Here is a 228,490-nt window from a genome sequence, read left to right as displayed (position 1 = left end):
TATAAGATAACTCCCACATGCTTTGCGTTCCAATAATGGAACAGTAGGCATAAATGGGCACACTTGGAGATGTTTTACATCATTGAAAGTGCAAAAGATAAAATGCTGGAAGCTGATCCAAATTCAGGAGTATGACAATAAGCTAAGACATAAAAAAGATGCTGACTCCATATCATACATTAAACAATGAGAAGGCAAGCACTGTTCACATTATCCGGATACATTTTTTATGTAGAAATAAAACACCTATTTTCAATGTTTCTAATGTTTTAAATTATAGTGTACTAAATAAATATTGGGTTTTTAAAATAATTTTTTCATTTCCCTATACATTTACAGCTGCAAGTAAGAGCATTTTTAATGCTTTGACAAACATTTTTAAAGGTCACGAAACAATTGTAATTTTCCCCATTGATTATTACAGATTGTTTGCATGGCCATTATCACAGTCTTGCACTACTGTAGAAAGCGAGGAATGCCATCCTTATTTGAAATTTCAATACGAATTTTTTTTTTCAAATCCCCATTCAACGACTTTCTTTTTTTTTTTTTTTTTTTTGAGACGGAGTCTCGCTGTGTCGCCCAGGCTGGAGTGCAGTGGCGCAATCTCGGCTCACTGCAAGCTCCGCCTCCCGGGTTCACGCCATTCTCCTGCCTCAGCCTCTCCGAGTAGCTGGGACTACAGGCGCCCACCACCACGCCCGGCTAATTTTTTGTATTTTTAGTAGAGACCAGGGTTTCACTGTGTTAGCCAGGATGATCTCAATCTCCTGACATCGTGATCTGCCCGCCTCGGCCTCCCAAAGTGCTGGGATTACAGGCATGAGCCACTGCGCCCGGCCCTCAACCACTTTCTTATGAGAGACATTTAACCCTTCCATGCCTCAGTTTCCTCATCTGTCAAATGTAGATAATAATTACACCCTCTTCAACTGGTTGTTGTGAAGATTTAACAAGCTAATACTTGCCAAGTGAAAGGTATAAATAAAACATGTAATGTTGGCTGCTATTATATGTATAGATCTGAACCGGATGGAGATAGAATACACTAAGTGGCCAGAGAGTGCTGGTGTTGTTATAATCATCACCACTGCCACCAGCAGCTGCCTCACAGCCACTCCCCTTTGCAGATGTCCTTAAAGTGCTGCCTTGAGGACCACACAGTACTCTGTCCAGCACAGCTCATTTTCTCTAGGAATTTCCATTTCTGGATAAAGACACAGTGACGTTGACCAGTGTTTCTCAACCTTTTCTTCATGATCACCTCTCTCTAGGAAGCTGCTTTAGGCATTTTTTTTCCTAATGATCTTTCTTATGAAATGTTAATATTATAGACATATGGTATATCTGTTAATGTAGTCTATGTATATTTCTGTTTTACACATAAAAAGAGTAAAATCTTCACTGAACCATTTATTTGTCCGCCTGGGGGAATATCACTGCCACTGAGAATATATGATGTGGAGGTTTGCCTCCTCAAACCTCTCATCTCCCACCTCCTCACTACTTCTGCCCCACCCCCAGTCCTCTGGTTTCTCTCCTTTCTAAGAGAGCACTAATTTTTTTTTTTTTTGAGACAGAATCTCACTCTGTTGTCCAGGCTGGAGTGCAGTGGCTTGATCTCAGCTCACTGCAGCCTCTGCCTCCCAAGTTCAAGCAACTATCCTGCCTCAGTTTCCTGAGTAACTGGGATTACAGGTGCCCACCACCACACCCAGCTAATTTTGTATTTTTAGTAGAGACAGGGTTTCACCATGTTGGCCAGGCTGGTCTCGAACTCCTGAACTCAAGTGATCCACCCGCTTCAGCTCCCAAGGTGCTGGGATTACAGGCATGAGCCACCGCGCCCGGCCCCTAATTTATTGTTGTCTTGAACCCATTGTCTTCCACGTGGTCATGCACTTTGCTAAATCAATTAAGCAATATCCCATTCTCTTTGCTAATGATTGATTAAGAATAGGTGTATGACACAATTCTGGGCAACAGGACCTGAGGGCAGATTAGCCATCTTTTTGTTGTTGTTGTTGTTGTTGTTGTTTTAATGAAAAAAGGTGGGGTTGGTGGGGGCGAGCTCAGTGGCTCACAACTGAAATCCCAGCACTTTGGAAGGCTGAGGTGGGGAAATTGCTTGAGCTCAGAGATCGAGACCAGTCTGGGCAACATGACGAAACCCTATCTCTATAAACAATTACAAAAAATAAATAAATAAATGAGTTGGGCTTAGTGGCACCTGCCTATAGTCCCAGCTACTTGGAAGGCTGAGGTGGGAGGATCCCTTGAGCCAAGGAGGTCGAGGCTGCAGTGAGCCAAGAGAAAGGCCCCATCTTAAAAAAAAAAAAAAAAAAAAGGTCAAACTTGAAGAGGTGGCCTACCTTTTCCCCACAGATGTTGTCAGGTCTTGATGTGTTGACTTGAACTCTGGTTGCTATCTTTTGTCTATCAAGAGAGTTTGCTTAAGGGCCTGACATGCCAAAGATGCAAAATGGGAAATAATCAGGGTTCTGAATGATGCTGAGTTGCTGACTCACTGAATTAATCAATCCTGGAACTGACCACATTGGGACTTGTTTGTTTGTTTGTTTTTGTTTTTGTTTTGAGATAGAGTCTCACGCTGTCACCCAGGCTGGAGTGCAGTGACCCGGTCCTGGCTCACTGCAACCTCCGCCTCCTGGGTTCAAGCAATTCTCCTACCTCAGCCTTCTGAGTAGCTGGGATCACAGGCACCTGCCACCACACCTGGCTAATTTTTGTATTTTTAGTAGAAACAGGGTTTCACCATGTTGGCCAGACTGGTCATGAACTCCTGGCCTCAAGTGATCCACCTGCCTCAGCCTTTAAAAGTGCTGGGATTATAGGCCTGAGCCACTATAAGCCCAGCTGGGACTTCTTGTTATATGAGGTGATACTTTTTCCTTATTGCTTTGGCTTGCTGAGTCAGTGTTTCCAGTTACTTGTAGCCAAAAAGATCCCAGGTATTATGGGGAAAAAAGAGCTATGGACAACAAAAGAATTTTGAACAAACATATTAATAAAAAGTCAAAGCATTTTTGTGAATTGAGGATTGCTGCATTTTGGAGACAAAGACTGGAAAATCTCTTCTTTCTTCTATTCCTGAGCAACCTTGGCCATATTCATAGCTTCAGCTCCCAGACTCTGGAATAACTGGGTTTGAATCCTACTCATCCATTGACCAGCTGAATGGCCTTGGTAAGTTACATTTTCGAGTGCCAGATTCCTTTTTAGTAAAATTAAGACAGGATTCTCTGTACTGCATTATGAAAGTTAAAATGAATAATACAAATAAAATGCTTAGAACAAATCTGACATCTATGTAGTATTTAATATATGACAGTTCATTTCTCTTATGCTAATGGCTTCCAACTCTGCCTCTCAAGGTCTGTCTGCTCCCAAATTTTCTTCAGATATTTTCGCTTGGATGTTTCCATATTACTACACATTTAACTCATTCCCTACTCCCCCTCCCTGTGTTCTCAGGTGTGTTGGGAGCAGGCAGGAGCCCCACCCTCCCAAGCACAGCTTTAGCCACCCAAGTCGTGGCTGCAGACCTGGGCCTACCTGTGCTCTTGGGAGTGCTGGGAGCAGGCAGGAGCTCTGCCCTCCGGGTGCAGATACAGTCACCGAAAATCATAGCTGTGGACCCATGTATTTCATTCCACAGAGCATATAGGAACCCTCCCCCCTGGGTGCAGCTACAGCCACCCAAGCTGGGGCTGCAGAGCTGGGCATCTCTGCACTCTTGGGGGCCAGGGAAGGCCCCCTGCCCCCCATAGGCTCAGAGGTGTCTGATCCTGCCGCCTGGCCTCTCCCACTCCTGGCACCTGATCTGATCTCGGAGCAAGGTTGGGGCTGAGCCCAGGTGCTGTCACACCTAGCTGGGGGAAGTGCTGACATGGCAGCCCCCTGCCAGCTTGGCCCCCTCCAGACTTTGGGCACCAACAAGCAAGGGACGGAAGCCTAGGTGGGGCTGAGGGCAGCTCAGCATTGGCCTGCAGGTGCTCCTTGGCACAAATAGCCTGGGCATCATTGGCAGTGGGAGGCAGATAGGCTCCTGGGTGGAAGAGGGTGGGTCCCTGGTGAGGCCCCACCTTCAGGCCAGGGAGGGCTTGAAGGCTGGGGGCCGGGCTGCCAGTCCCCACCAACCAAAGTGGGAACTTGTGGTGCTTTTTCTGAGCCCACCCATGGCCACCCATGGATCAACTGATGCTCACTTCCTCACCTCTGAGGCCCATGAAATCTCCCAGCTCAGCCAGAGATGAGCAGATGTCAGGATGACCAGCTGCAGAGTGGAGCTACCCATACTAGGGCTTCCTCTACTGAGCGCTGCAGATGTTGGGACAACCAGCTGCAGAGAGGAGCTACCCTACTCACTCCAGGGCCTTCTTTCTACTGAGAGCAGCAGACATCAGGATGACCAGCTGCAGAGAGGAGCTACCCACTCCAGGGTCCCCAATGAGCTGTCACTCAATAAAGCTTATCTTCTCCGTACTCATCCTCCACTTGTCCACATATCTCATTCTTCCTGGAGCAGGACAACAACTCAGGAACTGCCAAATGGCAAGGCTCAAAGATCTGTAACATAAACAAGACTGAAACACACCCCTTGCTCACCATGTTGCAGGTGAAGAGAAGGTGAGAATAGCTGTGGTCCTTTGGGGAGCCCAGACTTTGGAGCTCCTTGAGCCAAGGCTGTCACTCCCTCTTTGGGGCCCTGTGATTCCTGGAGTCTCCAAGCTTCCAGGCACCACCATGTTCCCCAGTGGCAGCTGTGATAAGCTGTTTGCAGTGCACCTGGTCCGGCCGCAGCCTTGCAGAGAGCCGGTGCCCATCCTGGCACCTGGAGCTGCCTGCCCCACTGCAGCACCCAGTGTGCCTCCTGTGCACAGTGGCCAGACCCCACACTCACTTGCTCACACACCCCTCGCTACTGCACACCTGGCTTGCCCTTGGCAGGTGTGGGATCTAGGCCAGTAGTATGAGCCAAGTGCAACCTGCCAGGCCAAGTGGATGGAACGAGCCCAGCAGGCCTGAGCAAAACTCAAGCAAAAACACCAACAGCCACAGAGGTTTCTGGCCAGAAAAGCAACACCCCAAGGATCCTGCAACAAATATATTTCTATTTTTGTATCTTTCAAAAATGCATCTATCACAGCCCAGCTCCTTGATCCCTCAGGTGCTATAAGCAGCCTCCTTCTCTAGTTTCTCAAAGCACTTTGTAGCTCTCATATCACTTTTTCATTATGAGTAAATTACAGCCCTGTCTTCCCCTCTAAACTGTAAACTTCTTGCAAATTGAAACTGTAATGGATATTTATTGGAAGATGACATAGTATGCTTTCTGCCACTCTCTGATAGTATCCCAAATTTCACTCAGTATTCACTATCTGGCCTACTGGCTTTGGGGGAAGATGGTTCCAACCCCTAGCTCCAGAGATGAGTTTTTATTATCTAGAGGTAATCATTCCCATACTGTTTGCCAAGCCAATTGGTGTGTGCCTGGGTTTCTGAACCATACAATGCATGGCATTTCTCTGGATACAGGAATTAATTTTGGAAAGATCATGTGATCCAATAAGAACCAATGAAGAACAAGGCAATCTTCACTAGGTGTTTCTGGGAAAGTTCTAACCTCCATTAGAACTTTTCCTCTCTTTTGTAAATCCTGATGTCAAAAAGAGCCAATCTGGCACAATGAGGGAAGCCAGTCTGAGGAAGAGACCAGTACATGGGAGATGACCCAAAAGCTACTGAATGAATCTAACCCTGAAGCCTGTCCTACCTCTGAACTTCCTTTTACCATGAGCCAAAACAATTGCTATTAAGTTGGAGCCAAGTTCTTTCTAGCTTGCACCATGAAGAGTTCTATTGGATACAGGGAACTTATCTTCAACTTTGTATCCACCACAATATCTGCCACATGGCAGGCATTTGATAAATGCTTATAGGTTTGCACGAGCCAGTGATTCTGGTATAGCTGCTTTCTAGTTCTCTGGATCTTCCCTGCAGTTTTCCTTTAGCAGTCTGCCCCATGCAAGTTCCCAGCAGTTCCTTTCCTCATTTGAGCTTGAGGCTTCTGGTAGGAGGATGTTCTCATTTTCAAAAACTGAAACGGAGCTTCCTGAAGTGACAGGAATGTTGTCTATCCAATCCAGCTCTCTTGGAAATTCCTCAATGGACCCTGGCAAATCTTAACTCACTGGCTGTCCTCCCTCTAGACTTTGGACTGCCACCTGTTAGACTGCAATTGTAGTTATCATTTCAACAGACTCTCATGAAGTTTTAAACTTATAACTTCCTGGTGCTAACTTTGGAATCACCCTAATTTAATCAATAAACTGTAAAAAATCACATTTTAGGTGGGTTACTGTTATTAGGTATTCAATTACCAAATAGTTTTTTTTCAAACTCCCATACTATGAAATTATATAACTTCTAAGAAGTCTCCTGCTAATTATTTTCTTTATCTCTGGATGTGGATTAAGAGCTTTATTATCAGTAAATAATATTTATTTTTCTTTCTTTTTTCAATTTTCAAGTATATAATACATTGTTATTAACTGTAGTCCCATGATATACAATAGACCTCTTAGACTTTTTCCTTCTGTCTAACCAAATCTGTGTCCTTTGACCAACATATCCCCAATCCCCCTACCACCGGCCTCCGATAACCACCATTTAACTCTGTTTCCATGAGTCTGACTTTTCCACACTTCATGTATAAGTGAGATCATGTGGCATTTATCTTTCTAACATAATTTCCTCTGGGTTCATCCATGGTGTTGCAAATGACAATATTTCCTTCTTTTTAAAGGCTGAATAATATTCCACTGTATATGTAGGTCATGTTTTCTTGATCCAAGAGTAATATTTCTAGACTTGGCTATCTTATTCTTTGTCTGATTTCCTCCTGCCCCATTATTTATTTCTTTATTTTAATTTTATTATTATTATTATTATTATTATTTTGTGACAGAGTCGCACTCTGTTGCCCAGGCTGGAGTGCAGTGGTGCAATCCCAGCTCACTGCAGCCTCCGTCTCCTGGTTTCAAGTGATGCTCTTGCCTCAGCCTCCCAAGTAGCTGGGATTACAGGCCCCCACCAACACACCCAGCTAAATTTTGTATTTTTATTAGAGATGGGTTTTGCCTTGTGGGCCAGGCTGGTCACAAACTCCTGGCCTCATGTGTTCCACCTGCCTCGGTCTCCCAAAGTACTGAGATTACAGGCATGAGCCACCACGCCTGGCCTATTTATTGCTTTTAATGGTATTCTAGGCCAGGCATGGTGGCTCATACCTGTAATCCCAGCATTTTGGGAGGCCGAGGTGGGTGGATCACAGGAGGCCAGGAGTTCATGATCAGCCTGGACCACATGGTGAAACCCATCTCTACTAAAAATACAAAAATTAGCCAGGCATGGTGGTGGGTGTCTGCAATCCCAGCAACTCGGGAGGCTGAGGCAGGAGAATCTCTTGAAACCAGGAGCAGGAGGTTGCAGTGAGCCAAGACAGGGCTACTGCACTCCATCCTGGGCAACAGAGTGAGCCCTGTCTCAAAAAAAAAAAAACAAAAAAGTAAATAAAAATTAAATGGTACTCTCCATCTTAGGCCCCAGCTACTAGATCCAGAGATTGACATTGACCCCAAGGCAGACATCCATAGGTGGCGCAGGTCCTAGGAAATGGTCTGGTATGAGAGTATCAACCACACCACATTTCCCTATACTGTGCCTGGTCAACCAATTAGATGAGCTTTCAGAGATCCTGAATGTGAACCATAGATAGGAAGAGATACAGACTGAGGGATACAAAGATAGGTGAGTTTAACCATATTAAATTTAACTACTCTGTTCATCAAAACACCAGATAGAGAGTAAAAAGACAAGCCACAAGGTAGGAGAACATATTTGCAACATTATGTAAAAGATCAATTATTACATAAAAGAATTCCTACAAATTAACATAAAAATGATAGATAACCCAGGAGCTCTCTCCAAAAGTTTTGAATAGGCACAAAAGAGAAACTACAAATGGCCAATAAACAACATGAAAAATATTCAGCCTTATTAGTAATTGGAAAATGTAAATTAAACCCCATATATACACTAGTAGATATTTACAAGGTTGCCAGATTAAAACACCTGAAGATAGCAAACAAGACTATGAAACAAAGGGAACACAAATATATCGCATGAAGAAGTATAACTGGCACGACCACTTTCAGTTTGGCATTTCTAGTAAAGTACTCAACAATTCATCAATTGTACTCCTAAGAATATACCCCAGAGGAATCTGTGCACAGGTGCAGCTGTAAGTATGTACAAGAATGTTCATGTACATTTTGGCAAAAAAAAAAAAAAAAAAAACTAGAAACAACCTAAACATCCATCAGTGAAGAATAGATAAATAACTATGATATACTCTTACAATGGAACACTACTGAGCAATGAAAATGAATGACCAGTAGCTACATGCAACAACATGGTTAATCTCAGTGGGCAGGAAGTGGTAAAAGTATGGAAGAGGTATGTCCACGGTCCCTCATGACTGATGGCTTTGCCTTCTGAGAGGTCCTTCATCCATTATCCCCTCTTGCAACATACAAAGTGAATATTGGATTAAGCCCTCTTAGGAGCAATGCAGATTTCACAGCTTGGTCCTGCTGGTGCAGACGTGGGGGCCCAAGTGCTGCTTTAAGGCATAAATGCTTAAAGACTTTTTTACTGACGAGGCTTGCAATTTATTTGGCAATTAGTTCCCTCAAAAACAGAGAAGGTTTCAGTCAGCTCCATGGACCAGTCACCACTCCCAAAGTTCTTTCCTGGGTACTAGTTCTTCTTGGTTTTCTTCTTCTTTTTATTTTTCTTCTTCTTCTTATTATTATTATTATTGTTATTATTATTAATTATTATTACTATTGCCAAACTTTTCTTTGCCTCAGCATAAAAAGGACACTGGCTTTCCAGTACATAATATCAATTTTCTTATCTCTCAACTGCTGAGACAATGCCACATATTTCAGATTTTGATAACAGCAATGCTGTATTTTCTATACTAATTTCTGTATTAGTTAGCATAACGTTAGGTTTCTCTAACAGAGACCAATCAATAATTCCATACCTGAAAGAAAATAAAAGAGGCCGGGCACAGTGGCTCATACCTGTAATCCCAGCACTTTGGGAGGCTGAGGCTGGCAGATCGCTCGAGGCCAGGAGTTCAAGAGCAGCCTGGGCAACATGGCGAAACCCTGTCTCTACTAAATACAAAAATTAGCTGAGCATGGTGGTGTGCACCTGCAGTTCCAGCTACCTGGGGGGCTGAGGCAGGAGGATGGCTTGAACCTGGGAGGCTGAGGCTGGAGTGAGCCGAGATGGCGCCACTGCACTCCAGTGACAAAGTAAAACACTGTCTCAAAACAGATAAAAGTTTAGTTTTTTCTCACTTAACAGTTCAAGGTGGGCATTCCAAGCAGTGGGTGGCTCTGTTCCACCTAATCATTCAGGGATCTAAGTTTTTTCCATCTTGTTGCTCCTCCATTCCCTAGGCCTTGCTGTTGTCTGCATGGTCCCTGTTGAATCATTGCCATGTCTCAGTCTCAGTGTGTGGAAATGGGGAAGAGCCTGGGGAAGAAACACATTCAGGCGTAGTCCTGGAAGAGACACACAGCACTTGTGCTCACATTTCCTTGGAGGAAATTTATCCACTTGGCCATATCTGACTACAAGGAAGGCTGGGACATGTGACTGGGATGAGGAGGAAAACAGGTTCTGGTGAGCAATTAGACCAAAAATGTTCAGTCTCAAGCCTTCAAGTTATTTTGCTGCTTTGAGAATAGAATAAGACTCAGAATATTGACCATAAAGTCAGAGCTACATAGAAGACCAGAAATATAGACACAGTTCTCTTGTCATGTATATTATCTACAAAAAGCCAAGCAATTTCACATCTTTTTTAATGATTAAAGTAATATATTTACTTTTCTTCGAAAATTTCCCATGTTGGCTATATGTTCATTATCCATTGATCCAATGTGAACAGGGGGGTTTTGACTTTAATTTATTTCTATTCAGCATTATTGAGATAGAATTGACAAATAGGAATTGCGTATACTCAAGTTGTACAACATGATGTTTTGAGAGAGAGAGAGAGAGAGAGATATATATATACACATCGTAAAATGATTACCACATCTAGGCTAAGTAATGCATCCATCACCTCACATAGTTACCTTTGTGCATGTCTGTATATGTGGTGATACTTAAGATCTACTTTCAGACAGTGGCTCACGCCTGTAATCCCAGCACTTTGGGAGGCCAAGGCAGGCAGATCACTTGAGATCAGGAGCTCGAGACCAGCCTAGCCATCATGGTACAACCCCGTGTCTAATAAAATACAAAATTAGCTGGGCATGGTGGTGCACACCTGTAATTCCAGCTATTCGTGAGGCTGAGGCACAAGAATTGTTTAAACTCGGGAGGTGAAGGCTGCAGTGAGCCGAGATCATGCCACTGCACTCAGCCTGGGAGACAGAGCAAGACTCTATCTAACAACAACAAAACAAAACAAAACTACTTTCCTAACAAATTTCAGGTATACAATCGATTCTTAACCACAGTCACCATGCTGCACAATAGGTTTCCAGAGCTTATTCATCTTACAACTACAAATTAGTTCCTTTGAACACTTCTCCATTTCTCCCACACCCTGACTTCTGTAATCACCCCTCTGCTCTCTGTTTCCATGAGTTCAACATTTTTTAGATTTCATGTGTAAGTGAGATCACGCAGTATTCATCTTTCTGTGTCTGGCTTCCTTCATTTAGCATAAAGTCCTCAAGTTTCATACATATTGTTGTAAATGGCAGGATTTCCTTCTTTTTTAAGTCTAAAAAAATATTTTATCGATTTCACCATATCTTGCCAAATCAGTGGGGAATTGAGATCTTAAATAATTTGTAGCAAACCAGACATAGAAAAAAGAAATTAATCGTGTGGGGCTCTAATAACTAATTTAAGATATATGAATTTCATATTTATGCTCTTTAATAAAAAAAAGGAAAAAGAAAGCCTAGCACAGTGCCTGGCATAAAGTAGGCCCTTAAATGTCAGTTCCCCTTCCTGTGAATTCCCTTTCAGCGTGTTTATTCCCCTCCAGGGGCTGTCCTGGCTCACCTAAAACCAAGAGACATAATCCAGGATGGCAGAGGGAGCTGCTGCTGCCCAGAGGGCCCAGAGCAAAGGTCGTGGCAGCAATGTAATGTCAAGGGTTGTCTGGTAAAATGGCAAGTGCCACTACTGGGGAGGAGCACCCTGAACACCAAGAGCTGGTGACGACCTACATAACATAACCCACGCACAGCCTTCTCACTCATCCAGGCCCCTCCCAGCTGGCTCTCCCCTTCCCACCCCTCTCTCCTCTAATAGCCTCATCCTGTAGCCTCAAGGCCACTGTCAGTGGCTTGCTGTGGGAAGGAAACAGCCTGTAAGGGCTACAGCAGCAGGGGGCAGATGTTATGTAGCCCCCCACTGCAGGAGCTCACCCATTGCGTGCGTGCACCTGCTGCCTGACTGGTGGGGACAGGGGTGATCCCCCAGTAGGCACTTCACTTCTTGTTCGTTCTGTTCAGGCAGGTCAGAAAGTGCAGGAATGTGATGTGATAGATTTTCCTAAGCTCAATTAGGGCGATTAAATAGATGTCTCTATTTTTGGATGTTTGAGTAAATTCCTGTCTGGGTTGCCTAAGCCAAAGGTCACTCCCATTGAGTCTAAAGCCTCATGTTGAACTATGTCCACTGTCAAGAAGCGAGCATCCCTAAGGAGGGGAAGAAAAGGACAGGGCAGCAACGACATTGCTATTTGGGAAGCTCCCTGGAAAAAATAAGCATGAAGATTATTATGTTGAGCTCTAAAACAAAACACTCAGAACCACACACACACACACACACAAATTGACACCAGTTGTATGTGAAGCCTTGTGCTAGGTATGAAACGGAAAGAGGAGGAAGCCCTTGTTCTCAAGTCCTTCAGTTGCACAAAGAAACAGGGAAGACAAACTTATACCAAAAGAAATGTTAGTGAAGTAAAACATAGCATGTTCCATATGTCAGAGGGAAGGGACAGTGAATGAAATGGATCTGGGAAAAAAATGAGTTTGTTTAATCATTCATTTATTCTTTCAATCATTCACTCTATAGACATTTATTGAGTATGAAGTATGTGCCATCCACTGTGATAGGGACTAGAGACACATCACCAACTGGACACAGAACTTGCCCTTCAGGGGCCCCTGGGTAGAAGTGGGAGACAGACAGCTAAACAAGTAGAAGCAGGAATGTGTCGTTGGGGCTATCATAGACATGGGGACAAGGTTCACGGTGAAGCCAACCAGGCGGGAGTCTGTGGGCAGAGGCCAGGAGGAGGCTTGGGAGAAGGGGTGGCAATGGTGGCAGTTCTGACAAGCAGGTGTGTGGAAAGCAGGCGCAGTTCTGGGATGGTGAGAGTGAAGGTGGGAGCTAGTGCTGGGAGATGCCAGAGGCTTAGGAAGCCAAGCTCCTAAAGGAATTTCTCCTGCTCCATGCCATTAAAACGTGGAAAACAACAGTGTTGTAGGAAAGATGCCCACTATTTTAGGGAGAATGTGATGATGGAGATAGGTGTGTGACCACTGAACTCTGTGAACTAGCTCCATTGCTGCTGGTCAGCCCCTGTGCTCATCAGAGCAGCTGGCTCTCAGGCTGGTGACACCTAATTGGCACAGGGGCCACCTTGATGATGCAAAGAGCAGGCTGTCTCACCAGACCTCCTTTTAGGAAATGTTACTTTAAAACTGCCACTCTGGAGCAGGCACCAAGTGGTGCCCCTCTCTGTCTCTGCATCTCTCTGTCTCTGCATCTCTCTGTCTCTGTATCTCTCTAGGCATCTGCTTCCTCTTTCTCTCTCTCTCTCTCTTTCTCCCCCTCTCTCCTCCCCTCCCTAACTACCCCCTACTCCCATCTTCCTCTGTCTCAGCATAGCAGAATATGACCACCCCCGTGCTCTTGCTTCAAATTACAGCTCCCATCCCATGGAAAGCGTGGATCTCTCTTGGACACAATTCCAGATGTGTGCCTTCTCGGGGAGGGGCTCTGACTCAGCCAAGGACAGACAACAGGGTTCACCCTGAATGGAGGGTGCTAGGAGCAACCACTGTGGGCAAGGGGCAGTGAAGAGGGCTCTTGTGAGTTAGGCAGGCACCCCAAAAGCCATAGTTCTTCGTATCTCTGGCCCCTGGTCCCTGGAGACAAATGGTCACTGCTTTACCTGGCTATTGGACTGATTTGATGAGATAATGTATTTAAAGCAACTGCTACCCAGTGGGCCCTCAGTAAATGGAGGAGATTATAATTCTAATTATTATTACTATTTATTGAGATGGAGTCTTGATCTGTCGCCCAGGCTGGAGTGCAGTGGCGCGATCTCGGCTCACTGCAACCTCCACCTCCCAGGTTCAAGCGATTCTTCTGCCTCAGCCTCCCAAGTAGCTGGAACTACAGGCGCACACCACCACACCTAGCTAATTTTTGTATTTTTAGTAGAGACGGGGTTTCACCATGTCAGGCTGGTCTCCAACTCCTGACCTGCGCACCTCGGCCTCCCAAAGTGCTGAATTACAGTCATGAGCCACTGCGCCCAGCTGATTATAATTATTATATTAGTCAATAAAGATATCTGTGATCTGTTTAGGAAAGACTGTGCTTTCTTTCCTCCACCGGCAATGTGCCTTCTTTGCTCCACCAAAGCCGTTCACATTAACACAGAGATGTAGGGCAGGGCCTCTTTTCCTCTCTCAGTCCTCACCCCTCTCATCTCTTGGTTACAACTTATTAAAACTCCTGCCACCACATGCCCCCAAGCTTTCTTCGCTATTACAAATCAATCATGTACTCTTTCAGCCCTTGCTACCCCCATAGGTACTCATCTGTAATGACTATATTTAGGAATGTTAAGTTCATATGGTGATTAGATGTCTTTCCTCTCACAGTATAAGACTGTGGACTAAGAGACTTTTCTGAACACCCAGGACATGGCCACACATCTTGTGTTTACCTGGTTACATTTCTTGATTCATCATGTTTTCATAGGAAGGGCAATTTCCATTTATAGCCTCATAAAAGGAATCTCAGGAAGTCATTTATTTCAGGTCACAGCCTTTGGCCAGGATAAGACTTCAGCTTTCTAAATAAATGAGTGTGTATTTTATTTGTACTCCCACATAAGCCTATGGTCATACAATCTGAGATTTGCAAGGGACTTGGAGGGTCTTCTGGGCCAGGCACCTCCCAGGGTGGGATTCTGCTATCCACACCCCCCGCAACATGGGCATCTGGTCTGCAGGAGAACAGGGGGTTTGTGGCCTTCCTGGGAAGTTCATTCCATCTTTGTTCCTTCTTTTTTTTTTTTTTTGACAGAGTTTCACTCTTGTTGCCCAGGCTGGAGTGCAGTAGCATGATCTCAGCTCACTGCAACCTCTGCCTCCCAGGTTCAAGCAGTTCTCCTGCTTCAGCCTTCCAGGTAGCTGGGATTACAGGGGCCCGCCACCACATCCGGCTAGTTTTGTATTTTTACTAGAGACAGGATTTCACCGTGTTGGGCAGGTCTTGAACTCCTGACCTCAGAAGATCCACCCGCCTTGGCCTCCCAAAGTGCTGGAATTACAGGCGTGAGCCACCGTGACCGGCCTGTTCTTTTACAAAATAGAGCTTTCTTCTTTGTATGAAAAATATTAACTCTGCCTCTGTGTCACTGCCATTCAATGTTCCTAATTCTGTAGGACCAGAACTACTGCCTCTTCCCCGCGGCAGCTGATCCCCCACACCTAGTGAGGGCGTGTTCATGATACCATGCCCCCTCTAGTCTCCTTCTCTTCCTCCCAGTTGTCCTTAAGTCCTTCTCCACAAGACACAGTTTATAGACCTTTGTCTCCCCTCTCACACCTTAGCAATGTTATGTTTCCCTTTGTGAATCCTAGAGCTAAGAATTTAGCACTGCACACACACTCCAGCGGGTTCTGAAGGGGGTGTGGGGGTGGGAATAGGACCTTCTTTGTTCTAGAGCTAGCTACTGTGGTTTTAGTAATGCTGTGTAAATTTGAGCTAGCTTTTTCTTTTATTTTTGGTAGAACGATCTCAATTTTGGTTCATATTAAGTTTTTAAAATCCTCATTTTTTTAATCATGGAAAATTCAGAGGGAGAAAAAGCAAAACATGCAAAGATAAAGAAGAGAATAACAACCATATTGTAACCTTACCTCTTCAAGATAAGTATTGTTCACATTTTGGTATATATTCTTCCGGGCATTTTCTATGCATACACACATTCTCTCTCTCTCTCACACACACATACACACACTCACATGCACACATGAACACACACACACACTCACACATACACATGAACACACACACACAAGTGGGATTAAACATCTGTGGTAAATTAAAAATGACTCCTAATTCTTTGCCACTCCCCTCACTGAACGGTGGGATCTGTTTCCACTCCCCGTGTATCCAGGTTGGGCCCGAGACTAGTCTGTACCAATAGATTGCAGTGGAAGTAACACTGGGTAGCTTCCAAGGCTGGGTCTTGAGAGACCTCACCTTCTGCCTTCATCTCTCGGAGCCCAGCCACCATGTGAGGAGGACTCACTAGCCACATGAAGAGGCGCACATGGAGGAGAATGGAATCCTGTGGCTGAGAACGCCAGTAGAGCTCCAGATGGTCCCAGTACCAAACGTGAGCTGCCCCAGAGCCCGAGTCAGTACCAAGTGATACAGAACAATCCACAGAATCATGGGAAGTAGTAAATTGTCATTTTAAGCCACTAAATTTTGGGGTAGTTTGCTAAAACAGCAATTGATAACTGAAACAACTACACAGAAAAATAGTATTACATCGTGCTTACTATGTGCTAGGCAGTTATAATTTTTAAATACATATTAACTCACGTAACCCTTACATTAAACTGATGCAGTAAGTACTATGATTATATATTATTATCCCCACTTTACAGATGAGGAAACTGAGGTGCGAGTGAGCAAGCAATGGGACTGGGATTTGAACCTGGGCAGTCCATTAGGATCCATGCTCTAAACCATCTGTGCTCTAAACCATCACATCCCACTGCCTCTCTGCTGCTTCCTCTCATTTAAGACATCACGAACAACTTTAATGTCAAGAAATATCAACCTACAACATGATACTTCAAGGTACATGTTGAAATCTGTTGAAATACTGATTTGAGCATCCAAAGTACTAGCAATCTCTTCTAGTTTGGGGATTATCTTCAGTGGATTCACAGCCTATTAATGTCTTTGAGTGTTGGTAATTTTTCTTTTTTTTTTGAGATGGAATTTCACTCTTGTTGCCCGGGCTGGAGTGCAATGGTGCAATCTCAGCTCACCGCAACATCCACCTCCCAGGTTCAAGCGATCCTCCTGCCTCAGCCTCCCAAGTAGCTGGGATTACAGGTGTATGCCACCATGCCCAGCTAATTTTCTATTTTTAGTAGAGATGGGGTTTCACCATGTTGGTCAGGCTGGTCTTGAACTCCTGACTTCAGGTGATCCACCAGCCTAAGCCTCCCAAAGTGCTGGGATTACAGGTATGAGCCACCATGCCCAGCCTTTTTTTTAGGGTTGAAGTTTTTGAATAAGACAGAACTCAGGAATGAGCCTCCGTGCACCCACTTGAGATCTTCCAGAGCAACATCATTCAGTGATAGTCTGTAAGTGTAGATTGTTTAAAAATCTAGTATCTGACCAGTGTTCTATGATCTTAGCCACTTGTTCCCAAGTGCAGGGTGAGAGACAGGCCACATAAGAATAACCTGGTACTTATAAAAAAGTACAGACTTACAGGCCTTGCCCCAGACACCCCAGTAATAACATTGCTAAAAATGGACTCCCGGAATCTGTATTCTAACATCCCTCCACGTGATGCTGATGACAGCTAGGTTTGGGAACCATTGGTCTAATTGCCATTTCTCCTTCTTATCCATACTGATGGATTTATTGAATCCTGTACCAAATTCCAAGTGCACTAAGGGAATCTTCTAGTGACCGTTTGAGAAATGTCCTGGCTCTGCTCTTCACCAGCTATATGATTTCATCTCTGGAAATTCTTTATCTGTCAAATGAGGAGGTTGGATTAATTACTGCAGTGGATGCCATGGTGCTGTGGTGAGCCCACACATCCCATCTTCAAGATCCAGTCACTCATTCCCTCAACTGTTGGCAGTGTTGGTTGGCTGCTGCCAGTTCTCAAGTGGTCCAAGTTCATGTTTCCTCCAGGGGTGAAGCCCGTGTCCATTGACTGGTTGATGAGGAAGTATAACCTAACCCCCTGCATCCTTGTCTCAAGGTGGGCCAACTGTGAAGAGTCATCCCATGGGTTTGGCCTGAGACCTCTGTTACATCTACACCACAGTTCAACCCATCCCTCTGCCCTTCCACTCTCTTCACTCCCCCATAGGTGTGGGTCCCAAGGGCACTCCTCAGTAAGCTTCCTGCACACAACCTCCATCTCAGTAGTTTCCTAAGGAACCCACTACCGCAATGACTGTTGGCACAATGACCTTTTGCTTCTGACTTGGATTGAGTTGACAGCAAAGACACCTCTTAGGACCTTTTCAACCACCTTGGGCTCGTTGTTGAGCTTGAAGAGCCTTCTTCTCTTCAGCCTCCTCCCATTCATTCTTCATTCATTGAGCAAACTTATTGTACCCCTACTATGTGCCAGGCCCTGAGCTCAGCTGGGTATTCAGAGACTTGCCTGTGTCTCCAACAGTGGAAAAGAATAAGCACTTAGAAGCTGAATGGCTCCTCTGTCTCTTAGTGATTTGTTGTCACTGTACTGTTTCCTAAGCTATGGGACTAGTCCATCTTCTTGTCCTGAACTTCACCTAATAGGCCTTTTTATTGCCCTGGCCAAGGTTTGCAAGGCCCCTCTCTGCAGTGACTTTAATCTTCCTGACACCATTCTTATGAGTTTGTGTCTGTCTTTCTATTCCCTTCTTAGTTTCCAGGTTCCTTCTTCCAGCTCTTGCAGCCAGTGTGGGCAAGGGCCAACATCAATGTTTCATTCATTTAGGACACTAGTGTCTATTTCAGCCTTATGGGGCTCTGGGTAGTAGAAAATTTGGTGAAAAGGGTCTCAAAACCTTCCAGATGGGCTGGGGCAGAAGTAAGGGCTCAGAGTCCAATTTCCATCCAATAATCCATGTAGGGCCAACCCACCTTAGGCAAAACTGAAATTAATCAGACATTGCTGCTGCCACCCCTCTTTTGATCAACTCCAGCCCCTGAGGGTGTTCTTCATCCCCATTTCCCCATTCGCCTTCACAGATCTGCAGTCTTCCTACTGTATTTTCTGCACACTTCCCCCTCCCTTTGCTGTCAATCATTTTCATTTTTTACTTGAATGAGTCTGAGTCACAACGCACCTTTTCCAGGGATTATCACATTTTAAGCTTTTTCTTTTTTTTTTTTGAGACAGAGTCTCGCTCTGTCTCCAGGCTGGGGTGCAGTGGTGCAATCTTGGCTCACTGCAACCTCTGCCTCCCGAGTTCAAGCGATTCTTCTGCCTCAGCCTCCTAAGTAGCTGGGACTACAGGAACACACCACCACGCACAGCTAATCTTTGTATTTTTAGTAGAGACGAGATTTCACCATGCTGGCCAGGATGGTCTCGATCTCTTGACCTGGTGATCCACCCACCTCGACCTCCCAAAGTGCTGGCATTACAGGTGTGAGCCACCACACCCAGCCTCATTTTAAGCTTTTTTCTTATGCCACATAGCAACCTGAAAGGCTTTGTCCACTGGACAAAGCATCAACAGACACTTAGAATACAGAGGGCTCTGTTTTAGCACTTTGCAATCACATGACATCCCAGGGCTTGTCACTGAATAAATGTAACTATCTAGCACAAGAGCAGAAAGGAACCAAGTCCAACACTCTCATTGTATAGATGAGGAAACCAAGGAACAGTGAGGTCAAGCAACTTTCCCAAGGTCATTACCAGAACAAGAAAGGAAGACATCTTCTGCAAGGAAAGAGTATACAGATGGTACATTTTAGGAAGGGCACGGCCTGTGGAAGGTGCTAATTTCTAGATGCTGCTTGAGAGTATGACTTTGATTGATTACTTGGCAAAAGTAGACCTATGCTTGTTAGTTATGCCTCTTTTACCTGCTACTCCTCCACAGTTGGTCAAGACCAAGCCCTAGTCATCCTTATTGATTGGATTAGGAGCAAAATCTAGGTTCTAGTCCTCCTAATTCTACTACTTACAAGTTGCCTCACCTTAGGTACGCCATTTAACTGCTGTCTCCTTATTTTCCCAGTCTGGCCTTGCCCCCACAATTGTGGGGTATCAGGCAAGATAAAGCACACAAAGTCTCTCTGCATGCTGGAGAGCATTTTGCAGCATGAGGAGATATTTTCTGCCCCGCCTATGTACTGGAATCCTCCATGGAGCCCGAAATGTGAGTGTAGGGGTCAGGGGCAGGCTGGTGACTGGATGCTTTTGTTTAAGTTCCACCAGTGATTTTGATGCACATCCAAATGTGGAAACCACTGACAAAGTACGAAAGACAAACAGGAGAAGAGAAATAAATTGTGAGCTAAAGACACAGGCATGTTTTAAGCTCTTTAGAGTGGATAACTAAGGGCCAACTTAGAGAACAATTAAATTGCCTATCTTTTTCAAGGTACCCAAAACCCTAATTTCAAGTCCCTTTTTTCTTCCTGGAAAAGATGTATGTGACTTCAATTACATTACTTTTCTTACCTAGCAATCTAAACACACAGTGAAGATTTCACACACACACACACACACACACACACACACACACACTTCATGAATCATCTCTGCCTGGTTGCATGCTGAAGTCAGATTCCAAGTAATGTCTTTTATTCTTTAACCTCTGAGTAATCACTCTGGCCCTGGTCTGCTCTTTATTGTCCAGGAAAACAATCTGATCAGGCCTTGGATGATGGATTCATAGTTGCTCAAGTCTCCAGAGTGCTGTATAAACCAGACTATTAATTTATTCCATGGGGATATTCTGTGAAAGTCGTACTTCTCCTTTTTAATAATTGAGTGGCCTCAAGCAAGTCACTCAATCTCTCTAGGTCGCTATGATTACGATCACTAAGCATCACACTTTACAAAGTATTTCCTTGTTTGTGACATCTCTCTTTAAAATGTCAGTTGAATGTTCTCAGAAACTTGCTGCAGTGGGCATAACATTAAATAAAATGGGTAAGAATGAGAACAATGAATTTAAGGAACGTTTCATTCAGTCCATGGGACACCAGAGTGGACAGCTGTGACTTGTGTCTGCTCAGCGCTTCTGCTCTTCAGGGGACAGAACTTCCTTCCGTGGCGGAACTGCTTCTTTCTTCTTCCACATGGTTGTGAGGAGGCTGCTGATCAAAGGACCCTGGCCTCCTCTTCTTGGGCCACAGGGGTGGGCATGTGACCCTGACTCAACCATAATAACAACCTACTCACCTAGTCACAGTGATTGATCTGGGAATGCATCTAAGGATCAATCTGAAAAGAGAGAGAGAGAGAGAAAGAAAAGAAAGAAAGAAAAGAAAAGAAAGAAAGAAATAAAGGAAAGAAAGAAAGAGAAAGAAAGAAGAAAGAAAGAAAAAAGAGAGAGAAAGAAAGAAAGAAGAAAGAAAGAAGAAAGAAGAAAGAAAGAAAATGAAAGAAAGAAAGAAGAAAGAAGAAAGAAAGAAAGAAGAAAGAAAGAAAGAAAGAAAGAAAGAAAGAAAGAAAGAAAGAAAGAAAGAAAGAAGGAAAGAAAGAAAGAAAGAAAGAAGAAAGAAAGAAAAAGCAAGCCAGGGATTTTTCTAAATGAAGCTTGTAGGGAAAATATCTTTCCTTTCTGGTCAAGGAGCTTTATCAATATGACCCCATGTGCCACAGAGAAGGCTGGGAGGACAAGGCCACCAGCCAGAGGGAAGAAGAAATGAGGCAGCGAGAGACAGATATGGAAGCAAGGAAAGGGTCTGTGGTGTCGAGTTCCCAGGTCTGACTCTCCTGGCGTTATCTGGCAATTGTTCTTTTGATTCCTCGAGCTACCCCAGAGTTTTCCCCAAAAGTCACTCTCTTTCTTTCTCACTTAGGCCAGTTTGTTTTAGAATTTCTACCACTTGCAACTTAGTCTTGATGAACAGAAACTCTCCGACAGTTTTCCTCTCAACTATTCTTTAAAAGAAACATGGTCCCAAATTTGAGGCTCTATGTCCTTTTGTCACCTGGCCCTTGACGGCAGCCAGACTTGTCTTGCTTTCTGCAAGCTGCACCTTGTTCACCCACGCCAGGCCAAGCAGTGACTCTCTCGTGATTCTTCACCTCCCCTTTTCAGATCTTTACTTCTCCACTTTCCCCACCGCATTGTGTAAGATCTCATTCTTATAATAAATACCTTAGTCCATAATAATCAGTGGTTCTGCTTCCATGGTTTGGCCCTGATGAATGCAAATGCTATTGGGTTGGCCCTGACAAAAAAGCTTCCTTCTTCTTATTATTATTATTACTTTTTTTTTTTTTTTTTGAGATGGAGTTTCACTCGTCACCCAAGCTGGAGTGCAATGGCACGATCTCGGCTCATTGCAACCTCCGCCTCCTGGGTTCAAGTGATTCTCCTGCCTCCCCAGTAGCTAGGATTACAAGCACATGTCACCAAGCCCCACGAATTTTTTTGTATTTTTAGTAGAGAAGGGGTTTCACCAGGAATGTTGCCCAGGCTGGTCTCGAACTCCTGACCTCAGGTGATCCGCCCACCTTGGCCTCCCAAAGTGCTGGGATTACAGGCGTGAGCCACTGTGCCCGGCCAAAGCTTCCTGCTTCGCTTCTTTGCTTCCTGCCCACACCCCCTCCATCTCTCCATCCGCCCCTCCTCTCCAGTCACCACATCTCCATCTTTCCTCCTCCTCTCCCTGCATCAGTGGGAGGGTCTGATGCAGCCGCTGCTCCTCTTAACCACTGTGCTATTTACAGTCTCAAGCCCTCTTCTCTCTGACCTCTGCCTGGTTTCCTTTTGCACTATTTCCTGCGCTGCATTCCCAATCACAAGTCTGTGTCTGGCAGGCAGCCTGAAGATTTAACACAGGCTGGCACCCAGCAAAGGCAAATGCCAAGATGCCCTGCCCAGAGCTTCCCACTCATTATTTCCAATTAGAAAATGTCACTAGGGAAGAAAACAAATATGCTCAAAGATAACTCAGAGGGGACTGTGTGTTTGTTGTCTGGAATAGATGCGAAATAAATATTTTATCAAAGGAATTTACATAGTAAAACTATTTGAGTTGGAAATTACCCAGGAATACTTTCAAAATGAACATGGTGGTTTTTTATTTTATTTTATTTATTTCTTATTTTTTGGTAGCATGCATGGATTTGAAATTCCCCCTGGGAGCTGGCTTTGTTTTTGATGAGCTCAAGATCTCTTCCAGCTCTATGATTATGGCTCAAAGGCCAGAGCTTCTGATCCCAGCCCAGCCATTGCTCAATGCGAGTCAGCTGACCTCTCTAGACTTTGCCTAGTCCATCTGGATCAATGAAATAATCAGAGAAAAAAAATCAAAATCATTGTATCTTAGGCTTGGAAGCAACCTTACAGGTTATCCCTAATTAAGGAAGCTGGCTGTCGTCTGTCTCCATCCAACCCCTCTGGCTTCACCAGACCCGTCACTTAGCTGGGACCTGGTGGCCATACAGTATTGTCTTCTCTCTGCAGGCAGATGCTGGGTGTGGTGACTCAGGCCTCTGTCCAAGAGTTGGGACAAGTGTCTAACGCAGAATTTTCTTCATGTAGAATTAGACACCGTAAATCTTAAAAGGACATTGTTACCCAAGTTGACATGGGTCATGAGCAGCAAAGTATAGCCAAGTGAGGACTGGGAGAACTTGGGACATGTGAGAGGAAGAATAGGCCAGGCGCAGTAGCTCACACCCGTAATCCCAGCACTTTGGGAGGCTGATGTGGGAGGAACATGAGGTCAGGAGCTCAAGATCAGCCTGGCCAACATGGTGAAACCCCACCTCTACTAAAAATATAAAAATTAGCTGGGCGTGGTGTTGTGTGCCTGTAATCCCAGCTACTCGGGAGGCTGAGGCAGGAGAATCACTTGAGCCAAGATCGCGCCACTGCACTCTAGCCTGGCAACACAGCGAGACGCTGTCTCAAAAAAAAAAAAAAAAAAAAAAAGGAATAATGTATTGGAAACAAGAATGAAGCAGGTAGCTACTGTTCTTAGGCACCTAGTATGTGCTACACAATTTATATCTATGTTAACATTTAGTCCTCACAACCACCAAGGAGGCTATCTCCAATTTACAAATGAGGAAACTGAGGTCCAGTAATCCCAAGTAGTATCCCTCGAGTCGCACAATTGGTAATTGGCAGATTTGGGATGCCAAACACTTTGGAGTGACTCTGACCTCTCTTCTCTTTCCACATACAACCCTGCACCCCACACCCATCTCTCAGTCGTGCTCAAGAGTCTTTTCCTGTCGGGCACAGTGGTGCATGCCTGCAATCCCAGCACTTTTGGAGGACTGCCTGTAATCCCAGCCAAGGCAGGAGGATCGCTTGAGCCCAGGAGCTTGAGACCAGCCTGGACAACATAGTGAGACCCTGTCTCTACAAAAACAAAAAAAATTGGCTGGGCATGGTGGTGCACCTGTTAGTCTCAGTTGCTCAGGAGGCTGAGGTGGGAGTATTGCTCGAGCCCAGGACATCAGGGCTGCATGATTGTGCCACCTCATTCTAGCCTGGGTGACAGAGTGAGATCTCATCTCAAAAAAAAGTCTTTTCCAGTTTCTTACTAAGAAGGGAATTGAGAGCACATATCAAATCATATATCACATCAGATCATGTTTCAGTAGTTAGTTGGGTAAATTTATGATTAAACAATGCAATTATCTTTTAGTCCTGCAGATTGAGTTATTTTTACCTCCTTCTTTTGTTGTCTGCATACATTCCTCAGTTGTGTAACTCTTCTGTTCATTTGGGCTGGTTGGGTTCTACCAGGCCGTGGAAATCAAGGCCACATGTCCTGACCAGGCAAGCTGAGTGAGCAGCAGCCCTTACCTGAGATTGGCTTGACAAGGTTTATTTGGTTCTGCTGCATATCACACTTGTCTCACATCTGTCTTTGGAGACTCCTGAAGCACAGGGGCATCCCAGAGGACCCCCGACTGCAGCCCAGAGAGAAAAAAGACCTGCTCCAGCCAGCGGCAAAGCTGGCACCTGAGGCCGAGGTCCTTGACTCCCGTGTGCATGTTTCAATATTTCTTTCCTATATGTGTGATGTAGTTCTACCTATGGCTAGTGCTGCTTTCAAGAGCAGGGTTGGAGGCCTTAGCCACCCCCTCTTAATCTCCATCAGTGTCCCATGCCCCCCAACACACACACACTTCCTTCTTTGTCATGAGCATCTGGCATTTTCTCAGTTCAGGTAAAGTCCTGTGAAAACACAACAATCCAGGTCCCCAGGCCTGCCCCTTCCCAAGTAAATGAAGCCCCTGTGTCCCTCCTAGGTGGAAATTCTGGGATCATCTGCACATATGCCTATCTCTTCCATGAGACTCTCCACTCCCTCCCAGGGGTAGGAAATAGACCTGTTCTTTCTCTCTGATACCCCCAAAAGTGTAATGAGGGCTCTGCACACTTGCAATGAATATTTGTCACTGTGCCTCCTGCTGCAGTGGCCAGCTGTGCTTGGTCCCAACTAAGAAGGCTTGTGCTTGTCTGTTTGGAAGTAAGTATTCCTTGCATTTCATCTCTAATGTAGGCAAGTAGTTGAAAGAGAAGACAGATTTTAATTTTTAATGGCTCATGTCACCTTGCTGCTGTATATGTCAGACTCCCACCTTAGACTGTGGGTTCCTCAAGCACCTTAGACTGTGGGTTCCTCAAGCAAAGCAATTACGTATCAGGCATGTAGTTGCTACCCAGTAAGTGGTTACCAGGTAAACGACTGAGCATCTGAATACTGCTCCTTATAGCACCTAATAAAAGGGGAACACACCTTATCTGAAAAGGTGACTCGGCAGTCAGGCGTACTGTCACTTAACAGGGAGTCATCACACGATGCTTTTTACTGCAGAAAGAGATAAAAACAAACGTATCTGCCACACAATGTAAAACATGAGGGCAATCATTGTGCACCTCCATGCCTTCTGCCTGTCACATGTTAGTGACTCAAAGATACACTTACAAGAAACGATAGTACATACTTCAGAATTGCAGTGGGTTATCTGCTCAGCTGCTCTTCTCTGGAGCCAGTACAACCTCCCCCACACTTCTGATGCACACACCCCTAGATAGTTCCAGGCGGCCATGTTTATGCTGTGACCTGCCCAGATTCCTCTCCCAGGAATTGGAAATTTTGGACACAGAGGCACAAAGAAAGGGGGCTGTCTGGGGAGGCAGGCCCATTATGGCAGCTTCCTGGAGGGAAGCCCACCACCACTGCTACTGCATACCCAAGATCAGCCACAGCAATTGCCCATTCTGGGCCAGCACAACACAGGAAAACACGACGTGGAAATACACAGACTCTAGTAACACACACACACACACACACACACACACACACACACATGGAATCAGAAAGCTTGCTAGTTCTCATAAATAAAGATGTAGAATTTGGAAGTGAGTTACTTTTTCTCTGTTGCTCTCCTCACTTCTGTGGTATCATCACGGCTTGTATTTTACTGAATATTTCCTACATTTCTAGAAACCCATGGAGGGCAGGAATGTGTCTTATTTACCTTTGTGCATCTCACTGGCCTAGCCCACCCCTCACCTCCACAGGCACCCGATGGACACTGATGTAGCTGAATGAAGTTTGATTGACTAGGACAAAAATAATGAATTTGCATGTTTCTAGGGTAAACAATATTAAAAATATGCTCAAATTTAATCATTTATCCTTCTTTCTATCCAGATATTATTTAGGAAACAGGCAGCCATTAGGTAAGTGCCTGTGCTTTTTTTAAAAGGGAGGAAACAGAGATGAGAGGGAAATTCCTGTGGCACATTTCCCATTTCTTGTCCCCAGCCCCTGTGCCTTTGCCTCTCTTTAGCGCCCTTTCTCTGCCCTCGGCCTCCCTCACCACTTCATGGCCCCAACTCCAGGGCTGTGTGCTGTCTGGGGCCCCACCGCAGACACTGCGAGTTGTGTCTTACTATGCAGTTAGGACAGGGCACAGAGGGCAACTGGGCGCTGCCATTCTGGACACATCACCGAGTAGACTCTCACCAGAGCCCAGCTGCCTTTTTGAGCTTTAGAACCAAAGAAAGACACGGCTGAGGGAAGAGCCACGAACCAGCAGCGGTCAGAAACGGGTCACCAAGAAGGTCCTCAAGATGATGAGCTTGGGGGAACAACAGAGCAACCCTAAGGAGTCCTTTGGCCACTATTTAAGGCTGAGTAGCCTCCTCGTTGGAAGAGCTTTTTTTTTTTTAATTTAATTTGTATTTTATTTTATTTTATTTTTGAGACACAGTCTCACTCTGTCACCCAGGCTGGAGTGCAGTAGTGTGATCTTGGCTCACTGCAACCTCCACCTCCCAGGTTCAAGCGATCCTCCTGCCTCAGCCTCCTAAGTAGCTGGGATTACAGGCTCACGCCACCACGCCCAGCTAATTTTTTGTATTTTTAGTAGAAATGGGGATTTGCCATGTTGGCCAGGCTGGTCTCAAACTCCTGACCTCAAGTGATCTACCCACCTCAGCCTCCCAAAGGGCTGGTATTACAGGCATAAGCCACTGCACCCAACCGGAAAGCGCTTTTTATAGTGATTTACTGATCACTGAATTTGTCACCTAAAAACATTCCAGAGGTGTGGGTGATGGTTTTGGTGAGATGGGGAGAGGTTCTGAGTCAAGAGCGACAGTCTTATGCTCAGAGCACTCAGGGCTGTTACTCCAGGGCCAGGTGTCCCCTGGCCGCACCCTCCTGTCCCGCCCTCTCGGCCGCCTCACCCCAGAAGGCAGCTGTGGGGTGCTGACTGAGATGCGGCTGTGGATGCAGCTGAAGGCTGCCGACATTCAAATGCCTTCCCTGCTGGCAGCTCAGAAAGTGCTGGACAAACAAGAGGGAGATGATACCAGACACATTTCTTAGAAATCTGTAAACCTGTATTTGCCTGCCTGCTACACTAAATATTGTATACAATGAAGGGGGCCTTGCATTTTGAGGGGCTTCCTCTAATATTTCAGAATGTTAATGATAAGAAAATGTATTCTTACATTATTTTTCTATGCCTGTACTATGTCTTGGAAAGTAAGCAATTGAGGTGATTTTTTTTATACTGCAGACCTATTAAAAATAATTGAAATAGATCTTTTGATTATTTTTTGTTTATTTATCTTTATTTATTTATTTTTGAGACAAAGTCTTGCTCTTTTACCCAGGCTGGAGTGCAGTGGTGCAGTCTCGGTTCACTGCGGCCTTGATCTCCTGGGCTCAAGCGATCCTCCTGCCTCAGCCTCCTGAGGAGCTGTATTACAGGAGTACACCACCACATCTGGCTAATCTTTCTTTTCTTTCTTCCTTTTTTTTTTTTTTTTTTTTTGTAGAGACAGGGTCTCAATATGCTGCTCAAGCTGGTCTCGTACTCCTAGTCTCAAGAGATCTCCTTTCCTTGGCCTCCCAAAGTGCTGGGATTATAGGCACAAACCACTGCAGCGGGCCTATTTTCTTGACTGTGAGTAATACATGTACCATTTAGAAAGAACCACCTTATTAATATTTCTATAGACCTTCTTACTTATGTTCCTTTACATGAAAATATATTGTGTTAAAATAATTAGATCATACCATAACCATAATGTTTTGAAACTTTATTTTACTAAAAAAAATCATGAATATAGTTCAATGACAGTCAACAGATGTACATCATCATCATCAATCTTAATAATACATAGTTTACTATTTTATGGAGTTAGTATAATTTGGTCAGTTTCTATTTTAAGACTTTAGATTGTTTCTAATTTTTGTCTTAATAAACCACATTTGATAAATGTATTTTTATAATACTTCTGCTTTCTTGTCTGATCACTGTTTTAAGAAAATTTCTTAGAAGTATAATCTTTACATGATTTTTCACTCATAGCCACTCTTTCATCTAGAAAAACTACCAATATATACTCCACCCCACCCCCAACAGGAATGGCATAAAAGTCTATTTAAAATAATTTTAAATTTGTTTTTATTAAATATTAAATACATACAAATAATATTTCTAATGTGAAGGACGTAAAGAATACTCAAGTATCTCTGAACCCACCATCTAGCTTCAGAGCTGGAATATCACCAGTCTCCTAGAAGCCCCCCTGTGCCTTCTCTGACCCCATCCCTGCACTCCTCCTCCTCCTCAGAAGAATCCACTTTCCTAAACTGTGTCTCTACCAGTTCCTTGCTTTTAGTTAGTTTTACCACATATGCTTGTATCCTTTAACAATATGTGCCTTAGTTCTGCATATTTTTCCTTTATATAAATTAAATTGTACTTATGTATTCTTTTATAACTTGCTTTAAAAAATTTGTAAATGAAGTATGTCACAGATTCAAATGCCTTCCCTGCTGGCAGCTCAGAAAGTGCTGGACAAAGGAGAGGGAGATGATACCAGGCACATTTCTTAGAAATCTGTAAACCTGTATTTGCCTGCGTGCTACACTAAATATTGTATACAATGCAGGGGGCCTTGCATTTTGAGGGGCTTCCTCTCATGTTTCAGAAAGTTAATGATAAGAAAATGTATTCTTACATTATTTTTCTATGCCTCTAATATATCTTGGAAAGTAAGCAATTGAGGTGATTTTTCTTATACTGCAGACCTATTAAAAATAATTGAAATATATCTTTTGATTATTTTCTTTTGTTTCACTTTTTTAGAGAAGTGCATGTATCATAAGTGTTCAGCGTGGTACATTTTCTGAGTGAGCACACGCCTAGATCAAGACACAAAACATTACTAGCACCCCAGAAACCCTTTTGACTCCTTCCAAGTTATTGTCTTTCTCTGAAAGGAACCACTATTCTGACTTCTAACACCATACAATTTATATAAATGGAATTAGAGTGACTGACTTCACATGCTCAACTTTCTGTTCATGCCTCTTGCTACATGTAGCTACAATTCCCTCATTTTTACCACTGTATAGTGTTCTATTATACAAATATATAATTTATATATCTATGTATCTATTGATGGATATTTGGGTTTCTTCCAGCATTTGCTTTTATAAACAAGGGTGTTCTAAGCATTCTCCTATGTGCCTTCTTATGCCCAGGTGCAAAGGTTTCTTTAGGAGAAACTAGGAACGGAATTGCAGGGTCATAGAATATAGTTATTGTTTGCTATACAACATGAACTCACCACTTACCACTAAAAAAAAATTGGCCAATCTAATAGGTAAAAATTAAATTCATTGCTTAAATTTGCATTTTTAAATTATATTTATTTCACTATTTTTTTTTTATTTATTTTTTTTTGAACTCCTGGGCTTAAGCGATTCCTCCCATCTCAGCCTCCCAAGTAGATGGGACTACAGGCAGGCCCACTGCTCATAGCTACATTATTAATTTTTTTTTTTAGCTGTTCATTGGTCATTTTTATTTTTTCTTTTGTGGATTATCTGTGTTCTCAATTTCCCATCCTAGTTGCTGATCTTTTTCTTAATGATTTGTAAATGCCTTTATATATTAAGGATATTACTCTGATATCTATTATGAATGCTGCAAATATATTCCCTGTAATTTATTCTATCTTGGAGTTTGGCTTATGATACTTTTTGCCATTTAAAGTTTTATTTCTTTCCCCTGGGATGTGCAAACTCCAGAGAAATGGGGTCAGTGCTCCCCCATTTCAAGTTTTAAATTAAAATTTTTGTCCAATTAGTGCCATCATTCTTTTTTTCTTACAGGCTCTGCCCTTTCTGCTGTTGGAAGCAGGTTTAAACATGCTTTTCTACTCCAGGATGATGGATTTGTTAAGGTGACTTTTTATTTTTCATATTCACAGAGTAAATGGTTTTCCCAAGTTGCTGTCCAGAGATAGCAGTGGCTGGGTCAGGGTGTGACCGGCTATGCAGATTTTAGAAGCAAAAGTGATGATGCAACTTCCATTATCCGGAGATCTGTTTTCATCACACGGAGAATGATAAGTGAATTCACTTGTGTGCTAAAGCCAGTTCTTTGCTTCTTATGCAAAGGATGTGGAAATAATGGTCCTTTCTCCCTAGAATTCAGTAGGTAGGCTAGGCTCATTACAACAGGGAAATTTCACCAAAGCGAGAACACCTGAGGGACAAAACTGGCCTGCAAGATCAACCAAATGAACTCTCCAGCAATTGCCTGGCATGGGCTCCCCTCCCACAGGGGTTGCTGATTGCTCAGGCTTTTATAATTCCTGAGCCCTGCTCCAAGGAGCTTTTGTGGTTTAAATCAATATGCTTCTGGGAATAAGTACCCTTATTATTTCCTCGTTCACATTATTTGCTGTGCTCTTGTAGTACCCTGACATGATATTCCTTGTGCTGCAGTACAGTAACAGTCCTTTCAGGAATCTCTAACAGCTTTCTAATTAGGACCTACAACCTCACGACAGATGGAGAACATGAAGCCCAGAGACAGGGATGATGAGTCTTCACCTTGGTCACAAAGGAGCCAAGCTTCAGGGCCCGGGCTACATTGCTTATCTAGCAGTGATTGCAGAATGATAAGGCTGCCTCAGGGCATGGCAGGGAATGCTGGATCCTTTGCAGTAAGGCTTAGGGGCACCCGCTATTGAGTTGAGGACTGAGAACTAGCCTCTGCCATTTCTAGCCACACCCAGAATCGGTTGAGCAATAGCTCTAGTGTTTACAGCCAGTTCTCAGTGGCAAGTCTCAGACCAGAAACTGCATGAAGGCTAGGTAATTTGAAACTGAATTTTGCGTTAAATAGTTAAACTTTCTTGATTGCCTACCATGTGCCAGCCACCATGTTGAGCACCAGGAAGGCAAAGATGAACTCCCAATCCCTCCCTTTGGATATTTAGTCTAGAAGAGGAGACAGATCTGTAAGCAGAACGTTATAAAGTTATCAGAAGCTGGGTGCTTTACTAGAGAGTAGAACAGAAGGCCAGTAGTACTCAGCCCCGGGGTCTTCAGTGTTCTTCCCGCTTCCTGGAGAGGAGGACTTTTGACGGGTAAATCGTAGGAGATGGGCTGGAGCTTGCTGGGCAGAGTTGGGGGAGAAGTGCATTGCACGCTGACAGCCAAGCACCAACAAAGGCCCAGAGACGTGCAATGTACTGGGGTTCAGGGAGCAATGAGAAAGTCAGCATGTCCAAAGTGGCCATTGTCATCCCACTGTTCTTTCTCTTGTCTATTATTACAGCAAAAATCTCTCTTTCTATGCTCAATATTTTATTTCGGATGTTGAAAAGGCTGAACATTGTTTTTGTCTTTGCCTTGTTGCTTTAACTCTTCATTTCTCCTCAGGGACTTGTGGGTGCCTCTGAGGAGGGAAAGGTCACGTATCTTTCCTGAAAAAAAAGCACAAAGATGAATATCTCACTGCAGAATGAGGACACAAGGTGGGGCAGTTCAGGGAATTTTGGGCAGGAACCCAGCTGGGCCTTCTTTTACCATCTTTACAGCAGAAAACATGGCCTTGGAAAGCTTCCAAGGTTACCTGTCACAGATCCAGCCACCCAGAGGGAGGTCCTGTGGTTCAAAGTTTGTTGCAGAATCCATAGATGAAAACACATGGCGGGTAGGGGTGTGAGGGGAAAACACGAGCTGGCAAGCAACCTAACACACGGCCCACATAGGAGAAGAAACCTCAGATTTGAGCTTTAGTAATCGGGTTCACAGCTGGCTCTGGAATCAGGCTGGACTGCAGTGGTAGGAAACCAAAGGCCACCTCTGGCCTCCTTTCTTTGCCTTTTTTTTTTTTTTTTTTGAGCTGGAGTCTTGCTCTGTCACCCAGGCTTGAGTGCAATGGTGCCATCTCAGCTCACTGTAGCCTCCACCTCCCAGGTCCAAATGATTCTCCTGCCTCAGCCTCCCGAATAGCTGGGATTACAGGCACGTACCACCACGCCCGGCTAATTTTGTATTTTTAGTAGAGATGGGGTTTCACCATGTTGGCCAGGCTGGTCTCAAACTCCCGACCTCAAAGGATCTGCCCACCTCGGCCTCCCAAAGTGCTGAGATTATAGATGTGAGCCACCATTCCCAGCGTCTTTGTCTTTGTTTTCCCTGGTGTCTTCCTCGCTCACTCCACCTTCCACAGGGTCTGCCGGGTTTCATATACCTCCTTAGTCAACACAAATAATGTGTGTCCTGCTCAAGTCTCCCTCAGTGCCACTTTGCCACCTCAGCTAGACCTTGGCACCATGGACACTCACTGAGTACCCTGACATAGGTGACAACGTCTGGGAGCTCCCTGGGGGCAGGGACTCTGTACCTGCTAGACATATACATGATGATTTGCACATAGTAGTCTAGGAAAAAGGAGGGCCAGGAGGGAGGAAGGATGGACAGGGAAGAACCTAGCTAGAAACGGAAACCCCAGCCATCCAAAGCAACAACATATTCTAAATTCTCACCAAGAGGAGGCTGCTGCTGGAGGAGGGTGAGAATGACTAGGAGGGAAGAGATAGATAAGTCCTCTTAAAAAAAAAATTAAAAAAATTAAAACTTTCTAGCAAGTTTTAGTCACTGCCCACTCCCTCCTACCTCAGCCCTCAGTTCAGAGCCTCAGCTGCACTCGAGGCCCACAGTGAGCCTCTGTGATACTAGCAGGACCTGCTGCAGCCTCTCCACTGCTCAGAGCTCAGACAGCTTGCCTCTCTGCCTCAGTATCCGAGGTGAACACTGGGGATGGCCAGCAGGCAGATCAGCCAGGACTGCTTCAAGCCAGGGTGAGAACCAGGGCTGGAGGCCAGAGAATAGCCAGGGAGCTGATGGGAGGCACGGGGCAATGGAGGGAGCTGGCTGCTCCTGGCAGGACATGGTAACATTAGCCTCCACTTGTCTACAGTGACTCTGACCCGAGGGCCATGCAGCTTGACTGCTTCACACAGATAGATTGGGATATGGGCTGTGGAGGAATACTGAGTATTGTGTCTGGCTGGAAATCAGGACATGGACAAACAGGTTTTTCATGGATGGAGGGAAGAGTGTTCAGATAGAGGGAAAATATGAGCAAAGCCACAAAGGTAAGATTGTGCAAACTGAGCTCATGGAATGTCCAGGGCGCCAGTTTTATTGCGGGCTGGGATACACGCAGAGGGCCATAGAAAAGAGAGGTCTGGGCCGGGTGCGGTGGCTCACGCCTGTAATCCCAGCACTTTGGGAGGCCGAGTCGGGCAGATCATGAGGTCAGGAGATCGAGACCATCCTGGCTAACACGGTGAAACCCCGTCTCTACTAAAAATACAAAAAATTAGCCGGGCGTGGTGGCAGGCGCCTGTAGTCCCAGCTACTCAGGAGGCTGAGGCAAGAGAATGGCATGAACCCAGGAGGTGGAGCTTGCAGTGAGCTGAGATTGTGCCACTGCACTCCAGCCTGGGCGACAGAGCGAGACTCCATCTCAAAAAAAGAAAAGAAAAGGAAAGAGAGGTCTGGCTTCTAGGCCTGTGTCTAATTGTGGAGGTTCTTCAATGATATATTGAAGAATGTGCACTGTATTGGGAACCCAGTTTTGTTTTGTTTTTTTTCAACTAGAAGAGTGAATTGCAGCTGGCGCGGAGGCTCACATATGTAATCCCAGGACTTTGGGAGGCCAAGGTGGGTGGATTACTTGAGCCCAAAAGTTTGAGACCAGCCTGGGCAACGTGGTGAAACCCCACCTTCACAAAAAAATACAAAAAATTAGCCCGACGTGGTGGCGGGCACCTGTAATCCCAGCTACCCAGGAAGCTGAGGTGGGAGATCCCTTGAACCCAGGAGGTCAGGGCTGCAATGAGCTGTGATCGTGCCACTGCACTCCAGCCTGGGCGACAGAGTAAGGCTCTGTCTAGATTTAATAATAATAAAAAAAGAATGAATTGGGAAGCAATGGTAAGAAAGGTTCACTCAGAGGAGACTGAAACTAGCAGCAAAGAAATTAGGAAGTGAAAGCAATATTCCAGGAAGACATAATGAGGTTGTGAACTAGGATGATGGTAGTGGGCACAGAAAGAAAGCACGCTGTGAAGAACAGCACCCCGTTCCCCAAAAGTAGGACGGCTCCTCTCCCTGCATGAACACCTATCTCACAGAAACAAGCAGACACACACACTTAGGAGGTGAGAGAAAACACAGCCTCTTCACCGTCACTCTCTTCTCAGCTGTCAACCCCAGCCCTCCCCAACTCCACCCCCACCACTTCTCTGTGCACCCTTCTCCTGTTCCCTCCATCCCATTCTGGGCAATGGCTGGAGGCATCCGCTCTAAGGACAGAAAGAGTCACGCGAAGGTTATTTATATCTGCAGCTGCACTGCCTGAGCCCTTAGTCTCGAAGGCATGTGTTTGGTTGGGAGCTGGGCCACACCCCGTCTCCCAGGCAAAGCCCTCCTGCTGGGAAGTCTGCTGCTGTGGCCTCCATGAGATCTTGCTGATAAGATAGGGCCAAAAGGTCATAGAGTCCATTCCTCTGCCTCCAGAGAGGCTCTTGGCAAATGCACCCCTGTGATTGAACAGGCTTCCTGTCTTGAGGCCCTTCAGAAGCACCCATGAAGCCTGAACGCTTCCTTCTTTCAGTATGTAATTGTTTCTAGAGTTCACTAAGTTCTTCCTTATACTCAACGTAAACTTCGCAAGCCGCCTTGCTTCTTGCTCCGTTTTTGGGGGGTGAAAACCTTGTTAGTAGGGAAAGAGTTCTGATCAGTTAGGTATGATGCACCCATTGAACCATGGGGCTTATGTCCAATAGATTTGATGGTGCAAACTAACTTTGGATATAAGCCCATTTATTTTGCAGTTGACCAAATAAGTCTCAGAAAGAATGACAGGATGTCTGGGTCGGCTCACTGCACTGGTGATACTTCTCCCATATCTTCCTGGCACTCCCCTACCCCCTCTCTCACTTCCCCAGGGATCAAGACTTGTGCTGACAGGGAAGGCTGAGAGATGGAAATACCCTCCTCCCAACAGAAAAGGATACATTCCTCTTGAGTCGAAGAGCTTTTAGTTCCTTCTGGGTCCTCAAATGAGACCTGGAACATCATCCTTTTTTAAGGCAGACATGACCTGAAACGTCACTGTTTTGTAGGACTAAGTTCCTGTCCCCGCTGCTCTCTGGGCCACTGGGCCAGGTTGGCCAATCCACCACTGAGGAGGAAGGCAACCAATATCTGTTGGGCACAAGCCAGGCACCAGGCTTTGTGCGTGTTATCACATTTAATCTTCACAACTCTTCAACAGGGTAACTATGAGCCCCCTTTCACAGATGAAGAAGCCAAGGCTCGGAGAGGTGTGATGAGAAGAAACAGAGACTCGGAGAATAGCCAGGTGGCTGATATAGGGTGTGGGACAGTGGAGAGAGCTGTTTGTTCCCATTAACAGGACCTGGTAACATTAGCCACCATTTATCCACATTGCAGCCAACCCCAGGGTCAGGCAGCTGAGTATACACAATACTGGTCACAGAGAAATATGAAGGATCATGCTTGGTTAGACAAATCAGGGCCAGGGTGTTTCTGTAGGGTCTGGACAGACAGATGGATTTGTCTATGTGGAATAGTTGGTGTCAGGGGACTGAATTCTGACAGGAGTTATTTCCCTCTGACCAAAGTTTTGTGGGAGTTTCCCATCTTCCCCAATCGCAGAGAATTGAAGCAGTCAAGATTGCAGTGAGAGGCTGAAGTGGGAGGATCGCTTGAACTCAGGTTGAGGCTGCAGTGAGCTATGATTGCGCCATTGCGCTCCACCCTGGGTGACAGACCCCTCATTTTTAAGAAGTAAAAATTAAAAGGTTGCAATGAGTGGTTTAGGTTGGATGTAAGAAAAACTTAGTGGGGGCCGGGCGCGGTGGCTCACGCTTGTAATCCCAGCACTTTGGGAGGCCGAGGCGGGCGGATCACGAGGTCAGGAGATCGAGACCACGGTGAAACCCCGTCTCTACTAAAAATACAAAAAAAATTAGCCGGGCGTGGTGGCGGGCGCCTGTAGTCCCAGCTACCCGGAGAGGCTGAGGCAGGAGAATGGCGTGAACCCAGGAGGCGGAGCTTGCAGTGAGCCGAGATCGCGCCACTGCACTCCAGGCTGGGCGACAGAGCGAGACTCCATCTCAAAAAAAAAAAAAAAAGAAAAAGAAAAACTTAGTGGGTTGTGAGGATGGTTAGATACCAAAGGAGAAACAGGGTGAGTGAGCCTTTCTGAAGGGCTGCACAGGGAACTGCAGTGTCTCTGCCCTGGGGAGTCCCATCCAAACCCATTCCTTTCTCCTTTCACTAGAGAACATGATCAGCCACGTGAGGAAGCTCAGGCTCACCCTGGACAGTCAGGGTCAGGATGTGTTTCTCACCACCCTCCCTCCCATGGTCTCTGCAGGAAAGAGGGGGTGGCATGGCTGTGAACCCCAGGAGTTTGGCCACCGCTGTATTCCCAGCACCTGCTATGCTGTGTGTGACAGACATCTCGTGCATGAATCAAAGAATACCTTCTCAAAATGGTTTATGCCCTTGCTGGCCATGCCTTTAGCATACATCCGGGAAATCTGTGTTCAAATTCCTTCTCTGACAAATGTTGCTGACTGAGCTGCAGTGCCTTGTGATGGCAGCTGAGTTACCATCAGTGCTCAGGAGTGCTTTCTTTTCATCAGCTACTCCTGGTCAGCCACTTGGGAGTGGGCGGCAGGGGGAATTAGTGCTTAGGACAGATTCTCAGGCCCTCTCCTGTGTCAAGGGCCCTCAAGGAGAGATTCCAGATGTGCTCACTCTCAGAGAGAACAATTCTAGCCAGGCTAATATGCTTTTGAGCATCCCAAGGGACATGGTAACCATTGAGTAGGATAGCTCTGATGTTGCTGAAGGGATTTTACGATTATACTTATTTCTCTCTAATGCTCCAATACCTTGAAATGTGACACAGAGGGGTTCAAATCATCCAGCAGCCTGGCCAGAGGCAGCAGCAGTTTCTGTAAGGAGACAGTATTTAACTTTTTTTTTAAAGTGTAAACTCCTGTCTCCTTGAAGTTAAATATTTCCTTTACACTTTAGGGGCATATCTTATTTTTTCAAAATGCTCTTTTGTCCCTCTCTGGGTAACAAGTAGTAGGTGCTCAATTGTTTGAATTACATCAAGAAGAGGCTGAGAAGGGACATATGCATTCTAAATGCTGCAAAAGAAGAAAATGCCAAACGATGGCCAGTTTTTAAATTACTTAAGATCCTCTCCCGACTGCTACATACAAGGGGACACTATCATGAATTTCAGAAATGGCACTCTTTTGTCATTTTTTTAAGCCCTCACCACATTTTCTAAAAATAGGCCTTATTCTGTCCAATCAGACTCCCAAGTTGCTTGGCGGTTCTCCCTGTCAGTTTCCTTTTGACTCTCCCACGGCCAGCTCAGGCCTGGCGACGTGTTGTGCTCTCACAGGGAGAGTCTCTCTCCTCCATTTGCATTTCCACAGTAGTCTTCTCTTCTGCTTCTCCTGTGACCCTCCTAATCACAGGATGTCCGCTTTTGCTGGTGAGTGGGATATGAAGGCAAAGCAAGGCAGGCGCAAGTGTTAACAATTCATCATCACTTTCCTCATCTCACTACTCTTTTATGCCATCAGGGCAAGATGACATAAATAGAAAGCATCATTAGCTCCACTGCTTCCAGTGGGGGATGGAGGGAAACTCCAGGCAGCTCAGCCTATTTTCACCTTCCACGGTCTTGGGAAACAGGAGAGGGTAGTAGACACTGGTATCTTCTCATAATTCCTTAGTGTAATTTAGCTCCCTTCTATTTGTCCTAATCCTTTAAACATTTTTGACTCATCACCACAGATAAATTCATCGAAACCTTCAAATGAAATCACCAAGGAAACCAAAGAAAGTTGAGTTAGAGAGTATTTCTTCTCTGCATACCATGTAATTTTCTTCAAAACATCCTGACTTTCTGGGTATTTGAGATGCTCATTTTCCTGATTGTTATAATTCATTTGGCATTACCCCATCTTTATTAATTTTACTTAAAAAATGATCTGGAAACAACGAAATATTTTTAGAACAGCAAATTTCAAAGATGATGCCCAAAGGAAAAAAAATGGTTCTGGAAAAGGGGGAAATGGGGACACGTCTCTGGGAGCAACAGTGCTGATGAGAAGGCTCAAGGCCCCAAAGTGGGTGGCGACACAGCAAACAGACACATTCCACGCGAAAAACATGGCAAAATCATGGAAGCCATGGAAAAGTTAAAATCTAGTATGAAACTCAATGAAGTGGCTCCACAATATAGTGAAGATAAAGCCAGGCCAGGGGACGACTTGGGTAAGGAGGATAATGACCCACCCCGGACACCTGCTTTTCAAGAAGCAGCATTTGCCTTGCCTGTAAGTGGGATGGGTAAGCCTGTTTACAGATCCTTCCATAAAGACAAAATCTGGATATCATATTATTATGGTTGAAGGAAGAAAATAAAATCAAATTAAGCCAACTCACCAGACTTTGGACTTCTCACTACATGTCATCATACCGTTAATGTCTATGTGACTGGTAAAGGCTAAGTCCAAGGCATTGTGCAAAGAACAGGGTTTGATTGAGCAACATAGTATTTTTTTTTTTTTTTTTTTTTGAGACAGAGTCTCGCTCTGTCGCCCAGGCTGGAGTGCAGTGGCGCAATCTCAGCTCACTACAAGCTCCGCCTCCTGGGTTCACACCATTCTCCTGCCTCAGCCTCCTGAGTAGCTGGGACTACAGGTGCCCACCACCACGCCGGCTAATTTTTTTTTATTTTTTAGTAGATACGGGGTTTCACTGTGTTAGCCAGTATGGTCTTGATCTCCTGACCTCATGATCCGCCCGCCTCGGCCTCCCAAAGTGCTGGGATTACATGCGTGAGCCACTGCGCCTGGCCTCAACATAGTATTTTAGTACCAGAAGCAAAGCAATCCCATGAACCTAAATACGCTCCTTGTCATCTATACACTCTTTTGTGTGGAACTTTTAGTGAGTCAAAGAATTCCAATGTAGGCCCCCTTATCTAGAAATCCACTTAAGGGTTATCTAGGTCTTAAGGTAACAGTTCTCATTTTTTCATTTTTCATTCCCTGCACTTTCCAACTCCATAGGCAGTAGCCACACGAAGCCACTTAACTGAAGTAGGCTGGGCATGGTGGCTCACACCTGTAATCCCAGCGCTTTGGAAGGCCGATGGGGGTGGATCACTGGAGGTCAGGAGTTCAAGACCAACCCGATCAGTATGATGAAACTCCATCTTTACTAAAAATACAAAATTAGCCGGCATGGTGGCACATGCCTGTAATCCCAGATACTTGGGAGGCTGAGGCAGGAGAATCACTTGAACCTGGGAGGCGGAGGTTGCAGTGAGCTGAGATCGCACCACTGCACTCCAGCCCAGGCAACAAGAGCGAAACTCCATCTCTAAATAAATAAATAAAATAATTAAATTTAACTGAATTAAAAGTAAATTAATTCAATTCCTCAATCACACTAGCCATATTTTAAGTACTCAATAGCTACATGTGGCCAGTGGCTGTAGTGGTTAGTGCAGATTTAGAACGCCTCCATCATTACATAAAGTTCTGTTGGTCAGTGGTGCCTATACGCTACATACCAAGTGCCAGGTCATCTTATTCTCAATATTCTGTTGGCAGGTATTGGCACAGAAAGATCAAGTGACTTATCTAGGGATTAATGATGAGTCTTATAAACAGAATTTAAACTGACATCTCTGGGACCCTAGTCTGGGGATCTTGTCTAATTGGTTTGTTCTTCTCTGAACAGTATCTTAACATGAGAAATGGCATATTCCCCAGTTGCAAATTGCCTGCTATCTTGGTTGGTTTGCGCTAGAAAGGTTAAGTCCGAAGGTCTTAGTTTAAGCTGGAATACATTAATTTCTGAATAGTGAACATTCTATTGCTATCATCATTGAAGGCAATCAGCAGAATGTATTTACATATATTTCTTTGTATGTCTACCTTTACATTTTTTAATTAAATGATTTACAGCATAGACAGAAATTCTATTTTGTTTAGGTCATTATTTTATTACTCAATGTACCCAAATTGCACATGAGGAAAGATAGCTTAAATGTGTTTAATAGCAGAGACAAGGTAATAAAATGCTCAGTGAGAACTGATCTAACACTGTGGGAAAAAAAATACTAAGGAGGGTAATGACAGTAGTAGTAATAATAAAAGCAAATGCTTATATATGTTTACTATATGCCAGGCATGTTCTAAGTGTTTTCATACATTAATTCTATACTAACTCACTTAATTCTCATACCTACCCCATGAAACACTAATATGTTTCTCTATTAGGAATAAAGAAATTGAGGCATAGAGAGACTAGCTTGTCCAAGGTCATAAAGATTGGAACCTCGGCAGTATGGCTCCAAAGGCTGGTGCTCTCAGTCACTGGACTACGCAGCAGTCCCCCTTATCAGCAGGAGATATGTTCCAAGACCCCCAGTGGATGCCTATGACTGAAGATAGTACCGAACCCTATATACACTACATTTTTCCCTATACATACACACCTATGCCAAAGTTTAATTTATAAAATAGGCACAGTAAAGGGATTAAAAGTGATTATAAAATAGAACAATTATAACAATATACTGTAATAAAAATTATGTGAACATGGTCTATCTTCACCTCTGGGAACCGAAACTGTGAAAAGCAAAAACTGCAGATAAGGAGACACTACTGCACTGCAAAGTGACAAAGCACTGAGAAAAACTAGTCCCGTCTTCCTAGCTTTAACCAGCAAGTGCCCTTCATATTTCTAAATTTAGGGAACATGCCCACTTCACAATTAGTATGCATATCTTTCCTTTCTGCATCTCATTTTTCTTTTCATTCATTAGTGTAGTGTTGAAGTTATAAACAGCTTCCCCCCACCACAAATAACTGTTTAACAGTTGATGCCAAAAATTCAGTAGATATTTTACTAAACAAAATCAGAGTTCCAATCCTGGATATAATGGACATACTAAAATAAGTCTTTCTTGCTTCAGAATTATCTTCAGTTCAGTTATACTCTGAACTTCTTGGACTTGCTTTTATTTTAATAATTCCTGGCGAGGCACGGTGGCTCACGCCTGTAATCCTAGCACTTTGGGAGGCCGAGACAGGCGATCACCAGAGTTTGAGACCATCCTGGCCAACACGGTGAAACCCATCTCTACTAAAAAATATAAAAATTAACCAGGCGTGGTGACACATGCCTGTAATCCCAGCTACTCGGGAGACTGAGGTAGGACAATCACCGGAACCTGGGAGGTGGAGGTTGCAGTGAGCTGAGATCGCACCACTGCACTCCAGCCTGGGCAAGAGAGCGAGACTGTCTCAAAAAAAAAAAAAATTCCTTTTTGAGTTTGTGCCAGGAGCCCATAATACACCAAGTTAAAAAGTTCATAAACATAGCTATCAAAAACCTATCTTTTAAGAACATAACATTTGGGAAGTTCTCAAAAGGAATTGATGGCTTACAAGATTTGCTTCTTTTTTGGAGAAATCTACCTTGAATGGCACCAGAAGCTGGAAATCCACATTGTAAACTTTAACCCTGAAAATAGCCACTTAATTACAAATAAAAAAGATCTCCAATTTAAGAAATGTTTTTTTTAGTCTTTCAGTCACTTGATAATACAACTCTTGGCTGGAATCCAGAAAACCAGTCTAATTCAGTCACTTGACAGACAAAAAAAAACCCCTAAGATCTACGTAGAGAGGTAAAGGGACTTGCTTGGTCACACAGCTAATTCATCAGAACCAAGAGTGAAACCCAGGCTTTCTGATTCAGCTGTATCCACACCTGGTAAAAGAACAAGGGGCTCTGCACTGCTCTGGCAATTTTTCCTAAGCACGTGTTCCCAGGTGCTGAGATGACTGTGCAGGTTGTGTGAACCTCATACAACTGGGCTGCATCTAAAAAGATGTCATTCACAGTGGACACCATAGATCTGTACACATTTTATGAGAATGTTCTGGCTGTTAGCAGTACAATGGGTTGTGCTCATGAAGGCAAGCAATCTTGGAGAGACCCAAGTTGCAAATCACTTCTCAGTCCCAGAGGCCACATGACAAGAAAGAAAAATAAAACCCCTTTCTATTTTTTAACTTAAGCTCCATTCTCCTTTGAATTAATGGTAACTTTGAAGAGAAAAAGGCAAAACACAAGCAAAGAAACAGGTATTTATTTAAAAAGGAAATTCCAGGGAAAGTACCCTGCTTTACTTTAGGAGCTGCATCCGGCCAAATTACTTATAGCATCAATATCTGCAACCGTATGATCCCTGATGTTCAGAAATCATGATCCTGAAGCCCTAAATGATTCCCAATCAAAAAGCAGTTAAGTTATATGTAGCACACTGTGCTAAGAAAGTCTATTTTATCATGGTTTTCAACCAGTATTAAAATAGGAAAAAAAGGGGTTTTCTGGCTAACCAGAAAACTCTGTTCCCTGAGCATCCCAACAAACTGAGCCTGTGTAATAAACAGACTGCTCTCTCTAAACAATCAGTCTAGCATAACTCATCAAGTAGAAACCAAATCAATCACCAACCAAAGGAAAAGATCCACCCCTTCTAACTTAAAACACTGAAGATATTAAATGAATGTTTTTCACTTTTGGAAACAATGTGAAATGTCTGTATTATACACAGTTGCAGACACATCAGAAAAAACAAATTAATCTTTAATTTTCTATGAAATTGCTAGCTGCTCTAATTAAATATGAAAATAATAAATTAAGATTGCTTTAGCACAAGAAGAGATAGATAGATATGTGGTTGAAATAATACAGCAGGATGTTTCAATACTGTTAGACTGTGGGCTTTCATAATCCAGGTGGCTAGATGTTGCAGGGAACACTTTCAAGTCCATCTACAGAAAGACTCAGGTTCTGCTACCATGGATAAACCTTGTAGTGACTGGTCAGAACCTCCCAATGAACAACTCAGAATCCTAGGTCTAGGTCAGGCAGCAAATGATGTATTTTGGAAGACTAGCGGTCAAATTTACCAATTCAATGACCTCAACATGTGACTATTCTTGAAAGAAAAAGAAAAAGCTTGGCAATAGAAAAAACAGTAATAGTAAAACAAGAAAGAATAATCTTTCTGGCCAGGAGCCCAATTACTTTTCAGACAAAATGTATTTATTTATTTATTTTTTTGAGACGGAGTATTGCTCTGTCGCCCAGGCTGGAGTGCAGTGGCGCAATCTCGGCTCACTGCAAGCTCCGCCTCCCAGGTTCACGCCATTCTCCTGCCTCAGCGTCCCAAGTAGCTGGGACTACAGGCGACTGCCACCACGCCCGGCTAATTTTTTTGTATTTTTTAGTGGAGACAGGGTAGCCAGGATGGTCTCGATCTCCTCGTGATCCATCCGCCTTGGCCTCCCAAAGTGCTGGTATTACAGGCGTGAGCCACCACACCCGGGTGTCAGACAAAATTTTTAAGAAAACAAAATTTTTCCAGAATATTACATTATAAAAATCAATGAATAAATGAACTACACTATAACTTTCATACTTATTCCATATGAAAAAGCAAACGGTTTCTGGCAATTTGATTGATCTCTTGAGAGTCTGCAGTGCATTCATCCCATGGTTAAAAACGTGTGTAGGCATTGCGCTGCTGCTGCTGCTGTAATGGCTGCTGGGCTTGCTGCTGTTGTAAGCGAATTTGCTGGGAATAAGGGTCTTCCAGGGATTTTACAAATATAGTAGTTCTGGGACCAGTCTTCCATACTATACCATTGGCATCTTTCACAGAAGATTCCACTGTAATGTTGTGTGTTCCAAGGATAGCAAAGTTCAACAGAAATTGAGTACTGAAGTAATCATTATGAGGTTCAACCCTTTGCTCCATCTCATTGGTCATGTTGTCAATGGGTATCTGGAACGAAACAATTGTTAAATAACAACAATGGCTAACATTTATTCAGTGCTTACTATGAGTTAGGCCCTGTTCTAAGAGCTTATTTAGACCATGCAGACAATAAAAAATTAGGTACTGCTATCATCCTTGCTTCACTGATGAGGAGTCTGAGGCAGACAGGTTAAGTAATTTCTCCAAAGTCACATGATTAGTGAATGGAGCAGGAATCTGAACGCAGGCAGGCTACCCCCAGGGCCTACGCTCTGAACTATTAAGCGATGCTGCTCACTATCCTTGAGTAGAATGAGCTCCCAGAGCCGTTGACAGCCCCTTCATATGCTGGCCTTTCTTCCTTGCTTACTCAACCCCATCACTAAATCCCTATCTTCCTTTAGACTGTGAAGAGATATTCTGAAGAAATAGGATGAAATCACCTGTTCCAGAGAGTTTAAAATCTAAGAGACTGAAAAAGAACAAAACACTAAGCAAATTTAAGTTAGGTTCCCCCCCGCACCAGTTAGTCTGATTTTTATTACTTAATGTAGTGATTCCTTACTCCTTTAACAAATTAACTGAACAATTTGTACATTGCTCATTTAATAATCAGTGTCTTGTTCAGACTGGAAGTACAATATGTTATAACTCACAGATTTATAGGCTCATTCATTTAGCCAGACATTCATGTCTTTGTTCTTCAAAGACCAGAATAAAACCTGCTGACGTACTCTTACCTGTACCCAAGATGAAATGTGTCAAGAGACAGATTTATCCTGAGAATGCAAATAAAGGTGATCTTAATGTGTATATGACCAAATTGCTCTAGGTTTATGTGCGTGTTTCTGTGGTGTAATTAATTATATAAATGTGCCCTGCAGCTTTGTGTCTCAAGGAGCAGTTATGTCACTTTTCCAGAGACATTTACCTGTAATATTAATGAAGTGACATCACCAACCAATTCAAGGTCTTAGAATTATTTATAGTACAGGTACTTTTTCACATTTAGCCTTTGTACAGTTTTTATTTCCCTAAAGAATATGCCTACCAAAGAACTTCCTTAAAAGGACCAGAAATAGGCCTAGGGAACCTGATCACCCTGAATGGATGGCTGCATTTTAAGCTGCAAACTCACTGTGAATAACACTGCAAAGTAATCATGTCATTGTACGGCTTATTATATCAGCTTCCTGACTTTAATCAATGCCTCTTGAGAGGTAAATCAACAAGCAGAAGACCATAGCTTCTAGGTTTAAATGTCGTTTTCTTAACAGTAGAAATTATATGCAAGGAACAAAGAGAATCATGGTTATTACTGTTTCAAAGTGAAGAGAGAGTTGCAGACAGGGATAAATTATGTAAATTCTCATTACAAACTTCTGTGACAGCAGATACCCAATTTTTAACAGTTATACTCTAAATATAGTAAATAATTTTTTCATCATTCACAAATTATTGAGTGGCTACATAAGGTGCCATGCTGTATGGCAAGGAAGTCAAAACAGAGGAAAAGGGGAGAATGAAGGCTGAGCCGCGTCAGAGTGGACAGAGTGCCAACGTGAGAGGAACTTGCTATAGTTAAGAAAGTAGTGGCTTAAGAAAGTAATAATAGTTTAGAAACAGATCTTCCCTTGGCTTTTTTAACCTAAAACCACCAAAGATAATAAAATGCTCTCTTTTTATACCTTCACTGATACCCTGCCTTCCATGCTATGCCACAATAAACCTGGACACAGCCAATCTGGGCATCTGAGCAACTTCGCTGCTACAACTGTGGACTTGGTCCCTTGTTCCATTTACTGTGGATAAACCACCAAGGAATTGGAAATAAATGTCTAAAGCAAGGAACATTCTTTATTTGGAACACTGGCATTTCATGGGCATAGATTCAGCATCTTAGCTCTGGCTAACGATGTAAGCCCAATTCAGGTTATTACTTACCTATATCCTGAGTTCTCAAGGCAGCAAATCCCTAGGGTTACACTCTTAAAAAAAGATTTTACTTTATCTGATCATTTTATAGAAATGTTATATACTTTTTTAATGATAAAATTTACTTAAAATGGAGAAAACTAAATAGATGTGTATTTTTTGTGGGGAGGGATTGGGTGGGTTAGGGAGACACTTATTTTCCAACTTCTGACATTTGAAGGGACCCCCTGATGTAAGAGAGACCTTTCATTAGATTAATATTACTGACCTAGCAGGGAGGAGGTGAGTCTTGCTGATGGGTGAGTTTCTGGGCAGGAACCAGACATGGGAAGGTAAGCATTTGCTCTTTCTCTTCTGCTTTGGGCACCTGAGTCCTCTGTGCCTTGCCATAAATTTTATAGGGGCAGGCTCCCATATGTACTGACTGAGGCTGGGTGAAAAAATCCAATTCAGGGGTCTAAGGTTAGAAAGTCCTTGCTGCCAGGCATTGGAGTTAGGTTTTCCCACAGCTCCAACAGTAATAAAACTCACTATTTTGATCTTTGCCTGGATACTTTGTCTCTATTAACTGGTTCAGGGAGAGAAAAGAGAAGTGTTTATCAACCCCTTCCAGCCCCAATGTGGGCTTTTAATTTATGTCCATCTGATCCCTTTGGAGGTATAACTGCAATCTGTTTAACCCTGAAAAACACTGGAAAACTTCCATCAATGAGCTCATATAAAACCTGTATCAAAATTCTGTCTCTTTTCTAAATTACCTTGTAGTCTTGTCCAGATTTACTCTGCAGTGTGGAAGAAACATTCAGACAGACAGACTGAATTTTGCGAAAGAGTCCTGGTTTAGATCCGTGCTGAACCACTCCCTCTACCTTTAGCGCCAGCTGCTGGTTATTCTGGACAGCAATGGGCTCTGCAGGGTTCCGGGGTGATGGTGACAGGGCAAGCTGGAATGCCAACACTCAAATAAATGCCAACAACCAAGAGCAAGCTTCCTTCTGACAAACATGTCTGTGCTAATCACTGGTTACAGGTTAACAAATTCGATTGTGCACTCCCCCACCCCCACAGGACCTGACTGTGCCGGGACAACAAGACAGATGTACCTTTAAAGTGCCTCCTTCTAAACATCACCACTGTGGTTTTCATCCCAAACCTCAGTTCTATTTGAGGATAATAGAGAATTAGAGAAAAGCAAAGGCACTGTTCTCCCAATTTTTGTGGTGAGGCATTTCTTTGACAATGAACCACTTCTAGTAGGGAAAGGCATTATATAAATTTTCATTACCTAAGAGCTGTCTCTTTGGTCTTAGGTAATTTTAAATAAACTAAATTCAAACGTAAATGAACTTAAAGTTCCAGGATTATCTACACAACGAAGTCACTGTGCTATAAAAAAGTCAATATCCACAAATGAATCAAACGACATTTTTCACCTCTCATTAGTTTTTCTTCAAAAATGTATTAAAAATCCCAAATATACATCAATTAAAGAAAGCTCAAGTCTTGCTAAATGAAAAGATGGAAGAAATTTGAGTCTTTTTGATAATGTTTTTGAACTACTGAACTAATCAACCCTGGAGACATCCTACTTTAGGATTTCTTATCTAGATCGTCAAATCTTCCTCATTATTCCAGTCATTTTGAAATGGAATGCTCTGCTATTTGTAATCAAAACAGGATGTAAAAGTTTACTGAAGACATTAACTAATGGGATAATCCAGGAGATCTCTTAGAAGTGACAATTTTCTCCCTTTTCCAACAATTTCATTTTCTGAATCAAAAATAGCTTTTGAATTGTGAGTGGCTTTAATATTTCAAAATACTAATTCTACTCACTGGTTAGCCCCTCAAAACATGTTACTGAAAGGCAGAAGTACTTTGGAAGAAGAACTGGTGACAGTTTACTGGACCTGATTCATTCTAAGTTGGGTCTGAATAGACTCAGCTCAAGATCCTTGCAGGCTACTGTGATAAATCACTAATTTATTCCTGGAGGTAAGAGACAAACAACAGAGCTCCAGTTACCCAAATGCCTGTCTCATAGCATTTGGCACTGACAATTAAAAAGGGAGAAAGTTTAACTCCCAAATCCATTTATTTCACCAAACCACTTGATAAAGGAGAGAAATGGCTTACAACTAGGTTTTATCAAAACCAAAGGTAAGCCAGGCGCAGTGGCTCATGCCTGTAATCCCAGCACTTTGGGAGGCAGAGGTGGGTGGATCACTTGAGGTCAGGAGTTCCTGACCAGCCTAGCCAACATGGTGAAATCTCATCTTTACCAAAAATAAAAAAATTAGCTGCATGTGGTGGCGGATGCCTGTAATCCCAGTTCCTTGGGAGGCTGAGGCAGGAGAATCACTTGAACCCGGAGGTTGCAGTGAGCCAAGATCACACCACTGTACTCCAGCCCAGGTGACAGGGCGAGACTCTGTCTCAAAAAAACAAAACAAAACAAAACAAAAAAACCAATAAACCAAAGGTAACACACTGAAGTGTAGCTATGTCCTACATAATCTTCAGAAGACACCTGGTTTTAAAACCTATATTAACCTTAGTATTCTTCCTGTATTACCTTGATGCTGGTAGACTGTAGTTTCTGGAAAAAATATCTCTGGAAAGAAAGGGGAACTTTCAGCAAAGCAATGATGGCATTGCAGAGGCATGCTGTATGCTGGGGGAAAAAAAAGAAACTAAATCAAATAAAAATAGATTTTCAAATTTCATCAACAAGTGGTACATTCAGTATAAAACTACAAATGCCCATACAGATTATTACAAACATACATACCAATCAAGAACTAGGCATCACATCCAGGAACTGTACATACATACTAAATCATTCATTACAGATTTTTACTTTACTGTGAAGTATATTCAATAAAATATAAGTGACAGAAATGAGAAAATCCACAGTCCTCAAGGCCAAGCAATAGGCAAATTCCACATTTCTATAGCGCTCAGAACTATCAGTATATTATTAAACAATTATATTAGATACTAAAATATAGAGTAACTATCACATGGCAAAGTATGATAAACAGTATGGTAAAGAAGCCCGAGCATTTTGCAGGACTTTGGCTTTGAGCTGGCTCATTCTTTCATTAGGTGGCTTGTCTCTATGGCCATTGGTCCTCAGAGTAAGCAGTGGTGGAAACTTAGTCGAATTCAGATGAAAGAGGACTATATAGTTGGGGAATCCTGAAACTCTAATAAAATATCTTATTTCTCAAATCTGCCTCACACATTTAACTGAGTTTTGAAAATCCCAGCACGACTGCAGAGGTATGGAAACACTGCAGAGAATATTTTGAGCCTTTATGAAAGTGGTCATAAAATCAGAATTTAAGCATTCAAAGATATTTTAAAGATTACCCAGTCTAATCTTCAATTTTGCTGATGACACAGGTCACACTGATAGGTAATAGAACAAGCTGGGACTAGAATCTAGGTTGCCTGACTCTTCAGTGATTTTCTTCTATATCACCAATGATTTGCCAACTTAAGAGAAGAAAACTGAAAGTATCATAAGAACACTTTCAACTTTAGGTGAACCAGAACAATTCCTGCTTGGTCTACTATCCCTTCCTCATTCTACTCCCGTCTCAGTGGCCTCCTAAGTCACCACAGTGAGGCAGCGCTCCTTTCATGGGGGCACTAGCTGCGGGAGGTCTGTTCTTGCAGACCCGATTCAGCAACGGATGAATAAAGTACGCTGACACACAGATATTCTGCTCTGCCAGTCCAGCTGAGGGTCCGAGCCGCTTACAGCCTCCTGCTGAGTCCTGTAAACAGTTGTGACTGGGCCCTGATCAGCTAGTCAGACTCGTATTTATTCAATAAGATTAATTAACAAAAGCTTGAGTCAACACTACTAGAGGGAAATTGACATTGTGGACTTCTGAGTAAAAGGCATTTAAGCACCCACAGTACATCAAAGGTTAGTCTTTATATGAGTAAACAAGCTAGCCAGGTAAACTACTCTGCCTTTCTTTATTACTATTTTGTTTAAAGGTAAAGAGATCAGGCCGCCTTCAGCCAGATCTATTACTGAAGTTAGGCAAACTTCTCGGCCTTCCAAGAAGATTTGTGTCTATTTCTATAACTATCTCTAATATTTTTCCCACCAGCCTGATTGAAACCCAACACCACAGGTTGAAAACTGCTGCATGCACCATGTGGTATGCTGTCTGTCCCTCTAAGCTCCTGCTTTCAAGCAGAGTGTCACCTAGTTGCTCATGCTGTAAACATGAGCACATATAACACACAACTTTTTAAAGTTGGGTGTTAAGGCTAAAAGCCAGAAAAATCTGTTCCTTATTGGGCTCAGGCAGTTGAACATTTTGTGCCCAACAGACTCATAGTACAAATGCCAAGTCTATTACCTGAGATAATCACAACACAGATTTAAAGACATTGGTTCTATTTTTTCAGATTTAACTGTTAAAATAGCATTAATCAGCTTCCTGCAACAAGTAATTTGGAAAGTATTTGCAGAGACATCCACCTTTGGTGGACCTCTGATGTCACACTAGTGTCTAAGGAGAGAAACATCTTTGAAGGGTGGACTCAGAGGACCACAAGGGACTTCAGGCTATTTTCAGGCAGAAAGTCACCATTTTGCCGTTTAAAATGGTGCAGATTTTGCAATACCCTCTTGGAAAAGTGTGGAGTGCCTCTGAGGTCAACAGCCTCTTGGGTATTGACCTCCATAGGTATATTAGCAGATCACTATTAAGATGTGTGGAGATGTAAATTACATATCATTATCAGTAAACCAGCAGAAAGACGTTAACGCTTTTTTTTTTTTGAGACGGAGTCTCTCTCTGCTGCCCAAGCTGGAGTGCAATGGCACAATCTCGGTTCACTGCACCCTTGGCCTCCCAGGTTCAAGCAATTCTCCTGCATCAGCCTCCTGAGTAGCTGGGATTACAGGCATGCACCACCATGCCTGGCTAACTTTGTATTTTTAGTAGAGACAGGGTTTCACCATGTTGGTCAGGCTGATCTCAAACTCCTGACCTCGTGATCCGCCCGCCTTGGCCTCCCAAAGTGCTGGGATTATGGGCGTGAGGCACTGCGCCTGGCCAATGCTCTCTTGTCAATCCAATAGATACTTTTCAGTCTTTGTATTTTCTGACATTTCTGTGGCACCTGATAATGCTCTTCCTTCCATGAAATTCCACCTAATAGTCCATACCCTTATTTCTAATTCTTCCTTTCACCATCTTCTTTTTGAGCCTCTTCTTTTGTGTGTTCCTTAAATGCTGATGCTCTCCTTGTCATCTTCTCTTCTCAATCCATGTTTTTCATAGGCAATTCTCCCCACTCCCATGACTTTAAGAACTTCTATGTGCAGATGACCTTATATGCATCCCAGCCCATCTTTCTTCCAACTCCAACGTATTTACTATCCAACTGCCTAAAGACAGCAACATGTTTGAAAGTAAAACTTTCATCTTCTATCACCTCTCTATATTCTCTCAGTAAAGGATCAATCAGTTGTGTAACTGATCATTCAAGCTAGAAACCTGGAAGGCATGCCTCCATCATCTCATGTCTAGTTAAAAAAAAAAATAACTCAGCCTTGAAAATATTTTCACTAAATATCTCTCATACATATCTGTTTTTCTCATTCCTACTGCCATTTTAGTAATTTGTTCCTTCGTTTGGATTACTGAAAAAGCCTTATAGTCATTCTTCTTTCCTCTAATTTCACACCCTGCCAACCATTTCCTGTTTTGCTTCTATATGATAATATACAATCTATATTAAGCACTTCTCTCTCCTACCCATTTACAATTTCTAACAAGCCCCCCTGTGCCTAAGGACAAAGTCCAAACTCCTTAATACTATGTTCAAAGCCTTTTGTCACCTGGCCGCTGGCTACCTCCCTGATTTCATCTCTCTAATCCCTAGCCTATACGCTACATTGAAGTAATAACAAACTGTTCCTAGAAGACACCATGCTATTTCATGCCTCTGCTTTTGAACATGTTCTCTGCCTGAGATTCCCAACCCTTTCTGATCTGTCTGGAAAACTCATATACAAATACATCTTCCCTCTCAACTGCACCACCAATCCATTTTCCCTATCTTTTGATGTGAACTACTCTCTTTTTTGTACTACATCTCTACCTTGTACAGAATTCTATTAATGCACATATACTGTATTGTGTTTGTTTATAAAATCTTTCTTTCTTAGACTATGGACAACTTGAGGGAAGATCCTGTGTCTTTGTCATTTTTCTATCCCTAGGATCCCATAAATACTTGTTGAACTGAATCTGGAGGCTCAGACGTAATAAATCTATAAAATACAACTTGGAAATACAGAAAAAGGGAAATAACTTACTTACTCACTTATTTGAGATGAAGTTTCACTCTTGTCGCCCAGGCTGGAGTGCAATGGCGTGATCTCAGCTCACTGCAACCTCTGCCTCCCGGGTTCAAGTAATTCTCTTGCCTCAGCCTCCCAAGTAGCTGGGATTACAGGTGCTTGACATCACGCCCAGCTAATTTTTGTAGTTTTAGTACAGATGGGGTTTCACCATGTTGGGCACGCTGGTCTGGAACTCCTGACCTCAGGTGATCCGCCTACCTTGGCCTCCCAAAGTGCTGGGATTACAGGCATTAGCCACTGCACCCGACTGGGAAATAACTTTTATTAACCACTCCTTACATGACAGCACTGTGCTAGGCAATAAGCATTATTTCATTTAAGCCTCACAGTAATCCTAGGAGGCAGGTATGTTTTCTACTTCATGTAAAAGGTGTTAAGCAATGTGACTAAAGTCACACAGCTGTTGAGCAGCAATGCCAGAATTTGAACCTAGTTCTGAATGAGCCCAGGGCGCTTTTCTCTGTACTGTGTCTTCCGCTGGGCAGAAAATTCCCATTCCATCAAAATGAACGTTCTGTTTAGCATCTATTTCATTTTTTAGGATGGAGCTTAGAGGAATATGAAAATAACCACTGTCTCACACAGATGTGTGTATTTCTTTCAAAGATTGTCTTTACACTCTCCCTTAGCAAACAATGTCACTGTCAAACAGCTATCAATTCGATTCAGTAAATACTACTGACAATTTTACATGGAAAGCAGTATGTCAAGGGAATTGCCCATCTTTAGATCTAACCTAACTTTTTAATGGCATCCTATTTATTCTAAAAGACTTGATAAAGTATGAAAGCACAGAATGAGAAGAGCAGAAGCAGAAGAGAAACTCTCCAAGGGGTAAAGTTCGCAGGCTGGGAATTGGGGACTGAATGTTTGTGTTCCCCCAAATTCGTATGTGGAAGCTGTAACCCCCAAGGTAATGGCATTTGGAGGTGGGCCCCCATCATAGGATGAGTGGGTTTTTTTTGTTTGTTTGTTTCTTTTGAGATGGAGTCCTCGCTCTGTTGCCGGGGCTGGAGTGCAGTGGCACTATCTCGGCTCACTGCAACCTCCGCCACCTGGTTCAAGCGATTCTCCTGCCTCAGCCTCCTGAGTAGCTGGGATTACAGGCATGCGCCACCATGCCTGGCTAATTTTTGCATTTTTAGTAGACACAGGGTTTCACCATGTTAGTCCCGCTGGTCTCAAACTCCTGACCTCGTGATCTGCCCGCCTCACCCTCCCAAAGTGCTGAGATTACAGGTGTGAGCCACCGCACCCAGTCGGGATGAGTGTTCTTAAAGAAGAGGAAGAGTGACCAGAGCTCTCGATCTCTCCCTACCATGTGAAGACATAATGAGAAGGTGGCTGTCACCAGGGCCAGGAAGAAAGCCCTCACCAGGAACCGAATCTGCTGGCAGCTTGATACTGGACTTTCCTGCCTCCAGAACTGTGAGAAATAAATGTCTGTTGTTTAAGGTACCAAGCCTATGGCATTTTGTTATAAAACCTGAGCAGAGACACTGGGAAATGGTCAGACAGGGAGGAGAAAATTTGGGTGAGAGTATGTTAGCCTGTCCTGTGACTGGTAAATCAGGGGAGAAGATTTAATAAAGGGTGAGCACTCTGAGAACTTCTCAGGAAGTGCCAAAGGCAGCAGATATTCAGCAGGTTAAAGGCTGAAGAGTGTACTGAAAGGCATTAATGTCATCACCTGGTAGGAAATGATTCATTGCCAGTCAGCCAACAAGCCCTGTTCTTTCTGTTCAATTGGCCAGCATGACAGAATCACCTGAGTGTGTGTAGAACTACTAATGCCTGGGCCCCAATTCCAGAAATTCAGAGTTAGCTGGTCAGGGGTGAGGCCTGTGTATTAATGTATTCTTTAAAAAGCCCTCAAAGTGATTCTAATATGTAGCCTGGGTTGAGAACTATTGCAACTTCAGTTAAATTGTTAAAAAAAGAAAACGTTTTATTTGCATTCTGGTAGAGCAGATTTTTATATATTAATATAACTATGTAGCAGCTAGAGATGTGCTAAGTGCTTTCATGGATTGTCTCATTTACTCCCCACTACAATGCTGTGAGGTAGGTATTAACCTTGTTTTATGGATAAGGAAACAGGCACAGAAAGGTTAATTTGTTGAACTCACACAGTTAGTAAGTGCCATAAATGTATGAAAAACCCACATCCATACGATAAAAGCTCAATAAAGCAAATGCCACTTGCCATATAAGAAACAGGGGTATATTTCCGATTGAGTGATTCTACCTCCTCCAAGACATGATTATATACAGACATCATTCTTCTTTCATATTCACTATCAGCATGGGCTGTTCCAGTAGATCCATATTCCTGGAAACTGAAGTAAAGGTCAATATTCATTAATCCATGAAAATAGCATGGCTATTTAATGCCTACATGTATCAGGTACTTTCAACATATTTTCATTTAATTTTTAAAATAATGAAGTTATTTCCATTTATAGGTGGGAAAATTGAGGCTAGGAGAGGGTAAGTAGTTTGCCTACAGTCATACAGCTAGTAAATGGCAAGTCAGAATTCAAACCCAGGTCTGACTTCAAGTTATGTAATTCTTAATCTCTTTGGTTGCCAGGAAATATGACAGTGTTACTGCCATAGGTGAAAGAGACATAAACACATCTGAAAAGGGGACTATCAATAAAGCCAGCAGATAAGCGCCAAACTATCCATAAAGATATATAATAACAGGTTAGATATATAAATAACAGGTCAGAACATGGAGGAATGTCACAGAAGAAGAGAGTCTTCAACATATCAGTAGGTAAGTAAAATGGGTAAACTTTGGAGAGATGGAAAGTACAGGACATTCATAGCTAGAGAAATAGCATGAATCTAAAGCATGGAGATGACAAGCACAGGCATGTTCAGAAGACAGTTTGTATACACAGCATGCTGGGATAAGTTTAACCTAGATTTCTTCCTTTTTCCTCTATTGCTTCGAACCCCTGCAAATTTCTGAAAATACTTCTAAGTGAAAAAAGGCATTTCTAACTAAACTTTTGAAAATACAATGTAGGTAACTTAAATATGCTGGGCATAACACTACTCTTATTATTCCCTACTACCATTTTAATGCCTACTATGTACAAGGCATTTCAGCCAGGTATTTTACATATATTAGTTCATTTAATCTTCACAACTACTCTGGGAAACAGGCATCATTATCTACCTATAGTTTATGCATACGTGGCTCACTGAGATGATATACATTCACAGAGCTAGGAGTGACTGGTAAGGGATTCATGTTCACATTTGCCGAGCTCCAAAGTTCTGTTTCCTGCTCTGTACTACATCTTAAGTTCTATTAAGACAAGAACTGAAGCTCATTTGTATGATGGACTTTAAGGACAACTAAACTACATAAAAGACTTGCTAACAAAACAATTCCATTTCTGGTGGTAGGCAACCACAGATTTGCTTTTTATCTCTGTAATTGAGATTTGTTTCCTAATAGTTCATATAAATAGAGCCATACAATAAATACTCTTTTGTGTACGGTGTGGGGTAAGGAAGATTATTTTTTCCGTTTTATATATTTAGTTGTTCTAGCACAATCTGTTGAAAAGACTATTCTTTTCCCATACAATTATCTTGGCATCTTTGACAAAAATCAAGTGACTACGTGAGTATCTATTTCTGGACTCTCCATCCTACCCTTAAGCCATCATCACATTGTCTTAATTGCTGCAGTTTTATATTAAGTCTTGAAACCAGTAGTTAAGTCTTCCCACTTTAGTTTTTCTTATTTTGCAATATGGTGAAGTACTTAAATTGATTTTCTAATGTTAACCCAACCTTGCATTCCTGGGATAAACCCCATTTAGTCTTAATGTATTATATTTATATATAGTGTTGGACTAAACTTTTTAAAAAATTTTTGTCTATGCTAATGAAGCATATTTAAATTTGTCCTATTCACCTAAGCAAATTTCTTTGCACAAAGTTATTCTTCCCTTATTATGCTTTTAATATCTGTAAGATTTGTATTGATGCCACTGTTTTATTTCTACTATTGGTGATTTATTTTTTTTCTTACTCAGACTAGTTTTATCAATTTTATTAATCTTTTCAAAGAACCAGCTCCAGGTTTCACTGATTTTCTCTATTGGCTTCTTTCACAGCATGTTTCTGAGGGCACTCATGGTTTCTGTATGACCTGCTGAATGATCAACAGGTCATTCATCTTTATTACTTAGTATTTCATTTGTGGATATACTACAATTTGCTTATCCATTAGCCTACTGAGAGACACTTGGGCTTTTCCAGATTTGTTATTATGAATAAAGATGCTATGAACATTTGTGTATATGTCTGTGTGGAAACATGCTTTCATTTCTCTTGGGTAAAATAGTAGGAATAGAATGGGTGGTCATATGATAAATTTATGTTTAACTTTATATGACATTGTCAAACAGTTTTCCAACTGGCTGTAGCATTTTGTATTCCCAACAACATATTAGTATGAATTCAAGCTCCTCCACATCTTCACCAACATTGGATATTGAAGGTCTTTTTAATCTGACCTGTTCTAGTGGGAGTAGTATCTCACTGTGATTTTATCTAATGACTACTGATGTCAAGCATCTTTTCATGTGCCTATTGGATATTAACATATCTTCTTTTTTGAAGTGCCCAAAACTCTTACCAGTTTTAAAAAATTGGATTGTCAAACGGGCATGGTGGCTCATGCCTATAATCCCAGCACTTTGGGAGGCCAAGGCGGGTGGATCACCTGAGGTCAGAAGTTTGAGACCAGTCTGGCCAATATGGTGAAACCCTGACTCTACTAAAAATACAAAATTAGCTGGGCATGGTGACACGTCTGTAATCCCAGCTACTCAGGAGGCTGAGGCAGGAGAATCGCTTGAACCTGGGAGGTGGAGGTTGCAGTGAGGCCAGATCACGACACAGTACTCCAGCCTGGGGGACAGAGAGAGACTCCCTCTCAAAAAAAAAAAGAAAGAAAAATCGGATTGTCAAGTTTTATGGTGTTCTTAATAAAACAATGTCTGAATAAAAGTCTTTTGATAGAATATGTTTTGAGAATATTTTCTTGCTGTCCGTAACCTTTTTCATTTTTTAAATGACATCTTAACAAAAGCAGATTTAAAAGTTTAAATCCAATTCAGCAAATTTTTCTCTTATGGTAACTGCTGTTTGTGTCCTAAGACATCATGACCAACTTCAAGGTCATGAAGAGGTTTTCCAATGTAGTCTTCTAAAAGTTTGGAGTTTTATATTTTAGTATTCCACTTTATGGCTCTACTGGCTTGTTTTATTTCTTGGTGGCTGCTCTAGAGTTTAAAATATTCACCCTCAGTTTATCAGAAGTTACTGTCAAATAATATACTACTAAATGTAAGATTCTTACTACTATATCCCCCCGTTGTCTTATTTCATATATTTTACTTCTATATGTTATAAACTCCTAAACATCACTTTTATATAAATGGTCAATTATCTTTTTAAAAATTAAAAAAAAACACTTACCATTTGTAATCCTCCCTATTCAGTTTTGTAGGTCTGAGTTTATATCTGAAATAATTTTCCTTCAGCCTAAAGAACTTCCTTTAACATTTCTTGTAGTACAGATCTGCTGATGGCAAAATGTATCAGACTTTTTCTGAAAATGTCTTAATTTAACCTTAATTTATTGAATGGTATTTTTCCTGAATATGGAATTATAGGTTAACATTTTTTTTCCAGGACTTTGAAGATGTTGCTCCACTTGTCTTTTGGCTTGTAATATTTCTGATGAGAAATCAGTAGACATTCTCATCTTTCTTCCCCTCTAAATAATATTTTCTTCCCTTCTAAATAATATCTTCTTTCTCTTTAAAAAATCTGTCTCTTTATCATTGGTTTCCAGCAATTTGATTGTTATGTGTGCCTTGCTCTAATTTTATGTTTTCCCTCCTAGAGGTTCATTAAGCTTCTTGGCTCTGTGGGTTTATATGTTTAATTAAATATAAAAGACTTTTAGCCATTTAAATATTTTTCTGTTCCCCCTTTCCCTCTTTCTAGGATTCCGGTTACATGCATATTAGTCTAAATGACATTACCCCACAGGCCAGCTTTGACTCTTCATTTTTTCAGCCTTTTTTCTTCCTGTTACAATCTGGGTAGAGAAATTTAAACTGCTTTGTTGATTATATTCTCTTTGAGGAAACTGATACTGGAATCTCAGGCCTTACTAGATTGAAATTATAGATAGTGTAAATGCAAGAGCTGGGCCAGATGGCTGACTAGACGCAGCCAGGTGGAACAGCTACCACCAAGGGACCAGGATGACTGGTCCTCTCCTAACAGATCTTTAGAGGGAAGAAATTAAGGGTGGACAGAGGAAAGACACAGAAGCTGGGCTGAAGGCGAGGAAGCTGGGAGGGACCCCTGCATGGGGATATCGCACTGGGGGAACAGTGACTTGAACTGGCAAAAAAACAACCAGCTACTGCCACGGGCCTCTGGAATCTTGGCACGAGGAGATTCCTCAACCACTATGGACACTTGAGTTGGCACAGAGGGCTGCTTAGAGAAGTGTTAGGGGCCGTATTCTAGCCAATGCAGAGCCCAGAGCATTTGGTGTGTGAGCATCTGTAGTGGAATACGGCCAGGGGCACCCATCCCTCTAGGCTTAACTTGCTGACTTGCTCCCATAGGAGACTTTATCCCTAAGGGAACTGTCAGACCTCAAGTCTACAGGGCAGTCTTGACGATCAGATGGGGCCAGTCCATGTGGCCTCTCCTGGGGCCCCAACCTGGCTGTGCCTGCTTGCAGTGCAGCCTTGGGTGTCCTGGGAGGCCTGCATCAAAGCTCCTGTGCTCGTGGACTGCGCCTAACTGGTAGTGAGCTCCAGCACAGCGGCCCGGCCTGTGGACACGTGCCAGCTCACCTGCTCCCTCCCTATACTGGCAGCTTTCCCTGGGCCCATGGCCACCCTAACATTGCTTTGCCAGCGTGTGTGCATGGGCAGATCTTGCCTCCCCAGCCCCACAAGTGCACGTTCCCCCTGCCCTGCCACTGCTGCTGATGTGAGTGCATTCTGCCCCCATCACCCCCGCATTACCGCCATTGCATTTGGAGCTCTTGTGCCAACATTGCCCTGGGAGTGAAACTAGGCATGAAGAACAGTGGACCTTCCCCTGCCCTAAGTGGCTACCTCCACCTACATAGAGGGCACACACAGTTCTGTGTCCACCAGCGCCATGCCCCTATGCTTATACTACCACTAGTGCCATGGCGTGCACAGTCACCAACAGGGTTCCCCTGCACCCCATCAGCCACTTGCGCTGCCTCTGCTGCTGCTGTGAAGGCCCACACAAAGGCCGGCATCCCAGACCTGCTAGTATCCTGCCGCAGTGGACAAGTGTGCATCCCGTTATGCTGCTGTTGTTGCTGCTGGCATGTGCAACTGAGGATGGATCCTGCTGCCATCATCCTAATGAAACACTTTAGCTGGCACCACCCATTGGAGTGTAGTAACCAGTGGCCCTGGAGCACCTTGGCCCCCTACCCAGCGCAGTCAGTTCCTACCCTCAAGGAGTCAGAGAACAAAGTTGAGGCTCATACCAGTCCCCCAGAGCAGGTAGTCCAGGAGTTATGAGCTGAGCCTTGGGTCCCTAAAATCTTCCAGAAATGAAGCCAGTTGACTAAACCCACATTATACCACAGTCAAACCCTCAAGGTCATCAAATAGGATAAAAAAAAAAAAAAAAAAAAAAAAAAAAACAAGCAAAGGACAGCAACTTCAAAGACTGAAGGACCATCAGCCCACAAAGATGAGAAAGAACCAGTGCAAGAACTTTGACAACTCAAAAAGCCAGAATGCCTTCTTTCTTCCAAATGACTGCACTAACTCTCCAGGAAGGGTTCTGAACTGGGCTGAAATGGCTGGAATTACAGAAACAGAAATCAGAATATGGATGGGAATGAAGATCATCAAGAAGCAGGAATACATTGAAACCCAATCCAAGGAAGCTAAGAAGCACAATAAAATGATACAGGCGCCAACAGACAAGAATAGACAGTATAAAAAAGAATAAAACCAACTTGATAGAGTAGAAAAACACACTGCAATAATTTCATAATGCAATCCTTAAAATTAATTGCAAAGCAGACCAAGCTGTGGAAAGAATCACAGAGCTTGAAGACTGGCTTTCTGAATAAAAGAGTAAGACAAGAATAGAGAAAAAACACTTTGGGAGGCTAAGATGGGTGGATCACTTGAAGTCAGGAGTTTGAGACAAGCCTGGCCAACATGTTGAAATCCCGTCTTTACTAAAAATAAAATAAAATAAAATTAGTCAGGTATGGTGGTGCATGCCTGTAATCCCAGCTACTCAGAAGGCTGAGGCAGGAGAATCACTTGAACCTGGGAGGCAGAGGTGGCAGTGAACTGAGATTGCACCACTGCACTCCAGCCTGGGCAATAGTGAGACTCTGTCTCAGAAAAAAGGAAAAAAAATTGAGAAAAAAGAATGAAAAGGAATGAACAAAACCCCTGAGAAATATGGGATTATGTAAAGAAACCGAATCTACAACTCACTGATGTCCCCCAAAGAGATGGGGAGAATGGAAGCAACTTGGAAGACATATTTCAGGATATCATCATCCATGAGAACTTCCCCAACCTAGAAAAAGAGGCCAACATTCAAATTCAGGAACTGCAGAGAACCCCAGTAAGATACTTCACAAGGTCATCCTTGAGGCATATAATCATGATTCTCCAAGATTGAAACGGAAAAAAAAAAAAAAAAGGCAGCTAGAAAGGTCAGGCCACCTACAAAGGGAAGTCCGTCAGACTTAACAGCAGAACTTTAAGCAGAAACCCTACAAGCCAGAAGAGATTGTGGGCCAATATTCAATTCCTTTTTTTTTTTTTTTTTTTTTTTTTGAGACGAAGTCTTGGTTTGTTGCCCAGGCTGGAGTGCAGTGGCACGATCTCAGCTCACTGCAACCTCTGCCTCCCGGGTTCAAGAGATTCTCCTGCCTCAGCCTCCCGAGCAACTGGGATTACAGGCACGTGCCACCACGCCCAGCTAATTTTGTATTTTTAGTAGAGACGGGGTTTTACCATGTTGGCCAGGCTGGTCTCAAACTCTTGACCTCAAGTGATCCTCCCACCTCGGCCTCCCAAAGTGCTAGGATTACAGTTATGAGCCACCTCGCCCGGCCTCAACATTCTTAAAGAAAAGAAATTCCAACCAAGAAATTCATATCTGGCCAAACTAAGCTTCATAAGTGACAGAAAAATACGATCTTTTTCAGACAAGCAAATGCTGAGGGAATTTGTTATCACCAGACCTGCCTTATTAGAGCCCCAGAAGGAAGCACTAAATATAGAAAGGGAGGAGCAGTCACTACAAAAACACACAAGTACACAGACCAGTGAGAAACTATAAAGCAACCACACAAACAAGCCTGCATGACAACCAGCTGCTATCATGATGACAGGATCAAATCCATACATCAATACTAACCTTTAATGTAAATTGGCTAAATGCCCCAATTACAAGGCACAGATTGACAAGGTGGATAAAGAACCAAAACTCAATGGTATGCCAAGAGACTTACCTCACATGCAATTACATCCATAGGCTCAAAATAAAGGGATAGAGAAAAACCTACCAAGCAAATGAAAAATAGAAAAAAGCAGCAGTTGCAATCCTAAATCAGACAAAACAGACTTTAAACCAACAAAGATTAAAAAAAAAAAAAAGACAAGGGTATTACATAATGGTGAAAGGTTCAATTCAACAAGACCACCTCACTATCCTAAATATATATGCACCCAACACAGGAGCACCCAGATTCATAAAGCAAGTGCTTAGAGACCTTCAAAGAGACTTAGACTCCCACACAATAATAGTGAGAGAATTCAACACTCCATGACAGTATTAGATCATCGTGAGGCAGAAAATTAACAAAGATACTCAGGACCTAATCTCAGCACCAGATCAAATGGACCTGATAGACATCTACAGAACTCTCCACCCAAAAACAAAAGAATATACATTCTTCTCATCACCTCATGGCACATACTCTAAAATCAACCACACAATTGGACACAAAACAATCTTCAGCAAATGCAAAAGAATGAAAATAATAACCACTTTCTGGGACCACAGCACAATAAAATTAAGACCAAGAAAATCACTCAAAACCATACGATTACATGGAAATTAAACAACCTGCTCCTGAATGACTTTTTGGCAAGAAATGAAATCAAGGCAAAAATTAAGAAGTTCTTTGAAACTAATGAAAACAAAGAAACAACATACCAGAATCTCTGGAACACAGCTAGTGTTAAGAGGGAAATTTACAGCTCTAAACACCTATATCAAAAAGTTAGAAAGACCTCGATTTACAAAGTAACATCACAACTAAAAGAACTAGAGAATGAAGAGCAAATCAACCCCAAAGCTAGAAGACAAGAAATAATCAAAATCAGAGCTGAACTGGAGACTGACACACAAAAAGCCACTCAAAAGATCAAGAAATCCAGGAGTTGGTGCTTTGAAAAAAAAACTAATATCTATTTGATAGACTAATAAAGAAGAGAGAAGATTCAAGTAAACACAATTAGAAACAACAAAGAAGACATTATCACTGACACCACAGAAATATGAACACCTCTATGGACACAAACTAGAAAATTTAGAAGGAATGGATAAATTCCTGAACATATACATTCACCCAAGACTGAACCAGGAAGAAACTGAATCCCTGACGAGACCAATAATGAGCTCTGAAATTTAATCAGTAATAAATAGCCTACCAACCAAAAAAAAAGCCCAGGACAAGATGGATTCACAGCCAAACTCTACCAGGTATACATAGAAGAGCTGGCACCATTCCTACTGAAGCTTTCCCAAAAAAATTAAGGAGGAGGGACTCCTCTCTAACTCATCTACGAGGCCAGCATCACCCTGATACCAAAACCTGGGGGAGATACAACAACAAAAACCTCAGGCCAATATCCCTGATGAACACTGATGCAAAAATCCTCAAAAAATACTGGCAAACTGAACCCAGCAACAAATCATAAAGCTTATCCACCACCATCAAGTAGTCTTTATCTCTGGGATGCAAGGTTGGTTCAACACATCCAAATCAATAAATGTGATTCATCACATAAATGGAATTAAAGACAAAAACCACATGATCATCTCAGTCAATGCAGAAAAGGCTTTTTGATAAAATTCCATACCCCATTATATTAAAAAAAACTCTGAATAAACTAGGAATTGAAGAAACATACCTCAAAATAATAAGAGTCACTTATGACAAAACCACAGCCAACATCATACCAAATGGGCAAAAGCTGGAAGCATTCCACCTGAAAACCAGCATAAGACAAAGACGTGCTCTCTCATCACTCCTATTCAACATAGTATTGGAAGTCCTGGCCAAAGGAATCAGGTGAGAGAAAGAAATAAAGGGCATCCAAATAAGAAGAGAGGAAGTCCAACTATCCCTGTGTGCACACATGATACTATATCTAGGAAAGCCCACAGTCTTGGCCCACAAGCTCCTTAAGCTGATAAACAACTTCAGCAAAGATCCAGGATACAAAATCAACATAAAAAATCACGAGTATTCCTATATACCAACAACAGTCGAGCTGAAAGCCAAATCAGGAATGCACTCCCATTCACGACTGTCACAAAAAGAATAAAATACCTAGGAATACAGCTACCTGGGGAGGCGAAAGCAAAACACTGCTCAACAAAATCAAAGATAACATAAACAAACAATAAAACATTCCATGCTCATGAATAGGAGAAATCAATATTGTTAAAATGACTATACTGCCCAAAGCAACGGATAGATTCAATGCTATTCCTATCAAACTGCCAATGACATTCTTCACAGAACTAGAAGAAACTATTTTAAAATTCATATGGAACCAAAAAGGGCCCAAACAGCCAAGGCAATCCTAAGCAAAAAGAGCAAAGCTGGAGGCATCAGGCTACCCAACTTCAAACTATACTACAGCACTACAGTAACCCAAACAGCATGGTACTGGTATACAAACAGACACACAGACCAATGGAATAGAATAGAGCCCAGAAACAAGGCCACACACACCTACAACCATCTGATCTTTGACAAAGCTGACAAAAACAAGCAATAGGGAAAGGACTTCCTGTTCAATAAACGGTGCTGGGATAACTGGATGTCATATGCAGAAGATGGAAACTGGACCCCTTCCTTACACCACAGACAAAAATCAACTCAAGATGGATTAACGACTTAAATGTAAAACCCAAAATGATAGAACCCTGGAAGACAATCTTCAGGACTATGCATGGGCAAAGATTTCATGACAAAGATGCCAAAAGCAATTGCAACAAAAGCAAAAATTGACAAATGGGATCTAATAAAACTAAAGAGCTTCTGCACAACAAAAGAAACTAGCCACAGATTAAACAAACAACCTACAAAATAGAAAATTTTTGCTAACTATGCATCTGACAAAGGTCTAATATCAAGCATCTATAAGGAACTTAATTTACAAGAAAAAAACAAGCCCATTAAAAAGTGGGCAAAAGACATGAACACTTTTCAAAAGAAGACATACACATGGCCAACAAGCATATGAAAAAAAACTCAACATCACTATCATTAGAGAAATGCAAATCAAAACCACAATGAGATACCATCTCACACCAGTCAGAATGGCTATTATTACATCATCAAAAAATAACAGATGCTGGTGAGGTTGCAGAGAAAAGGGAACCCTTATACACTGTTGGTGGGAGTGTAAATTAGTTCAACCATTGTGGAGAGCACTTGGTGATTCCTCAAAAAGCTAAAAACGAGAACTACCATTCCGCCAAGCAATCCCATAACTGTGTATATACCCAAAGGAATAGAAATCATTCTATCATAAAGACACATGTACACATATGTTCACTGCAGCACTATTCACAATAGCAAACACATGGAATTAACCTAAATGCCCATCAATGGCAGACCAGATAAAGAAAATGTGGTACATATGCATCATGAAATACTATGCAGCCATAAAAAAGAAGATCATGTCCTTGGCAGGAAGATGGATGGAGCTGGAAGCTATTACCCTCAGCAAACTAATGCAGGAACAGAAAACCAAATATCACACGTTCTCACTTAGAAGTGGGAGATAAATGATGAGAACATATGGAAACACAGAGGGGAACACCACACACTGGGGCCTACCTGAGGGTGGAAGGTGGGAGGAAAAAGAGGACCAGGAAAAATAACTATTGGGTACTAAGCTTAAAATCTGGGCAACGAAATCATTTGTACAACAAACCCCAGTGACACGAGTTTACCTATATAACAAACCTGCACATGTAACATTGAACTTAAAAGTTAAAAAAGAAAGAAAATGCATATTCCAAAAGAGAATACTATAATAGGAAGAAAAAGGAATCGTTCTTTAATGAAAACAACTATTTTGAATAATTAGTTACTGGGGGAGGGGAAAAATTTAAAAGAGCAAAACCAGGGATATTTTGGTTTAAGAAGCCAAAGGAAAAAAATCTGAAGTTCAAGTTTAATTGTATCATTAATTCAATTTTTTATAGTTTAATTATAATATATGAGAAGAAATTGTTCATATTCAAAGAATTTCTTCCCAGTTATCTTTCTATGTTAACTTTTTGAAAACAGGAGGCAGGAGGTAAGTAGATAACAGAGTCAGAAAATCTATGTTTTGTCACTAGTTATGTGACCCGCAAAAAATGCTGAAAGAATTCTGCTTTGTTTTTACTTCCATAATACTAGCTCCAAAATACTCTTCTGATGATTAGGTAAGACAATATATAGAAAGTGTTCTGTAACGTCAACTATTATTAATATTAGAATTACCTTGCTGATTCTGGATCCAAAATCAGGGCTTCTATTGCATGAGATATCAGTAAACAGCTCTGCTGCTGTCTGGATTGATGTTAAGGTTACATACGAAAATAGAGAAGAAACCCACTATAGGTTTCTATTACCTGAATACTAAGTGGGTCAAGATTTAATGATTGCCTAGTGAAGGTAATCATAATGTTATCAACTCAAATGGTCTGGGGCTCTACCTTTTCTTTTTAAGGGATATACATTGTCTATAATAGTGATCCTCAGACTCTGTTCCAAGAAGGGTACTTCAGAGGCTACTACTGTGGGAAGGGGAAATCAAGTGATAGGCCCCGTGATTCAATTACAGCAACTCTGTTTGTATCTGTCTTAGATATAGGGGTTTTTCATAAGAGTTTGAGACAAACAAGCAAATAAAGGTTTCACTGATAAAAGTTAAAAAAAAAATTAAAACAAAAAAAAACGCAGTGGTCTAAGGAGCCTTTATCCCAGAGGTTCCTAATCTAGGGCTCAAGAGATCTGGCAACCTCCTGAACTTATATGCACGTTTTGGGTGTCTCTGCATATATGCATTTTGTAGGGCTGAGGGCCCACAGCATTCACTGGGTTTCAATCAGTAAACTAAATGCCAAGAACTACTGATTGGTAAGTCCTACAACTTAAAAAAAGAATTTCTATTCCTTCCTTTCAAAAGTGATTTGAAGTTGCTAATAAGAAAATATGGAGAACTTAGGAAGGCTTTAAAAGTGACGACTAGGCTGGGCACGGTGGCTCATGCCTATAATCCCAGCACTTTTAGGTAGATCACTTGAGGCCAGGAGTTTGAGACCAGCCTGGCCAACACGGTGAAACCCTGTCTCTACTAAAAATATAAAAATTAGCCAGGTTGTGGTGGCATGCACCTATAATCCCAGCTACTAGGGAGGCTGAGGCAGGAGAATCGCTTGAACCCAGGAGGCGGAGGTTGCAGTGAGCCAAGATCATGCCACTGCACTCCAGCCTGGGAAACAGAGTGAGACTCCATCTCAAAAAAAAAACAAAACCAAAAAAAACCAAAAGTGACAACTACCGCTACTGAAGAGATCATTAATAAAGGTGATAAAAACTACGACTGTTAGCCACAAAGAAAGGTGAGGTGAAACACATGTTCTTTGGTGGGAAAATGTGTTGTGTTGTCTGCTGTAGCTCAAGTGAACACAGGTAAGCAACACTGGCTTTGGATGTTGCTTTGGATGCTCTTTCTGGATATAAAAAAGACATCTTTGAGTCACCATTTTTTGTTAAAATCCTGGGTAAAGTTAAAAAGTAAGATTATTTTGTTTATATATTTTAAAGGGGAAACTATATAATAAATTTGTAGGATTATTTAACATGTATTTTGTAGGTAAGCATATCTGAGGTAGTCTATATTTAAAAGAATACTTCCAAAAAGAACAAGAAGTACTAGGGCAAGCTTGGGATACAGCTCAACATTCCTCAAAGTTGCTGAGTCAGCATCAAAAGATGCCTGGTAAAGATCCCCATATCGAGAAGCAAGGCTTCGAAATTCTTCCATGGACTGTTTCATCTATAAAAAAAAATCAATTATGACAAACAAACATGCTATCATTATTGTATAAACAACACAAAAACCAAAACATAAAAAAGCACCTTCAAACAATAACAATTCAAAAAAATACTGCTGTCTTTTCACTGTCATTCCATTCATTTTCATAAACTTTGTTAAATAAAAAAAATGGCAAATGAAACTATACATGTTCACAAGATTATATATGACATATAGAAACAAAAACATTTGTATTTTAGTTTCTTCAAGTTCCACTAAAATAATTTAGTTATAAACATTCTCAAGTTTTTAAAAAAATCTGTGTCCTTTCTCTTTATATAAATACGTAGCACCCATTGAGGTACCATGAATCACTTTACCATTCTAATAACACATCAGCCTATTTTTTAGCCAGACAGCTGAGTTAATAAACATTTATAATGATGTCTGAGTCAAACCACTGATTTTATATTTCACAACTTTTCATCTTATAACTTCAAAAATCTCTGAAGTGTAAATAAAAAATGCACTGAAAGTTAAGACGTGCCTGATTGGAGATGCGACCACACCTCTGGAGGTCGTTTCCTAAGGTCATGGCAATAGTTGTCGCAATTGCAGGTGGTGGGCTTGTCTTCAGGCTATTACAAGTACAGATAAGTTGAGAGAAGGCTTGTAAAAGGTCAATCCTGAGTTTTACAAATTCACATTGAAAGCTTAAAGGATTCAGTGGTGTACTAGCTGCCTGGAAAAAAAAAAAGAGATATTTAAGACAAAGTAAACAGAACAGTGAGATGAGGCAGTACCAAGTATTTATCAGTTTGTGGTCAAGTGCAGTAGTTCTCTAAAAACACTGATGGATAAAGACCTAAATGATAAAAAGAATAATGTAATATTAGAAGGAAAAACATTGTTATTAAACACCAGCTCTGAAAAACTGTATGAACAATCACTATTCAAAGGTTCCTTACTGCCTACATTCACAAAGACCCCATAATATGTGGGCTGTCAAGAACATCATCAAGAAGATAATCACGGCCGGGCGCGGTGGCTCACGCCTGTAATCCCAGCACTTCGGGAGGTCGAGGCGGGCGGATCACAAGGTCAGGAGATCAAGACCATCCTGGCTAACATGGTGAAAGCCCGTCTCTACTAAAAATACAAAAAAATTAGCTGCGCCTTGTGGCGGGCGCCTGTAGTCCTAGCTACTCAGGAGGCTGAGGCAGGAGAATGGCGTGAACCCGGGAGGTGGAGTTTGCAGTGAGCCAAGATCGTGCCACTGCACTCCAGCCTGGGCAATAGAGTGAGACTCTGTTTCAAAAAAAAGGAGATAATCACATAAGGGATGCTTCAAGGACATTACCATCCCCCAAAATCCCCTATTACCTTGCTACCTTCCTAATCTGAAATTCCCATCACTGGAACCTTGAAAAGTTGGGGGCAGAAAGAAAAAGAAAGATAAGGGCAGGAGGAATATGTTTTTAGACAGTCACTGTTTTTAAAAAATGAACATTGCCTCAAAGTTACCCTCTTCCACTGCTAGCCCAAATTTCTTTTCTTTTTTTTTTTTTGAGACAGGGTATCATTCTATCACCCAGGCTGGAGTGCAGTGGCGCAATCATGTCTCACTGCAGCCTCAACTTTCTGGGCTCAAATTATCCTCTCACCTGAGTTTCCCAAGTAGCTGGGACTAAGGGTGCGCACCACCATGGCCTGGCTAATTTTTTTTTTTTGTTTTGTTTTGTTTTTGAGACAGAGTTTCGCTCTTGTTGCCCAAGCTGGAGTGCAATGGCACAATCTCGGCTCACTGCAAGCTCCATCTTCTGGGTTTAAGCGATTCTCCTGCCTCAGCCTCCCGAGTAGCTGGAACTACAGGCGCCTGCCACCACGCCTGGCTAATTTTTTGTATTTTTAGTAGAGATGGGGTTTCACTGTGTTAACCAGGATGGTCTCGATCTCCTGACGTCATGATCCGCCTGCCTCGGCCTCCCAAAGTGCTGGGATTACAGGTGAGAGCCACCACGCCCGGCTGTGGCCGGCTAATTTTTTTTGTAGAGACGGGGTCTCACTATGTTGCTCAGGCTGGCCTCAAACTCCTGTAGCCCAGATTAATTTTAAAAATAATTTCTGGGTAGACACTTTAGAAAGCACAGAGAAGACACCAAGGAAGAAGAGGTTATAACACACAAATAAGTTTCAGTGAGGATGGAGGGGTATCAGGGGTAAGTCTTGGGTAGCTTAGCTAGGTAGAAAAGGTAAATGGTAAGGCAAGCCAGGGTGGGCAGAGAACTAAGAAAACCTTTAACTATTTGGCAACTGTCCTAATGGAGATCCTAGCACTATGTAGTTTTAACAAAAGGCACATACTAAAAATGTGCTAATTTAACAATAAACGGAAGCATAGTGAAAATTTTCCTCTATGACGTGACCCACTTAAACACGTTGATGCTGTTTCTTAGATACTATCTCACATTAGTCTTTTAGCAAAAGAGCCAGACATGATTTTGGGGTTCTAGAAGTCAGTTACAATATTATCTGGCCAATTTTACCTCATATTGACCTTAGCATGGCCATCTCTACTATTAAGTGTCAAATGATCTGTTTTATTATTTGGTAGCATTCACATTTTACTCTACAAATTAGTAAACCACTCTCCGTATACTTTTTTTTTTTAATTATACTTTAAGTTCTAAGGTACTTGTGCACAATGTGCAGGTTTGTTACATACGTATACATGTGCCATGTTGGTGTGCTGGACTCATTAACTCGTCATTTACATTAGGTGTATCTCCTAATGCTATCCCTCCCCCCTCCCCCAACCACGACAGGCCCCAGTATGTGATGTTCCCCACCCTGTGTCCAAGTGTTCTCATTGTTCAATTGCCACCTATGAGCAAGAACACGCGGTGTTTAGTTTTCTGTCCTTGTGATAGTTTGCTCAGAATGATGGTTTCCAGCTTCATCCATGTCCCTACAAACGACATGAACTCATCTTTTTTTATGGCTGCATAGTATTGCATGGTATATATGTGCCACATTTTCTTAATCCAGTCTAACACTGATGGACATTTGGGTTGGTTCCAACTCTTTGCTATTGTGAATAGTGCCGCAATAAACATACGTGTGCATGTGTCTTTATAGCAGCATGATTTATAATCCTTTGGGTACATACCCAGTAATGGGATGGCTGGGTCAAATGGTATTTCTAGTTCTAGATCCTTGAGGAATCACCACACTGTCTTCCACAATGGTTGAACTAGTTTACAGTCCCACCAACAGTGTAAAAGCATATCCTTTTTAAGAATGTATGCTTGCTCTAGTATTCCACTCAAACTGCAAAGGCCCTTGATAAAACATTTTATATAAGGTAGAGGTAATAACTATACTCAACATATTTAATTCTGTGGTTTTCAACCTTCAGAATTATTTTGTTGTAATCATGAAACAGCACAGATTAGGACATTAAAGAGACTACTTAAATTCTTTTTAATTTCTTGGATGAGATCTGATTCACTGTTATACGACGATAAATCCCCCCACCTCTTCTACCTCTTATGCTGCTACTTGCTATTTTAAATTTATGATTCTCGGCAACTTTAGAAGGGACAGGGGTACAAATAAGTGTACGTGATACTGTTATATAAATACTACCAACCAACTTAACAGACAAAAAATACTGGCAATATTGTTCTAACACATCTTACAAAACTGAAAAAGAAGCAAGATGTTGTAGTAAAGGAGATCTGCTGCTACTCTGGATTTATCTCTAACAAGAAATATTTGATTGATGATAATCTTGAAATTGATCGTGCCATCCTAGACCATGCTATACCGAAGGAAAGCAGTGTTACACAAGGTACTTGTATTCAAAAAGAACACAGAAAGAGACGGATTTGTAATAAAGGTCAAAGACTTTTACTTAAAGGGTAATATCATTCAATAACAATGGGAGATGTATAAGAAATAAAATTTGGACTATAGAAGTATGAATAATGCCAATGAGAAATAAAGGGATCTCATTTCCTTTTCTTACCACTGGGGCTAAAGCTTAAACAGAGGTTGGGTTCTAACATCAGGAGATAAAGCAAACACAGTGTATAATCAAAATTACCCCTAAAAATTCCTCAGGAATGAATTATTTCCAGTTATTTCAACATAGCCAGATGAAGGAACAACAAACTCAGAACTGTTTTCTAATGCTCATTCTGGGGTATAAGCTAATTGAGAAGAATGGTTGGCAAAATTGTCTCCACTATCCAAATACTCTTTTTTTTTTTTGGCTAAACATATAGAGTTAAATGTGTGTTAAACATGCGTATAACTAATACTATTTCACTGAATTTCTGATTTGTATTACATACACTGTTTTCTAAACAGAGCTAGCTAAAGAAACCCATATAGCTGGAAAAAAGCTACCTGATAAGCTATTATTGTGAAAGAGGTCTCCAGAACTTTTTTCATCTTGCAGAACTGAAACTTTATACTCATTGAACAACAAACTCCCCCTTTCCCCTTGCCTCAAGCCCCTGGCAACCACTATTCTACTGTCTGTTTCTATGAATTTGACTACTTTAGATATCATATAAGTGGAATCATACAGTATATGTCTTCTGTGACTGGCTTATTTCACTTAGCATAAGGTCAGTTTTTAAAAGAATAAGCCAAGTGTAAAGCTAGGAGAAACTAGATTAAACCAGCCCTCCTACTAAGACCAACTGGGAAAATGGAACAAAATAGTAAAAGTATCTATGTGAAAGCATTGAAGAACTCCTAAGGTTATAAGGACCTGTGCAGCCAAAATCATGAAGAGAAGGGAAACCCAAAAAGGTAGCCCTGACATAAGTTAATTTGAAAACTGCTACTGAAAAGCTGAGCAGAGCTTTCAGCGGTCTCATAAAACTGAAAGGACTGTGGAAAATACTTCATTCAGGCTTTCTGCTGTAACCTCAAAGAACTATACCCTAGGAATCAGGAGAACCCAAAAATATGCTGGCCCTCACAAGAACTGAAGCCTAGCTTTGAATCAGTTCAATCCTTGGCTGAAACACACTGTCCAAAATTCAATTAAAAAATAACCAAGCAACTGGGAGCGGTGGCTCACACCTGTAATCCCAGCACTTTGGGAGTCCAAGGCAGGTGGATCACGAAGTCAAGAGTTCGAGACTAGCCTGGCCAACATGGTGAAACCCCATCTCTACCAAAAATACAAAAAATTAGCTGGGCGTGGTGGCGCACACCTGTAAATCCCAGCTACTCGGGAGGCTGAGGCAGGAGAATCGCTTGAACTCGGGAGGCGGAGGTTGCAGTGAGCCGAGATTGCGCCACTGCACTCTAGCCTGGGCGACAGAGCTGGAAAGACAGTGCTGGCATGTTGGGAAAAAATAACATAATCAAACATACAAAAATGATGAAACTCCCCAAACCAAGAGGGAAAGAAAAGTAAAAAACACAAACGACAATAGATCCAGATAGCAGAGATATCAGATATGAACTTTAAAATAACTATGATTAATATGTTAAAAAATTAAATGACAAGATGGAGAAACTCAGTTGAAAAGTGGAAAATATAAAATACCAAATGGAAATTTTCGGGACTAAAAACATATATTAGGTTAGTGCAAAAGTATGATTTTTGCCACTACTTATATTAATAAATGAAATTAAGAATGTAATGAATGGGTTTAACAGCAGATTAAACAGTGAAAATATTAATGAACTAGAACACAGGACATAGGACAGGAGAAAACATCTAGAGGGAAATGCAGAGAAAGAAAAAGATGGAAAATGGAGAAGAGAATGTAAGAGATATATGAGACTTGGTAAAAAGGATTAATGCAGGTGCAACTGGAGTCCTACATGAAAGAGAAAGGGACAGAAGCAGTATCTAAAGAAATAACAGCCAGGTACAGTGGCTCATGCCTATAATCCCAGCACTTTGGGAGGCTGGCTTGAGGCCAGGAGTTCAAGACCAGCCTGGGCAACAAAGCGAGACCCCCATCTCTACCAAAAAAAAAAAAGAAAATTAGCTGGGTGCAGTGGTAGAGTTTGAGGCTGTAGTGAGCTATGATCATGCTGCTGTACTCCAGCCTGGTCAACAGATTGAAACCCTTGTCTCAAAAAAAAAAAAAAAAAAAAAAAAAAAGGAGAGAGATAATGGCCAAATATTCCAAAACTGATCAGTCATCAAGCCATACATTCAAAAAGTACTACAAAACCCAAAAGGCATTTGCATACAGTACTGGTTAAACTGGAAACCAACATGGGCAACCGGTTAGCAGTTACCTACTAAAGCTGAACCTAAGCATGTCCTATAATGAGGCACTACCACCTAGAAGAAAAGTACATCTATATCAAATGTCATGTATAAGAATGTTCATAACTGACTTATTCTTAACAGTCCCAAAGTGGAAATAACCCATATTCCTCAACAATGAAATCCTAAATAGATTGTATAACAGTCATCCAATGCAATACTCTGCAGCAATAAAAATAAATGAACAATTGCCATATACAACAAGAAACATGAATGAATCATATTATACAGACAGTGCTGAGCAAAAAAAAGCTAGAATCAAAAGAATAATACTGCATATGTTAAATAATGTTGGAAAACAAGGCAAAATTAAGCCATAGTTTTAGAAATCAAAATAGTCACTACTTCTTGGGAGAAAGGTGAAGGTAGTTAACTGGAATGGGCGTGGAGTAGAGAAAAATTTCAACACAAACAAAACACACACCATAAAAAAAAAGATGGGTATCTCAGACTACATTAAAATTAAAAACTGCTATTCATCAGAACATAAAAAGTAGAACATAAAAAGCACAAAAAAAGCCACAAATCTAATAATATCTGCATTTCATATAACAAAAGATTAGTATCCAGAACATATAAAGTACTCTTATAAACCAGTAAGAAAAAGACATAAAAACTAGTACACAAATGAGCAAAAATCTTCAAAAGGAACTTCACAGAAAATAAAACACAAATGGTCAAACATATGAAACAAATGTCTAATTGTATTAGTAATCTGGGAAAAGCCAATCATAAGCTTTAGAACCTACCAGACAAAGAGAAAAAGTATGGCAATAGGAACTCTTATACACTGCTGAGAGGACTTTAAATTTGTAAAGCCACTGGGAAGAACCTGGTATTAGCTAGTCAATTTAAAGATGCACATAACCTGTGCAATTCCACTCTTAGGTAATATCTTACAGCAATATCTCTAAACAGGAACAGGAGTATTCTTAGCATTGCAGGAGATTAGGTATTTAGCCACTGACCATTACTGCCAGTAGCAACACTTCCCAACTCCCCATCACTGTGACAAAAAGAAACATCCACACACACTTCCAAATTGGAGCAAGTGGCAGATACACAGCTCTGAGTGAAGTCCACTGCCCCAGAGAAGGGTTTTTTTCTACCTGAGTACTACTGACATTCTGAACTGAATAAATTCTTTTTTATTATAATTATTTTTGCATTTTCTTTTTTTAATTTTTATTATTATTATACTTTAAGTTTTAGGGTACATGTGCACAACGTGCAGGTTTGTTACATATGTATACATGTGCCATAGTTGGTGTGCTGCACCCATTAACTCGTCATTTAGCATTAGGTATATCTCCTAATGCTATCCCTCTGCTCCCCCTCCATCCCACAACAGTCCCTGGAGTGTGATGTTCCCCTTCCTGTGTCCATGTGTTCTCATTGTTCAATTCCCACCTATGAGAATATGCGGTGTTTGGTTTTTTTGTCCTTGCGATAGTTTACTGAGAATGATGATTTCCAGCTTCATCCGTGTCCCTACAAAGGACATGAACTCATTATTTTTTATGGCTGCATAGTATTCCATGGTGTATATGTGCCACGTTTTCTTAATCCAGTCTATTGTTGTTGGACATTTGGGTTGGTTCCAAGTCTTCGCTATTGTGAACAGTGCCGCAATAAACATACGTGTGCATGTGTCTTTATAGCAGCATGATTTATAGTCCTTTGGGTATATACCCAGTAATGGGATGGCTGGGTCAAATGGTATTTCTAGTTCTAGATCCCTGAGGAATCGCCACACTGACTTCCACAATGGTTGAACTAGTTTACAGTCCCACCAACAGTGTAAAAGTGTTCCTATTTCTCCACATCCTCTCCAGCACCTGTTGTTTCCTGACTTTTTAATGATGGCCATTCTAACTGGTGCGAGATGGTATCTCATTGTGGTTTTGATTTGCATTTCTCTGATGGCCAGTGATGATGAGCATTTTTTCACGTGTTTTTTGGCTGCATAAATGTCTTCTTTTGAGAAGTGTCTGTTCATGTCCTTCGCCCACTTTTTGATGGGGTTGTTTGTTTTCTTCTTGCAAATTTGTTTGAGTTCATTGTAGACTCTGGATACTAGCCCTTTGTCAGATGAGTAAGTTGTGAAAATTTTCTCACATTTTGTAGGTTGCCTGTTCACTCTGATGGTAGTTTCTTTTGCTGTGCAGAAGCTCTTTAGTCTATGACAAACCCACAGCCAATATCATACTGAATGGGCAAAAACTGGAAGCATTCCCTTTGAAAACTGGCACAAGACAGGGATGCCCTCTCTCACCACTCCTATTCAACATAGTGTTGGAAGTTCTGGCCAGGGCAATTAGGCAGGAGAAGGAAATAAAGGGTATTCAATTAGGAAAAGAGGAAGTCAAACTGTCCCTGTCTGCAGATGACATGATTGTATATCTAGAAAACCCCACTGTCTCAGCCCAAAATCTCCTTAAGCTGATAAGCAACTTCAGCAAAGTCTCAGGATACAAAATCAATGTACAAAAATCACAAGCATTCTTATACACCAATAACAGACAAACAGAGAGCCAAATCATGAGTGAACTCCCATTCACAATTGCTTCAAACAGAATAAAATACCTAGGAATCCAACTTACAAGGGACGTGAAGGACCTCTTCAAGGAGAACTACAAACCACTGCTCAATGAAATAAAAGAGGATACAAACAAATGGAAGAACATTCCATGCTCATGGGTTAGAAGAATCAATATCGTGAAAATGGCCATACTGCCCAAGCTAATTTATAGATTCAATGCCATCCCCATCAAGCTACCAATGACTTTCTTCACAGAATTGGAAAAAACTACTTTAAAGTTCATATGGAACCAAAAAAGAGCCCGCATTGCCAAGTCAATCCTAAGCCAAAAGAACAAAGCTGGAGGCATCACGCTACCTGACTTCAAACTATACTACAAGGCTACAGTAACCCAAACAGCATGGTACTGGTACCAAAACAGAGATATAGATCAATGGAACAGAACAGAGCCCTCAGAAATAACGCCACATATTTACAACTATCTGATCTTTGACAAACCTGACAGAAACAAGCAATGGGGAAAGGATTCCCTATTTAATAAATGGTGCTGGGAAAACTGGCTAGCCATATGTAGAAAGCTGAAACTGGATCCCTTCCTTACACCTTATACAAAAATTAATTCAACATGGATTAAAGACTTACATGTTAGACCTAAAACCATAAAAACCCTAGAAGAAAACCTAGACATTACCATTCAGGACATAGGCATGGGCAAGGACTTCATGTCTAAAACACCAAAAGCAATGGCAACAAAAGCCAAAATTGACAAATGGGATCTAATTAAACTGAATAAATTCTTTGTTGAGGGGGGCTCTCCTGTGCATTCCCTCTGCACTAAATGCCAGTAACAACTGGGCAAGTGGTGATAACCAAAAAAGGCTCCAGATACTGCCAAATATCCCCTGGAGGATAAAACCATCCCTGGTTGAGAACCACTGTCCTAGAGAAACCTTTGCAGTAAGTGCATCAAAAGATATGTACAAGAATGTTCAGAGCAGTATGTTGGTAACAGCAAGTAACTGGAAAAATCAAAATGCTTATCAACACTAGAGTGGGAAAATAAATTGATGTATATTCTTATGATGCAAGACTATATGGCAGAGAAATTGACCTACAGCTTCCTGCAACAAAACGGATGAATCTTAGGAACATAAGTTAGATGATCAAAGCAAGTCAAAGAAAAATACGACTCCTTTTTATATAAAATTCAAAAACAAGCAACATAAAACAGAACTTTGTTTAGAGTTACAAAAAAGCATGTTGAAATTATAAAGAAAGGGCTGGGCATTGGGCTCACGCCTGTAATGCCAGCACTTTGAGAGGTCGAGGCGGGTGGATCACCTTAGGTCAGGAGTTCGAGACCAGTCTGGCGAATATGGTGAAACCCTGTCTCTACTAAAAATACAAAAATTAGCCAGGCATGGTGGAGAGCGCCTGTAATCCCAGCTACTTGGGAGGGTGAGGCAGGAGAATCACTTGAACCTGGGAAGTGGAGGTTGCAGTGAGCCAAGATCGTGCCACTGCACTCCAGCCTGGTGACAAGAGTGAAACTCAGTCTCAAAAAAAAAAAAGAAAAGAAAAAGAAAAAATTATAAAGAAAGGCAATGGAACAGTAAACACAAGATGCAAAGTACTGTTACCTTTGTGGGCAGGAAACAGTATACAAATGTGGAGGCGCATATAAGAATTTTACTTTTTTTTTTTTTTAGGAGACAGTGTCTTGCTATGTGACCCAGGGTGATATTCACAAGCATATAAGAATTTTAAAGGCAATGGTAATGTCCTATTTTCTAACTGGATGTTTGGATATTTGTTGTATTTTTTTATGCCCTACATAATATATGTGTAGATATTATGCCTATTCAATATTTAATAACAAAAATTAAATGATTTAAAAAAACTATTGTAGACAGAACGCTAAGCTGGTTCCTCTGATTCAAGTTCCCTGGTATCCACACCTTGGGCAGGCTGAATATCACCAGTTTGAAAACCTAAAATCTGAAATGATCCAAATTCTGAAATGCTCCAAAATCTGAAACTGACGTGATGTTCAAAGGAAATGTTCATTGGAGCATTTCAAATTTTGAATTAGGGAGGCTCAACTGGCATAATGCAAATATTCCAAAATCCAAAGAAACCTCAAAATACAAAACACTCCTGGTTCCAAGCATTTTACATTAAGGAATACTAAACCTACATCTTATTTTGAAGGTGGACAGCACCCAAAATTGCTTCTAACTAATGGAATATGGCAAAAGTGATGAGACTTTGAGGATGTAGTTTAGGTCTCTAATGAATTGACTTTATATTAGTAGAAAGGGAGATCATTCTGAGTGAATCGGATCTAATCAGTGGAGGCCATTAAAAGAGGGTGAGAGATTCTCTTGCTGGTCTGGAAGAACCAGGTTCCACAAGTTCTTCAGGTGCAAGGAAATATATTCTGCAACAAATTCATGATCTTAGAACAGGACCCTGAGCTTCCTTGAGCCTCAGATATCTGAGACTGGCCCTCACAGACACCTTGATTGCAGTTTTGTGATACCATAAGCAGAGGACCCAGCTAAGCCATGCCTGGACTACTACTGCTACTGCTTTTTTTTTTGAGACAGAGTCTCAGGCTGGAGTGCAATGGCACAATCTCAGCTCACTGCAACCTGCTCTTCCCAGGCTCAGGTGATTCTCCCACCTCAGCCTCCTGAGTAGCTGGGACCACAGGCACATGCCACCACGCCCGGCTAATTTTTAAATTTTTTTTGTAGAGATGGGATTTTCCAACATTGCACAGGCTGGTCTCAAACTCCTGGGCTCAAGTGATCCTCCCATCCTGGTCTCCCAAGGTACTAGGATTACAGGCATAAGCCCCCACACCTGGCCTATGCCTAGACTTCTGACCCACAGAAACTGTGAAATCATAAACAGGTATTGTTTTAAGCCACTAAACTTGTAGTAATTTGTTACACAGCACAGAAAGCTAATATAAACACTTTTTATAATTTTTATTCCTAAGAAATAAGATGACTCTATCATTAATCATTGTATTGAGAAATTAAACACCTAACTTTGCTATCGGGTCTCCATAAACAAAGAATTTTGAACTTCTCCTGTTTAGTGTGGCTGAAGCAGATAAAAAGCATGATCCTCAAAGCTGTACGATCTCGGGCATGGATCATTCACATCAGTAAGTTAAAAGGGGCAGCCCATGCTCATATTTACTCAGTTAAAAAGATAGAAAGCAATTGTCAAATCCACACTTACCAAATGAACAGGTTAAAAAATAAAAATAAAAAAAGTCCTCAAAAAACCCTGAGAGTATATAGTACAATGAGAGTTGTGGGAAGCTTCCAACAACTCTGAGGATCATACTGCCTTCCCCTGTAGACGACACTCAAGTGAAGAATTATTTCCTGTTTTTCTTAACCCTAAAAACAGTGTTTGACACATACAAAGTGTTTATGATCTGTTGAATAAAACAACTCCATTTCAAAAGCAGAATATCTGAGGCCCAATGACCTACCCAAGGTCACACTGTGTTAATGGCAGAACCAAGACTAAGACAAGGTCTCCTCTCTGCCAATCAAGTGCTTTCTTCCTGTATCAGAATTCAATCCTTAATTATTGTCAAGCCTCATTAAATACACATACCACACAAATCATTAAACAAGTATTAATTATTCAACATAATTTTTCATAAAATTAATTCCATCTGCCTCACACTGTTTTGTGAGCTTGTCTCTTCAAAGTTCTTACCACTTATGATACTAAATAATTAACAATTTTCTGCTCCACATAAATTAGAAAATGAAATAGTTCTATTGATCTGAACCAGTAATTATATTTTTTAATTTTGAGGCATTTATTAGTCTAATATAGGAAACAACAAAGTCTTCCCAGAATATATATATATAAAATACTTCAAAATATATGTGCCTCACAGTAGTCTGAATATTCTCTTTAGTGACACCTGTTTTTTCTACTTTGAAACATTTCGAGATAGCCCACCATTCAAAAGATTTTAGATATGTCATAAATGTACGTAAACAGGTACCAAAAGTTTTATGGTCCCATCTCAATAGATACAATTTTTAAAGTCGTGTGACAGTATTTTTAAAATGTTTAACGTTGATTATATAACTTCTTTACTTTTAAAGGGAAAAAGCCCTTGCATGAATACAAAAAATGCTGATTTCAGGGAACAGGCTCCTACTTAGGAATATAACTAATTTCAAGGAAACATAAGGATCTCTTTGCAACCCTTTCATTTTCTTGGCAGAGATAATAGAAATTATAGCTAGCTAATGGTTAAATGTGGACTAGGAGGATACCACAGAGAGGTACAAAGTGGGACACTAGAATCTTTGATAATTTCTCTTTATCTATAAAGCAAGAAACTCTAGTTACTTAGTCAGTAGCTGCCAGGTATGAGATGAGGTCAGGGGTTTATGTTTGATGGTGGTACTGATGCACACAGGCTGGAATCTTACTAGTAAGAGTCTGTAGAGGGAGGATCCTATCTCCACACCACTTACCCATTCTGCATGGATTCAGCAATCCTCTTCACATGTGGTACCCAGTTCTTTATAACAAGAAAATGATAAACTTTTACCAATCTAAGAATGTTAAAAAGGGGAAAAGGTTAAGGGTTTATTTCCATGACCTATTTCACATCAGCAGGTTTCTCAAGTTAGTTGAAATAGGACAATCCAAAAAGAGAAGGGAGAGAACTCTCACACAAGTCATCATCGCCAAAGGTGAATTAAGAGGACTTACTGTTAAGGAAGCAATCCCTTTGTGATAGAATTTTAAAGATTCAGCAATGCAGGAAAGTGCTGAACTATAATTTTCCTCTTGCAACCCAGTGAGACACTGTTCTGCATGTGAAAACTCCTTCAAACTATTTAGCCAGAAGTAGAAGTGTTCTGAGGCAACCTGAGTCAGCAAACTCTGATAAAGCTCTTTGGCCATGTCATGATTACCCTAAAAACAAAAAAAGAAAAGAAAAAAGAATACAAGGAGCACACAGTGAGGTTCTTACATTTGAAAGAGTTGATGCAGCAGCTAAAAGAGAAACCCAAACCCTGGATAAGTCTGAACAATCATTCCTCATATTATGTAATTCTCTGAGACTCTGTCTAAATATTTCCTCAGAGAAAATATGCTGAGTTGCTTTTATGTAACATAATGCTTGAAATTTTTTACTAAAACAGTTCCAAAAGAGAAAATAAATGGAATTAACTATAAACCAAGTCTAGAACTTTAGCCCAAAATATAGAAAGTATAAATACTTTTTTATGTTATTCTAGATGAACTATTTAGTGGGTGACAGAAACCCCAGAGGAGAAGCCATAGTTGTAGGGAGAAATGTGAATACCATTTAATGCCTGGGGCCAGGGATACTCAATGTCCTGCAATGCTTGGGACAGAACAGTATAATGAAGAATTGTCCTGCCAAGAGTGTGTGCTTCTCCCAATTTGAGAAGCAACATAAAATTAAGAACATGCACTTCAATCACCTAGAGTAATGCTTCCTCAAACTTTCGTCTCTGGACTTATCCTCAAAGGATTATTTTTTAAATTTATTTTTAGCAGAGACAGGCTTTTGCTATGTCAGCCAGGCTGGTCTCAAACTCCTGGCCTCAAGAGATTTGCCTGCCTTGGCCTCCCACAAAGTACTGGGATTACATGCGTGAGCCACTCCACCCGGCCAGGATTTCTGCACTAACCAAGGTTTCTATTTCCTCTCAAACAAAATTAATAAAACTTGTTAGGCTTTCCATACGGCTGACAAGAGTACAGCATACTAAAGCTTTCCCATTTCTACTTAAGAATGACAAGGTTGGGGAGAGGAACAAAGATGTGGTATACTGAGAAAGGAAGATAGAAACAGCGGGTGGTAGGTGGCCTTGGTTATAACAATACAGAGCAAAATGAAAGTGGCACTAACAACCTACAGCCAGAAAGGGCCCAGATTTTAACTTCCTCATTACTAATACCAACAACATAGATACCATTCTTTTATGATAAAAGTTAAAAATCAGGTCCTTTCTTTCCTCATCTTCAGAACCCATGACTAAAAGGTGCTTCCATCTTTATTTTTAGTTTTGACTACAACTAATAATCATACAATTGAAGGTACATGACCTGACATTTCCAGCAACCCAGTTCACTCAGAAGGGTAACACATACCATTCTGGAAGCCTGTCTGGCAATACGGTATACAGTCCATCCATTGGAGACACTTTCAAGCTGCTGCTTAATTACTGCCTTACTTTCCACAGACAATGCCTTCTGACTTGCAACAAAAATCACAGTAGCCAAACTCACCTACCATTGGGCAAGAAGAAAACCAAGAAAATCATTTAATTTTATTCAGTGTCATTGATAACCTACCCCAAAGGGAGGAAAACTAATTAGAGCCCACTACAAAAGAACAAAATTTGTTTTCCATTGACATTTATTTAATTTTTTATTTTGAAGTCATTAAGTAATTTATTCCATTCACTCAGGGCACTCTTTATAACAGCAAGAAAGTAGAAGCAATATCCATAATATGGATAAATTATATAACATAATCAAACAATGAGATACATAAATAAAATGGATAAACTAGATATAGATTTACCAACATAGATGACAAGCAAAATAGGCAAAAATATGCAAAATGCAAAAGATTACAAGTAGTATGATAAAGTTTACATAAAATTAAAAATATGCAAAATATTGCATATTGCTTAGGGATATACACTTTGGTAGTAAAAGAATAACAGGCATAAGAATGATAAATACCAAATTCAGGATAGTGGTTACCTGAGAGAAGGGAGGAGATGCTATCAGCAAGGTAAACAGGGGGCTTCAACTAAACTGTTAATACCTTTTTCTTAAGCTAGATAATGAATGCAAGAGTTTTCACTGTATTATTCCTTAGATTTTTTTGAATATTATGTTTCATAATTTAAGACTATCTTAAAGTAGTATTCACAAAAAAGATATCGGGACCGTTAGTTCAAAATGCCACTTCAATAAAAAATAAACTTAGCTAACTGCCTCTTAATATTTCAAAGCTGATTCATATAAAGATCCATACATTTGGTCATCAAGGTAACCTTTTCTGGCAGCAAATGATGAGATGACCCCATCTGGAGGATTAAATATAAAACAGGCTTGAATAAGTCATTTCATGATATTTTTTCCCACATTCTAAATTAAGATGAACAGAACAATATGGAATGGCGACCTCACAACTTTCATTTAATTTACAATTATTTAGAATGTAGCCTACTCTCAGTCCTGCAGAACTTTTCAACTAAACATTTTATAGCTTCCGCAGTTTCTGTTTCTTTCTAAGCATGTACTTTTCCCAACCCCAAGGGTCTACAGAAGCCTAAACTGGATCCTAAACAGCTGAAGAGGTCCTGGAATGGAAAACATAAATTTGGGCTAATTTATGGTCATTATTATCATTAGATTTTTAACTTCTATTTTCTAAAGCACAAAACAGGGTTTAGTTCATTATTTACTCTGTATAAGAAAGAAAAAAGTTTCATTTTCATTCTGTCCTTTGTAATAAAAGAAAAACATGAGACTGAAGTCTTTGGCTATACTAAGCTGATTTGACAGGGTTTAGGAAGAAAGCAGTTTTAGAGGTGAACAAAACACAGCTTTCTAAATCAAAAGTGAAAAAAGTAAAAAGCTCATAGAGCCAATTCTATTTTGACATCAGCACACTCTTTGGTCTTATGTAATGAATTTAACCTATTGTTTGTTCTGCTTTTTAAGTAAAGTCAAACAGTAATGTTGACTTAAAAGTAATTCCCACTAGACAAGATCCTAGTCATTCAAAGGAGATTCAAAATGGGCTTTTTACCAGAAGTTCTTGCTGCTTGTCTGTGGCTGATCGTCCAATCACCTTGTACAGCTCCATGAGGTCACCAAGCATCCCATCACCCAGCACCGGCAGCTGCATGGCAATGGCTGCCAGGCAATGGCACATCAAAATCCGGGCAGCATCCTGAGCACTGTGCAATTGAGTCAACAAGGTCTCAACCACTGACTGGCTAAGATGGGGCCTGCCCTTGGCCAACTTCACCATACAGTTTAGAGCAATCTGCAAGCCAAAAAGAAAATGAACTAGTTACATTCTGAAGATACAGATGAAGCTTTAAAGAAAAGAGCCTTGTACAGGTTACTGGGGAAAATCAGGGGTGAGGTTTCTTGTAGGCATAGCATTTTTCTTCATAAGAAACACGAGGGAACATTAGGGTTTGTGAAGTGCACTACGTTTAAAATAACAAATTAGGACAGCACGTCAACCACTCATTTCAATCTAAGACTATTAAAATACTTTTAAGAAAGATGGAAATCATAAGGAAGAATGCTGAAGAGGCAAATATAGGCCAAATGTCACCATCACTGTACTATCATTACTTTTCAGGAACTGCTTCTGAAGTGTGGCTTGTAAACTATGCCAGCATCTCCCAGGATGAAAATAAAAATATAGATTCCTGAATTAACATACGTGTGTGTGCGTGTGTTGAGGCTACTGAGGGTTCAGTTTTAAAAAGATGCCTTAGATGACTCTAAGTACACTGAAGTGGGAAAGAGGTTCCCAATTTTCTATTTCTCAACTGAAATCTAAAAACCAATTTGGCTACAGAAATTCTCTTACCAAGGCCTTGTTAAAGGCATCACTAATATCCAGCCAAAAAACTAGAAACCTAGAAATATTCCCACTTTTACATAGCTAACAGATTCTTTTGTCAAGTCTCCAATATCCACTGTTAGCACCTTTCCATTCTCTCTACCACATCACAAATCTCTTCCTAATTCCAATTTCTTGAAAAGATGAGCCCTTCAATCCATCCTTCACAATGCAGCCATGTAGCCATCAGTGGGGTGTTAGGCACACACATAAACTTTAGAGTCTGATAAATGCAAGGGCTGAAGCTCAGCTTGCCCCTTATTAGCTAGGTGGCTTTGAACAAGGTACTTCTCTCTCTCAGCCTTAAGTTTCTGATGTGTATAAGAGGGGAACACATTTCATTATAGGGTTATTGAGTGACTGAAAGAAATGTATATGTAAGTCTTCAACAAAGTTTGGCACATAATAGACATTCAAATAACAATAATAATTACGACAAAGGTTACCATTACTTTAAAATTATATTATCTCCTCATTACCTATAGAATCAAAGCCATAATACCATGTTATTTGATATCCTCTATGATTGAACTACTTTTCCAAACCTCAAATTATTTCATCCAGCCACAGTGGGCTAGTCACCATTCTTCTACCATAACAGGTACATTCTTACTTTCAAGTCTTTTATAACAGTGGTCATTGGGCTCAAACAATCTTTCCTCATTACTGTAATTTGATTCCATCTTTCACAACTCAACTCATATGACATTTATTTAAAGTCTTCCCTAATACCCTTGCTTAAAGTTAATGACTCCCGACTCTGACCTCTCATTAGAACCGCACTTTTTTTGTGAAATATCAGAGAATGTATTGTGTTCTGCTTGGTATTATAGTCCCCTATATAAACATCAGTAGCCTATTCTAGATGGGAAGCTCCTCTATTACAGGAACCTTTCTTGGCCATCTACGTATGTCCCACTGTGCTGAATCCAGTATTTTACTGACACCCACAATTGTTGGAAAAAAGATTTGCTTTGAAAAAAAGTTTTTTTTTTTTTTTTGAGATGGAGTCTCGCTCTGTCGCCCAGGCTGGAGTGCAGTGGCGCCCTCTCGGCTCACTGCAAGCTCCGCCTCCCGGGTTCACGCCATTCTCCTGCCTCAGCCTCTCCGAGTAGCTGGGACTACAGGCGCCCGCCACTACGCCCGGCTAATTTTTTTGTATTTTTAGTAGAGACAGGGTTTCACCGTGGTCTCGATCTCCTGACCTCGTGATCCGCCCGCCTCGGCCTCCCAAAGTGCTGGGATTACAAGCGTGAGCCACCGTGCCCGGCCTTAAAAAAAGTTTTAAATGTACTGTGGTTCCAAGGGGATTCTGAGGATCCCCCTTGTGTGGCAACACGTGTTGCCAAACACATGTTGTCTACTTCCCTTCTCTACTTCTTATTAGCTTTCACTTAATGATATTGCTATCTTTATTGTTCATCACTGTGACCATATCACTACTTTCCTTAACATGCTAAAATGAGCCATGACTTCCTTGAAACCATACCTTAGACAAGCTAATGCTCTTATATGCGCCAATGTTTATCTAACAGTTTCTTACTTCTATTAACTATGTTTTTCCTTATTAATTTTGCACCATCACAAATTATATTTCATGTTTCACTCCAAAAACAGTAGTCTCATTTCACATTTTATTTATTTATTTTTCTTGAGACAGGGTCTCATTCTTTTTTTTTTTTGTTATGAAACTGTATTAATTTTATTATATTACCAGTAATTTCCAGCAGTTTCTCTTTTAATTTTTAAACAATTTTATTTAAAAATTAATATTTGTGAGACTAAATTCTCAAAACCAAACTTCATCCTTAATGAATACATTTCAATTCTTTATGAAAAGGAAAAGCTGTTACGTTATCTGAGAAGTAATGCATTATAGTTCATCATTTTGGCACAGGATAGGCTTAACTTGAGTTTTCTTCTTAACTTCTTTTTTTTTTTTTTTTAGACAGTATTTTTATTTTATTATTTTTATTTTTTTATTTTTTATTATTATACTTTAGGTTTTAGGGTACATGTGCACAATGTGCAGGTTTGTTACATATGTATCCATGTGCCATGTTGATTTCCTGCACCCGTTAACTCGTCATTTAGCATTAGGTATATCTCCTAATGCTGTCCCTCCCCGCTCCCCCGACCCCACAACAGTCCCCGGAGTGTGATGTTCCCCTTCCTGTGTCCATGAGTTCTCATTGTTCAATTCCCACCTATGAGTGAGAACATGCAGTATTTGGTTTTTTGTCCTTGCGATAGTTTACTGAGAATGATGTTTTCCAGTCTCATCCATGTCCCTACAAAGGACATGAACTCATCATTTTTTATGGCTGCATAGTATTCCATGGTGTATATGTGCCACATTTTCTTAATACAGTCTATCGTTGCTGGACAGGGTCTCATTCTTTCACATAGGGTAGAGAACAGTGGTGCAATAATGGATCACTGCAGCCTCAACCTCTCAGCCTCAAGCGATCCTCTCACCTCAGCCTCATGAGTAGCTAGGACTACAGGTGTGCCCCATCATGTCTAGCTAAATTTTAAAAAATTTTTCTGGAGATGGGGTCTCAGTATGCTGCCCAGGCTGGTCTTGAACTCCTAGGCTCATGCAATCCTTCCACCTTGACCTCTCCAAAATGCTGGGATTACAGGCATGAGCCACTGTGCCTGGCCTCATTTCACATTTTAAAAATCTTGCATATCTCTAAGATGATTTCTGTAACTAAGTGAAGGTGAAAATTCCTTAAAATATTCTTCCCTTGGCTTATAAACTAGGGCTTATACCATTGGGAAATTAATGAACGCTTATGTTAAATTAATGAACATTTATGAGTTGGCTGCAGTCATTTCATCAGTTTTTTTTGTGGTTTTATCAGTTAGATTAAATCAGTGTGGTTTTATCAGTTAGATTTAGTCACTTAGATTAAAACTTCTAAGAGTACAGGAGCTATGTCTGCTTAACTTTGCTTTCTATTGCCTAAGACCATCATATATATCTATTACAACTTAATAAATAAAAGTTTTCACCTTTAAAGTGGCCTGAGCACCTGGACTATCATCTTGACTACAAAGTACCAGTAGGGATTCCAGGCCAAAGACAGCATCTTGTTCCAGGGCCAAAAGATCTAGAAGAAAAACACTAAGCTTTATGATGGTCAAGTGATGTGTGTACAAACACACACACACATCTATATGCACACACACACACTCTCTTAGAAAAAACATTAAGGAGTTTAAGATGCAGGGAATTATTAAATGGATGAACCTAACCTTCCTTGAAAAAGTACATGTGGCATTACTCCTAGAATGTAAAGTCTATCTTCAGACTTTATTTCTACCACTTTATTGAAGTATTTATAAAAATATACACATTAAATCAAGAGCTAAAGCCACAAAGCTATAAATAAAGCAAAACTGAAATAGTGTCACCAGCTTAGCTAAGGAAAATACTAAGAACAGCAAACTATGCAGTATGTGTTAATCTCCCTAATCAGAAATAAATTATGCAGGTCCATTTTTACCTAAGATGTAACAGTTTTCAGCTTCTAATGAAACTTGAACCACTTTTAGGAAATAATAAGGTCTCCACATAAACTTATTAATGTTTTAAGTCTGACCATAAAGAATGAACCTCTTAGATGTCTCATGAAATAGCAGTACTACAACATCTTTTCACTACCATAGGGTAAAAATTTCTCTGAAGGTTTTAGAAAGTTCTGAATATATTAGTTACCTTTAGGTTAATATATTTCAGTGCTGAGAACACATAGCAGTTTTCTATGTTACATGGGAGAAAATACTCTTTGCGATGCCAATATAAAACAGGCTTAATTATCCAAATCAGAATCAACTTTCAACTTTAAGAAATGTTTCCTGAGTGTAGAAGCTTGGCAAACAGAGTAAAGGCTAGTGAAGGTCAGGTTGCTAGAAAGGAACAGGTACTAGGAACAAGCAGTGCTGAAGGCTAAGGGCGATAAGAGGAACCACTGAGCTTGTAATCCTTAATAAAGATCAAAATCAGCACTGAAACAGATGGAACATCCAAAATGCATTTCTTGTTCTTGAACACAAGTCAAAAGATGTTAGGTAGACAACAAAATATGTGCATTATTTTCCTTGCATGTCCTCGATTATGCAAGTCAGTTTAATGCCACATATACCTAGAGTAAATTCTGTGAAAATTTAATTCACATTGGTCTATGAATTCACTTGCCTCTAGGTGAAACTATTTGTTATTTAAGTCCCTTGAGAACCTAAGTAAATTTTCTAGGTTTTTGTATAAGTGAACATACTACCTTATACAAAAGGGGTAGAGTCCTAAGCAATCTCTAACCACCAGCACCATATATGCAAAGGTAAGCAGTGGAAGGAAATGGGCAATGCTCCATAAAACCTTTCAGTTCTACTCCCAAGGTCTTCATCTCTTTATTATTTTTCACAAGGATAAAGTAGTCTTAAGAACACATGCTCTAAGAACACTTTGAAAGGAGTCAATTTGTAGACCAAGGCACACAAGCTAAAAATAAGGGATTAAAACAAATCAAACAGAATTCTGTCCAAGGTCTAAACCAAAGTTTATATATAGTATCAGTCCTGATCAAACTTACCCTTTTCTTGACAAGAGACAGTTATATTAGTTAGGACTCTAACTCCATGAGCTGCAATGCCCCTGTTATTATAGTAACAGCACTCTTGGGCTAATTTGACTAAATCAGAAGATCTGGGAGAAGAACTCACATTTCCTAAAAAAGCAGAGAAAAGTAGTAGAGATTGTAATTCAAATAGTTCAGAAGCAGTTCAGCTTATAGGTTCAATTTTCTTAATTTTTGAGAAAAATCTCTAACAATAAACTTCAACGAAATTGCCTACCACAATCCCACTATCAATACATATCAGCGTTTCTCTCCATTAAGGTACTTAAAATAGGTATGTGCCAACAGTTTCATAATGACTACGATCTAAAATCAACATATAATTTCTTAAAAAATATTAATAAAAACTGACTAACAGTACAAAAGGCAAAACAACTATCCTAAGAGTTCAAATGAATTCTGATTAAAACAGGTATCATTACAGGCCTCTTGTCAGACAAAACCATACTTTCAAGATAGGAGAGAAAAGAGAAAAAAATTCAAGTTTGCTTTTTTTTTTTCCATCTCAGATTGCTGGCATACATTTATACCTCAAAAGGTTTACATAAGAATTCATGATTTTAGAGCTGGAAAGAATCTTGGGATCATCTGATTTAACACACCCTATTTTTACAGATGAAATCAAAGCCCAAAGCCCCAAAATTTTAAGAATCTTGCCATTAAGTTCATAAAACTTACCAGTCGTGTACTAATGCCCCTGTTATTATACTCTTCTGCTTTATACCTTAAATTCCGTGCTATAAATTGCAACAATTTTTAAAATTCACATTTGAAATTCTGGAATGCAACATTCATGTTGTAACTATTGTAATTCACAGTAGAGAAGTCCTCAGTTATAACTGAATAAGCTTCAAGAAAATAAGGAGATTGGGGCTTGTTCAGCTACTTAAAAGAGTCTCCCATTCCTGTCTTCCTTTCCTCTGCTTATTTTTCCATGATTCTCGTCAACTTCAACTTTGTTTCTCATACCAAGGGTGACCGTATTTTTTGAGGCTGAAAGGGACACTATTAAGAATTACAACAGACATAAACCATGAATATCTGAGGTGACATGGGACCTATGGTCACTTTATTGATTTCTGGTTTAATATAATACAAGCTTAGGAGAGAGCCTCAGTGTTTTTTGGGTTTTTGTTTGTTTTGTTTTGTTTTTTTGAGACAAAGTCCCACTCTGTTGCCCAGGCTGGAGTGCAGTGGTGCGATCATGGCTTACTACAGATCACAGCTCACTACAGACTCAAACTCCAGGACTCCAGCGATCCTCCCACCTCAGCTTCCAAGTAGCTGAGAATACAGGTGCATGCAACCATACCTGGCTAATTTTTTTTGTTTTTTTGTAGAGACGGGGTCTTGCTTTGTTGCTCAGGCTGGTCTCAAACTCCTGGCTTCAAAAGATCCTCCGATCTTAGCCTCCCAAAGTCTTGGGATTACAGGTGTAAGCCACCATGCCTGGCCCCTTCAGTGTTTTTAAGTTAGGCAAAACATTAGAAAGATGAATCTATATCTTTATTTTTTCAAAACTTTGGAAACTGTATTTCCTCTATTCTTTTTGTCCATGGGATATGGACAATGCGGAGTCATCTATAAATTTACAAACATGTTTTACAACTTGTTTTTTCTTTGTTTTATTCCTACCAACACTACCATAGAAAACTTAGGAAAAAAACCCAGAAAAATCCAAAGAACAATACAAAAATCATACCAAATTTCACAAACCAGCATGACCTTACTGTTAATTTTCTGAAATATTTCTTTTAAATCTTTTTCCCTATGTACAACAGTACAATTTAAAAACTCACACATAATCAGGATATGTAGATACTGGCCAATATCCTGCTTTTAAAATCTAATATTTTTGAGCCTTTTCTTATGTTTTCTAGGAATATTATTTTTAATTTAATTTTTATTTATTTAGTAATGATTTTCTAAGATAAACTCACAAGGCTCACAAGGTACAACAAAGAGTAGAAAATGGTAAAAGGATAGTGAGAGAAAAGTTTTCCTCCCCCACCCAATGTTATCAGATTCTTGTGTATCATTCCAGATTCTATAAATTTACAAGCACATTTATTCCTTTCTTTCTTTTTCCTTTTCACATACTGTTTTTCATCTTGTTTTATTTCTCTTTAAATATTATATCACGGAAACTGCTCCATGCCGTATTTTCTTTTTCGTAAACTGCATTGATTTTTACTGCAGTGATGTGTCATAATTTCTTTGAGTCCTCTATTGATGGACCTTTTAATGCTATTACGTCCTCTACTAAGAAATAATATTTTGCTATTATATAAAATGGTGCTGAGAATAATCTTGTATATATGCCATTTCTCAATGTGTGACTATGTAACTAAGATAAATTCCTAGAAGTGGAATGTCTGGGTTATCTGTAATTTAATGAGTATTTCCAAATCACCTATGTACAAGTTTAATAATTTACATTTGCAGCAGCAATGACTGCTTACCCACACCCTTGTCGACACACCATGTTTATCAAATTTCTAAATCCTTGCTAATCTGATGGATTAAAATTATTTCGAGTGTTGTTTTCAGGTGCCTTTTTCTTAAATATGTCTGATATTGAACATCTTATATATTTGAGCCATTTGTTAGTGATGATTTAGACATACTAAATTTAAGTTTGCTTTTTAAACTACTTTTGGCTACATTGAAAAAACCTAATCAACGGAAATAAAGATTTACCATTATTTACGGAAATAATTTAACTTTGGAAAATCCTTGACTTTTATTTTTTATAAATATTATCTAGTCTATTTATTTAAGCCTTTGCTTAATTCCATATATAAGCCAAAATTAACAAACTTCAATGAAAGGACAAATACCTAGCTTGAAAAGTGTTTAAGTATTATAACCCAACATAACGCTAATACATGTCTTTGGAATTAAAAAATGAAGAAAAAGAAAGTTATGGTGCATGTAAGTCAGTTTGGTACAAAAGAGAGAATTCTGAGTCAGACCACTGAGTTCAGGCCTAGGCTCAGACACTTCACAAGTATGTGAACTTTGGACATATCGTCAAACCTCTGTGAGTCTCAGCTGCAATACTTATAAACTCCTTTGCATATGCCTCACTTGAAAGGCTGCTTGAATGGGAAAGCTCTCATCTATTATAATATACGATTAAGACTTTGTCTACCACAGCTCTTTCAAAGTGCAATGTCGGTGAACGAGGTTAACCGCAAGCTAAGAAACACACTGGCTGATATATGCAGAAAAAGAATAAATGGAAAGCACCTTAGGTATATGGTAGGTTGTTTATAAAGAAGGCTGTGATAATCTCTCACATCCCTTGTGGACATGCTCCTTTACCATGTGATCTTGCAATTCCATGTGACTTACTTTGGCCAATAAAGCACTGGAAAACAGGCTGCAAGCAAAAGGCTGACAAGTGCTTGTGTGTTGCTGGCTTGCTTTCTTTTGGCTCCAACCAACATCCTGAAAAAAAACCCAAGCTAGCCCACCAAGAGTCACATGGATAAAAACTAAGGTGCCTCAGCAGAAAGCCTTTCAATTGCTAGCATGTGAATGAGGCCATCTTAGACCATCCAATCCTGGTCATACGTGACCATAATCACACGAGTGACCCCGAGTGAGGCCGATAGGACTGCCCAGCTGAGAACAGTCAAAATGGCTGATTGACAGAATTAGAGCAAATAAAAAGGTCATGGTTTTAAGCTACTCGGTTTGGGGTGATTTTGTTAGGTAGCAATAGATAACTGATAATGTACGTCAGAGAATCACTGGAAAGCCTGCAAAACTAATAGGAAAACAAGGTCAGAAAATAAATAAGAAAAAGGCCAGGGAGCAACCAAGACCACAGCCCAAAAGACCATGCATGGAATTAGTCCAGTGAGGACACAGCAGCCATTGTTACTGATTATTTCATGTCACAGCTTAACTTCTGTCACGGGGTACCAGACATAGCAAACATCCACTGCTAGAGTATATTCTGGAAACAAATGTTGCTCTGTCATTGCTACATCACCATATCCCCATTCTCTCATATCCCCACTTCCTTGTTGTTACTGGCTCCCAATTCAGTCTGTGGCATGGAAATGATTAGTTGAGTCCAAGCCACATGTAAGCACACTAGCTGGAAGGGAGGTGTGACAATAGAGTATCAGGTCTTTTTAGCTTCCTATTAAGACTTACATGGCAGGGACCTCCCTACACCTAGAAAGTATCATGTACTATGCGGCCATAAAAGGGACAAACAAATGTACATTACAGTTCTTTAATTCAAACTAACTGACTACAAAAGGAAGCAACAGAGGTTCCGCAAAACTTGCATTAAAACAAAACAACCAGCCCGGGCACAGTGGCTCATGCCTGTAACCCCAGCACTTTGAAAGGGCAAGGTGGGTGGATCACTTGAGGCCAGGAGTTTGAGACCAGCTTCGGCTAAATGGTGAAACTCCATCTCTACTAAAAATACAAAAATTAGCCAGCCATGGTGGCGGGTGCCTGTAGTCCCAGCTACTCGGGAGGCTGAGGCAAGAGAATTGCTTGAAACTAGGAGGTGGGGGTTGCAGTAAGCCAAGATCCCCCCACTGCACTCCAGCCTGGGCAACAGAGTGAGACTCTGTCTTAAAACAAAACAACAACAACAACAACAAAAAAAAAACCCAAAATGACAAAAAAGTTTAGCTTTAAGTCTGTTAGGTAAGCAAGCTCCTTACTGGGCATTAATGAAAGCATTTCAGAGTTAATCATCTTGAATAGGTAACTAGGAAAGCGTTATTGGGCTGGAGTCAAGTTTTATTTTATTTGTTTTCCAGAGAAATAATATGCACCTAAAAGGAAGCATATGACATTTGCTCTTAAAACTCACTACTATTTGATCTTTGAAATGTACTTAAATTAAATTCAAAGGGCACTTTGAGTCAGAGATACACAAAAGCAAACCAACTATTTTAAGCATCCTCAAAAATATTTTCACCCACATATAATTCAAAAAAAAAAAAAGGACAAACCTAGAAAAATATATTATTGACTTAAGATCAAGGATGCGAGATGTTGTTATCATAGGCATTAGTTAAGAAATCATGTTCAAATAAATCACTAGCATGTAATGGAGTATGAGATTTTTGAAACTTTTCCCTGATGTTAAAGCTTTATAGAAGAAACAACCTGAAACATAAATATGGATAAAGGAGTTAGCACATTATTTATATAGTATCTCCCTTCTTCTCCTTACCTGGAACTATACTGAAGTAATGTTTGATGGCGATGGTCCCTGATAGTGTGGAAAGGACAGACAACATCCCTAGTTTTAAGCTGTCATAAGGAGTCTGGAGGGCACACTCACAAAGTGCCTGGAATGCAGAAGAGAAATGAATATAGAAGTTAAAACATCAATATACTTCTAAATTGTCTACTCCATTTACATTTTCTGGCTTTTAGAAAAATTATATATTAAGGACTTTTTTTCATGTTAAAAAACTTAAGTCGAGGCCAGGTGTAGTGGCTCATTCTGGTAATCCTACCAGTTTGGGAGGCTGAGGTGGGAGGATCACTCTAGCTCAGTAGTTTGAGACCAGCCTGGGCTCAAAGTGAGGCCTTGTCTCTACAAAAAATTTGAAAAATTAGCTGGGTATGGTGGTACGTGCCTGTGGTCCCAGCTACTTGGGAGGCTGAGGCAGAAGGATCGCTCAAGCCCAGGAGGTCGAGACTGCCATAAACCATGTTCACACCACTGCACTCCAGCCTGGGGGACAGAGCAAGACCCTGTCTCAAAAAAAAAACAAAAAAAGCACTAGGTCAAACTTCCAAACTCTTTAGGGGAGCCTCAGGAGGCAGGATAACTAAATGTAAACTATGTTGATACATAAAAAGGACACTAGGTAGAAACTAAAGAATTATGAATAAAGAATGAACTTTGGTTAATAATAACAATGTATCATATTGGTTCATTTATAACAAAAGTACTATACTATTATAACATGTCAATAATAGGGGAAATGGTAGGGGAATATGGGAACCCTGTGTACTATCATCTCAATTTTTCTGTAAATGTAAAACTATTCTGAAACCCCCATCATATTTTGCTTACTTAAGAGAGATATGAATATTATTTCATATATGTGTAATTTTTAAAAATAATGGCGAATTGGCCGGGTGCGGTGGCTCACGCTTGTAATCCCAGCACTTTGGGAGGCAGAGGCGGGTGGATCACGAGGTCAGGAGATCGAGACCACGGTGAAACCCCGTCTCTACTAAAAATACAAAAAATTAGCCGGGCGTGGTGGCGGGCGCCTGTAGTCCCAGCTACTCGGAGAGGCTGAGGCAGGAGAATGGCGTGAACCTGGGAGGCAGAGCTTGCAGTGAGCCGAGATTGCGCCACTGCACTCCAGCCTGGGCGACAGAGCGAGACTCTGTCTCAAAAAAAATAAAAAAAAAATGGCGAATATGGAATTCTATCTAGTTTCTAAGTGAATAGAGCTATCTTCCTCCCATTTCTGGTCATTTACTCTACTCTTGACCAGGTAGTTTGAAGTATTACCAAACATAAGATGCTAGTTTTTCTTTTTTTTTTTTTTGAGATGGAGTCTCGCTCTGTCACCCAGGCTGGACTGCAGTGGTGCTATCTTGGCTCACTGCAAGCTCCACCTCCTGGGTTCACGTCATTCTCCTGCCTCAGCCTCCCGAGTAGCTAGGACTACAGGCGCCCACCACCATGCCCGGCTAATTTTTTGTATTTTTAGTAGAGACGGGGTTTCACCATGTTAGCCAGGATGGTCTTGATCTCCTGACCTCGTGATCCGCCCGCCTCGGCCTCCCAAAGTGCTGGGATTACAGGCGTGAGCCACTGCGCCCGGCCAAGATGCTAGTTTTTCTTTCAATGCAGTGAACTATGAATACATAATCACAGTACAGTGACTCTTGCCTTATCCTTTATCACATGATTCTGTATCATATAACTGCAAGTAATATAACAAGTCAAATAACTATTTTGTTAAATTAATTTCCATTCTCCCACAAAGACAAAGGTTCAGAAAATAAGCAAAACTTAAAGTCTAAGGAAAAAAGTTAAAAATAACATTTCAGAAAGGATTAAAATAAATTTAATATGACCATCAATAAAAATGTCAACAAAACTGCAAGATGATTTAGATTATCTGATTTTAAAGATCACGTGGAAAAATAAAAATCAGAAAACATCCAGAAAAACTGGCAAGGAAGAGATTCAAATATATACTAGAATTTAATATATGATAATGGCATTTTAAATTAAAGATCCCAGTTAATCAAAACTACAAAGACAATTGACCAGTCATTTGGTAAAATAAAACTATATCCCTGGTTTTTTTTTTAATGGCAAATAAAAAACCAAAACTGTAAAAAGTACTATGAGGTAACATGGAACAATACAAAGTGAAAAGATAATTGGCAAACCTAGAAAAAAAATTCACATCATATAACATCAATAAAGGGCCAAGAACCTTATTATATAAAAAGTTCTGGCCGGGCACAGTGGCTCACGCCTGTAATCCCAACACTTTGGGAGGCCGAGGCAGGAGGATCACCTGAGGTCAGGAGTTCGAGACCAGCCTGGCCAACACGGTGAAACCCTGTCTCTACTAAAAACATAAAAATCAGCCAGGTGTGGTGGCGCCTCCCTGTAGTACCAGCTACTCAGGAGGCTGAGGCAGGAGAAGCACTTGAAGCCAGGAGACAGAGGCTGCAGTGAGCCAAGGTCGTGCCACTGCCTTCCAGCCAGGGCAACAGAGCAAGACTCTGTTTCGAAAAAAAAAAAAAAAGTTCTTACTAATAAATAGGCAAAAACTCAACAAAAATTTGGTATTTCACAGAAAGAATGTACACAAATGTCTTTTAAATAGTCTAACCTCATTCACACTTTGAAAATTTTAAATTAAAATGTGTCACTTTTTACCTATCAGACTGACCAAGGTTAAAGTTTGATCATACATAACACAGAAGAATATGGGGAAACAGGTGCTCTCACACGTTGTCAGAAGAGTAAAATGGTGTAAATCTCTCTGGTGAGTCATTGGTATTAACTCTCAAACATTCTTAAATATCCAACATTAGACCTAGAAATTTCTTTTCTGAAAATTTATGTTCACAAAGGTGATTTTTTACAAACTATTCAATGTAGAAATGTCAACAGTAACAGTAAAAGTATCAGAAACAACCTAATGTCCATCAGTGGGGAACTGGGTATATAAAGGAAGTACCACACAGCTGATAAAAAAAAATGCAGTAGATCTAGCTGCTAATATAAGATGTTCCCCCATATTGAGAGATAAAAGGTTTAGAACATGCACATAGTGTATTTTCACTTGCAAAGAAAAAAAGATGGGGCATACACATGTTTCCATATTGATGAAAAAGTTTAGGAAGGATACATAAGAAACTATTAACAGTGATCACTTCTGCAGAGGAGACCTATGAGAAGAGATGACTTATATTTCACTCACGGTATACTTCTGAGCTCTAGAAATTTTTTGTCATATACATGAATACTTTTTTGACTGAAAGAAAAACTTAGTTAACAAGAAAAACAGCAGCAGCAGCAAAAATTATCATGAAAGGAATGGAAATAGACCTGAAAGATGCAGTATGTTCCTGGTAACTGAAAGGAAGACAGTCTAGGTAATGCATACACATACTCTGGCAATTAGGCCAGAATATGGGGTGTTTAATTTTGGCCTAAGAGGAGATATGTTCAAAAGGATAGAGGCTAAGTAAGATGGGCGAGATTAGGCCGGATGATATAGGGCCTTAAAAGTTAGGCAGAGTAATTAAAACCTGATGAAAAAGGAAAAAAAGAAGCCAGAGGAGAGAATAATGGCATCTAAAGTGTTAGGGAGGATAATTCTGGCAAATGGTAAATAAAGTTAACAAGCAGAACTGAGAGTTAAGGATGCCAACCTATAGCCTCTGGCAGTAATCCAGGCAGGTGGTCATGATGGCCTGAACTAGAACTTGGTGGCAGGAATGGAGAATAGTGAATGAGTATGACAGACATTTTAAAAGAGATTACATATCAAGGAATGAATAAGGATTCAGTAATTATTGCAAACTTTCAAATCTAGTAACCAGATTCCATTTAAAAGACTGAAATTTATGGGGGATAAACCAATTTTAGAAAAAGGACAGAAAATAGGATGAGATATGAAGTCCAAGAAGAAATATCCACCAGGCATTTGGAATCTAAGATACAGCAAATTTTTAATTGGAAGACTCACATCAGAACTCCGGCTCTGCCATCTACCATCTCTGTGATCTGAGCCAATTACTGAAATATTTGAGTCTCAACTCCTTTGTCTGTAAAATGGGGTAAATATTTGTAAAGAACTGTTGATTTTCATAAAAAACACCTCTAGAAAAATATACAAGAAAATAGATATTGGTTGCCACTGGGCAAAGGAGCTGTGTAGATGAGAGAACAATAGGTGGGAAACAGTCACTATACATCCTTTTGTAGTTTTGGAATTTTGACCACATGAATGTGTTGGCATTTAAAAAACTGAATTAAAATTAAAAATCAAATGTAAGTGAGGTGACATCTATTGTCTGTAAGATTACAAAGCCACTGAAAGTCAAAGCACTTTGCAACCCATACAGGCTACTATGTTAGAGAGCAATGTAGAAGCTCAGGTAAAAGGACTAGATTGTTGGAGGCCCTGCAAACTGGGATTAAGAAAGGCCGTAAGAATGACAGAGAATAAATGGTAGAAAGCAGAGAGCCATGGACTCAACTTGGAAGAAAAAGGGCAGTGAAGAATACAGAGAAGGTACAGGTTAGGTAATGTAATGAATGAGTGAGGACAGTTAAGTGCCAAAGAGGCCAAGAGAAGGGGCAGGTTGACAGTGCCAAATATAAAGTACCTAAGCAAAGTGACAGGAAAACAGATCAAAATGCAAGTGTATGAAAGAAAGAGCAGGGGATGAGGAAATAAAAGCAGATATAGATGCTGTTTTTGAAGTTCAAAAGAATGCATTTTTAAAAAGTGATTATTATTTAATACTATAATTTATTATGTATTTATTCAAGCACTTAGGCCATTTCCGTTTGTTCACTTTTTGTTACCTAAATTGGCCTGCCTTGTACTGTTAACTAGCTTGTGATTAGGACTAATATCCTAAACCAAACAGCCCCAGAAGTTAGGAACTATGTTCTATATTTATATGTATTCCATATTATGTCTCAGATTGCTCTATGTATAATAGATATTTAGCCTTCTGTGATAATAAACTAGGTGAGACATTTTATATGAAATGATATTAATAATTTTAAATAAGAAGAATTTTTACCATTTAAAAAACTGAATATTAGAAAATCTTGTGATAAAATTATTTACAATGTTATATTCTGTTTCTGTCACCTAGCACATTATTGGGAACCTAAAGCAGTCTCAGTAAATAAATATTCGTTTAAGCCTGGGCACATAGCAAGGTCCCATCTCTACTAAAAATTTTTTAAAAATTATCTAGGTGTGGTGGGGCGCATCTGTAGTCCTAGCTACTTGGGAGGCTGAGGTGGGAGAATCACTTGAGCCCAGGAATTTGAGGTTGCAATGAACTACAATTGTGGTACGGCACTGCAGCTTGGGCAACAGGGTAAGACTCTGTCTTAAAAATAATATTAATAAAATAAAAAAACACTGATTTAAAAGTTCATTAATCCAAATCAGTAAACTTAACAGAGCAAATCATGAAGTTCCCCAGAAATGGTACATCAATCACATTTCAGTATAAAATCTGGTTCGTGGACATTACCTATTACAAAATTGTTACCAGGACCATTTTTCATATCAACAAAAAGGAAAAACTGTCTTTTCAAATGGAGTCCTCTGTCTCATTCATTACCACTGGCTTCTTCACTAGTTGGTCTAAATTCCCCTCTCTACTGGCTTAACTGACTACTCAACTAGAGGCTCTGGCCTGAATTATTGTTTTCTGGGTCAATCTCTAAATAGGGGCTTCTCCTACACCCTGGAATAGGACTGGCCACCAGGGATATGTTCCAGAAAAGTATAATAAAAAGAAGTTTATAATCTTTAAAGTAAAGAAAAATGTTATGTTTGAAAGTATTCTGTCAGAGACATAATACCTCAAAACTTTCTGTCTCCATTGTACTAACTGCAAAGAAAAAGATTATTACAAGAACTAATTCACAGGCTGAACTTGTCACTCCTCCTAGTCACAGGTAAGGTACAAATTAGAACCTCTCAGAAGAGATAATGCTAAAAATAAAATTTACATCTTTGAGACTATCTGGAACAAATAATATTTTGCTCTGTAACAGAGAGGTTGCATAAATCAAATATTCTCTTCCAGTAAGACTATAGGCCGGGCGCGGCAGCTCACGCCTGTAATCCCAGCACTTTGGGAGGCCAAGGCGGGTGGATCACCAGAGGTCAGGAGTTCAAGACCAGGTTGGCCAACATGATGAAACTCTGTCTCTACTAAAAATACAAAAATTAGCTGGGTGTGGTGGCAGGCGCCTGTAATCCCAGCTACTTGGGAGGCTGAGGCAGGAGAATCGCTTGAACCCAGGAGGCAGAGGTTGCAATGAGCCAAGATAGCATCACTGCACTCCAGCCTGGGCGACAGGGTGAGACTCCATCTCAAAAAAAAAAAAAAAAAGACTACGGCATCAGATATTGTAAACTATTAATGGAGATTAACACAAGCCAAGATGGTTATTTATCCCAGCATGGCATCAAAAAAATCTAAAGAAAAATGTAAACATACTAAAAAATATTTTTCCTATGAAACTATTGTTTTTGACTACCTTAATAATAATAATAATATACTTGGACCTTGATTTAGGCCCTTCCTTCTTTCAGGTTTTTAAAGGTATACAGAATGAAAGCTATTCATTTAAACCTGAAATATCTGATTCCATCTGAAACCAACAAACCAGAAAAAGTAGCAATGGAAATGGACACAATGTGAACTTGAAATACTAAAACTCAAAAACAACCAGCAATGATAAGATTGGCTGACAGAAAGGCAGAAAGTAACAAAAGAAGGAAAGACAGAAGGAGAGAAGGAAGAAGGGAAGCCCTATAATTACTCTTGGTAATTGTAAAATAATGATGGAAGAAATAAGTAAAAAACCTGTTATACAATCACTCTTGGTAATTGTGAGTAAAATTCAAATTCAAAATCAACACCTTATTACTTTAGAAAAGGTTAAATTGTTAGAACTATTTTCCCCTGCTGTATTTCAGTATTTTCAAAAATATATCTAGGCTACAAAAAATGATTAATTGACAACATCTGTTTAATTAAAATCAACATGCTCAGGATTCAGCCGCAATGGAAAAAAAATTCTTTTTTTTTTTTTTTTTCTTTTGAGATGGAGTGTTGCTTTTGTCACCCAGGCTGGAGTGCAATGGTGCAATCTCAGCTCACTGCAACCTCTGCGTCCCTGGTTCCAGCAATTCTCCTGCCTCAGCCTCCTGAGTAGCTGGGATTACAGGTGTGTACCACCACACTCAGTTAATTTTTGTAGTTTTTTTTTTTTTTTTTTTTTTAGTAGAGATGGGGTTTCACTATGTTGGCCAGGCTGGTCTCAAACTCCTGACCTCAAGTGACCCACCCGCCTCGGCCTCCCCAAATGCTGGGATTACAGGCGTGAGCCACTATGCCCAGAGGAAAAAAATTCTTCACGGAAGAAACAAACATTAAAAAAAAAGTATGTTCAATTAAAAAAAAAAAAAAAAAACACAAAAAGCCATAAGAAACATAAATCAGAATAAAAATTCAAGATAAGATATGGTATAATGAAGAAATAATAGTAAGCTGTGAAATCAACAAAACAATTACATTTAACTAACTGTTAATGTGGTTGTAAAGCTCAATGCAAATATTATTTTTAAAAATTATTACAAAAAAGAAACGTCATAGTATTTAAAAAAGATAACTGGCAATTAAATTCCAGATTACTTTAACATGATATGGGGGTGAGGGGAAGATGAATGGCAGCAGAAAAGAGAATTAGCCCTCTTAAAATTTACAACATTTCAGCCATCATAATTTTCATTCTTAATGTTAATAATTATGCCTAATTAGCATGGTAAAATCTTTTAACTCACTAGAGGAAGACAAGAACAAAGAAAACTTGATCAAAATAGCAAAGAAAAGCAATGGGACAAAGGAAACAGAAAGCATTACAGACAGCATAAAATAATGATGGAAGAAATAAGTAAAAAACTTGTTATACCAATAAATGTAAACAAGTTAAGGTACATCTTTTTAGAGACTCGAATTAAGTCAAAAGAGGTAAATTTTTTTTCTTTCTTTATTTTACCTGACAGCAATAACTTCAGCATCAAAAGAGGTAAATCTAACTATAAAGATCACACCTAGATGACAGAGAAAGGTTAAACGGATAATAAAATTGGCAAAGACTTAAAAGATACATGCAAAGAAAAACAAGCAAGTGGCAATATTAACAAAATGAATGAGGCCAAGGCTGCAAATAGAACAGAAGATTCTTTTATGCAGACAAAAACTCTCTATGGAACAAGACAGCCCTAATATTTTTAATTGAAATGGTTAGATATTGCGTGGTCTGAATATTTGTGTCTCCCCCAAAATTCTTATGCTGAAATCCTAACCCTCAAGTCGATGGAATTAGGAGGTGGGGACTTTGAGAGGTGATTAGGCCATAGGGAAGGAGCCCTCATGAATGGGATTAAGTACCCAGAAGAAGCACAAGGGAGTGTGGTCACCCCTTCCACCATGTGAGGGCCAAAGCAAGAAGACAGAGAGTGGGCCCTCACCAGACACTGAATCCGCTGGAGTCATGATTTTAGACTTCCCAGCTTCCAGAAATGTCCGAAATAAATTTTTGTTACTTATAAGCAACCCAGGTTATGGTACTGCTACAGAAGCCCAAATGAACTAAGAAAAATATAAACTGGAGTGAGAAACTAAAGACTATCAAAATTTCACACACTGACAAGAGAAAAAAACTAATTTAAGATATAGTATACCTAAGTAATATCACCAATAAAGTAAGAGTCAACAGAGCTTATAGAAAATATGTCTTCTGGCCAGGTGCAGTGGCTCACCCCTGTAATCCCAGCACTTGGAGAGGCCGAGGTGGGTGGATCACTGGAGATCGGGAGTTCAAGACCAGACTGGTGAACCCGGCGAAACCCCATCTCTACTAAAAATATAAAAATTAGCCAAGCATTGTGGTGGGCACCTGTAATCCCAGCTACTCAGGAGGCTGAGGCAGGAGAATCACTTGAACCCAGGAGGCGGAGGCTGAGATGAATCAAGATAGCACCACTGCACTCCAGCTTGGGCAACAGAGGATAACTCCATCTCAAAAACAAAGCAAAACAACAAAAAAATATGTCTTCTTTTCAAACCCCTGAACTGTTTACAAAAAGTGAGCCTACAATGGACCACAAATAAGCTTTAAGAATAACAAAAAGCAACAACAAAAATTCCACCAACAAATACGGAAAACTAATAACTTCAAAAGCAGAAAACATTAAACTAATGCCATGATCAAACAAGAAATAAAAACTGCTCTCATGGATATTTAAAAAAAATCATTTACAGTAGCATTAAAACCATGAAAGCCATGAAAGATTTAGGAATGTATCTAACAAATTATGTGCAAGATTTGTATGCTGAACTAAAAACCACCCATGTGGCCCGGTGCAGTGGTACACGCCTATAACCCCAGCACTTTGGGAGGTCGAGGCAGGCAGATTGCTTGAGCCCAGGAGTTTGAGACCAGCCCGGACAAAATAGCGAGATCTCATCTCTACAAAAAAATACAAAAATTGGCTGGGCGTTGGTGTGCACCTGTGGTTTCAGCTCCTTGGCAGGCTGAAGCGGGAGGATTGCTTAAGCCCGGGGGGTCAAGACTGCAAAGAGCCGTGATAGCACCACTGCACTCCAGCCTGGGCACTGGAGTGAGACCCTGTCTCAAAAAATAAATAAATAAAAATAAAAACCACTGATAAGATGAGGGATAAAAGACTACAAATTGGGTACAGTGTATAGTGCTTGGGTCATGGGTACACCAAAATCTCACAAATCACCACCAAAAAACTTACTCATGTAACCAAATACCACCTGCTCCCCAAAAACCTACGGAAAAAACAAAACAAAACAAAAATACCACTGATGAGAAACTGAAGAAGAGCTTAAAAAAAAAAAAGAGAGGCCAGGTGCAGTGGCTCATGCCTGGAATCCCAGCACTTTGAGAGGCTGATGTGCTGGAATCCCAGCACTTTGAGACCAGGAGTCTGAGACCAGCCTATGCAATGTGGCAAAATACCATCAATACAAAAATTAGACAGGCGTGAAGGCGTGTACCTGGAGTCCCATCTACTCAGGAGGCTGAGGTGGGAGGATCACCTGAGGCTGCAGTGAATCATGATTGCACACCACTGCACTCCAGCCTGGGCAACAGAGTGAAACCTATCTCCAAACAGAAAGAAAAAAAAAAATAGGGAGAGATGTACCATGTTCATGGATCAAAAAAACACAATACTATTGGCCAGGCACAGTGGCTCTCGCCTATAATCCCAGCACTTTCGGAGGCTGAGACGGGCAGATCACTTGAGATCAGGAGTCTGAGACCAGCCTAGCCAACATGGTGAAACCCCGTATCTACTAAAAATACAAAAATTAGCTGGGGGTGATGGTGTGCACCGGTAATCCCAGCTACTCGGGAAGCTGAGGCAGGAGAATCACTTGAACCTGGGAGGTGGAGGCTGCAGTAAGCTGAGATCACGCCACTGCACTCCAGCCCTGGTGACAGAGCAAAACTCCATCTCAAAAAAATAAAAAAAAAAAACAAAAAAACCCACAATACTATTAAGATGTCAATTTGTCCCAAATTGATCTTTAGATGTAAAGACCAAGAAAAATCCCACCAGTCTTTTTTTGGTAGAAATTTACAAACTGATTCTAAATTTTACATGGAAAGGCAGTAGACCTAGAAAAGCCAAATTTGAACTCTTGGCCTCAAGCGATCCCACCAGCTCAGTCTCTCAAGTAGCTAGGACTGTAAGTGTATATACCACTACGCCTAGCTGATTTAAAAAAAAATTTTTTTTTTGTAGAGACAGGGTCTCACTATGTTGCCCAGGCTACTCTTAAACTCCTCACCTCAAGTGATCCTCTCACCTTGGCCTCTTAAAAGCACTGGGATTATAGGCATGAGCCACCACATCCCACCCAGCATAACAATTTTGAAAAGAAATACTAAGGTAGAGGACTCACACAATCTGATTCCAAGAGTTGCCATAAAATGATGGTATTCAAGACAGTGTATTATTTGCACAGACCAATAGAACAGAACAGAATTTAGAAATAAATCCATACAGATATGGTCAACTGATTTTCAACAAAGATGCTAAAGTAATTCAATGGGGAAAGAAAAGTTTTCCCCACAAAATGGTGCCACAACTGGCTATCCAAAGCACCTTGATGCCTACCTTGCACCATACACAAAAGTCAACTCAAAATGGATCACACAGGGCTATATATAAAACTTAAACTATAAAACTTTTAGGAGAAAACTTTTGTGACTTTGGATTAGGCAGACTTCTTAAATAAAATACAACCTGTAAAAGAAAAACTAGATCGATTTTATCAAAACTTAAAACTTCTTTTTAAAAGACAGATACTAAAGATACATATTGAGAGGAAATATTTGTAAAACATACATCTGATAAAGGATTAATATCAATAATATATAAATAACAATAACAAAAAGACAAAAAACCTAATGAAAAAAGAATAAAATATTAGAATAGGCACTTCACTGAAGATACAGATGACAAATAAGCCTGTAAGATGCTCAACATCATTAGCCATTAGGAAAGCACAAAATAAAACCATGATGAGATACCCCTGCACACCTATTACACAACCATACAACACGAAGTGCTGGCAAGGATACAGAACTAGAACTCTTATACATGGCTGGTGGGTAAGTAAAATGGTAACGCAATTTTGGAAACGGTTTGGCAGTTTCTTACAAAGTTAAACAGAATAAGTGTTTACCACACAACCCAGCAATTCCATTTCTAGGTATTTACCCAAGAGATGTCACACAAAACCGTGTATGATTGCAGCTTTATTCATAATGGCCAAAAACCCAGAAACAATCCAAATGTCCGTCAACTTGTGAACAAACAAACTGTTGTATGCCCATATATCTGAATACTGCTCAGCAATAAAAAGGAATGAACTATTGCTACGTGCAACAACATGGATAAATATTAAAAGTATTATGGTAAGTGAAAGAAGCCATATCCAAAAGGCCACATACCATATGATTCTATCTATATCCTGGAAAGGCAAAATCACAGCAACAGAAATCAGACTGGTAATTGTCAGGGGCTGGGGAAAGGACGGACTACAGAGGGGCCTGCAGAAACTTCTGGGGGTAATGAAAATCTTCTGTATCTCAATTGTGGTGGTGGTTTTCTATATTTGTAAAAACTCATCCAACTGCATACCTAGAAAAGTTTCTGTAAATAAATTATACCACAATAAATCTGGCTTTTTAAAAAATGCATTTCAAACTAATGGCAATGTAGAACAATACAAGACATAATTTACAAAATGTGGTCAATCTGTACCAAGAAGCAAATTAATGGTCTTAACTGCTTTCATTATTAAACAAGAAAAATAAAAATGAATGTTCCAAGCACTTGAAAAAGGTAAGAAAGCAAAGCTTCTGGCAAGTCTAATCAAGAAAAAGGGGATATATAGGCCGGGCGTGATGGCTCATGCCTGTAATCCTAGCACTTTGGGGAGGCCGAGGCGGGTGGATCACCTGAGGTCAGGAGTTCAAGACCAGCCCCGCCAACAGGGTGAAACCCTGTCTCTACTAAAAATACAAAAATTAGCCACGCAGGGTGGCTCATACCTGTAATCCCAGCTACTTGAGAGGCTGAGGCAGGAGAATCGCTTGAACCCCAGAGGCAGAGGTTGCAGTGAGCCGAGATGGTGCCACTGCACTCCAGCCTGGGCAACACAGTGAGACTCTGTCTCGAAAGAAAGACAGACAGACAGACAGAAAGAAAGAAAAAAAGAAAGAAAGAAAGAAAGAGAAAAGGAAGGAAGGAAGAGAAAAAAAGGATATAAACACAAATGTACAAGATAAAAAAATTTTTTAAATCAAAGATATTAGAAGTTATAAAGACTCTTTATGCTGATACTAATGAATTTGAGAAGTAAATTAAATGGGAAACAAATGACCAAAACTGATTCCAGAAGAGGTAAAAAACTGACAGGACAATAACATGTAGTGATTAGAAATGTTCTCAAAACAACTATCGCTGGAAAAAGTTCTAGATTCAGATAAATATATGGTACTTTTAAATTTAGACCTTCAGAAACAGAAAATTCTGTTATAGTTCTTAACCATTCCAGAGTATAGAAAGAGAAACTTCTCCGTTCATTTTACTAAGAAAGCACAACCCCAACCCTACAATCTGTCAAAGTATTCAAAAAGGAAAAACTAAAGAATAAACTTACCTTTAATATAACTTACAGCTACCCTTAAAAAAGCATTTATTTGTATGTGCCAGACACCACATTATATATTGCTTTACTCAAATATCTTACCTGGCAATCCTCTATTTCCCTAGTTTATTTGAATTTCTGTGTTTCCTTAAAACCTTTCTCTTTGCCTCCTCCATTTTTACCCATACCTAATGACCATGTTTCCTAATTACCTAACAAAACAAAACCCAAAAAAATCCATCGCAAGAGATTTTCTATAACTTTTTACCATAATACCTACTCATTCACCTACATTAGGCTTCTTAAGGTCTTCCTTCCTATTCTACATGAACTAGAGAAAGCCGATCTACTTCTACACTGGGTCCCTTCCAGTCTCACCCACTCAAGGCCATTGCTCTTGCAATTCTTCCTCTCTACCAGGTCATTTCCATCAATAAAAAACAAGTTTACTCCTCCCACAATAAAAACAAACAAACAGCGTACCCTTTAGCAATACCGTATCATTTCTCTGCTCCCTTGAGAGCAGAATTCCTTTTTTTTTTTTGAGACAGTTTTGCTCTTGTTGCCAGGCTGGAGCGCAATGGCGCAATCTACGCTCACTGCAACCTCCGCTTCCCAGATTCAAGCGATTCTCCTGCCTCAGCCTCCCAAAGTAGCTGGGATTACAGGCATGCGCCATTACACCCGGCTAATTTTGTATTTTTAGTGGAGACGAGGTTTCTCCATGTTGGTCAGCCTGGTCTTGAACTCTACCCACCTCGGCTTCCTAAAGTGCTGGGATTACAGGCATGAGCCACCACGCCCGGCCCAGAATTCCTTTTAAAACGTTTTCTACAGTAGGCACTCAATATTCATGGGTTCCGCATCCACTGATTCAACCAACTCCAGACCGAAAGTATTCGAAATAATAATAAAAAAGAATAATACAAATAAAAAAACAACATAATACAACTATTTACTTAAAATTACATTGTATTAGGTATTACAAGTAATCTAGAGAAGGGTCGGTCCTGGAATCAATCTCCAGCGGATACTGAGGGACCAGTGTACATTCACTGCCTTAAATCTCCCTCCTGTTTTTCTGCAGAATCCATTCTAGTCAGTCTTTTACCCACAATCTTGCAGCAAAATTGCTCTCTTAAGGTTATCAATGACTTCATATTGCCAAATGCAAAGGTGAACTATCAGTCCTTATCTTGGCGAATATGGCTGCAGTAGCTCTCATGGTAGATCAAGGTCTTCTCCCTATAAAATATTATTCTGACTTATGTATCACTGGCCACTCCTTTTCAGGCTCCTTTGCTGGTTGTTTCTCAGTTCATCATTCCCTAAATCTTCTCTAGCCATATTGTCTCCCTAGCTGAGTCACCTAGTCTCATGGCTTCAAATACCATCTATAAACTGATAACTCTCATATTTATAACCTCAGCTGGATCTGTCCACTAAACTCCAGGCATATGTCCTTGACATCTCCACCTGGATGTCTGACATTTACAGTTTATATACTCAGAGGTGAACTCTTGATTTTCAAGAAATGAGTCTCTCAGAGTCTTGTCCATTCCAAGTAAATGACAATTGCATTTGTTGATGGTAAAAAGCTTAGAGCCACCTTTCTTTCTCTACACTATGCCAGGAAATCCATCAGCTCTAGCCTTTAAAATATATCCAAACTATTACCACTTCTCACTACCACCCCGACTACCTTGGTTCAGGTAACCATATATTTTCTAATTGGATTATTTGTAACTGCCTCTTAAATGTTCTCCCGGCTTCTTCTGCCTTTGGGCTCCTACAACCTAGTCTCAATATAGCTAAGCCAGAGATAATCTTTTAGAACTTAAGTCAGATAATGTCCTCTGCTCAGAATCTTCCAGAGGCAATCTATCTCATGTAGAGTAAAAAGCTAAAGTCCTTAAGAAGGACTCAAAGGCCCTAAATGCCTATTCTTCCCTACCATCACCTAACATCACCTCCTACTAATCTCCCTTATTAACAGTCACACTGACCTCACACTCATGAATGTTCTCACTTCAAGGCCTTTTGGCTTTTCTCCTACTGATAATACTCTTCCTTCAGGGGCCCACAAAATTGACATTCCCTTCTTTAGGTCTTTGCACAAATGTCAACTTCGCAGTGAGGGTTTCCCTAACCAGCCTACTTAAAACTGCAACCTCCACCTTCCATATTCACTAATCTTCTTCCTGACTTAAGTTTTCTTGGCAGCATTTATCACTGTCTGACGTCTCTGCCTAGCGGAAGCAAATGCAAATCTCTACAGGAATGTACTTTTTAGTCTGAGCCTCAAAGAATTCCCACACATACCTCTCCAAGAATAATGAGTAGTTCAAAGTGAAAAACAACCAGGTATACAAGGAAAAAGGGTATAGAAATAGAGAGCAGAGACAAATCTGCAGACTTTAGATAAACCGAAAAAATAATTATTGAACTAAAACATATATAAGAAGAAATTACCAAGAACTCAGCACAAAGAGATAGAAAATAGGAAACAAGATAAGGAACATGAAGCATTAACAGGAGAAGGGTTATCATACATTTAATAGGAGGTCCAGAAGAAAAGGTGAGAAAAAGAGACAGCGGCAATATCTGAAGAAATTACAAGTAACAATTTCCCAGAATTGCCGAAAGACACCAATCTTCCGATTCAAGAAATCAAACATAGCCTAGACAGTTTAAAAAGAAATTCACAACTAGACATTTCATAGTGAAACTACAGAAAATCAAGTCAAAGAGAACAATTTTAAAGCAAAAAAAAAAAAAAAAAAAAAAGAAAAAAACCTTCCAAAGAGTATTACTATTTTTCAGTGGCAATAAAGAAAACCAGTAGACAGCAGAATGGTATCTTCAATGCCCTGGGAATTCTATCCCGAGAAAGCATCTTTCAAGATTGAGAACAAAATGAAAGCATTTTCAGGCAAGCAAATATTGAGAGGGTTTACCACCACAGACTCTCACTCAAGGACCTTCCGAAGGCAGAAGGAAAAGTAAGTAGGAAATAGCTGAGATGCAAGAAGAGCAAAGACAGTGGAAGGTGCAAATGAACAATGAATTTCCTAAACAATAACAAAACTGTATAAGAAAAAATAGTTTAATTGTATTTTATTTAACTTGTATTTTAATTATACAAGACAATAATACATAAAAGTGTAGAGTGATGAAAATGGCATTCAAATGTGTTCAAAGGACTTTTAGCAGAATTAACTTCAGACTGATAAAAATGACTATAAGTTATATTTTCATTTCTAGGATAACAACTAAAAGAATATTTAACAAGACTGTATACTTCCAGACTAGTCAAGTCAAATGGAATGGTAAGATATCAAAAATAATCAATACAGAAAGAAACCCCCTCTCCTCCAAAGAGTGAAAAGGAACAGGGGAGACAGAGAGAAAACACAAAATAAAATGGTAGATTTAAACTCAAGTGTGTGATAAATCACAGTAAATCAGATGAATCAAATGCTCCATCTGAAAATGACAAAGACTGCCAGGCTGGATTAAAAATAATCCAATTAGGCCGGGCATGGTGGCTTACACCTGTAATCTCAGCACTTTGGGAGGCTGAGGCAGGTGGATTGCTTGAGGTCAAGAGTTCAGGACCAGCCTGGGCAACATGATGATGATTCTCTACTAAAAATACAAAAATTAGCTGGGTGTGGTGGCACACGCCTGTAGTCCCAGCTGCTTGGGAAGTTGAGGTGGGAGGATGGCTTGAACCCTGGAGGCAGAGGTTGCAGTGAGCCAAGACTGCACCACTGCACTCCAGCCTGGGTGACAGAGCAAAATTCTGTCTCGAAAAAAAAAAAAAAACCTCCAATTAAATGCTGTTTATAAGAAACATGTGAAACATAAAGATATATAAAGATTGAAACTAAAAAGATGGTAAACAACCTATCATGTCAACATATGTAAAAGAAAACTAAAGTAGTGATATTAATATCAGATGAAATAGAGTAGGCCAAGAGACACATTAAAGGGACCTAAAATAAGTGGAAAGATACAACATGTTCATGCACTGGAAGACAATATTATAAAGTTACCAATTTCTTACAAACTAATCTTTATATTCAATGTAATCCCAATCAAACTGTTATATTTGACAAGCTGATTCTGAAATTTATACAGAATTGTCAAGGACCAACAAAGTATGAGTATCCCAAATATATAAAAAATAACTACGAATCAACAGAAAAATAGGCAAGAGACCTGAATAGCCATGTCATAAGAGAAAATCCAAATGGTCAATAAACATATTAAAAAGGTGTTCAATTACTTTAATAATCAAGGAGTTACACATAAAAAGTACAACTTCTAAACTGGTAAAAAATGTAGGTCTGATCATTCTACGTGTTGGTAAGGATGTGATCAATGGACGCCCTCATACACAGCAAGAATGTAAACTGGTTCATTGACTTTGGAAAATAGTTTGACACCATCTGTTACAACTGAAGACACGCATTTTCTATAAGTCAGAAATTTCATTCCTAGGTATATACTCTAAAGAAATTTGCATGTGTGCACTGGGAGACAAACAGAAGAATGTTCTGCACTGTTTGCAATAGACCCATGCTGGAAATAACCCATGCAGAGCAAATAAACTGTGATACATTCATACAATGGGATACTACATTACAATTAAAGGGGAAAGACATGGATGAGTCTCACCAGTGTAATGCTGAGCAAAAGAAACAAAAACAAAGCTAAACAGTATTCTTTAGGAAGACATGTGAAGAAGGTAAAAGAAGAGCAAAGAAGTTATTATCACGAAAGTCAAAATAGTGGTTTGCTTTTGGAAGGTGTAAAGTTTCAATTAGGAAGGACCACGCAAGGGAAGGAGGCAGGGTTCTGTGATCCTGTAATGTTCTATTTCTAGCTGGATGGTAGTTGCATGGGTTTTCGCTTAAAAGTATTTAAACTATTTATACATTTTACATACTTTTCTCACATAAAGGTACTTATTTATATATTTTACATACCTTTCTGCATGTATGATCTATCTCCCAATAAGAAAAAAACAAGAAGGAATAATACTGTGCTTCTCACTCATCTTTCTAAATAACAGGGGGTTTGGTTCTTTGTATAAATTCTCTAAAATGACAAGTGGCTAGGCACATTCTCTTCTTGGAAAGATAGCATTATTTAGTAGAAAAAGCAGTAAGACTAGGGATCAGAGGACAGAAGCTCTCTTAATTAAATTCTTAATTTACTGCTCTTAAGATGCTCTCTTAAGCATATTAAGTCTGTGAACCCTAATTGCTTATCTTTTAAATGCAGATTTAACAACTGCCCTTATCTTGGGATATCTGTGACTATCAAATCACAATATAGTAAATTAAAAGATGTTTAGAAAACTGCAAACAAACAAACAGAAAAACAAACATAGCAGTTTAGTTTTAATAATCTGAAATTCAAAGATTTTTAATCCACTGGAGTCATGATGATGCTAAGAGATAAAAACTTCCGTTCCATTTTAAATAGCATTATTTGCAAAATGGAATGGGTAAACAAACAGGGTTCTATTTTGAGAAAAAAAATAAACATAAAATATTAATTTAACCTAACAGATGGTAACAGATGGTGTCAAAGATGTCACATTAAAAGTCTAAAGAGTGAGATCTGCTCTTCTGTTTACAAAAGAAGACTTAAGAATGGCTCTCCAGGAAGAGAGAAATATACTTCCCAAGTTGCCCATCCAGCCCTATCTCCATTACAGATAACAGTCAGCCCCTAAATTTTTCTCCCCAAATTGACTGAAAAATACAAGAATAAAAAAACCAAACCAACGTAACTGGGCTTCTCAATTAGCCTTAGTGCCGCTATGGGAAAATGAACAAGCAACTGAGTGGCAAGTTTCACTGACTAAAACAAACGTTGAAGTATAGAAGTTTTAGTATTTATTGTGCCGCTTATAAAATAACTGCCACAAACACCAACAATGCTTTTAGAAGTTTTTCATATTCAACCACTTAGATGACAAAGACAATATAAAAATGCAAAACATTTTACTATATTATAATGTTATATTATTTTGTCTATATAAAATGTTACAAGTTCTACATACCTGAATATTCTCCCTACTCCAAGTATGTGGTGTTTTATTAGCAAGTAATTTCAGATCTTGAATAGCAAGTTTCTTTACTGCCTTCCTGGGATCATTCTTCAAATACTGCAACAGAAGCTGAATCTATAAAGGAAATAAGTCACTCCATAAACAATACTATAACTGAAATGATCATTAGAAATGCAGCGTAGTTTAGTGAAACTTATCAAGGGACAGGACTCACTTCACATCAGAGCCCTGTCACTCATTAGCTACGTGCCCACATTTGGGTCTCTTTCTCCATGTTTGTAAAATACTACCATTTAACTTTAAAGTTTTAGCACAGGCCCTGGCATTTAACAGATACTCAATCCTTTCTTTTTTTTTTTTTTATACGGCCAACTTCACACCCAGCCATGTACCCCATAATATCTCATTTTCCCCAAGGGCACCCAACAATCAGTACTGTGAACAGAGAATAAAGAAGCAAGCAAAAGATCAATCTGACCTTTATTAGTGAAAAGAACCTTAATGTCCTCAAGACTTGTGCGCCACTTTCTTATTTCTAATCATATATTTAATATGTAAGTTTACCAAAGAATTAGCAGTTTAAAGAAAATTGAAATTACCTGCTTAGGTGTATCAACCAAAGATGAAGCTGCAAGCAGAGTGAAAGTGTGCAAAGACACAATCACCATTTTGGTGGACGGATAGGATGTGACCAGCTGTTGTAAAAGCTGACGAGCACTGGAAGCCAAGATTGCATCATGGTGCATGTGCTGTAGAATGGGTATCAATTTTAGCTTCAAGTCTACTGGTGTCGCTAAACCTAGACACAAAAAGAATTCTCAAGGTAATTGGGATCATCATCCTTAATAATATCCCAGATTTAAAAGCTGTGACTCAATTAGCAAAACTGCACTTGAAAAACACAGTATACTAATATTATATTTATAACATTAAAGATTATACTAGAACCAATTGATCAATTCAGTATTTTTTCCAAAGTATCTTGACATTAACTTTTCAATGATTATAAAACTACATGCTAATAATAAAAACTGCCTTTAAAAAGCACAGTAGAAAGCAAAGTCGTATTTGCTGCCTATTTCCTCTCATTATCATAGTAAAAAAATTATACATACACATATACATACATATATATATATATACACAAACACACATACTTGATGGCTACAGTCTGATTATACTTACGATTTTAATTATTTCTTTCAACAACTAAATCAGAATCAGGATGTGAATAAACTGTGTGTAGAATAGTTTTGAAGTCCTCTGAACTTTGTGTAGTAAATGCCTTTCTTTTTTTTTTTTTTTTTTGAGACAGTCTCGCTCTGTCACCCAGGCTGGAGTGCGATGGCGCAATCTCGGCTCACTGCAAGCTCCGCCTCCTGGGTTCACGCCATTCTCTTGCCTCAGCCTCTCCGAGTAGCTGGGACTACAGGTGCCCGCCACCACACCCGGCTAATTTTTTGTATTTTTTTTAGTAGAGACGGGGTTTCACCGTGGTCTCGATCTCCTGACCTCATGATCCGCCCGCCTCGGCCTCCCAAAGTGCTGGGATTACAAGCGTGAGCCACCGCACCCGGCCTGTAAATGCCTTTCTTTATTGCATACACAACTGGATCCATGAAGACTAACCCTAATCCACATTTTCCTGTCAACAGTGGAGCGAAACCAACAAATCTTTTCTTCTATGGCATGGCTTTGTGGTCATGGTGAACACAAATTTCTCAGTCATAATGTACCACATACATGCCACAAGCTAATTATACTCTGCATATTGCTGGGTTTTCCATGGTGAAATAATTGTGGGTATGAACGTAAGACAGCACTTCAACGTCCAACAGTTGCCTACATCAACAAACTCCTTTGCTAGATGGCCTCTACTTGGGTTTGCCAGAGGGAAAAGAATGAGATCAGAGTATTCCCTGCTTTCCTCTCTGCAGGGTCACATCATGCTCATGTTGTTGTTACTTTGTTCCTTAAGGTTCTGAATGCACTTGACACTGCTGACCATTCTATCTTTGAAACTCTCTCCTAATGGCTTTGGCTCTTCCACTCTTACTGTTTTCTGACCTCTTTCTCTGGCTGTTCCTTCTTAATCTCCTTTGTAGTCTCCTCATCTGTCTATGCTTTAATTTCTGATATTCCCATAGGTTGGTAATAAATTCTCTTCTCATTCTATGTGCTTTCCCTGAGTGAGCTGATATAATCCCATGGTTTCCATTGTCGGCTAAATGTGAATGGCTGCCACCCACCCGTCCTCCTGCCCCGGACGTCAGATGCATGTATCTCATTACCTTCTGGTCATCTGCACCAGGAGGTCTCAGAAGCATTTTGTATTAATAAGGCCCAAAGAGAACTGATCTTTACCTTGAAACTGCCCCTCCAAAAATATTCCTGTCTCAGTAAATGACATCATTATAGCTCCTTAGACCCTGGAGTCTTTCTTAATTAGTGAAAGAAGGATTCTCACATCCCATTTCCAAATGTATTAGCAAATCTTACTGGTTCTATCTTCAAAATAAAACCCAAACTGACTCTTTCTACCTCCGTTGTTACCATGCCAATCCATTTCCACTACCATCTCTTGACTAAATTATTGCAAGTCTCCTAAGTATTCTCCCTACTTAGGCCTTTCCCCATGGCAGACTCCACTCTTATATCCCCATCTTTCCTCCACTGCAAGTTTATTCTCAACCCAGTACTCAGAGGGATCTTTACTAAAGATTTAGGGAGGCTCGGAGATTTTACTTGGCAGAAACACAAGCAGCTTAAAACCAAATGTCAGGATTCTCTGTTCCTAAAACTCCTCTTTCATTTCCATACCTTGGGTTCCAGTTTTCCTCCACTTTTCCTCCGCCCACACTCCTTTGTTTTCCTCTGCCTCTCTCTCTTGCTAATTCCTGTTCTTTTAGATTTTTTAAGATAAAATTTAAGGAACAATAAGGTAATGAATCTTAAGTGTACAGATTAATGAATTTCTACATATGTATATTCCCATGTAACTACCATCAGATACACAGAATACTCCAGCATCCTAGAAGGCTCACCTGAATAGCTTTCATCAACTCCCTTGCTATCTGCCCTTTGTTTGGGTTTAACCAATGCAGAGCCCAGCAGGAGTTGCAGAGAAGAATGAGGTCAGAGTATTTATTCCCTGGTTCTCTCACTGCAGGGTCACATCGTGCTCCTGGAGGTTAGTTTCTCAAAGTGGCCCTCCTGACATGATACCAATTTTCTAGTAACCTCTGTTTAACCTGTACCCTTAGATGTATGGTAAAAGCTATTACGGGCTCAAGAACTACATTATCCCCTATAGTACACCCTGAGCATGCCTTTGTGAATGGTTCACTTTATTACACCTTCCTTGAGTTATCTTAATTCAAATGTGCCACTTGTTTCCTGCTGAGATCTTGTCTGATACATCAGGCAATTGATAAAATCCTGCTCAATGAATAAGTGATGCTTCCTTCTAATGTCTTAAGGATACCTTTCTGCAGGAAAGCCCTTTTGCTAATGGTGGAAGAAAAAAGACAAAGGAATAAAGGGGAACACAACAAAGCTCATTCACTGTATCTTGGTCTTTAAGTGATTTTTATTATTTATGCAAGTGAGCAAGTTCTCTTTAATTTTAATTTGAAGGACAATTTAAATGCATGCAAAATATAACTACACTAAGCAATTCATGCCTTAGAAAGGCACAATAGCATAGTGGTTAAAAGCATGGGCCTCAAAGCCAAACTGTAAGTTATCAGCTTTTTTACTGTGAACCAATCATTCAGCTTTAGTGTGGCTCCATTTCCTTTCCTGTAAAACGAACATAATAGTATTACCTATCCAAGGCCGCCCGCCACGTTGCACAATTCAAAGGAATGTTCTTTGTAAGAATATAAACAAAGTGATGTTCTCTAGAGTCATGCAATGCTATAGCCCAAGAGCTCCCTTTTATGACTGTTAGGATAAACAGGGGTATGACACATGTATTAACCCTATGGGAGCTCTTGGGCTCCCATAATGACTGTTATAAGGATAAATAGGGTTAATACACATGACTCATTGTATAAGAGATTGGAAAACCAGGGCTTTGTAGTCCATGGTAAGGAATCTGGATTTGATTCTAAATGCAACTGGAAGACAATGGAGGGACATTAGCAGAGAGTTCCAGAGCTCCTAGTAACATTAGCCTCTCTCACACAGAGCAGCCTTCCCTAAACTAATCACGCCCCCGTAAGTATGCTTTGGTGAATGAAGGACCACACGACAGACGGTGGTCCCATAAGATTACAATGGAGCTGAAAAATTCCTAGTAACTTCATAGACCCTGTAGTCACTGTAACACCACAGAGCAATATATTACTTTTTCTACTTCAGATATACAAATCATTTTGTTACAACTGCCTATGGGTATTCAGCACAGTCACATGCTGCATAGGCTTAGGGCCTAGGAGCAATAGGCTATACCATACAGCCTAAGTGGATAGTAGGCTATACCATTTAGATTTATGTAAGTACACTCCATGAAGTTCAAACAACAAAACTGCCTAAGGACCCATTTCTCACACAGGATCCCCATTGTTAAGCAATGCAAGACTGTATCTGCATGGCTCACTCCTTTCTCTCCTTCATGTCTCACTGAAGTATCACCTCATCAGAGACCGTCTCTGATCAATATATACAAAAAAGTCCCTTCTCTGATCAATACATATAAAATAGGTAAGTCCCTGCTTTCACCCCACCAACGATTTACTTTTGAGACTCTCTATCCTTCCTCTCTCACTTTTTCACTGTAGCACCAGAAATGTCATATGCACATTTGTCTATCCCCACACACTCCACCCCTGACTAGAGTGTAGGTTAGATGGGGGTAAGGACTTTGTTTTGCTCATTCCTGTATCCTCAGCATTTAGAACAGTTTGGGCACATAGAAGATACTTAATAAATATTATTTGAATGTGTGGTGACTAGCAAATAATAAGTACTTAATTAGTGTTAGCAACTATTACAAATCTCATTAAGTCACTTCATAATACTAAACGAAGAATACATACCTTGAATCATTTCACTGATTTTGTTACAGATTCCTACAGCAAAATCCCTTTGGAAAAAGAGAACAGAGAACAGAAAAAACTTTAAAACCAAAAAATTACATTTGCTTATATTTTCTAAGGACTTAAAAGAAATAAAACACAATTAGCACAGAAGAAATACAATAATCCAAACTGCAACTAATATTCCAAGGTCAGGTGCTTGGGTTAGGGGAGGTGGTAAGAAACACAACTAAAACAAAAACTCCAGCAACCAAATGGGTTATGCCAACACTGCTCTAAAGCAGCTCACTTAGGCCATTATCGCAATACAGTGATATTTTTTCATAACACTAACAAGCATCTGAAATTATTTTGTGTTTATATAACAACAGGGCCTGACCTTTTTCACTCCTATATTTCTGGAACTTAGAAAAGTGTCTGAACATGGTAGATATTCAGTAAGTGTTTCTTTAATAACCATATAAAGACTTCTTATAACAACTTAAAATTTACAAATCTGTTACAGACCTTTAGGGCCAAGAAACTGCAAACTAGGAGACTGCAGGTTTTCTGTGTAATAATATTTTTAAAACTCTTTTTAAAATAACATTTTAAAAACTCTTAATGTCGACATTTAAATATAGTGAGCCCAAATAGAATAATCTGGTTTTTCAGATTATCCCCTCTCCTTTGCCAAAAACCTGAGCACTGGGCATCCATTCCTGCACTGTTAACAATAGGCTGGTGCCATGGGGCACTTTAGATGGAGCGGACATGCTTCAGTTCACCACAGTTGCCACTAGGGGACACCGCTCTCACTAACAGTGTTCACCTGACCCCTGAAAGCATCTGAGTTTGTAACTCCTGCTTTGCCACCCAGGGACTAGCAATTTAAAAGTATCTGGTTTAGAATAAAACAAATGTGGTTATGGTAGGAGACGGGGAAGAACAGGATTAAATAAATTCTAAAGGTCTTATTTGGCTTGTTACTCTGATTTAATATCCAAAACTGATCAATACAGATACTAGAAAAAAAATCCATCAGTACTGACCGAGATATGTGATCTCAGGCAAGGTCATTATTTCTGGGAGAAGATATGAACACTGATTTCAAAAATATAAATCTTGTCAGCTGGCCACAGTAGCTCACACCTGTAATCCCAGCAATTTGGGATTGCTGAGGTGAGAGGATCACTTGAGTCCAGGAGTTCGAGGCTGCAGTGAGCCATGATTGCACCACTGCACTCCAGCCTAGGTGACAGAGATTCATTTGGTATTTTTTAATATAATAAATTACAAGTGTATCATATTGAAGCATGGTATATTAAAAACTGTTTCTACATAAACTGCTAATTTAGATGTTTAATCATCATTTCCACAAGTGAAGAATCTTGCTGTTTCTCTTACTTGGTCTTAATCATTTTCCAAAACCAGTAATTACGCAGAGTGAAATAAAATTAGCTTCTAATAAGAACACAAGAGAAAAACTGAACTAAAAGTGATTCTCATATATAAAATTTAATCACTAAATTACAAATTTATCATCCAGATTTAGAAACTAAATTTAGAAAACTATTTTTGGAAGCACTGGAAGTATATATTTAATCTGACAGACTATGAAGCACTGACACTTTGGCAGTGGTAATCACATGATAATTATTCCCTAGGCACAACTCCTAATCAATAAACGTAGTCATGTGCAGCATAACAACGTTTTGGTCAACAACAAACCACATATTGACAGCGGCCTCAAGAGATTATAACAGAGCTGAAAAATTCATATTGGCCAGAGATGTCTTGATGTCTGACCCTGTGCAGGTCTAGGTTAATGTATGCGTCTCTGTGTCTTTTCTTTGAGGGGTCTCACTATGTTGCCTAGGCTAGTCTTGAACTCCTGAGCTCAAGTGATATCCCGGCCTCAGCCTCCCAAGTAGCTGGAATTACAGGCGTGAGACACTGTGCCCAGCTATGTCTTAATTTTAACAAAAAAAAGCTTATAGAATAAGGATATAAAGAAAGTATGTTTATACAGCTGTATGTTTGTATTTTAAGCTAAGTGTTATTACAAAAGAGTCAAAAAGTTAAAAGAAATTAAGACTTTACAAAGTTAAAAAGTTATAGTAAGGTAAGGTTAATTTATTATTGAAGGAAGAAAAATTTCAAAAATAAATTTAGTGAAGCCTAAGTGTACAGTGTTTAGGAAGTCTACAGTAGTATACAGTAATGTCCTAGGCTTTCACATTCATTTACCACTCACTCACTGATCACCCAGAGCAAATTCCAGTCCTGCAAGCTCCATTCATGGTAAGTGCCCTATACAGGAATACCATTTTTATGAGCTTTTATGCCATATTTTTACTGAGCTTTTTCTATGTTTAGATATACATATACTTACCACTGTGTTCCAATTGCCTACAGTTTTCAGTACAGAAACATGCTATACAGGTTTACAGCCTAGGGGCAACAGGTTATACCATATAACCTAGGTGTATAGTAGGTTATACCATATAACCTAGGTGTATAGTAGGTTATACCATATAACCTAGGTGTATAGTAGGTTATACCATATAACCTAGGTGTATAGTAGGTTATACCATATAACCTAGGTGTATAGTAGGTTATACCATCTAGATTTGTGTAAGTCCTCTACGATGTTTGCACAATGATGAAATTGCCTAACAATGCATTTCTCAGAATGTAACCTCATAGTTAAGAGACATGTGACTGAAATTTTTAAAAGTCCTCTCAATACCAACGACTCTCTCAATGAGGAAAAAAAATGCTTATTTTCAAAGGCACAAATAGGAACTGCACTTATTCAGGTATTTCTGATCATCAATTACTGCTACATCTATTTATTAATTTTGATCTGTGAAATTAAAAATTATATGCTTTCTATTATCTACTTTTTCAATAAGAATTCCTGGAACTCTGAAGGTTTGATAAGAATAGCTGAAGGGGCCGGGCACAGTGGCTCACGCCTGTAATTCCAGCACTTTGGGAGGCCAAGGCAGGTGGATCACCTGAGGTCAGGAGTTCAAGACCAGCCTGGCCAACGTGCCGAAACCCCATCTCTACTAAAAATACAAAAATTAGCTGGGCATGGTGGCAGGCACCTGTAATCCCAGCTACTTGGGAGGCTGAGGCAGAAGAATCACTTGAACCTGGGAGGCGGAGGTTGCTGTGAGCCGAGATTGCGCCACTACTCCAGCCTAGATGACAACAGCGAAACTCCATCTCAAAAAAAAAAAATAATGCTGAAGAGGAGGGTATGCAGGTACTATTTTTTTAATGTTAAAAAAAATTTATTATTCACCTGGTTATGAAACTGGAACTTGTTCATGCCAAGATATAGAGAAATTTATAGAAAGAAAATAAAAATTACATACCATCTTACCACTCAGAGACAAGATTTTGATACATATCCTTCTAGTCTTTTTTTCTATTGCATAAACACAAATATTAGGGCTTTTATTTTTTTTTTAAACAAATCTGTTATATTACATAAGCTATTAGGGTTTTTTTTTAAACAAACCTGTCATATTACATAACCTATTATGTAACCTGCTTCCAAATGTTTCTAAAAACATTTGTTTTAAGTTGTTACCATATTCTATTGTATGATCATAATTTAATCTAAGCTCAATGGCAGAAATTCAGGTTGCTTCTCATTTCTTTTGTTGTTACAAGTAACACTACAACTAGCATCCATACAAATAATTATCAGTACATATTGCTGTTATCTTAGGATAAACTCTAGAAGTGATTTCCTGGGTCAAAGGGATGTACCTGTTTAAGGCTTTTCATACATATTACCAAAACGCACCCCAGAAGGCAATGCTACTTTTCCTGTCAGTCAGGGAGATATTGTATTTTCTTTTACAGAAGGGAAGCCAATCAAACATAGTAATAAAACCATGGTCAACATTTAATCCTCCTGCCCAAAACAAAATACTGTTCTGTAAAACAACAGTGTAGGACATGACATTCTGAATAGGTTAAAATTGGTTTTAATTCAAGTTATTGTCTTTGCCAAACTGTGGACAGCTCTAATGCAAAACAAATTAACATTAGAAGACAGTAAGTAAGCAATTTAGTATTACAGATGTATATATCTGGGAGAAGCTACTCAATGAACAAAGCTTCTGCTACCCAGTGAAGCTTTCTCCAACTAATCTATGCTGATCCTGTCCTTCTGGAAACTCATTTCATTTACACAATTAATGCCAACATTTGTACTTACATTTTCTATTTTATGAATTTAAGTCTTCTTTCCCCAACATAAGGTAAACCTTCTTGGAAAACATACCTTGTCATTTACACTTTCCTGTATCTCTTAGTGTTTATATAAGTTGATCAGTTTTTCCTTCAAAAACTTTTCTTGGGAAGCCAGATTACTAAAAGGGATGTACTTTTGTAAGCTTACTTTGACTGTGCAGAGAAGTTTGCAGCAGCAAAAACAGCAGCTTCAACTTCTACATTATCATGTGAATCTAAACTCTGACGAATACTATGATGAGCATTCTTCCTCTCAGGAATTATTGATGCCAGACTTCCCAACATCCTACAGAAACAGAGAAACCCAAGAAGATCGGGCATGCAATAAAGTCAAGGTCAGAAAAAGAAGAGGCAAGGCAAAGTCAGATTATCAAAACTAAAGTTCATAGGTAATTCCATGTAACTCCAGTTAATAAAGCATAACTTTAGAAATCCATGACTCAAATTTTAAATGCTTTTACATATTTCAATATGTCAGAAAAATTAAAATGGCTTATCTAAAAAGCAAAATTTTTAACAATCACCTTGAAGTACATCCCAGGTACCAAACAGCCGAGGAAGGAAACTTCTGAATTATTAAAGCATCAAAATATCAATTTTCCAATGTTGCATAAAGAAGTCCATTTTAGCAAAGCATTAAAAATACTTTTTTTTTGCTGTTAAGCAGATACACAAAGTAAAAAAAAGTAAGAGCTCCCAATCTTTTTTTTCCACATCAGTAAATATTGGTATGACGATTTTCAAATGTCCTCAAGATCACGAAAGCAGTGGTTGAGGACGCCCCTGGGGCTCATACCAGAATCAACAATGGTGCAGAAGGTAAAGCTTGGAAAACACAGTCTACTTTATAATAAAATTATACATTTAGAAAGGAAAAACATCTATTGTTTGTGATATAAACTACAGAAAGTAGTTTGAAAAATCCTTTCAGCAGAAAGGCATAAATTTCAGAAATTTGCAAAACACTGCAGTAAACAAAACCTACAATGTTCCTACAATGACAACCTTCTTCAAAGTCAACATCCTAAATAACCTTCGAATGTGACATGTAATCACCTAATTATTCCCTGTAATTACACTCAATTAAGTAGTACTGTTCCTAGCACTGTTAAAAATAATACTGTTAGTAGCAAGAAACTAAAATGAACTAAATATGTAATTTATATTTAATTTGAAGGTTTTGGAATTATACATCTTTCAAAAGAAATAACAAATGGCTATTAATCCATTATACCAGAAAAGATTAGACTAGGCTAATACTGACACATTTAATGACTTATTCCCACTGCTTCTGGCTTAATTTTTCTCTTCTTACTTGAGTACCTCCTTCTAGAATGTTTGCAAAACAGGTCCTATATGGCAAACCTCCTAAGGCCTTGTGTGCCTGAGAATCTTTTTATTTTACTACTTTTTTAAATGAAAACTGGGCCGGGCGCAGTGGCTCACGCCTGTAATCCCAGCACTTTGGGAGGCCGAGGCAGGTGGATCACGAGGTCAGGAGATCGAGACCACGGTGAAACTCCATCTCTACTAAAAATACAAAAAATTAGCTGGGCGCGGTGGCGGGCACCTGTAGTCCCAGCTACTCGGGAGGTTGAGGCAGGAGAATGGCGTGAACCTGGGAGGCGGAGCTTGCAGTGAGCCGAGATCGTGCCACTGCACTCCAGCCTGGGCGACAGCGAGACTCCGTCTCAAAAAAAAAAATAAATAAATAAATAAATGAAAACTGGATTAGATATAAAATTCTTAGCTCAATTTTCCTTTAATACTTATTGCATCAAGTGTTACTGTAGAAAAATCTGATTTCAATCTAATTTTTTTTTCCTTTAAAGTGACCCTTCTTTTTGGAAGCTTTCTAGAGATCGCTGGCTTTACTGATAACCACAGTGCTTAGAAAAGGAATTGAGGCAAGAGTCAATTGCCATGACTTAGAGAAGGGCAAGCATGCAAAATGATTAACATTCAAATATTAATCTACATTCTTATCAAAATATTCAGGCTAGCTCTAAATTATTTATGAAATTCATTCTACCAGTTAAATTCTATTCTTCTCTATTATCTTTTGATAAAAAAAAAAAAAACCATGTTTGTGAAAACCAATTCAAACATTACAAAAAAAAGTCAAATGGAAAAGCCTCTTGTAATCTTTTTTTTTTTTTTTTTGAGACAGAGTCTCGCTCTGTCCCCCAGGCTGGAGTGCAGTGGCGCGATCTTGGCTCACTGCAAGCTCCGCCTCCCGGGTTCACGCCATTCTCCTGCCTCAGCCTCTCGAGTAGCTGGGACTACAGGCGCCCGCCAACGCGCCCGGCTAATTTTTTGTATTTTTAGTAGAGACGGGCCAGGATGGTCTCGATCTTCTGACCTCGTGATCCACCCACCTCGGCCTCCCAAAGTGCTGGGATTACAGGCTTGAGCCACCGTGCCCGGCTATGCCTCTTGTAATCTATAACCCAAAGGCTCTAACAAAAATAATCACTGTTAACAGTATATATTCCTCTAGATTTTTTTCTGAGCCTATATAAACATATATATTAATATTAACTGACAAAATGAGTTAATAAAATGATACTATTTGACTACTTTTTAAAACTTATTATCTTTCTATGTCAGTATATATAGACTCACAACTCACTTTACTCTTTATAAGTTATACAGTAGTTCACAAATAGCTATTCCCATGTTGATTTTTCCCCAATTTTTCAATCTACAAAAATGATACTATAATCATCTATATACATATATTCACCAACTTTTAAAAATGATTCATTAAAAAAATTCCTATAGGTATATTTGCTGAAGTAAAGGGTAAAAATATCTTAAATTTAAATTCTGGGCCAGGTGCAGTGGCTCACGCCTGTAATCCCAACAATATGGGAGGCCGAAGCGGGCAGATCACCTGAGGTCAGGAGTTCAAGACTAGCCTGGCCAACGTGGTGAAATGCTGTCTCTACTAAAAGTAAAAAAAGATAGCTGAGTGTGGTGGCGGGCACCTACAATCCCAGCTACTCGGGAGGCTGAGGCAGGAGAATTGCCTGAACCCAGGAGGCAGAGGTTGCAGTGAGCCAAGATCACGCCACTGCACTCCAGCCTGGGCGACAGAGCAAGACTCCATCTCAATAAATAAATAAATAAATACATACATACATAAATTATATTGAATATAGCTTTCAAAGGATGAAAATCAATGAACTGACTTTAAAATATCACATACTACTCACAATTTAATCACTCAAAAGGCAAAGAAATGACAAAAGCACTAAATTCTGAACAAGAAGGAAGAACTGATTCCTGGTGTGGAAAAAAGGACACATAGGGAAGATGTGACATCCCAAACTTCCTGGTTAAAAAGAAGACTGTCTGGGCAGGCTAGGTCAGAAATGAACCCTATAATTTAGGAAAGTGAATTTCAAAAGATATAAAAAGTTATAGATATGATACTATAAATGGCAGAGCTAAAAAGAGAATATGGTTCGAACTGGATATAAGGCTTACAAAATGAAATTCTAACAAATAATTTTTTTAAATATGCCAAGAAAGAAAAGAAAAAGCTAAAGAAACTATAGTGGCTATATCTGATGTTCTCCAATGAAATCAAATATGATTTATCACATTAAAAACAATCACATAATCAAGGAGGAATATAGAAAACTGACAGAAAACATTAAGGACAAGGGCAGTAACGCAAAGCTCAAAATGTGCTGAGGCAAAGCTATATTGAGATCCACCAAGTTATTTGATCAGAACACCTACCTACATAGAGATTCATTTCAAACACAAGTTAGGCAACAATTTATAACCAAAACAGTTAACACATATGTTAGCTAAAAAGCATTTGCAGATTGGGATGGTTATCACAGTTTTGCCTCGACTCTTAGTCAAAAAACAACTCCTAATATTCAAAATGAAAAATGTAAATGTACTGCCTTTTTTGTACATAATTACAATTCGAATAATCTTATAGTGAATTATTATAACACGGTATACCGGAGGGTGATGGCTCTTGCCACAGGATCATTACTATGAATCACAGAAAAAATTCTCTTCACAAATTCATCCACATTTAGAATCTTCTCCAAATGTTTCTCACTTTGTTGGGTAACTTTAAGAACACATAGCCTCAGGAAATTATTTCTAGAAAAACCAGAAATAAAATAAATTAGGTCACTTTAGAAAGTAATATTTAATTAGGAACCAAAGCAACACTAATAATATTAAATTTTAGCAACACACAAATATTTTTCAATCTTAATTATTTGTTTCACTACTAAAGGAGTTACTTAAAGTTTGTACTTTAGGTGGACACTAAGCATAAGCAGTTAGCTATGCTATATAGTCTTGCTGCAAGACACCAAAATGGCAGTGACACAAGAAGACCTAGAGCAGAACTAAATCTCCTCAAACTATATTATAACCAAGGCCAGGAAGTCAGAAGGTCTTTCTCTTCTCTTGGGCTTATTCCACAACTTCTTTTCTCCTTCTAGTGTGGTATTGTGTGCATATGAGCACGAGTGCATGGAGAATGGCAGAAAGCAGCAGAAGATGGAATGGTCGGGGGGAGAAAAAGCAAACAGGCATGTATTCAGTGCTTACATGTTTCAGGTGCTTCACAGACATGCATCTCATGCTATAAAATAAATTATTAAATTAAATCAGAAACTTCTCAAAAACAATCTGTACAAAGCCACAGATTTTCCTGAAGTATACAGTAAAATATTAAGGTTGTCTTAATTTTATTCTGTTCTCCAAAGAAATAAGTATTGTCTAAATTACACTCTTCATTTTTGCTTTAAATGTCATTAAATCTCACACTGATGTGCTGCACACAGTCATGTGTGTCCACTAATGGTAACTAACCAGGTGGAAGTCCTAAAAGGCAAAAAGAAAAAGACCACAATATAAAACAAGAAATATGAACAAAGTACTTTAGGACATTGAGGCTTTAAAAAGACTTACCCAACTCTGAAAACATCAGCTAACTTTAGGAATGCAGAATTGATAAGAATAGGGAATGGATACTTCTGAAAAAGTCTGGGAAAGCGAACAACTGCTTCACATTGTTCACCAAGTTTGCCAGATCTTAAACCTATGGAAAAAAAAAGCACAGAGAGGGAAGAACAGTTTGCATATTTGTGGCTACAAAGCAAAAATAGCAAATATAATTTACTAGATAGTAAAGAAATAATCATTCTTAAGAAGCAGGTAAAGTATAATTCATTACCCTTTTAAAAGTAAAAATGGCATATTGAAATAGTAATCTGGAAATTGCTACTTTTAGATACATAATAATGAAAAAAAATTTTTTAAAGGTAAGAGTTAAGAATATTCAAAGCCATAAAATAAATCTCAACACATTTAAAAGGACTGAAATTATACAATGTATGTTTTCTGACCACATGGAATTAGAAATAAGAAAAAAAAAAAGCACGTTTAACCCATAGGTGGCTCATGCTTGTAATCTCAACACTTTGGAAGGCTGAGAAAAGGAGGACTGCTTGGGCTCAGGAGTTCATGACCAGCCTGAACAACACCAGTAAGACCACATCTCTAAAAAAAAAAAAAAAAATCCAAGTGTGGTGGTGTGTGCCTGTGAACCCAGCTACTGAGGAGGCTGAGGTGGACAAATCACTTGAGCCTGGGAGGTTGAAGCTGCAGTGAATTGTGATTGTGTCACTGGGCTCCAGCCTGGGCAGCAGTGCAAGACCCCATCCCAAAAAATATTTTTTAAATAACAAATAAATAAATAACCCACAGCTGAAAAGAAGAAATTAGAAAAATATTTTGAACTGAATGAAAATAAAAGCACAATCTATGGGATACAACTAGAGTAGTGCTTCAAGAAACATTTATAACATTGAAGGCTTATATTAAGAAAGAAGAAAGTTCTCAAATCAATGATCTAACAAAGGTACCAACATAATTCAGTGTGGAAAGAATAACCTTTGAAACGTGATTCTGGAAAAACTAGATAAGCATAAGCAAAAAGAAACAACCTCCACCCTTAACTTGCATCATACACAAAAATTAACTCAAAATGAACCACAGACCTCAGTGTAAGAGCTAAAATTATAAACTATGTAGAAGAAGACATAAAGACAATTTTTATGAGCCTGGGTTAGGCAAAGAATTCTTAGATAAAACAAAAGGCATAAACCATAAAATAAAAAAGTGGTAAGTTAAATTCCATCAAAATTTAAAACTTCTGCTCCTCAAAAGACACTGTTGAGAAGATGAAAAGACAACCACATGCTGAAAGAAAACATTTACAAAACATGTATGTGATAAAGGACTTCATCCACAGTTGTTTTAACTCCATAATACAAACCAACTTTTTAAATGGACAAGAATTGAAGAGAAATTTCATTGAGGAAGAAATATGGATGGCAAATATAAGCACATGAACAGATGCTCAACAGTGTCATCAGGGAAATGACGATTTAAAACTCCAATAAGATACCATTACACATTCACTAGAATGGGAAAAACTTTACAAAGACCAACAATGTCAAGTGCTAATGAGGATATGGGGTAACTATAACTCTCATACATTGTTAGTGGGAAAGTAAAACTGTACAGCTCTTTTGACAACCCTCTGACTCTTCCCTTTACTTTTCATTTTTCTTTTATTTTAGATTCAGGGAGTACATGTGCAAGTTTGCTAATGGGTATACTGTGAGACGCTGAAGTTTGGGGTACGAATGATCCCATTACCCACGTAGTGACCATAGTACCCAATAAGCAGTTTTTCAACTCTTCCCCTCTCCCTCCCTCCCTCCCTAGTTTTAAGAGTCCGCAGTGTCTACTGTTCCTCTCTTTATGTCCACGTGTACCCAATGCTTAGCTCCCACTTATAAGTGAGAACCTACAGTATTTGGTTTTCTGTTCCTTCATTAATCTGCTTAGGGTAATGGCCTCCAGCTGCATCTATGTTGCTGCAAAAGACATGTTTTCATTCTTTTTTATGGCTGCATAGAATTCCATGGTGTACATGTACCACATTTTCTTTATCCAATCCATGACTGACAGGCATCTAGGTTGATTCCACATCTTTGCTATTGTTAACAGTGCTGGGATAAACGTATGAGTACATGTGTCTTTTGGGCAGAATGATTTATTTTCCTTTGGGTATATATCCAGTAATGGGATTACTGGGTTGAATGGCAGTTCTAAGTTCTTCGAGAAATCTCCAAACTGCTTTCTACACTGGCTCAACTAATTTATATTCCCACTAACAGTGTATATATAAGCATTCCCTTTTTTTAACAGCCTCACTAGCATGTTATTTTTTGACTTTTCAATAATAGCCATTTTGACTGGTGTGAGATGGTATCTCACTATGGTTTTAATTTACATTTCTCTGATGATTACTGAAGCTGAGCATTTTTTTCATGTTTGTTGACTGCTTGTATGTCTTCTTTTGAGAATGCCTTTTCATGTCCTTTGCCCACTTTTTAATACGGTTATTTGGTTTTTGCTTGTTGAATTGTTTAAGTCCCTTATAGACTCTAGATATTACACCTTTGTCACATGCATAGTTTGCAAATATTTTCTCCCATTCTGTAGGCTGTTTACTCTGTTGATAGTTTCTTTTGCTGTGCAGGTGCTCTTTTGCTTAATTAGGTCCCACTTGTCAATTTTTGGTTTTGTTGCAATTGCTTTTGAGGATTTAGTCAAATTCTTTCCCAAGGCTGATTTTCTTCTAGGATTCTTACAGTTTGAGGTCTTACATTTGAATATTTAATCCACCTTGAGTTAATTTTTGTATATGGTGAAAGGTAGGGGTCCAGTTTCATTCTTCTGCATAGGGCTAGCCAGCTATCCCTGTACCATTTATTGCATAGGGAGTCCTTTTCCCATTGCTTATTTTTATCGACTTTGTTGAAGATCAGATGGTTGTAGGTGTGCAGCTTTATCTCTGGGTTCTCTATTCTGCTGTTTATGTGACTGTGTGTGTACCAGTACCATGCTGTTTTGGTTACTGTGGCCTTACAAAATAGTTTGAAATTGGGTAATTGATGCTTTCAGTTTTGTTATTTTGCTTAGGATTTGTTTGGCTATTTATGCTCTTTTTTGGTTCCATATGAATTTTAGAAGAGTTTTTTTTTTTCTAATTCTGTCAAAAATGACGTTGATAGTTTGATAGTAATAGCACTCTGTAGATTGCTTTGGGCAGTTTGGCCATTTTAATGATATTGATTCTTCCAATCCATGGGCATGGAATGTTTTTCCATTTGTGTCACCTAAGATTCCTTTTGGTGGTGTTTTGTAGTTCTCCGTGTAGAGATCTTTCACCTCCTTGGTTAGATGTATTCCTAGGCATTTTATTTTTTGTTTGGTTTTTCTTAATACAGGTAAACATACTATATACATAGCAATGCTACTTTTAGCTATTTACCCAAATGAAATGAAAACATGTCCACACAAAGATCTGTACGCAAATATTCACAGCAGCTTTATTCATTAATAGCCCCAAACTGGAAACACACATGTTAATCAACTAGTGAATGAATAAACAAATTGTGGTATATCCATACAATGAACTACTACTCAGCAATAAAAAAGGAACCAGTTACTGATGCATACAACAACAAAGGTGGATCTCTGTTGTGCAGCTTTGAAATGATTACAAACACATAGTCTGCTATTGTGAGTGAAATGTTCTGCTCTGATAAGAACATAGAGTGTAATCTCCCTCCCCGAAGACATGGCTCCTAGCATTGAAAATCTTGTCATCATGGATCTCCAGTGTTGGTCAGATCATCTCTCCAGAGAACATCTCATAGAAAGGTACACCTCAAACTTCAATTAGACTTTACATTCACAGAGGCCTGTTTCCATCCTAAATGCGCAATTAGACTTTACTAATTTGACTCTAAATGAAACTAGTATTCACTCACATGTGGTTTCTGGACTTTGTCTATCAAATGTGTTCCCTGTGAGATGTGTTCTTGTTATTCTCCCTCTCTAAACATTGTGAAAAATGCAGGGAAAATTCTTTCTGTATGGTAATAAACTGCGTGATTTGTGAAATCATACCTTATTTTAACCACATAAAACAACCTCAAAATCATTATGCTGAGTGAAAGAAGCCAGACCCGAAAGACTACACTTACCTACTGTATGATTCTATTTTATATGACATTCTGGAAGAGGCAAAACTACAAGGACAAAAAACAGATTGGTGGTAGCCAGGAGCTAGAGAGAGGGAACTGACTGCACAGGGGCACAAGGAAAGTTTTTGGGGTAAAGGAAATATTCTATGTCTTGACTATGGTCATGGTTTCATGACTGCATACATTTGGTGAATTTTATCTGATACAAATTATACCTCACTAAATCTGATTTTTAAAAAATTAAAAAAAAACCCAACCAACAAAAACGAGTTAATATTCAATTTTCTAAAAATTTCATTAAGAATTTGCCCTTTCCTGTGCCCTTTTAAGGTTGATGTAGTGCTTGAAGAAGCTAACATAGAAGGATAAAGTAAGTCTCTACAAAACCCAGAGAAGAGACTGGAAAACTCCTCTCTGGATCCTGCCTGGAGTCACAGCTGAACCAGGAAAAAAAAAATTCACTAAGAATGAATAGCTTGGTAAGGATTTAACAGCATCAACTTCAAATGTCTCTGTTTAGTATTTTACCAGTCACAAAATGCTGATTATATCCTCACAGGAATAAGTATCTTAGAATATCTCTGTCCAGTAACCTTTGATTAGTCTTAAAAAAAACAACAAAGGAGGCCAGGCACAGTGGCTCACGCCTGTAATCCCAGCACTTTGGGAGGCCGAGGCCGGCAGATCACCAGGCTGCCAGGAGTTCAAGACCGGCCTGGGCAACATGGTAAAACCCCGTTTCTACTTTAAAAAAAAAAAAAAAAAAAATACAAAAATTAGCCCAGCGGGATGGCAGCCACCTGTAATCACAGCTACTAGGGAGGCTGAGGCATGGGAATTGCTTTAACTCAGGAGGCGGAGGTTGCAGTGAGCCAATATCGTGCCACTGCACTCCAGCCTGGGTGACAGAGACCCTGTCTCCAAAAAAAACAAAAGACAAAGGAAATCTGAAGGCTTTTCCTAGTTGCCACAATGTTTCATACACAAGACAACCACAAAGTGAAACTGCATAGGTAATTTCTATCATTTACTAATGGGTGATGTTCTGCAATGCACTCATGTTAGTTACTCAGTACTTAGAACATTATTTCCTCATAGGAAAATAATAGCACTATCAGCACTCATAGTACTCTGGAAACTAATAACCATTTATAATAAAAGTTTCTATGGGAAAATTAATTAACATTTCTAACAAGATACAACACATCCCTCCTTCATCTGCTCCCTCCTCCCCTTCACCCTCTTACACACACAAAGAATTGCCTCTGAAGCTCTAGAAATCCTTTTCCTATCAAACACAACGCCGAAAGGGATAATTCTAAGTAGCTGGCAGTGTGGCTCATGTAGCCTTAAAGGCTTTTCTAAAAGCCTGATATGAAAAATGGGTCAACAGACACACAGGGCAGAGAAGAGGAAAGACATAGCTGAGGATGGAGGTGAGAGGAACAGAGAAGGAACAGAGATGTGTGCTTATGTATATATGTTGGCAAAGGGGTTGAAAAAATCCAAATTGGATTGTTTCATTTTATTCTCACTGTCAGTAGCTGAGTTAGATACAAAGGATGGTAAAGTTCTGTTTATAATGAATTAACCTTGGCTAAGATGAAAAAGGCATAGTAGGAAACAGCCTATGTACAGGTAGTCTCCTTGACAGAATATAATCATGTTTTATCTTCCCTTGAAAAACAGAACCAAAGACCATATTGATTTGTTTAAACATGCTGATTTAAAATGTACCAAAGTTTATTTTGAATGAAGCCAGAGAATGTTTTGATTTATCTAATATCATCAAACTTTTTTCTCTTGAGATAAAGTAGACTCCCACTCCTCTGTAACAACACCATGGGGTAAATGAACTAAAGAATATTAAATCTCTTCTGTATTTTCTGATGTAAGAACCCTCCTTAGGAAAGAGGTAGTGAGAAGTCAAGCTGGCTCCGAAGGATAGGAGCTAAGATGAAAAAGAAGGAAAAAGTGCTTTAAAGGCCTATTACTTAGCAACAGCCCTGGGTTGGGGTAGTATGGTACTCATCTTGCTTGCTCTAGGCCAATTTTGTAAGCACTGGAAAACAGGAGCTCAGCACATTCTAGTTCTAGTCTAAGAGGGGCTAGACATTTTATTTGTATTGCTTGCTACAGGAAGAATGCCCTAGTCATAAAACCGCTAATCATAAGAATACTACCGTAAGCCCAGAGATAAGATTAAGAAGGAGGGATGTGATTGCTATACCTATATTTTATTTTGTATCCACCAAAAAAAAAAAAAAAAAACAGATCTCTCTTCCTTTTCTGTGCCTGGACTTAAACAGTGCTTAACTCAGTTGCAACATGCATGTATACCAGGGGAACTAAAATAGGCTGTAAAATCATTTATTCATTCAAAATTCATTTGGCAGTAGTAAAGCATTCATTATTCTAACATTATTTTGCACTTAAAATGTGCAGAGCTTTTTGCCAGGCTAGTGGTTTTCAGCTTGGTTCTGTATCAGCAATATGTTAAGTTTTTGAAAAATATCTACTAGGGGTTTTACTCCAAACCTACTAAATATATGGGGCAGAGTCCCAGGCATCTGTTTAACTGCTTTGAAAAGGCTGGCACCGAGATTCCTTTTTTTTTTTTTTTTTTGAGACAGTCTCACTCTGTTGCCCAGGCTGGAGTGCAGTGGCGCAATCTCAGCTCACTGCAACCTCTGCCCCCCAGGTTCAAGCGATTCTTGTGACTCAGCCTGCCGAGTAGCTGGGATTATAGGCATGCAACATCACACCTGGCTAAGTTTTATATTTTTAGTAGAGACAGGATTTCACCATGTTGGCCAGGCCGATCTCAAACTCCCAACCTCAGGTGATCCTCCTGCCTCAGCCTCCCAAAGTACTAGGATTCCAGGCGTGAGCCACTGCGCCCAGCCGGCACCTAGATCCTCAAGCCACTTGATAACTTATTTGACTAGCCTGCCCACACTGATTATACTGGAGTTAGAAAACTACTAGGCTGCTAAATTTGGTCCTCAGAATGCTTTTATCTGACAGGCACAATGTGTTTAAAGGTTTTGAACACACTGTCAAGTTTTACAAATCACACTTCACATAAAACCCCAGGATCTCTGGTTTTAGAAAAGTAAAAGATCTGAAATCTTACTGAAGAAGGTAGAAGCGTCTGACCAAAGAAACATAGTAGTACTGCAGAAACATTACAGTACTGCAGGTCCGTGTTGAAGGTCAGTGTGGATTTGGCTCCCATTTATGATGATAGCCATGTACCCCATTGTATGACTTTCTGCAGCAATTTTTGACTGCCTTTGGGGATACGTGAGTAGAATGGAACCTTGGATGTGAATTTAAAGTACTGGTAAGAAAGCAAATGAAGTTAATAAAATGAGGGACCATGAAATCTAAGCTGAACAAAGAAGTAAAACAGGTACAGAAATGTATAGAAGTGAAATACCGAGGTCTGAATGAAAATAAAGACTAGCCAAAATAGCAGTTAATCATAATGATAATGATGATACACATTTAGTGCTTATTCTGTGGCAGTCACTTTAAGCACTTTACATGTATTAAAGTCTCACTAAAAATCACATAAATTAGGTACCATTATTTTCCCCATTTGAAAAGTGAGGAAACAGGCACAGACGAGTTAAGCAATTTGCGTAAGAAACAACAATGCTAACAAATGACAGAGTTGGGATTCAAATTCTGGCAATGTGGCTCCAGAGGCTATAGTGCTAACCACTATGCTAAAATGCATCTCTAGCAAGCAACTAGAAAGAAAGAGATTAAGATTCAAGAATGAGACATTTAAATTAGTGATTAAATGGTGGAATTCTGAGGCGACGAATTCTAGGAGATTAGGGGAATACCATAAATTATGGTAAACTTGGGGTTTGGGATATACATTAATCAAGTTTTCAAAACAGCACAAATCTCCAAGTAGCATCTATCAGCAGTTCTTAGCTGCAAGCAACAGAAGCTAACTCTGGCTTATGAGGCAGAAAATGAGTTTATTAAAAGCTTAAGAAACATTTTTAAGGCTAAATTTCAAGGAACACCTAATACCACACTACCTAACCAACTGGATGGAGGAACCCTGTCTTTGATAGGAAACACCAGATGTAACAATTAGCTCTGCTGTCATCTAGGAATATCGTAGCCATTGTTGTTGCTACTGTACACTAGAAATACTGCTGCTGCCATGGCAGAACTGTGAGTGGGCACTTCAACTCTTCCTTCTTGCATCTCTAACTTCTAAATCAGACAGTGTGAAGGAAGTGTGTCTGACTGGCAGAGCCTAAGTCAGATCCCGCACTCTTTCAAGGGAAACTAGGAAGTAAGTTTTTGCTTCTACCTTGGTAAGACAAGGTTCATGATATGGGACATTCCTTAAGCACAAAAAGAGTGTTCAAAATATATTAAGCAACCATCAACATAACTAACATCCACTACAAAGAACACCACAAATAAAGCATTACCAAACACAATTTAGGAGAATTTGTGACATGCATTTGCTTTAGCTAAGAGATGAGGATGATTCAAAATTGAACCATAACACAAACATACCTTAAAATCTATATATTAATAAAAGGTGTGTGGGGGGACACGGGTAGAAATATGAACACAAGCATAAAACCCACAGCTTAAAAAATTGATGGCAAAGCCAATTTTTATACTTAAAAAGCAGAAATAGAAACAAGCAAAATGACAGTGAAAACTAATGATGCATTAGTAAGGCAGCAACCATCCCCCAAATTTCAGAAAATGTCTGTAAATGTACATGGCAAGATGTATGCAACGTCATCTAGTATGCACATGAGAATACTAATCTAGAATTCTAAACAAATTTGAGTTTATGAATACCAACTTCTAGGAATATTTAATAACCCACTTTGCAAATTCCAAGACAGTAAATCTTAGTTATATGTAAGAATGAGTCTGTGGGTTTCAGTAAAAACTTGAATTTTTGGATTAGTTCATAGCCCATCAAGGAATTACCAACCAGGCTGCTGGTTTTTATGTTGCATTAAGTTGCCCAGAGTCTCACCTTAGCTTCAATTCTACATGTTTTTTTTTTTTTTTTTGAGATGGAGTTTCATTCTTGTCGCCTAGGCTGGAGTGCAATGGCGTGATCTCAGCTTACTGCAACCTCTGCCTCCTGGGTTCAAGTGACTCTCCTGTCTCACCCTCCTGAGTAGCTGGGATTACAGGTGCCTGCCACCACCCCTGGCTAATTTTTGTATTTTTAGTAGAGATGGGATTTCACCATCTTGGGCAGGCTGGTCTCGAACTCCTGACCTCAGGTGATCCGCCCGCCTCGGCCTCCCAAAGTGCTAGGATGACAGGTGTGAGCCACTGCGCCCAGCCTAATTCTACATGATTTTATAGGTCTGCTTCTTAACACTCTCAGACTAAGTGTGGTCTGGCAGCAGAGATTCTCAGGGAGAAAGAATCTGAGTCAGTGCGGGTCACATGCCTACTTCTGAATCAATCAGTTACGGTATGGAATTAGTCACCTGGAACAAATCTGGCTGCTGAGGCCTTTCTCTTGAGGAGGGCCTATGAAGATATTTCCCCAAAGGCCTCATATTTGTTTACTGAAACACCAATGACATCTGAGCCATATCAATAATGTAAAAGCAATCTGTGGTCTTTTTTGACAATCTTTTTTGATGGTCTGAGAATTCAGGTATTTTGGAATACAGGTGAGGTGACAGCGTCTAAGGGGGAAATTAGAGTGTAGAGACAGGTCCTGATTCACATCATTTCTCTATTTCATAACTAAATTTTTCATTAAGCACACCATCAAGCTTTTTCACACAGCATTACGTTCACCAGCACCTTTAGGAACAAATCTATCCTCTATATTTCCTTCCTTCCCATTACATCAGCTGCAAGAAAGGGAATGAGTCACCGCTCTCTTCCCCATTGCTTTCACCTCATCCTTTCCAAGGTCAACATTGCAGAAGGCAGATAGGCTGAATAATGTCATTTAAGAGACTCCTCTCTTCCCAGGGGGAAGGAGATCTTGCATAAGTTTTCTCAAATCATCAGGATAACTTTCCATCAGTTGATCTAAAAATGTTTAGACTAAGAAATTATATTAGTGAAAAAGTTACACTAATTTTTGTGAGATGCATCCTTTATATTGCCAATTATGTATAGTAATGATTTTATCATGAAATGTGTCAGGTAAACATAAGCTGTAATGTATTTGATTATGACACTTAATTCTGCTTGTGTATGCTCAGTCTTACAGAAGCTCAGTTAGCATGGCCATTAGCCTACAACTTTCAATGCCTTCCCATTGCACTCTGCACAAAATCCAACTTCTTGTCCTGACTAACGGTGCCACATTTGATCTAGCATTGTCCATCTCCTTATATTTGTATGCAAGCTCCTTAAAGATGTCTTGTTTGCCAATATAGCCCCTAGTCTGAGTACAGAGCCTGAGACAATGCAGGTGGTCAGTAAATAGCTGTTGAGTAAATGAACGGCTATCATATGAAGGATGATTTTCCTGTTATTAACTACATCCTAAAGTAATGGAATTGAGTCAGCTTCAAAATAGTATTCACTTATTCCTATAGAGATCAGAAACAATCAGCTTACTGCCAATGCTTGCTCAAAAGGCTCAGAATAAAGTACAGCAGTTATAAATATATAACAGGTTACGAATGGCAGCATTTCCCAAGTGTGTTTCTAAGGACACCAGTGCCACAAAATATTTCTTTAAAATAGCGTTCAAAGGTTACATCTTATGCCTAACTGCCTACTCATCTCCATTTGGATGTCTTAAGAGACATCTCAAATTTAACATGACCCAAACTGATTTGATTTCAGTAAACAACAATACATACATCCTCCGAGTAGCTCAGACCAAAAACCTCTAAGTTTTCTTGACCACTTACTCCTATATCCTCATCTAATCCATTAGCAAATCTTGTTGGCTCTGCCTTGAAAGTATATCCAGAAGCCGGGCGCGGTGGCTCAAGCCTGTAATCCTAGCACTTTGGGAGGCCGAGGTGGGCGGATCACGAGGTCAGGAGTTCCAGACCATCCTGGCCAATATAGTGAAACCCTGTCTCTACTAAAAATACAAAAAAAAATTAGCAGGGTGTGGTGGCAGGCACCTGTAGTCCCAGCTACTCGGGAGGCTGAGGCAGGAGAATGGCGTGAACCCGGGAGGCGGAGCTTGCAGTGAGCCGAGATGGTGCCACTGCACTCCAGCCTGGGGGACACAGCCAGACTCTGTCTCAAAAAAAAAAAAAAAAATGAAAGTATATCCAGAATCTCAGGACTTCACACATTTTCAGTGTCACCACCTTGGTCTAAGCCACTATTTTCTTTTCCCTGGATTGTTATAGTTGCCTCCTCATTGGTCTCCCTACTTGGGTCCCTGACCCTCCCCACTTCAGTCTATTCTCAACACAGTAGCCAGACTGATACTTTTCAAAGGAAAGTCAGATCATGTCACACACCTGCTGAAAATCCTCCATGGCTTCCTTTCTCATTCAGAATGAAAGCCAGTCCTTTTGATGGCTTGCATGGCCCTACCTGAACGGGACTCTGGTTATCTTTCTTTTTTTTTTTTTTCTTTTTGAGACAGAGTCTTGCTCTGTTGCCCAGGCTGGAGTGCGGTGGTGTGATCTTGGCTCACTGGAAGCTCTGCCTCCCGGGTTCACACCATTCTCCTGCCTCAGCCTCACGAGTAGCTGGAACTACAGGCACCCACCACCAGGCCCGGCTAATTTTTTGTATTTTGTTTGGTAGAGACAAGGTTTCACCATGTTAGCCAGGATGGTCTCGATCTCCTGACTTCGTGATCCGCCCGCCTCAGCCTCCCAAAGTGCTGGGATTACAGGCGTGAACCACTGTGCCCGACTGACTCTGGTTATCTTTCTATACTCATTGCCTCTTACTTTGCTCCAGATAACTGCACGCAAAGGAGGCTTCTACCTCAGGGCCTTTGTACTTGTTGTTCCTCCACTTGATTGAGGAGGTCTTTCTTAACTATCCTTCATAAAATAAGAAATCAGCTCCAGCCCCAGATCGGTTTTCTCCAGTCCCTTTCATTGCTTCGTTTTCCTTTATAATATGTATCACTAACTGTCACGTTTGCTATATTTGCTGAGTGTCTGCATCTGCTGTCTAGAATGTAAGCTCTATAGGGGCAGGAGTTTTGTTTTATTTCATTAACTGCCATGTTCCTAGTACAAAGCCTGATCAAATAAGTCATGTGTCTGTGTGTGTACGCTGAGGTGGGGGAGATATTTCAGAAACAGTATTCCTTGGAGTTTGGGAACGAAAAAAGAGTTGGAACTTGTAGCCTTCTGACCTTTAGCTCACAAAACAGAAATACTTTAACAGGTACAAGATGAAATGACTCAATATTTAAAATACTCAACTATATTCAAAATGAAACTGGCTATTTCTATAACTTAATTTCCTAACAGCTTTAAAAGGTACTATAGATGAGATGAAAAAGAACAAGTCATCCTTCTGAACCTGAGATTCATCTGTAAAATACGCCAGGCATTGCTGGGAGGAGTGAAAATGATCACTTACTCTATGTCTAAGATTGACACCTATTTCTTTCTTACAGATATAAAATATTTTCATTTCAACTCTTCTTTAAAAAGGAAAAATTGTGGGTTTTTTTCTTACAACTGCAAAATTTGAGGAATTAAACAATTCTAAACTCCTCTTCAGTGCCCCATCTTTATCCCTGTTCCACAACCACTATCCTACTGTCAGCATGGGACAAGCTCAGCTGGACCAGAATGGTAGAAAATGTCCTTAGAACTCGTAGGGATATTAGATGTTATCCTGACCTGTAACTTTCACTGAGGAATAAGAAAGAAATGTATCAGAATGAGGAAGAAAGTGTTTGAAAAACACATTTAAGGCCGGGCGCGATGGCTCATGCCTGTAAATCCAAGCACTTTGGAAGGCCAAGGCGGATGGATCACCGGAGGTCAGGAGGTGGAGACCAGCCTGGCCAACATGGTGAAACCCCGTCTATACTAAAAATACAAAAATTAGCCGGGCGTGGTGGCGGACGCCTGTAATTCCAGCTACTCGGGAGGCTGAGGCAGGAGAATCGTTTGAACCCGGGAGGCCGAGGTTGCAGTGAGCCGAGATGGTGCCACTGCACTCTAGCCTGGGCAACAGAGCAACACTGTCTCCAAAAAAAAAAGAAAAGAAAAACACATTTAATATTATAGTTTTATTTTTCAGAGGAGAAAAACCCTAAAGATTTGGTAAGAGAAAGAAAAGTTCAACATAATTTTCTTGGTTGATGGGGGTGCACTAAAGATATTGAGACTCAACCAAAGGAATATCCCATTAGGGGGTTGTGAAATTTTTGTGTTTATCAAAAGAAGGTAAAAGCTTTTTTAAGAGCCTGAGAAACTCTTATTTAGACTAACCCACTAAAAATATTAACAATTTAAAAAATAAACAGAAAAAGAGTCCCAAAAAAGTTAATAGACATGTCCAACTCAGAAAACTGGGAAGTGGCTCAAAGGGGACTTAAAGAGAGATCCTTCTGAGTTCTAGTCCAGTTCTCCAACATTATATATTGGCTACAATTAATCAAGATTTAATTGTATACCAGCTGCCGAAATGTTTCCCGTACAATAAAAATCCTTAATATGAAACAAAGGTTTCATATTACTAGTCGAGTTCTTTACTGACAAATTTCCGACCTTGCCTCCCATATCCATATCTAAGAAGGGAGGTATATCTCTTCAGCATTTACTAAATGCTTCTTTTGCATACTATTAAGTCACTTAATACAATTCTGCCGGCTCAATGGTACTGTACCCACTTTGCAGACGACAAACCGAGGCTAGATGAAGTTAATCATAAGATTAGCGGCACTGTAATTTAACTCAGTGTAACCCCAAAGCTCCTTCCACACCAAGCTGCTCCCTTGTACGGAAACAGAACTCCTGGAACTTGTCGGCAGAGAATGAGCAGGGCCCTTGCTTTTTGTATGGTCTTGGCCAGGTTTAGCCTGCCTTGTAACCCGCAGGTAACAGAGCTATGGAAATCAAATGAATCGCTGTCAAGTCGGTGCAAGATTACTATTCAGCACATTTCATGAATACCTGGTCTCAACTGAACAGACTGAAAACCAATTTCACAATTTCTTTGTAGTGTTTCTTAGAAACTACCCACTGTCACTGCATAGAAAATCGGGGGACTGCTCCCTCAAGTGGTCAAAACGGGCCTCTCACTAGAGCTCGCTACTTGTTTAGCCGGTATAAGGCCAGTCAGACAATCCTGCAAATTTCCCGCAACCTCCCGAAGGGGTCAAAGCCCACGCCCCAGCAAAAGCACAGGCGCTCCCCACCCAGCGAAGATATGCGCATGCGCCTATCCGTCTTCTCCCGAAGCTACCACCACCTGGTGGCGCCACTTCCCCCCACGCCCGTTTCACCCATTCAGCCCGCTCTTTCGAATACCTTTGTCCAATTCCATAAGGGCAGAGTTGGCATCCAGTTCCTGTTCGCCATAGCCGGCATCTGCCAGGAAAGACTTAGTTGAGTTTGACGCCATGACCCGAATAGTTACTCGACTAGCCTAGTCAGAAAGATTGCAAACTCTACCCCAGGACCGCCATCTTCTTCTGCCGCCTTCTTGCTGGTTTTTCTTCCGCGCGCTGTCAAGCCCTGTTACGCATGCGCCCTGGCCACCCCGCGGTTTGTCTGCGCCTCTGCTGCCCTCTGCGCAGGCGCTCAAGGAGCTCTTGGACTCCAGGTTCCCGCGGCTGGGAGAAAAGGAGGCGGGGATCCTAAGGGGGAAATGACTGTGAGGCGCCCGGACGTCGCTCGGAAGCCAATCAGAGAGCGTGACGTCAGTTTGGCGCGGAGTTTGGCGGCCGGGGCTTACAGTGGCGGGAGTTGGAGGCGATAACGATTTGTGTTGTGAGAGGCGCAAGCTGCGATTTTTGCTGAACTTGGAGGCATTTCTACGACTTTTCTCTCAGCTGAGCCTTTTCCTCCGGCCCTGATGCTCTTCAATTCGGTGCTCCGCCAGCCCCAGCTTGGCGTCCTGAGAAATGGTGAGTAACGGTCCCAACCGCTGCTCGGAGCTGGCGGAATTCGTCTCCCCCGAAACACACGCCACCTCCGACCAGGGCCGACTCCAATTCTGAACTCAGCTTCTGAGTTCTCCCATGGCAAGGGTAAATTAGTGTTAGCGGGGACTACTGAAGAAAGCTGTACTTTCATCGCCTCGGGACACTTGTAATCGTAATCGGGCTTTTAAAATCGTCACGTAGGCAGGGACGTCGAAATAACTGCCTTCCAAGGCCCCTTACAACTTACATCTCCATTGCGCGTTAACAGGAAAATGCATACATTTGTGTGTATATGTTTCTCTCAACAGTTATTTGAGATGGTCAAAACTCATAATCATTGATTAATTCATTCGTCTGTTGTAGAATCTTGTGAGCCCAGCTATTTGCTATAGGTATATACCAGTGAATATGACCCGCTGTTAAGGAACTCAGTCAAGCAGAGAAGACAGGATATATCTGCTTTTAACAGGATCAAAATCTTTTTTTCCCCGTTTCCTACATGGCCATAAAAATTTAAATTATAGAGTGAAAGATGCCTGTAACCACATCCGCCAGAGATGACCCCTGTTAATAGACTGAAGTATATTATTCCAGATGTTTTTGACGCTAGAGGTAATATCTATTGTTTTCAGAAATCGGATCAAAATGTCTGTTTTTTCACTTAATGATATAAGTTGAACGTATTCCCGTGTTAATATGTAGAACTCTAACTTATTTTCTTACGCTGAAACTTTGGCAATAAGAGATTTGAGGTTAGATTTGGATGTCATCAACTTAAACTTTTTGGTAAGTTTCTGATAAGGGAGCTAACTACCCAGACTAACCTTGGACAGAAATAAAATCTCACTCATGTGAAGGTCGACTATAGCCAGAGGTTCTTTTTCCCCTTGAAACCATGTGGAAAACGAACCTGAGAAGGGAATTTTTATATTCAGGGATGAGTCTAGGAAAATGATATTGAGAAAGAGACTGAGAAGTAGTCCCGCAGCTTCCTGCTAGCAGTCTGAAACTTTATACCATCCTTATTTATTTCCCTCTTAGATAATCTTTGTAATTATACTTAAATGCTCCTCTTTCTGTCCCTTCTGGGACCTTGTTTGAGTAACTTCTTTGTCCTCTGTTTAAGAGTGACAGTACGCACAGTGGCTAAGAGCTCTGTCTTTGAAGATAAACTGCCTGGGTTTTATTATACCTCCACACCTTACTATATGTGTGTCCTGGGGGAGCTGTTCAGCCTCTATTTTGTGACAGATTTTCTCCTAATTATCCATGTGTTTACCTTTCCCTTCCCTCTTTCCTATTCACAAGTACTCATTCGTTGTTACGTAATAGACACTGAAATTCATTCATTATTATATGTTACCCACTGAAATCTATAGAATCATCTCCTTTCCTCTTCAGTGTTGGTGTTCCATCCTTGACCCCTTTTCTTCTTCTGCCTACTCCTTTGGATGATCACAGCCATAACCAGGGCTTCTTCCACATCTACGTACATACAACCTTCTATTTCTTATATAGTAAGTCCTCACTTAATGTCTAGATAGGCTCTCGGAAACTGTGACTTTAGGCAAAACAACGTATAACTAAACCAACTCTACCATAGGCTACTTGATATAAATAAGAATTAAGTTCCAGTGGCATAGTTTGGTCACACAAACACCACCGAACTTCTAAAGAAAGACTCAAAGCACTTTTAATATTAAATGTTGAAATAATTATGTGCTATACATATATTTGAGAAAGATTAATAAAAACAAGTGAGATAATTATCCAAGTTTTGGTGTATCAGTGAGTGACCTCGGTCATAGTGGTGGTGGGCTAAATCAAGGAGTAAATGTTTGCAAAGTGAAAATTGGAAGGAGCACCTCCTACCACCACCCAGTTCAAAAACAATCACAAATATGGCAATTCACTGAGCCCTTTCATACCACATCGTTTATTGTCATTCATTTGTATGATTATTGTAAAGTTCACCCATTTTTATTTTACAATTATTTGTATTCATTCATTTTCTGACACACTTATTCCAGCTCAGGCCTGTGGGTGCCTGGAGCCTATCCTGGCAGCTCATGGTACAAGGTGGAAACCAGCTCTAGACCAGACGCTATTTCATCACAGGAAGCACTCACACACACCCATTGTCTACTGGGACCATGTAGACACACCAGTGAACCTAACATACACATCTTTGGCATGTGGGAGGAAACCAGAGTACCTGGAGAAGATCTCTATGAACATGGGGAGAGCGTGTACAAACTCCACACAGCCAATGGCCTCAAACAGGAATTGATTTTTTCCTCACGAACAGTATGAGGAAATAACATTGGACAAAATTATGTTATTGGAAGACTTCCTGTACCTGAGTTTCATTCCTATAAAAGCTGTGTGGGCTGATTATCACCTAGACAGTCAATCCCACAAGCATCTCAAACTCAAATACCCAAAACTGAACTCAACTTTTACCCCAAACCTGCAATATTACCAATTTTAGGGAGTGGCCTCTTTATTTAAACCTGCCAGAAACCTGAGTCAATTACAGACTTCTTCATCTTCCTCATAGTTACACATTCAAAACATTTCTTTAAAATCTCTTGAATCCATCCTCTCTTCTTTATCTGTTATGATTATGCATCTTTACTGTATCCTGGATGTGTTCTATTTTTACCATTCCATTTCCCTAGGTTGGGCCCTAATGCCTTCTTGTCTGGATTGTAAGAAGTCTCCCAAATGGCCTCCTAGTTTGTCTTCGGTTTATTCTCCACATTGCTGCTAATGATCCTTCTAAAATGAAAATCTGATTTTCTGTGTATTTTTAAATTGATATCTAAAAGTTTTTATTATAAACTTAAACAAATGCGAAGAATATAATTTCGGACCATATTGGGAATATTGACATTTTAAAAATAAAAATGCTATATCACTCTTTTAAGTGTATCTAATATAGTTTAAATACTATAGTGATTTGATAATCACGTCATCCATGTTTTAGAAAAATATGAACAAACTCCTCTTTAACTGCTAGACATTCCATATAGCTGCTTTTTCCTCTTGAATTGATTTCCATTTTATTTCTCCTACAGAATTTCTCCTAATGTAATTTAATTTTATGCTTGAAAAGCTCTTTTACTGATCACTCTGTCATACCCTTCTGTGTCAAAAAATGTGTTTAAATTGCTGTTTTCTGTCATAAGCCTCCAAGTGTTTTTTTTTTTGTTGTTGTTGTTTTTTTTTTTTTTTTTTTTTTTTTGAGACGGAGTCTTGCTCTGTCACCCAGGCTGGAGTGCAGTGGTGCAATCTCGGCTCACTGCAAGCTCCGCCTCCCGGGTTCACGCCATTCTCCTGCCTCAGCCTCTCCGAGTAGCTGGGACTACAGGCGCCCGCCACCACGCCCGGCTAATTTTTTTGTATTTTTTTAGTAGAGACGGGGTTTCACCGTGGTCTCGATCTCCTGACCTCGTGATCCACCCGCCTCAGCCTCCCAAAGTGCTGGGATTACAGGCGTGAGCCACCGCGCCCAGCTAGCCTCCAAGTGTTAAAACTTCTTTATGGATTGAATTTTCAATTCAATTATTAGTACTATATGATTGATTAAAACAATATAGATTACCAATTTTGATAATTATTAACCAAAAGTAAAATTTTATTGGAAGTATATCTTTTTAAAGAGATGAATTTGGGTGTTTATGGTCCCTTTATTGAAGGAATTAATTATCTCTTAGTTAAGGCTCCACCAGTTTATTTGTTTTTATTTAAAAATATTTGATACCCTAAAGTTTTTATTCTTTGGATCAGTGCAAGGTTTAAGATTGGGGCACGGGAACGCCTTTCTTTTATAAAGTGGAAGAAAGGAAGTGATGAAGGGAAAGGGAAAAAGTGGTACCTCAACCTTCTCAGAGACATCGGGTTTTTCAGACAGGTGAGTTTTAGAAATGCGCGTATATAGTCATCCAATTGCTTATAAATGGAGATAACATTTTGAGAAATGCATCATTAGGTGATTTTATCATTGTGCAAACATCACAAAGTATACTTAACACAAAGCTAGATAGTGTAACTACTACACACCTAAGCTATATATTTTTCCTAGGCTATAGACCTGTATCGCATATTACTGTATTGAATACTGTAGGCATCTGTAACACAATGGTAAGTATTTGTGTATCTAAACATAGAAAAGGTTCAGTAAAAATAGGATATAAAAGATAAAAAGTGGTACACCTGTGGAGGGTGCTTACTATGAATGGGAGCCAGCAGGACTGGGGGTTGCTGTGAGTGAATCAGTGAGTGAGTAGTCAGTCAGCATGAAGACCTAGGACATTTTACTACTGTAGACTTTATAAACACTCTATACTTAGGCTGCATTAAATTGATTAAAAAATACTTTCTTCAATAATAAATTAACCTTAGCTTACTGTAACTTTTAAACTTACAAACATCTTAAATTTTTTAACTTTTTGACCATTGTGGTAACAGATAGCATAAAGCACAAAATATAATTGTACAAAATATTTTATTTCTTCATATTCTTAGTCTATAAGTTTTTTTTATTTTAAATGTTTTTCTTTTCTTGACTTTTCAAACCTTTTATTAAAAACTAGGACACGATAGGAATTTTTAAGCTCCATTATAATCTTGTAAGACTACCATTGTGTATGCAGTCTGTCTTTGGCCAAAATGCCATTACGTGGCATATGACTGAATATCGTAGTTGAGTACAGTAGTACCTCCTTACCCTTGAAGGATACGTTCCAAGACCCAACCCTGTGTATGCTGTGTTTTTTACTATACAGACACATACCTATGATTAAGTTTAGGCACAGTAAGAGATTAACAATAACTAATAATAACAGAGAACAATTATAACGATATTCTATAATAAAAGTTATGTGAAGGTGGCCTCTCGGAATATCTCATTGTACTATACTTGGCCCTTCTCATGATGATGTGAGATGATATAATACCTACAACATGAAGAGGTGAAGTGAGATGAATGACGTAGGCAGGCACTGTGATGTAACATTAGGCTACTACTTCCAACTATGTGACAGACAAAGCAGCTTCCATGTGATAAAACATTAGGCTACTACTCCCAACTATGTGACAGACCTTCCAACTATGTGACAGACAAAGCAGCTAAGTGACTAAAGAGCAGGTAACGTATATGGCACTGATACTCTGGACACAGGGATGATTCATATCCTGAACAGGTCAGGGTAGGACAGTGTGAAATTTTCTTGCCACTCAAAATGGCACACAATTTAAAACATGGATTGTTTATTTCTGGAATTTTCAATTTAATAATTTCAGACCATCATTGACTGAAACCACGAAAAGCGAAACCACGGATGAGGGGTAACTACTGTATCTGGAAATTGAGTCTCTGAAAACTCTCATGTTCTTGTATACTACTTGGAATATGTGCATATAACTCCAGGGGCTTAAGTTGTACAATGAGGAAATAATAGCTTTTTCCAGACGTGTTGTGGAGGAAAGCATTACAGTTTCATGTTCATAACACAATAAGGATCCAAAAGTAGCTTAGGGTGGTTCATCAGTGAAGTGTGTATTGCAGGGATTGCTTAAGTAGAGGGGTAGGCAAGGACCAATCACTCACCATTCATTGGTGTTTGGATGTTAATTGTAGGCAATGAGGCAGAGTTAAAGAGTCATTGTTTAATTGTAAAAAAATTGTAGGTTTTTTGTAGTGTATCATCTTCATTTCAACCAAGTTGTTCAAAAGTCCCTTTTGAGTTTGTATTTTGCAGCTGATTTTTTTTTAATTCCAAAACGTGTATATTTACATAACCTTTGAACAGAGGCTTTTGTTTTTACACACTTATTCTGTAGGTTAATACTTGTGACCTCAACATAACTATTGCATTTTTTGGGGGGTGGGGTGGGTGGGGACGGAGTATCGCTCTGTTGCCCAGGCTGGAGTGCAGTGGCGAGGTCTCGGCTCGCGGCACGCTCCACCTCCCGGGTTCACACCATTCTCCTGCCTTAGCCTCCGAGTAGCTGGGACTACAGGCGCCTGCCAGCACGCCTGGCTAATTTTTTTTTTTTTTTTTTTTTTTGTATTTTTAGTAGAGATGGGGTTTCAGCATGTTAGCCAGGATGGTCTCGATCTCCTGACCTCGTGGTCCGCCTGCCTCGGCCTCCCGAAGTGCTGGGATTACAGGCATGAGAGACTGTGCCTGGCCTATTGCATTCTTTTAGTGGTCTTTAACAGCTCCTTTACAATGATATCTGATGTTGAAATAATGACATGATGGCCCCAGAACTAATGATTAAATTTGGATTAAATTTCTTTGGTGCCCTTCTGTTGATTCCTTCAGATTATATCTGAACATCCAAATGTAGATTTGTCAGAGGTTATGTCAGGCTAAGATGTATTCTCCACATAGTACTTTTGATGAAAAGTGAGAATTCAGAGTACCCTAAAATGTGAGTTTGTTAATTAAGATGCTTTCAATAGATTGTAAACTCAGTGTTTCCTCCAATGCTTATTGAACATTTGGTTTTCAGTAATTACTTGTTGAATGAATGTTTATTTTATATATTTAAAATGTCTGGATCACAAATCAGTATGATAAAAACAAATCTCTGAAGATGTCTTTACTATGTAGGAGCATAGTGCACATTAGATCTCTGACCTAAGCAGAATAAACTTTTCTTCCACCCTGAGTTTCTTGTTCTCTGTTCTAAATTCAATGAAAATTTACCCATCTTTCAAGACCTCCTGTAAAGACTCCCTGACCCACTACCACTAGCTAAGGCTAACTTAATGTTTTCTAGGGGTAGGTACATAACACTTCACTTTACAATTTCTCTAAGATACTATAATTGTTGCTATTAGCATTTTAGATTCCTACAATTTCAGCACTAAAGGAAAAAAGAAGTAAATTTGCTGAATATGTTACTGGCTATAGTAGTTGCATTGACATATATTATTTTCTTTGGCTCTTTGACCATTGGATTTTGTATGATGTTCTGGAATAAGAATTTAATTGAAAGGGATAGCAGTTTTAATGGAATGCTTTTGTGGTTGTCTCTTTGGTAGGAGAAGGGGGAAGATCTTTCTTAATATGCAAAGGCCTCTTGTTTCTTCTAATCTCAATGTACTAGTGAGAGTCTCCATTTTAGATAGTAAGCCCAAACTATACATCCCCAGAAGTTGGAAGTGCTCTTTTATTTTTTCCTTAGGACTCCTTAATGAAATAACAGAAATGGTGTCTTCCATAGATATTAATAGTAAGTGAATCTATGTTAATATCTAAAGTTTCTTAAGGACAAATATTTACCTCTGAATTTGTTAAAAATGCTGAAATGTGATGCTCTATTGCAATTCTATAAGGAATTGTCTTGTTTTAGGATGGTCTTCACAATACCCTCTACAATCCCTTCTGACTGGTTATCAGTGCAGTGGTAATGATGAACACACTTCTTATGGAGAAACAGGAGTCCCAGTTCCTCCTTTTGGATGTACCTTCTCTTCTGGTAAGAGAATTACTATCTAGGCAAGGCTTGGACAGAAATGATGTATTTCACACTTACAGGGAAAACATACTAGAGTATTTCCCTTTCAAAGAAAAGTAAATTAGGTGGATGTTAGAGTTTTTGTAAAAACTGTTGTCTTCTGATTTATAAAATAGACTTTCCTTAATTTCTATACATCATTAGCATAACTATATATTTCCTCTAAAGCATAGGACTATTCTAGCACCATTTTTAAAAAATCGATATAAGGAAAGGGTTGCAAAGGTTCAGCTACTATGAAAACTGTTTTATCCAGTAGATACATACCCTTTGATCTGGTTGAATGTATCTTTCTGTGACTCATTGGGGAATATATGAACAGAAATAGAAGTACTTCAGCCAGGCTCAGTGGCTCACACCTGAAATCCCAGCACTTTAGGAGGCCAAGGTAGGTCTGGGCACAGTGGCTCACACTTGTAATCCCAGAACTTTGGGAGGCCAAGGCGGGTGGATCACTTGAGGTCAGGAGTTCGAGGCCAGCCTGGCCAACATGGTGAAATCCCGTCTCTACTAAAATTGCAAAAAATCAGCTGGGCGTGGTGGCACACCCCTGTAATCCCAGCTACTTGGGAGGCTGAGACAAGACAATCACTTGAACCTGAGAGGCAGAGGTTGCAGTGAGCCAAGATCGTCCCATTGCATTCCAGCCTGGGTGACAGAGTGAGACTTCATCTCCAAAAAAAAAAAAAAAAAAAAAAAGAAAAGAAGAAAGAAATAGAAGTATTTGTCTCCACCCATAATAGTTTGAGAGGAAAGAAAAAGTTGTGAAAAGGAAATTTAAAACTAATAGACTCCTTATAAAAATTAGCTGGGCATGGTGGTGCATGCCTGTAGTCCCAGCTACTGGGGAGGCTGAGGCAAGAGAATCACTTGAACCTGGGAGGCGGAGGTTGCAGTGAGCCGAGATCATGCCACTGCATTCCTGCCTAGGTGACATAGCAAGACTGTCTCTCAAAAACAAACAAAAACTAATAAGACTATTATGTAGTCACGATTGTACTAAAAATAAGTAAATAAAAATATGATTAAAAAAACTAATAGACTCAGCCTGCTGGCGGCCTACATCATCATATGCCTTTGTTTGCCGTTGGCCAGTACCACTCTTGTTTTAAGTACTACCCTCAATTTAGCCCTTCTCTAAATAAGAGATTATCTGAAGAAAATTTTGGTGGTTTTGAGTAAGCTTACAAATTTTTGTGGCTGGGCGCGGTGGCTCACGCCTGTAATCCCAGCACTTTGGGAGGCTGAGGTGGGTGGATCACTTGAGGTCAGGAGTTCAAGAGCAGCCTGACCAACATGGTTAAACCCCATCTCTAGTAAAAATACAAAATTAGCTGGGCGTGGTGGTGCCTGCCTGTAATCCCAGCTACTTGGGAGGCTGAGGCAGGAGAATCACTTGAACCCGGGAGGTGGAGGTTGCAGTGAGCCGAATCGCACCATTGCACTCCAGCCTGGGTGACAGAGCAAGACTGTCTGAAAAAAAAAAGATTTGTGTTACTCTTTATATATTTTATTCTTTATTTCTGCTTTAGCTCCCAATATGGAACATGTACTAGCAGTTGCCAATGAAGAAGGCTTTGTTCGATTGTATAATACAGAATCACAAAGTTTCAGAAAGAAGTGCTTCAAAGGTAAGTCTAGGTCTACAATTTTTGTTTTAACATTTAAAGAACTGTACAAATCCTCAAGTATATTATTATTTGAACACATTCTGTTTTAGTCTGTCTTGTGTTGCCATAAAAGAATAACTGAGACTGGGTAGTTTATAAAGAAAAAGTTTACTTGGTGCGTGATTCTGCTGGCTAGAATATTAGACGTCTGGTGAAGGCCTCAGGCTGTCCCCACTCCTGGCAGAAGGCAAAGAGGAGCCCGTGAATACAGAGGTCACATGGCAAGAGAAGGGGGTGGTACCAAGCTCTTTTTTAACAATCAGCTCTCCAGGGAACTAATAGAGTGAGAACTCACTCATCTTTCACCTCTTAGGGAGGGCATTAGTCTGTTCATGAGGGATCCACCCCCATGACCCAAATGCCTCCCATTAGGTCCCACTTCCACCTTTGGGGATTAAATTGTAACATGAGATATGGGAAGGGACAAACATCTGAAGTATATATAACACATTCCCAATTATATTAACTTCTGATTAAGTCTTTTTAGGGACCAGGTTAGATGTGAATGGTGGACTGCCTATCTGTCAATAACTGTTAACTGTGACAATGCCTTTACTCAAAGTTAAGAAAAATACTTTTTAGGATTAAAAACAATTCTTCAAAAAGTTGAATCTTTAACACTTAATGTGGTTAGAGAAGTGTTGCTTTAAAATATTTATATTAATGAAGCGTTTTTCATGTATAAAGCAAAGTTCTAACCTTAAGAAGCTGATAATTTGGAACCCGTAAGTCAAGTGTTGAAATAACTGAAATAAAACAAAGACTATAAATGATGTAAAAGTAGAAAGAAAATACACTGGTGTCAAAGAGAAAGCTCTCATGTAGTAAAGAAGGCTAGGAAAATTTACGAAGGATGGGGCATTTGAGTTGGATTATGGTATTTAGACCAGTGGAAATGGAAGGGGGCACTCCAGGTGAAGGGAAAAGCATTAGCAAAGGTCTAGAGATAGAAAAGCATAGGATATAATAAAATAGGAAGTGACCAATTTGTTTGGAATAAGATATCGAGAACAGTGAGAGACGAGGCTTGCAACCAAGATAAAGACTAAAGAATGCAAAATGTTGAATGTCAAACTAAAGTATTTTACATTCCATTCAGAGAGCATCATGAAGTTCTTTTTGTTTTTGGTTTTTGTTGTTGTTGTTGTATTTTTGGTAGAGATGGGGTTTCACCACATTAGCCAGGCTGGTTAACTCCTGGCCTCAAGTGATCTGCCTGCCTCAGTCTCCCAAAGTGCTGGGATTACAGGTGTGAGCCACTGTGCCCAGCCAGTATCATGAAGATTTTTGAACTGGAATATATTTCAGAAAGATTCCATTTTAGAGAATACATTACTAGTGAACTCATGGAAAGGAATTGTAGTTCTCATGTGGTATTTAAGGGAATGTGTAATTTCCGTGAGTCCACAAATTCTCTTTGCTCATGCCGAAGGGTGCTGACTACTGATTTTTTATGTGTGCATCTTTATTTTTATTATTTTAAGTTCCAGGGTACATGTGCAGGACATGCAGGTTTGTTACATAGGTAAACATGTGCCATGGTGGTTTGCTGTGCATGTCAACCCATCACCTAGGTATTAAGCCCAGTATGCATTAGCTGTTTTTCCTGATGTTCTCCCTCTCCATGTTCCCCCTCAAGAGGCCCCAGTGTGTGTTGTTCCCCTCCCTGTGTCCATGTGTTCTCATTGTTCAGCTCCCACTTATGAGCGAGAACATAGGGTGTTTGGTTTTCTGTTTGTGCGTTAGTTTGCTGAGGATAATGACTTCCAGCTCCATCCATGTCCCTGCAAAGGACATGATCTCATTCCTTTTTATGGCTACATTGTATTCCATGGTGTATATGTACCACATTTTCTTTATCCAGTCTATCATTGATGGGCATTTGGGTTGATTCCATGTCTTTGCTATTGTGAATAGTGCTGCAGTGAACATATGCATGCATGTATCTTTATAATAGAATGATTTATGTTCCTTTGGGTATATACCCAGTAATGGGATTGCTGGGTCAAATGGTATTTCTGGTTCTAGGTCTTTGAGGAAGCACCACACTGTCTTCCACAATGGTTGAATTAATTTACATTCCCACCAACAGTGTAAAACTGTTCCTATCTCTCCGCAGCCTTGCCAGCATCTGTTGTTTCTTGACTTTTTAAATAATTGCCATTCTGACTGGCGTGAGATGATATCTCATTGTGGTTTTGATTTGCATTTCTCTAGTGATCAACTACTGATCTTTTTACTACTACAGCTTTCCAGGCATTTAAACTTATATTAATATGACTACCACAGAATACAATTTAGACATTTCACATTTACCATTTTCTTTGTTTAGAATGGATGGCTCACTGGAATGCCGTCTTTGACCTGGCCTGGGTTCCTGGTGAACTTAAACTTGTAAGTGACTTTATTTCATTAGGATCTGGGTAAATACTGATAAGGGATTGCTTTATTAAATTGTGCTTACCTTATTTTTGAAAGGTTACAGCAGCAGGTGATCAAACAGCCAAATTTTGGGACGTAAAAGCTGGTGAGCTGATTGGAACATGCAAAGGTCATCAATGCAGCCTCAAGTCAGTTGCCTTTTCTAAGTTTGAGAAAGGTAGGTTTGTGCTTATCTTCTTTCATCTCCTCAACCTTCTTTGCAGTGGGGAGATAAGAACCTGTAATTGTTTCTACCCTTTCCCCTATCAAAGTTACTACTTCACCTACATAGATGATTAAGATTCTTTTTTTGGAGACAGTTTCGTTCTGTTGCCCAGGCTGGAGTGCAGTGGCGCCATCTCAGCTCACTGCTACCTCCACTGCCTCCCGGATTCAAGTGATTCTCCTGCGTCAGCCTCCGGAGTAGCTGGGACCACAGGCGCGCATCACCATGCCCAGCTAATATTTTGTATTTTTAGTAGAGACGGGGTTTCACCATGTTGGCCAGGTTGGTCTAGAACTCCTGAGCTCGGGCAGTCCACCTGCCTCAGCCTCCCAAAGTGCTAGGATTACAGGCGTGAGCCACTACACCCAGCCAGGTGATTAAGATTCTAGTATGACTGAAAACCTTAATAAAATTAAATTGGTTTTAGGCCCACTCTTCTGGACATTATCTCTAGCTTGTCCCTGAAAGTCAAGAGTCTTTGATAAGTTTTTCTATAATCTTGCACATAAGGTAAAGATTTATAAACAGCTACAATACCATTGTTCAACTTTGATTGTTCATTGAAGTTAAAACCTTGTACTGGGCACTCATTAACTCTATTTGTAAAACTAAGCGTTACTTTAACTCTACTTGTAAAATCTAAATGAGCTATAAGGCTGATAAACAACATGATTTTCTACCTAAAAATTTATCATGTGTTTGGTTTAAATGGCCTGTTTTTTGTTTTTTGTTTGTTTGTTTTTTGAGACGAAGTCTCTGTCACCCAGGCTGAAGTGCAGAGAGGCTCGATCTCAGCTCACTGCAGCCTCCACCCGCCGGGTTCAAGCAATCCTCTGCCTCAGCCTCCCAAGTACCTGGGATTACAGAAGCCTGCCACCACGCCCAGCTAATTTTTGTATTTTTAGTAGAGCTGGGGTTTCACCATCTTGGCGAGGCTGGTCTTGAACTCCTGACCTTGTGATCCACCTGCCTTGGCCTCCTAAAGTGCTGGGATTACAGGTGTGAGCAACCACACCCGGCCAAATGGCCCAATTTTCTATTATGTTTTCAACTATTACTTAAAATTGATTTTCCTATGTTTATATTATTATAATGGACAAGGAAGATTTAAGAGTTATATAACACAGCACAGTACTGTAGCAGCTAGGGAAAAACTTATCAGTGGTGTCTGAATAAGCTCTTCATTTCTGTTTTTTTTGTTGTTGTTTTCTCCTTCCATTTGTTTCTCACTAAATAAATTTTTTTAAATGGACCAACAAACATTTCTCTCAAAGGAGTCTCTGAAGTAATCTGACTTTAATCCCTGAATAATAGTGACAGACATTACAATCTCCTTTATCACTAAAAAAAAAGTACTCTATTTTAAAAATCAAATGTTTTCATTTATTCACCTGAGCCATTTAGGAGGTTAAGCTGGTTTGGACTGGTTTTTTGTTTGTTTGTTTTTTGAGACAAAGTCTCACTCCGTTGCCCAGGCTGGAATGCAGTGGCGTGATCTTGGCGCACCGCAACCTCCACCTCCCAGATTCAAGCAATTCTCATGCCTCAGCCTCCCAAGTAACTGGGATTACAGGCGTGCACCACCACGCCCAGCTAATTTTTGTATTTTTAGTAGAGACAGGGTTTCGCCATGTTGGCCAGGTTGGTCTCGAACTCCTAACCTCAAGTGATCTGCCCACCTTGGCTTCCCAAAGTGCTGAGATTACAGTCATGAGCCACCATGCCCAGCCTGGCTTGGACTTTTAAGAAAGTCAGTTTTTATCTACTGTGGTTGCAGTTGAAACTGGAACCTTGAAGGGGAAATATGGCATGATTTTTCTTATTTCTGCATAACTTTATTAACATATTTAAGTAGTTAGGTATGCTTGTGTTGTAGTTTTCTACACTCCTGTGTCAGTTCACTCTGAGTTTGTAAAAATAATTTTAAAATAATGAAAATTTACCTAACTAAAGAGTAGTGGAAAACATCATATCTTTTGGTCCTTTTGCTTAATTTTTACAACTGCATGTGAATCAGTCTGACAATGAGCTGTAGAAGAAAAGGCACTGAGTTAGAGATTGGGGCAGGTGGATTTTTTCATGACTTTCAGTAGTTCATAGGTGCTCTAGTGTAAATTAGTCTAATCGGATACTACTCCCAAGCCCTGTGGTTTGTTTTGGTAAAACAGGATAGATAATAGCTCCACTCACTCCATCAGCCATAAGCCCTCTTGCAGGGCAAACCTTTGCAACTAAACATGGAAGCCCTTTGTTTTATTCTGGCCTCCTGGGCAAAGTGATTTTTACCTCCTTTGGCCTTCATTTTCTAATTTTATGAGATAAATACCTAGTCTATTTAGGTCACAAAAATATTGTAGACAAAAAAGTAAGGTGAAATATGAATACTTTTTTTAATCTGAGCTCATTATGGTAGCTCATGCCTATAATCCCAGCAACTTGGGAGGCTGAGAAGGATTGCTTGAGGCCAGGAGCTCAAGACCAGCCTGGGTAACATAGTGAGACCCTATATCCAAGAAAATAAAAAATTAGCTTGGTACAGTGGTATGCACCTATAGTCCAAGCTACTTGGGAGGCTGAGGTGGGAGGATCGCTTGAGCCCAGGAGTTTGCAGCTTTAGGGAGCTATGATTGTGCCATCGTACACGTATTGCCTGGGCAATAGAGTGAGACCCAGTCTCAAAATAAATTAATTAACTCAATCGATCTATCTATAATCAATCAGAGGACCATATAAATACTTAGTGTTTTGTGGGGGTTTTTGTAGGTAGTATGGTAGAAAACATCTTTGGTCCAGTTCCTTCCACCCTACGTGGGTAGGATACATATAATCCTAACTGGACATAGTCATGCTAATGGAATTTGCCTTCCCTAAGTATCTACCAACTAAAAGCAAAGAAACTGGGCTCAGATAAGTGCTTTGTGTGGCAAAAGTGCAGGTATTAGAACTTTTAGTGGATAATTAAAATTGATTATAAATGTATTTCTATTTCCTCTCCTACAGACTTATCTATATTTACACCTTCTTTCTCATTCTTCATTCTCAAGTTTTAATTGAATGAGAATCTCTTGCAAATAGGCCAGGCATTTATTTTTTTTAAGTTCCTCAAGGGATTCCAATGTGTAGCTAAAATTGAGAAACATTCTTGATCCTTCCCAAGACCTTCCACCATCACATGTATCCCCACTACCCTGTATCTTCAAGTTCTCCCTCTCTATTGGCTGTTTCTCCTTAGGAAAGACTCAAGAATGTCTGTGGCCTATTTTCCCAAATATCTTAACCCTGTGTTCTCTTTTAGTTATTACTGTTTCATATTTTCTGTCTCCTTTAATTTGGTTTAATCTATTTTCCACATCTAGCCATCTTCCTGAAATCACTCTTGCTGAGGTTATTATCTAATTTTCAGAAAGCATGAAACTTTTCAGGTCTTTTCTTCTGCTTGTATAATATGTTACACTTTTGGTCTTTTATAAAATTTCAGTAAAAGTCTTTGCTTAGAATCTGTGATATCCCACTCCCTCAGGTACTCCTTCTGTCCTTCTCTTTATTCTTTCATAGTTGCTTTTACCTAGCTTGAAGTGTTAGCAAGCCCCAGGATTTGGTGTTTAGCCTTTTTTTTTGCTTTCAACCTATACCTTCTTGGACAGTTTCATCTGTACCAGTTTTGTTTTGTTTTTCATCCCACTTGTGTTGACCCAGATCTATATTCCTAGCCTTAGCCTTTCTGCAAGTACTTCAGATTCAACATATAAAAAACTGAACCCACAATTTCCTCCCTGAACTCATGATTTCTCCCTGGCAATGCCATCTTTTTCCTCTCCTCTGATATCATTTCCTTGAACAACTTCATTTAACATTTCTTATAGTGCGAGTCTGATGGTAATAATTTACCTTTGTTTTTCTTTACCTGAAAATGTCCTTATTTCATCATCATTCTCGAAGGACATTTTTGTTGGATATGAAATTCTGGGTCAACAGCTTTTTTTCCTTTCATTGCCTGAAGTTGTTCCACTATCATCTCTGCTTTCATTGAGAACTCTGTGGTTGTTAAAATCATTTCCCTGTATATAATATGCTGTTTTTCCTGACCACTTTCAGGATTTTCTGTCTTTGGTTTCTAGCAGTTTGACTGTGGTATGTCTAGTCATGGTTCCCTTCACAGTTTTCCTGTTTGAGGCTTGCTGAGCTTTTTGTATTTGTAAATTCCTTTCTACTGAATAGGAATTTTTCTATCATTTCTTGAAATACTTTTTCTGGGCCAGGTATGGTGGCTCAGGCCTGTAATCCAAGCACTTTGAGAGGCTGAGGCAGGCAGATCACCTGAGGTCAGGAGTTCAAGACCAGCCAGGCCAACATGATGAAACCCCATCTTTACTAAAAATACAAAAATTAGCCGGGCGTTGTGGTGGGCACCTGTAATCCCAGCTACTCAGGAGGTTGAGGCAGGAGAATCGCTTGAACCTGGGAGGTGGAGGTTACAGTTAGCTGAGATCGCACCACTGCACTCTACACTCCAGCCTGGGCAACAGAGCGAGACTCTGCCTCAAAAAAAAAAAAAAAAAGAAAGAAAGAAATATTTTTTCTGCCTAATTTATTCATATTCTGTCTCCTCCCTGCTTCTTTTGGTACCTTAATTACTCATATATATATATTTTCAGTTACTCATTTATTTGACTTTTCTAAATTATCCCATGCATCCTTGAGGTTTTCTTTTTTTCAATTATCCTAAACTTAAGATAAAATGAACAAGCCATAAAATTAATCCATTTACAGTGCACGTTTTAGTGGTTTTTAGTTTATTCACTGAGTTGTGCAGCTATCACCACAATCTAAATTTAGAATCTTTTCATCAGCCCAAAAAGAAACTTGAACGCATTAGCAGTACTTTCACCCATTCCTTCCAACCCTATACAACTACTTAGTAATTTTGGTCTCTATAGATTTGACCATTATACACATGCATACAAATGGAATGATACAACATGTGGTCTTCTGTGACCGGCTTCTTTAATTTAGCCTAATGTTCAGTTCTATTTTTCTCTCTCTTCTTCAAATTGAATGATTTCTATTAATTTGTCCTAAAGTTCGCTTTCTCTATTTTCTCCAGTCTGTTCTTAGGCCTATCCAGTGAATTTTTTTTATTTCAGATACTGGTTTTCAGTTTTAAAATTTTTTTATTTTTTTTTAAGACAAGGTCTTGCCCTGTTAGAGGGCAGTAGCGTGATCATAGGCGCATGCCACCATGCCTGGCTAATTTCTTTTTGTATTTTTTGTAGAGATGAGGTTTCACCCATGGTCGGTCTTGAACTTCTGGGCCCAAGGGATCTGTCAACCCCGGCCTCCCAAAATGCTGGGATTACAGGCATGAGCCACAGTGCCTGACCTTCATTTGTTTGTTTGTTTGTTTCCTGCTGAGATTTATCATCTTTTTATTGATTACAAGTGTATATTTTTTTCTTCATTTTTTTGTTTTTTGTTGTTGTTGTTGTTGATATTTGAGACAGGGTCTCACTCTGTCACCCAGTTTGGAGTGCAGTGGCGAAATCTGCATACTGCAACCTCTGCCTCCCAGGCTCAAGCGATCCTCCCACCTCAGCCTCCCAAGTAGCTGAGGCTATAGGTGCATGCCACTACACCCGGCTAATTTTTGTATTTTTTGTAGAGATGGGGTTTCGCCATGTTGCCCAGGCTAAGTGTACGTTTCTTTAACTCATTTAACATGGTTATGTATCCTTTACAACCTTATCTGATAAGTCAATATCTGGATTATCTTGGGATTGGCTTCCATTGATTTATTTTCCCTTGAGAATAATTCACTTCCTGGCTCTTTGTAAGTCAAGTAATTTAAGATTATATTCGGGACGTTGCAAGTGGTATGTTGGATTCTAGATTCTGTTATATTGCTTAGAAAAGAGTTGGTGTTCCTTTTTTAACAGGCAATACACTTGTTTAGATCCAAATTGAAGACTGTCACACCTACAGGAGGGCAGTGGATCTTACCTCAATTATTTTCTTTAGTTTAAGCCTCAGCTGCAAACTGCTTTCAGTTTCTCTTGCCCATATGGTACAGGGGTCAGCCAGAGACTTGGACTGAGTTTAAACACGGAATTATGGGTTCTCTTTCTCTAGCTGTCTCCAGGTTTTCCCCATCCCCTCACTCTGACTGTTCTTGTTGCTCCCAGTCTCCTTTTCCTGGTTCTTCTGGCTTGAAAGATGGCAGATTTTTTAATTTGCATTTTAGCTGCCTGGTATTAATGCTGCAACTTTGGCTGTCCTCAGAGTAAAACCACAAAAAAAAAAAAAAAAAAAACCCAGTAACTTAATCTCAGGCCAATCATTTGCTAAAGATGTTGACTCTCCTCCAAAAATTGCATGTTTAAGAGGAAAGTGGGCCGGGCGCGGTGGCTCATGCCTGTAATCCCAGCACTTTGTGAGGCTGAGGTGGGCGGATCACCTGAGGTCAGGAGTTCGAGACCAGCCTGGCCAAGATGGAGAAACCCTGTCTCTACCAAAAATGTAAAAAATTAGCCGGGTATGGTGGCACATGGCTGTCATCACAGCTACTCGAGAGGCTGAGGCAGCAGAAGCCCTTGAACCTGGGAGACAGAGGTTGCAGTGAGCCAGGATTGTGCCACTGCACTCCAGCCTGGATGACAGAGCGAGATACCATCTCAAAAAAAAAAAAAAAAAAAGGAGGAAAGTGGTAACTTAAAGGGAGGAGTAAACTTTATCCCCAAACAACAGTTTCTATTTTAGGCGGAGTAAATTCCAACAAAAGAGGAAAAATGAACCTAAGTGAGAGTCTGTACAACCAAAGCTGTTAAAAGGAATGAATAGTGCCTGACAAAAAGTGCTTAATTAGATGAATGGTTTCAACATGGCTGACTAGATGCATCTGGTACTCACCTCTTTCACAGAGTGGAACCAAAATAGTGAGATATTACAGTGATAGTGAGATCATAGATAATTACACTTCAAATACATCATCTAAGAGAGAACACTGGGATTCAACAGAGAAGTGACAAGAAGCTCCAGAAGCAAGGAAGGAGAGAAAAGTAAAGCAGCCTGTTTGGCTGGGATCAGCTAGGAATCTGGAGAGGCTTCCTATGCAGGGAAAGAGTAAGTGAGAGACCCCCAGCAGCCCAAATACCCACTGCAAACCCTAATAATAGCCATGGGAGACCCCTTGATGCTCACGGACCCTGAGACTAACATAGGGAGCTGCCTGGAGACTTCGTGAAGGCATTGCTCCAGAGAGATATCATACTGGGTCCTACAAACCCTCAAGTCCTAAGCAGCTGTAACACTGATTTTCAGAGCCCAGCCCCCACCAGACTGTGTCCTGCCCTGCCACCCAGGCTGAAGTGGGAACCACACACAGCGACCTCATTCTCCTGAGTGGAGGGGCAGCTGCACATTTTCATACCCCCCAAGGACAAATTCCACTGCCTGCAACCTGCACCACTCTGGGCTGCTGCAGGGCAGAGGTGTAAGCAAAACTCAGTCCCTTAACTGCCTGCCTATGGGTACTCCCAGGGAAAGCAACCCAACTCTCCATGTCAGTACTGCAGCATAGCTGCTGCTGCCCCTTACCTGAGCATTCCACTGGAAGCCTGGGGATCACCCCACCCCTGCCTTCCATAGCCAGCACCTGCATGCACCACCAGTCACTGAGGGCAGTTCCACCCAGCCTGGCTTCATACCCGCCACTACCCAAGCACACCCTCTGGAAGGCCTGAGGATTGCCCAGTTCAGTTCATCACCAGTGGTGCCTGAGCACTCCTCCTAGAGTCTAAAGTTGGGCCTACTCAATCTGCTGCTACCACCATAGCTGGCACCAACCTGTACATGCAATCTGCAGGTCTAGGGACTGGCCTGCCCAACCTCTCTCAGCCACCGCCAACACTAGTATGGAACACTTGGGTTCCAGGGGATTTTTTCATCACTGCTATCATCATCCACACCACTTCACACCTCTGCCCAGGGGCTCAAGAACTTGCCCACTCACCTGGCCCACTGCTGCCATTTCCAATACCTGAGTAAGCCATCTGGAGGCCCAAGAACCTACCTGCCTGGATCCATTAACACCAGTGCCAGTGTATGCTGCCTTGGGGCCAAAGGACACACAGGCTCAGACCACTGCTGCCACCACTGGGGCCTAAAGACTGGCCCACCTGGTATTTCAGTTTCTGGCAAAACTTAACCAGTCTGCACTAACAGCCACACTCTAATCTACCAACGAAACTGGATACCAATGACTCTTTGTGGCCAAAAGGAATGATAGAGACTATGCTACTGCATGCATCCAGAACCAAAGCCAAGTGTCCTTTCCAACCATCACCATAGATACATCTTCAGGAAAATGTTCTCCACTACAAACCAAATTCAAAAAATTGGAAAAAGCAACTGTTACACCAGGTGCACAAATACCAACATAAAAACACAGAGAAATCAAAAAGCAAGGATATGTGACACATCCAAAGGAACACAGTAATTCTTCAGCAACAAATCCCAATCAAAAAGGAATTCTCAAAATCCTGGAAAAATGATCCAAAATATTGACACTAAGGAAGCTCAGTGAGAGACAAGAGAATTCTGAAAGATGATACAAAGAAACAAAAAAATAATTAAGGAAATGAATGAGGAATCTACCAAAGAGATAGGTATCATAAAATAGAGCTAAATTCTGGAACTACAGAATTCATTGAATGAAATACAAAATACCTTTGAAAGCTTCAACAATAGACTAGATCAAGCAGAAGAATCCCAGAACCTGAAGACGTTTTGAAGATCTTTTAAAATAACCTAGTCAGACAAAATAGAGAAAAAATAATAAAGATGAATGACAGAAGCTTTCATGGCATATAGAAAAGCAAGAACAAACCAAACCCCAAATTAGTAGAGGGAAATAATAAATATCAGAGCAGAACTAAATAGAGACTTAAAAAACAAGAAAAAGGGTCAACAAAACAAAAGGTTGGTTTTTAGAAAGGATAAAATTAATAAAGTACTTGCTAGACTAACCAAGAAAAAAAAGAAAGATGGTCTTAAATAAAATCAGAAATGAAAAAGGAAACATTACAACTGATAACACAGAAATACAAAAGATCATCAGAAACTGTTGTGTACAACTATACACTAACTAGAAAACCTAGAGGAAATGAATAGATTACAGGACACATACAACCTACCAAGACTGAATCAGAAAGAAATAGGAAACCTGATCAAATCAATAGTAACAAGATCAAAGCAATAATAAAAAGTCTTCCAACAAAGAAAAGTTCAGGAGCAGATGGCTTCACTGCTGAATTCTACCAAAATTTTAAAGAACTAACACCAGTTCTCCTCAAACTATTCCAAAAATTGAAAAGGATGGGAATTCTCCCTAACTCATTCTACAAGGCCAGCGTTATTCTGATACCAAAACCAGACAAGGACAAGGACACACACAAAAAAAGTACAGAACATACAGACACAGATGCAAAAATCCTCAACAGAATACTAGCAAACTGAATTCAACAGCACATTAAAAAAAAAAAATACACCATGATCAAGTGGGATTTATCCCAGGAATGCAAGAATAGTTCAACATACACAAATCAATAAACATGATACATACATCACATCAACAGAATGAAGGACAAAAACGATATGATCATTTTAGTAGATACAGAAAAATAATTTGACAAAATTCAGCATCCCCTCCGAATTAAAAAACTCTTCAACCAACTAGGCATAGAAGGAACATATCTCAACATAAAAAAGTCTGTATATGACAGACTCACAGTTAACACCACACTGAATCGAAAAAAGCTGGAAGCCTTTCCCTTGAGAACTGGAACAAGACAAGGACGCACACTTTTCACCACTCCTATTCAACATGGTACTGGAAGTTCTACCCAGAGCAATCAGGCGAGAGAAAGAAGTAAAAAGTATCCAAATTGGAAAAGAAGTCATATTTTCCTTGGCTGATATTATGATCTTATATCTAGAAAAACTTAAAGACTCTACAAAAAAAAAAAAAAAAAAAAACCTCAGATCTGATAAATTCATTAAAAGTTGCAGGATACAAAATCAACATACAAAAAAAAATAGCAGTTCTATATATCGATAATGAATTAGCTGAGAGAGAAATCAGGAAGGTAATCCCATTTACAATAGCTACAAAAAAATAAAACACCTAGGAATAAATTGAGCCAAAGAGGTGAAAGATCTCTACAAGGAAAAGTATAAAACACCAATCAAAGAAATTAAAGAGGAGACAAATGGAAAGAGACCTCATGCTCATGGATGGGAAAAATTATTATTTTTAAAATGGCAATACTACCCAAGCAATCTACAGATTCAGTGCAATCCCCATCAAAATACCAACATCACTTTTCACAGAAGTAGAAAGAACAATCCTAAAATTTATGTGGAGCCAAAAAGAACCCAAATGCCAAAGCAATCCTAAGCAAAAAGAATATAGCTAATATAATAACTAAAACAGCATGGCATAAAAACAGACACAGACCAATGGAACAGAATAGAGAAATCAGAAATAAATCCATATATTTACAGCCAACTGATTTTCAATAAAGGTGCCAAGAACATACAATAAATGGTGCCGGGAAAACTGGGTATCCACATGCAGAAGAATGAAACTGTACCTCCATCTCACTATATTAAAGAAAATCAAGACAGGCCGGACATGGTGGCTCATGCCTGTAATCCTAGCACTTTGGGAGGCCAAGACAGGTGGATTGCCTGAGCTCAGGAGTTCAAGACCAGCCTGGGCAACATGGCAAAACCCCACCTCTACTAAAATACAAAAAATTAGCTTGACGTGGTAGGCACGCCTGTAGTCCCAGCTCCTTGGAAGGCTGAGGCATGAGAATCGTTTGAGCACAGGAGGCAGAGATTGCAATGAGCCAAGATAGCACCACTGCACTCCATCCTGGTTGACACAGTGAGACTCAGTCTCAAAAAAAAAAAAAAAAAAATCAAGATGGATTATAAAGACTTAAATGTAAGACCTGAAACAATGAAACTACTAGAAGAAAACATAGGGAAAACACTTCAGGATATTGGTTTAGGCAGAGATTTTATGGCCAAGAACTCAAAAGCAAAGACAACAAGAACAAATAGATAAACTAGACTATACTAAACTAAAAAGCCTCTGCATGCCAAAACCTTTTGAATGGGAAGTATTTGCAAACTATTTATCTGATAAGGGAATAATATGTAGAATGTATACAAGGAACTCGAACAATTCAACAGTAGAAAAGACAAAATATTAAAAAGTAGGCAAACAGACTGGGCAATGTGGCAAAACTGACTACAAAGAAATACAAAAAAGTTAACTGGTCATGGTGGTGTACTACTGTAGCCCCAGCTACTTTATGGGGCTGAGATGAGAGGATCACCGAGCCCTGAGCGGTGATTACACCACTGTACTCCAGCCTGAGTGATAGTGTGAGATCCTGTCTCAAAAAAAAAAAAAAGTAGGCAAAGACCGTGGATAGACATTTCACGAAAGAAGACATACAAATGGCCAACAGGTATATGAAAAACTGCTCAACATGACTAATAACCACAGTGAGATATCATCTTAACCCAGTTAGAATGGCTATTATTAAACGAAACATGCTGGCAAGGATGTGGAGAAAAGAGAACTCTTGTACACTGTTGGTGGAAATGTAAATTAGTCCAGCCACTATGGAAAACAGTAAGATTTCTCAAAAAAAAAAAAAAACAAAAAAAAAAAAACACAAATAGAATTACCATTGATCTAGCAGTCTCATTATTGGGTGTTGATCCAGAGAAAAACAGTGTATCAAAGGAATAACTGCAGTCACATTATTGCAACACTATTCACAATAGCCAAGATAAGGAATCAACCTGTCTATTAACGAACAGAGTTTTTAAAAATGTAGTATATACACAATTGAATACTATTTGGCCATAAGGAAATGTCATTCACATCAACATTATATAAGTTAAACAAGCCAGACGAAAGATAAATTTCACATGTTCCCACTTATATGTGGGTGCTAAAACAGTATCATGGAGGTAGAGAGTAGAATGATAAATAACCAGAGGCTGGAAAGTGAGTGGGTGCAAGGGGGGAATGAAGAAAGGTTGCTTGATGGATACAAGCATAAAGTTAGATAGACGGTATAAGTTCCATCGTTCGATACCTGACTATTGTCACCTTACAAATTATTGTATATTTCAAGCAGCTAGAAAAGAGAACTTAAAATGTTCCCAGCACATAGAAATGATGAATACTCAAGGTGATGGATACCCCAGATACCCTGACTTGATCATAACACATTCTGTGCAGGCATCAAAATATCACACATACCCCTAAATATGTAAAATATTATGTATCAGTAAGAAAAATTGCATGTTTTCATTCAGTTTCCACAGAGCCCTCAGGTAGCTGTTTTTGTGTTTTATCCCATTTACAACTAATGCAAGTGGATTAGTTTAAGTGCTCACTCTTTCACACAGGAGGCAGGTTTTGTTTTTTTTTTTTGGCTTCATTTTAAAGAATAAAACATTACAGATAAATTGAAGTTCTCTTATAGTGCCTTCTCCAATCCCGTTGCATCCCAGAGGCAACCTCTTTCACAAACTTCATACGGATCTGGTTCATATTTTTATACTGAGCCAATACAGTTTAGAGGTTTGAAGTGTAAGCTCTGGATTCATACTGCCAGGAATACCTTTACAAGTTACTTATCCTCTCTGTGCCTCTCTTGGTACCTACTTAATAAGGTTGATAGCAAGGATTGAGATAATTTTTATAAAACATGGGATAGTAGCTAACATTTAGAATAAGAAGCACTCTGTATTTTGACTCTTGATTGTTATTCTTACTATAACTGTACTTATGAAGTATTTTATATGGGTTTTTAAGAATTTACAGAGGGGTGATTCTATAAAGTTTTAGTTCAACATTAGCATCTCAAGCTCTTTGTAATCCTTTTTCCTATTCATTATTGAGCCATATATTTTTAAATGTTTGATCTCCAGTGCCAGATACAGTACCTAGCACATAATAGATAGTCTAGGAAATTTAAATTGAAATATATGTGTCATTGACTGGTTTTGTTAACCTCTTAATAATATGTTTATTTCCCCACAGCTGTATTCTGTACAGGTGGAAGAGATGGCAACATTATGGTCTGGGATACCAGGTGCAACAAAAAAGGTTATCTAGATCTATTTTAATTTTGAGAGATTTGGGATTACCCTGTACTTAATTTTGAGTGAAACAGTTAGTGATTTCATCTGATTACCACCAGGGGGCATGTACTCATAATTCCCCATTTCTGCTCACTGTTCCAGATCTCAGGATCTTAGTCATTGTTACAAGTATTACACTCATGTATTTATCTCATATTGTCTTCTGAATTATAATGCCATTTACCGACATTATTGATGGACTTAAAAATATTAATACGCAGCCTCACTGGTAAATGTCCTTAAATTTATTTTGGTTTTTAAGAATTTTTATTTTATTTTATTATTATTTTTTGAGATGGAGTCTCTGTCACCCAGGCTGGAGTGCAGTGGTGTGAACTTGGCTCACTGCACTCTCCATCCGCTGGGTTCCAGCAATTCCTCTAGCTCAGCCTCCTGAGTAGCTAGGATTACAGGCACCCGCCACCATGCCTGGCTAATTTTTGTATTTTTTTAATAGAGATGGGGTTTCACTATGTTGGCCAGGCTGGTCTCAAACTCCTGACCTCAAGTGATCTGCCCACCCCGGCCTCCCAAAGTGCTGAAATTATAGGCGTGAGTCACCAGGCCCGGCCTGATTTTAAAGAATTAGATTGAATTAAACATAAGCTCATGGTTGTCTCATGATGCCATTAAGCAGACGATGATTATCTCACTGTTCACTTTTAGTTAATTTATTAAAAATTTTTTGTGTGTCTGCATTTTAAAAAATTGATAACATAGTTCTACATATTTTGGGGGGTATATGTGATATCTTGATACATATATAGAACATGAAATGATCAAATCGGGGTAATCGGGATATCCATCACCTCAAACATTTATCTTTTCTTTGTGTTGGGAACATTACAATTCTTCTAGTTTTTTGTTTCTTGTTTTTTTGTTTGTTTGTTTGTTTGTTTGTTTTTTGGAGACGGAGTCTCTGTCACCCAGGCTGGAGTGCAGTGGCGTGATCTCATCTCGCTGCAACCTCCACCTCCCAGGTTCAAGTAGTACTCCTACCTCAGCCTCTCGAGTAGCTGGGATTACAGGTGCATGCCACCACGCCCGGCTAGTTGTGTATTTTTAGTACAGACAGGATTTCACCATGTTGGCCAGGCTGGTCTGGAACTCCTGACCTCAGGCAATCTGCCTGCCTCAGCCTCCCATTTTTCTAGCTATTTTGAAATAAACAATAAAATTATTTAGAAAAATTTTAATAAACCTTATTTTGTAGAGCAGTTAGGTTCACAGCAAAACTGAGCAGAAACTACAGAGAGTTCCCATATAGCCCCTGCCCTGCCCACACACAGGCTTCCCCACTGACAACATCCTATACCTGAGTGCTACATTTGTTATAATCAGTTAACCTATGTCAACATATGCTGTCACTCAGAGTTTATAATTTACATCAGTGTTATATATTCTTAGTATTACACATTCTGTGGATATTGACAAATGTGTAATGACATGCGTCCACCATTGTAGCATCATACACAATAGTTTCACTACTCTAGAAATCCTCTGTGCTCCAGTTATTCATCCCTACCTCCCTCTAAGCCCTGGCAACCACGGATATTACTTCCCCCGGTCACATTTCCTCCATGTCATTTTATGGTTTTATCAAGCTCATTTCTTTTCAGTGCTGAATAATATTCCATTGTCTGAATCAACTACAGTTTATCCATTCACCTACTGAAGGACATCTTGGTTGTTTCCAAGTTTTGACAATTATTAAAGCTGTTATAAACATCTCTCCCTTTTTATACATTATAGTCTCACCACAGGAGATGTAGTGTAGCTGGCTCTGCTGGCTTCTAATTTCACCAACTTGGTCAAAAATTACTTAATATTGAAGTTTTATGTACACATGTTATATTCAGCATGTAAGAATCCTGAAACCTAAATTTCCTTGGAATATCTTTCAGATGGGTTTTATAGGCAAGTGAATCAAATCAGTGGAGCTCACAATACCTCAGACAAGCAAACCCCTTCAAAACCCAAGAAGAAACAGAATTCAAAAGGACTTGCTCCTTCTGTGGTAAGGTTTTACAGATGTATACATGTGTGCAGATCTTATCTGTAGGATAGAATAAATGGGAGGCTATTGATTAAGTGAATGAGAATCTTCATGATTCTCATTTGATATCAGTGGTTTATTGCTTATTCAGTACCTACATTTGTGGTTCTCAAATTCTAATTTTTAGTTCTGAATTATAATACCATTTACCTATATTATTGATGGAATTAAAATATACGTAGCCTCGTTGATAAATATCTTTAAATTTATTTTGGTTTTAAAGAATTAGATTGAATTAAGCATAAGATCATGTTGTCTCATGCCATTAAGCAGAAAGTGATGATTTTTTTTTTAATTTCAATATCTACATTTTTAAAAATTGATAACATAGTTGTACATATTTTGGGGGGTATACTATGTATAATGATCAAATCAGGGTAATTAAGATAGCCATCACTTCAAATACTGTGTGCATCAGAGTTGCCTGAGGCACATGTTAAAAATTCACCTTACTCATCCCTAAAAATCTCTCTCTACACACACACACACACACACACACACACACACGCCCCTATAGTATAGTGGAATTCATTAGGAAAAGTGGGGAGTAGTTTGAAGAAGCATATTAAGTACTGTGATGCAGTTTTCTAAGAGGAAAGAATACCTGTTGTTTTCGTAATACAAACTACAGAAAAATATGTTTTTTGTTTTGAGACAGAGTCTCGCTCTTGTCACCCAGGCTGGAGTGCAGTGGCGCGATCTTGGCTCACTGCAAGCTCCACCTTCCAGGTTCACGCCATTCTCCTGCCTCAGCCTCCTGAGTACCTGGGACTACAGGCGCCCGCCACCACGCCCAGCTAATTTTTTGTATTTTTAATAGAGACGGGGTTTCACTGTGTTAGCCAGGATGGTCTCGATCTCCTGACCTCGTGATCCACCCGCCTCAGCCTCCCAAAGTGCTGGGATTACCGATGTGAGCCACCATGCCTGGCCAGCTTATTTTAAAGCATTTGACAAAATATTGTTAAATATATTGAGAAACACATGGGTAGAACATAGTACCACTCTAATAACTTACAGTCAGAGCTCAAACATAATATATCCTTTTTCTTTAAAAAAATTGCCCTTTTTCTCACTTTAATGTAATTTTTTTTCATATTCCTGGTGTGTAGGGTACAAGTTAATATTTTGGGGGAAGTATGACTGCTAAGACATTAAGACTTAAAACTATACACCATGAACAGGACACAAGCATGAATGGAAGCAGATAGTGGAGGCCATATGAAGTTAAAACGAGTAACATTTCAGACATTTAATCCACTTCTGAGCCAAGATAACTTGTTAAGTAATAGCAATTAGGAGGTATGACTCCACTGGGCCTCTTTTTCAGGGCATGTAATAATCTTTTATTCATAATTCTTTTGATACTCCTATATGATAATCTAGGTAGACAGCAACATTTTAGAGATTAAACTGGCACAAGAAAGTTAAATAAGTTTCTTAAGGATACACATAGCATATTAGTAGGACTGAGTCTAAGTAGATGCAGTAGGCTCAGACAAGCAAAATCCTTTAGTCACCAGTTTGTTTTTTGAGTATAAGTTGAAATATTAACACTATATAGTAAAACTTAATGATCGTTGCTAAAATTACCTCTTGGTCAGCATATATATCTGATTGAGATTATTAGAGAAGGCTTAATCTAAGTCAGTCTGGGGAGAAAAGTCGTTTTTTAGCACCTTGTTCTCTTGATGGTAAAGATTATGATGCCCAAAATAGAATCTTCTTCTTTTTCTTTTCTTGTGCTATCAGGATTTCCAGCAAAGTGTTACTGTGGTCCTCTTTCAAGACGAGAATACCTTAGTCTCAGCAGGAGCTGTGGATGGGTAAGAGTCTATTTCTTTTTTCTTCCGATGAGATCTTTTTTATGAGCTGTGATGAGGCAGTCACATAGTCTCATTATAATTGAATGTGTGTGCTTTCAATGTCAACATAGCAAGTACCCCAACTGAGAAAAGGAACTATAGATCACACTGGAAAATACCTAGTTGAAGGACTCTTGCTGGATAATTAAATGAAAGAATACATGTGTCAGGCTTAGCACATTGTCTAGCACATAAGAGCAGTGGTAGCTGCTGTTGCTATCTTAGAAAAGAAGCTGGCTGGGTAGCTTGCTTGCCTTATGCAATATTATTTAGTCACTAATTCTCATTTTGAAGAGTAAAATTTCTGTTACTTTGGGTTTTGTCTTTTTCAGGTTTAAGAATATCCTAAAAGAAGAAATCTGATTCTGGGGATGTAATTGACATTTCTGGGAGTAATCTAACTAGATTGATGATAGTAAGGTCTAATGACTTTCACATACCTGTCATCCATGATTAGTCTGAATTCTTGGCTTCCAAATAAGTCTGCTCTGTGATGCTTGTTGGTTGGTTGCGTTGTAGAATATAAATTCTTTGCAAATGGAGACTCTTTCTTTTTAAGCGTCCTTCCTATTATATCTCTCAAGGCATCCTTCACTTAAAATTTTTAATTTAAAAGATAATGGCTTACCAAACTAGGATTTCCATTATGTGTTCTGGGCACTAAAACCCTCTGAACCAAATTCTCAGGCAGAAATGAAGGATTATCTGAAGGTTATTAGTTCTGCTTGTGAATGACTGTGAAAGCTTGCTCTGTTTGTTTCCAAGAATACTGTCATTTCATATCAGGTCTGTGTTTTCAAGTTGCCTTCATGCTAGAAGTAGAGGATTAAAACAATTATCTCAATAGATGAAATGAAAAAATACTTTATTTCACAGAACAATTTGTTTAGATTATTTAAGGAGTTATGTATGGAGATATAACCACAGGGATAGAACTTGCTACTTATGATATCAAAGGATATATGCAGAATATTAAAGGCTTAGGAAGTGTTTTTTCTAAAAACAATGGAACAATTACTATCGGCACTCAACCTTCATCCTCTTTTTCCGTTCCCTTAGAGTAAACTCCAGTAACCCATCACTGGGTCAAATCACATCTGTTTCCGTTCTGTCAGAATTATAAGCCTGATATTGGAGACAACAGTATAAGATACTTTAATTTGTTTCCCAATGAAGTATCCTTACTGTACCTAGTTAATGTGCCAGAGGAGTTAGATTAAAAGTCATTTCACATTTAGTGTAATTGAAGTTGTTTGGGGTTGGAAGAAGGTCTACAAAATATTTATTTGCCTTGGTTTTTAGGATAATCAAAGTATGGGATTTACGTAAGAATTATACTGCTTATCGACAAGAACCCATAGCATCCAAGTCTTTCCTGTACCCAGGTAGCAGCACTCGAAAACTTGGTAAGCCTTTGTATAGGTCTTTTGGGGGAGATATGAGTTTTTATTTAAAAAAAAAAAAAAAAAAAGGCTAGTTTCCAGTAACATTGATATGAAAAATTCTAATACGTGAAGTTCAAAAGATAAAAACTCAGAAGAATGTTTTTGGTTTGTGTATATTTTGGGGACAAAGAATTCTGATGATGATTCTTATGAAATGATCTATTTTTGTCTTTACATTTTAACCTCAGACCTACTCACCATCATCAGGACATGCTAACTTAAGTTTCCTTTTTCTAGGATATTCAAGTCTGATTTTGGATTCCACTGGCTCTACTTTATTTGCTAATTGCACAGACGATAACATCTACATGTTTAATATGACTGGGTTGAAGACTTCTCCAGGTAAGATATTAGTCATTCAAATTATCTTACCAGGAAACCATTATGGGCTTTTTTTGGTAATGATAATTTAATGGGTTTTCTTCTAAACTGAACTTATTAAGCCATATGAGGACTTTAGCATCTTTGATTACATCCAGTGATAATTTCATAAGTGTACATTCCTTGTGATGATTTCATAAGTAAGCTGAATCATGCTTTACATGGTGACTTAATTTTATTTTAATAGAGAGTATCTCCTGAAATTATGCCCTTTGGCCTATATTTAGAATTCTATCCATTTTTGATTTAATAAGCTGTGGAGTAGATAAAGTACTTCTGCTCAGCTTTTGTCCTCTTTAGGGGCTGCTGGTTAAAATTAGGGGGCTGAATTTCTCAGACCCCCAAAATAGTTTCAGCCTACCTCAGCCTTCTCCTTAATGTTAGAGGGCCTTTTATTTCTAGATGTTTTCCCCAGCCTCACCTTTTTTTTTCCTCAAAACTTTAAAAATTGATACTTAAAACTAATAAATAAATGATAGTTTTAAAAAGAAAACCCAAGTTTCTCAAGCATGCTTTCCTCCTTTTTTTAATCCTCTCCCCACCCTCTTCCAAATCACCAGCCTCAGGCTTGCTTTAAGAGAGTTATTTGGGTTACGTTATTTTTAAGAACATCAATTTCTTAAGCAACATGTTAGTAGCCTGGTTATTCCTCATCTATAGATCTTTCAAAAACACTTTGAATTCCATAACCAATCCTCAGAGTTACCCAGTTTCCACTAAAGTGAAATGTGCTGATAAACAAGAAATCTCAAGTACAGAACTTGTTTTATTTATTTATATATATATATATATAAAATTTTTTTTTTTTTTTGAGACGGAGTTTCACTCTGTTGCCCAGGCTGGAGTGCAGTGGTTCAATCTCGGCTCACTGCAACCTCCGCCTCTTGGGTTCAAGCAATTCTCCTGCCTCAGCCTCCCAAGTAGCTGGGATTTCAGGTGCCCACCACCACACCTGGCTAATTTTTGTATTTTTAGTAAAGGCAGGGTTTCACCTTGTTGGTCAGGCTAGTCTCGAACTCCTGACCTCATGATCCGCCCACCTCAGCCTCCCAAAGTGCTGGTATCACAGGCGTGAGCCACCATGCCCGGCCCAGAACTTGTCATTTTAGCTGAGATCTTACAGAAGTTTCCAAAGATCACCCCAAGCAATCTTATTAGGACTTTAGTATCGGTGGCAGCATCATAGTCCGCATTTCTGATGCTTTACACTGGGTCTGGTTTTCATTAAACAGGAGCAATAGTATTTAGAAAAGGGAAGAGGTGTTTCTTTTTTTTTTTTTTGAGACGGAGCCTTTCTCTGTCCCCCAGGCTGGAGTGCAGTGGCACAATCTCGGCTCACTGCAAGCTCCGCCTCCCGGGTTCACGCCATTCTCCTGCCTCAGCCTCCCGAGTAGCTGGGACTACAGGCGCCCGCCAACATGCCCGGCTAATTTTTTGTATTTTTAGTAGAGACGGGGTTTCACCGTGTTAGCCAGGATGGTCTCGATCTCCTGACCTCGTGATCCGCCCTCCTCGGCCTCCCAAAGTGCTGGGATTACAGGCTTGAGCCACCGCGCCCGGCCGAAGAGGTGTTTCTTTTGCTATTTTCCTTAATGGAATCTGAGCTTGGAGAACTGCTAATTTAGTTAGTCAAATAAAATAGACTTTTCAGCATCTTTCCTTGAAAGATAAAGCCTAATCCTGATTATATTATCAGATGTACAAGAGCTCTTTCTATATAATTTTTGCTACAGTGTGGCACTGAAAAGGTCCTTGAGTTTAGTGTCCTGCTGTCCAACACTTCGCTAATAATTTAGTAAACCTTTTCTGTGCTTCTATTTAATTTCATTTGTTCAGATGGATAGATAGGTAGATAGATTAATAGATCGATTTGTTCCTTAAAAATTGCATGGCAGCCAGACATGGTGACTCACACCTATAAACCCGAGCCGAGGCTGGCAGATCACTTGAGCCCAGGAGTTCGAGACCAGCCTGGGCAACATGGTGAAACCCCATCTTGACAAAAAGATTAAGCTTGACAAAAAAATTAGCTGGATGTGGTGGCATGCATCTGTAGTCCTGCTACTTGGAAGGCTGAGGTAGGAGGATTGTTTGAGCCTGGGAGGTTTGAGTCTTCAGTGAGCCATGATCTTGCCACTACACTCCAGCCTGGGTGACAGAGTAAGACCCTGTCTCAAAAAAAAAAAAAAACTGAATGACAGCCTTGTGTGTGTGTGTGTGTGTGTGTGTGTGTGTAACGTCTTGTAATTACTTGTCCTTTTCAAAACTTCTGAATCGATCTTGGATTCGATACTTGATCTACCATGCTTTGTATTATGGTGTTTATATGTTCATAAGGATGACTTTGAAGTACTTTAAGAGCCCAGATCACCAAAGCAAGATTAAATTGAGCTCATTAAAGCCAACATACATTTTAGGAGGATTTTCAGCAAGGTTTAAACATTTACAGTGCATATCATACCAGCCTTTCTTAGACCAGTAGAGGGCAATAAATACTTACAGGTGTAGTGGGAAATTCAGGCTAGAGTTTTCCATTCATAGTTGAGAGTTGAGGAAGATTAAAAACTACAGTTTTAGAACGATGTTCAGAATAAAGGAGCTTGTTTATTTTGCAGTGATAATAGGTGATACAAATTGATTCATATCCTGCCTCACTTTCACAGTAAAAATGTCTGATGTGAGGAGTATTTGCTATGCCTGCATAGCTTTTTCCTTTAAAGCTATAAATACAAAGTTCTTTTCCAGCTTTATTCTAGAAAATGGAAGAGATTCCTGTGAGCACTTATGGAAAGCTGTTAAGTCCCCTACTAATACTTTTCTCTCTGGAGTGTGATTGTTTTTTCCTGCCTAAAGGTATCCTTAAATTCTCCAATAATTGAGATTTTTCTCTTGTATTTCCTAGTAGTGTTCTGATGTCAGACGCCTCAGGTTTTGACCTTCTTAGGATAGAAGAACCTGTCAAGAACATATGCTAGATTGGGTTACCTGGCCTTTTGCCACTGAGAGTGAGAAGGCTAAACCTAATCTAGTGCCTTACATATATAAACATAGTTTACCCCACTAGCTCTTCCACCATTCAGTCTACTTAAAGTGCTGGATTAAAATGATTTTCACATCCCAGATAAGCTATTAGTAAGTTTTAACCAGAACTCAAATGATACTTTTCACTGATTTTTTTTTCCTTTTCATGGAACAAATGTTTGAGGATCTACTCTGTTCAAAGCAGTATAAAGTCTAGTGAGGAAAAAGTAAGATACAAAATTTATCCTCAAGAGGCCTGAAGTCTAAGGGGAAATTAGATGAATATATTATGCAGTGGAAAAAATCCTACCCTGGGCTGGAGAGAGAGGGTCTTATAAAGGCATTTTACTGCAAGTTGGACATTGGCTGGATTCTTTTTTTAAGGAATGTTTTCCATCAAATTTTTTTCTCTTGATATCGCCATTTTCATACCAAGTACTCAGACTGAGTTCATGAGATTGGATCTAATATAAAGCTTCCTTCTAGGGTTTCGTTTTTCTGCCAATGTCCAGTTCCCTTGTATTTGATGGATAAAGCTAGATCATCTGCTTCAATAGGCAATACAGTGATAAAACTTGTTAGAATATATATGCTGTCTATATCCATTTGACCACTAGAAATAATAAGAGCCAAGTAATTTGGTTTTTTTCCTCTGGCAGTGGCTACTTTCAATGGACACCAGAACTCTACCTTTTATGTAAAATCCAGCCTTAGTCCAGATGACCAGTTTTTAGTCAGTGGCTCAAGTGATGAAGCTGCCTACATATGGAAGGTAAGTTGCTAAACTTCACCCACAAGCGTTAGACTGAAGTATTCTTGCAAATATTTGTTCTGTCCAATATGAGGTAAGTTTAATGTAACCACATGCTATACTATTCCTGCATCAGATATTTAGTAAAGGTTGCTCTTGGCTCTTAATATAGCTGAAACCTTACTCTGCTACAGAATGTATGACACTTTCAGGGCCATAGCTTGTCAGAAATTGACAATTCGTATCCTCTGTTTCACAAATTATTAGGAAATTGAGAATTCAGAGAGTGGTAAGAACCTTAACTACTTTGTCCTGCATCCTGGAAAACATGCTGTACTGAGTTTCTGCCCTATGTTTTCAAACTCTCGTTCAGAATACAGTATTTTGATCCCTAGGATCCTGTGCCTGAATCACCCGTGGAGCCTTGCACAAAACAGAAACTCAAAAATATTTTTATGATTAATTTATTCTTTATTCTCTCCTTACAAGTAGCTGATCTTCAGGCCACTAAAGTAGATATGGCTGCTTTATCAGATTTTTATATGTTTAATAGCATTATTTACTAATCTTTTTTTTTTTTTTTGAGATGGAGTCTTGCTCTGTCGCCCAGGCTGGAGTGCAGTGGCGAGATCTCGGCTCACTGCAAGCTCCGCCTCCCGGGTTCATGCCATTCTCCTGCCTCAGCCTCCTGAGTAACTGGGACTACAGGTGCCCGCCACCACACCCGGCTAATTTTTTTTGTGTTTTTAGTAGAGACGGGGTTTCACCATGTTAGCCAGGATGGTCTCGATCTCCTGACCTCGTGATCCGCCCAACTCGGCCTCCCAAAGTGCTGGGATTACAGGCGTGAGCCACCATGCCTGGCCAATAATCTTTTAAATAACTTTTTTAATAACAGTAATTCTAAAGTGTCTACTGTAATCTAAGAAATTTAAAGCTGTCCGTTTGAAGTCCATTGGAGAAAATAAAAATGTTACACAACAGGTAGCACTTGCTTATTACTGAAAAATGTCTCTTGAAGGAATAATTAATTATGGAAATGTTCTGGGAATTCAGAGAATGATCATTAAGGCATTGTTTACCCATGACTAAGAATTAGTTATCTTCTAGATTTCCCTGTAACTTCATAAATGTCTTTCACATTGGTGAATTGAATGATCAGAGTTCACATATTTTGGGTTTTAAAGTCATAACGTCTAACACTTCATAGATCCCATAGTTCTGATAGTATCAAATCCCTTCTCAAGAGAAAGTTATATCATTCTTTATCCTGCCAAGCTCTAGAAAGTAATATTGCTAATTTTTTTTAGGACAGGGGTAAAACCTGTTTAGTATGAAGCATAATTCTTCAGCTTAATTTCTTCCAATCCTGAGGGAAGTACAAAAAAAAAGTGATTTCTATATAACTGGAGTTGCGAAAATGCAACACTACTTTATTAAAATTTTAGTAACAATATCCTAAATAGTCTACAGGGTAGAGATATTGCTCTATCCAAGATGCTTCTATGTTGGGCCTGCTTTTTTCTACAAGCACATTTCTTTCCTTTGTTGTATTTTTAAATGCCTATAAAGTATATACTTGACTCCATCACAAGATGGAGTTTCCTCTTTATAATATTCTTCTTTCTTGAGATTTTAACTTTAACAATGTTATGTCGCTGGCACTAATGCTCTGTCTTATATTTAAAATTTTCGGTTTCAAATTTGGTCTTAATGCTTATTTTGCTACCTTTTTCCTTTCTTCTTTGCTCACTGTCTTGCCTATGTTTCCTTCTCCACTTTCGCTCCCAACTTAACTAGAGGATTTTATTCCTACCACAGGTCTGTATCTTTTAAAGTTTGTTTCTTGTTAAAAAAAAAAAAAAAAAAAAAAATTTTTTTCAAACATCACAAAAAGCATATAAAGAATAATTCAAAAAATACTTATGTATTGATCATTCTTTTAAAATTATTCTTAATAAGTTTTAATTATATGTACATAATTATGTATACAATTACATGTGTGTTGTATAGTTTCTTGATACAGTTTTTAAATTCTTAATAAATTTTTAAATTATATAGATACATAATTATGTGTACAATTATATATTATGTGTATGTGTGTAAAGTTTTCTTGACAATTCTTAAAGTTCCTTCCTCTTCTCTAGCGCAAAGGCCTTTTTAAAATTTTGTTTCGGGGAATGAAGGTTGTGGGAATACTTCCTGCCTTTAAAGATATACACTAAATATAGTTGGCCGTTGTTTCTAAGCCATTTTCAGACAACCAATCAGTGGCTACCACATACATGGGTTACCCTTTTTTAATTCCTAGGCTGGGTCACATGTCAGTGTTGAATGACGTGGTTCAGACGTGATGTTCTTCTGCCTGTCCACACATAACTCGGTGTACAGGCTCTGATATTTGAGATCCTGGCAAGCTTGCACCTCCTAAATTTGAATTTGCCTAGTGAGGTGGCTCAGTTTCTCTTTTCCATGATTAAAAAAAGGAGGAGTGGTATTTTAAGAGCAATTCCTTTCAAGCTGAGTATCCAGGCTGTTAGATTGCTCTTCTACATGTTCAAAAAGTCAGAATTCTCTTAAGTATTGGAATTTTGTCTATGCTAAAAAGCCAAAAGCCCATGGGCACAAGAAAACAAAATAGAAGGGAGTTTTGTATCTTAAGACAGAAGAGAATGGCCTTTTAATCCTCACTACTGCCCAGCAAAGGGGAAATATAATGTATTCGGACTGATATTGAGGTCCAAGACTTAAAAAGATTTAATATTATACCTTTTCTTTTTAATTTCCTATTTTCCCACCCCTACCCCATCCTCTTTTCTCTGGTTCGTTTCTGATATAGCCACTGAATAGCATCGAAGTGGTTATAAATAAACTGATTTGGCATAGTCATTCTACCACTGACTGGTGAAACGTTGAGCCTGACACTTTAGGAAGTGTAAATGATCTCATGGCAGAAATAAAGATTAGACTTGGTTTCCAACTGGGCAGAGAAGAGATTTTGTGAGGAAAAGTGCTGATATTCTTCATATGTTTCAGTACACAAAATAACTTTATGACATCTGTAGGTTAGAGCCATTTACTTCTAGAGGTACCTTCTAGTTCTAGGAGATTTAACTTTGGGATTCCTTGTGCCTTGAATTAAAGTCTTTATTTTACAAAAAGTAGAATATGTAAGAGAGGACAGTCTTCTGTGTCTGAGCATCTCCAAAATGCATGGATATAAATGTCTCTTAGACTTAATAGTCTCCTTCCTACTTAAAAGGGAAAGGAAGCTTTAAAAAATTGAGTTACGTAATTATGATAATGTTCTTATAATAATGTAGGGACAATAAATAAAAATTTATTTGAATAAAAATGAAGGATTTAAAAGCCACCTGAATCTCATTAGAAGAAATGAATCTTTCTTGAAGTAGTCATACTATACCCTAGGATAGTCCTAAACTATCAAAGCATAAAAGTTCATAAAAACGTGTTAGACATTAGTTTCTCATTTTAACCCATAACACGCTCTTCCTCCCATTTTTCCTTATTCAGATAGAATTCATATAACATAAAATTCACCATTTTAGTCATTTTAAAGTTTACAATGGAGTAGTTACTATTGTAATCACAGTGTTGTACCAACATCACCACTATCTAATTCCCAAACATCATCACACCAGAAAAAAACCCGTGTCCATTAACAATCACTCTCTAATCCCCTCTTCCTCCCCAACACCTGCTAAACTACATTGTCTTTATGGATTTGCTATTCTAGACATTTCATATAAATGGAATCATACAAAATCAGCATTTTGTGTCTGACGTCTTTTACTTAGCATAATATCGAGGTTCATCCATGTTATAGCATGTGTCAGTACTTACTCCTTTTTATGACTGAATAATATGCCACTGTGCGGATAGACCACATTTTGTTTATTCATTCATCAGTTGATAGACATTTGAGTTCTTTCCATTTTTTGACATGAATAAAGCTGCTATGAACATTTGTGTATAAGTTCTTGTTTAACATAGGTTTTTAATTCTCCTGGGAGTGTAGGAACAGAATTCTACTTCTAAGAATAGAATTGCTGGGTCATATAATGGTTTAACTTTTTGAGGAAACCTTCCCCCCACTTTTAATGCTATGTAAAGTGCCTGGCTTAGACTTTTACTGTCGTCATTGATACCTTGTTATCATATTCCAAAATGTTTTTCTAATGGATCTCTTTCTTTTTTCTCTGAAACCCTATAGAAAAATGCAAACATGTGCATATATTCTATTGGTGGGGATTTAGGGGTTTTTTTGAAACTTATTTTAATCCTTGGTGTACACATTTAGGTTCTCCTAGGTATTATAACACAAAAACTGGGAAAGGACCAATATCATGAAATTAAAAGCTAGAGGCAATAAGCAGGGTGAATCAATGGAAGAGAATAATGTGTTTCTACCAGGGATGCTCAGTAGGAGTTGAGGATTTCCTCTCCCTTCTAATTTGGTGCTACCAGACCTGTTTGGACCTTGGGTGAAGAGAAACTTAATAGACTGGGGCCATCCCAAATGGAGGAGGAAAGGAAAATTTCTGTGACTACTAATAGTTAGAGACGATCTTCAAAGTCTTTTCTAAAATATGTTACCTTGTGAAAGAATGAATTATCTCTGTGCCATTGTAGGAGTAGGCAGTAAGTGAGATTCCTGTAGATGTGGAAAAAGCTTCCTTTCTGATAAATTTTAATTAACTCAGCAAGACAAGTTAGACTCTGCTGTTTGTCTTCTTTTGCTTTTGAATTATTGCATATGTACCATTTAAGCCAAGAGAGGAGTATTAATGATTGAGTTGAATAACCTTATCAATCAGTGTGTCAGATCTCTTAGCTATAATCTGGGGAATCTATTAAGTTTACTTAGTCATTCTCACAAATAATCATTCCAGAGTCACCTCCAGTTTCTTCATACAAATGAGCCATGATTCAGAGCCTCAGGAAAATGAAAAGAGAATAACTTCTCTCAGCCCCAACCTCCTTGCTCTTTTGAAACACACATGCTAATAATAGTTATGTGAGTTTGTACTCCTTATTGTGCTGATTAATTCCCATGGCCATTTGAAAGAGATTGACATCTCTTGAATGAGTCAGCTGTATGATGCTGTCAAATGTACATAACTGGTGGCATCTGATGATGGAAAAATATGATTCTTAGTCACATGTACAGGACAGTACAATGTGACCCTTCTTTCTGCATTAAAATATATTAAAATGCGAGTGACACTTACTTGAAAATTCAAAACTTCTCTCAGAAAATTAACTGAAATACAGTTTTAGAGGAGAAAAATGTTTTTCCGGAAAGGATACCAAAGTGCCATGTTAAATATAGTTTATACCCCTTCAGAATGAAGGTTATCCAACTCAAAATGAAGGAGTATAAGTTTGGATTTTGTAAAAGTTAGTGACCAGCTCTGTTGGGACAAGAGGACGGTCTTTTTTTTGGAAGGAAGACCATCATCTTGTCCCAAGAGAGCTGGTAGCATGTTTCAGAAATCTTCAGGTTTCACAGTTAATTTAGTGTTCCTAGAAGTAGCTGACTAGGGATCTGAAAATGTCTACGCTGTGTAAAAACAGGACTGAGTTGTCAAGTTGACTACTTAAGGATGGATGCCATCCTTCCAGAAAGTTTACCACCTAAGGAATAAGGGACAATGCCAGTCTTGAATTTTAGTCAAAATATATATATGGCTAGGTTGTCCTGATATGAAATAAGAACTATCCTGGTGTGTAAGCTCATGTTATTTACTTATTTTGACTGTTTTCATTGTGTTTTCCCAGATCAGTAACAGAAATATTTCATTGCCCACTGGAAATCTTTTTTTTTTTTCCCCAAACTATAATTAGGCAGGTCTAGTGGCCTTTGGTAACAGTCCTAAAGCTCTCTAAGACACACTTCTGAATTCAAAGGCCTCTATCTGGGAAATCTAATATTGCTTTGCTGACTTGTTTCTTTTTGACTGGACTAGGTCTCCACACCCTGGCAACCTCCTACTGTGCTCCTGGGTCATTCTCAAGAGGTCACATCTGTGTGCTGGTGTCCGTCTGACTTCACAAAGGTTTGTAAATGAATCTCTGTAGTTGGTTTAAAATGTAGATCACAGGTTTATAGGTTTTTCTAAGGTTTGAGAATGATACAAATTTTTATGTTGAAGTTGAGATTTTAAAGACCTAAAGGCCATCCAGGATCTATATTCACATTACTCAGGCATATTCTGCTTTTTTCTACCCATACCATAATGGTATTATGCCCTGTGAAATAAGGATAGATTTCTGGTTCCCTAGAGTTCTTTCTTTCCTAAAGTAGAATTAAGTTAACTTAATTAAAATTTTCTATTAAAATCTAAGATAAAAATACAATCTAAGGTGAGAACTAGTCTTTTTTACTTTTTAGATATTATCAATGTAGTATATTAAAGGTAACATCTTGACAGCCCAATTTGGGTTTTCACATATGGCTAACAAAATGGTTACTGTGAAGTCTTAACATGTTAGGTTATCTATTGCTAAACTATGTAAGTAGGTCTGAAATGTTTTAGATACTCCAGAAAGAAGACAATATGCCCACCTTTTAATTTTTTTATAGTGACACTTTAAGAAACAAAAAAACCCTAAAATGTAGAAAGGCCAGAAACATTAAAAACTATGTATATATTGGAATTTCATATAATAGTAGCTCAAGTTCCAGTCATTCTCCCAAACCCCATTGCTTCTGGTCTTTGAGTTATTCTGGGTGCTACAGGAAATCTTATTTCTGTGGAGGTCTCCCCTTTCACGTATGACGTTTTGAGGTTTTGTTGCCTATTGTTCCCATCTGTTTTTTATCTTCCTGAAACTTCTCATGGTCTGGTCTATTTGTGGCATCCCTGCTAGCTTCCAGTATTGCTGTGGATTTCTCCTTATTCTTGTTACCATTTCTGTGCTCAACTTCATGGCAGACCTTTTCTTTTTTTTTAAGTCATTGCTTTAATCACCCAAAATTACATATTAATGATATTTTTTCCTCTGAGATTCCATGTAATTTCTTTTAACATGGAGTGTTGCATCTTCATGGTACTTACTAAGTTGAATGATTTTCGAATTATTCAGTTAATTATGTCATCTTTTTTTAATTGTCATATATTATCCTTACCCCTATGCATCTCAAACATCATATATTAATTATCCTTATTTCCTGTGCTCAAAGGAAATAATAGCAGGGCTGTTTACCTATACTAATTTATTGGCTACTTTTTTAAGTCTTAAAAATAATTTCATCCCAAGCCTAGAATTAGGAAAGTAAAATATGTTTTGTATTGTTTTTGTGTTTTTAATGTCTGGCATTTGGAATAGGAGAAAGCTGGGTTTAAATTCTAGCTCTTCCATTTCATTGTGGTTACTTTGGGCAAATAACTTTATTCCCATTTTGCATATGAGAGTATTTGAGTACAAAGCTTTTAGAGTGTGAGAATTAAATAAGATAAAGAATGTAAACTACCAGACACATAGTAGGTGCTCTGCAAATAACTGTTGTTAATAAACTATAGAGGAACTGTGAGATTCCAAACATTTCATATTGAACAGTTAAATATGTGTATCTTCTTTTGGCCTCCCAGTAAGGAAAGGAAAAAGCTGCCAGTCTCTTGGGGGCCAAGACTTAAGAGAACGTGTATTCTTTTTTTCTTTCTCTTTAGTGACTGAAATAGAGAAATTATATAAACAAATGCTGGGGAACAGCTCTGGTACCAGTGGCCATTTGCCACAAGCTCTTCAAGCTGGACTTTCTCTGCCATAAAAGGGTTGGGACCAAGATCGAGAATAGTCAGATATTTTTAAAGGGGCAAAGGTTATTTTTTAACTTCTTTCAGCCTAGTGAACTTGTTTTCCCAGATTGCTCCTTTACCTATCAGAAAAGAATCTCAAAAGGAATGGTTTCCTTCTACTTGTCACAGCCTACTAGAGTCATGGGCCAAGTCTGATCTTGCAAATGGTGCCATTACTTTAGCAATGTGGCACAACATGCAGAATTCAGAAGAAAGTTGTAGAAATTGAATGTTGGTAACATATACTGATGGATCATTTAACAGAAGAGTAAAAAGAGTGTCTTAACTACATATTTTGTATTTATACAGAAGATGATAAAGAGCCAGAACTTTAGATTAGATAAGAAATGACCAGTAACAAAAGACATACTAGTAGAATGTATATGAAGAAGAAACTAAAGAGTCAGCTTTGTTGGAAATCTGGAATGATTACTGAAAGCAAGAAATGGATGTACATGATCTTTAAGATATTATTTTCTATATCCTGTTTATTAGACAAAATAATTCTCCAGTCACAAGGCCTTAAGACACACCTATTTTTTAATGTATTTTGAATCTTTGATTGAAATTTCTTAATTCCCTTCTTGGTACTCCCTTTTAGATTGCTACCTGTTCTGATGACAATACACTAAAAATCTGGCGCTTGAATAGAGGCTTAGAGGAGAAACCAGGAGGTGATAAACTTTCCACGGTGGGTTGGGCCTCTCAGAAGAAAAAAGAGTCAAGACCTGGCCTAGGTAAGGATATCATATACTTTGCAAGTTTTTTACGGTTTGACTAGTTTAGTCCGACAGTACAGAGTAATAAGCTAGATTTGATCTTGCTTTGGTATATTTTTAAAGAGAATCAGTATCTTCTTGCCATTCATTCTTTTTGATAAGTATTTCCCAAGCACTACTATGTTTATCATTTACACAAGGTACTACAGTGGTGGATTTATTCAACAAGTATTTCTTGAACACCCAGTATGTACTGGGCCCTGTTCTTAGTTTCTAGGGATTCAGCAATGAACAAAAGAATAAAAAATCCTGAAGATGTAAATAGAGCTAACATATTAGTGTGAGAGGCAATAAACAAGATAAAAAAGTAAAATGTATACTGTGTCAAATAACAATAAGGGCTTAGGAATAAAGGAAATAGGAAAGGGAGAAGGGCAAGGGTGAAGTATGCTATCAAAATTTTATATTAGGTGACCGGGGGGCCTCAATGAAAAGATGGCATTTGAGTAAAGAAGGTGAAGTAGTAAGCCATATAGATATTTTAAAGAAGAATATCCCAGGCAGATAAAAGTACACAGGCCCTAAAGCAGGAGCATGCTTGGCATATTTTCTCTTCCTCAGAGAGGCTAGCATGGCTGGCCCCTAGGGCTGGAGCAGGCAAAGGAAAAGGAGGGAATAGTAGTAGAAAATGAAATTCTGTGAGACTTTGGCTTTTATTTTGATAGACAAAAGTCCACCAGAGGGTTTGGAGCAGAAGAGTATCATAATTTGACTTTTAACTTGATCATTCTTGCTCCTGTGTTGAGGATAAATTGTAAGGGGGTCAGGGTAAAAGCAAAAAGCTACTTTTAAAAAGCCATTGAGATAATCCAGGAAATGATGATGGTGACTTAGACCAGAGTAGTAGCAGAAGCTATGATGAGAAGTCATTCAATTTTGGATATATTTACAAGACAGAGCCAACAGAATATGTTGAGGGATCAGATGTGGGGCTGTATGGGAGAGTTATCAAGGATGACTTCAGAGATTTTGCCTAAGAAGCTAAAAAGATGGAGTGTCATTAACCTAGATAAATATCCCCGCAGGAAGAGCAAGTTTGGGAGGGAACAGCTGGAGTTCCATTTGGGCATGTTGTTTGATATGATTATTAAACACCCAAATGGACATGTCAGGGAGGCATTTCGACGTTTAATTCTGCAGTTCAGGGTTGAAGTTGCAGATGTGAGGTTCATTATCACACAGGGTGAAGATAGCTATAGATAGAAAAAAATAGGCCTGGGGTCTTGGGGTACCCCGATGTTTAGAGGTTGAGGAGGTGACAAATACCATTAATGCCTACTGAGCAGCTGTGGCTCTTACTTACAGAGAAGTAAGAGAAAAACTGGGAGAGTGTTACATCCTGGAAGCCAAGTAAATAAGAGGAGAGAGGGATGAATTTGATTTGATGTTTCTGGCATACCAAATAAGATGAGGCCTAAAAACTGACCAGTGGATTAGGCAATTGTAGGGGTTATTTGGTGACCTTAATGAGTGTCGTTTTGGTGGTATGATGGTGGCCTGATTGGTGTCATTCATGTGTATGACTTGGGGACTACAAGTATAGATGTTCTTTCAAGGAGTTTTGTTATAAAGGAAAGAAGAGAAGTGAAGTGGTAGCTGGAGAAAGAAGCAGGGTTGAAGTTTGCTGGGTTTTTTTTTTAAATAGGAATATAACATTTTGCAGTGATTGGCAGGATCATATAGAGAGGGGGAAATTGATGCAGGGGAATTTGCTGGAGCAATGTTAAGCATGAGGGGATGCTATCTGATACACAGTAGGAGGGTAGGCCTTTGCCAGGAACGTGGATAGTTGATCCATAGTAACTGGAGAAAAGGTGGAATATATAAGCATGGTGCAGGTAGGCTACTGAGAGATGGTGAGGAGAGAGGTGGAGAGATGAGATGGCCATAACTTACAGAAGTTTCCTTCTGTTCTGATGTTAGAACATGAATCAGGGTTATTAACTGCGAATGAGGATAAGGGAGAAAGGGAGTAGAGATTTTAGAAGAGATAAGAAAGTCTGAAGTTGTCACTGAGAGAATAGAGGAATAAATGGACAGGAAAATGTGATTGTTGGGCTTCAAGAGTCAACTTGAGGCTGGCAAAAATTAATTGAAAGTGAGCACTCCACATGGTTGTGTGTTTGCTATGCAAGTACAAGTATACTATAGGTAGAGAGCTGGATTTAACCAGGGATGTGGTTTAGCAATGCAAGTGAAGAAGGAAGTTGAGGGTGGATGCAAAGAGGATGATTATGACTATAGGATATAACCTTGGTAAGGAGGCATATTAGTCCATTTTCACACTGCTGATAAAGACATACAAGAGACTTGGCAATTTACAAAAGAAAGAGGTTTAATGACTTACAGTTCCACATGACTGGAGAGGCCTCACAATCATGGTGGAAGGCAAGGAGGAGCAAGTCACATTTTACGTGGATGGTGGCAGGCAAAGAGAGATTGGGCAGGGAAACTCCCCCTTATAATACTGTCAGATCTCATGAGACTTATTTGCTATCACGAGCACAGCGTGGGAAAGATCTGCCCCCATTATTCAATTACCTCCCACCAGGTCCCTCCCACAACACATGGGAATTCAAGATGAGATTCAGGTGGGGACACAGCCAAACCATATCAGGAGGGAAGTAAGGATATAATGGGGCCAAGGGATAGTGTAAATGTGGTACTATCAGCGGATTGAGGATAAAAGATTGTTGGAATTGAAATACTAAAGGGAGCTCGGAAAATAAGTGGTGATGAGTGGGATGATTGAAATTAAGATAATGGAAGATTTCCAGGTATTGGTAATAATAAGATAAAGAATAAGTGGCTTAGGAGAGTGAAAGGACAAGATTATTATAGAAGAAGGAGGTCAAGAAACTGAGAAACCAAGGTATTGGAAAGATCATGTACATGGATTTTTTAATCACCACAAATTGACAGAGATAATGTTGAAGAGGGTAACAATGAACCAAGAGCAAAAATCTTCAAGCAATGAGCCACCCACAGTGTGGATCCTCAGGGTATCAATAGATGTGCTGTATAGTTGTACTTACATGGTAAACACACAACCATGTGGAATGCTCACTTTCAATTAATTACTGCTAGCCTCAAGTTGACTTTTACTGGCCAACAATCATATTTCTCTGTCCATTTATTCTTATATTCTCTCAGTGACTGTTTCAGACTTTCTTATCTTTAAGCTTGAGTTTTAAGCTTAAAGATTCATTTTACTTCAGCCATCAAGGCCTAAGGTTAATGGGCAATTGAAGGTGAGAAAGGGAAAATAAACAGGTTCATTTTTCTAATGACTTATTTAGTTGCTTATAAGATGCAGAACTAGACTTCAGAGGAGTCTTTTGCTCGAAGTCTGGTTTCTGTAGTCTTTGATGGTGCTGCCTTATTTGTTCTTGCTCTTTGCTTTAATTAATTTTTTTTTTTTTTTTTGAGACAAAGTCTCACTCTGTCGCCGAGCCTGGAGTGCAGTGGCATGATCTCAGCTCACTTATTCAAGCAATTCTCCTGCCTCAGCCTCCCGAGTAGCTGGAATTACAGGCGTGTGCCACCACGCCCAGCTAATTTTTGTATTTTTAGTAGAGATGGGTTTTCACCATGTTGGTCAGGCTGGTCTCGAACTCCTGACCTCAGGTGATCCACCTGCCTCGGCCTCCCAAACTGCTGGGATTACAGGTGCGAGCCACCGTGCCCAGCCCTAAAAATTTTTTTCATTAATTTAATATTACAGTTTAATAAGTCAGCTAGTTCTACAAGAGCGAATAAGATAAACAGCAGTCCACAGACCAGCTGCCTCATAGTTTCCCTTTTCCAGAGGCAACCTCTTTCAAATCTTTTTGCTGATTCTTTGATATGTATGTCTAGACCTCTAAATAGTTCTGTGCATTTCTATTTATTTTTTGCAATTTTCAGCTTTATTAACTTCTTTCCTTTGTAACATGAGGATTTAACTCCCTTTCCTGTGTCCCACCACTATCAAACCTTCATACTCCTCATCCTCCTAATATAGTCATGATTTTGGTTAAATCAAGATAAAGCTCAGTTCCTTTTAGTATGCAGTTGTCCCTCAGGATCCATGGAAGATTGGATCCAGGAACCCCCAACAGATACCAAAGTACACAGAAGTTCAGATTCATTATATATGGTGTAGTATTTGCCTATAACCTATGTACATTTTCCCATATACTTTTATCATCTCTAGATTACTTAAAATACCTGGTACAGTATAAATGCTATATTAACAGTTGTACTATATCATTTAGGGAATAATGACAGGAAAGAAAAGTCTGTACATTAGATTGTATTAATGACTACATAACTCTAATATAGTTGACTCTCTGTATCTTGAGTTCTGTATACTGGGTTCCACAGCCAGGCATTCAGTTAAACTACAAATTGAAAATATTAAAACAAAAACAGACACAACCATCTTTTTTCGTGTTTTTGTTTTAATATTTTCAATTTGTAGTTTAACTGAATGCATGGCTGTGGAACCCAGTATACAGAACTCAAGATACAGAGCGTCAACTATATTTAGAGTTATGTAGTCATTAATACAATCTAATTCTAGAATATTTTCAACACCTAAAATAAGGGTTCCAATTTCTCTTATGTTCTTGTCAACATTTGTTATTGTCCATCTTTTTCATTATACCCATCCTAGCAGGTGTGAATTAGTATCCCATTGTGGTTTTGATTTGTATTTTCCTGATGGCCAGTGATGCTGCACATCTTTTCATGTGCTTATTGGCCATTTATATATTTTCCTTGGTGAAATGTCTATGCAGATCTTCTGCCCATATTTTAATTGGGTTATTTGTCTTTTTATTGTTGAGTTGTAAGCATTCTTTATATATTCTGGACATAAGTCCTTTGTCATGTAATGATTTGCAATGATTTATTCTGTGGGTTGTGTTTTTACTTTCTTGATGGTGTCTCTTGACACATGTAACTTTATAATTTTGATGAAGTTCAGTTTATCTGTTTTTTCCTTTGTCACTTATGCTTTTGATGTTAAATCAAAGAAACTATTGCCTATTCTGAGGTAACAAGGATTTACTCCACTGCTTTCTTCTAGTTTTTTAGTTTAGGCCTGTGATTCGTTTTGAGTTTATTTTTGTGTTATGGTGTGAGTTAGGCATTCAAATTTTTTACATATGGATATTTAACTTTCTCACCATCACTTGTTAAACAGACTATTCTTTAGCCCATTGAATTGTCATGGCACCCTTGGTAAAAATCTGCCAAGAATCAATTGACCATAAATGTGAGGGTTTATTTCTGACTTCTCAATTCCATTGATCTATGTGTCTGTCCTTATTATAGTTCTGCATTGTCTTCATTACTGTAGCTTTGTAGTAGGTTTTGAAATTCTACTTCTGTTTTCTTCTTTTATTTCAAGATTGTCTTGACTGTTCTGGGTCTCTTTTATACAAATTTTAGGTTCAGCTTGTCATTGTCTGCAAAATAGCCAGCTAGGATTTTGATAGGAATTGCAGTAACTGTGTAGATCAGTTATGGGAGTATTGACATCGTAATAATGTTAAATCTTCTGGTCCATGAACTTGGATGTCTTTCTGTTGTCTGTCATTATATGTACTTTTCTCTCTCTCATTTTAGAAAATATAAAAGAAAAGAATCATATGAGGCCATTAGAGAATACTCATTTAGAAAAAAAAGTCATCAGTATTCCCTCCACTTTGACATAATTTTAAATAACATTTCCAGTTATTTTTTGAGGTTTTTCCCTTATACATAGAGATTCTTTTTAACAGAACCATAGTTGTGCTGAATACGCATTTCATTTCTCTCAAGCTATCCTACCACTTCAGCCTCTCAATAGCTGGGACTACAGGCACACACCACCACGCCTGGATAATTTTTGTATTTTTTGTAGAGTTGGGGTTTCACCATGTTGCCCAGGCTGGGCTCAACTCTTGAGCTCAAGCAATCCACCCACCTCAGTCTCCCAAAGTGCTGGGATTACAGGCATGAGCCACTGCACCTAGCCTTAAGTACTTTCTGTTATCTTTTTTGCAACACTATTTAAAATACTACACTTGAGTAAATGTTCCATAATTTACCTAGCTATTCTACTGTAGTTAAACATTTGTTTCCAATATTTTAAAACTTGGAGTTTTTTCCTCCCTGAATTTAGGGTCCCCCTTCCCATTAAAATAAGATTCCCAAAGGTGGAATTCTTGTGTTAATGACTATACCATTTTTTAAAATTTGTGATGAAAAGTATCTTGCTTTTAACTATGTACTTTTAGTGTGCCATTAATTATTCTTAGTATTAGAAGCCAAGTCACCAAAAAAGTTACATATTGACCAAATGTGAGTTGTAATGATAACAACGTTTAGCCATTATTGACTCCTAGCATAATTGTTCTAAGGACCTACTTGGATTATCTCATTTAATTATGAAAACAACTGAAACTGAATGTCAAGGAAGTTAGACTTGCTTAAAATCTCATAGCTATGAAGTTGTAGAACCAGAGTCTGTAACTGAACCCTTGCAGTCTGATTCTAGAACATATGCTCAGAACCACTCTGCAGCACTGCCTTCTTTAGAACCTAACAGAGCAGGCTGGGTGCAGTGGCTCACGCCTGTAATCCCAGCACTTTGGGAGGCCGAGTGGGTGGATCATGAGGTCAGGAGATCGAGACCATCCTGGCTAACATGGTGAAACCCCGTCTCTACTAAAAATACAAAAAAAATTAGCCGGGCGTGGTGGCACACGCCTGTAGTCCCAGCTACTCGGGAGGCTGAGGCAGGAGAATGGCGTGAACCCAGGAGGTGGAGCTTGCAGTGAGTAGAGATCGCGCCACTGTACTCCAGCCTGGGGGACAGATCAAAACTCTGTCTCAAAAAAAAAAAAAAGAACCTAGCAGAGCAAGGCAAAATTTCAGGTTAAGATCGGAGTAAGAGTTATGCCTAGATTACTCCATTTCTGGGTGATGCTAGGGTTACTCTGAAGAGCACTACAAAGCAACAACCTCACATGGGTGCCAAAGGCTGGCACACTGACCATTCGACTCTCTAAGCCAGCTTCCAGCCACAGATTTGCTGCTTCTAATCACATTGCCATCTTGAAAATCATGTTCGCCTGCTTTCCCAAGCTTCTAATTGCCACGCCAACCTTTCATTGCTGTCCTGGGCTGCTTATCTTCACTTCTGGCCCTGGTTTGTAAACCCCCCCCCAGTTAACACATTAATTGGAAGGGTTTAAGTGCTAAGACACAGCCTCTTTTCCCCTGCCCTACTTTTCCCAGCCGGCACCTGCTTTATTGCTTACTGCTCTTTCCCTGTGTTTTAGCCAGAGATCTCATAGCACTGTTGAAACCAATAGTCCTCAATCTTGGCTATGCATCATAGCTACTTGGGGAGCTTTTCAAGTTTGTGTATCCCCAGTGATTGATTCAATGGGACTGGGGTGGAGGCCAAGTACCTATATTTTTACAAAGCTCCAAGTAGGTCTGTTATGTAGCCAGAATTGAGAACCTCTGGTTTAGGCATTATTGAGTGACAAAGTTGATTATCCTTATCCTTTTCTTTTTTTTTGAGACAGAGTCTTGCTCTGTCACCCAGGCTGGAGTGCAGTGGCGCGATCTCGGCTCACTGCAAGCTCCACCTTCTGGGTTCACGCCATTCTCCTGCCTCAGCCTCTCCGAGTAGCTAGGACTACAGGCGCCCGCCACCACGCCCGGCTAATTTTTTTATATTTTTAGTAGAGACGGGGTTTCACCGTGGTCTCGATCTCCTGACCTCGTGATCCGCCCACCTCGGCCTCCCAAAGTGCTGGGATTACAAGCGTGAGCCACCGCGCCTGGCCTGATTATCCTTATCCTAAAGAGAAGGAAACCTTACCTATTCTATCTCAGTTGCTTGCTGCAGTCTCACGAGTCAGCAGGATAATTATAGAGTCAATTTTCTGATCCCTAGAACCTCACCTGTATCCTTGTCAGCAGTAATGAAACTTAACAAACATTGTTTAATAATTCCTTACTAGGCACTATAGGGTCACTGGGCCTAAAGATGAGTAAACCATTATTAGCTGCCCTCTAGGCTCACAGTCTAGTCTAGGAGGCAGATTCAAAAACTATAGCACACAGCCATTAGCTATGTAAACAAGGGACTCTGAGAACCTATTTCCCCTGTGAGAGGAGAGCTCTGTGGGAGAAGAGGAAAGAAGTTGTGAATTCTTCACAATGGAGTTAACATTGTCATCAGAGCCTTAAAACATGAGAAGAATTTCTGCCTGGCAAAGGAGGAGCTGACTTGGCAAGAAAACCACATGAACAAAGATATGTGACAGTACACAGCTTGTTCAGGAAGCAACTAGTAGTGTCCTGTAACGTGATCCTAGAATAGCAAAGTACATGATAAGACCGAAAAGGTAGGCCGGGCGCGGTGGCTCAAGCCTGTAATCCCAGCACTTTGGGAGGCCGAGGCGGGCGGATCACAAGGTCAGGAGATCGAGACCATCCTGGCTAACACGGTGAAACCCTGTCTCTACTAAAAATACAAAAAATTAGCCAGGCGTGTTGGCTGGCGCCTGTAGTCCCAGCTCCTCGGGAGGCTGAGGCAGGAGAATGGCCTGAACCCGGGAGGCGGAGCTTGCAGTGAGCCGAGATCGCGCCACTGCACTCCAGCCTGGGTGACACAGCAAGACTCCGTCTCAAAAAAAAAAAAAAAAGACCGAAAAGGCAGGCTGAGGACAGATGACAAACTCTCATATAGAATGAAGCTGGCTGGGCACGGTGGCTCACGCCTGTAATCCCAATACTTTGGGAGGCCGAGGCAGGTGCATCACCTGAGGTCAGGAGTTCGGGACTAGCCTTGCCAACATGGCAAAACCCCATCTCTACTAAAAATACAAAATTAGCCGGGCGTCGTGGCACACGCCTGTAATCCCAGCTACTTGGGAGGCTGAGGCAGGAGAACTGTTTGAATCCAGGAGGCGAAGGTTGCAGTGAGCCGAGATCATGCCACTGCACTCCAGCCTGGGCGACAAGGCAAGACTCCGTCTCAAAAAATAAAGAAGCTGCAAACTGTTAGTAGACTCCGTATAATTGTTCGAAGGAACTGACTTTAGGGAAGCATTTAGGGCAATAACTCAGTCTTATGCTACTATGTCATCAAATCTCATATATTGCTTAAGGTCAATAAGGAGCTGGTCCAGTTAAGTAGATGAAGTACTAAAAATGGCATGCCATATTTAAATGTGTAGGCCCATATAATGGCATGCTCTGCGCCTGTTAAAAATAATGCAATGCATCTATGTGTACTTACATGAAGAGACGTAAAAATAAAAGAGCAAATTGCAGAACATGTAATATATATATAGTATAATCCATTTGTGTTTTGGGGTTTTTTAAGGTATGATACATATATACCTTTGTATGTGCTAAATAGGCACAGAGAAAATTGTGGAATGCACAAGAATGTAAAAGTGAAATGAAAAAGTTGAAAAGAGGATCCTGTTTCTACCCTCTTCTCCTCTGTACTGGTTGAATTTTTTTACCATTAACTTTCATACTGTTATAATCTAATTACTGTTTAAAAAACACATACACACACTTAAATTTGACCCAGCATTTGCTAACCTTCAAAGCTAACAAAATTTCTTCGACCCCCATGGACCACTTCCTCTTTCACCATGATATCCTGGAGGAAGAGGAAATGCCCCAACTTTCCAACACATCAATTTCATACCAGCCTTATCAGTAAATACTTCCAGTGTGTGCCATGCAAGTTTCAGAAACCTAGATACCTGGTTTGTCCCTGTCCCCGCTCTTCCTTCTTCTCCAATCCTGCCTTGTTAATCGGCATATTATAGGACTCATAAAATTTTAGGACTTTCTGCCCTAAATGTACACTTTGACCCACTTAAATGGAACAGATGACTGTGGCAGCTGTGCAGTGACTATTGACCTGCACTGAGGAGTGCAGCAAATGAAAACTTCCTTTTCTGCTGAGAAAACAGCTGTTATCAAGCTCTAGAGCATTAGTGTGAGAACCATAACCAGAGGCTTCATGAATAGGTTCCTGTTACTAAGTCCTTTTGATGGCACCTTATGACAAAATGGGGTTTTTCAGTAATGATCCTTATTAAAATTTGAGCAGTAACATTTTGGCTGGTTCTAAACATATGGTTGATGAGAAAAGTTTAGGCAAAAGTCAATTTGTAAAATTTCTGTCTTTCAAGGCAAGACTGCTTTAGGAGTGAAAAGCACAGGGTAAAAAAGGACAGGATAATTAACTGACTAAAGTGAGTACTTGCCAATCTTTATTTATGCTAAAAGAGAGATTGCATTTTTATATCAGCCCATCCTAAATTCAGCTGGATATAAATGCAATTAGGTAATTAAACTGGATTAAAAATTATAGTTAACAATTCAAAGGCTTTATGACTGAGAAATAAATAAATGTCCTCGTTATTTGAAGACAGGAATGTTATTTCAGCAATTTAGAAAGCTCAGAAGGAAATTGAGAAAGTGTTGTCTGTGGTAGAGTCTGAGAGGGAAGAAGCATGAAGTTCATAAAAATTTGCCTGAAGTTCTTGCCATTGTATGTAAACAAAGGGACAGGTACACATAGAGAAGCCCTATTTACTAAGTTTGATTTGATTTACAGAGAGCAAGCACTGAGATTCTGAATGTTTTTTGCCTTGTGGAAAATAGTAGTCATTTGTAAAATAAAGTGGGAAGCCATGTGAGGCCTGATAACCTTAACAAGTAATTGATTGAATGGCTTCTTGTGAAAAGAAAAACTATCTCCTTTAACAGATATAGAATCTGAGTCCAAGGAGATAAAGGGTTATGCCCAATCACATAGTAAGTGATTGTGCCAGGTTTTAGATCTGTGCATTCCTGTTTGAGAGCCCCTGTGCAGTGCCTTTCTGCCCTAGCATTTCTGAAGAGTTTATATAAGAATGCAAATGGCAGCGTTAAATGTGTTGTAGAATACCTATACCTTAGAATACATTGTCGCTATTAAAAATGATAAGGTAAATCTGTATTAATGTGGGAAATGTTCACAATATATTAAGAAGCAGGTTATTCCTAATTTTAAAATGGACAAAGGGCCCAAATAGACGTTTCTCAAAAGAAGACATACAGATGCCCAACAGGTATATGAAAAACTGCTCAACATCACCAATCATCAGGGAAATGTAAATCAAAACCACAGTGAGATATCCCTCACACTTGTTAGGATAGCTTTTATCAAAAAGACAAAAGGTAACAAGTATTGGTAAGGATGTGGAGAAAAGGGAACCCTTGTACACTGGTGGGAATGTAAGTTAGCATAGCCATTATGGAAAACAGAATGGCAGTTTCTCAAAAAAATTAAAAATAGAACTACCATATGATCCAGCAGTTTCACTTTTGGGTATATGTAAAAAAAAAAATGATAGCAGTATGTGGAAGCGATACCTGCACTCCAGTGTTCACTGCAGCACTATTCACGATAGCCAAGATACGGAATCACCCAAGTATTCATCAACAGATAAAGACAATATGGTGTATATACACAATGGACTACTATTCAACCTTGAAAAAGAAGAAAGTTAATGTCATTTGCAACAACAGGGATGAACCTGAAAGACATGCTAGGAGAAATAAGCCAGACAGAGAAAGACAAATACTGCATAATCTCACTTACTTGTGGAATCTTAAAAAGTTGAACTCATAGGAGCAGACAGTAGAATAACGTACTATGTACTTGAAAATTGCTGAGTAGATTTTAAATGTTCTTACCACAAAAATATATGAAGTGATGTTAATTGGCTTGATTTAATCATTCTACAATGTATGCATGTATCAAAACATCACATTATAGCCCATATACACAATAAAAATAAATTTACTTGAGATAAAAGATTATGAAATAGTATATATATAATGATCTCTCCTTTTTTAAAAAATTTCAATAGTTTTGGGGGAACCGGTGATGTTTGATTACATGGATAAGTATTTTAGTGGTGATTCCCAAAATTTTGGTGCACCCATCACTCAAGTGGTGTACGCTGTAACCAATGTGTAGTCTTTTACCCCTTACCTCCCTGCCACCTTGAGTCCCCAAAGTCCATTGTATCATTCTTATGCCTTTGCATCCTCATAGCTTAGCTCCCACTTACAAGTGAGAACATACGATGTTTGGTTCCATTCTTGAGCTACTTCACTTAGAATAATGGTCTCCAGGCCAGGCGCAGTGGCTCATGCCTGTAATCCTTGCACTTTGGGAGGCCAAGGCGGGTGGATTACCTGAGGTCAGGAATTCAAGACCAGCCTGGCCAACATAGTGAAACCCCCTCTCTACTAAAAATACAAACCTTAGTCAGGCGTGGTGGTGCATGCCTGTAATCCCAGCTACTTGGGAGGCTGAGGCAGGAGAATTGCTTGAACCTGGGAGATGGAGGTTGAGGTTGCAGCAAGCCAAGATCATGCCACTGTACTCCAGCCTGGGTGACAGAGCGAGACTCCATCTAAAAAAAAAAAAAAAAAAAAAAGATAATGGTCCCCAACTCCATCCTGGTTCCTGCAAATGCCATTATTTCAATTCCGTTTTATGGCTAAGTAGTATTCTATGGTATATATATACACACCACGTTTTCTTTATCCACTTGTTGATTGAAGGGCATTTGGGCTGGTTCCACATTTTTGCAGTTGCAAATTATGTTGCTATAAACATGCATGTGCAAGTGTCTTTTTCATATAGTAACTTTTTTTCCTCTGGGTAGATACCCAGTAGTGGGATTGCTCGATCAAATGGTAGGTCTACTTCTAGTTCTTTACAGAATCTCTGTACTGTTTTCTGTAGTGGTTGTACTAGTTTACATTCCCACCAGCAGTGTAAAAGTGTTCCCTTTCCACCACATCCACCCCAATTATGGCCATTCTTGCAGGAGTAAGATGGTATTGCATTGTGGTTTTGATTTACATTTCGCTGATTATTAGTGATGTTGAGCATTTTTTCATAAGTTTGATGGCCCTGTGTATATCTTTTTTTTGAGAATTGTCTGTTCATGTCCTTAGCCCCCTTTTTGATGGGATTATTTGTTTTTTTTCCTTGCTGATTTTAAAACCGGAAAAGTTCCCTTGTCCCCCTTGCAGGGCGTGCGATGAGGGTGTGGCTCCCTTCTTCAATGCCCTGCTGCTCAGACCTCTACAGGAGCATACAGATGGGCAGGCTGTGGGGCTCCAACCCCACAGCAGTGTCTGGGAGTGAATGTTTACAGCTCCTGAAGCCCCAGTGGGCGTGTGTTACAGTGTGCTCTTTTAGTTTTGCTGTCTATAGGCGGCTTGTGTTAACCAGCTCTATTAGACCCCTGCCTTATCGCAAGGACAGAGGGCTTTCTGTATCCTGGGGTTCTTGCCTTGGTGTACCGGAAGAATCGGATCACATGTGGGCTTGGAGAATTTGAGTGCAAGGTTCCACTGAGCAGAAGTAGCTCTCCGCAGATGGGGGAGCCAGAGGGAAATGGTTTTCCCCTGGAGTTGGGCCTTTAGCGGCCCAAGTTCTCCTCCGACTGCCCTGACCAAACTCTGCATCATTCCACCAGTTGATTCCCGGCTGGCCTGCCGATGCCTGTCAGTGTGCTCTTCTGCCAGCGTGCTCCTCAACGTCTGCTCGACAACCAGTCACTTGTGTCTTTCTCTGCCAATGTGTTCCTCGCAACATCCAGCCACCATGTGTTCCTGCTAGGGTCTTGGGGGTTCTTATAGGCACAGGATGGGGGCGTGGCAGGCCAAGGTGGTCTTGGGAAATGCAACATTTGGGAAGGAAATGCCTGTCCTCACCTAGGTCTGTGGGGATGGAGCCCTACAGGGATCACACCTTCTTCTACCCAACACTTCCCTTCCTCCATTCCATATCATTTAAAGGGACGATGCTCTTCCCTTCCCAGCACTCCCGTATCAATTTGTTTGAGTTCCTTGTAGATTCTGGATAATAGTCCTTTGTCAGTTGCATAGATTGTGAAGAGTTTCTCCCACTCTGTGGGTTCTTTGTTTACTTTGCTGATTATTTCTTTTGCTGTGCAGAAGCTTTTTAGTTTAAGCTAAAAGTTCCATCTATTTATCTTTGTTTTTCTTGCATTTGCTTTTGGGTTCTTGGTCATGAACTCTTTGCCTAGGCCATGTCTAGAAGAGTTTTTCCCATGTTATCTTCTAGAGTTTTTATGGTTTCAGGTCTTAGATGTAAGTCTTTGGTCCATCTGGAGTTGATTTTTGTATAAGGTGAGAGATGAGGATCCAGTTTCATTCTACATGTGGCTTGCCAGTTATCCCAGCACCATGTGTTGAATAGGGTGTCCTTTCCCCACCTTATGTTTTTGTTTGCTTTGTTGAAGATTATTTGGCTGTAAGTATTTAGTTTTATTTCTGGGTTCTCTGTTCTATTCCATTGGTCTATTTGCCTATTTTTATACCAGTACTATGCTGTTTGAGTGACTATAGCCTTGTAGTGTAGTTTGAAGTCAGGTAATGTGATGCCTCCAGATTTGTTCTTTTTGCTTAGTCTTGCTTTGGCTATGTGGGCTGTTTTTTGGTTCCATATGACTTTTCGGATTGTTTTTTCTAGTTCTGTGAAGAACAATGATGGTATTTTGATGGGAATTGCACTGAATTTGTAGATTGCTTTTGGCAGTATAGTTATTTTCACAGCATTGATTCTACCCATCCTTGAGCGTAGGTTGTGTTTTTCCATTTGTTTGTGTCGTCTGATTTCTTTCAGCAGTGTTTTGTAGTTTTCCTTGTAGAGGTCTTTTACTTCCTTAGTTAGGTATATTCATAGGTTTTGCAGCTGTTGTAAAAAGGGTTGAGTTATTGATTTGATTCGCAGCTTGTCTGCTGTTGCTGTATAGCAGTACTACTGATTTATGTACATTGATTTTGTATCCTGAAACCTAATGGAATTCATTTATCAGATCTAGGAGCTTTTCGGATGAGTTTTTAGGGTTTTCTAGGTAGACAATCATATCATTTGCTAACAGTGACAGTTTGACTTCCTCTTTACCAATTTGGATGCCTTTTATTTCTCTTTTCTGACTGGCTGTGGCTGGCTAGGGCTTCCACTACTATGTTGAATAGAAGTGGTGAAAGTGGGCATCCTTGTCTTTTTCCAGTTCTCATGGGGAATGCTTTCAACTTTTCCCCGTTCAGTATAACGTTGGCTGTGGGTTTGTCATGGATGGCTTTTATTACCTTAAAGTATGTTCCTTCTATGCTAATTTTGCTGAGGATTTTCATCATAAAGGGATATTGGATTTTGTCAAATGTTTTTTCTGCTTCTATTGAAGTGATCATGTGTTTTTGTTTGTTTTTCTCTTAGACAGAGTTTTGCTCTTATTGCCCAGGCTGGGGTGCAATGGCACAATCTCAGCTCACTGCAACCTCCGCCACCCAGGTTCAAGGGATTCTCTTGCCTCAGCCTCCCAAGTAGCTGAGATACCACGTCTGGCTAATTTTTATATTTTTAGATGGGGTTTCACCATGTTGGCCAGGCTGGTCTCAAACTCCTGACCTCAAGTGATCTGCCCTCCTCGGCCTCCCAAAGTGCTGGGATTACAGGCATGAGCCACCGCACCCAGCCTGATTTTTGTTTTTAATTCTGTTTATATGGTGTATCTCATGTATTGACTTGTGTATATTAAACTATCCCTGCATCCCTGGTTTGAAATCCATTTGATCATGGTAGATTATCTTTTTGATATACTGTTGGATTTGGTTAGCTAGTATTTTGTTGAGGATTTTTGCATCTATGTTCATCAGGGATATTGGTCTGTAGTTTTCTTTTTTGTCATGTCCTTTCCTGGTTTTGGTATTAGAGTGATACTGGCTTCATAGGATGATTTAGGGAGTATTCCCTCTTTCTCTTTTGGAATGGTTTCAGTAAGATTGGTACCAGTTCTTATTTAAATGTCTGATAGAATTCAGCAGTGAATCCATCTGGTCCTGGACTTTTTCTTCTTGGCAATTTTTTTATTACCATTTCAATCTCAGTGCTTGTTATTGGTCTGTTCAGAGTTCCTGTTTCTTCCTGGTTTAATCTAGGAGGATTGTATATTTCCAGGAATTTATCCATCTCCTCTAGGTTTCTAGTTTGTGAGCATAAATGTGTTCATAGTAGCCTTGAATGATCTTTTGTATTTCTGTGGTATTCGTTGTTAATATTTCCTGTTTCATTTCTAATTGGACTTATTTGGATCTTCTCTCTTCTTGGTTAATCTCACTAATGGGCTATCAATTTTGTTTATCTTTTCAAAGAACCAGCTTTTTGTTTCATTTATCTTTTGTATTTTGTTGTTGTTGTTGTTTCAATTTTGTTAAGTTCTACTCTGATCTTTGTTGCATCTTTCCTCCTCCTGGATTTTGATTTCATTATTGACCCCAAGATCATTCAGGAGCAGATTATTTAATGTTGCATGGTTCTAAGAATTCCCTTTGGAGTTGATTTCCAATTTTATTCCACTGTGGTCTGAGAGAGTACTTGATATAATTTTGATTTTCTTAAATTTATTGAGACTTGTTTTGTGGCCTATCATATGGTCTCTATCTTGGAGAATGTTCCATGAATGTTCTGATGAATAGAATGTATATTCTGCAGTTGTTGGGTAGAATGTTCTGTAAATACCTGTTAAGTCCATTTGTTCTAGGGTATAAGTCCATTGTTTCTATGTTGACTTACTGTATTGAAGTCCCCACTATGAGATGAGATTCTATTTTGGTGTATTTCGAGGTTTTGCTTCAAGATTTAGAACTCCTGGCCGGGCGCGGTGGCTCATGCTTGTAATCCCAGCACTTTGGGAGGCCGAGGCGGGCGGATCACGAGGTCAGGAGATCGAGACCACGGTGAAACCCCGTCTCTACTAAAAATACAAAAAATTAGCCGGGCGTGGTGGCGGGCGCCTGTAGTCCCAGCTACTCAGAGAGGCTGAGGCAGGAGAATGGCGTGAACCCGGGAGGCGGAGCTTGCAGTGAGCCGAGATCGTGCCACTGCACTCCAGCCTGGGCGACAGAGCGAGACTCCGTCTCAAAAAAAAAAAAAAAAAAAAAAAAGATTTAGAACTCCTTTTAGCAGTTTTTGTAAACTATGCTGGCTTGGTAGTGGCAAATTCCCTCAGCGTTTGAAAAAGACTTTCATCTTCATTTATGAAGCTTAGTTTCACTGGATACAAAATTCTTGGCTGATAATTATTTTGTCAGCTAATAATTATAAGGCTAAAGATAAGACCTTTATCCCTTCTAGCTTGTAGGGTATCTGCTGTTAATCTGGTAGGTTTTTCCTTTACAAGTTACCTGATGCTTTTGCTTCCCAGCTCTTCAGATTTTTTCCTTCATCTTGACTATCTATTTCTCTGGAGATTTTTTTCATCTACATCCTGTTTTGTTTTGTTTTTAAATTTAAGTTGGTTTTCACCTTTCTCGGGTGCCTCCTTGAGTAGCTTAATAATTGACCTTCTAAGGCTGGGCGCGGTGGCTCACACCTGTAATCCCAGCACTTTGGGAGGCTGAGGCGGGCGGATCATGAGGTCAGGAGATCGAGACCATCCTGGCTAACACGGTGAAACCCTGTCTCTACTAAAAATACAAAAAATTAGCCGGGCATGGTGGCTGGTGTCTGTAGTCCCAGCTACTCAGGAACCTGAGGCAGGAGAATGGCATGAACCCGGGAGGTGGAGCTTGCAGTGAGCCAAGATCGCGCCACTGCACTCCAGCCTGGGCGACAGAGTGAGTCTCCATCTCAAAAAAAAAAAAAAATTGACCTTCTAAATTCTTTTCTGGCAATTCAAAGATTTATTATTGGTTTGGATCCATTGCTGGTGAGCTAGTGTAATCTTTTAGGGGTGGTTATAGAACCTTGTGTTGTCATATTACTAGAATTGTTTTTCTGGTTCCTTCTCATTTGGGTGGACTATGTCAGAAGAAAGATCTGGGACTCAATGTGTGCTGTTTAAATTCTTTTGTCCCACAGGGTGATCCCTTGGTGTGGTGCTCTCCCCCTTCCCTAGGGGTGGGGCTTTCTGAGAGCTGGACTGCAGTGATTGTTATTGCTCTTCTGGGTCGAGCCACCCAGCAGAGCTACTGGGTTCTAGGCTGGCACTGGAGAGTGTCTGCGAAGAGTCCTGTGATGTGATCTGTCTTCAGGTCTGTATGCCATGGATACCGGCACCTGCTCTGATGGTGGTGGTAGGAAGGGAGTGAAGTGGACTGTGTGAGAGTACTTGGTTGTAGTTTTATTTAGTGTACTGGTTGTCTTGAATGCTAGTTATACTAGCACTGAAGTTATTACATGGACAGACTCAGGACCTCTGGTTGGCCAAGATGTTACAGGCAGTAGAATTAGCTGGTATTTTCTCGTTTCTTGGAGCAGGGTCGTTCTGTTGAATTGCTGTAATGGCTTGAATTGGTTGGCCTCCAGCCAGCAGGTGGCGCTTTCAAGAGAGTATCAACTGCGGTAGTATAGCGGGGGATATAAGCTTGCCCTAAGGTTGCCTGGATAGGTTTTCGGGTTTCTCAGGCAATGGGCAGGGCCCCACGAGTTTATGGCTTTTGTTTGTCTTTTGTTTACGGCTACCAGGGCGGTTAGAGAAAGACCATCTGGTGCGGGCAGGGATAGTGTCTCTGAGCTCAGACTCCTTGGGCAGGGCTTGCTGTGGCCTCTGGGCGATGGGAGTGGTGGTTAACAGGCCAATGGAGTTATGTTCTAAGGGAGATTATGGCTGCCTCTGCCGCTTCATACACATCACCAGGGAAATAGGGGAAAGCCGGCAGTGACAGGCCACAGCCAGCAAGGCCAGTCTCACGCCTGCTGTGCTTCCCCAACAGCCAACAGATCTGTATTTGTATCCATGATACAGAACCAAATTTGTATCCATGCCTCCAGTGCACAGGGTGGAGATCTTGCCCTAGACTACAAACCTCCCCGCCGAGAAAGCAAGCAGGGCTTTTAGGCCGTGTCCATCTGCCTGCCACAGCTTCTGTGCTCATACGTGCACTTCCTGTTTGTCCCATCTCCCTACAGATTCTGCCCAGGAAAATTCAGGCTCAGTTGAAATCATTACGAAGTTCAGCTGAAAGTCTCCTTCTCCCTATGGTCCTTCCCCAATTCCATTGGCTGCCCTCTCCAAAGACCCCTGTGAGATAGTCAGAAATGGTTTCCCTGGGGACCAGGAGTGCCTACAGGGCTCTTCCTGCTGCTGCTTCTACTTTTATATCTTGTTTGGCTCTCTAAATTCATTTCAGTTCTCCTTCTCCCATGATCTGGATTTTCAGGTTCCCCAGTGAGGATGTGTGCAGAAGTGGACTTTACCCCTCTCACACTGTTTTTTGTTTGTTTGTTTGTTTGTTTTGAAACGGAGTCTCTCTCTGTCAGGCCGGAGTGCAGTGCGTGCGATCTTGGCTCACTGCAACTTCCACCTCCCAGGTTCAAGCGATTCTTCTGCCTCAGCCTCCTGAGTAGCTGGGACTACAGGTGCACACCACCATGCCTGGCTAATTTTTGTATTTTTAGTAGAGACAGGGTTTCACCATGTTGGCCAGGCTAGTCTTGAACTCCTGACCTCAAGTGATCTACCCACCTCGGCCTCCCATAGTGCTGGGATTACAGGCATGAGCCACCACGCCCGGCCAACCTCTCACACTTCGGACCTTGAGAGTTTGTTTGGAGGTTCTAGCAGGGGAGCACATTTACTCGTATACCCTTGACTGAAGACCAGTTCTCCTCCATCAGGGATGGTTGTCCTCTTTGACCAAGCTCACAGCTTCGGGAGCCCTCTCACACTTTGGGCACTCAATTTTTCTGCTGTCTTATCGTTTTGCAGCAGCAAGCCACTTCTTTCGAAGGATCTGTTAATTCTTTTGTTTTTTCTGGTATGTTCCTGCAATAGTTCTTGGAGCCAAAGTTCACTATGTGAGTCTCCACATGCTGTTCTGTCTGTCTGAGTGGCAAATTAGTCGCCTCCTATCTGCCACTTTCCCCTTATATCAGTCTCATTTTTGTAAAGAAAAAAGTTGAGACGTATAGTATGTATCACATGCAGAAATATAGAAAGTATGCCAAACATGGTTTACCTAAGTGTTTTAAATTTTTTCTCTTTATGTTTTTTGGTATTTTGTCGATTTTTACAAGCATATATTTTATAATGGGATAGTTGGGAGGTTGGTGACTTGGAAAAGAGAAAGGAAAATGATAAAAGGGTGTGGTTGGAATCAAGTGATGTATATAACCTACTTACTGGCAAATTGACCCTTAGATGATTAGGTTAACTATGATTTTTGTCTTGATGAGCATTTAGGGACTTTGTATGGCTTTCACTTCTGATTTTCATGATCCTCTCCTCTTTTTCAGTAACAGTAACGAGTAGCCAGAGTACTCCTGCCAAAGCCCCCAGGGTAAAGTGCAATCCATCCAATTCTTCCCCGTCATCCGCAGCTTGTGCCCCAAGCTGTGCTGGAGACCTCCCTCTTCCTTCAAATACTCCTACGTTCTCTATTAAAACCTCTCCTGCCAAGGCCCGGTCTCCCATCAACAGAAGAGGCTCTGTCTCCTCCATCTCTCCCAAGCCACCTTCATCTTTCAAGATGTCGATTAGAAACTGGGTGACCCGAACACCTTCCTCATCACCACCCATCACTCCACCTGCTTCCGAGACCAAGATCATGTCTCCAAGAAAAGCCCTTATTCCTGTGAGCCAGAAGTCATCCCAAGCAGAGGCTTGCTCTGAGTCTAGAAATAGAGTAAAGAGGAGGCTAGACTCAAGCTGTCTGGAGAGTGTGAAACAAAAGTGTGTGAAGAGTTGTAACTGTGTGACTGAGCTCGATGGCCAAGTTGAAAATCTTCATTTGGATCTGTGCTGCCTTGCTGGTAACCAGGAAGACCTTAGTAAGGACTCTCTAGGTCCTACTAAATCAAGCAAAATTGAAGGAGCTGGTACAAGTATCTCAGAGCCTCCATCTCCTGTCAGTCCATATGCTTCAGAAAGCTGTGGAACGCTACCTCTTCCTTTGAGACCTTGTGGAGAAGGGTCTGAAATGGTAGGCAAAGAAAATAGTTCCCCAGAGAATAAAAACTGGTTGTTGGCCATGGCAGCCAAACGGAAGGCTGAGAATCCATCTCCACGAAGTCCATCGTCCCAGACACCCAATTCCAGGAGACAGAGCGGAAAGACATCGCCAAGCCCGGTAAGTCAGCAGTGGTGAGAAGATACATTTCCTAACTTAAAAGGGGCCAGACACCCAGATGTCTCAAGTCAGGATGCTTTTTTTTTTTAAAGAAAGAAATCTATTTATTCCTAGTGCTGCCAAATTTAGCACATAAATACAAAACAAATTTTGCATGGGCCGTATTTTTACTAAAAATTTTTTATGCTAAGAAACTATTTTTGTTTGTCTGAAATTCAAGTGTAACTGAATGTGCTGTATTTTATCTGGCAACTCTACTTACTCCCATTAAAATTCCTCCTGTCAGGGTCCATACTCCTCAGCCCTGTTGCCTGATTCACTAAAGCCTTCATCATCATGCTCCAGGATATCAGTTCAAAAATACCTCCCCTCTCCTGTTAGACAGTATGCCATCCTCTTTTTATAGATAAAGCTGTTGTTCATGGGAAAGTTGCCAACATCCATAAGTAGATTTCCAGTTCGTAATTACATTTTGTGATTATTTAAAATACAGTGAAACTTAGATACTTACAAAACAATTTGAGTGCGGAATCTTTCTAGACTTTTATGACTTCTCCCCAATCTTTTATAATCATTTTACCACACCACAGTAATACTTTTGACACCTATATCTATCCTTTTTAACATTCAGTGTAGTGTCACTTATCTTTTTAGGATTCATTTCATTGACTGACTTAATATTTAAATTAGATAGTATCAGTCATCAGTGATTGCTGGCAGAAATAGGTTTGTGAACCTTGAAAAACAAGATTCATTACAGTGGTGGAGGCAGAAGTAGCTGAGTGCATTGGGTGAGCTATGGGCACCAGTCAGAATAAAAAGCTTCTGTTGTTTGCATGTTAAGGGGAGATGGGTTAAGGAAGTTTCCACTGTACTTCACAGTAGCTCTTGTGGTGGCGGGATGATTGAAATAGAACCCAGAATCATGATCAGCATCATCTGCCATTTTAAAGGGCAGAAGCTAGATAACCAACCTTAGGCCAGTTTTAGTTTAATAAGTGTTCATAACCCCCACCTGCTCTCATGAAGACCTATCCCATAATTTTGAAAAATAAACTGATAGATTTTAAAGACAACTTAGTACACAAACTGTAATCAAGACCTTGCTGTAGAAAGTGGAGAAAAAAGACAGTTATAAGGAATCTTTCCTTCTCTCAAAATTATGACTGCTCTTTATCTCTAGCCAAAATTTCTATTTTTTTTTCAAGGGAGCTGGTCTCAGCTATGTGTTAGCAGAAAAGTAGTTCCAATGAAAAACTATTTTCACTGATACATAAATCTTAAAATCTTTAAAAAGTAGAAATAGTGTGCTGGTCTTGTAATTTATTTGAAGCTAACATTTCTTAAAAATTTTTTACCTTTATATGATGATAATGTCAACCTTCAGAAGAGAGTAACATCTTCCATTTGAATACCTATCTTGTTTATAAATTGGCGGGGGGGCTGATTTATTCATTTATTTCAAAAAGGATAGTAATTGTAACTTCTTTGTTTCTTATTAGGACACTTAGCTAGTAAATGTTTTCTATTCACATAAAAAGTCTATGCCTTCTTTCCCTACATATCATCTGTTAAGTTTTTACTATAGTCAGTGCAAATCAGCCGAAAGAGACATTGCCATTGAAAGTATTTGGAGCTGAAAGCAGGCTAATTAACAATGAAATTTCTGGCAACCTAATTTAAGGTATGCCTTAGTGATAACTTGGTAACAGTTGAACTTCAAGGAAATCTCTGAAATCGAAACTTTCTTCTTCTAGGTCACCATCACTCCCAGCTCCATGAGGAAAATCTGCACATACTTCCATAGAAAGTCCCAGGAGGACTTCTGTGGTCCTGAACACTCAACAGAATTATAGATTCTAATCTGAGTGAGTTACTGAGCTTTGGTCCACTAAAACAAGCTGAGCTTTGGTCCACTAAAACAAGATGAAAAATACTAGAGTGACTCTATAACTCTGGTCTTTAAGAAAGCTGCCTTTTCATTTTTAGACAAAATCTTTTCAATGCTGAAATGTACCTAATCTGGTTCTACTACCATAATGTATATGCAGCTTCCCGAGGATGAATGCTGTGTTTAAATTTCATAAAGTAAATTTGTCACTCTAGCATTTTGAATGAATAGTCTTCACTTTTTAAATTATTCATCTTCTCGACAATAATGACATCCCAGTTCATGGAGGCAAAAAAGTTTCTTGTTATCCTGAAACTTAACATGCTTAGTGGAAAGTATCTGCCAGCCGCAGCATGAGGCCTGTGAAGGCTGACGGAGAAATCCTGTGCTGAAGACCCCTGGTTCTGTTCTGCCTCCAACATGTAAAATTTTATTTGAAATACATAATCTTTTCACTATGCTTTTGTGGGTTTTTTTTTAAGTATGTGTAAAAATGTGATGTTCAGATAAGTACATTTATATCAGTTCAGTGTTAAAATGCAGTCTCTTGAGTTAAAGTCATCTTTATTTTAAATGCAGTGATAAATGTCAACTCTTTGGAGAAACTAGGAGAACAACAACAGAAAGCTGTGTTTGTCTTTTTTCTCTCAAATATATCTCCCGTATGAGATTTCAGGTCCCCATGTTTTCACCAAGCAATCTGCTATGTCAGCCAACCCAACATCTACAGGTTATGATTTTTGCCGTTTACTAGAGGAAGATGTTTTATAAAATCAATTTGGGGTTTGAATTCAGGTGCAGTCATCAGTTCTTTAGGGGCTGCAATGTTTTAAAAAAAATAAGTCATCAGATTTTAAGAAAAAAGTGATGATTTCTTATTGATATTTTTGTATAGCTCTTAACTGAAAATCCAGAACCAGAAACATAAATCTTGAGTTTCTTTTCATGTACATAAAAAGCAATAGCCTTTTAGTATAGATAGCCCTGAGCCAAAAAGTAATAGAATTTTCTCTAGATATTTAATACAGAGAGTGTATAGACTGACTCTAAGTTAATAATGTGCAAAATATCTTAAACATCCCTGCCCTTAATCAACAATTATGTATCAGTGATCTTGAACCATTGTTTTATATTTTTCACCTTTGTACCCTCATGGAAAGAGGCTTTACATACTTTCTATGTACTATGTACTTAGAAGGGAGCCTCCTTCCAGTCATGAAGCTTCATTTGTTTTATCCATATCCCTGAGGACTGTGCAGACTTTATGTCGGTTTTTGTCATTATTTGAAAATCTATTCTGACAACTTTTTAATCCCTTTGATCTATAAGTTAAAGCTGTAACAACTGAAATTGCATAGATCAAGTGAGCATAGTTTTATCCAGGGAGAAAAATAAAAGGAAGCCATAGAATTGCTCTGGTCAAAACCAAGCACACCATAGCCTTAACTGAATATTTAGGAAATCTGCTTAATCTGCTTATATTTGGTGTTTGTTTTTTGACTGTTGGGCTTTGGGAAGATGTTATTTATGACCAATATCTGCCAGTAATGCTGTTTATCTCACTTGCTTTGAAAGCCAATGGGGGAAAAAAATCCATGAAAAAGAAAAAGATTGATAAAGTAGATGATTTTGTTTGTATCCCTACACATCTCCTGGCAGCACTACTGAGTGAAATTGGGATACATTTGGCTGTCAGAAATTATACCGAGAGTCTACTGAGTATAACATGTCTCACTTGGAAAGCTAGTACTTTTAAATGGGTGCCAAAGGTCAACTGTGATGAGATAATTATCCCTGCCTGTGTCCGTGTCAGACTTTGAGCTGATCCTGAATAATAAAGCCTTTTACCTTATCTGATGTCCTTTTCTGAGCTTTTTGCATTACCTAGAAGCAGTCTACACCAAAGAACTATAGTAGTCACGAATTCCTTCTACTTGTTCATTAAATAAAATGTTTATTCCCAAAGTTATAATCTATTTCAAGCTGAAAGAGCTTTTAATAAAAAACATCTTGCTTGGGTCAGACCTTGAGCATTTAAGATGGCTTGGATTACTTGATAAAGCAGGGTGGAGTGATATAGTTCTTTTTCTAAACAAGTATTTCCAGCACATACTTTTCCATTTGAATACATTCCAAGCACTATTGCTAGGATCCCATATTAGAGTTTGCTTTAGGCTGTTTCAACACGGGCCCTTAATTAAATTTTGTGAGGATGACTGATTAGTCCTTTCAAATGTCTCTTCATCTGGACTGCACATGTAACTGATGATGGATCAAGACCATGTGTAGCTACTCTTGTGTTGAGGGTCAGCCCATTGTCCCCATCCCCAGCCCTAACAGCTTAAAACGGCTTTAACTCCCATCTTGAAATTAGCCTATGGCCGTGTTTGTAACATAGGTAGTGTGTGGGTTCAACAAACGCTTTTTGAGAGCATGTCATAGCCAACACACTACTGCTCTTAAGTCTGTTTTTCTGCTTTTCCTAGTCCCTAGTTCCTTTTACATTGCTCTTAAAGCAAAGGCCAAGTAGTCTCAGAAAAATAAATTCCACAACGAGATAGTGTGGGCAACATTTTACAAATCTGTGTCGGAAGACAGACTGAGTGAAAACATTGTACTAGAAAAACTGAGTTAATTTCCTCCCTATGGCAATTCAACACAAGTGGTTTCTGCTTCATAATTCCATAAAGGGCTAAATGTAGGCCCAGTTGAGCTCTTGTCGGTAGATCTCATTGCCTGTCATACAGGTCTTCACAGGGAATTCTTTTCCTGCCCTAGGTTTGGATCATGCCACATTACCAATTAACCCATTACTCATAAAATTCTCAGGGATTATGGTAAAAAAAATTGGATTATGCATCAGTTCTTTAGATACTGGTTGGAAGTTACAGGCAGGCTGAACACATTTTGTTGGACTTGAGTTAAGTTTAGTGCTTTGATGCCTGGAATACGCCCCTAGCTTGTTATAAGGTAACCATTTGGTTCCCTAAAGTGGTAGCAAAACCTGTTTTATTTCTGAGCTGTGTTTGAGTGCAAGCTAAAAAGTGTAGGGGTTGTTAAGAAATGATATAAGATAAATTCAGCCTTTAAAAAAAAAATCACCTGAGCATATTAAGCAGCTTGTTTATATTGGTATGCCTGCAGCAAGCATATACATCACAAATGAGAGATATTATGTTATTACAGAATAGGCTTACTTGATCCCCAAAGTTCATCCCTTGCTAAGCCAGGAAAGAGGATTTTTAGGGTATGCAACCCGGTTCTTTATTTTGAATGTAAAAGGTTTAATATTCCATTTATACTCCATTTCTCTTTAATTTCCTTAACTTGCCACATGCCCCTTTGTTTTGACATTCTGAATAATTTATATTCAAGCCATTTTGTGAAATATGAATAGCACATTTCAAAATGCCTTTGATTGGAAGGCGTTTAAGTCAGCCAACATTTACATATCACCTGGGTGCCAAGCCCTGCGTGTGAGGCACCTGGTCTGCAAATAGTTCCTTTCTTTATTTTCAGTTGCCAAAGGAGTCACTTTAATACTTCAGTAGGCCAGAGTCAGCATTTGAGAGAAACAGCAAAGATCAGATTTCAAGTCCTTTGAGTAAAGTTGTTTGTAATCAGCTATTATGTAGCAAGTACTGTCTAGAAGCTTACTTTTCCTCCAGGAACTTAATTCAGCAGCTGTTTAGCACTTTTAACTTCTCAAAGTAAAATACTTTTTGGATACATGTTTTGATTATATTCCTTATAAGGTTATAAATAATGGTTGAAAACATGATCCCTAGTGCCACACTGTCTAGCTTTGAATCCAGGCCCTAACTGTGTCCGTGGGCAAGTTTCTTAACCTTTCTGTGAATCAGCTTCCTACCTTAAAATGGAATTATGTGGGGCGGAACACAGTGGCTTATGCCTGTAATCCCAGCACTTTGGGAGGCCGAGGCGGGCAGATCACAAGGTCAGGCGATTGAGACCACCCTGGCCAACATGGTGAAACCCCGTCTCTACTAAAAATACAAAAATTAGCTGGGCTTGGTGGTGCATGCCTGTAATCCCAGCCACTCGGGAGGCTGAGGCAGGAGAATTGCTTGAACCAGGGAGTCAAGTGGTTGCAGTGAGCTGAGATCGTGCCACTGCACTCCAGCCTGACGACAGCGAGACTCCGTCTAAAAAAAAAAAGTATTTTTGTGGTTATTGCATGTAAAGCTCTAAGAACAGTGCCTGGCACATAATACCTAATGTTTTATTGAACAGTTGCTGTTAGCTGTTAAGTATGGAGGGCAAGGGTTATTATCTATACTCAATACGTGGACATAAAAGTTTAGCTCATTCCTGTTCCCTTTCCACTAACAGCTGCAGTCTGCAAAGGTCTTCACAAATCAGAATCAACTGGTAATTAAAAAGCAACAAAAGCATAAATGTTGCCTGGGCCTCCCAGTCCCAGCACTTTTCAAAAGGAGCAAGTAGGTCTGTGGGGAAAAATCAAGTTTGAAATTCATGACTTTGTCCTACCAGGTACACATGAAAATTATGGAGATTATTTCATCTGTGGCCTGTAGCCACTGTTCAAAGAGACCATAATGTTCAAATCTGTATCCTGAACTCTTAAACAAACCAAAGCCTTTGCTCACACAAAGCCCACCCTCCCATTTCCTGACTGCTGCCCCCAGCTCTGCTACATTGTTTAAGATGTGATCACCTTTAGAGAGGAAGCTGCAGCTGCTGGTCTTTAGCGCCAAGAGCCAACTCTTGCTCACTTGTTAGGCTATTGTGCTCTCTTGCTCATGAGCAGACAAAATAGCTAAAGCTCAAAACAAGTCATGTTGCTGTCTGTTCGTAGTAGGGTACAAAAGAAGATTCAAACATTTCATTGAAGTCTAATGAAGACTAGATTCTTTGCTCTCACTTGATGAGATTCTTCCCTAGGCTACTCTGTTTTTGATGCCAATAAAACTTGTCATTCTCACATCAGTGTGAAAATACCAGCCTTGAAAGTTTGCTTGATATTTTGGTGTATAAATCCAACATCGGGGTTTCAGCTGTCATCTAAGCATCGAATTTATGCTGCCACTGATGCTATTAGGGACCCTAGTTTCCAATTTACAGGAACTTAAGGAATGTGGTATGCTTTTATTAGAAGCTGGTATCTGCTCCTGCAAATAGCCCTGCCACCTTGTATCCCCTTCATGGGTTTGTGCCAGTTACCAATTCAAATGAAGATGTTAAGAGCTGGGTTGTTTTTTTCTTGATAACAACCTTGCTTACTTCTGAAGTCAAGGTCTAAAAGTAATTAATACAAATCAACCCTTTCTCTATCAATATATTACCATATGATATATGTTACCGCTAAACCATCTGGCCTTGCTATGTTGACATGGAGTTAGCAAATATTGTTATACCACGTCACTTGATAATCATTCAGGATGACTGTTAATTTCTCTTCCACCTTTCCCCCATCTCCTGCAATATATTCAAACACAATTTTCCAAGAATTATTTGAAAAGAAGCATAAGGAGGATTTATTAAATGTAACTGAAATAACTTATTAGTGGTTCAGGAACTGAGAAATTAAAATCCAGTGGGCATTGTTGCCTCTATAAGAGGCAACATTCAGCCCAACCGTTAATGTCGAGTTGGAAATGCTGCTTCCTCAAAAGCCGTTTTGGATTTAGACAGTTTTATATGGGAGTAAGAGACTCAGATTCCAAAAATCAATGTCTTCACAAAGAGGAAGACAAGTTAAAATGAACGTTAATATCTTGAGCGTGATTATGATAAACACTTCCCAACTCCCTAATTAGATAATGAGGTATTAGCCTTGGAGTGCTGCACATGTAATTAAGTATCTGGCTTTGGAAAACTCTCCTAAAACCAAGAAGTGTAAGTGACAGAGTCTGAAGTTATACACGGAAAGCCTGCAGGATAAGGAAAATTATAATGATTAGGAATAGTTTCTGTTCCAGCCAACTCCTGTACGATAAATTGCACAAAGAGAGGATGCTGTTTAGAGCAGCTTGTTAATTTGAGTTATCCTGTTGTGTCCTCTTGCCTTCCTGTTTACGTTGACAGCATTTCTAAGCCCATTTATATTCTCCCTTTTTATGTCATTTTGGCCACTGGACTCATTTGAGTAGTGCATGAAGCCAGGATTGTGGGTTTTATTCCTAAATGGGCCAATTCATTTCACTCTGTGTATCCTGTGGCCACAGGCAGCATCTCACATGCCTGCGCTAGCCAGCCACTCCACAAGGAGGAGTGGACAGAGTTTAGACTTAGTATAAACACTAGATAGAAACTCATAGTAGGTATCCTCACTACACAACCTGAAGGCATTCTCAGTGCTGCCTGTCTTTCCTCTTCCTGCCTGAAGACCAAATGTATAAACCTCTTATAATCAAAGTTGTAGATTGTTTCATTTAGTGCACACTCCTATACCCACTTATAACCCTATAAATGGGTATGATTATTATCCCCATTTTTTTTTTCAGATAAGAAAACTAAAACACAAGTTAAATAACTTGCCCAAGGATATGTAGCAAGTGGCAGCTTGTGGATTTGGTCTGACTGAAAGCCCACAGTCTTAATTCCCATCCTAGAGTGTCTGTCCCCTGGCCCTCCCCATCAATCAAATATGTGCTTTACATTGTCAGTATATTCAAAAGAGAAGAACTCTCAAAATACATTTCCTACTAGAGTAATATATGAAAAAAATATTATTGCTTAGGAGAAGAAACCATTCTTAACTATAGAAGGAAGGGGATATGCAGGACTAGAAGCTAGAATCAGTACTGAGAGCACAGGAAGAAGACTGATGAACACAGTGATAGGAGAACAGGAACAAAAGCACAGAAGTTAAAATTAGAAAAAGTGAAGAAAGGCTTTCCCCCAAATATGATGGCAGAGAATAAAGACAAAGATACACATGCCCTATGACCCAACAATTCCACCATTCTACCCAAGAGAAGCTCACATGCACTGGGACACGTATAAAGATGTTTGTGGCAGCATTGTTTATGCTAGCGAAAGGCTGGAAATAATCCAAATGTCTGTCCACAGTAGAATGGATAAACTATGAGATACTTATAACAACAATATATAACAGTGAGATGGAAAAGAATGAACTAGCTACACGACAATGCCAATGAATGGTTAGAATGTTAAGCAAAAGAAGCAAGAAAGAGGAATGTATACAGTATGATTGCATTCAGATCAAGTGTTAACACAGGAAATACTAGTATTGAGAGATATATACATGGGTGGTAAACAGCAAAACAGAATCATGATTTGATTATAATGAAACAGTAGTTCCCTCTGGAGGGTTGTACTTGGGAAGTAACATGAAGGACTTCCTAGGTTATGGCAAGGTTCTGTCTCTTGCCCTGGTTAGTGGATTATATGGGTGTTTGCTCTATAATTATATCTTGCACTTATGTTTTATACATTTTTCTATATATGTTTTATGATTCATGATGTTTTTAAAGGGTTTTTTTTAAAGGAATGAAGATCAGATCTCTAGAGAAGATAGATAAGAGGTGGGCATTGGGGAGGCCTAGATAGACTTGCTAACAGTTCTTCAAAGGGAATAAGCTACTGGAGTGAGACTGTGGGTCTTCTTGATACTTTCTAAGGAAAACAGGAGAATCCTCTGTTCCCTTAAAGCAGAAGGATTAAGCTAAGTTGCCTCTCCAGGTACTGTCAGGATTCAGTATATTCATTCAGTTTAAAAGAAAAGAATTGTCCCTTCAGCAAAGTATGCTGTGGCTCAAGCATGGGGTTTGGGATTTTCATAGCTGGGACTGAGCCAGAAGACAGCAAGGGGTGGCCAACAGAGGGAGGTCCTACAGCGTTGCCAGCACTGCAGCGTTTGGCGGCCTGTTAAAGCTCCACATCATATGCATTTCCTCCTTTCTCCATCCCCAGTCTTGTATTTTCTTTCTCTCCTCAAGGTCAACCATCAAATCAGTGCAGAAATGGGGCATAGAAATCAAATTCTTATTTTAAAGATACAGAGGGTCGCAAAGCTAGATAGTGGCAGAATCCATGCTGGTATCCTACAGTTTTTGCACCCAGTCCTCTTGATCTATTAGCCATTATCCTCAATACTTTGCTATTCTGGTATTTCTAATATTTTGAATACTTGAATACTTTGCTATTCAAAATGTTTCCTCTGCCGGGAATAGTTTTCCCACCTTATGACTACCTTTAAGCCCTCATTTTTAAAGATCCAGTTCAATCCCTCCAACACTTCCTGTAGGAATTCTTCACAGATTTTCCTAATACAGCTTCCTTCCACTTGGCCCCATAGTGTCTGGTTTCAACACTCTGACAGTGCTTAGCACATTTTTCTTAGAATTATTTCTGTATTTCTCCACTAGACTAGTCTCCTCGATATCCAACTGGTCTTACTCATCTCTATACCCAGTATTGTGCTGGAACTGGCTTATACTCATGACAGCCAATTATTAAATATTCAGGGATTTTGTGAGCTGTTAAAGTGTTAGTAGCCTGATATTCAGTAGTAAATACTCAGTCATGGCAAGAGTATTTACACTATGGAAGGTACAAATCAGGGTCTTTTTTATTTTTTTCTGGAGAGCTAGCTTACCAGCACATCACTGCATATACCCTACCACCACCTGCCTGCCCCTGTGCTTGCTGTAGTGCTTGGCATAGTGGTTGTAAGATGCATGAAGAAGAAAGGCAACCAGTGAAAGTGCAGATCAAAAGGAAAGAGAATTCAAATAGCGTCAGCTCAGGAGCCCAGGGAAGAGAAGTTTCTGAGAAGTGGGTGTTCACTGCTGCAGAGAGGTTGACGAAGATAACTTAAATAAGGCTAAATTAAGCACATCTTTGTCCTTCTCAAGAGCTACTTCAGTAGGATGATAGATATGAAGGATGGCTGGGAATGAAAAAAATACAGGTGGCTAGAAAATGAGCAGTAGATGTAAATTCCTTTCAAGACAAGAGGAGTCTTTCTCTTGTTAAACAGCTATTTGCTTGAACATCTACTATGTGTCAGGCATTGCATTAAACAAAGACAATACATGGGCCCATCCTCATCTTTCTCCTGGACTCACAAGGCAGACAAACACAAGAACACAATGATAAGTCCTCTGAAGGCATGATCTGGGGGCTGTTGGAGCACATTAAAATGAGCCTGGGGATCCCAGGAAGTTTGCATACAGAAGCCAACTCTGAGCTTAACTCTGGAGAAAAACAAATTTTCCAGATATTTAAGTGAAGAATTATCCTAGCAAAGGAAATAGCACAATAGCATGAACAGAGGTTTGAGGACATGAGAAAGAATGTCCTGTCGGGAACTCTAAGTTACTCCAGTTTCCCTGATGGCTGCAGCAGAGAGAACATGTAAAGAACAGCAGGAGATGAGACTGTGGAGGCAAGCAGGGGTAGGGCACAAAGGCCTGGCACTGCCACCATACTGAGTTTGGGCTTTATCTTGAGGCACTAGACAACTACTGAATGACCAAGCAGGGGACAAGCACAATCAGATTTTTATTTTAGAAAAGTGGTTCTGTAGTAATGTAAAGGGTAGATTGAAAAGGAACCAGACATTAGGCAGGCAACCCAGTTAGGAGATGTTTTTGTCTGTTCTCACACTGCTAATAAAGACATACCCGAGACTGGGTAATTTATAAAGGAAAGAGATTCAACTGACTCACAGTTCCACATGGCTGGGGAGGCCTCACAATCATGGCAGAAGGCAAATGAGCAAGGTCACGCCTTACACGGCGGCAGGCAAGACAGCATATGCAAGGGAACTCCCCTTTGTAAAACCATCAGATCTCGTGAGACTTAATAATTATCATGAGAACAGCACGGGAAACACCCGCCCCCATAATTCATTTACCTCCCACTGGGTCTCTCCCACGACATGTGGGAATTATGGGAGCTACAATTCAAGATGAGATTTGGGTGGGGTCACAGCCAAACCATATCAGGAGGTGACTGTAGTGATCCATACAGTAAGGAAGGTGGGCCTGAAACAAAATAATGGTGCACATGAGAGGATGTTACTGATTTGAGAGATGCTCCTGAAATGGCAAACTATTCTTAGGTGAGTATATGAGAGGAACCTGGAATGAGTCCCAGGATCCTGGCATCAGTTAGTGGGTAGATAGATGGTGTCCTTTGGAGGAATTGGGTATATTAATAGTAGAAATGACCAGATTATGGGAGGAAATTCTTTCCCTTGTAGACACCTGTGGGATAGCCAGTGGAGATGCCCTTTAGGTAGTTGTATGTATAGGACTAGAACTCAGGAGAGTAGTCTGGGGTGGGAAGAATTTAGGAGTATTAGGTATGAAAAGAATAGTTAAAGTGGAGTTTATAGAGAAGATTGTCCAGGGAGATTTTAGCACAGCAGTTCTCAAACTTGAGCAAACACCCCACCAGTTTTTTGTTTTTTGGTTTTATCTGGAGGTCTGTGCTGGGGCCTGAAAATGTGCATTTCTAACAAGTTCCCAAGCCGTGCTGATGCTGCTGGTCTGGGGACCACACTTCGGAACCATTAGTGTGGAGAAAGGCCAGCATTTAGGGGTGACTAGAGAAAGGAGAGCTGACAGAGATGACTGAGAAGCTATTTTAGGGAGAGAGTCCAGGACAGAGTTTCAAGGAGAAAAACGGTAAAGTCAAGCAGGATGAAGCACAAATAATGTCAATTGCATTTGACAATCTGGAAGGTAAGATTGGAGCCAAGTGGCAGTGTCAGGGAATGGGAGAGAGCAAGTGCAGTTTACATTCCCAGAGAGTTTGGCTGAGAAGAGAAGTGAGAAGAACAGACACTGAGGGTATGGAGGGGGTCATGGTCAAGAAAGGACTTGGGTATGGGAAACATTAGATCAGTTCATGGGCTAGGAGAAAGCAAGCAAGAAAAGAAGGTTTTAAAGACCCAGATAACAATGAGGGGTTAACAAGGGAAGCAGGAAGGAAAGGGACTTTGCCTTAAGCAGGAGGAGGAGCCCCACCTGTGAGGCCAGAGGGGCTGCTGAGGATGCCAGGAAAGGCCAGAAGAATCTAGGAGGGTTTGGAAGAATAGGTACCCTGCACCAAGTTTGTAATGTTTGTAGGCAGAAGGGAAGGAGCCAGCCAGAGGCAGGGCCCATGCTATGGGAGAGGTGAAGCAGTAGTTCAGGGTCCCAGAAATGGAGGCTTGGGAGGGATGGCATCAGGAACAGAGATGGGCAAAGAAATAATTTAGAAAGTGCCCAAAAATGCAGTTGAAGTTATCACAGTGTTATGTATAATCTTGGAAAAATAGAAACAGCTTAAATGTTTCTGTTACCAACAAAGTCAGTTTGTTGGTAAAAATGGGATCTTTCCCTGTTTGATGCTACAAAGCCAATACACAAAACCAAAAGTGAGTGTCTAGCAGTGCGGGCTTTATTCAATGGCCACGGAATTTAAGAAGTGGAATTTTGACTCATAAAAATTTATCAGCTTGTGAGAACTGGAAAGTCACAGATACAGGGTTTATTTATTTATTTATTTATTATTTATTTTTTTCTTTTTTTGAGACAGAGTCTCGCTCTGTCTCCCAGGCTGGAGTGCAGTGGTGCGATCTCGGCTCACCACGAGCTCCGCCTCCCAGGTTCATGCCATTCTCCTGCCTCAACCTCCTGAGTAGCTGGGACTACAGGCGCCCACCACCATGCCCAGCTAATTTATATATATATATATATTTTTTAGTAGAGACAGGGTTTCACCACATTAGCCAGGGTGGTCTCGATCTCCTGACCTTGTGATCCGCCCGCCTCAGCCTCCCAAAGTGCTGGGATTACAGGCGTGAGCCACCGCGCCCGGCCGATACAGGTATATTTAATGAAAGGTTTGGGCATTAAAAGCCAGGGGAGGAATATGCATGTCTTTTCTGGGAACAGGCGGAAAACTCCTCAAAAAAGGAGTGCTGCCTTCCTTTATGTCCTTTTATGGTTTCTTCTGGTCATTGTCATGGTGATTGTCAACTGTCATGGTGCTGTGGGAGTGTCATTTAGTATGGGAATTAGATTATAATGAAGTTAGAGGTACTTCAGAGGTCAAGTGAGTACCATCTTGGATCCCATCAGTCTGAGCCAATTTGGTCATGTGGAGTTTTGGTCTTAGGCATCAGAGTTAAGATGGGGTAGAAAATCCCCTATTTCATGTAGGTATTACATTGGGTATTACACTGGATAACACAGTCCCAACATTCTTAGGGAACGTTTAAATAAATTAAAATATGGCTATTAGAAATTATACTACTGTAATGACTTTTTAAAAATAGGACATAAGTTATAAAATAAGAGGTATAATATATAATTTTGTTATAAAATGTATAAATTGGCTGGGCATGGTGGCTCATGCCTGTAATTTCAGCACTTTGGGAGGCTAAGGCGGGCAGATCACTTGCGGTCAGGAGTTCGAGACCAGCCTGGCCAACATGGTGAAACCTCGTCTCTACTAAAAAAACACAAAAATTAGCCGGGCGTGGTGGCAGGCACCTGTAATCCCAGCTACTTGGGAGGCTGAGTCAAGAGAATCACTTAAACCTGGGAGGTGGAGGTTGCAGTGAGCAGAGATTGTGCCACTGCACTCCAGCCTGGGCAATAGAGTGAGACTTCATCTCTAAATAAATACATAAATGGTATAAGTCAGGGGTGTCCAATCTTTTGGCTTCCCTGGGCCACAGTGGAAGAAGGATTGTCTTGGGCCACACATAAAATACATTGACACTAACAATAGCTGATGAGCTTAAAAAATAATAATAATAACGTTTTAAGAAAGTTTACAAATTTGTGTTGGTCTACATTCAAAGCCATCCTGGGCCACATGTGGCCCACGGGTCATCGGTTGGACAAGCTTGGTATAAATTATGTATAGACACATACATTGAAATGTACTGTAATCATAGTAGAAACCACAAGTGATTTTTTTCTTTTGCTTGTCTGTATTTCGAAATTTTCCACAAGAAGCATATGTTAATACTGTCATTTTAAAAAGTTATTTTGGCTGGGCGCAGTGGCTCACACCTGTAATCCCAGCATTTTGGGAGGCTGAGGTGGGCAAATCACGAGGTCAGGAGTTCGAGACCAGCCTGACCAACATGGTAAAACCCCGTCCCTACTAAAAATACAAAAGTTAGCCGGGCGTGGTGGCACGCACCTGTAATCCCAGCTACTCGGGAGGCTGAGGCAGAGAATTGTTAAAAGTTGTTTTACAAAATAAGGTTTAGTTGAAACTAGGGAGGAAAGGGGTTACTTATTTCTCAGAAGCAGGAGAAAATGAAGAAATAATGAGCAGAGATACAAAGAAGCTTTGCATTTTTTCCAGGATAAGGAATTTCACAACAAACATCTTTGTGTGTATAAAAACACAGAATAGGCCTGGCACAGTGGCTCACGCCTGTAATCCCAGCACTTTAGGAGGCCAAGGTGGGTGGATCACAAGGTCAGGAGATGGAAACCATCCTGGCTAACACAGTGAAACCCCGTCTCTACTAAAAATACAAAAAAAAATTAGCTAGGCGTGGTGGCAGGCGCCTGTAGTCCCAGCTGCTCAGGAGGCTGAGGCAGGAGAATGGCGTGAACGCGGGAGGTGGAGCTTGCAGTGAGCTGAGATCACGCCACTGCACTCCAGCCTGGGCGACACAGCGAGACTCCACCTCAAAAAAAAAAAAAAAAACACAGAATATAGACCAGGCATGGTGGCCCACGCCTGTAATCCCAGGACTTTGGGAGGCCAAGGTGGGCAGATCACTTAAGGCCAGGAGTTCAAGACCAGCCTGGCCAACATGGCAGAACCCCATCTCTACTAAAAAAATATATATATAATATATATATATATGTATACACATACACACAAAAATAAGCCAGGCATGGTGGCGCACGCCTGTAATCCCAGCTACTCAGGAGGCTGAGCCACAAGAATTGCTTGAACCTGGGAGGTGGAGGATGCAGTGAGCCAAGATCACACCACTGCACTCCAACCTGGGCAACAGAGGGAGAGTCTGTCTCAAAAGAAAAAAAAAAAAAAAAACAGAATATAGAGTCTTACAATGGAAAATATTTAAATATAACAGATTATATAAGATGATATAACTGTTATAGAACATTATACATAGAATACACACATTTCCAACTACTTCTTCATAATAGATTCCTAGAAGTGGAATTACTGTGACAAAGGGTCTGATAAAGGCGATTGCCTTAAAAGTGCCAACTCATTTTTAAGAAACTTGTACTATAAATGAGAAATTTTTGATAGAAATACAAGGGAATTGAGAGAATTCACCCTAAAAGGTCATCTGCAGAGAATGAATTGACAGGAGAGGGTTGTGGGGGTAAGAGAAGGAAAAAGAACTAATATTTACAGTGCCTAATGTGAGCCAGGCTCTGTGCAAGGCTCTTTAATAAATATAACCCTAATAAGAGTATCATTATTATTCTCGTCTTGCAGATAAAGAAACTAAATCTAGGCCAGGCACGGTGGCTCACACCTGTAATCTCAGCACTTTGGGAGGCCAAGGGGTGGATTACTTGAGGTTAGGAGTTTGAGACCAGCCTGGCCTACATGGTGAAACCCCATCTCTACTAAAAATACAAAAATTCGCCAGGCGTGGTGGCACGTGCCTGTAATCCCAGCTACTCAGGAGGCTAAGGCAGGAGGATCGCTTGGACCCGGGAGGCAGAGATTGAAGTGAGCCAAGATCGTGCCACTGTATTCTAGCCTGGGCAACAGAGCAAGACTTCCTTTAAAAAAATAAAAAGAGAGAGAGGAGAAGAGAGAAAGAAACTAAATCTCTTTGAATTTAAGTAATTTGCCCATGGAAGGTAGTGAGTGGCAGAGAGGGGATTTAAGTCCCAGCCTCCAAAGCCTGTTGACATGGAAATGACTTTAAATAACCATCATGACAATTGTAATGTCTTCTCTCTTCCCTAGAGAATGGGAACTGGGACAGCACAGCCCAGCTGAACAGTGGAGGTATCTGGGGTTGTGGCACATGGGGCCCTGAGGGAAGTTCATCTGGGAGCTAATTCAGTCAAACACAAGGAAGAAGAGCATGGAAGGATGCCCTGAGAGTCCAGATGCCCACTGGGACCAGACAGCAATGATCTCTGGTCTAAATTTACCAGAAGTATTAAAGAGTCAGAATTGAAATATACATACGTCCACTGGGTACAGTGGCTCACGCCTGTAATCCCAGCACTTTGGGAGGCCAAGGCGGGCGGATCACAAGGTCAGGAGTTTGAGACCAGCCTGGCCAACATGGTGAAACCCCCATCTCTACTAAAAATACAAAAATTAGCCGGGCATGGTGACGCACACCTGTAATCCCAGCTACTCAGGAGGCTGAGGCAGGAGAATCACTTGAACCCGGAAGGCAGAGGTTGCAGTGAGCCAAGATCACCCCACTGCACTCCAGCCTGGGTGACAGAGCAAGACTCCATCTCAAAAAAGAAAAAAAAAAGGAATAATACATACGTCCAATTAAGAGTGAACAGGGGATTATTTAAAAGACTGCTAGCTGCAGCAGAAGCTCTGATGAAAGTCAGCAAACTTTCCACGGAGCTCTTAAGAAGAGAACAGTATACACGTGTCACCCAGTTACCATAATCTTGACTCTGCTGTCTGCTGATCCTGTGACCTTATGCAAGTTACTTCATTTCTCTGAGACCCAGTGTCCTCACTGAAAAACAGGAAAGGTGATAACAGTACTTTCTCTGTTGTCATCGGAGGATTAAATGAATTACTGTATGTAAGGTGCCTAGACAAGTGTCAGTCATGTACTACATTTTAATTTTTTATGATTATCCCGGGGGTGCTAAAGTCCCTACCTTGAAGTGCAAATAGTGGGGAAGACAGTCAGACACACATGGTCTTAATGGAATGGGTTGTTGAAGGCTCCAAGACCACAGAGAGCTTGTACGTTTTCAGCTGCACTCAGCAATCTGGGAGCAGAGCCAAAGAAAACTGAGGTATTACCCAAGGTGGGAAGTCAGCAGGGGCGACCCAAGGAAGAGTGAAAGTATGCAGGACCCATGGGCACCCTGGAAACGGCAGTCCAAGGGATCCAGGCTGGATGTGGAGGATGCAAGAGATTCTGGGAAGGGTGAGCAGGTGAGGAAGAATTACCTGAAGCAGACAGGTAGAAAGAAGCTAAGATGTTTGTGGTCAGAGTAGGGTTGTAAGAATTTGGTATGATATGGGCCATTCTGATGCCCATGTCCAAAGTATATTTGTTACAGGTTGGGCAGAATTTAATGTCATTTGTAGGTTTTAGAAAACAATAGTGAAGCTAGGATACCAGAAGAGTAAAAAAACAGGTGACAGAAGAGGAAGTTGCCATGAAAGCTACAAGGCAGGTGTTAAGCCACTAAGGAGGGCAAGAGAATGTGCTGGACGCCAGCGAACAGTTGAGTGGACTGAGCTGGCAGTAAAACAGGATGAAGTGCCCAAGAAGGGTGGGGAAGCTGGGGTCTGGAGAAGCTGGGGTCAGGAGGTTGGAGAATGTCAGCCTGTTCTGACCCCGAGGAAGAGAGGTGGGGCCTGGTGGCAGGCCAGGTTTTCATTTAGGATGAGAAGGGGGAAGGAGTGTGTGTGTGAAAAGAATGGAGGAGGTAAGGAAAGGGTATTCACCAGATAGCTGGTGCTGTACAGCCCAGGGGCACAGAGACACCTGCAAAAGCCCAGGGATAGTTAGCAGCAAAACACTGTCCTGGATTACTGCCCTGCCAGGAAGTGAGAGTGAGAGGCCAGTTTATGTCCCCACATAGCCCTGCCAGGGCCCTCCACTGCAGTGCAAGAGACAGGCTTGCAGGACTCAGCCAGAGGAAGAATCTGGGCTCCTGAGTCAGTGCAGCATCCTATTTCTGCTACATTCAGCCTGCTGAGTAATGGCTCCAAAGGCAATGCCAGCAGCTCACAGGGCACAAGGGGAAAGTGAGAAGCAGGGCCTGGCACCTTATTTTGGGAGCTGCTGTCAAAGGCCCAGCCCTCTGGTTCTGTGTGCCTGACACTCAGCAACAGCTCTCAGTGCGAGCTTGGATAACCAGCCCTGCAGGCACTGGCTGAGGTGCCCAGAGAGGCAGGCCCTGTGAGAAAGACGAGTTATGTGACTTCACTGAAGACAGGAAGAATTGAGTCTTTACTTCTTAAAGGAGTCCTTACTTCTTGAAGGAGTCAATCCCCTTGGTCATCCCAACTGGGCTAGTGCCTCAGCCTGAAGTCCCTTAGGAGTGAGCCTTGTATTCTTTCACTGTTCACTTGTTCTTTGAAAATTACTTAAAATGATGATGACATGCAGAACACATACAAACTTGAGGTGTTAAGGTGAGCAGTTTGAGCTAGAGTGGACTTTGAGCTGGTTTCCAAAGGCAGGGATGCCACTCACACTCTCTCAGCCAGTCCTCCATGTGTCCCTAGTGATGCTCCTGGCTACAGCTAGGGCTCCGTCTAATGTGAAAACAGAGTGACATTAGTTGTCGCATATACACAAAGGTCAAACTTGTGATCCTCTGAGCACAGTGCTCTGGAAACTTGAGCTAACTGGCCCTGAGAACCTTTGAGACAAGGCTTTGGGTTAATTTCTGCCAAACAGATAGAACCAGACTCAGCCCTGGAGATACTCATGGCTCTTGGATAGTAGATCTGGTTCCCTTAAATCTCCAGTCTTCCTTAGACCCATCCAGATCCCACAAGTCTGGGCTCTAGGTGAGTCACCATTAATATTTTAATTTCCTATATACTGACCCACCTTTTTCTTTAAAAGTATATCCTATTGATTCCTGGGGATTTTTTCTTAGGAATTCAATTTCTCTCATATTAAATACCCTTATGAAATAAAGGAATTGGGGCCGGATGCAGTGGCTCACGCCTGTAATCCCAGCACTTTGGGAGGCCAAGGCAGGTGAATCAACTGCAGTCGGGAGTTCGAGACCAACATGGAGAAACCCCGTCTCTACTAAAAATACAGAATTAGCCGGGCATGGTGGCACATGCCTGTAATCCCAGCTACTCGGGTGGCTGAGGCAGGAGAATCGATTAAAACCGGGAGTAGGAGGTTGCAGTGA

At 39.9% G+C, this 228,490-nt stretch overlaps 2 protein-coding genes and 1 non-coding gene across 11 annotated transcripts; 2 read left to right on the top strand and 1 right to left on the bottom strand.

Annotated features, from left to right (window-relative positions):
• Positions 1-42,421: 42,421 nt before the first annotated feature.
• INTS7 (integrator complex subunit 7) lies at positions 42,422-143,810 on the bottom strand. Of its 7 annotated transcripts, XM_055234966.2 has the most exons (21): positions 143,675-143,771; positions 143,531-143,590; positions 128,914-129,043; positions 127,945-128,091; positions 124,109-124,246; positions 119,704-119,750; positions 115,261-115,460; positions 114,653-114,775; positions 95,282-95,399; positions 90,022-90,156; positions 88,442-88,539; positions 84,587-84,826; positions 82,909-83,046; positions 81,493-81,699; positions 68,421-68,615; positions 67,791-67,894; positions 66,334-66,402; positions 54,661-54,793; positions 48,627-48,725; positions 46,810-46,995; positions 42,422-44,143 (listed from the first exon to the last, which is right to left on the bottom strand). In XM_055234966.2, exons 2-21 carry the CDS (start codon positions 143,544-143,546, stop codon positions 43,856-43,858), a joined length of 2,811 nt encoding a protein of 936 aa, XP_055090941.1. In that variant the 5' UTR covers positions 143,547-143,590; positions 143,675-143,771; the 3' UTR covers positions 42,422-43,855. The 7 variants fall into 7 exon arrangements, with proteins under 7 accessions (XP_055090941.1, XP_055090938.1, XP_055090939.1 ...); XM_055234963.2 differs by having other exon boundaries at positions 143,531-143,810; XM_055234964.2 differs by having other exon boundaries at positions 54,703-54,793; positions 143,531-143,755.
• Positions 133,388-133,509, top strand: LOC129459084 (small nucleolar RNA SNORA26). The gene has a single exon (XR_008649892.1). It is a non-coding gene; the product is annotated as a small nucleolar RNA SNORA26 (small nucleolar RNA).
• On the top strand, positions 143,805-212,277 carry DTL (denticleless E3 ubiquitin protein ligase homolog). Of its 3 annotated transcripts, XM_055234969.2 has the most exons (15): positions 143,805-144,129; positions 151,519-151,644; positions 153,216-153,314; positions 155,686-155,747; positions 155,832-155,952; positions 169,130-169,195; positions 171,135-171,247; positions 173,039-173,112; positions 174,454-174,557; positions 174,834-174,938; positions 178,658-178,770; positions 184,740-184,829; positions 187,174-187,309; positions 207,702-208,534; positions 210,292-212,277. In XM_055234969.2, the coding sequence occupies exons 1-15, from the start codon at positions 144,078-144,080 to the stop codon at positions 210,388-210,390; spliced, it is 2,193 nt and encodes a 730-aa protein (XP_055090944.1). In that variant the 5' UTR covers positions 143,805-144,077; the 3' UTR covers positions 210,391-212,277. The 3 variants fall into 3 exon arrangements, with proteins under 3 accessions (XP_055090944.1, XP_055090945.1, XP_063469189.1); XM_055234970.2 differs by lacking the exon at positions 151,519-151,644 and having other exon boundaries at positions 143,838-144,129; XM_063613119.1 differs by lacking the exons at positions 143,805-144,129; positions 151,519-151,644; positions 153,216-153,314; ... (3 more) ...; positions 171,135-171,247; positions 174,454-174,557 and having other exon boundaries at positions 173,077-173,112.
• The last annotated feature ends 16,213 nt before the right edge of the window (positions 212,278-228,490 follow it).

Source organism: Symphalangus syndactylus, chromosome 19, assembly GCF_028878055.3.
Source record: "Symphalangus syndactylus isolate Jambi chromosome 19, NHGRI_mSymSyn1-v2.1_pri, whole genome shotgun sequence".
Taxonomy (NCBI): Eukaryota; Metazoa; Chordata; class Mammalia; order Primates; family Hylobatidae; genus Symphalangus; species Symphalangus syndactylus.
The sequence above is the reverse complement of the archived record's forward strand: the minus strand, read 5'-3'. Positions and strand labels throughout refer to the sequence as shown.

Excerpts from the sequence above, each read along its gene's own strand:
- DTL (XM_055234969.2), top strand. The coding sequence starts at position 144,078 with ATGCTCTTCAATTCGGTGCTCCGCCAGCCCCAGCTTGGCGTCCTGAGA. Across the intron at positions 155,748-155,831 it reads TTCCTGGTGAACTTAAACTT|GTTACAGCAGCAGGTGATCA; the intron begins GTAAGTGACTTT and ends TATTTTTGAAAG. Across the intron at positions 174,558-174,833 it reads TAGCAGCACTCGAAAACTTG|GATATTCAAGTCTGATTTTG; the intron begins GTAAGCCTTTGT and ends TCCTTTTTCTAG.
- INTS7 (XM_055234963.2), bottom strand. The coding sequence starts at position 143,624 with ATGGCGTCAAACTCAACTAAGTCTTTCCTGGCAGATGCCGGCTATGGC. Across the intron at positions 67,895-68,420 it reads GTGGTCGCATCTCCAATCAG|ATGAAACAGTCCATGGAAGA; the intron begins GCACGTCTTAAC and ends TTTTTTTTATAG. Across the intron at positions 48,726-54,660 it reads ATACCCCTGTTTCTTATATG|CATACAGCATGCCTCTGCAA; the intron begins GCAAGTGGCATT and ends TTTTTCCCCCAG.